Raw genomic sequence first — 232,842 nt, forward strand, 5'->3', positions numbered from 1 at the left:
GTGTGGTCTGCACCTCCAGTGCCGTTTCCCCCCTGCCCACCCGTGACATGATTCTTGCCAGGGGTGACTCGAGGAAAGCCGCTCTCTTTGGGCCTCTCGGCAACCCAAGGCCACTCTTGGAGAGTCCCATCGCCTCACAGAGAGCCGCGGGCCGCAGTGGCTACGAGCAGACGCTCTGGACGTGTCGTCTGCAACTGCCCCCCACCCATTCCTGGTGCGTGACCGAGAACAAGCCTGCAACCCCGACTCTCCTCCTTCGTGGAAAGCGGGGGACGGCGGGCACTCCCTCGTGGTGTCGCGGGGCGAAGGGGCAGAGGCGATGCGTGGGAGCGCCTGGCCTCCGGGTGATGCTCGGGGACTCCCCTCGTCGCCACTGGTCCCCTCTGGGCTCCCCGCTCCCCGGTTCTCCCCCGGCTCTCTGTGGGTTCCTCCTCTCGGCCACCTGCTGAGCACCCGCCGTGGGCCTGGAGACGTTCTCCGTGAGTTTGCTGTGTCTTCACAACAGCACTGGGAGGAAAGAACTATATTACCTACGTTTTACAGATGAGAAAACAGGAGACCAACGAGAAGGCTTATGAAATCTGGCCAAGGCAAGGCTCTCTCCCTGCCTGACGTCATCCCCGCCCAGGCCACTGACCTAAATCTCTGCCCCCGCCCCACCTGTGGCATCCTGTCCATCAGACACACCCAGGTGGCTCCCCCGCCCCCTCTGCTGGCCGGTCCTACCCGCCCCTTAGCGCGCCCTGCCTTGCCTGCAGGCCTGCCTTGGCCGTGAGCTCCCTGGAGGCGGAAAGCTGTGTCCTGCTGTGTCCCTCCGCCCTCAGAACGACAGATGCAAGACCGACTTCCCTCTCAAACCGACTTCCCTCTTTCTGCTGGCAGATTCCCCACCTCTTGCTCTGCCCTGTGGATCTGAAACTTTGTCCTTGACTCATCCCTTGTCTCCAGCTCCCACATCACACAGGCACCGGCTCGGCTTGGCGCTGCCTCGAAGCGGACGCTCCGAATCTGCACTTCCTCCTCCTTTCCGCTGGCTCATCTTGCATCTATCACACCCAGCCAGCCTCGGCAGCTTCTGGGACGCTTTCCTCCTCTCTGGTCTCTCCTGACTCTGTCCAGCCTGCACGTCCATGTCTGGTGGGTCCTTCTCCAGGGCTGCTCTAGCCATGTGATGCCCTCTCAAGAATCTTCAGCGGGGAAGCGGATGTGGCTCAAGCGATTGGGCTCCTGCCTACCCTGTGTGAGGCCCAGGGTTCGATTCCCAGGGCCTCCTGGTGACGGCGAGCTGGGCCGAGTGGAGGGCTGGCCTGAGCAGAGAGCTGGCCCACACAGAGGGCTGGCCCACATGGAGTGCTGGCCTATGTGACAAGCTGGTCCGAGCGGAGAGCTGGCACAGCAAGATGACGCAACAAAAAGAGACACAGAGGAGAGACAACAGGAGACTCAGCAGACCAGGGAGCTGAGGTGGCACAAAAGATCGAGCACCTCTCTCCCATTCCAGAAGGTCCCAGGATTGGTTCCTGGTGCCACCTAGAGAGGAGACAAGCAGACACAGAAGGATGCACAGTGAATGGACACAGAGAGCAGACAATGGGGAGGGGGTGGTAGGGTGGGAAATGAAGAAATAAATCCTAAAACAAACAAACAAAAACAGCTTCAACGGCTCCTGGCTGCCTCCTCCAGCCAGTGGAAACTCTTCAGCCCAGCCTTTATTTATTTATTTATTTTAAAGATTTATTATTTATTTATTTCTCTCCCCTTTCCCTCCTAATCCCCCCGTTGTCTGCTCTCTGTGTCCATTTGCTGCATGTTCTTCTTTGTCCGCTTCTGTTGTTGTCAGTGGCACGGGAATCTGTGTTTCTTTTTGTTGCGTCATCTTGTGTGTCAGCTCTCCATGTGTGCAGCACCATTCCTGGGCAGGCTGCACTTTCTTTCGTGCTGGGTGGCCCTCCTTAAGGGGTGTACTCCCTGCGCATGGGGCTCCCCTACGCTGGACACCCCTGCGTGGCAGGGCACTCCTTGCGCGCATCAGCGCTGCGCATGGGCAGCTCCACACGGGTCAAGGAGGCCCCGGGTTTGAACCGCAGACCTCCCATGTGGTAGACGGATGCCCCAACCACTGGGCCAAGTCTGCTACCCCAGCCCAGTCTTTAAGCCCTGCCCCCAGTTGTGCCCACCCCTCTCTATTCAACCTCGTCCTCACTGCTCCCCACCATTCAGCTTCTGCAGGGGTCAGGTGTGTCCCCACTGTGTGATTTAGTTTGCTGCTTCCACAGTCCAGCCTTCTTCTCGCCTGGCTTCTCCCTCCTCGAACCAAATGACGTGAGTTTCTCATATACACCGTGCCATAAAAGAAAGCAAGGGGGCGCTGTACGCCAAGGGGGTGGGAGCAAAGGCTCTGAGTCACGCAACCTGATTTTGAATTCAGTTCTACCAAGTTCTACCAAAGTCTCAAAGTTCAGTTCTGCCAAAGTCTCAAAGTCTGTGAGACCTTGAGCAAATCCCTTCTCTCTGAGCTTCAGTGTCTACATCTGCGGAATGAAGATAATAATAGCATCTCCATTAAAGGGCTTTGGAGCACATCAACCGCCTTAGCGAGTACATCTGGCAAAGAGTACGTGCTTCTGACTTTAAATATCATCTATATGTCAACGACTCCCAAATTTCTCTCACCAGCTCCAGACTAGCCTGCCCAGCTGCCTACTCAGCATCTCCCTTGCATGTCTCCTGGGCTTCTCCAACCCACCGAAGCTGAAGCACAATCCTAGATTCCCACCCGCCCCCACGCCTGCTCCCCTAGTCTTTGCCAGCCCCTTCCTTCCAGTTCCCCGGGCCAGAAACCAGGTGCCATCCTTCACGCCTCTATCTCACACACCCCGCTTCCTGTCTGTCCATCCATCTATGGTTCTGCCTTCAAAACACACCCCAAACCCATCCTCTCTCCTCCTGGTCTCCTCCCTCCCTCTCTCCTTGGCCTTCTGTTCAGAATGTTCCAGTGGCTTTCCATCTCACTCAGAAGAAACACTGAAGACCCCAGGGTGTCCCCAAGGCCCTGCGTGATCTGCGCCCCTTCCCGCAGACGTCATCCCCCACCGCCCCCCCTGCTTGCTCAACTCCTTCCACTCCGGCCTCCTCTTGGCCTCAGGCACAGCAGACGCGCTCTCTCCTTAGGAATTTTTTTTTAAGATTTATTTTTATTTGTCTCCCCTCTCCCCCCACCCCCATTGTCTGCTCTCTGTGTCCATTTGCTGTGTGTTCGTCTGTGTCCGCTTGCATTCTCGGTGTCACCGGGAATCAGTGTCTCTTTTTTTGTTGCGTCGTCTTGCTGAGTCAGTTCTCCGTACGTGCAGCACCATTCCTGGGCAGGCTGCGCTTTTTTTTGTGCAGGGCGGCTCTCCTTACGGGGCGCACTTCTTGAGCGTGGGGCTCCCCTACACGGGGGACACCCCTGTGTGGCACGGCACTCCTTGCGTGCATTAGCACTGCGTGGGCCAGCTCACCACACGGGTCAGGAGGCCCTGGGTTTGAACCCTGGACCTCCCATGTGGTAGGTGGATGCTACATCTGTTGAGCCAAATCTGCTTCCCCCTCCTTAGGATGTTTCATGGGCATTCTTTCCCCCGATACCTGCGCGACTCCGTCCTTCACCTCCTTCAGATCTTCGCTTAAATGTTACCTTCTCAATGAGGCTTTCTTTATTAAAAATTGCAACCCACCCCCACCTCTCCCTCTGCCCCATTTCTTCCTTTTCTTTTCTACTGCATATGTATCTCCCTCTACTACCTTTTACCATTGCCTTTTTCACTCTCTGCTCTTTGTTGCGTGTCTTCCACCTGCAGCCCCACCTCTACCCCCATGCCCGGAATAGAAATTCCATGGGCCAGAGGCCTTTGCCTCTGTGGTTCAGTGAAGTCCATCCCCTGTGCTCAGCACTGGGCCTGGCACGTGGCAGGCCCTGGGCGCACACTTGTTGAGTGACCAGCTAATAGATGGCTGGCCGGGCACATAAACCCTTCTCACCGAGCCTCAACCTCCCTCTGATGCCGGGGCGTAGGGCTTCATCGGGGCTCCAGCTCCAGCCCTGTTGACCAGTTCCTTGTATCCATTGCTAGCATCTGGCTCTCTCTTACCATGGAGGGTTTGCCCCTGCTTCCAGGTTACCTCACAGGCCGGTCTTTGGTCTCCTGGTGGCATGGAGGCAATTCAGGGCTGTGCGGGCAGTTCAGGGTCTGCCCATTGGACTGTGATGACAGAGCCTTCCTCGAGAGGTCAGAAGTCTGCTGCTGGCTGGGAGACTCTTCATGCCAAAGAAGACCCCTTGGTGCCCCCAGGGGGGTTGTTCAGCACCAGGGCCAGCTCTGATCTCCCACTGTCCTGAGCCGGGATGCTGAGCACCCTCTCCGGGAGCTGGGGGCGCTGGCCCTTTTGAAAGGCCTTTTGGGGATCTCCCTGCATTCCTGTCCAGTCCCAGCCACTGCAAAGGACCCCGCAGGGAAGGGGTCATCCCAGTGCAGCTGCAGGTTGGGAGGGGTTCCCAGGCCTGGACCTGGGCGGCGCGAGCCCCAGAGGAGGCTGAGGCTCCGTCCCCTTCTGGAGAGGAGCCCGCCCCTCAGCAGCCATCAGCGCCGGGGCAGAACGGGCTGTGCTTCCACACGTGGGGGCTTTCCCCTAACCCCACTCGGCTGATCACAGCCTCCCCCTTCCTGTCTGCCTGCCTGGGCTCCTGTCAGGTCTCCTAACTCGTTGTTGTTTTTGTTTATATGAAGCTGAAATGATCTTATCCAAAATGTCACAATTTCCAAAAGGTGGAAGCAACCCAACTGCCCATCAACCGATGAATAAACACAATGTGGTACGCACACTGTGGACTATTATTTAGCCACAAAAATGGAGTTCTGATCCACGTGGAGTGAGTTGCTCTGCGGTGCGTTGCAGGAAGAACACAGACTTAGGCATAACAGAGACCCCCAGCAGATGACCCCGTCATTTCTTACACAGCGCAGAGCGTCCTGCAGCAAAGGGAAAGAGGTTCCACCGCGGCCAGCCCTCTGGGAAGGCCCGCTGCTTGGGTCGGTGTTGGCTGCACATGCCCCACTCCGCGCCAGCCACGGGGGCACCTGTGCTGCCCAGACGATGAGTTTTAACACATCCCTGGGGAAGCGGCCTGCCAGTGAGCGAGCACGCAGCCGGGCTGGTTAAGGTTTCCCGGCTCTGCCCCGGCTGCCTGCAGTCTCTTGTGAAATAGAAACACAGGAAATACCTGCAAGCCAACAGGGACAAAGGGAAACATACCAAATCCAGCAGGCAAACAAACAAGAGGGGGAGAAGAGGGTGGTAGGCAAGGCCTGGGAGGTGGCTGCCAGGGGTGCCGCGACTTCCCCAGCTGTCCGCCCCGCGGCCTCACGCCCAGGCCTCCCCTGCACAGCTCCACACTAGCTTTCACTCCATGAGCCCCCTCCCACCTTGGCCACGAAGGCGGAGAAGGGCTGGTGTCAGCCAAGAGCTCTCAGCGACGGTGACGGTAAACATTGGGGAACACGGGTGACCGCAGCACATCGGGAGGGCTTTGGCGATTCCCACGCGGACCATTACTCCAAGAAGGGCGATCGGGCCTGGCTGGAGCACCACCGCACCCCGCTCCCCGGCCCCCCAGGAGCCAGCTGAAGAGGTTCCACATGGAATCGGTTGAACACTTTGACGCAAAGTGGGCTTATTTCAAGGGGACCGACAGAAACCCGAGCGGGCACTGCCCGTCCGTCCCACGACCTATGCAGGGAGTGGCCCCACCGGAGCAGGTTTTGTTTCCTCCACAGCCCACCCTGGGACAGTCGCTGGTCAGCTCAGGGATACGAGCAGTTTCCAGTTGCATTATATCGAGAGCTGTTGCACCCCAGCATGTCCAGGCGAGTGGAGAAGCAGGCTGCACAGACAGTGATTGTGCTGTTATTATTGTCACAGGGCGGAAATGTAGGACTTCCTGATGGGAGCGCCAATGTGAAGTCAGCTCCTTGAGTGCGAATCTGGACTCGGCAGAGAGGGGAGAGGGGCGAGGGACTGGAGGGCGGATCCAGCAGTTGGTCAGGTTCCTGCTCCCGCGATGGCCCGGGGCAGCTGGAGGAAGGTGTTTTTCCTTCCTGGTTACCACTGGGTCAGATACGTAGAAAGAGGAGAGGGAAGAAGCAGCTGGACCCGGCAGGGTGATCCTGCTCGACCACCCGCCCTGCGGAAGACACTTATCTTGCCTAGTGTCTTTGCAGTCGCTTATCTTTTCCCACAGTCGCCCAGTCTGTTCCTTGCCTTCAGCTCTAACCTCAGCCCTTTCCTTTTGATCACAGCACCTTATCTGTATTTTCTGACCCACTCCACCCCTTCCTGATAGATTGGAGTTGTCAGGACTGCTCCCGGCTGTCCAATGACCATCCCCAAAGGGACTGGTGCCCTACCAGGGGCAGGGCTGCCCACTAACCTCCTGTCTGCGTCAGTGCTCAGCCCACTGGATTGTCACCCTGTGTGTTTCCATCATCCCATGCCTCTGCCTGGTGGTCCTAAAGTCCTGCCTTCCTGGGAATTGCGTGGAGGGTATAATGGGGTAAAAAGTGGGATAATTGGGAAATGGGTGTGGCTGTGGCTTAACCAGTTGGGCATGCGCCTGCCACATGGGAAGTCCAGAGGAAGCGCCTCCTGAAGGAGACAAGCAGATGCTGCACCTGCCGCCATGAGCTGGATGCCACGACCTGCCACAACGAGCTAGAGGCCACAAGCTGGCAGGCGCCACAGCCCGTGGGGAGCAGATGTGGCTCAGGTCACCGGGCACTTGCCTCCCACACAGAAGGTCCCGGGTTTGGTTCCCAATGCCTCCTGGAGAAGACAAGCAGACACAGCGAGCAAAACCACCGGTAGGGGAAGCAGATGTGGCTCAAGCAGTTGGGCTCCTGTCTACCATATAGGAGGTCCAGGGTTCGATACCCAAGGCCTCCTGGTGAAGGCAAGCTGGCATGTGTGGCGAACTGGCCCTCGCAGAGTGCCGGCCCACTTGAGGTACCACCCTGCGCAGGAGTGCCAGCCAACACGGAAAGCTGATGCAGCAAGACGACACAACAAAAAGAGACACAGAGGGAAGACAATGAGACACTTAGCAAAACCAGGGAGCTGAGGTGGTGCAAGAGACTGGTTGCCTCTCTCCCACTCCGGAAGGTCCCAGGATCAGTTCCCAGAGCAGCCTAATGAGAATACAAGCAAACACAGAAAAACACACAGCGAATGGACACAGAGAGCAGACAATGGAGGGAGGGGAGAAATAAATAAATCAATCTTTAAAAAAACAACAACCAGCAGACAGACAAGAGAATCATGGGGGAGGGTCTAAATTTTAAATAAACAAACAAACAAATAAATAAATGCAGGGTCATTACCTGACAGAGGCTGAAAAGGAGAATCCCGAGTGACACAGTGACGTGTCCGTGGCCCCCCTTGGGGCCAGTCCCCACCCTGACGAGTGTAAGAGCGGACACACAGCAAAGCCTGGGTTCCTCCCACCCTGTCCCCATCCTGTGCTAGGAGGCGGGATAAGGCCGTGTTCCCTCGCAGAGGGCCTGAGGAGGCCAAATGGTCCACCCAGGCAGAGAACTGTCAGGGGTAGACCCCGACACTCCTTTCTGAAGCAGCCGTTGGAGTTCTCCACAATGCAGGCCACCTGTGGGTGGCAGGTGGCCTGGAAGGCCCACCTAACTCCATGAGTATGGGCCCGTTGATGAGGGGACTGTGCAGTAGAGTGGGATCCTTGCTCAGAGGGGACGTCATCCAGGTGCCTAAAGGGGTGGCAGAGACACCTTCCCGAAGTATCCCACGTGTGTACATGGCTACACGGTGGACTGGGAAGGCAAGGCCAGAGGCTGAAGAGCGGTCTACCACAACCAAAGCACAGGGCACACCTTGGGATGGCAGGAGAGCGCCGACGCGGTCCTCTTGCCATAAGCAACCCAAAGCAGTCCCTCTGGGACTGGCCCCAAAACGCCCTTTTCAGGCTCTGGCTTGTCGTTGACATCTCTCTCATTGCTGAAAGGCAGATTGGCCCTTTTTCAATAAGGCAGGGCTCTGTTCCTGGGCCACAGTTTCATGACTTGGAATCTCCATGTCTAGTTTGATGGTGGATCCACCCAGTGGCGGAAGCAGCCATGGGAAGTTGGGCTATTTCAGGGATGCGCTGAGGGTAAGTTCGTTGTCCTTATCCTCCAGGCCCAGTCTCCTGGGGGTAAAAGGCAGCTCGGCGCATCCTTTTGCAGCTGGGTCATCCAGTGGTGATTATCGTGATGTGGGCCCGTGCCCTGCTGCGCACCAGCGTGGGTATCACATGGTGCTGTCCACATTGCCAACTGTTTCCAAAGACCCCTTGCCCATACTGGGGACCCTTTAGTTCTCCAATCCCATTCCCTGCGTAAACACGACCAGACCACAGCCATCGGCAACGGCCCATGAGGCAGTAAACAGGTACGCGAGAGTACATGGGTCCTAGAGTTCCAAGGCTAAGAGGACCCCTTGCAGTTCAGTCCATTGGGCAATTTTTCCAGAACCAGGGGGATGGATAGTCTGCTTAAGGGCAGGGAAACCGTGGCTGCTGCCTCATGGACACCAGATGGCTCCAGCTTGGCCGATCCATCGGTGAACCAGGGCTGGTCATCTGGTGGGGCATCCTTAAGTTGGGGGTCCCAGGATGAAGTATGGGGAGGGAAGGACCCCCATCTGGTGTTGCTACGTGCTCATGCAAGCGTGTCCCTCCCTGCGGGCCTGGGTCAGTGCGATCCTGAATTACCGCTTCCATGCGATGATGTTCTGTTGCTGGGCACTGCCTGGGCCGCAGGACATGATGGGATTTCTGACCTCAGGAGGACCCGGGAGCACTTGGTGATCCTTTTCCATTTCCACCAAGACTCAATAGCACACCAGGAGTTGCCTTTCTTTTTCTTTTATTTTAAGATTTATTTTTATTTATTTCTCGCCCCCCGCCGCCCCGTCCCAGTTGTCTGTTCTCTGTGTTCATTTGCTGCATGCTCTTTTTGTCTGCTTCTGTTGTTGTCAGTGGCATGGGAATCTGTGTTTCTTTCTGTTGTGTCATCTTGCTGTGTCAGCTCTCCGTGTGTACGGCGCCATTCCTGGGCAGGCTGCACTTTCTTTCGCGCTGGGCGGCTCTCCTTACGGGGCGCACTCCTTGCGCGTGGGGCTCCCCTACGCGGGGGACACCCCTGCGTGGCAGGGCACTCCTTGCGGGCATCAGCACTGCACATGGGCCAGCTCCACATGGGTCAAGGAGGCCCGGGGTTTGAACCGCAGACCTCCCATGTGGTAGACGGACGCCCTAACCAATTCCGCTTCCCGAGGTGTTGCCTTTCAAAGGGGGCGTAGTCCTGGGCTGCATCTGGGAACCTCTTGGTCCCAAACCCCAGCTGTCTGTGCATTCCTTTGCCAGAGGGACCGGTCACGTGGGCCTGGATGGAAGCAACCTGGAGCCCAAACGAAGCTCTGGCTGGACGGTCCTGGGGGCAGGGTGGCTGAGAGGGCCGCTTCCACCTCCTGCAGGGCCCGCTCCCCTCTGCTCCCCTGCAGGAAGCCTGTGCTCTTTAGGTTCCCCTATGTAGAGGTGCGGGAGGTCACCGAGATGAGCAGTGCGCTGGCACCAGTACGAAAGAGCCCGGTCAGGCGCTGGGCTCCTCTCTGGGCTGGGCGACTTGAGGGACGGTAACTTTCCCGTACCGGGTCAGGGACGCGCGCTGGGCTCTGGCCCTGGGCTGCCCGAGCAGATGACCTGTGGACTGGGCCTCGGGCCCCGCCATGACTTGCGGCCTGCTGGACCGTGGAGGCCGTTAGTGCGTGGTTGGCTCCTTGCTCTGGCCGCCAGCACGAGGCCTTCGAGATACAGGTCTTGGAGGGCTTCGGGCAGGGGCAGCTGACTCGATCCCTGTCCCACCCCATGGTGGCAGGTGGTGGGGGCTCAAAGCCCCCCGCGGCAGCGCAGGGAGGGTGTCTTGTGGGCCTCGCCACCTGAATGAGAGCAGGTGCTGCGCCTCCTCCCACGGTGGGAGGGAGGAGAAGGAGCAGGCCCGTCCCTGACGACACCCCGAAGGCCGGTGAGGCCGTCGTGGCCGCTGTGAGAGGCACAATGTCGGGGACTGCGGGGCAAAGCGGCACTTCTGCCTCAAGCGCCGACAGTCTATGGTCCGCTGCCACGCCCCACGCGCCTCTTTCTCTGGCCACACTGGGCTGATCCAGGCAGAGATAATGGAATGGGGGACGAGGGAAGGGACGTCTGCAGTATAGACTCCTTTATGAATCAGTAACATCTTTTCTCCACTGGGGAGGTGGTATTGCCACTGCCGGGGTGTGCGGTCATCACTCACCCCCCGTGATGGCCAGAATTTGCTGGAAAAGGGCAGCACATCCCAACTCTCCCTGGCGGGTGCAGCAGTGCAAGCTGTCAATCCCTGTCGCACATTCCCCAGCGGGAAACATGACCCCAGGGGCTTCTAAGGGGCCAAAGGGACCAACCCACAGGGTGGCTGAAATCTCCCATCCCACACTCATGAGCAATGCCCGAAACCTCCTGGCGCCACTCACCACCTCTCCCTTCTGGGACTCAAGGAATGATGGTGACCTCGGAGCTTGTATCCAAAGCACCACAAACGTTCAGTCACTGTCCCCAAATGGTGCACGCACTCTGTGTGTGGCCTCTGGGGGCTGGGCAGCACCCTTGGCCCCACCCCCAGGCCATTTTCAACGTTGTGGAGTCTGAGCAGAGAGGGCCCTCCTGGCTCCTTGGTCAGGGCCAAAGGGAGAGGCACACCTTCCGGATCCTCCTCCTCTCCCACCTCTGTGTCCGGGGATCATGGGGACAGGTACAGGCAAGGGCAGGACGTCCCCGTCAAGCCCAGGGCCCTCCTTCCCAAAGTTCTCCCATCTTTGGTGTTCTCGGGGACCCTTGCTCTAGAAGCCACAAGAACACAGCTCAGTGAGCGGGGCCCCCAAGAGGACGGGGACGATGAACCGGCTCTGTCACATCTCCCAGAAGAAGGCTTAGGGTCAGGGAGAGAACTAGCTTGTCGCCCCATTCAGGGGCCGCTTTCGAACCCTCGCACTGAGCTCAAGATCAGTGTGGGTGGCCCAAGAGCAGGTGTGCCGGGATCCAGGATGAGACCAGATAGAGGGGTCACGAGCCAGGGCGGTGGAAGCCCCCACCTCATTGATCTCAGAGTGGAACCAGTGAGCCAACTCCCCGGCCTTCGTGGGGGATTCTCACAACCTCGCTTACCGCTGTCTTCCCCCAAGGGCCAGCGTCCAAGTACTTAGGAGCCCTAGCCAAGGGGCAGTACCTCCACCTGGGCTGGAGGGGCGGGGTGACCCTTCAGTTCAGCTCACAAAGCCCTGAGTCTTGTGTTGTCCATGGCACATGACCAAAGGGACACAGAGTGATGAAAAGAACCGTCAAAAAGCCAACCCCCTCCATAACTCCTTGTGCACCTGCTCCCTGTGCCAAAACCCTGCAGAGCGAGTTGTCAGACGGTGCAGCGTGGGAACACAAGCTCAGGCACCAGCGACTCCCAGCAATTGACTGCTCTGTTTCTCACACAGCACAAAGGGGCCAAAAGATCCCACCGTGTCGGACAGTTTGGGTCCAGCGCATATGGCGGTCCCCTTGTGGGGTGGTGGGTCTGGGGCACTGGACCTGCTCAGAGCCCTGCCCCGGGTCAGCCTCACCAACCTAAAGCCGAATCCCGGCTCCAGGAAACCGGAGAGAAGTCCAAGGGTTCGGAGAAAAGGTAGGAAATGTGGCAGAGGCCATAAAGGAGAAAGGCAGACAGGTATCCGGCCTCGATTGGGCTTTGAGGGAGGTCAGACTCCATTTTACATCCAAATCCCAAAATATGGGTTTAATGAAGGGCACAGCTTCAGGTGCCAGTATCAGCCTTTGAGTCTCAATAGACTGCAATATCTTATTGATTTGGGTTGAGTTGATCCTACTCAACCTGTTGACTTAGCCCAGCTTGTCAATGGGAGAGGTGTGACCATCCAGCCACTTCAAAGGGATTATGGTGTCCAGCTGGTAGAGGAGGGGGCTGACACCTTTAAGGCTAAAGTGAATATTGAAGTCCAGTTGGCTTCAGAACTAGCCATTGCTGCAATTGAAAAAAATGGTGGCATCGTTACTACCGCCTTCTACCATCCAAGAAGTCTGGGGGGTACCGAGGATTGAACCTGGAACTTCGTACATGCAAAGCAGGTGCTCAAAACCATTGAGCTACACTCAGTCTGCTAAAAAAATATTTAACTCACATTTTTTCTTAATTCCCTACTAGTGCTATTGTGAGAGTAAGAAGAAAGTTATCTCGTTTTGTGAGCCTTGTGGAAGAAATTCCCTCCAATCAAATGGTTTAAAGTTTAAGATAAAGTGTATTTTCTTGTGGAGAAATTCTTTTAATGAGGAGATCCTCATCATGGCAAGTAATACCGTATTTATTCTTCATTCTCATATGATTTGGTGGCCTGAAGTATATTTTCCCACTTAATTTTTCTATAGGCAGTGTATTTTAGACCTTTGAAGACTTTGGTGGGGGACAGGGGACATCTAGTTCATTTGGTGGTTCTGGACTAATACAAAGTCACGTAGCTCTTTGGAAGCAGAGCCAGGAGTCTCTCCATCTGAGGGTCTTCCACCCTCTGTACTTCCCTTGTACACTGCTTAAAATTTCTTTATAAATTTTTTTGGAGAAGGAGAATCTCATCCAAAATGTTTTACACATTTTTTTCTTAAGCATAATATTTTGAAGGTAATTTCTTCTTTTTTAAATGGCAAAACCAGTTATTTATTATACAAAAAAAAAAAAAAACTATTGACTGAAAATAAAAAAATAAGAAAAAATAAAAAAATAAAAGATCCCATCATGGCCCGTCCCCCAGGTACGCCAGCTGCTCGGGTCAGGGCCGGCGGAGGGCAGCTCCTCTTCGCCTCAGAGATGAAGGACGAGTTGTGCCTGGTCTCCTGGAGGTCCCCCTCGTAGCACGTCTCTGTGCCCTGGCAGCAGCCTGGGCTGGTTCTCCTACTTTGCCGCAGCTGCCTATCGTGTCTTGCAAAAATAGGAACATCACAAACACCTGCACACAAACAAGCGAGAAGGTAAAAGGAGTGGGAGACCCAAGTGTGTTGGATCAACAATACAGTCAACAACGTGGACGAACCCTGAAGACATCGTGATGAGTGGAACAAGCCAGACCGAAGGGACAAACATTGTACGGGCTCCTTGACATGAAATAATTAGAATAAGCAAGGTCATGGAGTTAACCTCTAGAATACAGATCAGCTGGGGCCAGAGTGCAGGTGGGGAACGATGGGTTCGTGTTTAACTTGTGCAGCAGTTGTACGGGGTAATGGAAAAGTTTTGATGATGGATGGTGGTGGGCGTAGCACAAGACCATGAACACAATAGCACTGAATCATATATTTGATTGCCGTTAAAAGGGGAAATTTAAGGTTGTTTATATGTTACTAGAATTGAAAAAAAAACCATAGGTCTGTACAACACAAAGAGTACTACTAAAGTAAACCATAGACTGGAGTTAATAGTACAATTACATTAACTCTTTCATCAATTTTTTTTTTAAAGATTTATTTATTTATTTATTTAATTTTCCCCCCTCCCCTGGTTGTCTGTTCTATGTGTCTATTTGCTGCGTCTTGTTTCTTTGTCCGCTTCTGTTGTCGTCAGCGGCACGGGAAGTGTGGGCGGCGCCATTCCTGGGCAGGCTGCTCTTTCTTTTCGCGCTGGGCGGCTTTCCTCACGGGCGCACTCCTTGCGCGTGGGGCTCCCCCACGCGGGGGACACCCTTGCGTGGCACGGCACTCCTTGCGCGCATCAGCACTGCGCGTGGGCCAGGTCCACACGGGTCAAGGAGGCCGGGGGTTTGAACCGCGGACCTCCCATGTGGTAGACGGACGCCCTAACCACTGGGCCATGTCCGTTTCCCAACTTTATATTAATACTGTTGTATTGTGTCTGTATTTCCACATCTTGCAGTGTTACCTTTGAGATAGCTGTCAATGTATTTTCACTGTTATGTAATATTCCATATAATAATTATACCACAATTTACTAAAATAAGAAGAGCAGGATCTCTGGAGTCGCACTGCCTGCTGGTTTGGTCCCTTACTGGCTTTGTGACTTCGAGTAAGCTTCTTAATCTCTCTGTGCCTTGGTGCTCCCATCTGGGACACGGGGCTTATATTAATATCTGCATCTTAGGGCCGTGGCAAGAAATTAGCTGAGAAAGTTCATTTAGAGGCTCACGGTGGTGCACAATGGGGACAGTGTCTTATTACCTTGCATCTCTGGCAAAGAATGAATGACTCTGCCTCTGCCCCGACCCCCTGCTTCTGTCCACTGGTTGACCTTTGCTCCCACACCCTGGAAGGGGGACCCTGGGCTCACCTACCTGGCATCTTAGTGCTTGCAAGAATGGGCCTCCAGTCTCATCGATCTGATGGTAATTATGGCAGTAGAGAAAAAGCTGGAACAGGCCCCACAGGTCCAGGTGAGAAGCACAGGGTGGGGAGGAGAAAGAGAGACCCAGCAAAACGTCCAGGCAGACAGAAGCTTCTGCACTGAAGCTTCTGCAGGCTGCCAGAGTCCGCCTGCTCACTCCTCTGGGGCTCTGGACAAGCAAGGCCCTGACCCAGCCCAGGCTTCCCAGGGCTCCTGAATGGGCCTGGGGAGTGATCCTTGAGCAGGATGTGCTGGTGGAGGGGGGGCGGGGGGCTCAGGGGTGCCTTGGAGACATCTACACAGATGGCCACCTGCAGTCCCTGGCACCCCTTGGAAGCAGGTAGAGCTCTCTCATCAGGAAGGGCTTTGAAATGCAGCTCTTCACACGGGCAGGTGGGCTTTCCATAGATGGGAAAGGGGTGCATCAGAGGCACCGGGTCGGGGTGACAGAGAAGGCACGTGGGCATGGACCTGGCCTGTCCCCTCTCTCACTCCTTCCAGGACCTGTGGTCCTCACTGGGCACACAAGGGAAGAAGACACACACGACCTTTCCTGAAACTCAGCGAGGTGAACAGGTACAGCCGGGTCACGTAGGGGTCATGACGGGGTCCAGAGCAGCGGGTACCCCTGGCGGGGAAACGTCATTAAACGAAGGAGTCAGGGAAGGCCTCCTGGAAGCAGTGACAACTTAGCTGAGACCAAGGGATGAGTAGGAGTTGGCCAGGGTAACAGGGAAGGGCAAGTTATTCCAGGCAGGGGGAGCAGCTAGAGCAACAGCTCAGAGACATGAGGGAGAAGATTGACTTGAGGATATAAATAATGAGTGGCCAAAGGTGGAGGGGGGTGAGGAGGGCAGGAGAACTGGCAGAAGAAAAATAATGGAAATCCTCCAGGAAAACCAAGACAGTTCCTAGAACTGCGCCGCAATGCCTGGATTCCTGCCCTCACAGGCCCACAGTGCCCTGGCTTGGCTTCTGGGCTTCGAGCATGCATGAAAGACGGGCTGACCTGGACTGCCTGGCCAACAGTTAGTGCTCAATAGTGCTGCTATTCTTCTCCCTATCTACCTCCTTGTCTGCCAAGGTGACCTCCAGCACACCTGAGCCTTTAGAACCCTGGAGCATCCATGTCTTTTAGAGAAACTACAAAACCCTTCTTCTTTCCAACTCCACTCAATAAAAGTTCTAAATAAATCCCTAGACGGCTGGCTGGGCTAAGGTCGACCTTCATCCCACCTGCAAAGAGCACAAATGGAGAGGAATGAGCGAGATTGTGGAAAACAAGCTTATCCCGGTTAGGAAAGCGTTTTCCAGTCTTATGACAATACCAAAGCCAGGGAAGCCGATTTGGCCCAGTGGATAGGGTGTCCGTCTACCACATGGGAGGTCCGCGGTTCAAACCCCGGGCCTCCTTGACCCGTGTGGAGCTGGCCCATGCGCAGTGCTGATGCGCGCAAGGAGTGCCCCCCCATGCAGGGGTGTCCCCCACGTAGGGGCATACGGGACCCCCACGCGCAAGGTGTGTGCCCTGTAAGTAGAGCCGCCCAGCGCCAAAGAAAGTGCAGCCTGCCCAGGAATGGTGGCACACACACAGACGCAGCTAGATGATGCAACAAAAAGATACAGTTTCCCTTCAAAGAATCAGAGATTCCCATGCCTCTGACAACAAAGAGGATGACGGATGACACAGCAAATAGACACAGAGAACAGACAACCGGGGTGGGCGGAAGGGGAGATAAATAAATCTTAAAAAAAAAAATACCAAAGCCAGAAATGGTCATTTTGCCCCAACCAACCTCTAGAGGATCAGGAAAAACAACTTTCCATTTGCCCAGGACACATCAAGCCAGATATACTTAAGGAAACTGACTACCACAGTCTCTAAGGACTTGAAAATAAATAAACTTCCCGTGTTGAGCAAGTCTAAGAATTCAACATCCTGCTAGTCTGGTTTTAATTAGTTGGGATTCATGAGTTTTGACTTTGCCAAGTTCAACAGCAATTTAAAGGAGAAAATGTACATCAATTTGAACAGCAGCTATTAGCTTAGAAAAATTATGCAAATTATAATATATATATATTTTAAAAGATTTATTTATTTATCTCTCCCCTCCCCCCCACCCCAGTTGTCTGTTCTCTGTGTCTATTTGCTTTTGCCCACCTCTGTTGTTGTCAGCAGCACGAGACTCTGTTTCTTTTTGTTGCATCACCTTGTTGTGTCAGCTCTGCGTGTGTGTTGTGTCAGCTCTCCTGTGTGTGTTGTGTCAGCTCTCCTTGTATGCAGCACCATTCCTGGGCAGGCTGCACTTTCTTTCGCGCTGGGTGGCTCTCCTTACCGGAGCACTCCTTGCGCGAGGGGCTCCCCTATGCGGGGGACACCCCTGCGTGGCAGGGCACTCCTTGCGTGCATCAGCACTGCGCATGCGCCAGTTCCACACGGGTCAAGGAGGCCCGGGGTTTGAACCGCGGACCTCCCATGTGGTAGACGGACGCCCTAACCACTGGGCCAAGTCCGCTGCCAATTATGATATATTCTTATCCGCTTAATGACACCATAACGTTTCTTTACCCTTCCTTTACTGAAAACCAAGAAGACTACATTTCTTTAGAGTCTATAATCTATAGCCTTGTTTGTGTATCCAATAACAAAATCAAATAGAAATAGGATGTTTCAAACACTGGAAACATCTATTACATGGTCAAAGGTTTTATTTATTGAGAACTCACTATGTAGATATCATTTTTCCAACTGTTTAGTAAAGATTATCTCATGAGATCTTCATCCACGAGATGAGTTCTGTTATTATCTCCATCTTACACAAAAGAAAACTGAGGCCCAGAGAGACTAAGTAATTTGTTCGAAGTCACACAGCTTCCACTTCTTCCCCAGCCCAGGCAGTTATGGCCATTCCCGACATGCCTTTTGGGCGATGACTTCTCATCAAAGCAGACCCTAGAGCTAAGGTGCTTCAGGACTACCATAGGAACTGCTGGAGCACAAGGAGCTCCACAGCCGTCTCAGGGAGTTAAGGGAACAATTGAAAGAACTTACCAAGCAGTGTGAAAAGTCTGAAAATGGTCTGAAGGCCCTACAAAGTGTTGGACAGATTGTGGGTGAGCTACTTAAGCAATTAACTGAAGAAAAATTATTTGTTAAAGCTACAAACAGACCAAGACATGTTTATGAGTTGTCGTCAACAGCTTGACAAAAGTAAGCTGAATCCAGGAGCAAGAGTGGTGTTGGCTATGACTACACTATCACGAGATACTTGCCAAGAGAGGTGGATCTACTGGTTTGCAATCTGTCTTATGAGGATCCTGGGAAAGTTCTTATTCTGAGATTGATGGGCTCTCAAAACAGATCCTGGAATTAAGAGAAATAATAGAACTACCTCTTACAAACTCAGAATTATTTCAGAGTATAGGAGTAATACTTCTAAAAGGCTGTTTGTTACATGGACCTCCAAGTACAGGAAAAACACTATTGGCATGAGCTGTTGCTAGCCAGCTAGACTGCAATTTCTTAAAGGTTCTATCTAGTTCTATTGTAGATAGATAGATTGTTGAAATGCTTGTTTAACCAGAGAAATGTGTAATTATGCCAGGGACCATCAGCCATGCATCATTTTATGGATGAAATAGAAGCTAGTGATTGCCATCGTTTTTCAGAGGGTACTTTAGCTGATAGAGAGTTAATGGAGTTACTGAATCAAATGGATGGATTTGATACTCTGCATGCAAGTTAAAATGATTGTAGCAGTTTCATACGGTTATGAGTTCCAAAAATAGATATTGGATTATGTTTGTATGATCCAAATGATTAGGGCATGGCAAAGGACAGAGTTGAGGGTTTCTGATGTTGGAGTTTTGATGTTGGAGTTTGATGCTGAAGTCTTAAGCTGGAGCCCTGGGGAAAGAGACAGAGCCGTTGGCCTGGTAGTCTACAGCTGGCCTTGTGGAGGAAACAGAGGAGCTGAGCCCAGAGGAACCCAGAAGCCTGAATCCTCACATCACTGGCGGCCATCTTGCTCCAAATAGACTTTGTTGAGGAAAGTAACTTAAGCTTTACAGCCTAGTATCTGTGAGCTCCTACCCCAAATAAACACCCTTTATAAAAACCAACCAATTTCTGGTATTTTGCATCAGCACCCCTTTGGCTGACTAATACAATGATCATGGCTACAAACAGATGAGATACTCTGGATCCTGCTTTACTGCGTCCAGGAAGATTAGATAGAAAAATACATATTGATTTACCAAACAAAGAAGCAAGATTAGATATATTGAAAATCCATGCAGGTCCCATTACAAAGCATGGTGAAATAGATTATGAAGCAATTGTGAAAATTTCAGTTGGCTTTAATGGAGCAGACCTGAGAAATGTTTGCATTGAAGCAGGTATGTCTGCAATTCACGCTGATCATGATTTTGCAGTACGGGAAGACCTTCATGAAAGCAATCAGAAAAGTGGCTGATTTGAAGAAGCTAGAGTCAAAATTGGACTACAACCCTGTGTAATTTTACTGTAAGGTTTTTGATGGCTGCCTGACAGACATTGGCTTACTGTAAAAATAAAGTCAAGGAAAATAATGTATGTCTTGGCGATGATCTTATTAAAAGTGTATGAATAAAATATGTATGAATAACATCATAAAATTAGTAACTCGGTAATTCTACTTTTCAGATTAGTACAGAGAAATTTGTATGCTTGTTAATGCTGCATTTATTGCAGCAGAGGTTAAAAAAGAATGTATTAGCTTTTCATATTTGCTGTGCGAGCATTTTGTAAAACAGTGAAAATGGTTTGAGATAGTAGTACAAGAGAACATTTCTTGACTTATTTTATACCATTTGTTTTCCTTATCTTAAAAAGTTGAATAAAATCTGTTTGATTCGAAAACAACAACAACAACAAAAAACCAAGTCACACAGCTGGTAAGTACACAGAGTTCCAGTAGAGGCTCATGTTACTTCTGATCCCTTATTGCTAGAAACAAGTCGCTCAGATATACCTTCCCAAAGAATTGAAAGTAGGGACTCAGATACTTGTACACCAGAGTTCACAGTAAAGATCTTTATTCACCATAGCCAAAAAATTGGAAACAACCCAAATGTTCATCAACAGATGAAAGGCTAAACAAAACGTGGAAACCCAGGTCTGGTACATATCACAACATGGAGGAACCTTGAAGACATGCTAAGTGAAATAAGCCAGACACAAAAGGACAAGTATTGTATGATTCCAGTTACGTGAAATATCTAGAACAAGCTAAATTCACAGAAAGTAAATGAACAGTTACCAGGGGCTGGGGACAGGGCTGGGAGTGATTGCTTAACGAGTAAAGAGTTTCTGTTTTGGGTGATGAAAAAATTTTAGCAATGGAAGGTGGTGGTAGGAGCACAACCTTGTAAAAGTAATTAATACCACTGAATTGTACACAGAAACATGATTAAAATGACAAAGTTTATGTCATATGCATGTTACCAAAATAAGAAAAATAGACTTGGAACAACAACGAACAAACAAAATGCTCAGTGCAAATAATTCTATTCTGTCCCCTGGAGCAATGGGATCCCTTGAAGGTCAAGAGGGGCATCTCTTCCAAAACATACTCTGCTCTGGAATTCTCCTGAGTTCAGAGGCGCCACCTCCCCCTGATTCTGCTCCAGCCAGGGAACCTTGCTGTCAGCTCAGGAAAGCCAGCCTGGCACCGCATCTTCTCCGAAGTCCTTGCAGGGAAAACGTTCTTTATCCAGGAAAGCACATGACCGAGCGAGAGGAGGCTGGGATGGAATGCACAATAGGAGCGGCTGGGCACAAGCGCACACACACGCACCCCGTGGCTGCCGGTGCCTGTTATTCATTCTCAAGCTGGAAATTCCCAGCCATTCATTTCTGTGTTTTTCTGCCTCACCTCGCCCAGTGGGGGAATGTACAGAGGACACGGGAGGGGTGGAGGAACAACAGCAGAAGAGGCGAAGGCTGCGGGGCTACTGCCCGAGGTCCCTGCAGCCTTGGCGTGTGGGGTGGCCTGGGCAGTGAGCTCTAAAACTTTGGTGAGGCACTCTATCCCCTACTTTTGAGCCCCGGGCTTTTGTTGAAAGTGCAGATTCCCAGGCCACACGCCTGGTGTTTGAAGTGGGGCTCGGGAGTCTGGGCCTCTCCACCCCTGTGGAGGGCACGTTCAGAACCAGTGCTGGAGAGGGTTCTGGGAAAGACCTGGGCTCGCACACCAGCTCTGCTGCTTCTCAGCGTTGTGACCTTGGGCAAGTCACACATCCTAGGAAAACCTTACTTTGCGCATCAGTAAGATGGGGACTGTTGGATGGTTATAAAAAGAGGACTTAGCACCCTGCCTGGCCCGTAGTAAACATTAAGTAAACAATTGGCTATACTTACAATCATTGTAATTATTATTATTATTCAGTGCCCTGATGGCCCCATCAGAGATTTCAGAGGCCTCCAAATCCTCATCAAACTGCATTAATTCTGGGAATTAATTAGCTGAAGTTGAACTCTGTAACTGAAAGAGAAAACAAACACACAAAAAGTCCCAGATCCCCGGGGAACTGCTCTAGAAGGAGAGAGGATGCAGATTTCTCTGGCTCCTCCTGCATTTGCCAAGTATGACGTGGAGCTTTAAACCCTGCGGGCGAAGGTGCTAAAGACAAGAAGAGATATTTCCATTTCCAAGCTTCTGTTAGTGTTGGGGCTGAGCTCTGGCCTGCGGGAGACCTCCTTCTCCAGGGTGGGAATGGACTAAAGCAGGAGGAAACTGGGTTTGGGGTGGAGCAGGGAGAGCTAGGATTCACTGCAGCGCAAAGTACTGGAATTTGCAGCTCGGGAGGGATAGCAAACGCAGATTCTGGCAAGAACCTCAAACTCAAATGTCTGTGGGATTTGGCAGGTGCTAAAGTGAGGGAAGCCAGCAGGGTTTGAGAAAAGTCAAGTGACCATCATGGTCTGGCTTTCCTTGTCCTACCTTCTAATGGAGACTTGGACTCAGAAAAAAATATCCTGAGTATAAGAAAAACACCAAGAAGCAAGGCATTGATAAATGGCAACCGATAAGACCGCAGAACCCGGGTGCAGGGGACACAGGAGACTGGAGCTCTCACTTTGGCCTGGCCCCATCTCCAGGGGCAGCCGCTGCTCAGACCTCACCCAGTGCCACCCCCTGAGGGGAATGGGGGGTCTGGGGGTGCAGTGGAGTTGGATCAGAGTTGCTGAGAGAACATAGGAAAGTGGGTTTCTGATGTGTGCAATTTCCTGATTTTTAAATGTTTCCTGTAATCTTTTGAAACTGTGTAGACATCAAATCTAAGGTGCCATTGATTGTAAGACATTGTGATATTTAATAAACTAGTGCTAAAGAAAGTGAAAACCTACCAATTCAACAAGGATGAAAAATTGTAAGACAAAGATGTCACAATGTGGAAAAAATGTGCATCTCAGACTCCATGAAAGACTGTATGTTGCCTGGACTCGGCCTGTGGTGCCCTTATGCAGTTCCCAACCTGCACAACTGCACATAGCAGCCCTTATGACATCAGCCAGAACACTAGAAAGCTTAGGGGCCACCAGGGGGCTCATGCTTTGGGTCACATCTATGAACACCCAAGTCCCTTGAGGGCAGGTAATCCCTCTTCAAGTTTCATCTGAACCAGGAATGAGTCAAGACAGAAAAGAGGAAAATGTGGCCCACTGGGCTCACATGATCTCTAAAGGTGACGGCAAAACCCCAAGATGGTGGCTCAGTAGGCACGGGGTGGGGGCACCACAGGGGATCCTGATCCCTGCCAGGGATGGGAGCCACAAGGAGAGCTCTGCCACATTTACACAGTCCAGAGAGGTAAAGACATGGGGCCAGCATCACACAGCTGCTCAGGACAGAGCCAGGCCAGGGACCCAAACTGTCCCCAACGTACCTTCTCCTACTGATGGTGACTGTCCCTGCCCCTCCTCTGTGCCAGCAGGTCGGAGACCCCTGACTCACCTCCCACAGGCTGACAGGGTGTCCTTGGCCCCCCTTCTTTCATCTCCCTCTGAGTTCTTGGTTACTGGACCCGCCCCAGAGAAAGCACCGGTGTTTGATTCACAAGACTTTTCAGTTTTATTAGTAAAATACAAAATGGCACAGACATTGGCACAGGGGTTGGAAAAGCAAAAGGGTCAACCAGCTCCTTCCAAAGTCCACCCCAGATTGTCCTTGTCCGTGTCCTGCTTGGAGAAACTAACAAGTCCGAAGTCCGTGGAAGGGAGACCGGTTGCTCCCAGCCCCTTTCTCACGGAGGGGAACCCCACAGCTCCATATCCCACCTTTGAAGTTTCTCCCAGCCTAGAGGATCCCCCAAAAAAGTGCATTCAGCCCTGCTCTCCCACTTGCTGAGCCCTCTGAGTGACCCCCTCAGGCCAGCCCCCGACTTCCCAAACACCCTGGACACGGCAGGGGTGCAGGAGAGCTGGGGGGGGGCAAGCAGCACCACCTCCCTCCCTCTACAGACCTGAGCGTGTTTTCTTCCTCTGAGCACCCCAACCCCATCTGCAAAGAAGCGTGTCACACACACCCCAGGTGAGGTCCAGCCCGTGGGAGGCTCCTCGGAGGGCAAGGGCCAGCGTCGGGGACAACCAGCGGGAGGGGCAGCGGCTGTACCAGGGACCCCGAGTGGTGCGGCCTGCGGGTCCAGCTGGGACCAGCGGGGCGGTGCCCGGCGCGGCCAGCCTCCAGCCTGCCCAGGCATGCCTGAGCCCTCAGCAGCCAAAACGAGAACCCCTGCCCTCACGCCCACAACTCCCCCCCCCGCCGCGCCCCTCCCCACGGGGCAGAGTCCCTCGCAGATATAAACGCGGCCACCTCAGGCTTCATCGGGGATTCTGATCTCATGGAAACTCCTGGCCCTGCCTGCGGTGGAGACGCAGGGCAGAGGGAAGGTCTGGAGTGCAAAGAGCAGTGTTTACAGGGCGTGAGCGGTGGGGGGGGGGGGGGGGGGAAGAAAGGGCAGATGCCGGGCTCAGGTGCGTGGGGCCGCAGGGCGCCCCGAGCCCAGCAGCCATCCAGGTCTAAAAGCAGCACCGTCGTCTTTGTCATCGTTGTCATCAGCCTGCCGGGGAGCCTGAAGACCACCTCCCCGGCGCCCTCGGCCAGGCCCTCTGACCGCGAGCTGCCTCAGCATCCTTTGAGTGTGAGGGGCTGTCCTCAAAGCAAGGGAGGGTCTTCCAAAGTGGGGGCTCTGGCCCTCAAGCACCACAGCCCAGGCTCCCAGGAACGCCCTTCCAACGGGGCAGGGCCGCCAGGTGCCAGGGTCCAAGGCCGTGCCAATCTAATCAGTGGCAGCGGCCGGCCGAGGCGCCACGCTAAGGATGGTGAGGTCACATCAGGCCCTGGGGCGGGGAGCAGACCTGGGCTGATGAGCGAGGCCTGCTGGGGGTTCAGGCTATCGCCACATACTGGCCTGCCCTTATCTAATCCAGCTCTGCGTTCACAGACGGGGAGCCAGAGGCCTCCGACGCGCAGGAGGCTTGCTGGGTGGCACCAGGACGCCAGCCTTCGGCTCACAGTCAGCGTTCCTTCACGGCACAGGCAGACCGAGGAGGAAAAACTTCCAAGCCCCCTGACCATCGCACGGCCCCTCCCAGAGTCCGGCCCTGGTGGCAGAGCTTTGGCAGGAGCGGTCCCAGGAATCACCACACTAGCCTCATGCAAGAAAACACGTGGCCCTGGCTGGGGTGGGGGCTCCGGAGGACAGGGGCCAGGGCAGGGGTGGGGTGGGGGAGATAGCACCGCGGGGGGCCGGGGGCTGGCGACCCAGCGGACGTGAGACACCACGAGGTCGGAGGCGAGGGGCAGGCGGGGTCTGGCCTGGTGCTCATTTGGAAAAAGGGGAGGAGCGCGGCTCCCAAAGGGGCGCGGGTCCGAGGGGCTGGGCATTCAATAAATAAGTGTTCCTGGGGCTGGGACGGTGTCAAAACGAGCCTCCAACCGGTCAGCAGCAGAGAAGTGTTTTCCGACTTGGGGACGCTGGAGAGAGCGTTGGAGGCTGCCTCCCTCCGCGCCCCAGGTAGGTCAGGAGTGGCCGAGGGTGGCTTCCGGGAGGTGCCCGCCCCCCGGCTCCGATGGTCCAGCTCAGATCCGGCTCTGGGGTGCAGGTGGGTGGGCGGATGGGGGCCCCAGGGGGCGGTCTGAGTCGAAGTGGGTGCGGGCGGGCGGCGGCTCACACTGGCACCAGGACGTAGGAGTTGCTGCCGCAGCTCCGGGGCACGTAGCGAAGCCCCTCCACCATCTCCCCCGCCACCTTGCGCGGGCAGCCCTGGAGGCTCTGGTAGGCGAACATGACGACCCCCAGGCAGAAGAGGAAGCCGAGGAAGGCCAGCAGCCCCACGGCCTGCCTCTGCGTGGCCGCCCGGGCGTCGGGGACAGGGGTGATGAGGACGCCCAGCCTCTGGGGGTCCACGGTGGCGTGGACGGGCTCCTCGGGCCCGGGGGTCCAGCTGCCTGAGGCCCCCGGCTCCCTGCTGGAGGCGCCTTCGGAGGAGACGGGGGCCAGGCTCCCGGGCCCCCAGTCCAGGAAGGCATCCGTGTGAGCTGGAATGGAGCCCACCTCCTCGGGCCCTAGGGAGTTCTCGGGCGGGGGGCCCAGCTCCTTGGCCCACACAGTCTGGTCTTCAGACCCAATATTGTCCTCTGGGACTGGGCGTGAAACGCTGGAGCTCTCGGTGGAGTGGTCTTCAGTGGAGGGGGCCTCGGTGGAGGGGGCCTCGGTGGAGGGGCCTTTGGTGGAGGGGGCCTCGGTGGAGGGGGCCTCGGTGGAGGGGCCTTTGGTGGAGGGGGCCTCGGTGGAGGGGGGCCTCGGTGGAGGGGCCTTTGGTGGAGGGGGCCTCGGTGGAGGGAGCCTCAGTGGAGGGGGCCTCAGTGGAGGGGGCCCCTGAGGCCTTGCCCTCAGCCCAGAGCCCAGAGCCACGTTGGTCGGCAGCAGAACTCTGCCAAGCTGTGGCGGTGGAGGCGGCGGCCAGGCCGGGAAGCTCGGGCGTGCTGGGCCCGGCAGGAGACCCTCCATCCCGCGCCTTCGAGGCTGAGACGGACCCGGTGCCCGAGGGGCCAAACATTCCAGTTGGTGGCTCCGGGGACATCCCCAGAGCCGTTGGCATCTCCTGGGACGGCGTCGGCTCCAGACCACCTCTCTGCCCCATGGCCTCGGGCCCTGGCACTGCGTCCTGGGACGCTCCTCTGGCGGCCGGCCTGGCCCTGGGCTCGCTCCCGCCGATCTGCTTCTCGAACGTGCCGCCGTTCCCGTTTCCAGCCCGGGCAGCCGCCTGGCGGTCTAGAAGCTCCAGGGCTTCCTGGACCCATTTCTCCTTTGGGTCAGCACAGAACAGCCTGTTTTTCTTGGTCTCCAGGCTACGAGGGAGGAAGACAGAGACCCAGTGAGGCTGGGGCACTGGCGTGGGGCGGGGGCCACGAGTCCCGCCTCCACCCTCCCTCGCTGCCTGGCCTGGGCAGCGCAAGCTCTGGACCTCCGGCCCCTCACGGGAGAAGTCTTCTGCAGGGTGACCGGCAGGTTTGGGGGGGGGGTGCTTTCAGAGGTGCCTGTTTAATTAGAGAAGCTGTGGGTTTACAGAACAACATGCATAAAATGCAGAATTCCCATAGACTACCCTACTGCTAGCACCTTGCGCTGGCATGGTACATCTGTTACCACTGGTGAAAGCACAGTTTTATAATTGCACTATTAATGACAGTCAATGTTTTAACTTAACGTTCACTGTTTTGCACAGTTCCATGGATTAAAAAAATTTTTTTTTCTAGTTCCATGTATGTACAACCTAAAATTTCATCTTTTAACCACACTTCAATATATAATTCAGTGCTGTTAAATACCAGCTTTAACACTAGGAAAGAGTCAGTCACCCGAATTCTGTGTTACTAATGAGCATGTTAATTACGTAAAGCCCCTGGCTCCAAGCAGGGGACAAATAATAGCTGGGAATAATAACGATGCTGATAATAACACAGTTTCCAGGAGGGAAGAGGCTCTGGACTGTAAGCCCCCTGGTGGGGAGAGGACTTCGCAGGGGCACTCTGCAGTTGAGAGCGTGACCGGTGGTGGGGCCCCGTCACTCTGGAAAGGACCCTCTGTCACAAAGTCCTTTTCCTGCTCTGCCTTGGTTTCAGGGCCTAGGCCCTACCCTGCCTCTTCTGCTGTGCATCTGTGGGCTGAAAGGGCACCTCGTGGGCTAGAGCTGCACGTACGGCAGCCCCGCTGGGACCCAAGTGCCAGCCAAGTCTCGAGCCTTCTCAGCAGCCGCCTCGGGCTGGTGCAGGGCCAAGCCCACAGCGCAGAGCTGACCGGGGCCTTTGCTCCGTGCCACGGCCTGTGCTGGATGTTTTGCCTGTGTTTAAACTTCATACCCGCCCTGCAAGGTGGACCCCACGCTCGCCCCCATTTTACAGATGAGGAAACAGAGGCTCAGAGAAGCGAAGCACACGAGCCTGGGTCCAGCGTGCTGGGAAGCCCGAGGAGCCCAGGGAGCAAGTGGCGCCGGAGCCCCTCCCTTGGGGTGTCTCACCTCCTCCCCGCCTAGAAAAAGGAAGCAAATACGTGGGGGTGTCTGGGGAAGTGAGCCTTGGTGAGGGAGAAAAGAGGTCAGGTACGAGCTCGCGCAGGACCTTGCTGCTTTTAGAAACTGCGCAGCTGAGAAGAGGAAGTGCTGGGCTTCTTTCAGCCGAGTCCAAACTGGCACAGGGGCCCTGGCCATTTCCTGCTGTCAGGCCCCTGGGCCCGGCTGCTCTAGGACCCGAGGACAGGCCTCAGCACGGGGCGACTGGGCATTACCAGGGAGTGCGGACAGCTCCGGAGCTCGGGGGGGTCCAGGGCTCAGCTTGCTCCCTCTCCAAAGCCTCACGGGGTCCCTTAATTCCTCCTCATGGCTTCATGGGACACACTGACCTCTGCATTGTCAGCAGCATCCGGGCACGCTGCCAAGTGCTTCTGCACATTATCCCCTTTCCTCCTCCCAGCCACCCATCTTACAGGTAAGGGAACTCCAGCCCAGACGGGAAGCAGTGGGTACAGGGCCCTGGGGAAGCAGTGGCAGGGGGTGGCTGCTCCTGGCCCCCTGGCTGTACTGGGTCACTCAGGAAGCCACCCCCGCCTCGGCCACGTGGCTCAGGTGTTAAGGTCAGTGAGGTGCAAGAGCAGCCTCTGCCAGGGCCGTGGCCTCGTGGGGCCGCGGGCAGTACCTACACGATGGCGCTTCTGCCGCAGGACTCCTGGTTCTGTCTGTAGCGGAGCAGGAAAGCTACAGGTATCTTCGAGGTCATCCTGTCGCAAATGATGCTGCACTTCTTCACGCCGTGCTGCTGTCCTGAGCCCACAGAGACCCCAGTTAGCAGGGCTGTGTGCACACCCGGCCTCCCAGCCTCACGCCAGCTCATCCCGGCCGGACCGTCTAAGCCAGCACTGACCGTCGAGGCCCTGGACCTCCCGTCCCACTGTCACCAAACGGCCCTATGCCTCAGTTTTCCCACCTGCAAGATGGGGACTTCCGGTTGTTGGAAGGGTGAATGAAAATGGATTCTTCCTAATGAAGCTCTGGTTGCCTGGCACACAGCAGTTGTTTAATTTTAACAATTCACCTGCTGTGGTTGGCCTGGTGTACAGCAGGGGAGAGTTGAGCCTGCGAGTGCCTGGGATGTGCTCAGATCACACTGCCAGCAAGGGATGGAACAGGTTCTCCCACCAGGCCTGCTTCCCCACTCTGCACGGTGGCCTTGCCCACCGCCGGGCCATCCCCCCATCCCTGCCCTTGTCCCAGCAGGTCACCTGCTAACTCTACCCCCCACCCCCTGCACACACTCAGGCCTCCGTCTCAGGCTGTTTTACGTATGTGGATTTTCTGGACTGTCCACATCCAGGCCTGTGGCCATCCACATCTAGTGTGCCTACCCCATGACAGGTGCACACACATACACACACACAATGTACATATATACCCCCTACACAAAAACACATAAAGAGAGAATAAATGCATAGAGATAAAACCTAGAGCATAGGGTATTTAGGAGACAAGAGGAGGGCTGTGAAGGAGTACTGATGCTTAATGTATGTAGAAGTTTTAATGAACTTGACGGTAAAAGTGTGGAAATGGATAGAGCTGATCGTAACACATTATAGTGAGTAGCAGGTGGTTTATAAATGGGATTGTGGTTGGAAAGGGTAGTCTAGGGATGTAAATGTCAATTGAAAAAAAGCTAGAGAATAATCTAGGGACTGAATAACACAGTGAACCCAGAGGTGGATGAGAATTGTGGTTAACAGTACAAATGCAAGACGGTCCTTCTGTGAGCTAGAACCAATGTACATCACTATTGCAGGGTGTTGGGAACGTGGAGAAACATGAGGAAAATACAGCTGGTTAACCTATGGACTATAGTTAACAATAATACTTGCAATATTATTGATGCAACAATATTCTTGCATCAATGCCAAAGATGTACTATGTTAATAGTAGGGGAGTATGGAAAAAATATTACAAATGTACACTATGGACCATAGTTAGTGGTAATAGTCTGATGATATTAGTTCATAATCTGTAACAAATGTTTTGCAACGGTGTGATGTATTGGTGAAGGGGTGTTATATGGGAATTCCACACAGGTGCATGATTGTTTTGTAAGTGCACATCATCTGTAATAAAAATATATTAAAAAAAAAAAACAGAAAAAACCCACAAAGACATAAATACAACCAGGCACGTGTAGCGGATGATAACTTTTTTAAAGGTATGAGGACAACGGCCTTCTAAGGAAGGAAGCATCTGCTGGAGCCGTGATAAGTTTGAGAGCAGTTGCTGGGAGGGACTAAATCATACTTCCTGAGAAGTCTGGAGTTTCTGGGGCAGGTTGGGAGAGCAGGAGTAACAAGGAGGGATGGAGATGGGGGTGGATGGGGAGGGCAGGAGGCTGCAGTTGGCTGGGTGCCACATGGAGCCGGAGAGAAACTCCAGGGTGGGACGAAGGGACTAAAAGGACAATTAAGAACCCAACTATTTGACATAGGCATTTCCATAGTCATCTTCCCCTAAAATCTCTAGCAAAATCTACTCTTCTTGGTGCTCAATGTAAGCTGTGGGGAGAGAGGGCAACATCTGTCTAAAATGAGGAAAGACCTGAGTTGCAGATCTGGATCTAAGTTATGGGCAGCAGAAGCAGGATCCTGGAAGTTTTTGTAAAAACCCAGAGGCCAGGACTTCCAGGGCAAGTAGATCAGGGACCAGACTGAGCTTCTCTGACTCTTCTGGGCCTGGGAGGTTCCCAGCTAGCCCCTGGGTTCCACCTAAATGCACACTGCTCATGGGTAAACACACACGTAGACGTGCAAAAACCCTCTGCCTTCCCAAATGCACAGCTCCCCCCACCTCCTCTATGACCCACCTCCCCTCTCCCCATTACTCCCCCCCCCAGCCTGGATCTGCCTCCCCCCATGGGAAGCATGGTTCAGGGCTTTCAGGGCTGGGAGGGGCTGGGAATGGGGAGGAGGAGGGTCCCTGAGTCACAGGCTGCCCTTTATCTCTAAGGAAACAATCTGAGGATCCAGGATCTGAAAGTTGCCCTCCCTCGCCCCCTGCAGAGGGAGGCTCCGTGACTCAGCTGCAGCCTCCCCACCCTGCGGAGTCAGGCGGCAGCCCCCCTGGACTGATCTGGCAGGTGCCTCGTTGGGGAAGTCCCAGAAATAATGGGGCCCCTGAGTAAACAGGAGCTAAGTAGAGGCAAAGGGTGCAGCCCAGGAGTCAGGAGAGGAGGCACGTTCAATGAGTCACTGCTCACTTCCGGGGTCTTAAAGACCCACAGTGTCCCCTGCCCCCAAAGTTCCTGCCCCCTGCCTGGTGCCCGAATGCCCTCGGCCGGCTCTGTCCTGGGCTCTGCCGGGGATTGCTGGTCATTCACCTAGGGGAGGTCCTTCTCTTCTCAGAGCTGACATTTTCCTCTCGGTAAAACCGAGATAATGCCTCCAGCCAGTGAGTCCCTATATCTTCATCTGGTTGAACCCCTCAATCGTGCCCGGGGGACAGGGACCTTGTTTGTCTTTGTGTCACAGTGTTTCCCAGCACAAGTAACCATCAAGCACAAGAGGGGTACTTAATGAATATTTGTTGAATGAATTAGCTTCCCAACTCACTATCCCTTTTTTATGCATCCACCCACCCATCCACCCATCCATCCACCCATATGTACATACATATATATACACATACATTTATCACTCGTCACTCTTTCCATCCCTCGCAGACCCACCTGTTCTCCTATTCCCAACTCATCCCCAGCCATGCATTTACCCAACTTCACCTACCCGGCCACCCACCCACCCATCCCTCACTCCCCCACCCACCACCTGTCCATCCCTACTTATCCTTCATCCTCCCTTCATCCATCCACCCGGCCACCCCTCACCAACACATCCATCCATCCATCTGTCCATCCATCCATCCATCCACCCATCCATCCATCCATCCATCCATCATTTCCAGATTCAACAAACACTTATTTGAAATCTTTTTGGACAGGGGTTCTTAACCTTTTTTGTTCCACGGACCCCTTTGCCAGTCAGGTGAACACCATAGACCCCTTACTAAGTCCACACCATACTGTGTATTATTTAATAAATATATCACAACTCATCCCCACAAAACTAAGGGTGTTTTTTTTTTTTTTAATTTAAAATCAAGCTCATGGACCCCTTGTTAAGAACCTCTGCTTCTGGATAAATACGGAGACCCAGGCCTGCCTCTCCTTTCATCCTGAGCTCTTTCTCCCACCAGTGCGGATGCTGAGCGGGAAGAGCAGGTCACTGTGCTTATTCAGTTACCCAACAGTGCTAGCCCCTCCGCCACGCCAGCCTGTGCTGGGTGCTGTGAGACTTACTGGGAAGAACAAAGCCCGTCCCTGCCCTCGGGGGGCTCCCAGTCTGTTGGGCAGCTAAGACATGCCCATAGGAGGAGAGCTCTTTGTTGAGCACCTGCTGTGTGCTGACTTGTGACCAGCACAGGCACATCTGCCTTCATTAGTCCTCAACACCCCAACAAAGGACAGCTCATGATCCCCATTTGAGAGATGCAGAAACCGAAGCTCAGAGAGGTTAACTGACTTGCCCGAGGCTACCCAGCTACTCAATGGTCTAGATGGTTTTCCAGCTCCTAGAAGATCTGCTCTTCTGAGCTGCCCTAAATGCCTGGTAGAAACACCTTATTTCAGAATATGCCCCAAATGTGCTGGAGTTTACATGAGGGAGAGACCACGTCCAGCTGCAAGTGATCGGGGGAGGCCTCTCGGGGAAGGTGTCCTCTAGGCTGGACTTGGAGGCCTGCTAGAGGCTCACAGGCAGGAATGGACGGGGAGTGTGCTGGGAGGAGCAGTAGGGAGAGAGCTCTGAGCATTGCCCAGCAGCGTGTCTGTGAGTCAGCCTCTCAGAGCCTCAGCTTCCCCACCTGCAAGATGGAAAGGATAGCAGCCCCTTCCCGGGGTGGTCGTGAGACGACTGAAAACTGTCTGGACCACTCTATAGGGCAGGTTTCTCGGCCGTGACCCTCTGGACAGTTTGACCAGATAATTCTTTGTTGGGGGAGACTCCTGGGCACTGTAAGATGTTTACCAGCGTCCCTCGCTTCTGCCCACTAGATGCCAGTAGCGCCCCCAACCAAAAAGGTTGTGACATTTGTCACAACCAACGTCTCCGGACAGTGCCGAATGTCCCCGGACAGATGGGGGCCAAAGCCCTCCACTGAGGACCCCCACCCTCGAGAACCCCTCAGGGCTCACTCCTTCCCCTCCCTGAGGACCGAGACGCCCCCTCTCAGGGAGGCTTCCCCGACCCCCGTGGGAATGTCAGCACCTCGGCCCCTCCCGCTCCCTGTTATTATTGTTAATCACAGCACTCACTTCCTTCTAACAGGCCAAATCGTTTACTTTTTGTCTTCCCCAGCACCATTTCACTGTGAGGGCTGGGATCGTTGGCTGTTTCATTCATTGATGTGGTCCCAGCACCTAGAACAGGGCCTGGCACACAGTAGGTGCCCAAGAAATGTTTGTTGAATGACCGAAGGAACAAAATGCACGAAGAAGTGTTCTGTGATAGCTAAAGCCTTAACCCACAGACAAATAAAGAAAGGAATTTTTATTTAAATTTGAAGGGGGCCCGGATGGAGAATGAATTTATCCTCCCCTGCCTTTCCCCACACCTCTCCTCCCCCCACCGTTATTCCGGGGAGCAGACTAAGGCCGCTTAAAACAGGTTTTTTCTCTCTCTTGCTGGGGCGTGAGTGGGCGTGAATGCGTCAGGACTGGGGGGGGAGCGCGCTGCTCTGACTTGTATCTGCAGGTTCGTTATATAAAGCCGAGCAGCCTTCCGCCCGACTCAGGCCTGCAAACCCACATTTGGGGACTGACGCAGCTTCCCTGCACCCGCCAGGCGAGCAGCTGGGAAGCCCCCAGCCCCTCCTTGGGGCCTCTCTGGTTTCCGGACCACTCCTCGTCCTGCCGGAGCTCCCAGGAACCCAGGAACCTGACAGTGCTGAGGCTTCGAGCTGTCACACAGTGTCCAGGGCCCCCCAAGTTCCCCTCCCCACCCCAGGACGGGAGCCCCCACCCCATCGCCCTCTTAGGAAAAGTCATCCTCCCCCTCCTCCCGTTCGCTTTCCCACCTCCTCTCCCTTTTCCTCCTCCTCCTCCTCCTCTTCCTCTTCCGAGAAGCCCTCCTAGGCACTGGAGCCCCATCACACCCCCAGGAAGTAATAGCTCTATGTAAAGGTGCAGCAACCTGAACCAGAGAGGGCAAGACCTTGCCCAGGGCCACGCAGCAAGGCTGTGGCAAAGCAACCACCTCCTGACTCCCCATTTTCCAGGGTTCTCTGTCCACAAACCCCTCAAGCCTGGGGGGTCCACACCTGGGGAGCAGGAAACCAGCTGTGATCCGCCTCCACCGCACCTACCCCACCACTGCCATCACGACCGCCACCCGCCTGCTTCCTGCCTCACTGGTGGGTGTTCTTCAGATAGAGGGACGGGGAGGAAGCACACTCGGTTCTTCCAGAGACCTGCTGTGTGATCTAAGGCACAATCCCACCCTCTCTGAGCCTCAACCTATAACTTGGCCAGCGGTCCAAGGATGGGGCTGACAGAGGCCGTGGGGCACGTCCACGCTTGGGCCCCACTCAGGAGCTGGATTCTCTCTCCTGCATCCCATCCAGCCAGCCTTGCCCTCTCCTGCCCTGCTGGCTGGCTGTGCTGCCTTGGGCCAGCTTCTCAACCTCTCTGAGCCTCCATGTTGCTCAAATCAGGTGGGATGGATCAACCTTGTTCCGCCAGGTCCTGGGTCCCTGAGAACAAGTGACTGGAGGTGGAGGCATTCTCGAAGCTATGCTGGGAGGAGGAAGACGTTGTGATGGGGGAAGGGGGCAGTGGGATCCAGGCTCCGAACCGGAGCAGCAGCAAGGAGCCCAGTCCGTGGTCTGCAGTGACCTTGACCTTTACTGCCCCTGGACCCCTGACTCCTGGGGGGTCTGGATATTAGGGCACGAGAAAGTCCTAACAAAGGCCTGGCCCAGGGCCAGGGTCGGGACTCAGGAGTCCAGGCTGCGGGTTACACATTAACCCTGAGTGGGGAGGCCCGGTTCACCAACAGCCGGGCCTCCCACCCGCTGGCCCGCCGGGACCCCCCTCCCGGCGCGCCACACCTGGGCGCCCTGGGTGCCGTCCACGCCACCTCCCCGTGTTGCTCTCTGGCCCACGCAGGCAGTCGCTAGGGACCGAAGCCTCCGGCAGCGTGGCCGCCCCGCATCTGGCCCCAGGGGAGGGGGCTCAGCGCCAGGAGCATCCCGGAAGAAGGGGACCTGCCTGAGTCGGAGGGGCTCGGGGGACCCGACGTCAGGGCCGAGGGGCTGTAGTGGGGCCGGGGGCTCCCCCCCACCGGCCCCTGCTCCGGCCCAGGCCACACTCACCGGTCAGCAGGTTGGGCAGATGGCAGAGGGCAGCCAGGCAGAGCAGCCACGAGAGCGACGGGGGCGTCATGGCTGAGCAGGGCGGGGGTCCGGGCGGGGGCCTGGGCCGCGTGGCGCTCGAGCTCTGCGCTGTCCCCTCGCCGAGCGCTGTCGCTTTTTATAATGGGACTCGCCGCGCTGCCTCCGCCTCCGGCCCCCGCACGCAGGCGGGGGAGGGCAGAGGAAGGGCGCCAGCGCGCGGCGCGGGATTCCTCGGGATGTTGCCAAGGAACCGGTGGCTCCGGGGCTCGGCGGGGACGCGGCGGGGGCTCTGGGCTGGCTGCACACAACCCCGGCGCCGCTCGCCCGGGGAAGGCCCGACCCGGCCTGCTGGGGTTCACAGGGCCTCCTTTCCGCCCTTGTGCCAGGCACACACTGCAGGAACCAGGCACACACTCCCGGACCAGGCACACACTGCAGGAACCCGCCTGGGGTCCCAGCCCCTAAACGCGCAGTACACAAAGGCCAGTGGGACGGAGGAGCGGGGTGCTGGCTGCCAGCAAGACAGGTACTCAGGGTCCCCCCAGCCTGGGTCTAGCCTGCTCTCCTTCGGTCTGGGAGGTATCTCCCCCACAGCAAGACGGGCTCCCACCTTTACCCCTTAAAGCCCCAGGCCCCTGGCTAAGAGCACTGGAGCCCTGAACTGCGAGCTCCTGCAGGGGCAGAGGGGGATGTTGCATTCATCAGTGCATCCCCCTTGCCCAGCACGGAGCCGGGCAGACAGCAAGTGTTTGCTGGAAGGATGATCCAGTCCAACCTCACCTGGACAGGTGGGCCAACTGAGGCCCAGAGAAGGGGTGGAACCAGCCCAGGTCACACAGCATCAGGTTGGAGAACTCACTTCCTGCCACCCCAGAGAAGAGGCCTTGGCATGAGTGGGAGTAGGTAGCTCAAGACGAGTTAAAGAGGCTTTGCTCCCCGCCTCCACTTCCTCCCTTTCCTTTCCTCCTTTGCACCCACTCCCAGCTCCACCCTGCCCTCCTGCTTCCTGGGCCCACCCCGGGTAACTTGCTGTCCAGGAAGAGTCCTCAGCTGCAGCCAGAGCCCTGGGGAAGTCGGCTGCAAGGAAGGAGCTGGGCTAATCCATTCTGACCTCCTAACGGACCTTTGGGTGACCAGGCAGGATCAGCTGGCAAGTTAATGCCTGCAGGCCTTGGGCACACCAGGGTCCTGCTGAAATGGCCTTAGAAGAGTCCAGCAGGCACCTTGCCCAGCCTCAGACCAGGAGTTAACTGTGCCAGCCACAGGGAAACCAGTTTGTGAGTCAGTGTCCCAGGCTCCTGAGCCAGAAGGTCCAGGCTGGGCTGACAGAGGGGCCACAGCTCCCGAGGCCAGGGGGCACCTCTCTCTCCTCAGCCAACCTCCATCCAAACCCAGCAGAGCTGCCGGGGGCATGGGCTCGAGGGGCCGGGAGGCGGGGAGGGTGCCCTGTAGGGAAGGAACACCGAGCAGGGGCAATGTCCACTCGTGTTCAGAGACGCTCACATTTCTGCCGCCCAGCCCCTCGATTCTTAGCTGGGAAATTGAGGCCCAGAGTGGGGAAAGGGGTGATAAGGACCGAGATCCAGGGCTCCTTCTGCTCTATCCATGGTCAGAGCCAGGCGGAGGGCGGCAGGAGCGGAGGGAGAAAGAAGAGAGGGAGAAGGGGAAGAGGAGAAGGGAAGGGGGAGAAGTGAAGAGAGGGAGGGGAGGAGGGAGAGGAAGAGGGAAGGAACAGGAGGAGGAGGGGCCAGAGGGGCAAGGGGAGGTGGGAGTCCCGGAGAGCCCTGCACTTAGGAAAGGACAAGAGGTGGCAGGCAACTGTTAGGGGGCAGAGAGCCTCATTCCCCAGTCCCTGCACTAGGCTCCAGAGACTATTTGTTTATTAAAAGGATTTATGTATTTATCCCCTCCCCCTTTGCTGCCTCTTCTCTGTGTCCATTTGCTGTGTGTTTTCCTGTGTCTGCTTGTCTCCCTTTTGTTGGGTCATCTTGCTGAGTCGGCTCTCTGCGGTGCGGGCTGTCCGCTCCCTGCGGCGCGCGGGCGCAGGCCAGCCTGCCTTCACAAGGAGGCCCCAGGACGCGAACCCAGGGCCTCCCATACGGTAGACGGGAGCCACAGCTGCTTCCCCAGAGACTCTCCAGAAAGCCAGGGCTCTGGGATCCGATGGCCCTGCCTCTGCTCCAGCTCCGTGTATGCTCGGGCGACCTTACCTTACTGAGCCTCTTCTGTAAAATGAGGATGGACACACTAGCTCCCACTGCCTCTGAGCCAGGCACTGCGTTAGGGCTTTACAGAAACTCACGAGATCATCTCGACAAGCAAAACCCCGTTATCACCGTCCGGTATACGGATGGGGAGGCTGAGGCAAGGAGAAGTTAAGAAATGTCCTGGGGTCACCACCCAGGAAGCAGTAGAGCCTGGATTCGCCCCCATCGGCCAGCCCCGGAGTCTGCGTTCCGGCCACCGCGCCGCTCCACCACCCTCTGTCCCACTGCATGACTGACGGGAGGACTGAACGAGCGTATGCCCGTGAGATACCGGGTCAGAGCCCAGCGTGGGGCAGGGACCCAAGCACGAAGCACAGCTCTGCTTGTCCTTCCTCAGCCCTTGGGGACATCCCTTACCCTCTCCAGCCTCAGCTTCCTCCCCCATAAAATAGGAATGGTCGCCCCAGCTACTCCATCAGGGTTTTCTTTTCACTTAAACTTCTGATTTTGAAATTCTTTCAAACACACAGTCCATACTGAGGACTTCAACCTAACCCTCCTAGATTCCCAGATTCACCAATTTTAACGTTTTGTCACATTTGCTTTATCAGTCTCTCTACCATCTATCTATCCATCCATTTATCTATCTATCTACTTCTATCCTTTTTCTAACTTCAGGAGTAGTTTACATACGTCGTGCTCCTTGGACATATAACACTTCCATGTGAATTTCCTAACAAGTGTGTTCACTTCTGTAACCACCTTAAGGACAGTTATTGAGTTTAAGAACTTCATTGTTGATATAGGGAAGCAGACGTGGCTCAGCTGATAGAGCATCCGCCTACCATACAGAGGGTCCAGGGTTCGATACCCAGGGCCTCCTGACCTGTGTGGTGAGCTGGCCCACGCGCAGTGCTGCCGCGTGCAAGGTGTGCCATGCCATGCAGTGGCGCCCCTGCATAGGGGAGCCCTACCCGCAAGGAGTGCGCCCCTCAAGGAGAGCCGCCTTGCGTGGAAAAAAAAAAGTGTGACCTGCCCAGGAGTGACGCCACACACACAGAGAGCTGACGCAGCAAGATGATGCAACTAAAAAGAGACACGGTTTCCCAGTGCCGCTTGACAATGCAAGCGGACGCAGAACACACAGTGAATGGACTCAGAGAGCAGACAACAGGGAAAAGGGGAGAGAAACAAATAAAATAAATCTTAAAAAAAAAACCGCATTGATATAAAGCTTATGGTCTATATTCCAATTGTCTAGAGGGTTAAAGAACTGAATGAGTTTAAATTCAATTTGAGACCCGGTGCTCAGGTCAGGCTTTAGTGGCCAATTACTTCACTGCCGTGTGCCTCTGCTTCCTCATCTGTATGGGGTGCTACTAGCCACCTCCCCAGGACTCTGAAGGAGTAAATGAGACACAGGACTCCCACAGTGCCTGGCTCGCAAGAAGCCTTGGTATTTGTTATTAAGCCCTGACGTGTCCCTGACTTGTAGTGGGACCGGAGGACCCACAGGGGAATAAGCGGCAGTCCTTGTCCTGGGCAAGCCCCGGCTCAGAAGGAGAGAGAAGATGCCAGCCCCACGAAACTACAGCTGGGGGCTGGGGGAGGGTGCCGGAACCTTTATTTATTTTTTTATTCGTAAGAAATCATCTTTATTAAATAAAATTTATAAAAACAAAATTATACACTCAACATAGAACCTTTATTCTTTTTTTTTTAATTTAAAGATTTATTTATTTAATTTATTTATTTCTCTCCCCCCCTCCCCCCACAGCTGTCTGCTCTCTGTGTCCATTCACTGTGTGTTCTTCTGTGACTGCTTCTATCCTTATCAGCGGCACCGGGAATCTGTGTTTCTTTTTGTTGCGTCATCTTGTTGTGTCAGCTCTCCGTGTGTGCGGCACCATTCCTGGGCAGGCTGCACTTTTCTTTTGCACTGGGCGGCTCTCCTTATGGGGTGCACTCCTTGCGCGTGGGGCTCCCCTATGCGGGGGACACCCCTGCGTGGCAGGGCACTCCTTGCGCGCATCAGCACTGCGCATGGGCCAGCTCCACACGAGTCAAGGAGGCCCGGGGTTTGAACCGTGGACCTCCCATGTGGTAGGCGGACGCCCTAACCACTGGGCCAAGTCTGCTTCCTGGGACCTTTATTCTTAATGAAACAGGAAGGCTGAAGTGAGAGAGATGATGTGTCAATCAGCCCTGGCAGGTGGGCAGAGTTCTGCATTTTTACATTTCTATTTTGAAAATATTTTAAACTTATGGTGCAGAAGAAAGAATGGTACAAAGAACATTCATATATCTGTCACATAGATTCAGTGATTAACATTTTTCCATATTGAGTTCAACTATTTTTTTGCCAAACCATTTCAAAGTAAAGTATAGTTACCTTGACACTTTCCCCCTAACTGCTTCAGCATGCATCTCCTTAGTATAAAGATGATGTCGTATATGCACATAATGTTATTAACCTACCTAACAAAGTTAACAATTAATACCCAGCCCTATTTAATTTCTTAATTGTCCCCAAAATGTATTCTGTAGTTTCTTCCCTCTCTCCTTCTTCTCTTTCTCTCTCTCATTATTGTTATTATTATTTTGAACCAGGATCCAGTCTAGGTTCATGCATTGCATTTATTTATTTTTTCAGTCTACAATAGCTCCCCTGCACATTTTCCATGACATTGTTTTATTTTATTTTTTTTAAAGATTTATTTTATTTATTTCTCTCCCCTTTCCCCCCAGTTGTCTGTTCTCTGTGTCTATTTGCTGTGTGTTCTTCTTTGTCCCCTTCTGTTGTTGTCAGCGGCATGGGAATCTGTGTTTCTTTTTGTTGTGTCATCTTGCTACGTCAGCTCTCCATGTGTGTGGCGCCATTCCTGGGCAGGCTGCACTTTCTTTTGTGCTGGGCAGCTCTCCTTACGGGGCGCACTCCTTGTGCGTGGGGCTACCCTACGCCAGGGGCACCCCTGCGTGGCAGGGCACTCCTTATGTGCATCAGCACTGCACATGGGCCAGCTCCACACGGGTCAAGGAGGCCTGGGGTTTGTACCACAGACCTCCCTTGTGGTAGACGGATGCCCTATCCACTGAGCCAAGTCCACTTCCCCATGACATTGTTTTAAAGGATATATTAGTCAGCCAAAGAAGTGCTGATGCAAAGTACCTTCTGGCTTTTATAAAGAATATTTATTTGGTGCAGAAGCTTACAGTTAAGAGGCCCTAAAGAGTCCAACTCAAGGTACCATAAATGGTACTTCCTCACCAAAGTCTGTTGCCACTGGTTCCCTGTGTATCTGCTTCTGTTTGAGTGTCTGTTTATATAGCCCACCAAGGGGGTGGGCACTCAGCTTTGAGTCACCCTAATGGCATGGTCAAATCAAAGCCCTAATCTTAATTTAAGCAAGTAAACATAAAGCCTTTGAATTTAAATCAGTCAAAAGGCATCATGGGGAAGTGGATTTGGCTCAACTGATAGGGCATCCACCTACCACATGGGAGGTTCAGGGTTCAAACCCAGGGCCTCCTGACCCATGTGGTGAGCTGGCCCATGCACAGTGCTAATGCACGCAAGGAGAGCTGTGCCACGCAGGGTGTCCCCCATGTAGGGGAGCCCCACGCGCAAGGAGTGTGCCCCATAAGGAGAACCACCTCACGAGAAAAAAGTGCAGCCTGACCAGGAGTGGCACTGCACACATGGAGAGCTGATGCAGCAAGATGACACAACAAAAAGAGACACAGATTCCCAGTGCCCCTGACAAGAATACAAGCAGACACAGAAGAACATACAGTGCCTGGGCACATAGAGCAGACAAATGGGTGGGGGGGAAAGGGGAGAGAAATAAATAAAACATAATTCTTTAAAAAAAAAAAAATTGGTATCATGCCCAGAGGAACAGACCAGTTCACAAACATAACCAATATATTTTTTGGAATTCGTAAATAATATCAAACTGCCTCAAAGGATATCCTCATTCTTAACTCATGTAATTATTTCCTGTGATGTCATTTAATGTGTTCCTTTATCCCATATTTTTCTTGTAAACTGGAAGTTAGATCTCAAGGCTTGATTAGACCCAGGCTGCATAGTCATATCTATATTGGCAAGAAAACTGTATGAGTGAGACCGTGAGCCTCACATTGCATCACATCAGGAGGCACTTCAGGTTGTTCCACTATTCGTGGGACTGATGGGCTGGTTGGACTGACAGGTGACTGCTAGAGCTCTCTACTGTAGAGAGATCATTACTCCCTTTGTGATTGGCAAGTAACCTGTGGGATGAATGTTCGCACCTGCCGTATGCTGATGAGCAGGACTTCGCCGGAGCACCCCAGGCAGAGGGAAACGCCTAAACAAGGGGGCAAGTACAGCACCCAGTCAGGGGCTGGAGAGCAGTTCAGTGCCTTTGGCTCCGAGGAAGGAGCAGGCAGGAAGGCTGCAGCTGAACCAACCCGCAGTGGACTTCGAAGCTGGGGTGGAAAATGGTCAGGGGCAAAGGGGGGACCTGGGAAGGTCCTGAGCTGAGGAAGAACTAGAGCAATGGTTAGAAAAATGAGCAGCACGGAGCAACCAGGAGAGTTTCCTCTGGGGAGCAGCAGATCCACCAGCCGAACAGTAGCATGATGAGAAGGACAGAGGGAGGCTAGGGCCACCTCCAGGCTCCCCTGGGGGCAGCCTTGCCCAGTTCTGCCCTGCCCCACCCAACTCTCCCCAGCCCAACCTTTCTGGCCAATAAGGAGGGCTGCCTACCTGTCCTTGGCATTTCCTGCAGCACATGCACCCGGCCAGCCTTTCTCATCTCACAGGATCCTCATAACCACATGCACACGTTTGTGCTTTTATCATCTCAGCCCACCCTACTCCCGTTCCCAGAGGAAGAAACCGAGGTTCCAAGGGGCAAAGCAACTTACTCCAGATCCCCAGCCAGGGAGGAGCAGGGCTTGGGTTTGCCCCTGTGTCTGTCTGAACGCACAGTATGTGCCCTTCCTGATGCTCCCCCTGCCCCATGTCACGCCTTCTGGATGTCTGGAGCACCTGATTCTGCTGTAAGAGCCAGATCTAAAGAAGAACAAAGGCCACTTGTGCCAAGATGTCCATCCAGGGGTTGTTTACACCGAGGAAATACTGAAAATAATCTGAAGGCAGAGGGTCCTTTTGGTAGTTTCTGTAGAGTGAGCTGCGCCCAGGAACTCCCACAGTGTAGGGAACTGGGGAGCTCAGGGGAGCTCAGGGGAGCCCAGGGGCAGTCAGTACCAGGTGTCTTAGTTTGCTAAAAGCCACTGGGAGCAATATACCAGAAATGGGTTGGCTTTTGTGACGGGAATTTATTAAGTTAAAAGCTTACAGTTCTGAGGCTGTGAAAATGTCCAAATTAAGACATCCTCAGACATGCTGTCTCGCCACAGGTCGCCTGTGGGTGATCAGGCACATGGCAGGGCAAATGGCGGCTCTGCCCAAGTCCAGGCACCCAGCCAAGCTCTCTTCCTGAGCTCAGCTGTAGGCCACCAGGCATCTCCACTTCTCTCTCCAGACTTATCTTTCAGCCTCTCTGGGTTTCTCTGTTTCTGCCACCTTTTTCTGTGTGTCTCTGCTTTTTAGTCCTCCTTTTATAAAGGACTTGCAAGAGCACCAAGGCCCTCCTGGGTCATGCCTCACTGAAGTAATCCAATCAAAGGCCCTCCAGCTGAATCCAACCCAGCAGGAATGGGTTAGCTCCGAGAACATGATCTTTCCTGGCATGCACAAAAAGCTTCAATCTGTCATAACTAGGTGCACCCCAAACCCACTTCCTCTTCCTCCTGGACACACAGCTTGGCTATATTTCCCAGCATCCCTTGCAGTCAGATATGGCCATGCGACTGAGCTCTGCCAATGGCACATGGGCAGAAATGATGATTACCTCTTTCTGGCCTGGCCCATGAAACCTTCCCACAATCTTCCATTCTCTTCCTATCTGCTGCCTGGCTGGAGAACAGTCAAAGTCCCAGAGGAGAGCAGAGCCATACAGAGAAGGAGCCTGGGTCCCTGAACGACCACATGGAAAGTTGCCCTCAAGCCAGTAATGCCTGGTGAGACTTCATATGAGAAGACACAAACTTCTGCTGAGCAGAACCACCAAGATTTTGGAGTTGTCAGTTGTAGGAGTCTTTCCTGACTGATACACCCTCCTCTTCCTTTCCACAGTGTCCACCCCTGAAGGGGAAAGGTGGAGGTGGGGCTATTGAATGACGGAATGAAGTCAATGAATGAATGCACGTGCTGCTTAAAGCCCTAGACTTGAAGTCTTACATCAGTTCCTTCTGACAGCTGGTCCCAGGGTGGGCCAGGTCTGGTAAGCGGGACTCTGGGACAAATGTCAGAGCTTCCTTATTGGCATGTGGGCAGCTACCTCCCAGGTCCTTCTATCCAGTCCTGGATTCCCACCTCCTACAAGCTTACCTTGGGCAAGTCGCCTCTCATCTCAATGTCAAGGGCTTCCCCAATGGGACAGAGGGACCCAGGTGTGCCCACCCACCTTACCCCACCCCTGCCACAGAGACAGCAAATGCCACGGAACCAAAGCAGACACTTTTAGAGAATTTATTTTCCAGAAGGCCTGAGTGACAAGGGCAGGACAGAAGGCCTGGAGGGCAGCGGGATCCCAGACATTTGAGGGCTCCAATGACAGCTCCCAGGCTGGCTAGCACTTCCAGGGCCCATGTCCGGCCCGGGCTCCTGGGGGCACAAAGACCCTAGAGGACACTGAGCTATTGCTGGCCAAGTGCTATTCCCTATGTCTTGGATCTGAGCCCCCCAGAACCCAGAAGGTGGGTATTCTCACCTTCATTTGTTAGGTGAGGCTCAGAGAGGTTGAATGGTCTCCTCAGGGTCACACAGCTCCAACCCCCATGCTGAGCTGTGTCAGACTCCCTCAGAAGGGAGAAACAAATGGGAAGCTTATGTCCTTTACCTGGAGACCTGCAGTCCCCAAGGATTCACAGATAAGTCCTAAGCCCAGCCCTTTGCCTGGCCCAAGCCACTCTGAGAAGAAGCCCCACCTGGCCTCAGTCACTGATCTCACACCACACACTCCCACCCAGAGCTATGCTACCGAAGCAAAGCCAGCAGCTTCTCAGGGCCAGGAAAGCGCCCCGCCCGTCCCCTTTCCCACACAGTTCCTAAAATTCTCCCATTCATCCATCTGGCCTCTTGGGCAATTGCCCTCTTCTCAGATGCAAATATACTAAAGCTCGTAACAGCAAGCCAGGGTAGTCACGCACACCATAGCATGAATTTGCTCATCAGCTATTAGGGGAAGGAGGAAAGGAAAGTGGACTGTGGGATACTCCGAAGAGGGCAGACCTGGGAGTTGGGTTTTGGAGGTTGGGGAAGTAGTGAAAGCCTGAGGGAATCAAGAAGGGCTGGGAAAAAAAAAAGAAAAAAAAAAGCCCAACAAGTAAGTCGAAAGGGGAGGAAAGGTGAACCGGGCAAATTCCCGGCTTCACCATTGATGCAGCTGGCCCCTCCCTAGGTGGCCTTGAGTCTTTCAGTTGAGGGGTGACTGCCTTTCTGGGGACAAAGGAGGGACGTTACCTTTATTGATTCATTCTCTAGCTACTGGCTGAGCCCTGATTCTCAGCCAGGCCCTGCACTGGAGGCTGCGAGACAAAAATTACTCAGATACCGGGCTGGAGAACAAGCTCCCTAGCCCCGGGGAGTCTGGGCAGGCTGTGATCAGGGCTATCGACAGGGGTCAAGGGCCAGGGGAAGTCTAAAAGAAGGAAGGTCGACTCCTGGCTGCTTGGGCTCGGCCGGCCCTGCAGGGCTGGTGGGGTTAGGCAGGGGGAGAGGCTTTCTGGGTGTCAGGAGCAGCTTGGGCAACGGCTCCGGAGCGGAATGCATGGCCTGGGTGTGGAGGACAGGGAGCTGAGCCCAGCCTGTGTCAAGGGGAGACGGGTCAAGGCTGGGGAGGGGACCTGGGTCCGGAGGGCTGGGGGGCCAGGGTCAGAGGCTCTGACCAAAGCCTGGGGCACTGGGGAGCCACAGAAAAATTTTGAGGAGTACCTGACCAGGACTGTGGACCCTATGCCATGGGACATAGGATGGGTGGGTGAGGTCAGAGGGGAGAGGGAAGGACAACCCGGAGCCTGACTGAGGGTGGCAGCCAGGAGGATGGGGCCAGGGGATGCAGAGAGAGACCTTGGCACAGGCTTGGGTGCTGGGGAGTGGCTGCAATGGCGGGAAGTTGGGTGCCGCGAGCTTTCCTGGAGGAGCCGAGGCCGCGGTCCTCAGCAAGGTCTCCCTCACTTCTGCAGCTTCTGGAGAATCTTCTTCACCCAGGGCAGCTTGGGGTCGGCACAGATCTCCAAGTCCCTGACGGTTAGCAGGCTGCAAGGAGGAGACACAGGGATGCAACGAGGCAGCTTCAGCACACAGCAAGGACGCCACACACTCCTGTATGCAGAGACGCCTGAGGGAGCATGTGGGAGGCACCTGCTGTATGGGGCGCTTAACATTCGTGAAGCACCTGCTATACGCAAGGGTACCTGCTGTACGGAATGTCCAAGAATTTATGAGCCATCTCCTATATGCAAAGCACATTTCTCCAGAGGGAAGCAGCAAAGACTTCTTGGGCCCTCAGCCCCTCAGCCCCAGACCAGGCCAAGGGATAGAATCCCCCGCTGTCTAATTATAATCCCAGACGTTGCTGTGGGGGAGAGTCTTGGGGAGTTCCCCGGAACAGGGACTTGGAGCTGGCCTCTCTGGGTTCAAAGCCGAGCCCTGCCACTTGCTAGCTGGGTGATCTGGGGCAAGTCACTTAACTTCTCTGAGCATTCTCTCTCATCTGTAGAATGCAAGTGATAATCATAGTCCAAACACATAGGGTTTTAATCAAGATTTTATGAGTTAATGTATATATTGAGGTGCTCAGAAGAGGGCACAGCACAAAGTGGTGCTAAATAATTGTGCCAGGAGCTGGCCTGAACCCTTGACAAGGATTTCCTTAATGAATCCTTACAGCCACCTTAGGAGGCACCCATTGTGCCGCTGAAAGAAACGGAGACCCAAAGAGGGAAAGCACCTTGCCCGAGGGCAGGACCTGACCGCACCAGGCACGCTGGTGACACCTGGGGAGAGCATCTCCCCTCCAGGCACCTCTGAGGCCTAAAGCGCGGGCGACCACACGCGAGGGAACAAAGAAGGCAGCGCGGCTGAGCCTGGGCACGCGGGCAGCCTGCCCCCGCTGCTGTGTGACTCTGGGCGAGGCGTGGCCCTGAGCCTCAGTCTCCCCATGTGTCCAGCCACGTTCCTTCAAGCGTCCCCTCCTACTCAAAAATCCACTGATCCATGAGAGCTCTCTTTTCCTGAGCATCTATTACGTGCCGCAGGCACTTTCCACCTTACAGTTAATGGCACTGCGTCATGCTCAAGAGACCCCACAAGCTCTCTACCTGTTTCCTCACCTGTAAAAGGGAATAACAGTACCTTCTGCATAGGGTCATTTCAAGGATTAAATGAGTTAATAGCACAATGCGCGAACCACAGTGCCCGATACTTAGTGAGCGCTCTCTACGTGTTCGGTAAATTTTAAAAAAGTGATGGTTATTATTCCCATTACACTGGAGGGTAAACTGAGGCTCGGCCTTGACATAACGAACCCTTTTTTGTTATTCACCTGCAGACCCCTCCCTGAGAGAGAGGGAGTCAGTAGTGAGGGGGAGGAACAAGAGAAGGTGGAGATGCAAAGCAGGTGAGGAGTCCCCACACCCAGACACCTCCCAGGGAGTGGTTGTGCAGGCTCCGGCCCCGGGAGGTGGAGCAGCAGCCAGAGGCGGGGAAGGAGCAGGCTTAGGTTCCAGCCGGGGGAGAGGAAGCAGAGGAGCCGGGAGGACGCGGAGGGCAAGAATCTCCGGGGAAAGCCCTGAACACGCACCCTGGAGTCCTGGCTCCAGCCCTGGCTGACCTGAAGCAAGTCACTTGCCCTCTCTGATCGGTTTCTTCATCTAGAAAATGGGAATGCTCGCCTCTCCTCTAGGGTGGCTGTGAGCTAACACAGGTGAGAGGCTCGGAGCCGTAAAGGGCCCGTGGGAAGCACGGTGCGAGGGTCGGCTCTTAATCTTCCTCTGGGTGGAAAGGGGCGTGGGGGTGCTGCACACACTTTTGGTGGGAGCACCTGCGCTGACTCAGTCGCACTAGGGCACACCACCCCTTTGCCCCTGGGAACTGGCATCCTGTTCATTCAGCTCTGCCTCCCTAGAATCCGGCACGCTGCCCGGCACGTAGTAGGTGCTTGATAAAATTTGTTGGACGGTCACAGAGGATGGCAAGCCCGGGCCGCGTCATCCAGCCCAGCCAAGCACTCCCAGCTGGCCTTGATGTCAGGCTGCATCCCGCTCACCCCTGGGTCCGCCCACCCACCTGTCGCGCACCTGCCGCCTCCCCAGCCCCTACTCACACCACGCCAGGTCGCCGGCAGGAGCCCGAGGTCCAGTAGAAGTATTTCACCGCCCGCGGGGGCAGGGGGTGGCGGATGTAGTCCCGGCAGCAGACGCTGTCCTCCACGTTGGCGCCATAGGGACCTGGGGGGTGCCCAGAGGATTCACCCTCGGCCCGAACCCCCGCGCCTGCAGGCCCCAGAAGGAGATGCGGCCTTTCTGTTCCATGTGGAAGGGTGGTACCCAGGGGACCCTGGGCCCTCAAAGACCCCACCCTGAGAAGCCACTCAGGGGCCCATGTCTACACTGGGGATGGACAGCCCAAGGGGAAGGGACGCCCTAAGCTTCCAGAGGGGACGCAGAGAACTCGGAAGCGGCAGGGCCTCAGAGCCTCGCTGCTCCAAGGGAGGCTCGTGGGCCAGCAGCAGCAGCAGCTGCCACTGGGAGCTGGCGAGACTGCCTGGCCCCCAGCCCCAGGCCTGCTGGAACCGGATGTGCATTTTAACAAGGTCCCCTGGAGATTCATAAGGACACCAAAGTTTGAGAAGCCCCTCTTCAGAGCACGTCTGTTCTCATCCGTGTCCTTGGGCAATGGCGAGGCTGAGGCCCAGAGAAGGAGACTGATTTACCCAGGGCCACACAGCATGACTGTGGCAGAGTCGGGAGCAGGGATCAGGCAGAGTGTGGTTAGAGCCTCCCTCTGCCCTGAGCCGTCGGGCCGCTCCGGGCTCGTCATTTAACATCTCCAAGGCCCAGTTTCCTTCCCTGACCAAGGGGGCAGTAATGCTATCCCCTTGATGGGGTCTTTACTACAGGAAAATCTCTCAGGAAACCCAATAACTGGGGGCAAATTATTATTCTTATCTGTCTGACTCCCAGTCCAGTGCTCTTCCCCTGACCCAACTTTGGGCTGGGGGATTTACATTGGAGTAGAGAAGTCAGGAACCCGGTGTTGAGGGCAAGTTCTGGAGCAAAAGTGGGGTGGTGGGGGTGGTCAGGACCAGCTTTCCAAAGGCGGTCCCCTCCCCAGTCCCGTCTTCCCTCACCCAGGCCGTCCCCCAGCGACTCCCCCCTCCACAGCACCCTGTGCCCGAGTTCTCTGGGGCAGGAGACCCCCAGGCCATACCTAGCCCGCCCCAACCCGCCCTGAAACTGCTAAGATAGATTCTAGATCCCAAACCTTCAGGACCACCCACTTAACGGATATATAAACCGAGGCCCAGAGAAGCGCCACGATGAGCCCGAGGCCCTCAGCGCCAGCAGCGGACTGCGGCTCTCCATCCGGGGCGCCTTCCCCGGCGCCTAACTCTGGCCTCCCTCTCCCCAGCCTCACCTGCCTCGGTGGCTTGAAACATTAGAGCAAGGAGGATGAGAGCCGCCAGGAGCGGGGTCTGCAGGCCGGCCATGCTCCTTCCCGTGTCCAGCCCAGGAGCCTGGAGTGGCCGAGCACAGGAAGGTCCGGTATTTAAGCGCCTCTGCAGCCCGCAAGTCTCAGACAGTCTTAGTCACCGGTGAGCCCAGAATCTCTGACATTCAGATTGTGAAAGAAGAAACTCCCGCTTCCTCCAAAGGGGAGGAAATTCTCTGTGGCGGGGAACCACTCCGAGGGGACCCCCACCCCGCCCTCCCCTCTGGGTCTCAAGGGACCTGCAAAATCCCCGTCCGGCCCGGCCTGCCGTCTCAAGGAGCCGGGCAGCCTCCGAGGGGCCCGCGCCCCCCAGCATCTGCTGGCTGCATGGCCTTGACATCTCTGGGACTCAGTTTCCCCATGTGGAAATGGGGGCGATGTTTCACATCCCTACCTACTTATCTCAGCGGTCGTTCATAAGTCAGGCGAGGACCTAGACAGGAGCCGACAGCACAGGAGCCGGCCCGGACCCGAGCCCAGCTTGTACCCTGGTGACCTTCATCACTGATGGAACCTCAGAGGGCCTGGGAGCACCTTGGCTGACCTCTGCACCCCGTCACCAGCCTCCCCTGGGGCTTCCTATGAAGTCCCACCTGGGGCCAGTCCGTGGCCCACTCAACGGTTTACAAAGGGCTTCCACACACACTTCTGTCCTGCTGGTTCTTCCTTCCCTGATGCTGCCAGGCTCTTCCTCAGTCTGTTTACTTCCTAAATCTCTCTCAGATCTGTCCCCTCCTCTCCATCCCCAATGCCCCTACCCAATCCAGGCCGCCCCTCATTCCCTCTCCATGCTGCAGTCAGAGTGAGCTGTCCAGACTCAGAGCGGCGCCTGCCTCTCTCCTGCTTCAAACCCTGCTGTGGCTCCCCGCTGACCTGAGGGCTGAGGCCAGGCACTGGCCTTTCCAGGCCCCCCCCCCCTTCCCCAGGGATCACATCACACACCTCGCAGTTCCTCAAAGAGGTCGGCTGGTCTGTCCCTGGATGTGAGTGTCTTTCCCACTTCCCTACCACACAAACTCCTACTTGTGTGTCAAGGGCCATTTGAAATGTCACCTCTTGGGTAAGCACGCCCCCTCAAGACTTAGAAGCTCTCTGGGGTGACCCGGAATGTGGCCCAAAGTAGACTCCATTGGCTTTCCTCCTTCCCAAGAACTCCGGGCCTCGAGGGCAGGGGTCTCCTGGAATCGGTCTTGGCATTCCCGGAGTCCCCAGGGTCAGGCACATGGCGGGTGCTTGGAACACATCTAACAAAGACGGAAACTGAGGCTCAGAGAAAGAGGGGATTGGCCAAGCTCACGCAGTCACAAGTGGCTGAGCCTGGCCTGGAACTCAGAAGTCTGTATTTGTAGAGGGACCCATCCATTCACTACTTCATTCATTCATTCAACAAGTATTTACTGAGCAGCGTGTTAAAATAATGTGCCCCCAAAACATGGTCACATGCTAATCCCTGGTACCTGTGAATATGTGACATGGAAAAAGGGACTTCATGGATGTGATGAAATTAAGGATCTTGAGAGAGGGAGGTGATCATGGAATAGCCAGGTAGGCCCAGCGCACTCACGGGGCTCTTAGAAGAGGGAGGCAGGAGGGCCAGAGCAGAGGAGATGTGAAGGTGAAGCAGAGGTGAGAGCGCTGAGGGCCACGGGCCAAGGACCGTGAGCAGCTTCTAGAAAAGCAAAGGAAATGGGTTCTCCTCTCACGCCTCCAGAGGAGCACAGGCTTGGGGAGACTTTACTTTTAGCCATCGAGACTGATTTGGGCCTTCTGACCTTCAGAACTGTAAGACAGTAAGTGGAGCTATCTGAAGCCACTAAGCGTGTGCGGGCCCGTTTGTTACAGCATCACTAGGATACCAATACAAGCCCCTTCCACGGACCAGGCACACGGCTAGGACGCGCAGAAGCAGCAGTGAGGAGAGGGAGGTTCCCGCCATCCCGGAGTTTGCCTTCCAGACGAGGATGCACAGGCAGGTGCGCAAACAAGGGGCTGGCATGGAGAGGTGAGGGCCATGAGGCACATAGAACAGGAAAATAGAGAATGACAGGGGGAGCCATATGGGTGAGGTAGGCGGGAAAGGCCTCTGTGAGGAGGGGACTTCCGAGCCCAGGAGGAGGCGGCCAGTGCAAAGGGCCTGAGGCAGAGCCGGGGTAAGCAGTGGGGCACGGGGAGGGGCTGGCAGCCGGGCAGGCAGGACTCCCAGCTGCAGTTGGGGGCGCACTGCCCGTGCCTCCTGATAGGAAGCCTCTGAAGTGTACAGCACCCCCCCCCCCCCCCCCCCCGCAGAAGAATTCTTGTTAAAGGCTTCAGTCAAACCAAGCCTCTAGTCCCAACTTCCCGAGAAACAAGATAAGGGACCCCACAAGGAAACAGACAATTGCAGAAGGCGGGACCTTCTCAACTCACAGGACAACCATCCTAGGATCTTCAAAAGTTTATTTTTTTGTTTGTTTCTTTTAAAACATTGTGATTATACTAAAAGCCATCGATTGTACCCTTTGGGTAAATTGTATGGTATGTGAATATATCTCAATAAAAGTGAAAAAAAAAAAAGTAGATGGGAACGTTTGAGATTAAAGGAGTCTCTGGGGTGATGAAAAAGTTTTAGAAATGGATGGTGATGATGGTAGCACAACGTTGTAAAAGGAATTAACACCATTGAATTGTACACTTACACATGGTAATGACAAATTTTATGTTATGTTACCACAATTAAAAGAGAGAGAGGTAATAGCCAAATGTAATGTGGGCCTCAATTGAATCCTACTTTTAACAGCTATAAAAGACCTTACAGGGGCAATGCAGATATGTGAGTATGGGCTGCACTTTAGATGATTTGAGGGATTTACTGTTGATTGTCTTAGATGTCATAAAGACCGTAGGGTGTGTAGGACACTGATCTTGTTTGGGAGAAGCCCACTAAAGTATTTAGGGGAGAAGATCACCACCTTACTTTCAAAGAGTTCAGGGAAAAACAGTGTGTGCGTGTGTTTCCCATAGAAAGAAAGTGAGAGAGAAAACAGACACGGCCCCGTGTTCATAACACGGCAGCAAGGCAGCGGATGCACCGACACCCATGCACCTATCCTAATGACTTTTCTGAACATTTGAAATTTTTCACGGGGGGAAAAACAAAAAAGCTTGGAGAGAAAAAGAAAAACAAAAAGCCCAAACGATTTTCAAATGTGGAAGTCACCCTGTGAGCAACGGGCTGTCGCTGGCAGTGTGTGAGCAGAGCCCGGCCCGGCGGCTCTTCACCAGAACGAGGGGCTTTCTCACATGGGGCCCTCCAGGGCAGGGCCCCCCCCGGGGGGCGGCGCAGGGGCTCCCCCTTGGAGAGCCCCTCTCTCCCCGGGGACTCCACCAGCCCCCAGCCCCTCCCGGCGGCTTAGCCTTTGCAGCAGCGCCCCATCGCACCGCATTTCCCTGGGGTGCAGAAGGGTGAGCCGCCCCCTGCACGGGGCCCCCTCGTGCTGGAGAAGAGGTGGGCCTGGAGGCCAAGGCGCCCTGGGTGCCTTTTCAAGGGAGGGAAGGGGGAGTCCCTGCTGGGGCAGAAAGCAGGGGCATCACTGCCCTGGGAGGTGGTGACACATGCGGCCCTGTCACCCACTACGTGTCGGAAGGGCCCTGGGCCCATCCTCTTCCTTTTTTTTCTTGTTTAAGTTGATTTTTGCCTATTAAGAAATACGTAATAACCTAGCAACATATGTTTACCGAGATAGGACACACCACCACGGATGGCTTAGTTGTCGGAGAAGAAGACCTCGGTGGGGGGAGGGTAGGGGGCGGGGGCCTTACTTTCCACCCCCCCCCCTTTTAAACAGTCGGAAGCTTTTCTCGACCAGGTGCCTGGTTGACCTGGTCAAAACAATCAAACGTTAGGTCCGCGCGGTACGGGAGGGGTGGACTGACGAGGGGGCCTCCCTCCTCTGCCCGCGCCCCATGTTTCACTTCCTCCCTCGGGGGCAGCGGGCATAATGCCCGTCTCTGCGCAGACGTGGTCTGGGCACAGGCCAGCCCCATAGAGAGCTATTCCTTACAAAGAAAAGAAGGGGAGAAGGCGAGGAAGGAGGGGGGCGGGCGTAAAGTGAATATAAAAATATTGTGGTGCGCCTTGCTCTTCCCACCTGAAGGACCTCTGGGGGGCGGGTCCCCATCAGCCCACCTGGACGGCCGTGCCCTTTCCAGTGGCCATGTGGTTTCCCACGGTGCGGAGGGACCACACTCTACAGAGCCAGGCCTCTACTGAGGGACATTTCGGGTTTTCTCAGTCCTTTGCATTTACATAAAAATGTCAAAATAACCTCCCTTGCACACACTCACAGGGGGAATATACCTGGAAGATAAATTCCTAGAAGTCGAGAGTCTGGGCTTTTGCTTCCACCCAAGCGAAAAAAGAAAGTCTACCTGCACGGCTGCCTCTGAGCTTCCTCTTTCCGGCAGAGGCGGGGGAAGCCCCAGGAGAGGGCTCCCGGTGGGGCTATGGGGACCCCTCCGGGCCCCTGAGTTCTGAGCAGCTGCGAGCCCTTTGGGGGTACCACACACCCCTCTACCTGGCCGGGTGACCATCAGGGCCCCGGCTTGCCTCGGAGCTGGAAGGAAGGATGAGAGCATTTATCAGAGGGTCTGGGCAGTGGGTTGGCAAGTCTGGGGTTCTCTCCAGCAAGCAGAGTTGATCAAGTGCTCAGCAGGGGTCTTAGAAGATGAGTCCAGACCCTCTACTTTGGTCAAACAAGTAGACTGTGGAGCAGGTGGGAAATCCTGGGTTGAAGAGGGGGCGGGGGGAGAAAGAGGTAAAAGGGGGCAGCCAACTGGCCTCAATGACCTCCACCCCCATCACAAACAATAAAAGTAATGCCACCCGCTGGTATTTCCTGAGGGCCCAACTGCGTGTGTCTGGTATTTTGCATTTGCTATCTTATATCCCCACAGCAACACTTAGAAGGAGCCGCCATGAGCATCCCCATTTCTCAGGTAAAGAAACTGAGACTTCAAGAGGATCCACAGCCAGTGAGGGGGGACAGGGAGGCTGCACTCAGGCCCCTCTGATGCCAAAGCCAGCTCACCCTAAGGTCTCAGGCTCGCTGCCTACAGGTTGGATCAGAAATAGAGGCAGTGGCCACAGTAACTGGCCACACGTGGTGAACGTGCCAGTCTGGTGCAGCCAGAGTGGCCGTCCCCTCGGGTGAGGAGGCACAGCTCAGAGGACAGAAGTCACCTGCCAAGGCCACAGTGACAGAGCCTGGATTTAACCTCAAGATTTTTGTTTTTTAATTGAAACATAATTCACATACTATAAAATTCAAAATTTTTAAAGTGTGCAATCCAGTGGTTTTTAGTATGTTCACAAGGTTGTGTAACTATCGCCCGATCTAATTTTCATTTTCAGCACCCCATGAAGAAATCCTATATGCACTGGGCACTCAGTTCTCCTTCCCCCTTACTCCCGGCCCCTGGAAACCACTAATCTAACTAATCTACTTTTTGTCCTTACAGATTTGCCTATTCTGGACATTTCACGTAAGTGGACTCATACAATACCTGGCCTTCTGTGTCTGGTTTCTTTCACTTAACATGTTTTCAAGGTTCATGCATAATGTAGTATGATGTCAGTACTTCATTCCTTTTCTTTCTTTTTTTGAAGTACCAATCAGAGATTGATCCCCGCACCTTACATGTGGGAAGCCAGTGCTCAACCGTTGAGCCACGCTGGCTCTCCTCCGCTGGTTCTTTCATTTGTTTGCTTGTTGTTTGTTTTGTTTGTTTTTAGTCGACATCAGAAACTGAACTCGGGGACCTCCTATGTGGGAAGCAGGTGCTCAACTGCTTGAGTCACATCTGCTCCCCCATTCCTTTTATTTATTCATTCATCATGACATTTGGGCTGTTTCCACTTTTTGGCTATTATAAATAATGATGCTATGAGTATTTATGTACAACTTTTTGCATGAACATATGTTTTCAGTTCTCCTGGGTTTTTACATAGGAGTGGAATTGCTGGTGCATACCGTAAATCTATGTTAAATTATTTGAGGAACTGCCAAACTATTTCCAAAGAGGCACAACCATTTCACATTCCCACCAGCAGTGTATGAGGGTTCCAGTTTCTCCACATCTTTGTCAACACTTATTATTGTTCATCTTTTTTGATTGTAACTATGCTGCAGCTATGAAGTGTTATCTCACTGTGGTTTTGATTTGCATTTTCCTAAGAACCAGTGATGTTGAGCATCTTATCATGTGGTTATTGGCCAATTGTATATCTTCTTTGGAGAAATATTTGCTGAAACTCTGCCCAGTTTGGTTTATTTTTAATGTATTTTTTATCTCTTTAAAAGATACTTAGGTTACACAAAAGGTTACACAAAAATATATAAGGATTCCCATATGCCCCACTCCCCATACCTCCCATCCTTCTCCACATTAGCAACTTCTTTCATTAGCTTGGTTCATTCATTGCAATTGATGAACTTAGCTGGAGCATTGCCACTGAGCGTGGACTGTAGTTTACATTGTAGTTTACACTCGCGCCAACTCAATTCTGCAGGTCATGGCAGGATATATAATGTCCTCTATGTGTTGTTGCAATGTCATTAAGGACAACGCCAAGTTCCAATATGCCCCCATATTGCACCTCTTTTTCCCTCTCCCTGCCTTCAGCACCTCCAGTGGCCTCTGTCTCCACATCAGTGATATAATTTCTTCCATTTTGCCCAGTTTTTAATTGGGTTATTTATCTTTTTATTGTTAAGTTATTGGAGTTCTTTATATATTTTAGACACTAGATCCTGATCAGATATCTGCTTTATCCCCCCATGCTGTGGATTGTCTTTTTCATTTTCTTTTCTTTTTTTCATTATTTATTATTATTTTTTAATGTTACATTAAAAAAATATGAGGTCTCCATATACCCCCCCACCCCCCTCACCTCACTCCTCCCATAACAACAACCTTATTTTCTTAAATAGTGTCCTTTGAAGCACAATTTTTTTTTATGAAGTCAAATTATCTATTTGTCCTTTGGTTACCTGTGCTTTAGAAATCATAGCTAAGAAACTATTGCCTGATCCAAGGTCATGAAGATTTATCCCATGTTTTCTCCTAAGAGTTTTACAGTTTTAACTCTTGTATATAGCCCTTTGATTCATTTTGAGTTACTCTTTATATATGGTATGAGGTAGGATTCCAATTTCATTCTTTTGCCTGTGAATATCCAGTTTTCTGGCACCGTTTACTGAAAAGACCATTCTTTCCATTGAGTTGTCTAGGCATCCTTGTAAAAACATCAGTTGACCACAAATGTATGCTGGTTTTTTTCCTGGGCTCTCCATTCTCTTCCATTGATCTTTATGTCTATCCTTATGCCAATGCCACACTGCCTTGATTACTGTATTGCAGTAGCCACTCCCTACCAAGGTTTTTTTTTTATCATTTAAATTTTCAAATGAAATTTTCATACATACAGAAAAGTAAAACAAATCTGAGGTCTCACCACCCAGATTTAATAGCAGATGACATATTGCTATATTTTGGTTTGTATCTCATGTTTTTACTGAGGTAAAATATTTCAGAAACAATCAAAGCTACCCATCTCCTGCTCTCACCCATTTCCCCTTCTTCTCTCCCCAGACGTAACCACAAAACCACCATCCTGAAGCTACAGCCATCCTTGCTTCCCAAGGAGATGACATTATGCTTTTACAGCCTGATAAATAAAATATAGTGTTGTTTTGTGGGACTTAACATTTTACATAAGTAGCATCATACTTATTTCATATATATGCTTATTTCACTCAACTTTATGTTTGTAAGTTGCTGTTTTTTTCACGTTGGTCCACATGGCTCTAGTACATTTATTTTCACTGTTGTGTGTCACAAATTCTATTTTGAAATAAGCCATTGTTTATTCGTCCATTCCCCTGGCATTGGATATTTAGGTTGTTTCCAGATTTTCACTATGACAGATAGTTCTGTAATGAATGGGCATTCTTGTGTGTCTTCCTGGTCCCTTCATCTTCTTGCTCACTTTCGTGCTGTAATTTTCTGACGACCTTGCTTCCTGCAGCCTTCTAATGGGTGGCCGTTCTCCCTCCCTCAGTCCTTATACCAAGGGTGGAATAAGATTCTCCTTGCTCAGCAGAGCTGCCACCAAGCCACCCAGCCTTCCTCCCTCATCCCTAAACACCCCAGCTTCTTTGAAATACCTGTCACAAGACTTTACCGCCTATAACCCCTCCTTGTTGCAGCTACCTACTCATCCCCTCTTTGACAAATTCAGCTCCCGGCTCATAGTCACTCTCTCCTACATGAGTCTGTCACCCTCGTGATGACTTCAGTAACCAGCTCCTTGGCCTCTCTGGTGACCTTCTCTTCTCCAATGACCTTGTCCCCCACCTACCTCAACACCTACACCCGAGGTCATACCCTTGACCATGTCATTACCAATAACTGCATCTGCATAATCAGTTTCGGACACCCCATCCCGCAGTCACTGCCAGCATTCAGTCCGGCTCGCTGCTTTGAGTACCAGCGGCAGCTCTACCTGGCCCGATCCTTTTCACCCACCCCTGACCCCCTGAGGTCCTTCCTTCTCTCCTTACTGAGCTCAACTTCCGTGGTCTTTGATTACTAGCATTGCTTGCCTATACCCTCAACTCTCTTGCTCAGATACCTTCAACTCTCATTCTTCTTGCTACCTTCTGGCAAAAGCCCGGCCCCGATGAAACCCAGGTCTCCATCGACTCTGCACCACGCAGTGCAGCTGACCATGGCTGGCGAGAAGCGGGAGCCGCGCTGACTGGCGATTCAAGACTGCTCACCTTCCTCAGGCCCTCAGCATTGCCCAGCAGCCCTACGCCATGTCCCAGATCCGTTCGCTCTCCCCCTCTCCTAGCCTATTTACTCTTCCTTCCCTCCACTCAAAGCTCCAGCTCCTCCTCACCGATCGTCACTCTAAGTGATGGCCCCACTTCCTATTTCCCTAAGGAATTAGAGGCTCTCAGAAGAGCACACCCCCCGCCCCCCCCCCCCGCATGCCTCGACCACCCACTGATCTGCATCTTTCTTGGTCCTGACTAATACCCTTTCCTACCCAAGAATATCACTTCTCAATTCTCCTGTGTCTTTACTGCAGCATCAATTTCACCCTCTACTGTGTCATTCTCATTAGCATATGACATACTATTCTTTCTCCCATCTTAAGAAAATAGTGCTTTGACCCCACATTTTCCTCCAGATTCTGCCCCTTTATAGAAAAATTCTAAAGACTATGTACATATGTAAAACTTCACTGTGCTGAACACTTAAGATCTATACACTTTACTGTACATAAATTATATCTCAATTTAAAAAGAATAAGAAAAGAAAGAAGGTCTGGCAGACGAGGAACCAAAACTATAACACTAGTTATCTCTTGGGAGTGGGCGGATGGAGTCAGGAGGTGGTATTGGTGGCGGCTTTTAGTCACTAGGGGGTGGTAATTTGTAACTGCAGCCGTAGGGAATAGCATACAATAAATCAGGAAGCATTTACTTGAGAAAATCTACTCCACCTCAAGAAAAAGAGTGAAATCCTTGGTGTTTTAGCCTAGGCCCGTGCCCATCTTTCTCCTACTCACTGATTCATGGTGTTGAAGTTTCACCAGAGTGACGGGAAAGAGGTGACTTTCTTTGGAATAGAGTTCATAAAATCCTATGTCCAGGAGCATTGTAAAAACAGTAGTGATCTCAGTGGAACCGTCAGGAAAGGCTAACATCTCAGGTAGGTCGAGGTCTCAATTCTGGTTGGAGCAAGCACTAGACGAACAGACCAGCCAGAAATTTAGCAAGGAGATCTGGAGAATCAGACAGACAACATAGGCCTTGGTGCAGTCCTACTTGTCCCTGACAGTCTGTGTTATGGGTTGAATTGTGGCCCCAAAAAGATATGCTCAAGTCCTAACCCCTGGTACCTGTAAATCTGACCTTATTTGGAAGTAGGGTCTTTACAGATGTCATCAAGTTAAGATGAGGTCATCCTGGATCAGGGCAGACCCTCAATCCTACGTGGCTGGTGTTCTTAGAAGAAGGTGGAAATCTGGACACAGGAACAGAGACACGCAGGGAGAAGATGGACGCGTGAAGACAGAAGCAGAGAGGAGAGTTATGCTTCACAAGCCAAGGAAAACCTGGGGCCACCAGAAGCTGCAGGAGGCAAAGAGGATTCTTCCCGAGAGCCTTTGGAGGGAGGATGGCCCTGCTGCCACTTTGATTTCAGACTTCTAGCCCCCACAATGGGGTGAAAATTAATTTCTGTTGTTTTAAGCTACCCAGTTTGTGGGACTTTGTGACAGCAGCCCTAGGAAATGAAGACAGCTTGTGCACCTGTGAATCTCAGGAGCTATTGGGGAAGACCCTAACAAGCGACTCATCTCTGGCAGAACATGTGGCCTGGAAAACACAGAACTTGAAAAAGAGTGACAGATCTATAAACGGCCTGAACTTTGAATGCATCCCCCTAACCCCACACAGATCAATTGGCAAAATGTAGAAGACTTACTGGCTCACAATGTTTAAGTACAACCTCTAATCAATCATTTGGCTATGCAGTAAGTAATGCTGTACCAAAGGTGACACCTAGAACTCATTCACTTTATATATATATTTAGTAATATATTTTTTATTTTTAAAATATACATAGTTCACACAAAATGTTGCATTAAAAATATAGGAGGGCAGCGGTCTTGGCCCAGTGGTTAGGGCGTCCGTCTACCACATGGTAGGTCTGCGGTTCAAACCCCAGGCCTCCTTGACCCGTATGCAGCTGGCCCATGCGCAGTGCTGATGCGCGCAAGGAGTGCCCTGCCATGCAGGGGTGTCCCCGTGTAGGGGAGCCCCACGCGCAAGGAGTGCACCCTGTAAGGAGAGCCGCCCAGCGTGAAAGAAAGTGCAGCCTGCCCAGGAATGGTGCAGCACACACAGAGAATTGACACAACAAGATGATGCAACAAAAAGAAACACAGATTCCTGTGCCGCTGACAACAACAGAAGTGGACAAAGAAGACGCAGCAAATAGACACAGAGAACAAACAACCAGGGTGGCGGGGGGGGGGAAGGGGAGAGAAATAAATAAATCTAAAAAAATATATATAGGAGGTTCCCATACACCCCACTCCCCACACCCTCATTTTTCCCACATCAACAACTTCTTTCATTAGTGTGGTACATTCATTGCATTTGATGAATACATTTTGGAGCACTGCTACACAGCATGGATTATAGTTTACATAGTAGTTTACACTCTCTCCCAGTCCATTCAGTGGGTGATATATAATGTCCTGTATCTGTCCTGGCAATATCATTCAGGACAACTCCAAGTCTCAAAAATGCCACCATAGAGTATGGGCCATGATGTGGACCATTGACCATGAGGTGCAGAGATGCCCAGAGATGTACTTACCAAATGCAATGGATGTGTCATGATGAAGGGAGTGAGTGTTGCTGGGGGGGGAGTGGTGGGGTGGGGGTGGTGGGACCTCATATAATTATATATGGGACCTCATATAATTTTTTTTAATGTAATATTTTTACAAATTTCAATAAAAAATTTAAAAAAAAGAAAGAGAGAAACAAACAAAAAAATGCCCCCATATCACACCTCCTTTTTTCTCTCCCTGCATTCAGCAGCTCCTGTTGCCACTGTCTCCACTAGAACTCATTTTGAAAATACAAACCAGAATTAAAAAACAAAAACAAAAAACTGAGCAGAGACATCAGTGACCACATGCTATGGGGAAAACATACTCAACAGAATTAATCCAAGCAAGTCACTAAACAAAGACCCAAGCAAACAAAACCCAGGAGCAACAACCATCCCCTGGGGAAGGCAGAACCCAGAGTTACTAAAATGTATCATCGAAAGTGTCTAATTTTCAACAACAAAAAAATGAGAAGACAGCAAAGAATCAAAAGTGTGACCTATGTATAGCAAAGAAAGTTCTCATTAGAAACTGTCTCTTAGGGGATCCTGTTGTACTTAGCAGATAAATTCTTCAAAACAGCTATTATAAATGTATTCATAGACCTAAAGGGGACCATATTTGAAGTACTCTGGGAAAGTTTGATGACAATTGTTCCTCAAACAGAGAAAGAAAATAAAGAGTTTTTTTTATTTAAAAAAAAAAGAAATTCTGGAATTGATAAGTATAATCACTGAAATGAAAAATTCACTAGAGGGGCTCAAAAGCAGATTTGAACAAGCAGAAGAAAGATTATGCAAGCTTGAAGATAGGTCACTAGAGGTTATCCAAGAGAATGGAAGGAAAGGAGACTGGATAAAAATTAACAAAGTCTCAGAGACTTGTGGGACACAAGCAGCATACCAACATATGCATACTAAAAATTCCAGAAGGAGAGGAGAGAAGGAAAAGGATGGGGAAATTTTGATTGAAAAAGTGACTGAAAACTTCCCAAATTTGATGAAAAACATTAATTTGCACATCCAAGAAGCTCAACAAACTCCAAGGAAAATATAAACCTGAAGAGCTCCACACCTAAACATATATTCAACCTGTCAAAAGACAAAGAATCCTGAAAGCACCAAGAGAACAGCAACTCATCACATACAAGGGATCCTCAGAAAGAGTAACATATGACTTCATATCGGAAACCATTAAGGCCTGAAGGCAGTGGGATGCCAAATTCAAAGTGTTAAAAGACTGTTAACCAGCTTCTCTATCCAGCAAAATTATCCTCCAAAAATGAAAAGAGAAATTAAGACATTTTCAGATAAACAAAAGCTGAGAGAATTCATTGCTACCAGACCTGCCTTACAAGTAATACTAAAGAGAATCCTTCAGGCTGAAAGGAAGTGATCTCAGATGGTCACTAGAAACTATACAAAGAAATAAGGAGTGTTGGTAAAGATAATTGCATAGATAAATACAAGAGACAGTATAAATGTATTGTTTGTAACTCTTTCCTTCTCCTGACTTAAAAGACAACTGCATAAAGTATTACTTATAAAGCTGTGTTGATCAGCTCAAAATGTATCAAGATGTAATTTATAACAAAACAACAGAACAAAGAAGAGAGGATGGAATGGAGCCATACTGGATCAAACTTTTTCTATACTATTGTGTATTAATCCAAACTAGATTGTTTTGAGTTAAAATGTTACTTGTAATCCCCAAGGCAACCACTAAGAAAATAACTTTAAAATTAATAAAAGAAACAAGGGAAAGAAAATGACATACTATGAATATCTAACACAAAAGAAAGCAACAACGAAGGAGCAGAGAAACAAAAAAAAACATAAAACATACAGAAACAAACAACAAAATGAAAACCCTACATTATCAGTAATTACATTAACTACATACACCTACCAACAGTGTCCCAAAATACATGACTCAAAAGCTGATAGACTTGAAAGGACAAATGCACAATTCAACAATAATTGTTATAGAGTCCAATACCCCACCTTCAATAATGAATAGGGGGAAGCAGATACGGCTCAAAAGATTGGGCTCCCATCTACCACATAGGGGTTCCCAGGGTCAGTTCTCGGGACCTCCTGGTGAAGGCAAGCTGGCCCATGTGGCGAGCTGGCCCATGCAGAGAGCTGACACAACAAGATGACACAACAAAAAAGAGACACAGAGAAAAAGACAACGAGAGACACGAAAAACCAGGGAGCTGAGGTAACTCAAGTGATTGAATGCCTCTCTCCCACATTAGAAGGTCCCAGGATTGGTTCCTGGTGCCTTCTAAAGAGAAGACAAGAAGACAAGCAGATACAGAACAATACTTGGCAAATGGACACAGAGAGCAGATAGTGGATACAAGCAGCAAGTGTGTGAGGGGCATAAATAGAATAAAATAAATCTTAAAAAAATAGGGAAGCGGCTGTAGCTCAATCAGTTGGGCTCCCATCTACCATATGGGAGGCCCTGGGTTCGCATCCTGGGGCCTCCTTGTGAAGGCAGGCTCGCCCGCATGCCGCATAGAGCCACTGACCTGCAGGCGCCGCAGAGTGCTGACTCAGCAAGGTGATGCAACAAAAAGGGAGACAAGTAAAAAACACAGAAGAGTGCTCAGCGAATGGACACAGAGAGCAAGCTGCGGGGGGGGGGGGGGGGGGTAAATATAATAATAATAATAATTAATAGGATAACTAGGCAGAAGTTTAACAAGGAAAGAGAAGACTTGAATGACACGATAAACCAACTAGACCTCATTTACATCTACAGAAGACTCTCCCAATGAAACTAGAATAGACATCTTCTCAGGTACACATGGAACAATCTCCAGTATATGCCATATATTAGGTCTTAAAACAAGCCTCAGTACATTTTTAAAAATTGAAATCATATAAAATATGTTTTCCAATGACCATAGAATGAAATTAGAAATTTTTAAAAAACCACAATGAAATTTTGGGAATTCACAAATATGTGGAAATAAAACAATACACTCTTGAATAATCAGTGGGTCAAAAATGAAGTACAAGAATAATTATAAAATTCTTGCAGGTGAGTCAGTGGATGAATACCAAATGGATGAATACCAAAACCTATGGGGTACAGTGAAAGCAGTCCTCAAAGGAAAAATCACAGCTGTAAATGCCTATGCGAAAAGAAGGATCTCAAGTCAAAACCTAACCTACCACCTTAAGAAACTAGAAAAAGAAGAGCAAACTAAATCCAAATCAAGCTGAAGGAAGGAAAGTCCTACTGGCCTTACAGAAATAAAAAGAATTGTAAGGGCATACTATGAACAGTTGTACGCCAACCAATTAGATGATCTACATAAAATGGAGAAATTCCTGAAAAAAAAAAAAGACTAACAGACTTACTCAAAAAAGAGATAGAGGGAAGCAGATGTGGTTCAAGCAGTTGGGCTCCCACCAACACATGGGAAGTCCTGGGTTTGGTTCCTGGTGCCTCCCAAAGTAGACAAGCAAGACAGTGAGATGATGCAATGGGCTGGCACAGTGAGCTGATGCAACAAGGTGACACGATGAGGAGACACAACAAGAAAACACAATAAGAGACATGACAAGTGGGAAGTGGAGGTAGCTCAAGCCATTGGGTACCTCCCACCCTCATGTGAAGTCCCAGGTTCAGATCCCAGAGCATCCTAAAAAGAAGACGAGTATACTAGGAATGGACACAGAGAGCAGACAGCAAGCGCAAACAATGGAGGGCATAAATAAATAAATAAATAAATAAATAAATAAATAAATAAATAAATCTCTAAAAAACAGAAATAGAGAATCTGAATAGATTAATAGCAAGTAAATAGATTGAGTTAATTTTTTTTTTTTAAGATTTATTTTTATTTAATTCCCCTCCCCTCCCCTGGTTGTCTGTTTTCTGTGTCTTTTTGCTGCGTCTTGTTTCTTTGTCTGCTTCTGTTGTCGTCAGTGGCACGGGAAGTGTGGGCGGCGCCATTCCTCGGCCGGCTGCTCCCGCCTTCGCGCTGGGCAGCTCTCCTTATGGGTGCACTCCTTGCACATGGGGCTCCCCTACGTGGGGGACACCCCTGTGTGGCACGGCACTCCTTGCGCGCATCAGCACTGCTCTTGGGCCAGCTCCACACGGGTCAAGGAGGCCCGGGGCTTGAACCGCGGACCTCCCATGTGGTAGACGGACACCCTAACCACTGGGCCAAAGTCCGTTTCCCAAGATTGAGTTAATAACCAAAAACTTTCCACAAAGGAAAGCCCAGGACCAGATGGCTTTATTGGTGAATTCTACCAAATATTTAAAGAAGAATTCACATCAGTCTCTCACAAATTCTTCCCCAAAGTAGAAGAGGAGGAAACACTTCCTAACTCATTCCATAGGGCCTGTATTACCCTGATACCAAAACCAGACACACACACAAAAGAGAATTACAGACTGAGTCCTTTACACTTAAAATGCAAAAATTCTCAACATAACTCTAATGATTGAATTCAGCAACATATAAAAAGGAATAGGACTTTTTTTTTAAAAAAAAGTATAACCATGACCAAGTGGGATTTATTCCAGAAATACATGATTAGTTCTAACATACAAAAATCAAGCAATATGATATACCATGTTAATGGAATGAAGGGCAAACCACATAATCATCTCAATAAATGCAGAAAAGCAGTTAGCAAAACCCAACACCTTTTCATGACAAAAACATTCAACAAATTAAGAAGAGAAGGGAATTTCTTCTACCTGAAAAGAGCATCTATGAAAAACCCATAGCTAACCCCATACTTTATGGTGACAGCGTGAATGCTTTCCCCCCTAAGGTAAGGAATAAGAAAGAATGTCTGCTCTTGCCACTTCTACTCAACACTGTATTGGAATTCTAGCCAGCCAGGGTAATTAAGCAAGGAAAAGATGGAAAATCCTTCTGTATTGGAAAGGAAGTAAAATTATCATTATTTGCAGTTGAAAAGATCTTTTATATAGAAATTCTAAGGTAATCACAAAAAATTTTTTACAAGAACCAAAGAACAAGTACAGCAAGGTCACAGAATCAACAGACAAAAAACAATGGTATTTTCATACACTACTAATGAACACTTCAAAACAGAAGTCAGGAAAGCAATTCCAATGTATTCAGAGACTGTCAAAGATTTACCCAGGTCCTGTGCCAATCTGCACCTCCATCAGCAGGGGATGGAAGCTCTAGTTGCTCTTCATCCTTGCCCCACTTGGCATCGTCTGCCATTCCCTTTAGCATTCTGATGGGTGTATAGTGGCATCTCAGAGGTTTTGTTTACATATCCCTGATGACTAGTGAAATTAAGCATGTTTTCATGGTTTTTGTTTTGATTTTTGTGGCCATTTCTTTTTTTGGCCATTTGAAAATCCTCTTTGTGCAAAGCCTGTTTAAGTATTTTTGTCCATTTTGTCCATTTTCTTTTTAACTAGTCTGTCTTTTTCTTATTTGTTTTGGGAAGAGTTCTTTATTTATTCTGGATACTAAATTTTTTTGTCAGGTATGTATGTGTTGCATGTATCTTCCCCCACTCTTTGTCTTGCTTTTTAATTTCCTTAACAGCATTTTTTTTCATGTGTTTACTTTTTTTATCATGGTAAAATACATGTAACATAGCATTGACCCCTTTAACCATTTTAAAGTGTACAATTCAGTGGCATTTAACACATTCACAAAGTTGAGCAAATATCACTGCTATCTAGTCCCAGAACATTCCATCATCCCCAAAGGAAACCCTCTACCCAGTAGCAGTCACTCCCCATCCTCCCCTCCCCTCACCCCCTGGCAACCACCAATCTGCATGGTCAATCTGGATTTGCCAGTTCTGAGCATTCTGAATGCTTCCAAGGTTCATCACGCTGTAGCATGAATCACCACTTCGTTCCTTTTCCAGGATGATTCTTCTTTTACCGTATGAGACTGGAGAACCACAATACTGGTTTTCAGCAGCTAGACTCTACCTGGACAGTGTACCCAGAGGTTGGAACCACAAGCTCTGGACTCTGATGGTTGGGATTTTAACACCAGGCTAGCCATGTCACCTCTGTAAGCCTCACTTTTCTCCCCTCTAAAATGGAAGTAACAGCCCTGTCATTCTCATCAAGGCTGTCTGTCCTGTGACTGGCATGTGCTAAGAGCTCAGTATTGTGTCCACACATAGCATGTTAAGAGCATATTTTGATGAACAGAAGTTTTAGTTTTAATGTAGTCTGATTTATTTTTTTCTTGTACAGTTAGTAAATTTCTGCATCCAGTTTAAGAGATCTTTGCCTACCCCAAAGTCATGAATATATTTTGTAGGAAAATGGTGTAAATTGCATTTGAACTTTGTTTGACCTGTTCCTTATTGTAGATGTTGCAGTTGTTCCTTATTGTAGATGATGATGTTGCAGTTCTGATAGCAAACAGCTGCTCAGTAGTTTCCAATAAATACAATGTGGAAACTAGGGTCCAGGCTCTCAGTTCCAAAAGCTGTGAGTCCCCTGGTCCCATCTTTATCTTCTTTCTTGTGTCTTTCTCTCTGTCGTTTACTTTGTAAAGTTCTGCATTGCCTTCCCTTCAAGCCAACCTATCACTGAGTAGGTTCTTAGTGACTGGCGCCCAATGTGGGGCCCGAAAGGAAGTTCAGCAACTGGCACCCAAACAGGGACACGAAGGGAAGAAGGATCACCTCAAGTGAAACTAAAGTGGGGTAACGGCGCAGAGCCCTGAGTGGTTTGGAAGGCTTCGAAGTCCTGGAGGGTTTGCTTATATTTCCCCAGGAGCATGTCCTGTGTGGGTACCAGTTCATCGGATAAAGTCATGCTATGAACACCAAGAGACGATGAAAGTTCCTGTGGAACCCAGAAACTCCGGTCGTGCAGATGGAGAGACAGATGCTGGAAACTGCATGGCTGGGTCTCATTCTGAAGACTAGAATGGCTTTACATCGAAGTATCTAAACTACAGAACTTTTTCAAGCATGGCATAAAGCAAGTATGACTTGGGGACAGAAAAAGATTAAGAAGGAAATTGAGAGGTGGAAAACTGGAAAAGAAATACTGAATTATAACAGGAAGCAATGAAGAAATTCTAGATTAATAGATTTGGAACTGCTTTTGTTTTTGTTTGTTCAATGTCAGTGTGTGTGTTGTAATTGCTTCAGTCTGTGTGATTGTTCAAAAAAGAAAGAAAAAGGAAGGAAAAAATAAAGGGAGAAAAAGGAAGGAAAAAAGAAAAAAGAAGAAGAAAGAAAGGAAGGAAAAAAGAGAAAGAAAGAAAAAGAAAAAGAAAGGGAAAAAGAAAGAGAAAAAGGAAGGGAAAAGGAAGGGAAAAAGAAAAAGAATTGTGTCAGTATATATTTTGATACCTCCAGATGGTGATATAATTTGATAAATAAACGGTTCTGAAAGAGCTCTATTCAAATGGCCAAAAATTAAATAAGTGCTTATTTATTCATTTATTTTTAAAGATTTTATTTATTTCTCTTCCCTTTCCCCCTCCACCCCGGTTGTCTGTTCTCTGTGTCTATTTGCTGCATGTTCTTCTTTGTCTGCTTCTGTTGTTGTCAGCAGCACAGGCATCTGTGTTTCTTTTTGTTGAGTCATCTTGCTGTGTCAGCTCTCCGTGTGTGCAGCACCATTCCTGGGCAGGCTACACTTTCTTTCGTGCTGGGCAGCTCTCCTTACGGGGTGCACTCTTTGCGCGTGGGACTCCCGTGCATGGCAGGGCACTCCTTGTGCGCATCAGCACTGCGCATAGGCCAGCTCCACACGGGTCAAGGAGGCCCGGGGCTTGAACCGCGGACCTCCCCTGTGGTAGACGGACGCCCTAACCACTCGGCCAAGTCTGCCGCCTAAATAAGTGCTTATATAATTACCTAAGTTTAAAATGTTAATGAGATCTCTATAATAAAAATTGTAATGATATGGGCTGTGTGGGGAAGCTGTATGTTTCTTCTTAAATAACCTGGGCTGTGTGTGTAAGTTAAATATGTTAATTCAAGCTTACCTGGAATATGGAAGATATGGGGTGGTATGTGTTAATTCAGACTTACCTAGAGAGTATGTGTTAATTCAAAACCTATCTAATACTCAGATAAAACACGGGAAACTCTAAGAAACTAACAAAAAGTCCTTTTGCATATAAACACCACTGTTTGACTCCCTACTGCTACATCCTCTGTATAAAAGAAACCTGAAGATCCTATTCCAGGCTGAGTTTCTATTAGGACAAGAGTCCAGCCAGTCATAAATAAATTTTCCTTCCCAAAATTATTGTTGAGTCCTGGCCTTCCATACGTGGTCATTGAATCTCTCTGCTTCAACAACAGTAAATCTTGATTAATAGAATTACTGTAAGTCTCTTCATAAAAAATAGTTCTTGCTTAAATTGAAATGAATAATTTATTTTTCTTCATAGGATGAAATGAAAGATGTAAAAGTTCAGCAAATATTGGAAAAGGTAAAAATTTTGTGGGACTGCTAACTGAAATTTAATAAGGCGTATTTTGTCCTAAATTATGCAGGACAGAACTAGTATGCATATAGCAAGTTGTAAAAGAAGTATGGTAGCATTCAGTGAGATAATGTGTTTTGTAAAAGTAAAAAAAGCCTGAATGAATACAAAAAGTGAAAAAACTGTGTGAAAAGGTCACCAATGGATTTTTGCAGTTCTTCAAGGCTTTCTGCCCTGGCCTGATGGCAATGAATCTGGCTGCATAGAAGAAACCTGTGGCAGTGACCCTACTAAGAAACATCAGAGACAATGGTATTTTTCTTTTAAAGATTTATTTTTATTTATTTGTTTCTCTTCCCTTCCCCCCTCCCCCACCCCGGTTGTCTCTTCTCTGTGTCAATTTGCTGCATCTTCTTTGTCTGCTTCTGTTGTCAGCGGCAAGGGAATCTGTGTTTCTTTTTGTTGCGTCATCTTGTTGTGTCAGCTCTCCGTGTGTGCAGCGCCATTCCTGGGCAGGCTGAACTTTCTTTTGCGCACTCGCGTGGGACTCCCCTGCGCGGGGACACCCCTGCATGGCAGGGCACTCCTTCTGCCCATCAGCACTGCACATGGTCCAGCTCCACACGGGTCAAGGAGGCCCAGGGTTTGAACCGCAGACCTCCCATGTAGTAGACTGACGCCCTAACCACTGGGCCAAGTCCGCCACAATACAATGGTATTTTAAGGGCCTGGAATAGGCAAAAAATTGGGACAAGCTGTAAGGTCCCTGCTACTCTATCAAATTATTAAACGTTGTTTGGTTGGGTAAGACAAAACTATATTCTCTGCTGTAATTGGTAAAGTACAATGTTTTCTCATGTTAATAGAATTTGTAATATTGTTGGAATACTAAAAATCTTTTATCCCTCACTAAGATGTGTTCATTAGGAAAGGTCCTTCATGGGAGTAAGAGGACCTCCAGCAGGCTGCTTTAAAAAATGAAAAAAGAGGGAGAAGGTAGATACTGACAGCCTGTGAGTTGGATGTGGCCCCAGGTCCAGTGAAGATGCTAAGAGCACTATACAAACTGGGGAAAATGAGATTGTTTTTGATCGAGTACTGGCCTATATAGCCTTGTTGGTTGGGAATCTTAAGCCCATGAGAAATGAAAGTTTATTTATTAAATGTCTGCTAGTTGGAAGTCTTATTGTCTGTTGTTGCAGTTATGGATTATGTATAAAATGCCTGAATACTAGTCAGAACTTTAATAATATAATACATTGTGTACTTAAGTGATTTGATGATCTGTAAGTGATTTATAAATATACCTTGTTGAATGTATATAAAAATCTCTTGTTTTAAGTTTGAACAATCCTGGGACCAAATGTATTGAGAAAAAATTTAACGAGTATTGTCCAAACCTAAAAGTGAAAATATCATGCAGGAAACTTTGTTAATCAGTGAAACGTCATTTGCATAACTTAGCGGAAACAAAAAGGGGGAAATGTAGGAAAATAGTATAAATTGCTTTTGAACTTTGTTTGACCTGTTCCTTATTGTAGATATTGCAGTTGTTCCTTATTGTAGATGACGATGTTGCAGTTCTGATAGCAAACAGCTGCTCAGTAGTTTCCAATAAATACAATGTGGAAACTAGGGTCCAGGCTCTCAGTTCCAGAAGCTGTGAGTCCCCTGCTCCCATCTTTATCTCTTCTCTTGTGTCTTTCTCTCTGTCTTTTATTTTGTAAAGTTCTGCGTTGCCTTCCCTTCGAGCCAACCTATTGCTGAGCGGATCTCAGCATATTTTCCTATATTTTAGTCTTGAATAATCTGATAAGTAAATTCTCCAACTTTGTTCTTCTTTCTCAAGATTGCCTTGGTATTCTGCTTTAATATACATTTTAGAATCTACTTGTAATAAAATCCCCCAGGACTTTGACTGGAAGTGTGTTAAATCTATAATTGATTTGAAGAAATCAAAAGTGATTTCTTTACAATGTTGAGTCTTCTAATCCATGATCATGGTATATTGCTCCATGTATTAGGTTCTTTTCATTTTTTTCAAAAATATTCTGCAGTTTTCAGTGTGGAGTTCTTGCACATCTTTTGTAGATTTATTTACGGGCTTTTAATGTTTAAGCTATTATATAATACATTAAATTAAAATGTTTTAAATGGTTCATTAAATTTTTTTCAATTTATTTTTCTGTTGATTTATACAAATATAATTGATTTTTGACTATTGACCTTGGAGGCAGAAACGAATTCCGTTATTGATTCTAAGAGCTTGTCTGTAGATTCTTCTGAAATTTTCTCTGTATCCAATCAATTCAGCTGTGAACAATGGCAGTTTTGTTTTCCTTCTTTCCATTCTTGTGTCTTTTCTTTTTCTTGCCTCACTGCACTTGCTGAGACCTCTGTTACAATATTAAAAAGAAGTGGTCATAGTGTTTCTAGTCACTGTCAGAGAACATATCAAAGTGTGCCTAGTAAACTGTCATGTGTGTTAAGCAAAAGGGACACTGGGACTCTGTGTGCATATATGCACAGGATCTTTCTTTTGGATATTCTAGAAACCGGTACTCTATCACCAAGGTCACGACTGATTGGACTAGGGGTTAGATCCCACCAACGAGAGCACCCCCGTCTTGCCGATGGTCAATGCCTTGGCCTAGTTTGAGAACTCAGCCCAGTAGGAATGCTCCGGGTTGTACGGGATAACTTGTCCCCTCAGCTCTCCAGACCCACAAGGCAGAGGCACAGTCAACTTCTCACACCAGGAAGAGGGGCCCAGCTGGGGTACAGGCATGGGGTTCTCTCACCATTGCTTGAAAGAGAAGGCAGCCCAGAGAAAAGCCTCTTTCCTCTGTGTTCTGGGCATTTCATGGTCTTGCTTTCCTACTGCTTCCTCTAAGGACTTTTCACCCGCATCTCAAAAACTCTCAAATCCACAAATCAGCACAAAAATGACTCTTGAAGAAACTGTTTACCCTGTGGGGAAGGTAACTGGGGATTGGAGACAGAGAGGGAGGCTTGCTTTTCAGTGTTATACCACACACATTCAAAAAATAAAAGTTGTATTCATTCATTTTGTAATAAACAAGTTAGATATTAAATCACTACTCCGTTGAAAAGACAATTGTTGGGAAGCATCCGTCTAGGAGACTGTGCCAGGGGGTGTCGTTCTCTCTCCCGGGCCCCTGCTGGGCTTCTGACGTGAAGAGAGTGACTGCAGTCAAGAACTCCTGAGGGAAAGCAGCAAGCAGGAGCCCGGTGCAGCGGAGGACTGAGGGAGTGGGAGTCGTGGCTGCCCCAGGGCGCTGCAGCGGGAGCCGCCACGGAAGGAGGTGTGGACCCAGGGAGAAGCCGAGTGGCAAAGATGCAGAACACCTGGAGCAGGGAAGAGAAAGCCCATTTCTTAAAGGTGGAAGAACCCTAACAGATCCTCAGAGGCGGTCCCGTCTCCTCAAGGCCCAGCTGTTTGTCGTATGTGACTAATCTATGACCAAAGAAGTCATGGAACATGTCTCTGTTCCCGAAAGACGCCGGCTCAGATGGGACTCCTCGGAGGCCCTTGAATAACCCGGGAAGGTGGCTGCCTCTTCTGCTCCATAGCGCCACCCAACCCCAGGCCTGTCAAGGAGGGCTGGGGGCTCCGGAGGCCTCCCACCTGCCCCAAACCCGGGGAGAGGGCTGCGCTCCTCGAGGAAGCCGCAGTGCCACTCAGCCTTCCCCACTGTCCCCGACCCTGACTGCTTCCGTGCATTCCAGGGCCCTGGCTGGGAGGCCGAGACAAAGTCTTTCATTCCTTCAGGGTCATGGCCAGTCGTAAATCTGTGACCTCCCTCTCCAGCTGCCCTGCCCCGCGAGCGCCTCCCCGAGCCCTGAGGTAGGAGAAGCTCGGCGAGGCTGGGGGTGTCTCTGCTCCGGTGAGGGCAATCCCGCTTCGCACGCCCCCGCCTTCCCAGGGAGTCCTCTGCTCTGTCTCTCTCTCGTTCTTGTAGGAGTCAGTACCAGGGGTTGAACCCAGGACCTTGTACATGGAGACCGCTGAGCTCCCCCGCTCCCCCTCGCCTCTCTCTCGGCCTAATCCCTGGGGTTGGGTCCCAGTCCTGCAGCTGGGAATTTCCAAACGCTCCACTAGCTCTTTGCCCAGAATGTCTCCCTCTCCGCCAGCACCCAGGGGTTCTCGGAGCCCCAAAACAGCAAGATGGAGCGGATTAGCGCAGAGCTGGGAGGGGCCAGATCCGCGGCCCGCGGGCCCGGCAGGTGAGCTCTCCCAGAGCCTCTGTGGTGGTCATCAGCGTTTCCAGGTTTCCTGGGAAGTCTCTAATGCGGGTTAGGGCGCTTCTTCCTCACAAGACTCCCTTGAGGTGGGTACTATTCTCCCCATTTTACAGCGCGGTTAGGGCGCTTTCCAAGGCCCACTGCTGAGCGTGACGGAGCCAGGACTCAAATCCTTGCCATCCACCCCTAAATCTGTGCTCTCAACTCTTACACGCCGCCTGTCACTGTCCCCGGGCGGGCTCCACCCCTGAGCCTCGGTCATGCTCTTCTCCCCTCCTGGGGAATACCCCTTCCCCCTTCTCTACCGTCCAGGCCCCCTCCAAGTGCTTGCCCCGATGTGCCCCCTTCCCACCCCCAAGCGGTCAGGTTCCACGGCGCCCTCCTCTGGGGCTGCTGGTTCCCCCAGCACCCCGGCCCCCAGGGGATACAACGTGCCCTCTTTGCCCAGCCTGACATCACTTCCTGCTGGACCACGAGCATCTCCAGACCCCAAGCCTTGTCCACCATGGCCACGAGCCCACAGCAGACCCCTCCAAGGCTGGTCAACGTTCCAGACGGGCCCACCTCAGCCTCTGACGCTGCAGGACATTGGGTAAGCCGCTGCCTCTCTGTGGGCCTCAGTTTCCCATCTCGAGGGCTCCCAGGAGGCAGACCTTTCTCTGATTGTTCCTCAGCTGCTGAAAGCCCCATCTCTCCCCACTAGGGAAATCACCTGGGGACCTTCCCTCCACACCCAGTCCGTGAGAAGAGATCTGGGGGAGCTGCTGGCCAGGCAAGCGGGACTTTCTGGGATCCTGGACCTGATCTGGACGGTCCTGGCGGAATGTCTGAGTCATCTTCCTGTGCGAGGAGGGAGAGTTTGGCTGCTCTGTCTTGGGGTGACGGAAGGCCAGGAAGGGTCTCAGGGCCTCCGTCCCCAGCCCCCACTCTTTCTGTCCAGGCCTGAGCAGGAAGACCACGCTAAGAGCCCCCTGTCAGCCATAAAATTATCCCCCAGTGACACAGGCTCTCGTGCCCCATCCTTTTCCACAGTGCTGAGCGTTTCCCCAGCCAGGGAGGCAGAGCAGGGCAGAGTTAGGACAAGCCGCGGGCTGCTGCCCCTCTCCGCCCTGAGCCTCAGCTCCCTCATCTGTACGACGGGACAAGAGTGCCTGCGCTGAAGATCCTGCACCTGGCAGGGGAGGAGCGCCGAGACCACTGCACAGGTGAGCAGATCCAGCCGGGTCCTTAGGTGTATACAGCACGTGTTCTGTTCACCTCTGTGCCTCCAGCACACAGCACAGGGCAAATGGCCATTTTAAAGGCCGGGGAATGCTCCTCCATCAGCTCTGCCCAGTGCCTGGGTGTCTTCCCCTCTCTGCAGCCTCTTGGTCTGGGGCTGGACTTGAGGTTGTCTAAGCTCATACCTGACCTCCAAGGTCCAAGGTGGGAGTGCGGCACTCAGCCTGGTGTGATGTGTGCCTCCAACACTAACGAGCTGTGTGTTAAGTTCTATAACCTTTCCAAGCCTCAGTTTCCTCATTTGTGAAATGGGTCCAGATACTCCCGACCTTCCACTTTAGGAATAAGCCCCAGATTATGAGGCAAGACTGGTTTCTAGGCCTTTTGCCTCTCTGGGCCTCAGTTTACCCCTCTGTAAAACGACCAGATTCTATAGGCATTCCTGGGAAGAAACCCTCCATGTGCTCTTGAAAACAACCCCTAAGATGCATTGTTAGATGAGGAAAAGGAGGAGCAGAGCACCAAACTACAGCTTTTGGAGGGGAGGGAACAATTACCTTTACACATCTGCTTGCAGATGCAGAAAACACCCTAGAGGGCTACGGGAGAAAATGGTAGCGCCTCGGGTGGGGGGAAAGCTTTTCAGTGTTTATTCTTTTGGACCTTTTGAAAATTAAACTAGATAAATGTCTATTCTTTTAGTTTGCTAAAGGCCACCCATGCAAAAATACGAGAAATGGGTTGGCTTTCATAATGGGAATTTATTAGGGTAAAATCTTATAATTCCTTGGCTGTGAAAATATCCAAATCAAGGCATCATCAGAGATGCTGTTTCACCAGAAATCAGCTCCTGGCAGATCCTGGACTCCTGCCGCATGGCAAGGCAACACGGCAGCTGGGCTCAGTTTCTCCCGGAGCACAGCTGTGGGAGATTGTGGATGTAGCTCATCTCCCCAGGCCTCATTTCCGCTGATTCCCGCTTCTGGCGTCTCTCCCAGCCTCTCGGGGTTTCTGCAGCAGTAAGTGATCCTGGAGTCCTCTCTCCTGTGGCAGGGTCGCAGGGCAGCTCTCTTCCTCTGTGGCTCAGCCGTCAGTCCTCAGTTTATATAAGACGCCAGTAAAAGGACTAGGACCCACCCTGGATCCCCCAGTCTAACCAAAGGCCCTGAACTGAAGTGATCTAGATAAAATTGATCTAATCTAAAGATCCCCCATAAAATAGGCTTAACACACACAGGAATGAGTCAGCTTAAGAACACAATTTCCTGGGGCCCACAAAAGATCCCAACCAGGACACCTGTTTTTAAAAACACATAATGTAAAAAGTAAAATTTTTTAAAAATTATTGAGCTCCATCATCTTGGTAGTTTTTTGTTTTGTTTTTGAGTCTCTTAGTTTATTGTACAGTTAATGGAGAGACAAGCATTACAAATTTTCCTAAAAATTTAGGTCAACTCATTGCATATTTGCCCTCTGAAATGAAAATTAAATTTTTTTTTACACTTTTAAAATTAATGTTAATAGATCACAAAGAATGTTACATTAAGAAACATTTTAAAAATCTTGGTAGTTTTAAAAATACATAATATATATTGGAGTTTGGGTTTTCTTTCATTCCTTTGAGATTCAAAGAAGAAAAGCTCCCGTGGGCGGGATCTCTGGCCAGAGCCCCCCTGATGCCAGAGGGGGTGGCAGGGGGTGGTGAAGAAAGAGGGAGAAGAGGCATATAAGGTTAGAATATTCAAGCCCTTTCATGAAAGGTACGAGATGGAAAGTGAAACTCTTTTCCCTCCCTCCCAGAAGGTAACCTCTGAAAAAAGTTTCTGAGTTCATTGGGTGGGGGAAGAGGTTAAGAAAACAAAAAGAAACAAAAGAAACCGGGCACCTGGCAGCCAGCTTTCTGGAGGTGGTGCTGCTCCGTTTCTCTGGCAGTGGGCTGGACTCGAGTCTCCTTGGCCGGGTATGAAGCTGGGAGGCCTCCAGGGAGCAAGGTCCCTGCCTGTCCCTGGGCCAGGCTGGTGGAGCTGGCTCCTGGGGACACAGAGGACACCCAAGGCCTGCGCCCAGCCCGAGGCCCTGCCCCCAACCGGCCCCAGCCTGCCCCAGCCTCGGGTCCTGCCCCCACCTCCCCAAGGGACCCGACTGCCTGGCTGCAGCCACCCTCGTTCCATCAGCAGAACCACAAGCATCTCCCCAGCTGGGCTGAAAAAGGTGGTGAGGGATTCTGGAGCACAAATACATTTGTTCCAACTTTTTTTTTTTTTATTATAAAAGTAATACAGGCTCATAATAAGAAATTCCAACAGCCCAGAAAAGTGGGAAGCCCCTTCTCATCCCCTCTCCCCAAAGTGAACCATCAGCGGATTCCTTGGTGTCCTCCCAGAGCTCTCTAGGTCAGCCCCAGGAGGAAGTGAGGGCCGTGACGCCCATTTTACGGATGAGAAACTGAGGCTTGGGGGAAGAAAGAGACATTTGAGACCACACCTCTGAAAAGTGGCAGAGTTGGGATTTGAACTTGGCTCTGTTGCCCGGGAGTCCATGGGTCTACTTTCCATGAGTCTTCTAGAGAGGCAGGGGCTTAAGAGCCCCGGCCAAGTCCATAGTGCTGCTATGCCCACCCTCTCACAGGCATGCAGGATACCAGCAAAGCACATGCCACACACACACAGAGTGACTAAGCCAGCCACACAGACCTGCCCCTCCGGACACACAGATACACTCACCTACAGACACACACGTCCACACCTAAACCAACAGACACTCCAGACACACGTGGGCTCACTCCCACGTACCATCTGGACACGCCCAGACCCCGGCCCACTCCCCTCACAGCCTCCGTCAGAGCCCACGCCTCAGAGAGGACCACAGGCCTCTTTGCCATCGCCACACGGGCCCTGTCCGCTTCTGCCCCATCCGTTCCGGGGCGCTCTTCATGACCGACGACCGTGCCCACCAGATGCCCGCCCCCAGCCAAAGCCGGGCCCCCTTCCTCTCTGCCTTTCCCCTTCTGGCCGAGATTCTGGGGCAGCAGAGTCTGACACTCCAGTCCTCGCCTCCTCGCGCCCCCACGGGCCTACCACCTGGAGGGCTTTGGGGGCAGCACCGCATGGCCCGCCACCTCTGCCTTCTGAAGTTCTTAAAGCAGTCCCTCGGCTGGAAGATGAAAATCCCAACCCCAGGGTGGAAGCCATGCCCCCACCCTCACTCCAAGCCCCTGTGACCTGCATGCTCCCAGCTGCTCATCTTCACAGAATGTTCTGGAACCCCTTGCCTCAGTTTCTCTCCAATAGTCCTCAGAGGATGGGTACCTGCACATTCAGTCTGGCTCTGTTTGATTCTCCTAAAAAGGCAGTTCCTTGTCACACCCAAACACGGGGCGGGGAGCCCCATGGAAACACACATTCCTGCCCTGGATCCACTTGGGGTCCCTGGGCCGCACAGCGTGGGCCTGCACCCCACCACGTGTTCAAGCCAGTGGCTGAGGAATTTTCAGGAAGGGCCATTGCTCTCTTCCGCAGCCAGACATTAACGAGGAGAGAACTGTCTCTATGAAATACAGTCTTAGGGACTGAGCTCGACGGAAGCCCTTAATTAGGATGCTGTAAATATCAGGGGTGGAGGACGACTCTGAATTTGGGATTTATTCACTCATTTGCTCAACTGATAAATATTTCCAGAGTGCCTGCCAGAGGCCAGCGCTCAGTGGAGAAGGCCCTGCCTACATGGAGCGTGGGGTCTGCTGAGGGCACATAGCCTGAGAATCTCACACCCATGCACACACACGCCCCCTCGTGTGCACCCACAAACCATGCCGAGGCCTCTGCTGACCCAGGCGGCAGTCAGGGAAGGCTTCCCGAGGGAGGGGGTGTCCAATGAGGAGCCGAGGTGTCCAGATGGAGGCGTTGAGACCTGGGACGCCCATCGGTTCCTCTGAACTTTTTACAAACAGCCTGACCTAGAAAAATATTGCATCAGACTCTGTCTCGCTTTCAGACAGAGCCTGACAAACCAAGATACTTGCTCTATTTATCTTAGCTAAAACCTTTGGAGAACAAAGATGCCTTTTTTGGGGGATGAAAGAGAATTTTCATGGCCTTTTTTTTTTCTTGCTGCAAAAGCAGTGCCTTCGGGAGCCCTGGCCCTCCTGCAGCTCTCTGACTATGGGACAGGGTGCCCCGATTTGCACGACTCAGGGATGACCTCTTGGGGCTCTGTCGGTCCACCTGCCCCTGTCCAGGCCCCCGCCGGGCAGAGCCCCACAGTCTGCCCAGCCTGTGTCCCACCCGCACCCCTGCTGGCGCATGCTCTGTTCAGTCCCCAGGACCGAGGACGAGGGGAAGTTTTCTGGCATCTGGGTTCCAGGCTGCCTTAAAAGGCCTAGAGAATACAGAAAGCCTCCAGCACACCAAAAGTTCAGAGGAAACTGCCCTCTCTGAGACAATTTCCGGAGGAAATGTCAAAACTGAGCGGCTCCATGCGGGTGGGAAGGACCTGGAGCCGCTGGGTCCCACTCTTTCTCCCTCCTTGGGAGCCCCACTTGAGGGGCTCGGGCCTTGGACATAACCTGCAATACTGGGTCCCAGGATTTTGGGGTGGGGGGAGGTCTGACCTGAAGAGCTTAGGAAGTGGCTGCACCAGCCCCAGGCCTTTGAGGTGCACACAGAAAATGTGGCAATGGAGAGGCAAATGGAATCACTGTCCCTCGATCGTGCACGGTCCCTGGGAGCCCCACCTTCCCTGGAGAAACAAGCCCCATCCCTAACTCTTGCTGCCCCTCTCTCCTCCCCACCCCCTCAAACCCTCCTCCTCTCGGTCCCCCTTCCAGGCCTTCGCTTCTGCTGGGCGTCCTGCCTGACGTGGCTCCCCCTGCTCACAGCCCCCCAGAACAGGCCTGCCTGTCTCTGCCCTCCTTCCCCTGCAAGCCTTCTCTTCCTCGGCAGCTTCGCGGTTGTTTATGCAGGTCGGGCTCCATCGTTTAACTGGGCAGGATCCGATCCCTTGTTTCCTGACACTAAGCAGGTGCCAGATCTAGTTTGTAGTCTATATTCCAATTTTTCATGTCCCAGTAATGTCTTTGGGGACTTTCCTCCTCCATTATTTGATGCAGTCCAGGATAATGTACTGCATTTAATTGCCATTGTCTCTTTAGCAACTCCTTTTTTTAAATTGTGGAAACATACATCCAAAATAAACTTTGCCATCTCAACCACCCCCAAGTATCCCATTCAGTGGGACTCATCACATTCACAGTGTTGTGCTTCCCTCACCACCATCCATTACCAGGACTTTCCCATCACCCACACACAAACCCTTCACCCATTAGGCACTAACTGCCCACCCCTGTCCCTACCTCTGGTAACCTGTCTATTCTTTGTCTCTATTCCTTTGCATATTCCAGCTATTTTCTATAAATGCAGTCATACGATAGCTGTCCCTTCGTGTATGACTTATTTCACTCAACATGATGTCTTCAAGATTCATTCATGTAGTAGCCCGTGTCAGAACATATTCCTTAAGACTGAGTAACTTTCTATTATATGAATATACTACGTTTTGTTTATCCATTCATCTGCTGATGGGCATTTGGGTTGCTTCCACCTTTTGGCTCTTGTGAATAGTGCTACTACGAACATTGGTGTACAAATATCTGCTTGAGTCCCTGCTTTCAGTTCTTTGGGGTATATACTTAGAAGTGGGATTGCCAGGTCATATGGTAACGCTATGTTTAACTTTCTGAGGAACCACCAAACTGTATTCTAGAGCAGCTGTACCATTTTACATTCCTACCAACAATGTACTAGGTTTCTATTTTTCCTTATCCCTGTCAGCACTTGTTACTTTCCATTGTTAGACTAATTGGCATTCTAGTAAATGAGAGGTGGTATCTCACTGTGGTTTTATTTTTATTTTATTTTTTTTAATTATTTATTTATTTTTTAAAATTACATTATGAAAAATATGAGGTCCCATTCAACCCCACCGCCCCCGCCCCCCACTCCCCCCACAGTAACACTCTCACCCATCATCATGACACATCCATTGCACCTGGTAAGTTCATCTCTGAGCATCACTGCACCCCATAGTCAATGGTCCACATCCTAGCCCAGACTCTCTCACGTTCCATCCAGTGGGTCCTGGGGGGATCTATAATGTCCCGTAATTGTCCGTGAAGCACTATCCAGGACAACTCCACGTCCCGAAAACGCCTCCACATCTCATCTCTTCCTCCCGTTCCCCACACCCAGCAGCCACCATGGCTACCGTTCCCACACCCATTCCACATTTTCTCTGTGGACATTGGATTGGTTGTGTCCATTGCACATCTATGTCAAGTGAGGGCTTAGATTCCATATGGGTACTGGATGCACTCCTCCCGCTTCCAGTTGTAGACACTCTAGGCTCCATGTTGTGGTGGTTGCCCTTCTTCAACTCCATGTTAGCTGAGTGGAGTAAGTCCAATAAATCAAAGTATAGGAGCTGAAGTCTGTTGAGGCTCTGGGCCTGGGTGTCATATTATCAGTCCAGAGATTCAAATTCCCTACATATATCTTAAACCCAGCACCGACTACAATTCCAATAAAGTAGCATGCAAGTCTTGTGAAAAGAGATCCCCTCTGAGTCCAATTCCATCACGCAGAAACACCAGCTCCAAAGAAGGGCCATCTGTCATGGCAGTGAACCCCTTCTGCCATGACCATAGAACCCGTGGGTCTCTTTATCCCTCAAAAGAACCAATACCTGGGGTTGTATCTACCTTATCTGTCTCTTAGACTCTGTTCAGTTGTACATAGGGGTATTCCTTCTGACAACCTCCAGACTCTTTTTTAGAGACTCACAGCCTTATAATCTCATTTCTCCTTTCCATTTCCCCCTTACATTAGGTCAAACAGCTTCCCGAAGTCGCGTTATTATATGTAGACAGGTCTATTCTGCTGTTCCGCATTGAATCTTTAATTCAAGGTCATTTTATAGTTGCTTCTTCAGCTGATATGTGGTAGTGATCCCTCGGTGCCAGGGAGGCTCATCCCCGGGTGTCATGTCCCACGCTGGGGGGAATGCATCGCATCTACACGCTGAGTTTGGCTGTGAGAGTGGCCACATTTGAGTAACATGCAGGCTGTTAGGAGGAAACCCCCAGGCACAATGCTACTCTAGGCCTTGTTCTTATTGCAGGTGTATAGGCTCAAAAGTGTAACCATTAGTATCATGAGCCCCCTGTTGGGCCCTCCTTCCTTCCTGGTTCTTGCCGTTGCACCTGGAGGATTGCCGCTGCTCTCCCAGGGCCCACAACAGTGACCCCCCGGCCAGGAGCCCAGTACCCCCCCAGCTGTTGTTTTTGTTTCCACTATGAGTATATATAGACATTACCATATACCCTGGGCATATGCCCTGTATAACTCCCTGTCAACCATATATATCCTGTCAATAACATCCCATATCAGTATTCCTCTGCTGCCATTGTTGAACCACTCTGTGATCCAAAACTTCCCGTAAAGTGAATCCCAACATAATGTCAGCTTCAGAAGAGTCTTAGATCACTGAAATTCATATATACAATATACAGTATTTCCCCAGATCCACCATAAAACCTTTTCCCTTGCACAGCAATAATCTTTTAACTTATTCATATCATATTTCCTGAAACTGATGTACAGATTCCAACACTATAGTTTTCAAACAAGGTGACATTTGTGCTTACTACGCGGTCCATATTTTAGGCTGTACAGTTTTCTAAATTTTTTAGTTATCCTATGTTTTGTCTTATGGTTTTCATTATTAGTCTGTCGTCCCCTATATGTTTTTGGTGTAATATTAGCTGTTTTATATTCATCCTCGTGTACTCTCACATAACTCCTCTTTTGCCCCCTCACTGTGGTTTTGATTTGTGTTTTCCTAATGGCTAATAACGTTAAGCATCTTTTCATGACCTTATTGGCCATTTGTATATCTTCTTTGGAAAAATGTCTATTTGAGCTCTTCCCCATATTTAAATTGGGTTATTAGTCTTGTTGTTGTTGTATTGTAGTTCTTGATATATTTGGGATATTAAACCTTTATCAGGTATGTGGTTTCCAAATATTTTCTCCCACTCTCTTGGTTGTCTTTTCACTCTCTTTGCTAATGTCCATTGATAAACAAAAGTTTCAAATTTTTACAAAGTTCAATTAATCTACTTTTTTCCCTTTTTTCTTCATGTTGGTATACAGTCTAATAAACTATTGTCTAAAACAAGGTCTTGAATATATTTCCCCATGTTTTCTTCTAGGAGTTTTATAACTTTAGCTCTTATATTTAAGTCACTGATCCATTTTCTTTTTTTTTTTTTTTTTTTAGATTTATTTATTTATTTACTTTCCCCCCTCCCCTGGTTGTCTGTTCTTGGTGTCTATTTGTTGCGTCTTGTTTCTTTGTCTGCTTTTGTTTCTTTGTCCGCTTCTGTTGTCGCCAGCGGCACAGGAAGTGTGGGCGGCGCCATTCCTGGGCAGGCTGCACTTTTCTTTTCACGCTGGGCGGCTTTCCTCACGGGCGCACTCCTTGCGCGTGGGGGCTCCCCCACGCGGGGGACACCCTTGCGTGGCACGGCACTCCTTGCGCGCATCAGCACTGCGCATGGCCAGCTCCACATGGGTCGAGGAGGCCCGGGGTTTGAACCGCGGACCTCCCATATGGTAGACGGACGCCCTAACCACTGGGCCAAAGTCCGTTTCCCACTGATCCATTTTGAATTAATTTTTGTATACAGTGTGGGGAGGGATCCACTTCACTCATTTGCATGTGAATATCCAGTTCCTCATTTGTTGAAGAGAATATTCTTTCCTGATTAAGTGAACTTGGCTCCCTTGTCAAAAGTGAACTGGTGGGGAGTGGCTGTGGCTCAATCAGATGGGCTCCCATCTACCATATGGGAGGCCCTGGGTTCACGTCCCAGGGCCTCCTTGTGAAGGCAGACTCATCCGCACGCTGTCGGTCCGCCAGTACCACAGACAGCAGACTCAGCAAAAAGGTGACCCAACAAAAAGGGAGACAAGCATAAAAACACAGAAGAGCACACAGCGAATGGACACAGAGAGCAGGTAACAAGCAAGTAAGCTGCAAGGGGGGGGGGAATAAATTTTTAAAATAAAAATAAAAAATATAGACAGAAGAATGCACAGTGAATGGACACAGAGAGCAGACAGTAAGCAAAAAGCCACAAGGTGGGGGATTAAAAAAAAAAAAGCCAACTGGCTGTAGATGTGTGGATTTATTTCTGCACTCTCAATTCTTTCTTTTAATCTATGTGTCTACTGTTGTGCCAATACCAGACTGCTTTTATTACTGTAGCTTTGTAATAAGTTTTGAAATTGTAAATGTGAGTCCTCCAACTTTGTTCTTTTTCAGGACAGTTTTGGCTATTTGGGGTTCCTTGCCCTTCTATATAATTAGTCTTTCCTTTTCTGTGAAGAAGACTATTGGGATTTTGATTGGGATTGCATTAAATCTGTAAATTATTATGGGTGGTAATATAGTTTTAACAATATTTGGTCTTCCAACCCATAAGCATGGAAAAGCTTTCCATTTATTTAGGTTTTCTTTTCTTTTTTCTTGTTTTTTCCAGTAATGATTTGTAGTTTTCTATGTACAAGTCCTTTATATCCTGGGATAAATCTACTTCTAGATAGTTGATTCTTTTAGTTGCTACTGTAAATAGAATTGCTTTCTTGATTTCTTTTTCAAATGGCTCCTTGCTAGTGTATAGAAACACCAACGATTTTTATGTATTGATATTGTACCCTGCCACTTTGCTGAATTCATGTATTAGCTCTAGCAGCTTTCTCACAGAGTCTTTTGGATTTTCTCTATCTAGGATTATGTCATCTGTGAATAGAGATAGTTTTACTTCTTCCTTTCAAGTTCAGATGCCTTTTATTACTTTTTCTTGCCTAATTGCTCTGGCTAGCACTTCCAATACAATGCTGAGTAGCAATGGTGACAGTGGGTATCTTCATCTTTTCCTGATGTTAGGGGAAAAGCTTTCAGTCTTTCATCATCGAGAATGATGTAAGCTGTGGGTTTTTCATAAATGTCCTCTATCATGCTGAGGAAGGTCTCTTCTATTTCTAGTTTTCTGAGTGCTTTGACCAAAAAAGTGTTCTGGGTTTTGTCAAATGCCTTTTCTGTGTCAATTGAGACAATCATGTAGCTTTTTTCTTTCATTCTATTAATGTGATCGGTTACACTGATTGATTTTCTTATGTTGAAACACCTTGCATTCCTGGGATAAATCCTACTTGATCACGATATATAATCCTTTTGATATGCAGTTGAATTTGGTTTGCTAGTATTTTGTTGAGGATTTTTTTAAAATTTTAATTTATTTTTATTTATTTATCCCCCCTTCCCCCAGGTGATTTGCTGTCTGTCTGTTCATTGTTTACTCACCTTCTTCAGGAGGCACCAGGAACCAAACCTGGGGCCTCCCATATAGAGGGGCGTGCCCAATGGCCTGAGCCACATCCACTCGCTGTGGGCTTTGGTGTTTGCTGGCTTGTGGCCTCTGCTTGCTGTGGTGGGGGCAGAGTCTAGCTCTCTGCTGTGGGAGGCAGTGTCTAGCTCATCTTCTTTTAGGAGACACTGGACCCAAACCTGGAACTTTCCATGTGGTAGGTGGGTGCCCAAGTGGTTGAGCCACATCTGCTTCCCTTTGTTGAGGATTTTTGCATTTATATTCTTAAGAGATGTTGGTCTGTAATTTTCTTTCCTTGCAACATCTCTATCTGGCTTTGGTATTAGGTGATGCTGGACTAATAGAATGTATTCTATTAATTATTAATAGAATGCATTCCCTCCCCTTCTATTTTTTGGAAGAATAAGAGAGATTGGTGCCAATTCTTCTTTGAACATTTGATAAAAATTGCAACTGATTTTAATAATATAGCTTATTTAACCCAATATAACCAAAATGTTATCATTCAACATATAATCAATATTAAGAAGTAACAATGAGAGAGTTACATTTTTATTTTTGTACTGTCTTTGAAATCTGGTTTGTATTTTACATTTACATCGCATCTCAATTGCTCACATTTCAATTGTTCATTGTCAACTAGTGACTATTGTGTTGGACAGCAGAGATCTAGGCTGTATTCACCTTTGGGTTATATGTAACAGAAGTTCAATTAAATTGGCTTAAGGAGAAGTAGGGCATTGGCTCATGAAACTGAAAAACACTGGGATAGTTGGCTTCAGGCACAGCTAGGTCCAGGTGTTCTAAAAATGTCAATGCTACCAAAGATTTTCTCCATTTCTTCTCAAGTAGGTTCTGGATCCGTAACAAAGACAGCCACCACCAGCTGCAGGCCTACCTCTACCACCCCAGCTACCTCTTCCTCATCACCAGCTTCTCTTTTCCAGGAGTGTCCCCCGATTAGACTCCTATTGGTCCAACTGGAATCATGTGTTATTCCTAAGCCAGTGCGGTGGCTAGGCGAGTGGAATTTGCAATTGGTCAGACCTGAGACATGTGCCCATTCCTGGCCCGGAAGGAGAGGAGAGTCAGCCCTCTCTGGCTCCTGGAACCGAGAGTGGAGAAGAGGTTGTTCCCAAAGGAATATCAGTGGGGCTGGAGCCAGAAGACAGGGGTGGGAGGTGGCCAGAGTAAGGGTTGGGTTGAATCAAAAGAAGCTCCCAAAGGGTTTGAGGTATCAGGTTGAACAGGAAAAGCCATGATCTGTTCTAGTGGAGATATGCTACTATCAAATGGCTGGTATGGTGCATGCCAGTAAGAACGGATAACAGCCTCAGTGCTGGACAGAGCCTGGGAGTGTGGAGGATTGCAGGCAGGGATTCCAGGAGCACGGGCCAGGATGGTGGTGGGAACCACGGGAGGCCCGGGGCAGCCCTACTTACAAGCCAGTACAGCAGCGGTTTAGTCAGCCGACACCAATATGGCCATAGGGAAAGTACCAGGTGAATACCCGTGGTCTGGAACCCAGACGCTGAGTCCCTTGCACCCATGCACCAAGGACTCAGCTCACCCTGAAATAAAGCTCTGAGCTGGTGGGCTCAAGGTAGAACCCCAAACCCTTTTAGCTTGGAGAGGCCAAGCAGGTGGGGCCTCTGAGAGGGTCCCGAGGACCCTGAGGCCCAGACGGGCAAAAGGAGCTGAATGGGCTACTGGTGGGGATGGCATGTGGACCAGGGACGGAAGTTCCAGGAAAAGGCAAGGGAGTCACAAATGCCCCATCAGGGGCCCTAAGGCTTCCTGAGGTCCACTTGAGGGATGAAAAACTGGCTTGCGATGCTCAGGGAACTGGCTCACTCACCCATCGTCCATCCACTGATGCAAGATATGTTGATCAAGCTGTGTGTCAGGCGCTGTGCTACCTGCTGGGGACGCCAAGGTGAACAAGATGGTCAAGGTCACTGCCTTCCCAGAGCGCAGGGCCTAGTAAGAAACAACTAATCAACAGATAAGCAAAACGGCACAGAAACGGGGTGACCAGATTGGGAGGGGGGCAGCCTATGTTAGCCACGGTGCTGAGGAGGGGACATTTAAGCCAAAATAGGAACAATGAGAGGCAAGAGTCCTGCGAGACCTGGGGAAAGAGGGCTGTAGGCAGAGCAAGGAGTAAGTGCAAAGGCCCCGGGGCGACACCTTTGTGTACTGGAGGAACTGAAAGATGGAGGGAGGGGTGGAAGTAGGAGATGAGGCTGAGGAGGGGAGCCCAGTGGGGGAGTCGGGATATGCTGTGGATGTGGAGACCCACCACAGAGAACTTTTCTGCACAGATCATTTAGCAGGTGAGCGCTTGCCCCACAGTGCTCACCAGGTGCAAGAAATGTCTCATTGCCTTACTTTTCTTAGCTAATACTTGCATAAAGCATTTACTCTAAGTGCTCAGCATGTATTAACTCATTTAACCTTCATAACATCCCTTTGAGGCAGAAACAGTTACTAAATCCATTTTACAGATGGGGAAACTGAGGAAGAGAGGCTCAATAACTTGTCTAAGGTCACAGAGCTAGCAAACAGTAGAGGCAGGATTTGAACTCAGGTGGTCCCTGAATCCAAGTGCTTACACACTCACCCACACTGCCTTGGCTTAAAGTTGGCCCCGCACAGGAAGTAAATGTGGTTCAAGTGATTGGGCTCCTGTCTACCATATAGGAGGACCAGGGTTTGATTCCCAGGGCCTCCTGGTAAAGGCAAGCTGGCCCATGTGGGGAGTTGGCCCGAGCGGAGAACTGGCACAGCAAGATGACGGCAACAAAAAGAGACACAGAGGAGAGACAATAAGAGACACAACAGACTGGGGAACTGAGGTGGTGCAAGAGATTGAGCACTTCTCTCCCATTCTGGAAGGTCCCAGCATTGGTTCCCGGTGCTGCCTAAAGCAGACACAGAACACACAGCGAATGGATACAGAGAGCAGACAATGGAGGGGGCGAGATAAATAAATCTTAAAAAAAAAATTGGTGCCACACCTCCTGCTTATCAGAGCAGTAAGCTGCAGCGTCTGAGTCTTGCTGGGGCTCACTTTCTAGGACCGCTCAAGGGTTGGGGGGCATGGTGACAGTCCAGAGAACTTAGAAGTGAGCTCCCAGCCTTGGTCCATTCTGGTTACCACTGAAATGCTCACTGTCCATGTGGTCCTTTCAAAACTGGGAAACTGGGCCAGCGCTCTCCTTGCCCAGCGTGGCCCTGGGGTCCAGAGGGAACACACACATCCCACTCCACCCCATCCGAGATGCGTGCCTGCTTCACTACTTCACCCTGGGGGCTGGCCTGGCTCCACTGCTTACTGGTTTGAGATGCCCAAACCAGGACCTTGGCGGATGATGTGGCTCCTGCCCTCCACCCTCAGCCAAGGAAAACTGGAGCCTGAATCAGGAAAGCTTAGCCATCCTATTTGGAACGTCTTGCTGGGAAAATCCTACCCTTTCTTTCAATTCTCCTGTAATAATGAAAACAGGACTGAAAATAGCATCTCAAAGCCCAGCCTGTCACCCGATTTGGCAGGCCCTCATGATTTTTTTTTAAAGGAGAGGATGTAAACCGGGGCACTAAGAGGTTTCAAGAAGGAGTTTTGAGACAGACAAATCAGCTTCCATTCACTGGCAGTGCAACTCTGGATAAGTTGCTTGGCCTCTCTGAGACTCATTTCCTCGGAAGTCGAATGGGGGTAATGATCCCCGCCTTGTGGTGCTGTCGTGAACACTGAGTGAAATAACGCAGGTCAAGGAGGCGTTCACCACAGACTGGCTTCCCACCCCCCCTTTCTCAGGTGCGGTGACAGGGGCTGAGATCCCTCCTCAGGCCCAGGCCCCACTGCACTCTCTGACTCCCCTGTACCGAGAGGGACTGGCCACAGGAAGGGCCGTGCTGGGGCTTCCCCAGAGGCAGGAGACTTTCCCAGCTGAGCTCAGGGGAATTTCCTCTCCCAAGCTGGACAAATGCCCAGAGCAGGGAATTGGGGAGGGGCCGCTGTCGGTGTGTGGGCTGCTGATAAGGGGTAAAGGGGACAGCCAGGGTTTTCCCCACCTCCTTTTTTAGTCCTGAAAGGCTCCTCCAGGCCCGGAGGCTGGCACCCAAAAGGTGTCAGGGGAAGGGCAGAGGACCGTGCACCTAACCCAGGAGATGGGGCCGAGGGGTCCCGGGCACTGACCCCCACCCAGCAGGCACTCTCTCCAAGCCAGACCCAGAGGGCAGCAGAGAGAACAGGGCTCCATCTTCTCATCTCTAACGTGAGGCCCAGGCAGGAAGGCCGGAGGCATAAGGGAAGAAGGGAGTTTCAGAGGCAGCGGCTCCTGCCCCAGACAGGACAGGCAGGTCTGCAAAAGGGGGTGGGGGTGCGACCCACCAGGACCTTCTCAGGGAGAAGTTGTGGGCATCTGGTAGCCTGACCACAACCCCGGGTCTTGGTGACTTCCTGTTGCCTCCCAGCATTCCTCCCCACCCCACCCCGGCTGGCCAGCAGGGCCTGTCCACCTTTTGCAGGCTCCACCCCGCCGGTCCAGTCCCCGCCGGCTCTCACCCTCCCCACCTTCCCCTTGGATTCTGATCCCGCGCATCCCCACACGCCTCACCTCCACGCAGCAGTCAGCGCGCACTGTCAGGGGCCAGTGAGACCCCGCTCCCCCGCCTAAGCTGCTCGGGTGCCGGGGCAGTCTAGTATGGGGGAAAGGGGGCAAGAAGAGTCACTGCCGGGAGCTGGCAGACACCATGGCCGTGAGACCCCACCCGGAAACCCGAGGGAAGGTTGCTACTAAGAGCAAAGCCGGAAAGACCCCGCAGAGACCCTGGCCACGAGGTCCCATGTGGAACTCTTTCCGGGTCAAGGGGAAGCCCTGGATGACTCCAAACGAAAGGCCTCACCATTGGGCCCCTAAGAGCCAACAGGTGGGGCAGCCAATCAGGACAGCAGAGCTGGGCTCCTCCCCCAGCATGAGGCAAGGGGAGGAGTGGGGAAGGACTTAAAAAAGGCAGCCCCTCAACCCCAAATGCTCTCTCTTTGCCTGGAGGAGTCCATAACCACGTCTTGGGAGTGTACTTTTTTCCTTTTCTCTCATTTCTCAATAAACTCTTTTACTGGCTGTATTAGTCAGTCAAAGCGGTGCTGATGCAAAGTGCCAGAACTCTGTTGGCTTTTTTAAAGGGTATTTATTTGGGGTAAAAGCTTACACAAGGCCCTAAAGCGTCCAACTCAAGGTACCATAAAAGGTACTTGCTCACCCAAAGTCACTGGCCACGTGTTGAAGCAAGATGGCAGACAAGGTCCGTGAGGGTTCAACCTTCCTGTTTCCTCTTAAGACTCCATGGTCCCAGCTTCTTCAGATCTCAGCTGTAGGCTGGCATAAGGCTCGTCTCTCTCCCCAGGGCTCATTTCTTTCTGCTCTGTTCCCTTCACGAGGTCAGCTGTAGACTATCAGACTCATCTTTCTTCCCAGGGCCTCTCCTGTGTCTAATGGGCTGTCTCTCTTCCTCTGAGTTCTTCTTCTCTGTGTATCTACTTCCGTGTGAGAGTCTCTTTCATCAGCCCACCAAGGGGGTGGGGACTCAGCGCTGAGTTGCACTCTAATGATGTGCTTGAATCAAAGCCCTAATCTTAACATCATTTAATCAGACGTCTCAGCTGAAGCTAATACAATGAAAGGGTGATCACACCCAGAGGAACCAGACCAGTTTACACACATTATCAATGTTTCTTTTTGGAATTCATAAATAATATCAAACTGCCACACCCCACCCTTTGAATTCCAAAAAGTTATTACAGTATTAAAAAAAAAACCCTTTAAATCAGTAACAATGCTAAGTACAAGATCATATCACAATCGGTTTAAAGAAATACAGTTTGTCTTGGGGCAAAGTCCCATCTGGTTATAGACCTCTGAAATTTACAACACAATTTATCCGCTTCCAATATACAAAGGGATAGACAAAGGTTAAACATTTGCAGTACCATAAGGAGAATTTGGGAGGAAAATATGAGTCACAGGTCCAGAACAGTTCTGAAAAACTTCAGGGCATACTACCTTAGATTTCAAAGTCTGAGAGTCATTCTCGGGGTGATGGTTTCTTCTCCCTGGGGCTTCGTGGGGACCCATCCTTTCCACGGGCGTGCCGAGCGGCCATTTTCTTGGTACCACCCTCATCAAGCATGTAGGTGGGGACAGAGCTCCAGACGTCACCTCCAAGAACATTGGGTGATGGCCACTCCTTCCCTGATCTCTGGGGTACAAGCTCAGCCCCCTTAGTACAGTCAGGGGGAGACAGCATTCTCCCTAATCTCTGATCTACAAGTCTGACCCTTTCAGAGCAATGAGTTGGCAATCTGGCCTTCCCTAATCTATGGGGGGTAGGCCCACCCCTCTCAGACCTATGGGGTGTCAATCTTACTCTCCTCAACCCTTGGGGAATGTGCTCCACCCTCTCAGTAGCCTGGGGCAGCAAAACTTTCCTTCAACAGCAGGCTGGAGCATCCACCCTCTTCAACTCCCTGGGCAACTTTCCCTCTCTGTACACTAGGGTAGGGTTCCTCTCTTGGCCAAGCAGATGTCTTAATTCTGGATCTCTGCTTCCATGGTTTTCCTCTTAAAGCAGTTTTCCCTTCAATATCTCCCCTGCAGTTCCCTTTAGCCCAGGCTGACAATGGTTTCATACATACAGCGCTCTCAAAAAGTTTGTTGGTTTAGTATGCAGAAAGCAGGGGTCCAAACCATCAGACAGTAAGACTTTACACATGTCTTTCCTAGATAACTGCATTTTCAATCCTGACTTACAAGTTCCAAGTTTAGTTAATTCTTCAAATGGGGCACTATTGTCTGGGGACTTGATTTCCAGAGGCTTGAAATTTCTGGAATCAATTTCTGGTTTCATTTTGCCCAACAATTCAGTTCTCAGCTTCTCTCTCTTGTCTAGCATTTTACTATAAGCTGCAAGGAGAAGCCAAGCCGCATTCTCTGAGTTTACTTTGGAAAGTTCTTCAGCTAAATGGCCAAGCTTGCCATTTTCAAATTCTCCCTTCCATAAAACATCAGAAGTTAATTTTGATAAGTTATCTACAACTTTAAAATACAGACCACCTTTCCTCCACTTTCCAATAATAGTTTCATCATTAAGGCCTCATAAAAAGTCTCTTTATCATCCCTATTCCTATCAACAGTCTCTTCAAAGAACCCTAGGTCTTTTCTATCAAGCATTTCATAATTATTTCCTTCTAAGACCTTATCAAAAATAACTTTAGGCTCCATATTACTGCCAGCAGTCTCTTCAAAGCAATCTAGGCCCTTTCCATCAAGTATCTGGGACCACAAAGTCTAAAGAGGAAGAAGGAAGGCTGCGCCCTTGCAGACCTCACCCCCTATCTTGCTTCAACACAAGGCACAGAGTCTGATGAGGAAGTAACCTCGAGTTGGATTCTTTAGAGCCTTGAGATCATAAGCTTCCACCCCAAGTAAATACCCTTTATAAAAGCCAGCAGATTTTTGGTACTTTGCATCAGCACCCCTTTGGCTGACTAATACAGGGGCCTACCTAAACTGGCAGGTTCTTAAATTCTTTTATGCGACATAGCCAAGAACCTAGAGGAATTTAGCTTCTCCCAACTTCACTTTCTCCATCCCACTCAGAAGAAAATCCAAACGCCTCTTCTCAGTTGTGCCTGTTGTGCATGTTCCAGATTTGAACCTCCTCTTCACCTTTGCCCCTGCCTCACTGGCCTTGCTGCCCCTCCAACAGACCACACACTGCCTCAGGGCCTTTGCACTGACCATGTCTCTCTCCAGGAACACATTCTCTCTCCCACTCCCAGCTTTGCTTTCGCTTGTTTCTCTCCTCAATTCAGTGTCACTGCCTTGGAGAGGCCCTCTCTGACCAACCCCACTTAAGAGAGCTCCTACACCAGAGGTTCTTAACCTTTTTTGGTCCACAGACCCCTTTGCCAGTCAGATAAAAACTACAGACCCCTTACTAGGTCCACAGTATACTGTGTATTATTTAATAAATATACACACCCTCACGTCCCCACAAGAATAATGTGGTTTTGGATTCCAACTCCAGCTAACAAACACCTTGTTAAATGCCCCTGCCCTGCTGCACTCTTTAAAGGTAAAAACAGGGAAGCAGATACGGCTCAGGTGATTGGGCTCCCCCCACCACATGGGAGGTCCCTGGTTCAGATCCTGGTGCCTCCTAAAGAAGACAGCGGGCTGACAGGATACGCGGAGGGGAGGGAAAACAGAATGAGAGACACGAGAAAGCAGGGAACAGAGGTGGCTCCATCGGATTAGGAACCTCCCTCCCACATCAGGTTCTGCTCCTCCAGTGCCTCCTAAGGAAACAGGGACGCAGCGAGTCGGGTGGGGAGAAATAAATAAATCTTAAATATATAAAGGCAAAATCATGACTCAAAGACAAAATGAACATGTATCAAATATTTCATTTAACTCATTAATGTGTGAATCAGTGAAATTGAGTCAAAGAAAAATTCAAAGAACACACATACTAGGCAATCAGGAATGGTGAAATGATTTTATAAACAGAGGCAAAATGGGTCAATAATCAGTTGTCAGGCTGGACAAAATTCACCTGCATTTCTATGGATGAGAATCATTTGCATATAAAAGTAATATAGACTGAGATAGCTAGTTCCAGACAGGGCACCCAGTTAGCTTTGTTGCCTATTTCAAAGCCTCTCATTATTTTCCAGAGATGACATCCCACTTCTTTACACTCTTCCTAGTAATATCAGCACCTGAACTCATTTATTCATCTGTTTCTTGTTTTTTCCCCTCCACCCTCTGCTCACCCTCCATGGTCTGTAACTTGAGAAGAGTGTCTGGCCTACAGCAAGTACTCCATAAATATTTGTTGATTCCCCTCATAGTGTCCAGGGTGATTTCTGCTTTAGGAGAGGACACCAAAGAGGTCATTACTTAACCTAAGGAAACAAGATCTGGCAGCCAGTGAGGAGGCATTTGGAGAAGGGCAAGAGGAGGGTCTCATCACCCTGCAAATAATCGGGCTGCTCCACCCCTTGGCATCCCTAGCTCTGAGGGCCCCTTTGGAGGGTGGGAGGTGGGGGTAGTTCTCCAGCAGAGGCCCCTCTGTGATACCAACTAAGGCATGGCAGAGGGCACTAAGGGGTTAATGTGATCCACCCACACACACATTTTCCTTTTAATTAGAGAAGTTGTGAGCTTACAAAACAGCCAGTGCCTACTGTGCAGAATTCCTGTACATCACCCCTCCACCAACACCTTACACTGTGGTGGTAGGAACATTTGCTACAGATCATGAAAGACTGTGATCAGACTAAGACCACTAACAGTGGCCCACAGCATACACGAGGTTTATTCTTTCCATACACCGCTATTAGTAACACCATCCCACACACTTTTCGCTCACACCTTCTGGACCGGCCCCCTGGGGTGCAGGGTCGGCTCCCCTCAGGCCCTGTCTTTCCGCCCCTCTTGGTACAGGGGGGCCACCCTGGCGGGTCAGTGGCCCAGCCAGCCCCAGGACCTCTCCTGCGCGCCTTTTCCAGGAACTGCATTTTCAGGGTCTCCGTGGAGCCTGAGGGAGGGGGGCGCACGAGATCCTCGGAGGGTGGAGGGGCCTCAGGCCTCCCGGAAACCCCGTGGAGAAGGGCATCCCCTCGGCCCCGAGGTCTTCAGGTCTCCGGACCTCGCGGGTGCGCGGGTAAGTCTGGGGTTAGGAAGGCGAGTCCCGCGGGGTCGCGTTCTGAGACCCCGGGAGCAGAGGGGCCAGGAGGGCGGAGACGACTCCCTAAGGGGAGGGAGGGAGGGACCGAGTCATCAGGGACATTCTCTGCGCCCCTACTGTGTGCCGGAAGTGTTTGGGCACTGGGGACACGGCCAGGAATAGGGCGGATTCGACTATGCAGCGGAGTCAGTCTAACCAGGAGCCTGAGTAAACGAAGTAAAAGCACATTAAACGTGAACTGCCTTTTTCACGAATGGAAGGGAGAACGCGGTACGCATGCGGTGAGACCCCGGGCGGGGGCGCCAGCCAGCGCAGGGTGCGGGTTTGACCGAATAGGTAGAAAACTCACAAGGGCGTGGATGCCGACGTGCAAGCGTGCTTGCAGATATGCAACAATCGAAGCTGGTGTGAATAATAAATGCAAGCCTGCAGAATGAATGCATGCAGAGGCACAAATGCACGCGGGTTAGCCTTCGATCGCGGGTCCTTCAGATTCTCCAGCAGACCGCGCGCGCCCCCTGCCGCCGCCAGCCGCCCCGCTCGGCTCGCCTGGTACCACCTCGCCTCGCCTTTGCCAGCCAGCCCAGCACGGGCCCATCTAGCGCCTCCCGACGTCGGGAGGAAAACAAGGCCCAGGCCGCTGTTTGTTACGCATGCGTACATTACGGAGATTCCGAAGAGGTTTGCACGAGGACGCGGCTCTCAGCAGTCAGGATGGCCGAGCGGTCTAAGGCGCTGCGTTCAGGTCGCAGTCTCCCCTGGAGGCGTGGGTTCGAATCCCACTTCTGACAAAGTTGCTTTCTTTTTTTTTTTTCCGTTCACCGATTCGTCAACTGCAGATCCTCGAGCTAAGTGATGCTTTTAAAATATATATTCATTTATTAATCCATTTAATAATAACAGTAAGACCATTATATGCTAACATAAATGTTTATTAAAATATAAAAAAATATTTACTGAGACGTGGTCTCATTCTACTTTTATAAGACACTTCCACTTTTTGATACTTTTAATCTTTTTACAGAACAAGGTCGAAAGACACGTTTACTTTTTTTTTAACTTCAAAAACAAAGCCCGGCTCTGTGCTTTTAGCGCCTCTCAATGTAGTCAATGATCTACATTAGGGAGATAAAACAGGGTTTTGTCAGAAGTGGGATTCGAACCCACGCCTCCAGGGGAGACTGCGACCTGAACGCAGCGCCTTAGACCGCTCGGCCATCCTGACAACTAGCCGCCGCCGGATATTCTTCTATAGTAGTTTTCACCTTGCACTAGGGTTTAATGGACCGCGTCCGGGCTGTGGTAGCGTTCCGGATGGATCCAAATCCAGGAGCCCAGCTAGAGTTTCTGTAATTAAAAACCATCGGTGCTGCGAGGCACTGCTGTCCTCAGACCGGCTCCGTCTTTTTACTAAATACTTGGGTTTTAAGTGGAAACTCTGTAGCCTGAGCAGACATGGAAAACCAGTCCACCTCGCCGCCGATGGAAAATAACCATAGAAATGAATACAAGGAAAATGAAACAATATTAAATTCCTGCGGTGGTGGCGTTATTATTTACTATAACCGTGGATCGGAAAGGGGGGGCTGTGGACGGGCCCCTGGGGGGAGCGGGGTCGAGAGGATTCTTTTTGGAAGGGGGGATGTTTTGCCACCTGTGCCTCAGCGTGGGAAGTGGTGGGCACACAGATCCCACTCCACAGGCGTTTAGCTGGGACCTCAGCCCCTCATCCAAGGTCGTAAAGCTTGGTGAGGAGAAGAGTTATCTGCCTAGAAAAGCTTGATGCGTACAAGGAATTGGAATTGTATGTCTGTCTGTCCTTCTTTCTCCAGGAACTGGGGCCTGAGGTGGAGGTGTAATAGGTGGGTGGTTACAAAGGAAGGTTTCAATAGGAAAAAGAGCTTGCTGGGAAGCAAACAGGCTGCCTGTGTAGATAGTGAGGTCCGCATCACTGGAGGCATTCAAGTCAAGGCTGGACAGTCACTTGGTGAAAATACTTGTGCTTGTATTCATTTCCTATTGCTGCTGTAATAAATTACCACAAGTGTAGTAGCTTAAAACAACACACATTTATTCTTTCACAGTTCTGGAGGTCCTCAATCTAAAGTGGATCAGTAGGGCTGCATTCCTTCTGGAGTCTGTAAAGGAGAACCTATTTCCTTGCCTTTTCCAGTTTCTAGAAGTCACCTGCTTTCCTTGGCTGTCCTTAGACATCACCCCACCTCTGCTTCCTTAGTCCATCTCCTTTTCTGCCTGACTCACCTGCCTCCCTCTTGGAAGGAACCCAGTGATTACATTGGGCCCATCTTGAGAATTCTGGATAATCTCTCCATCTCCAGATCCTGAATTTAACTGCATCTGCCAAATTCCTTTTATTATGTAAAGTAACTTATTCACAGGTTCTGGACATGGACATGGATGGAGGGACATTGCTCTGTCTACCACAGCCCCCGAAAGCAAAACTTCATAAGATACACCTTTTTCAGGGGTGTTTCTGTGTATCTGTGACATCTTTAGTCTGATGAGAGCCACTCTCCCCACTTCTATCATCAGCTATGATGATCTTTGGGTTGTGGCATTTATTGACTTTTTCTCTTTGATTACCTGTATATAATGAACATGAATTACTAGGGATTTTGTTTTTAATTAAAAAAACTGCCAGGAAAGACTTTGAAAAGGGTAAAAATAATGCTGGGTGTTCTTTCAATGGAATGTTAAGTGTTGCTACAGCAGTGCTCTCCTATTTGAAAACCATTAACCACATGTAACTACTGAGCACTTGAAATACAGCGGGTCAGAATTGAGATATGCTGTAATGTAAAATACACAGGGGATTTCAAAGATCTTAGTACCACCAAACAAACAAAAAAAAGAATGTAAAATAGTTAATTAATAATTTTTTAGGTTTATTACATGTTTAAATTATATTGTGGATATATTGGATTAAAGAAAATATACTGTTAAAATGAATTTCACCTGGCTTTTCCTTTTAAAAAACAGTCACTAGAAAATTTTAAATTACATATGTGGTTCTCATTATATTCTTTTTTTTTTTCCTCTCCTCTTCCCTGCTCCCCCGGTTGTCTGCTCTCTGTGTCCATTCACTGTGTGTTCTTCTGTGTCTGATTGCATTCTTGTCAGCAGCACTTGGAATCTGTGTCCTGTGTTGTTGTGTCAGCTCTCCGTGTGGACGGCGCCATTCCTGGGCAGGCTGCATTTTTTTCACGCTGGGCGGCTCTTCTTACGGGACACACTCCTTGCATGTGGGGTTCCCCTATGCCGGGGACATCCCTGGGGGCACTCCTTGTGTGTATCAGCACTGCAGCTCATGGCATGGGTCAGAGGCGGTGGGTTTGAACCTTGGACCTCCCATGTGGTAGGCAGATGCCCTATCCATTGGGCCAAATCCACTTCCCTTATTTATATTTCTAATTGTCTAGAGAACTCCCCTGGGGTTATCTAATTCTGCACCTTTCATTGCCTTTGACTATTATTTTGCAACACTGGGGAGAGAGAGAGCGAGAGAGAGAGAGAGAAAGAGAGAGAGAGAGATTAATTTATGGTGATGCAATGATTCTAGTTCTTAGAAATTCAAACAAATTTTGTCTGTGAAGATGCAATAGATTCCACCTTGTGGTAGAGGCCAGTTTTGTATCTGGTAGCAATTCATTTCAGCATTCCTGATTGTCTATATACATCTATATGTAGAGATCTCTGTTGGTTGGATTCTCTGTTGAACCAGTTTTTTAATGAGCTATTGAAATTTTGACGTGTATTTGTTTTATCTTTCTATGAGATCATGATTTTCCCCTTTAAAAAAATTTTATACTTTAACAAAACGTACTGAACATCTTGGGAGAATTGAAGGATTGCATATCTGCAGATGGATATTTACCATAGTAGTTACAGAATAATGTATATAATTGGCATATGCCAGTTCCCCATTGGGCAAAAGAGGAAAAAAGATCCTGGGTGGATGGGTGTGTGTGAAGACTGGTGTCCCAGAGGAAGTGCCTTGGAACTCTGGGTAGGATTGGGAACGGCCAAAGGAGGCTGGAAGGTAGGAGCAGCTCCCAGCAGCAGGGCCCTGGGGCAGGATGGGGAAAGAGGCAGTGCTGGTACATCTGTGACTGGAGCTGGATCACGCACCCATGGAAAGAAGGATTCATGTGTCAGGGGACTGCCAAAGTTCTCCTCTGGTCTCGCCTCCTAGGTCACCTCCTCCGAAGTCTTCCCTGATGCGCCCTCCCCTGGACTAGGTTTTGGCCTCCTTTGTTTTCCCACAGCATCCAGGGCTGACCTTAAAGTCCTGGAATTGGAATATCTTGTCTAGGTGTGTCCCCCCTTCCCCATCCCCCAAACAGAGGCCTCTAAGAGATATTGGAAGAACCTTGTATGCAGATGAATCCCCAGGGCCTAGTACACAAGAATGTGGAGTAGGAGCTCAACAGATGCAGGCTGAAGAATGAAATGAGGCCTGGAAATCTCATCCCCAGACCGCCTCAGAGCCACTGGCCTGTTGGACAGAATAGGGACAGCCCACCTGGCCTGGCCTCACCTCTCAGGAGCACGGGCTGAGGATGCCTGCAGAAATGCTTAGTTCCAATGTCCTCTCTCCTTCTGAAGCTCAGGGCCTCCCACCCCAAATAACCTCAGTCCCAATGAGAAGGCGGATGGGGCTGGGCAAGGAGAATCATCAAACCCCAAGTCTGACCTTTGCCTCATTCTTGGCCAATAAGTAACTGGGTCAAAGCCTGGACAGTCCCTCCCAGCACCCCGCCCCTCCCCCTAGCCCTGTGCACCGAGCCGTCAGCCCCTGCTCCTCTGCCTCCTGGTGCTGGGCCTTTAGCCTGCAGCATCACCCATCTGGAATGCCCCCTTCTCAAACTGCTGGTTTTCTTCCAGACCCTGTACAAGGGATATCTTTGCCCTGAAGTCCCGTCCCCCCACTCCCCACCGCAGGAGGCTCTGGCCTGCAGCCAAAGCTTAGAAAGGTTGTTTGCTTAGAATTAACAGCCAAAGCTCTTGTCTCAGTGACTGTCACAGCCACGCACACCCCACCTCTAACCTGCTCCTAGGACACACCCGAGGGGGAAGTTGACTGGAGGAGCCTGGTGGCTTGGACCCTGGCCCGCTGGCCGGTTGGCTCACAGTGCAACCTTGAGGTAATTCCAGTCCCTCTCTTGACACCCAGATGTCCCCGAGAGGGGGAAATTGGGCCAATCACCACGGTTCCCAAACTCCAAGCAGACTTTCCTTATCCACATAACACAAATGCACTTCTTTTATAGCTAAATGTTTTCTTTAAATCAGGGATTCTTAACCTTTTTTGTTCCACGGACTAAGTCCACCCTATACTGTGCACCACGTAATAAATATATCACACCTGCACCAACATGTCCCCACAAGAATAATGTTGTTTTGAATTTTCACTTCAAACTCATGGACCCCTGAAATCTTAACCCCTGATTAAGAACCCCTGCTTACAGTAATAAATTTTATTTTAAAAGGAAATATATTATGCCCCTAAAAGAAAATCTGTACCATCCCTAAAGAAAAGCTCACCCTAAAAATAAATACAATAGGAAGAAATCAACTGTCATTAAATTCTACCCATAAAGAATGTAATGAATGCCACAGAATTGAATGCCTAAAGGAGGTTAAGATGGGAAATATGCTGTGTATGTTACCACATTTTTTAAAAAATCCAGCCAAAAAATGCTTGCTAAAGGATGATTCGCAGGTGTTAGTTCATACAATTTAGGATCTCCCAGCTTTGTTGAGCAATTCATGAACCTGGTAGCATTCCACTCAGAAAGTGCCCACTCAGGGGGTGGCAGGGAGCTTGGCTGAGGGGGTGGGAAGGGGAAGCTCCAACAGGGCAAATGCGGAAGCAAGAGAGGTAATGTTGCGATTGGCTGGCAGTAAGGTTCCATTTTACCTGGAGGGGGAGCAGATACACACTGATAAGAGTGGTATGCTTGTCCATTCTGATAACTTCTCTCTCTCAACCTATTTTTACCATCAGGTGTTGCTTATCACGTAGGGTGTGTTCGTTTTCTCATAAAACCCCTACAGGTCACTTGTTTTCCTCCTTTGGAAAAGTCCTTCCCAGCAATGCCCAACGCAATGGCCATTTTATTTTACTTAACGGGTGTTAAAGGTATCTTGGCACCAAACCGAGGCTTTCTCCTTGGCATAACTTGATTGAAAGAGAAAGAAAATCAAAATGATTCCTGTTATTGGATGACTGCCCTTAGACCATCAAAAATCATGTCTTGTCCCACAGGAAGGTCCTTTCCAGTGGGGATACGCTGCCCCGGGGCCCTAAAGGGGGTTCTTGTCACTGACCCCCACCCCCCCAAACTGACCGCCACGAGCTGTTCTCACGCCGCTGGACAGCACTTTCTGGCCTGGGGTGGCCTCTTCGTTTGCCTGGCCTGCCGTCACAAAGGCCGCCCGGCAGGGGGGAAGTCACTGTCTGGGGTTTGGGAAGCAGGAGGCTGCAGTGCAGCCTGGCGCCTGCCGGCAGTCCCGGGGTTCCGCGGCCTGCAGCGCTGCTTCCTGTCACGTGGTGCGCTCTCCTCTCTCCCAGGGTTGACTTCCTGCGGCTTTCTCTTTATCGTGCCTCCTTCAGTTGGCGCCATTTCTTACCTAGAAACACCATCTCTGAGGGTCCTCTTTACAGTGGGTTCACACCGCAGGGACACGCCTGGAGGCTGAGAACGTGTGTTTGCTGGCACTGGGGACGCGACGTGCCGCCTCCCCCTCCCACTAGTGACTGCGTAGACCGCTGGGAAGGGCGGGGTGGCGGTGGCCAGCGAGCCCTCCTGGGGGGTTCCGCTAGGGCGCACACGGACCCCGGGCGGGGGAAGCGGGAACCTGCAGACGCGCTGCCCCTCACCGTCCGTCGTTTGCCAGGCGACGTGCGCCCTCGAGCTCTCTACGCGTTAGTTAACGCCCCTCTTCGTGCTGTCTAGCCCCATATAATCTTTGTCTTCCCACTGCACAGGACAGTAACTGCCCGATCGGCCGTCCTCGGGCTGTGCGAGTAAACGGTGTGCCTGCTGCTGGCCTCCCCACGTGGTTTCGTCCGCGTATCAAAGTATCCCCTTGCCTTCCCGGGCTGACCTTCCTGCGTTACAGTCCACAGTTCAGCCCGCCGCGGGGAGTGGCGCGATGGCCCCCAGGCTGCTCAGCTCTCTCCCTGCTGGAGATGGACGGGGGGCAGGAGGGGGCAGGAGGGGTTAAGAGGGGACACTCCAGCAGGACAACCTCTCAGGACCGCCGCTGAGGAGATGTGGACTCTACTTCTGCCGGTGTCTCTAACTCGATGGGTGACCCTGGGCAAGTGCCTGCCCCTTTTCCAGGCTTGGCTTACTCATCCATGAAACCAGAGGTGAGCACCAGATCATTTGTTACTGCCCACCCCATCCCTGGCCCACCTTCCTGCAATAAACAATTTCCAAGGACCCTCCCTCTCTCCTCAAAACTGAACTTCCTGTGGACAGGACTGCTTAATGTTTCTCTTAAATAGTCCTTGGAAAGGGATGGATTCTTCAATCAATACTGTTTTGAAATTGTTTATCTACTTGGGAAGTATTTAAAGTTGGATCTCATACTATTCACTGCAATAGATTTCAGGTGGCTTAAATTCCTAAGTGCGCGTGTGGAGGGACTCTAAACTATTAGAAGAAAGTATGGGTGGCCGTGTTTAAACACTGGCTAGAGGAGGCCTTTTTAAGCAAAACAAAAAAAAAGTCATTTAAAAATATATTTATATATATTTGACTGCATATGAGTTAAAAAGTTCTCTGAAACAAAACAAACTTTAAAACTGTTGCTGAGAGAAATTAAAGACTAAATAAATGGAGAATTATAGTGCGTTTATGTATAAAACGATTCAATATTGCTGTCATTTCTCTCAATTGCTTTATAGATGCAATGTAAACCTAATCAAAATCCCAGCAAGTGTTTTTAAAAATTACTATTAATTGACAAACTGATTCTAAAAATACATGAAAATACAGATGAACTAGTGGAACAAAGTTAAGGGACTTACAGCATCTGATTTCAAGACTTATTATAAAGCTCCAATAATCAAGGTGTTGTTTTGCATAAAGATGGGCATATGAATCAACAGAGCAGAATATAGACCAGAAATAGACTGGCAATTCAATGGGTGAAATGATAGTCTTTCTAACAAATAGCCCTGAAATAATTGGAAATTCACATGCAAAAACATGAGCCTTGACCCTTACCTCACCCCAGAAACAAAAATGAACTCAGAATGGGTATGAGACCTAAATATAAAAGCTAAAACCATAAAACTTATAGAGGAAAACATAGGAGAAAATCTTTGTGACTTTGTTGGAGTAGGCTAAGATTTCTTAGAACACACAAACATGACCTATAAAAGAAAAAGTTCATAAAAAGGATCTCATTAAATTGAAAAGTTTTGTTCTTCAGAAGACACTGTAAAAACAATGGGAAGGGGAGCAGGTGTAGCTCAGTGGTTGAGCGCCAGCTTCCCATGTACAAAGTCCTGGGTTCAATCCCTGGTACCTCCTCAAAGAAAACAAAAAACAAAAAACCCAAAACAAACAACAACAACAAAAAAAAAAAATCAAGGAAAAGAGAAGTCACACAATGGAGAAAATATTTGCAAAATACATGTGTGATAAAGGTCTTGCATCAAGAGTATATAAAGAATTATTATATCTTGATCATTAAGAAGGCAACCCAATTAAAAAATGGGTAAAAGAGAGCAGATATAGCTCAAGTCGTTGAGCACCTGCTTCCCATGCCTGAGGTCCTGGTTCAGTCCTCAGAACCTCCTAAAAAAAAATGGGTAAAAGACTTGAATAGACATATCTCCAAAGAAGATATACAAATGGCAAGAAAGCAGATGAAAGGATGCTCAAAATCATTAGCCATCAGGGAGTGAAAATCAAAATCACAATGAGATACCATTTCACACCATTAGAAGGGCTGCTATTTTTTTAAATGGAAAATTACAATTGTTAGAAAGGATGTGGAGAAATAGGAATACTTACTCTTTTCTGATGCAATTGCTGTGGAAGACAGCATGGCAGTTCCTCAGAAAGTATAGAATTACCACATGACCCAACAATCCCACTTCTAGAAATATATGTAAAAGAATTGAAAGTAGATACTAGAACAGATATTTGTACACCAATGTTCATAGCAGCATTATTCACAGTTGCAAAAAGATGGAAACTAACCCAAGTGTCTATCACTCAATAAGGAGATAAACAAAATGTAATATATACATACAATGGAATATTACTCAGCACTAAAAAGGGAAGAAATAAAGTATGTGACAACATGGATGAAACTTGAAGACATCATATTGAGTGAAATAAGCCAAAACAAAAGGACAAATATTGTATGATCTCACTGAGAAAAAATAATTAGAACAAGCAAACTTATAGAGCAGAATCTAGAATATAGCTAGTCAGGGGACAGGGTGGGGATGGGAATGGGAAGTTAAGGCTTAAAATGTATGAGGTTCCTATTTGGAATGATGAAAATGTTTTGTTTATGAATAGTAGCACAACATTGTCAACACAAGTAACAGCATTGAAATATATATCTGCATGTGCATGTGGTTAAATGGGGAAATGTTAGGTTGCCTATAGTGTAACAGAATTAAAAAAAATTTTTTTTTAATCCATGAACTACATTCTACAAACAGTAAATCCTAAATTAAAACATGAACTCTAGTTAATAGTACGATTATTAAATTGCGCTTTCATCAGTTGTAACAAATGTTCCACGCCAATGCAAAGTGTTAGTAATAAGGTGGTATATGGGGATCCTGTATTTTATGCATGATTTAAAAAGACAATTCGCCAAGAAGATATGCAGATGGCAAATAAATGCATGAAAGATGCTCAACATTATTCATTAATTAAAATCACAATGAGACACCGCACCATATGCCTATTAGAATGGCTAAAGGATTTTTTTTTATCTGCCAAGTGTTGGCAAGGGTAGGAATCTATTGTAACTCTCATGTACTGTTGGTGGGAATTCAAAAATTGTATAGCCACTTTGGAAAACAGTTTGGCAATGTTTTATAAAGTTAAACATACACCTACCATATTATCTAGCAATTTTACTACTAGCTATTTACCCAAGAGAAATGAAAACATATGTTCACACAAAAAAATCAGTATATAAGGATCCATAGCAGCCCCAAACTGGAAAGAAGCCAAACGTGCATCAACTAGTGAGAGGGTAAAGAAATTGTTGTATAGCCATACAATGGAATGCTTAGCAACAAAAAGAAACAAACAACTGATGCACTCAACAACATGAATGAACTGCAAAAGCTTTATGCAACTCAAAAGAAGCTTTACACAAAAGACTCTCTACTAGTTCTCTGTTGCCGTTGTAACAAATTACCACCAACGTACTTGCTTAAAACAACGCAAATGTATTCTCTTAAAATTCTAGAGTCCAAAATGAGTCTCAGGCTAAAATGAAGCCATCAGCAGAACTGGAGCCTTCTGGAGGCTCCAGAAGAGAATCCATGACTTCTCTTTTCCACTTCTAGAGCCTGGCATTACTTGGCCCCTGACCACATCTCTTCAGTCTCCATTTCCTGGTCACATTGCCTTCTCTACTGTGGTCAAATCTCCCTCTGCCTTCCTCTTATAAGGACACGTGTGTTTATATTTATGGCCTGTCTGGATAATCCAGGATAAACTTGCCATCTCAAAACCCTTACTCACACCTGCTAAGTCCCTTTGGCCATGTAAGGTTCTAGAGATTAGGACGGGGCATCTTAGGGGCCAATTGTCAGCCTGCCATAACTGCATAATGTCAGACTCCATTTTTATGACATTCTAGAAAAGGCCAACCTATAGTGAGAGAACACAGATCAGTGGTTTCTGCGGCCAGGGTCACGAGCACAGGGAACTTTGGGGGCTGATAAAAATGTTCTATACTTTAATTGTGGTGGTGGTTATGCGACTGTATGCATTTTTCAAAACACATCAAGCTGTACACTTAAAATGAGTGGCTTTTATTGTATGTACATCATGCCTGTTAAAATTGATTACTTTAAAAATTGGGGATAAAGTAGGAGAAAACAATGGCAACATATATAAAAGTGGCAAAAGATGAATACCCAAAATATAAAAGGAACTTATAAAATTAAAAATAAAAGCACAAGCAAGGCAAATGACACAAAAAGTAAATTCACAGAAAAGAAATGTCAATGGTCAATAAGCATAGAAGAGACTCATCTCACTAGCTAAGTAAAGGGAAGTGCAAATTGAAACAATGAGACGCATTTTTAAAGTGCTCATCAGATATATCCAGGGAGTGGACAAATAGTTAAATGCACTTACTCTTAGGGAGTGTCAATTATATGGCCTTTGAAGCAATTTGGCAGCAACTATAAAAAAAATAACAATGCAAATTCAGTGGTTTTACTTAGAAGATTGGATCCAAAAGAAAGTCTTTATGCACATGTGTGTATAAAGATGTGTACATAAGAATGTTCACATAATATTGCCTGCAAAATTGGGAACTATTGGAAACCACCTGTGGTTAATGGGAGATAAAGAATTAACAGCAGGTAAAAGGAATAAGACCAGTCTCCACAGACTGTCATGAGAAATTTCCAAATTATAATGGCAAGAAAAAAGTCAGGTTTCAATATATACTGTATAATACCATTTTGGGGACAAAAACTAATAAAAGTTTTTAAAAAATTATACAGAAGGCAAGTCTCTGTGTTTCTCTATATACATCTATCAGTGTTAAAAAAGGAAAGATCTGGAAAGATATTCCAAACTCTTAGTAGTGATTAATTGCAGGGGGTGGGATGGAGGTTTTTAGATGTATGTGTGATGTGCAATGAAATTGATTAATGAATACGTTGTGTGATTAAAAATAAAGAAACCACACTAACCAGCCCTACAGCAGGGAGCATAGGGCTAGATGGAAAAGCAGATAACAGCTGACTGTGATCAGGAATCTCCCACTGTCTGCTTCTGCAGGCTGCTGGGTGAACATCAGAGGAATGTTCCAGGATCCCTTCCCTCCGTGAAATAATCCCTCACCTCTTGGGGCTGGTTGAGCTCAGCACCTCTTCTCAAGGTCTGATCATTCACTACCTTGAGACCTAGTGATTTCAGTCCTTGTAGGTTTCTTAAAATTGTAAATGAAGTGGTGTGACTGCCTTCCAAAGGTCTATTTTTTTTAGAATAAAACATTCTTTGCTACCCATGGTATAAGACCCAGGTGACTGAGCCCCTGGCTGCCTCTAGAGCCTCATCTCGATGGGGAGCCCCATCTCCCCAGCTCTTAGCCTCTGTTTGTCCTCCTAAGTCCCAACGTCTCTCCTGCCCCCAGGACTCTTGCTCATGCCTGGAAAGCTCTTCTTTCTGCCTGATGCCTACTCATTCTTCAGGTCCCTGCTTAAATGTCTAGAAGTTTTCTGATCCCACTAGCTAAACTATATCCCCAGACCTCAGAAGTATTCTGACCCACAACACCCTGCTCTTTTCCCGTGGTAGCATCCTCCCACGTGGGAAAATGAGTTTGTGTATCTAGAAGGTCTGTCTTTCCCATCAGGCTGTCTGCTTCCTGAAGGCAGGGCCCCTGCCTGGCTCACTGTTCTATCTCAAGGTATTCACAGGGAAACCGACTTGGCCCACTGGTTAGGGCGTCCGTCTACCACATGGGAGGTCCGTGGTTCAAACCCCGGGGCCTCCTTGACCCGTGTGGAGCTGGCCCATGCGCAGTGCTGATGCGCGCAAGGAGTGCCCTGCCATGCAGGGGTGTCCCCACGTAGGGGAGCCCCACGCACAAGGAGTGCACCCGTAAGGAGAGCTGCCCAGCGTGAAAGAAAGTGCAGCCTGCCCAGGAATGGCGCCACCCACACTTCCCGTGCCTGAGACAACAGAAGCGGACAAAGAAACGAGACTTCCCGTGCCTGTGCCTGACGACTACAGAAGCGGACAAAGAAACAAGATGCAGCAAATAGACACAGAGAACAGACCCCAAATAGACACAGAGAACAGACCCCAAATAGACACAGAGAACAGACCCCGGGGAAGGGGGGTGGGGGTGGGAATTAAATAAATAAATCTTTAAAAAAGAAAAAAAGAAGGTACTCGCTAAGTATTTGCTCAGTCTTAAATCCCCACTGCCTTTCCACCACTCAACCCCCCCATTGTCCCACTAGAAGGGAGGGCAAACCCAGGATAGGAGAGGCGCGTGTCTGAACACTGACTGGGAAGCCTTTACAGAATTGACTAGAAGTCAAGGCAAGTGCTGCGGGTGTTTGCATGGGACGGTCTGCTCAGACCCCAGAGGGGATCCGTTGCTGGGAGGGGACAGCTGGTCTCCCTCTCATCTGTGCCTCTCAGCCTCCTCCTCCCCAAGAGTCCAGGGCTCTCAGGGGAGACTCCCCGCGGGCAGCCTGCCTCAGCCTGGGGACAGGTTCCTACCCACTTTTTATGACTAGGGGCCAGGGAAGTTAGTTGGAAGAAAATGTCAAAGTAAAAAACAGTGTGGTAATTCAATCTTGCTTGATGCCATTTGAAAGGAATGAAAGTGGGATTAACAGCAACAAAAAAAAATCAAAAATGAAAAAACAAAAAACACCCTACTGTTTCAGAATCTGCCACCGAAACAAAACAATCATCATATTGTTTTCTGTGCCATCATAAAATTAAGGGCCCACCCGAGCTTTTCTCTGCACTTGGGCTCAAACAGTCCCCGGAAAGGCTGGTCTCTGGGTGATAATTGGCAGCTACCAAGCTATGCTACTAGTTTCTGGAGAACCTATCCTTGGGGGGAGGGCAGGGGTGCTTAGGTGCACTGGGAGTCGGGCTGAACATCCAGCATCAATAGTGATATTTTCTAAGAGTCGAGAGCACATTGTGTCTCCTCTGCTTACAACTCCCCAGGCCCTGGAGTAAAATGCTGCCCCCTCTGTCACTGTGGGAGGGAACGGTGGCTACCCAAAGCCATCAGGTCTGCCTTAGTCTCCTAGGGCTGCTGTAAAAAAGCACCACAAACCGGGGGGCTTAAGACAACAAGAATTTATTGTCTGCTCTGGAGGCAAGGAGTCTGAATGGAGGCGTGGGCAGGGCAACCCTTTCTCTGAAGTTCTGATACTCCCTGGAGTCCTTTAGCTTGTGGCATAACTCAACCTCTGCCCTATCACATAGCTGTCTTCTTCCTCTTTGTCCAATATCCCCTTCTTACAAGGACACCAGTCATGTTGGAGAAGGACTCACCCTAATCCAGTTTGTCCTCGTTATTTTTGTTTTTGAGGAGGTGTCAGGGGTCGAACCCAGGACCTCATGCATGGAAAACAGGAGCTCAGCCCCTTGAGCTACATCTGCTTCCCCGTCCTTACTTAACTAATAACAACTTCAAACACCCTATTTCCAAATAGGGTTATAGTAGCTGGACTTGGGGTTAAGACTTGAACAAATCTGTTCGGGGATCACAATCCAATCCATAACAAGGTCCCAATTCCCAGAACCTAACAAATTTTACCTTATAAGGCAAAAAGGTCTTTGCGGATGTCATCAAGCTAAGGCTCCTGGACCACAAGTGTCCTTGTGAGAAAGAGGCAGGGGAGAAGGGATGCACCCAGCAGAGGAGGAGTCAGTGCAGCACAGAGGCAGAGAGGAGCGATGCAGCCACAAGGCAGGGCATGCCGGCAGCCGCCAGACGAGGACCGAGAGACCACCAACACGTTTTCCCACGGGGCCTCTGCGGGGAGTGGGCCCTGCCCACACCTTGACATCGACATCGACTGCAGACTTCTGGCTTCCCAAAATGTGAGAGAATAAATGTGTTGTTTGTAGCCACCAAGTCTGTAGTAATTGATACTAGTAAATTACTAGTAAAATGATCTAAGCTGCCCTGTGTGATCCTGACCCTGTCAGAACTCACCCTGACTTACTACCCAGCCCCACCAAGGACAAGCTTTCAGTTCCTCAAACCAGCCTCAGGGCTGTTGCTTGGTCCAGCCTCAAGGCTGTTGCACCTGCTAAAGAAGTTCTCCCCCACCCCCCCCACCCACCCCCGACCCACCGATCCAAAGTTGGCCCCTATTCATGATTCAGGTCTCAGGATAAACGTCACCTCCTCCAAGAGACCTTCCCTGACCACCCAATCTGAAAAATCACCTCCTGTTTTAGCCTCATACATTTGTCAAGATCAGCCCCCAGGTTCGTCGCTTGCCACCTGCACCAGAAAGTGGAATCCAAGGTGGTCTTGGCTGGCTCCTTGTCTCTGTTGTATCCCCAGGACCTGGGATAGGGCCCAGCACTTAATAGGTGCTCAGCAAACATTGGTTGATGAACGACAACGAATCATCTGTGCAAGCCTCTGTGAGCAATGGCCTGAGGTGTGTGAGAGTGTGTGCGCGAGCTTGAGGGTGCAGGGGAAGCAATGAGACCCCAATCCTCGGCGTGCCACCCTCCTTCACGCCGTGCCGGAACCCGTGCTGGGAGATTCCCGTGCAATGTCTCACTTATTTCTCATGACAGTTCTGTAAAGTGAGGTCCCTTCATGTCCCCGTTTTACAGATAAGGAAACTGAGGCTCAGCGATCTTCTAAGTTACCGCTTGGTATATTCAGAAGTGAAAACCACATCAACTAAGTCATAAAAGGCCCGCCCCCTTCACCCCCGCACGCGATTCACGCAGACCCGGAGCGCTCGGTCTCCAGGAGACTCCGCAGCAGTAGTGGGGCAGGGATGCCGACCCCACTTTTCCGCGAGTCCCAGGGAGGCGCAGGGGCTGGGGGGAGCGCTGGAGGGAGCCCGTGCCAGCGGCTTCCGCCTGCGGATGCCGGTTTCTGCCTTGGCACCCGCGCTGCGGGCAGGAAAGGCGCGGAGGAGCGGCCAGAGACGCGGCGAACGCGGGGGAAGGCCCCCGGGAAGAAACGCGCGGCCGCGCAGGCCGGCTCTGGGGAAGCCAGCTCGGAGGCCGCGGCCTCAGTTTCCCCCTCTGTAAAGTGGACCTGGCCGCGTACGCCTGGGTTAGGGCTGCACGGGCGGCGAGCAGAGGGTTAAAGGGGAGGGCCGCGCGCCGAGGGCGGGGCGGGTGATTCCGGCCGCACCTGGCGGCTCCCGGCACCCCGGCCCCACGCCGAGCGCAGCGCCCCGAGCGGCAGCCGGAGCGGGACCCCCCGGGGAGGAGCGACGCGGCCGCGGGCACCCACCGCGGGAGGGGCGGCGGCGGCGGCACCAGCCCCGGGAGGCGAGCGGAGCCGCCATGGCCGAGTTCCCGTCCAAAGTGAGCACGCGGACCAGCAGCCCCGCGCAGGGGGCGGCGGCGGGCGCGGCGCTGCGCCCCGACCTGGCCTTCGCGCGCTCCAGCCTCGGCGCGCTCATGCTGCTGCAGCTGGTGAGTGCGCGCGCCCGCGGGTCGGGGTCGGTGGCGCGGAGGTCCCGTCGGGGCTGGGAGCGGGTCGCACCTGCGGAGGGGTTCCCCGGGCGCCGCACCCTCCCTGGCCCGCACCCAGCGCAGCGACGCCCCGGAACGTACGCCCCCCGAGACCTCCCCGGGCACCTTCTCGCCACCAGGCGCCCCCTTGGCCACCCTGGGGAGCGCAGGCACCGTGCGCCCACCGCCCGTGCGCTCACGGACACAGGGCCCCCCTCCAGTGCCCCATCACCCTCACCCCCCCCATCGTGGCCACCAGCGGCCGCACACAGGAACGCCCCCCAGGAGCCACAGCCCCTGCACCACACACGCTCTGCCCGGGCGACCCTCCTCCAGCCCGAGGCAAAGGCCGCGGGCGCCGCGTCTTCCGCGGAGCCCTCGGCGGCCCCGCGCGCCGCGGCCCGGGACCCTCCCGCCCAAGCGCACTTGCGTTTCCCCGACGCGCACGCTCAGGCGCGGCTGGGTCGGCGCCCGCGCGGGACCTGGCTCCTGGCTGCCAGCGGGTGGCCTGCCGGGTGCCTGCCGGTTTGGTGGCCCCGCGGGGCCGAAATATCACGCCCCGCGCTTCGGGTTTCTGGGAAGCCGCAGTCAGGCCTTTACACTTGTTGTCAGAGGCTGAACTGGAACCGCTTCTCCAGTGAGACCCTCCCACCCCCATCCCGTGCCATTTCTAGTTCAGGACTTCACAGATCTCGGCGTGTAGGCCCCCCTCTCCCACCCTAGCCACTGAATTTTCCTGGAGGGGTTTCTTTAAAACGCAAATTCTTTGGCCCCACCCCTGGAAAAAATGTGGAGTTGGCTTTTGGATCTCGGGAAGTGCCGCCCAGAGATGACATTTTAAAACTCTTCATCCCGCGTGGTTCCCACCTCACCCCCGAGATTCTCTGCCTTGGGGGTAGAGACCCAGTTCTTGGACCAATTTCAGTCTTGGGGCACTGTTTGTGTGCCGGGTTCTGGGCTGGGGGTGAAGGGTGCAGAGCGGGGATCTCTGTGTGTGTGTGGGGGGGGGGGGGTGCTGACTTCAGAGGGACCCAGACAGCGGGAAGAGCCAGGAGGCTTGTGAGAAGTGTTGCACGCGGGCGGAGTCGATCCAGAAAGGCTGCGTGGAGGAGGTGACTTTTGAGCGAGGCCTTCACTGACGGTGAAAATCTCAGGCAGAGGGAGGAAAAGGGCACTCCATGTGCAGGGCACTGGGTGAGCCAAGGCTTAGAGGTGGGGGGGTTGAAGGGTCGCAGGCAGGTGCAGTCAGGGTGGGGAAGCTCTTGTTTCTGGTGTGGCCAGAAGCTGAGGGCCTTGAGAACCTGAGAAGAAGGGCTTGGCTCTGTTGGCCGCGGGGGCTTCGCTGGGCTGAGGACGGTGACTGGCGAGCAGGGTGGATCCCGGCCATTTGGGCGGCGGGCGGTTCGGGACCAGGGAACCTGAGCACGTGGCTCGTTGGCGCTGGAACCCTGCAGTGGAGTAACAGGAGGGCCCTGCGAGGCCTGGCTGCAAGGACCTGGTCCCCCTCCGGAGGAGGCTTGTGGTCATGATTTGGGGGTCTCCTGGGGGCTCAGCAGCCCAGCCCTGAGCATCTGAGTCCCATTGCACAGATGCAGACACAGGACTAATTAGAGAGTCCCTGAACGGGACATTTGGGGCTCCAGATTCCCAAGTCCTTCCTGGGTGTGTGTTTGGGGCGGAGTAGGTTTCCTTTGTTTACATCTTACCTGCAAAAGCTGTCTGGCAGTGTCCACTGATTTATTACCAGTTCGCGATAAATCCAACCCATTCCAGAAAGAACACTGGGTGGAGTTATTACGTCACCGGCGACATCCCTGTGGGGCCGAGGGACTCCCATAAGAGTTCCGGAGACCAAAATCCCTGCCCCCCCCACCTGCCGATTAGAGAAGCTGCTTCCTGAGCTGTTCCCCTGGCAACAGTTCCCTCTGGGGGCAGGGCCGGAGCGTGGTGGTTCACCCAGCAGGCGCCGCATCTGCCCGGCAGCCTTAACAGTGACAACAGCTCCCCGCAGTCAGGCGCGCGCCAGGCTCCAGCCCCTTCGCCAAGCTTTACAGCCTCCTGTTCTCCACCCCCTACCCCCCATTTTACAGGTGACCAGTTACTTGCTTAGAGACCAATTACTTGCTCAAGATCTCAGAGCCTGGAGTGGTAGAGCTGGGATTTAAGCCCGAGTGGTCTGACTTTTCCAGCTTATTACCCATTCAGCCGCGCTCCTGTGGGCACAGGGTCAGGTGCTGTCAGGGAGGGCAGGGGGGACCCAGGCGAGTGCCAGATCTCTAGGAGCTCTTGGTCCCTGAGGGAGGACCCCAGAGGATGTGTTTCCCCTGCAGGGATCAGGAAAAGCAGCGTGGAGGAGCGATAAATGGGAAGATAGAAGCTAATTCCCCATCAGATCTGTTTCCCCAGGATTTGGGGAAGTGTTTGAGGTGTGGGAGGAGTAAGGAGGGGCAAGACGACCTTGAGAAGGAGATGTGCTCCTTGCCCAGCAGTAAATGTGTCCTGAAGAACAAACTTCAGTGTTCTTCCCAGATGCTGGGTGGTATTCACTGATTTATTACTTCCTTCATCTGATTCCGGAAAGAATATTGAATGCGGAGTATAATATTATGCCACATAAGAGACAGAAGAGATAAAGTAATAAAATTTTAAAAGTTAGTGGTGACTAATACTTGACAGTGCAAGGGAAATTACGTGTATGGAGGTATATGGGAACTCTGTACTTTCTGTGAAATTTTTCTGTAAACCTAAAACTGCTCTGAAAATATATATTTTTTAAAGTTGGTGGTGGAAAAGGGGGAATTGCCTTAAAGAGAGGTTAAAAAGGAGGCCAATGTTCCAGGAGTCCAGCAAGTTTAAGGTTGTAGATTCTTGACTGAGCTTCCTAGCAGCCTAGGCAAAAAGGGCAACACGACAGATTTAAGCAGATGTCTTCTTTTAAAAAAAAGGCACGCAAGTTTGATCTAGAGGCAACTCTTGGTTTCTAAAACTGGGAGGTCTTGATGCTGCAGATTTACTGATATGGAAGGAGGCTCAGAGAAGGTGAGAGACTTGACCAGGGTCCCACAGGTAGAGTAGCAGAGCAGAGATCTGCATTACAATCTGGGCCTTGAAGCCCAGCTCTCTCGCTAGGGTTCCAGTACTTTAGGGCAGAGTGTGTGTGGGGGGGTAAGGAGGAGGGGTGGGTGAGGGGATGGAACTTTTGGAGGGGAGACTGTTCAGTGGCCAGGGTAATTACGGAGGGCTTCCTGGCAGAGGTAGGCTCTGAAGTGAAGAGTTGAACTCCCTGGAGGGGTTGGGCGTCCTGGAGGCCCAGGACATAGGAGCCCTGAGTGTCCTACGGCAATGGGGCCATTTGCGTCTGGCACCTTCGATCCTTCCCTTCTGCCCTACCTCTTCGGCAGTGGTCCCACAGTTCCCAATTTGCAAGGGGACATACTGTCAGAGACCTCAGCATTGCGTCACAAAAATCTGTGGGGTGGCACTGAGCACAGACCTGAACATAGAGCCTTGGGTTCAAATCCTGGCTCCGTGCTTCCTGGTGGTGTGACCTTGGGTGATTTCCCTAATTTCTCTTAGCCTCAGTTTCCTTGACTGTAAAATGACGACGACTGGGTGAGGAAGGTGGAAGCTAATGCCTGCAAAGGGCTTTGCGCAGTGTGTATTGGAATGAGGGGCCCTTAGGCTTGCTCTCAGAGGTCCCCTCAGCAGCATCTTCAACACAAGCTTGCATGCTGCCAGGGACGGGGAGCTCAGTCCCTCTCATGGAAGCCTGCTCCATCCTTGTGCCCTTGGGAGCGTTAGAACGTTCTCCCTTACGGTGAGCTTGGCTCTGTCACCAGCTCCTCTGTGGGTCAGGGTGGGCCCCGGAGAGGTTGTTGGAGTCCAGGAGAAGTGAGCAGCAGAGCGCCTCCTGGAGCCCAGTGACGGCCGTGTTGGGATTGTGGGCCCTTCCAGAACGCTGAGGTTTGTGGTTCAGGTGCCTCACGCTCCACCGGAGGCCCCGCACCTTCACCCATCTTCCTCCGCCCCGGCCGGACAGCCCAGAGACGGGCCTTGCATCGATGGCTCTCCTGCCCTGTCCCCCACTCGTGGGGGTGGGGAGCGAGCTGAGTGTTTCGGAACTAACTTACAAGTCCCTTACGGCTAAATTAGCACATTCTCCTTGGAAAATAAAAACGCGTCACAGCTAAGGCTGCAGTCTTCACGTCACCCAACCCCTTTCCTCAAGGCTGTCACTGTTTCGGGGCGTTTTCCAGTCCCTTGTTCAGGGCATCTTTGAAAACACGGAGGGTTTATTCTGTGTCCTTTGTTCGGCAAGTTGCTTTTCTCACCCCCGGAGCACCTGAGCACTCCTCCTTGGTGTTAGTCCTGATGGGTGTCCCTCCTTCCCCGTGCCCGAGTATTCCATCGTGGGACTGCGGCCCCAGCTCGCTTAGCCATTGCTCTCTTGATGAGTCCTTTGGTGTTTTGCTCGTTGTCTTGTTCTTTGAAAAAATGCAGACATAGAGCAAGACATCAGTCAAAAATGAGTCTCTCTCTTCCCTAAGCAGGCTCCCCGGTGCCCTTGCCTGAGGCAGCCACCGTTCAGCGTGTGTCATTCCAGGGAGAGTCGGTGCATATTTGTATGCATCACCTTAGACACGCCTGAAATTTCCAGAAGGAAGCACAGGCAGCTGCAGGGTCACGCTCTCCCCCCTTGGCAGTACGCCAGCGGATGCTCTTACCAGGGCGTGCTGCACTGTGTGCATCTTTTCTTTTTCATACCTTTGTTTATTTAGTTCCTTTAATAGGTGATAGATTTACCATGCTCAAGAATGAAAAAAGAAGTGGAAAGGTTTACAGTGAAAAATCCTGGGCCCTGTTGGTTCAAGTCAACCCCAGCCCCCCGCCCCCAGGCCCACTCTCCTTGGTTTCCTCAGTATCTTTTCAGATTTTCTTTAGGCAGATATGAGCAAGCGGGGCTGTAGATTCCCCGCTCTCCCATTTTACTCAAAGGGTCTGCTCTTTTTTTTTTTTTTTAGATTTATTTACTTTATTTATACCCCTCCCCCTCACATTGTTTTTCTGCTCGCTGTCTTCTCTCTCTGTGCTCTTCTGTGTCTGTTTGTCTTCTCTTTGTGCAGCACCAGGAACTGATCCTGGAACCTTCCGGAGTGGGAGAGAGGTGCTTAATCTCTTATGCCACCTCAGCTCCCTGGTCTGCTACATCTCTTATTTTCTCTCCTCTGTGTCTCTTTTTGTCACATCATCTTGCTGTGCCAGTTCTCCACTCGGGCCAGCAGTCCTGTGTGGGCCAGCATTCCTGCGTGGGCCAGCTTGCCTTCACCAGGAGGCCCCGGGAATCGAACCCTGGACCTCCTATTTGGTAGGCAGGAGCCCAGTCGCTTGAGCCACATCCTTTTCCCTTTGTACTTTTCTTTTTTTCACTTAACAATGCATCCTGGTGGTCTTTTTTCTCAGAGCGAGGTGTGTGTTCACTTTTTTTTTTTTATAATCAGTTTTATTATTTTGATCTTGTCGCCACTGCCTTAGATCCCTGATCCCGAGGTATTTAAGCCCAGAGTAGGTGACCACTCGTCAGCGTCCAGTAGGCCAGTATTTGAGCTTCAGGTGCAGGCTGAGCATTCCCTTTTTTTTTTTTTTTTTTTTATGGCTTCTGTAATGTGTGGTTGTGAGTTGTGCTATGATCTGTGTGGCCTGTCTCCTCTTTGACAGACACTTGGGGTGTTTCCACTCTTTTGCTCTCTCACCCTGCTGCAGCGAATGATCTCGCACAGAACTTGTTGCACACGTGGTGAGGGCATCAGTGTGAGACTTTTCCAGAAGTGAGACTGCTGAGTGGCAGAGTACGTGTGTTTGTGATTTTAATAGATTGCCCAGTTGTCCTCTGCGGGGTCACACACATCTCTCCACTGCCCCCCTCCCTCCAGGATAGGCCCACAATCCCCTGTGTTGCACACTTTTGGAGGTGGGCCAATCCAATAGATAAGCTAGAGCAATACTAGTTTGCATTTTGCATTTGTCTTACCCTGAAGTTGGCCTTTTTAAATATATATATATATATATATGTTTAAGAGCCATTTGTATTTCCTTGTCTGTTTATATATTTTTTGACCTTAATTGAACTGGTCTTTTTTCTTATCAGTTGCCGGGAGCTCTCGGTGATTTGCAAATATTTTTTCCTAGTTTGCTTTTTTACTTTGCTCATGGTGTTTCTGACTGTGTCAACTTTTATTTTAGTTTTATATTGTTGAAATTCTTTCTTTTTCCCTTTGTCATTTTTTTAAACAAATCAATTTTATTGATATATGTTAATAAAGCACTCGATTCATCCAAAGTGCACAATCAGTGGTATTTGGTATAATCACATAGTTATGCACTCATCACTTTAATCATTATTAGAGCATTTTCATTATTTCAATAATAATGATAATAAACAAAAACCAGACAAACAAACAAGAAAATTCTTCCCCTCTCAATATCTCTAGGCTTCCCCTGCTGTAGATAGCTGCTCTTTCTCTCTATTCTTGCACAATTATTTATTTATTTTTCAGGCAGTTTTATTGAGATATATTCATATACCAGGCGATCGTCCAAAGTGTGTATAATCAGTGGCTTTTAGTATAACCCCTTTTTCATACTGGTGTCCAGAAATTGAGTCATCATCAGCTTTCCCCTCTCCAAAGTGATAAAGGAATTATTCTAGGTAAGGACTCGGAAAGCCTCATAGCATCTGCTTCTGTCACTTTCCTGGGAGGAGAGCCTCAGGTTTGTGCTAAGGTGTCTTCAGTTTGTTTCCAAAACTTGTGTGTGTGTGTGTGTGTGTGTGTGTGTAATAAAGAAGACGCTCTGGAACCTGGGAAATAACTATCTAAAGGTAGTGACATTTTAACATGTTTGTTCTTTTTAGTTTTTATAGGTAGCTTTTATTGTGGTAGCTAATGTACATTTTTCATTTACTAGTGATTAAAATGTTTATTTTTAAAATTATTAGTGCCATATGTACATGGGTATATATTGGCAATATGTAGAGGACTTTAAATAAATTATGGCACATTGGTGCCATGGCATACTGTGCAGCTTTTAAAAAAAGAGTAACTCCCTACCTCACAGAAAAGGATAAGGAGCTCTAAATGTAGCAATGGACAATATCCCAAGATATTATCATGAAGCGAAAAAGCAAAGTGCCCAGTATTGTGTGTAGAATATTATTTGTGTGGGGGAAATACAGACACACTTATCCGCCCCCCTCCTTCCCCTCTCCCATTGTGAATAGAAACCACTCTGGGTTGCCTCTGGGGAAGAATTTGAATATTGGAGAGAGGAAGACATGCTGCACACACCCTGTTGTTACCTAACATGTTACATCTTACAAACATATTACCTAACATATTACATCTTTCAAAATAAATAATATAACATTAAGCAATCTTTTTTTTTTTTAAGATTTTTTTTTTATTTATTTCTCTCCCCTACCCTCCCTGCCCCAGTTGTCTGTTCTCTGTGTCTCTTTGCTGCGTCTTCTTCTTTGTCCACTTCTGTTCTTGTCAGTGGCACGGGAATCTGTGTTTCTTTTTGTTGCGTCATCTTGTTGTGCCAGCTCTGTGTGTGTGCGGCACCATTCCTGGGCAGGCTGCACTTTCTTTCACGCTGGGCAGCTCTCCTTATGGGGCGCACTCCTCGCGCGTGGGGCTCCCCTACGTGGGGGCCACCCCTGAGGGGCAGGGCACTCCTTGCGCGCATCAGCACTGCGCATGGGCCAGCTGCACACGGGTCAAGGAGGCCGGGAGTTTGAACTGTGGGCCTCCCATGTGGTAGACAGACGCCCTAACTGGGCCAAGTCTGCTTTCCAATTAAGCAATCTTTTAATAAAAATAGTAAATAAAAAAAACAGTACAGGTAGTGGAGATGGCAGAAAGGTCCCCAGAGAGGGAAGGTACTTTCCCAGGATCACACGGCAGCACGTGATGGCCCCGAGTTCTGTGGTTTTCTTTACCACCCCATGTGTGCCTCGGTTTCCCCATCTGTAAGTGGAAAGAGGCCACCTGCCTCAGGGTCCACGTCCCATCGAGGAGTGTTGCTGCTTTCCCCGCTGCTGTGGTGGAGGCTGCTGCTGAGTTGTTTGTGGGACATTCAGGTGAGGACCGGGGCCTCCGTTTCCCGCTTGTCGACCGTCCGGGGGAGCTGCAGGGGTCCTGCCCTGGTCCCACGGCAGCCGGAGCTGGCGCTGTTTTCCCTGGCGGCCCAGCGAGCCCGGGCCTCGGCTCTTGGGCCGAGTGGGGGAGAGGCCAAGGCGGCTGCAGTGAGGGCAGGAAGGGAAGGGGGGCCGCAGGTCAGGCTGGGGGGAGAGGCTGCGGGGAGGTTGGGTGAGCTTTTACTCCTCGGCCCCCTTGCGCGTGCGCAGGAAGGGGTCCCGGCCTCTTCTCCAGGCTTAGGGGACGGCTGTGTGGGGCTTTTTGCTCAAGCTCATCCGGAAGGTTAGTGCTGGGGTCGGGACTAGAACCAGTGCCTGGGGACGCACGTCCAGGGGCTACGGAGGACCGTCCCGTCGGGCTCCCCCGCCCCTGCCCAGCAGGCCGTGAGCTCCACAGGTCTGTCTTCCTCTGGAGGGCCTGCCCGGGAGCCGCCCTCCTTGGGACACTGAGAACCTAAGATTCTGCCACCCCGCCTGCCCCTGCCCTCTCCCAGGGGCGAGGTCCACCCTCCCCGGGAGCTGGAGCTCGGGCCTGGCCGTGGCTCCACTTGCTGGGCTCCACTCTGACCGCCCGTGTCCTCGGGCCGGGTCACATCCGCTAAGAGCCCCCGTTTCCTGAGAAATGAGCATAGCTCCAGTGCTTGGCTTGAGAGGTGGGCCAGAGGGAGGAGGGCCCTGGGAGGGGGTCCGAGGTGAGCCGGGGGCTGGAAGGGGATAGTGCCAGGCCGCACCCTGGGGGCCTCCAAGAAGGTACGGCCTTCCTGGGAAAGCCCGCGTGTGGCTGAGGCATCCCGATGCCGGGGAGGCCCAGAGGTGAGTGAGGAGACCCCCGGGGGGGGGCAGGGGAGGAAGGTGAGTCCGCGGGCAGCGAGCCCTAAATCTCAGGAACCTCCGGGGAGCGTGGCCCCTTGCTCTGGGAGCCCATGGGGCCTTGGGGAATTGAGCAGGGGGCCTGCAGCTGCCTTGACACTCAGGAGGGCTGCCTGGTGGAGGGGATGGGCTTCTCTGGCCTAGAGGGAACCAGGGGTGGGGCGAGCAGAAGAAAGTTTGAGCTTCGCGTTGGGAAGATTTTTCTAAAACCCCGAGGGAGGCCACAGAGGAACGCTGAGGCAGGCCTAGCGCCTCGCGGGGGAAGGTACCCTCGGGCTGGCAGACCAAGTGAGGGGGCTCTGGGGGCTCCCCAGGCATTGGCATGGGCGTGCACAAACCCCTACGGTGCCCGCCCACCCAGACCTTAAAAATCTGGACCCTGAGACTCAGGACTGAGGAATGATGATTTATGGTAAAAGCCTGGGGAGCAGGTGCGGCTCTGTGGTTGAGCACCGGCTTCCCACACAGGAGGTCCTGGGTGTAACCCCTGGCCTCGGTACCTCAAAAAAACCCCCAAAACATGGATGCTATATAGCATTTCTGTAACTAGAGTTCAAAGCCCTCCAAGCTTCTACTTTCTCTCCTGGAACACTGACTTCTAAAATAATCTAAATAAAAAGTTTTTTTTTTAAAAAGCCCTGATGGCGGGCCGGGCCCCCAGCCAGTTATCCCCATCGTCCTCCTTCCTGAGACAGCCGGAGAAGTGGGGTCCTGGCGGGGACCCCGGCAGTGGCTCCTGCTGCTTTCCCAGGGCGCAGAGCGAGAGGTGCCCGGCACTGAGCGGGCCCGCGGAGGCTGGGTTCGGCCTCGTAACGCGCACGCCTGTTTGCGGGTGAGGAAGGGGAGGCCCCGGGGAGCTGGACCCCGCGCGGACCAGGCGGCCAGAGCGGCCTCCTGAACAGCCGGGGACGGCGGGGGGCGGCGAGGCTTCTCGAAGGCTCGGGGTACCGCACGGGAATCCCAAGGCGCCCACCCCAAGCCCTCCCTCTGCGCAGTGGTGGTGGGTGGGTGGTGGCGTGGCGGCCTGGAGCCTCTGTCCCCTGCCCCTTTGTCTTCTGGGACACAATGGGTGGCTTTTTGTCCCCATAAAGTCCCTTTCAGGGCAGGGAGAAGGGCGGGGGTGGAGGCGGGGTCGGCAGGCCGAGTTCGGCGTGTCCTGAGGCCGCGCAGCTGTGTCCTGGCAGAGGGGGAGCCCCAGGGACGGTGGCCTCTGCCGCCTGAGCCTCGGTTTCCTGGACGGTGCAGGGAGAACGCGGACCCGGAGGCGCCCACCAGCCGGGCGGGCCCTGCCCTCACCTTCCTTCTGAAACGTTCAGTTTCGTTGCCAGTGATTACAAAGCTGACGGCTTCACATAAAAATCCATATTTTCAGCATCTCTTGAAACACCGGGTCTGGCTCCCCAAGGCCGCCGTTCCCGCCAGGTGACAGCAGGCCGCCCCTCGGCGCCACAGGCCCTACCCGCCCACCCCCCGCCGTTTCCCTGCCCTGCCTGCCCTGGTGGGGCTGAGTTTAGACTTCGGTTTCAGCGCTCCAGGCTCTGAGATGCTTTCTGTCGTTGAAACCCCGAGACCACAGGTCCTTGCTCCTCACAGCCACTTGGGATTGTCCATTTTACCTGCGTGATGCACCTGTGAGGTGACCAGGGAAGGGGTTTCCCCCCAATTCCCTTGTGTCTGATGAGGAAATAGACCAGAAGGGTTAGGTGACTCTCCCAAGGTCACTCAGCAAGTCTTCAAGGGCCTTGTCATTTTGGACCCTGCCCAGGAGGTTCAGAGGACTAAAAGGGGAGTTGGGGTGACAGCCTTTGGGCAGAAGAGGAGTAAGCTTAGCACCCACGGCCTTGGGGGAACGTCCACAGGGAAGGGGGGCAGTGGGCCCCCTTGGAAGATGCCTGTGTTGAAAAGGGTTGGACTGCAAAAAAGGGGCCCCATTGCTGCAAGAGACCTCCCTGCTGCCATCCTACAGAGTGGAAGGTCTCTGAAGGGGCCGAGGGGTCTGCCCGAGGACCTTCAGCCCGTGCGGGACAGGGGCAGTGCGGCCAGGGCACGTCCTAGGGCAGGGCAGGCTTCTGGGGCCTCCCCGGGGAGCCCGGCCGCCGTGTCTGCAGGGAGGGTGGTACCGACACTGGCACGGGGCCCTTATCTGTGACACACACGGTGCCAGGCGCTCGCGCTTAGATGCATTCATTATCTCACCCGAGGCCTCGCGGACAGGAACTGCACGCTCCGCACCGCCCTTGGGAAACCAAGGCATGGGAGAACTTAATCTTGGGCTTCCCTTTCTCACCGTGATCATGATGGTCGAACGGGTATCGAGCCCCCGCCTGGCGCCGGCACGGGTTCCTTAGTTAACCAGCATCTCGAGGCCACCCCGTAAGGGAGGCACCGATCCGCCTCCCGAGGGCGAGGACACTGCAGCGGTCTGCCTCTGAGGTGACAGGCGCAGAGCTCGCACCCAACCTTACACCCTAACCAGTGCCAGCGTCGCAGGGTTGCCCTGAGTGTCCAGTGAGTTCACCATCCCACGATCATAAAAGAGGAGCTAAGAAAGATACGGCGAAAAAACCTGCTGGGTCCTGAAGGGGGTTTTGTCAAAAATGCCTGTGTTACCCAATTGTTTAGAACCTCTTATGGAGATGCAAAGGTCCTGGGAGCACCTGTGGGTGTGCCCTTTTTGACACTGCAGTCCTCTTTTAAATAAAAAAAAAATCCCTAATCCAAACTCTTTAGATTTTCAGCATAAAGGGTCCTGCCTCTTTGAGATTTCCAGATAGTTCTCTTTATTTAATCTGTAGCCCTTACCTGGGGAGGCATTGCAGGGGCCTGCCAGACTTTGGAGTGTTTGGATGGGAGGGAAGACGAGGTCTGAGTGTGAGTGAGTGTGTTTGTAAGAGAGACACAGATGTACTTACAGACACCTACAGACAAACAGACCCCGCAGGAACGGCTCCCCACCGCGCCCCTCACCCCTCGGCTCTCCTTCACCTCCCTGGGTCCCTGCTCAAGTGTCACCTTCTCAGTGAGATCCTTTTTTAAAAAAGACTTTAATTTTGAAATAATTTCCAATTTAAAGGAAAGTTGCAGAAATAATACAAAAACAATACGGAGAATTCCAATATACTCCCTACCCAGATACCCAGATTTCCTGACTTGTAACGTTTTGCCATGTGTTATATCATTCAATCTCCCCATGTCTTCCCTCCCTCCCACCCCTATACATTTGAGAATAGGTTGTCTACGTCATGCTCCTCTAATATTCACTTATATAACCACTTTAAGTGCAGTGATCAAGTTCAGGAAATTTGACATTGATATTAAGTTTACAGTCTGTACTCCAGTATTTTCAATTATTCCAGTCATTTCCTTTTGGGCCTTTTGTCCTCCATTGTTAGATCCAGTTCCGGCTCACGTATTGCATTTGACTGTCATCGTCTCTGGTTTTTGTGTGTGCGTGAGATGGATCTTGGCCCCTTATCTAAACCGCAGCAGTGACTGATGCCCCGTTCTGCTGGCTCCCCTTCTCAGCGTGGTTTTTGCCCCCACAGCGCTTTCCCTGCCATCCACTTGTATGCTCTTATTCATTGGGTGGTTTGTTTGGCCCCCACCAGTAAAATGCGAGCTCCATCGGGCACATAGTAGGTGCTCAAGAGACAGTTGTCGAGCGAGTGAGCGCAGAGAGGTGTACACGCAGAGACCCGTGCCCTGGGGCCCGCGCGCAGCGAGGGAGGCCTGGGGGCGGACGTCCTGGGGTGGCACGGCCCAGACCTCTGCCAGCTGGGGGCGGGGATGGCGCTGTGTCTCCCGACTATCCCCCGCCCTCACCCTCCTCTGAACGGGGGAGTGAGCCCCCCTAGAAGACTCGTCCTCTGGCCCCGCTCCAGCTGGCCTGTGGGTCTGCGGGAGCTGGAGGCCTGGACAGAGGGTCTGGGGGTCGCAGGCCGTGGAAGGGATGGCAAATGGCAGGATGCGCCTCCCCGAGCGGGTTCGCCCCGCGGCCTGGGCCGGTGGGGAGGGGACCCGGAGAAACCAGCCCGTCTGGTTCAGGTGGAGGCCTGGACCTTCCTGTTCCAGGGCAGAAACCGAGGCGGCTGCCTGGGCCCGGGCCAGGGCGGCAGAGCCAGAAGGAACACTAGAAATTCCTGCTGCTTATCCGCCAGCTGCATCTCCCAGAGGCCACGTGTGCTGATCTGGAAACCGGGGGAGGTGCTGGGGGGCCGGGCCCGGAGCCGAGGTGCCCCGTGGAGCCAGCTGAAATGTCCTTATTTTTTACATGCCCCTGCGTAACTCACAGTAGCCAACAGGTTCCAGGGAAGGGCAGGTCTGGGTTCAAATTACCCGTGGGTGAGCACGGGCACATCTCCCTCCAAGCTTCTGTTTCCTCACCTGGAAAATAGGGATGATAACTAGTCCTGGCTCACTGAGAAGAGTCGGTGGTAAACAAGGGGAGGCCCTTCCCGGCCTGCCCAGAGCCAGAGGCACTGCCTGGGTAGTGACCAGGTGTATTAGTGGCCGTACAGAGGTGACAGGTGCACTTAGTGCAAAGCCCGCACTGGTCTTGTCTTGATTTTGCCTTTCATTGCATTTTCTATTATCAGTTCCTTTTTGAAACCAGATCTAGGCCACTCCGTGGCAGTGGAGGCCTTAAGGAACCTGCTTCAAATGAAAAGATAATCGTTTGTCCCTGGTAGGTCCTGTTCTCACCGGGAAAGATGCCCCAGGTGATGTGCTGCTTCAGGAGTATTTGTTCTGCAGAAGAGTGGCCTCACCCCAGCCCTTGGGGGCAGTGTCCTAAGAATGGGTGGTAAAAGGTGGGAGGGGTGGGGGCTTTTACGTAGAGACCCTGCTCTGGGCCCTTCTTTTTTTTTTTAAATACAGTCTTTAAAAAGTTTTACAAAGATACTTAGAGTACATAAATGTTACATAAAAAATATAGGGGATTCCCATATGCCCCGCTCCCAACCCCTCCCACATTTCCCCACATTGACAACATCCTTCATTGGTGTGCTACATTTGTTACAATCGATGAACACATTTTGGAGCATTACCGCTAAGTGTGGATTATAGTTTACATTGTAGTTTACATTCTACACTTGCACAATATTTTAGGTTACGGCCAGATATATAATGGCTTGTATCTGTCATAGCCATGTCATTCAGGACAATTCCCAAGTCCCAAAAATGTCCCCACATAACACCTGTTTTACCTTCTCCCCCCGCCCCCCCTCAGTGGCCACTGCCTCCACATCGATGGTGTAAGTTCCTCCATTGCTGGAATCACAATAGGGCTACAGCAGAATACCAGTAAGTCTACGTTAGTCCATCGTTCGTTGCCCAATCCTGAGGATTCTGGGGTGGTGATGCCCGCTCCACCTCTAATTGAGAGGGGGCTCAGAGCCCTGGGGCAGATGGGTGGGCCTCTTGCTTGCAGCTGCAGCTCTCGGTGCCTTGGGATGGTTGTTGTCTGTCCTCACCACCTTGCTGTTAGCAGTGAACTGGTGCTGCAGGTGTTGCACCTGGGCTGAGATTCAGGAGGGCCCTCTTGGTAAGGGCTCTGCCCCCAGCTTGCCCGGAGACCCCAGGCAAGGCCCTGCTCCTCCATCCCGCCCCCCTTTCCTGAGAAGGGGGCCCCTGCTCTCCACCCAGGCTGCTTGTGCTGCTTGTAGGAGAGCGCGAGGGGGCAGCTGAGGTCGGCCCAGTGCTGTGGGGTGGGATGGCTGGGGGAAGGGGGGTTGGGCCCTTCCTGGGCCTCCCATCTCGGGCTGAGAACATTCCCAGGGTAAGGAAAGGCCAGGCCAAGTGCACCCTCTTCACACCTGCTTCCTCTTACTGTGCAGGTTTCTACCCCCCTCAAAGGTGAGGAAATGCAGACTCTTCACTCCCAAGCGTGGGTTTATTGAGCAGGTACTATGTGCTCAGCGCTGTTGTGGACACTGGAGATACAGCAATGATGCGGGACACGGACTCGCCTGCCCTCCTGGAGCTGGCCTCTTGGAGGGTGGAGCCCCCGAGTGACCCGGGTGGAGCCCCCAGAAAGGGGAAGGTGCTGGCTCAGCCTCACCCAGCAGGGCAGGATTCGAACCCCAGCTCTCGACTCCCGGGCCCAGGGCTCCACCCACCCATTGCCCAGAGTGAGGGGCTGTGGGAAGAGAAGCCGGGCTATGGCTTTCCCACCCCAGGCCGGCGGGGACACCTGTTTCGGGGGAGAGAGGAGGGAAGGAGAGCAGTCAGAGGGGCTGTGGCCCACTGGGCCAGTCACGTCCCTCCTGCCCTGACCCCCCACGTAGCGGGCCCAGGCAGAGACGTCCCCTTTGCATCCTGGCAGGGGTGCTCCGGGGTGCAGGGGCCTAGCAGTGCCCTGGCTCTGGCTCTGCTCTGGGCCCCGGGCCTCCTGCGAGCGCCAGCTCCTCAGGTGGGAGCAGCTAGGGGCGCTTTCTGTCTCCACATGCCATCAGCCAGTGTCCTGCCCCTGAGCCGCCTCTTTGCCATCCTGCTGTTGGCGCACCTCGGGCTGGTAGCCAGGCCCCCGCACAGCCTTGGTGCCCCCTGCCTGGATGCCCTCCTGGGGAAGAGGGGGGCAGTTCTTGCTCTGTCAGGCAGCCTTCCCCAAAGCCCCACGTGGACCCTCCGCTCACCTCAAGGACCAGAACCGAGTGGTGTTTAGTCAGCCAGGAATTCTGGCACATGCCACCTGGAAAAGGGAGGACACCCCTACCAAGGGGAGGTCAGCCAGCAAGGAAGGAGGGTGGCAGCGTGCTGGGGAGGCGCCGATGGGGACGCTAGCACGCCGCCTGAGCCCCCTTGCTAGGCCACACCCTGCCGAGTTCTCCCAGATGGCCCCGCAAGGGGAGCCGGCCAGCGGTTCACGTCGAATTCCCTGCGGCCAGGAGGGGAGCTGGGACTCAGCCTCTCCTGGAATAAAAAAGCAAATACTTCCGTTGCCCCTGCTACGTGCCAGGGCCTAATCTCAGCACTTAATGTACATGAATTAATTTGTTTTTAAAGTAGTCCTGTGAGGTCGGTATGGTCATTATACTCCCAAGTACAGAGAGGTCATGCGCTTGCCCGAGGTCACACAGCTGGTAAGGGGAGCCGTGGTTTAAACCGGGTGGAGCCCGTGCTGTCAACCACTGCACTCGCTGTCTGGGGGGATGTCAGGGGCCCAGGCTGCCAGTTGGCCAAGAGTACGACACACGGACCCTTCAGTGTCCCCTGAAGGTTGGGTGTCCCCTGTAAGGTGCAGCAGGCAGAGCAGGGAAGGCTGGGCAGGGCGTCGCCAGCGGCCTCCGCCATGCTGCAGGGCCCAGCTGGAGGACACACAAACCATTTCTTCTCACCACTCTGGGACTGGGACTGGGCGCGTCCCTCCGGGCTGTGCCGGTGACTGGGCCGTTGTCCAGCAGCTTTTCCTGCGCCCCTGCCGGGGGCCTGGTTAGGATGCAGCTGAGCACGCAGCCGTGGGCCTGCCCTTGGGGAGCTCGCCACCTGGGCAAGGAGATAGACATTTCTGGTCTCGGGTGCGGGGGGGCTGGGCGGGCCACGTGAGCAGGGAAGAGGGTTCTGGAATCCAGGCTGGAGGAGCAGAGACGTGTCCTGGAGCACAGACCACCCCAGCTGAGACCGGAGTCCCCAGGTGCTGCCCATGCTTGGTAAGTCGTAGCAGCCACCTGAATTAATTGCATTGATGGTTTTCCTGAATTGGGAGCCTCACGGCAAAGGTCTGGAGCCTCCGGTCTGGGGCTTCCCTGCAGAGCGGTGGGGGGCCCTGGGAGACCCTGGCCCGCTCTCGCCCCTTCCAGGTGCTGGGACTGCTGGTGTGGGCCCTGATTGCCGACACCCCGTACCACCTGTACCCGGCCTACGGCTGGGTGATGTTCGTCGCCGTCTTCATCTGGCTGGTGACAATCGTCCTCTTCATCCTCTACCTGTTTCAGCTGCACATGAAGTGGTACATGGTGCCCTGGCCGCTGGTGGTGAGTCTGGGGTGGGGCAGAGGCGGGGGGCGGCTCCAGGCCTGACCCCTCTGGGAATGCCTGCGACAGGCCCCTCCCTTGGGGGACAGTCAGCAGGTGGGGGCAGGGCTCTGGGTTTCCTGAGTGCTGAGCCGCCGGGAGCCAGGAGGCAGGCTTGACTTTCCCCGGGGAAGGGAGTAGAAGTGAGGAGGCTGCTGGATGGATTCACAGGAGACCAACGTGCAATCGTGAAAGTAGTTTTCCTTCTCGGAGGCGGTCGGGATTTGCAGCTGTATTGCCCGGCGAGCATCGCGAATTACCCAGGCGGGGGCCTCGAGCCGGCGGCAGAGCTGTCCACCCGGCCGTCTCCAGCCGCAGGGCCCTGCAGCCCGGGAGAGGGTGGGTGCCCCAGGTTTGCCCCGGGTCGGTCTCCCGGACACCGGGCTGAGAGGGGCGTAAGAAGCGCCCTGTCAGGCCCAGAGAAGGCTGCTGTGGTCTTCGCCCACCCTGACCTGGAAAAGCCCCGCAGCTGGGTCTGCGGTGCCCAGTGGGCAGAGGCGAGAGGCACATGACTGGAAGGCAAGGAGGCCGGGACTAGGCGGCATTGTTTGGAATTCAATGACTTTTGAAACCGAGGAAACGTGAGTCATCCTGCAGACAGAACGGGTTTGTTAGGTCTTGACATCACTGGCGGGGGCGAGCAGCGTGTGCGGCAGGCACCGGGCTTGGCGAGATCCCGGGGCGAGCGGGAGGCCTGGCTTCTTGGCTCAGGGTCCGGCCCCCTGCCCTGGGAGCTCTTGAGAACGAATCCCAGGGATGGGGGGGCCTGTGCGCCTCTCCAGGCCGAGCCCCGGGGCTCCAGCCCCCGCCGTTACAGTGAGGGAGCCCCTCACAGCTGCTGGCCTGGCAGCGGGGCGCCCTGGGCTCCTGGTCCTAGTCACAGATGGGGCAGGGAGGGCTTAACGGCCCCTGGTGATGGCTGGGAGATTGCGGCTCGGGATTTTCCAGGGTGGGTGCTGCAGACCTCGTGAGGGCCCCGGCACGGGATGGGACTGGAGGTCAGGAATGCAGGCCCCGATTTCTTCCAGTATGAAAAGTCTTAAATGAAATCTTCAGGTTTTGAGATGTCCTAAGTTTAAAATGGTGGTAATTTTAAAAATCTGAGGAAACAAAAGCAGCCACATCCGAGGGCCACCAGCTTGCGGTCTCTGAAGACCGTTCACTGGCCCCAGGGGGTGAGCTTTTGTGTCTCCTCGTCTGGGGGACTGGGATCCAGGCCTGGAGCCAGGTTGCCAGCGGCAGCCCCCTTCCAGCCAGGCGGGCTCAGCAGTCTGCTCAGAGCGCCTGGGGCCTCCTGGGGTCCTGAACCTGGCGTTGGCACTGGGCCCACAAGCCAAGGATGTGGCCCAAAGGGAGACATGGCCTCCCCGCACGGGGGCAGAGGGTGGGGTGAGGACCCCTGTGGGCCAGCTAGAGCCACGCCTGCTGTGGCCATAGGCAGGGTCTTGGGCTGGACCCTGAGCTGAGCATGGGGCAGGGGGTGGCAGCCCCGTAATTCTTTGACCAGTGCAAAGGGATGGGTCCTGGGTGTTCATGCTCCCTGCTGGGACCCCCTCCAGGCCGGCAGGCTGCCCAGTGGTGACTGCTGCCCCTTGAGGGCCTTTTAGTAGGAAGGACCGTGTGTCTCCATCCTGCTCGCTTAGCCCCCGCCCGTTCTGGCTACCGGGGTGTGTGCCAGTGGGACCCGGGATTTCCGTGGTTCCTGAGACTGTCGGTTTCGTGCCCTAAGTCTTCTCTGCCCTCCCCCCGGCCCCCCTTGCCAGTTAATGATCTTGAATGTTGGCGCCACTGTTCTCTACATCACTGCCTTCATCACCTGCTCTGCGGCAGTCGGGCTGACGTCCCTGAAGGGCAGCCGGGCCTACAACCAGCGTGCAGCCGCCTCCGTGAGTAGCGTCCTTCCCTGGGGCCCCCTTGCAGTCTGTTGGGGGGGCAGGTCCCTGCCCCTGAACTCCCACTGCCCCTGGGTCAGAGTCATTACCACCGATCTCTAGGGATCGGTGGGCCTAGAAGGGAGCTGGGCTACATTTCAGGCTCTCTTTTGGTTCAAAGCCAAAGCCTGAGAAATCAGAATGCTAGGGAAAGGGGTTGTTGGGGCTACTGGAATTTTTGGGTTAACTGTTGAACGTTGCTGTCAGTCAGTTGTGCCACACTGACTTAGGGTCACACACGCCCCCTTGGAGAACCTGTTAAAAATTATAGACCCTCCTTGAAAAGTACATGTGCAGAAAAGTGTAGGGGAATGAAGTGATTCCAGAAAATTCCTAGGGTGGCCTCTGATGTTGTCTTTTTAACACTAAATACCTGAAGTGTCTCAGGTAGCTCCTATTTCTCATTCTTACCACCTTGGCCAGTTGGACATCCTCCCTTGCCCCCTTCACAATCTACATACCTTGCCCATGTGGTTTCTTACTCTCTCCCTAGGAGAATGAGATGGCTGTATGCCCAGAACCTGACACCCACTAACCCCTCCACAGACAGTTAGCAGGTGTGGGGGGTTGGGGAGCGGATGTGGCTCCAGCAGTTGAGCGCCTGCTTCCCACATGGGAGGTCCTGGGTTTGATCCCCAGTGCCTCCTAAGATAAAAAACAAACAAAAACCTACTCAGGGGAGCCCATGTAGCTCAGTGGTTGAGCACCAGCTTCTCACATAAGAGGTCCTGGACTTAATACCTGACCCCAGTACCTCAAAAAAAAAAAAAGAAAAAAAGCAGATGGGGGAGTGGGTATAGCTGAGTGCGTGCTTTCTCTGTACGAGGTTCAATCCTCAGTACTTCCTTAAAAAAAAAAAAAAGCGGATGGATGGATTGGTGCGAGTGAGTCGGTGGGGTCACAATTCATTCTGAATGGCTAACCTCTCTCCCCGCCAACGCCGCCCTGCAGACTGACCCAGCCTTGGGCCCTTCTCTTTCAGTTCTTTGCGTGTTTAGTGATGATTGCCTATGGAGTAAGTGCCTTCTTCAGCTTCCAGGCCTGGCGAGGCGTGGGCAGCAATGCGGCCACCAGTCAGATGGCCGGTGGCTACGCCTAGACCCCGTGTCCAGCCCACCTTGGAGCGGAAGGCTGCAGCCGGGTTCCCGTGCAGGGTCCCCCACGAGCACGAGGCCCGGGTGCTGCGGGAAGTTAGCCTGGCAGGGGGACTGTCCTGGCTCGCCCCCCTGCTCACCACGAGGAACACTCACCACTCGAGGAAGCAGGACCCTTCCTCTCGGTTTGGCCCAAGTCGGCGCACACATGGGCTGGAGACAGATGACGGCTGAGATCTCGGCACCCCCTTATTCAGCGGAAAGTGACGGGGAAAGGTTCTCCGTGTCTCTGCTTGGTCCTGGGAGGCCCCTTCTCACCAGCACTAAGTGCACTAACAAGACTCCTCAGACCTGCAGCCCCGGCAAGCATGCTCTAAGGCTAACAAGCAGCATGTGTTTATCCTCTTTGTTCCAGGAGAGCTGAGCAAGCTCATGAAACCTCTTCTGATTTAGTAAAATCCCGTGCTGACTGCCCTTTCCCCCAAGCCAACGTGTCACTTGTAGAGAGACATTTTTGGGAAGAGGATTATGGTTTCTGACAGCATGGTCTTCCCACTGCATTTTAAACATGCCGATTACTTAAAGCCCATCAGTTTAAGCAGCTTCTCCGTGACGTAGGGAGCCTTCCAGGTCTCCTTCCTTGTCCCAAGGCCTTGTTTAATACTCCCTCGGGGAAAGCCTCAGTCGGTGCCAACTGCTTCCCTGACATTATTAAGCACATAGGACATGAAGCGAGGGAGGGAATCGAGTCCTTGCCTAGTGAGTTGTCATGTGTTTAGTGGCAGCTTTGACTTTTTTTTTTTTTACAAAAATAAAGACAGAAAAACTTATTGGAAAACCTGGCGAATCGTGGTTGTAGATGTTTGTAAACTCCAGGAAGCTGCAGGTTAAGACTACAGTACAAAAGTCCCCAAATGCTGGTTACTGGGAAATTCAAGTTTGGAAGTCATTTAGCACCGCCAGTCAATTCTGTGACCTGAGGGAGGGTGATAAGCTTCCTGCCTGATTTGCCAGGGACAGTCCCAGTTTACGCTGTTTGTTCTGGCATAAAGCTTTACGTAGCATTCCTTTTTTTTTTTTTTATCCCTCCCTGCCCCCTTGTTACTTATGCTCGCTGTCTGTTCTCTGTGTCCATTCGCTGTGTGTTCTTCTATGTCTGCTTGCCTTGTTTTTCTCATCTTTCTCTTTAGGAGGCACCTGGAACCAGTCCTAGAACCCCTGGTGTATGACAGAGGCACTCAATTGCTTGAGCCACCTCATTGCCCTGGTCTGCTGCGTCTGTCTCCTCTGCGTCTTTGCCACATCATCTTGCTGTACCAGCTGTCTGCGGTGCAAGCCGCCAGCTCTGCACGGTGGGCCAGCTTGCCTTTACCAGGAGGCCCCAGGAATCACACCTGGGGCCTCCCAGATGGTAGATGAGAGCCCAGTTGCTGAGCCATATCCGTTTCCCAAAAAGCATCCCCTTTTATTCTCAAAACTGCCCTGGTTTATCATATCAGTTACCCTAGCTTTTTGGCAAGTTAGGTCATGTTGCTGAACTTAAGATCTCACCTCCCTTGAAAGCTTGTGAAGGTCAAAGGTAATATAATTGGGAAGCAGATTTGGCCCAATGGGTAGGGCATTCTCCTACCACATGGGAGGTCCGTGGTTCAAACCCTGGGCCTCCTTGACCTGGGTGGAGCTGGCCCATGCGCAGTGCTGATGTGCGCAAGGAGTGCCTTGCCACGCAGGGGTGTCCCCTGCGTAGGGGAGCCCCACGCGCAAGGAGTGCGCCCTGTAAGGAGAGCTGCCCAGCGCGAAAGAAAGTACAGCCTGCCCAAGAATGGCGCCACACACACGGAGAGCTTACACAACAAGATGACGCAACAAAAAGAAGCAGAGATTCCTAGTGCCTCTGGTAAGGATAGAAGCAGTCACAGAAGAACACACAGCAAATGGACACAGAGAGCAGACAACTGGGGGCAGGGGGGGGAAGAGGAGAGAAATAAATTTTTTAAAAAAATCTTAAAATTAAAAAAAAATATATATATATATATCATCACAGTGATCAGCCCCTGCTAGATGCTCAGAACTGATAGAGGTAGCAGAAATGAGAGTCCTGCTGAGCTTTTTTTTTTTTTGGTGGTACTGGGGGCCGGGGATTGAATCCCAGCTCTCCTAGGTGGGAAGCCAGTACTCAAGCAGAGTCACATTGGCTTCCCTGAGTTGGTTTTTTCGTTTGTTTTGCTTGGTTGTTTTTTTCAGGAGGCACCAGGAACAGAACTTGGGACCTCTCATGTAGGAGGTAGGCACTCAACCACTCAAGCCACATCTACTCCTGAGCTCACTGTTTTAATACTGTAAACCGTCATTCTTGGAATAATAAGCCACAGGCATTTCTAGGCCCCCTTGGTCCTTTTTCAAAAACCTGCAGCCATTAAATTGTAACTAGATGCAAACAGTGGCAAACAAGTTACTCTATTACTGACTGGTGAGGATCAAGGAGGGTAATCCAAGTTCCTGTTTATGCCAGTTGTCCTGGCCTAAGTATTAATTAGCATCTTTTTCACTCAAGTGCCTCAGTCTGAACAATAAATTAGTTATTTCAGGATTAATTCACAAGAAAAAAGTTTAGCTTCAAGGAAGAACAATCCATCTAATCTTGAGGTTTAAGAGGTAACCTTAACCTACTGACCTCAGACTATTTCAGTAGAGTCATCATCAACATGCCTAATCAAACTACTCTTCGGTTCAGGTCAGCGCCTACCTACGCCTTGGACTCTGCAGTTTGGGTGAATATTGCTTCCTGGGGGCGGGCAGTGGGAAGTGACAGGCGTCACCCTCTTCTGAGGTTGGGGCAAATGTTGGGCCTTCCCAGGCTAGGCCCTAGCGCCTTGGACAGTGGCCCAGGGTGAGTTTGTGTGGCTGGAGAGGCAAGTTTCTTCTAAAGGAAATCAGAAAGCCTATCTTCTAATCAGGCTTGCCTGCTTTCCTCTCCATGAAAAAGGGTGAAAAGAATAGTCTGCCCTTTTCTTAGCTCTTTTTTCATCATTTCATCTTTGGCCTTGTCTACCTGTCTTTTCTCAACCTGCCAGACTGAATGATGTGTCTTCATCATGTGTTTCCCACATGCTACCCTGCGATGGACAGTCCCATTATAGTAAGAAAAAGATGGGAAAGCAAGCCCAGGAAAACTGATATTTTTAAGAACTGGCTTGGAGAGTGCCTTTGCCTCAAAAGGACCAAAGCAGTAATTCCTAATGATCGCTGCATTGAAGAAAGATGTTGACTAGTTTAGAACGGTGGTTCTTGCAAAACATGTTGGATTTTTGTTCATAGTACAAACGTGTTTCTTAGTAAGCAACTCAGTACAGAAAAACACTAACACATAGCTTATCCTTTAAAACCAGAACAGCCAAGTGGAAAGTCAGTACAGGTTTTTATTTTTACTTAAGAAAACTTTCAAAGGTACACACTGTGAATTAAACTATGTTTTTTCTTCTTTTGAAGGACATGCCATGCATGCTTTCTGGTCAGTAATTATACCAAACATTTTACTAAACCAGAGCCAGAGAGATGGCCACTGAAGCTGTTTGCTCCTCCTCATGCTGAGCTGGAGCAGCGGGACACCATTTGGTAGGAGTGATTTGACATGAAGAAGAAATTGCAGAGCCTGCAGCATGGTTTTTTAACTAAACTCACATCCACCACAACAGAAAACCTAACTGACTGATATATACAGAAAGGATTTTAAGCAAACCTGCACAAACACACTTAACATGCTCTAAGGAAAGGATACCTCTTGGTCTCCGTTCAGCACACAGCGCACATCACTGGTCCGTCAGGAACACCAATGTAGAAAGCAATTTTGCCTTCATAGCACTAACATCTACAAAGCCACAGCATATAATACTTTGATCTTTAAGTGGGTAATCATGGAAATTCCAAGATTAAATCCACTAGGTTAGCCTGAGTATTCATCTATAAAAATATTTTTTCAAAAATAATGCTTACAAGAGACTTACTAAAAACAGTGGGATTATATCAGGACCAGCAGAAGACAGTAATAAAAGGCCTGGAAACACAAGTTGACTTTCACATGTAGCTTTTAGGTAAAGAGCTTTCAGTTGATTGCCATGGCTAAAATAAGCTATAATAGGAGCTCCAGAAATCTCAAGATATGGATAGTGACATCTTAGATAAAAACACTCCGGAATCAAAAACCCACAGCTGGACCACTTGGGCTGAAGGCCTGAAACTGACCCAAGTGAAGGAACTGGGCCACCACTGAAGTTCTGTGCAAAGGCTGCTGTGATACTCGGGGCAGGGAGGACTCCTGATAGTGGGCTGCTCCACACTGCTGACATAACCAGAAGCACCTGGGAGAGGTATCTACTGTAGGAGTACTAGGGTTACAGCAAACAAGGAGGTGGCTCAGGAGAAACAGGTCCTGGGAAGATGAGGGAATTTTCTTTTTGACCCATCAATACTTTACATTAATGAACAGCAAGGCACCCTTTGCGACATGTATTCTGTCGGCATTAGCTGACGCTTCTCCCAGCCCAGGGTGCCGCTGACACTGGGACCCATCCTGCTGCCTGGAGGTGGGAGCTAGTGCCGCAGGCTGTTCTGAGAAGCTGGAGTGGAAGATGATTTGCACAATGAAGTCACCACTAAGCCACTGCTTAAATCCAGTCCCCGGCCTTCTTTTTCCTACATAAGAAAAAAAGACACCTTCAAAGGCGAGAAATAGGGAAGAGCCCTTCCTAGCTCAGGACTCTGCCCTGGTATCAGGAAGGAGGCACTCTGGGTAGGACCCAACTACTGGGGAGACGTAGGACGGGAAGGTTATTCTGCATTTCTGCTTAATGCTAACCCTGGTTACTCTTAAAAAATGTACCACTCTATGCCAAAAACACATTTGTTTTTTTCCTATAAAAAGCCTTCCTTATATGAAAGGCAAGGCAGAATTAGACCTGCGGTTTTGGCCTTGCCCTTTTGATGATTTCAGGGCCCTGGAGTAGTAGTTGAGGCCCATTTCACCAAAACACAAGAAAGACTGGGCGTCACGGGTCCCAGGTCCCGGCTAGAGCACGAAAGCAGCTCACTCTCTGTTGCCTCACTAGCTGCTAGACTAATATTGGCCACTCCTCAGGGGGATGATGGGGAAGCATGGGAGATGGTTTGTATTTGACACTTCTACTCTCTCTACATGGTTCAATGCAACTTAAAAAAGGCAGAAGTGACTTACTGCTCTGTAGTCCAGAAACATTTCTTTAAAGGCCAGGAAATCTGTAAACGTGAGTAGCATGTCAAATATGTCACCAGCCACTTCATCTTTATGGTGCCTGCAAAAGGAAAAGGATGACTGTTTCCTGAATGAATGTCACAGGCATTGTCTCTTCACTACTTCATTCAAAGGTTTTGAAGACCTACCCCCCAGGAACTAACCACCAAGGTGTCGACATTTAAGCACTAAGCACTCAAAAGGAAGGCTTTTCAGAGTGGGGAAAGGTAGAAAACCATGAAAGATACAGAGTCTCAAGTTCAACTCACTGTAACGTTGTTGTGAAAGCCGCCATGTTAAATCCAGGAATCCGTTCCAGTAGCTGCTCCTCAATATACTTTTCTACCAAGGAAATCTAAAATAGTGGAAAGGATCTTGGTCAGGCCACTCTTTAGGAAAAATTTACTTTTTTTTTCAGAAAGCCTGTTCTCCAGCCCTTCACAAACATTTCCCGAGTGCTGGAGACACCAAAGAGGACCAAAACACAGCTCCTGCAGTGTTTTGGTAAATAATATTGGCAGATAATTATAATGGAACAGGGTGAATGTTCTAATACAGGTAGAGGCTTTTCTTCCTGGATAGAAGAAATCTTTGCAAAAAAGAACGTTTAAAAAAGTATGCATTTGGACCAGTCACATTTGGAGTGGTCACAGGGTTCCTAGATAGTAGATTTAACATAAACGGCTTGGCCTGAAACCTCCTTCAGCCATTACACCCGGCATCTGCGTTAAAAGGAAGTCATGGAGTCTTAGACCTATTCTTAGGCAGCTGAGGTAATCCCAGGAGGCTGAGACCCAAGGGTCAAGAGTTGAGGTTTCTGGGTTTGAGTCTTGGTTTTGTCACCACCTAGTTAGTGATCTTGGTCTCAGTTTTCACTTTTACCATACCTGAATGAGTCATGAAGTTGAAAAAAATTGTATATGAAAGCCAAAATGTCTAAAGTATGCAAATGCAAGGTATGGGGAACCCACATACTTTAAAGGGAAGCAGCATTATGGTCAAGCCAAGATTTAAGAAAGTAAGTAGCTGATGAACTTATCAAATGGTTGTCTCAAAGTCTTGGAAATGACCACATGAGCTGGGTAGAGGAATAATGAACAGATGGGGACTCTATCAGATTCTAATTAGGACCCCTGGCTGCATATTGGTGGCAGATTTTAAAAGGCAAGAACAAATTTCAACATTTTTGGATTCTAAGTTTAAATTTTAAAGAAATACTGGTCTGGTAAGAGAAATAGAGATCCACTTACATATTCATTAAAAATGGGTGTGTAGGTGAGTTTATTCTCTTCCGTGTCTTCAAACTCCTGGTAGTACTTGTCCATGAAATTTCTCTGTAATAACTGGAACTCATCATCTGAATTACAATAGGGAAAATGTGTTCTTTTTAAAGGAGACTAAAAACCATCTGATATATTAAATATTAAGTAAGTAGTACTTTTGTGTTGGTAGTATTACTACTTTCTCAATGTCCAGTGTAGGTGAGGGAAAGTTGATGGTGTTTTAAGGGGGCAGGGCATTCTGTTAAAAGGGATGTTGAATAGAGCAATCCAGTCCATTTTAAAAACATTCCACATAGGGTGGCTTGGGAACTCTCACTTTTCTATAAAGGAACACATTGGGTTTTCTCTTATTTTACTTCAGAAAGTAATTTTAGCAGCAGTGGGGCAAACTGTAGTGATTAAAAATATGGGCTCTAAAAAATACACAAACAAATAAATAAAAGTATGGGCTCTGACAGAGGCCAGACTGCCTGGGTTCAAGTTCCACTTCAGCCATTTACTAGCTGTAAGCCCCAGTTTCTTCATCTGAAAAATGAGGATGATAGGGTTGCAAGGTGGATTTTAGATGTTAGGGAATTTTAACAACTAAATAGGACATTATTTCTAAAAATAAAAAGGAAGTTTCATAAAGGACCTGACGTTGGGATAAACACCCTGTACTTTCAGAAGGCTCATTTTCCCATAGCAAACAGGCTACCCATAAAGGGCAACAACTGAATGGATTTCTCAGCAATCCTCGAAGCCACACAGGATGAGAGCTTAGTGGTAGTGAAACTTCTATATTGAGGAGCTAAAGGTATGAAGCTTTAAAGGACCTAGAGGTACAAATACTTGGTCAGCCATTGTCATACTAAACTGAATAAGCTACCCAGCCAGTAACACCAAAAAATACATGTTCCTTTCTCAGAAAACCTAATAGATAAAGATTTCTCTTTAGTTTCTCCCACCCACGTATTGGTCTTAAGCCTTTGATGCCAGTCACACCGCTTGCCTGTTACTTAGCAGGACTTATTTACGCCAAAATGAATCCACAAATAGGAACTCAAAATCCCGGGAACCACAAGCCAGCCAAAGGATACCTCTGTTTTCTTCATGGGCATATGTATTTAGGGTTTGATGTTTCATTTTATGTTTTAAAACTCAAACTGCCTGAAAAATGAGATTCCTCTTATCCTACATGAGATAAAGTAGGTCGATATTTCTTGAAGTTTTCACCAGAGCCCCATAACTTCTAGTTACCCCACTACTCAATAACTCCCTTCCAGGCTGGGGGAATCTATGTGGCTGTTAGTTGTTCTGAGGGGTACTGGGCTGTTTGCCTCAAAGTCACAGCAAGCCTTACTAGTATCACTTGCACACTGTTAAAAATGACATGCAGTGCGGATGATTGTGGGAAGATGGCGATGGACTAGCAGGCAAAGCTGAATGCTTTCACAAAAACAACAGAGAAAGAGCCAAAACCTGTCTGAGGGACCTGCTCTGGGAATCTGCTATGCAACTACCAGAAGGGTAAAGGACAGAGAGATGAAGAAGCCAAAATGACAAGCCCCTGTGGCAACGAGGAAGGGTTTCCCTCCTCCACCTCCAAGATATTACACTGGACTAAAACACCTAGCTCACAGCAACAGACTGAGAGGGGAGCAGACATCATCCTTCCTGTCAGCTGTTTCAAGGGAAAAGGAAGGGGAGACTGCGGTGCTTTCCTTCAGTGAATTCCACCAGCAGAGCCTGCTTTGAATCTCTGATCTAGAGATTCAACACAAGAACACAGGAAAGCCCAGATTGAACCACCTCCATGGGAAGGTGTGCTGATGAACGTCATCTCCTGGTTGGCCTGGAAATTGCAGGGACAAAACCTGTTTCTGCTCTCTGTATTCAACCCCTGTGAAAAAAATCTGTGTCCCACTAGTGAGTCCATAGCCCAATTTTGAAAACTTAAGCTGAGCAATTTTAAAGACTGAGAATAAGTTGAACCAAATAAAAAAGAGCTGTGAAAGAAAAAAAAAAAAAAAACACAATAGGCAAGAGAAAGAAATTAGCCATCAGAGTAAATTCATCAACATATTCAAATCCCTAGACATTAGCAAAAAATTACAAGCCATACTAGGAAAAAGGAAGAGATAGCCCAACTAAATATCCTGAAGAGATACAGGATTTAAGACAATTAATCAGTGATAATCACACAATTCTCCTAAATATTTAAAGAAAATATGACTATAGAAATAAAGAATATTAAGAAGACACTGGGGAGCATAAAGAACAATTTGAAGCCTGCAAAGAAAAGTAAGAGATCTTATGGGAATGAAAGATATGATGGATTAAAAATACATTAGAGGCACATAAGAGCAGATTTGAATTGCCTGAAGACAGAATTAGTTATTTCAAAGACAGAATATCTGAACTGGAAAAAATAGGACAACAGAAAGAGAATGCAAAAATTGGAACAGAGTCTCAGGGAATTGGATGACAACACAAAATACACAAACATTCACAGTATTGGTGTCCCAGAAGAAGAGAATGGACAAGGGGCAGAAAGAATATATGAGGAAATAATGACTGAAAACTTCCCAACCATTATGAAGGACATAAATATCAATATCCAAGGACAACGCACCCCAAAGAGAATAAATCCACATAGACCTACCCTGAAACACCTCCTATTCAGAATGATAAATATCAGAGATAAAGAGAGGATTCTGAAAGAAGCAAGAGAAAAGCAAAGCATCACATACAAGGGAAACTTGATAAGATTAAATGCTGACCTCATATCAGATAACATGGAGGAGAGAAAAAATGGTATGGTGTATTTAAAGTACTGAAAGGGAAAAACAGCCAGCCAAAAATTCAGTATCCAGCAAAGCTGTCCTTCAAAAATGAGGATGAGTTCCAAGTCTTCAGAGACAAACAGAAACTGATAGAATATGTTACCAAAAGATCTGATTTGCAAGAGCTACTAAAGGGGGTACTGCAGCCTTAAAGGAAAAAACAAAGGCGAGAGATTTGGAGACGAGTTTAGAAATGAAGATTATTAAGAAGGGTAAACTAAGGATAAGAAGACAGACAATAGAACAATATGAAAAAGGAGGCGAAGTAAGTAATGCTGTTATAGTAATAACACTGAATGTTAATGGACTGAACTTCCAATCAAAAGACATAGAATGATAGAATGGATAAAAATATATGAGCCGGGTATATGTTGTCTACCAGAGACCCACCTCAGATGTAAGGACACAACCAGGTTAAAAGTGAAAGGTTGGGGGGAAGTGGATGTGGCTCAACTGACAGAGCATCCACCTACCATATAGGAGGTCCAGGTTTCGAACCCAGGGCATTCTGGCCCATGTGGTGAGGTGGCCCATGTACAGTGCTGCCACACGCAAGAGTGCCATGCCACAGGAGTGTCCACCCCCACATGGAGAGCCCCACACCAGAGGAGTGCACCCTGCAAGGAGAGCCGCCCCACGCAAAAAAAGCGCAACCCGCCTAGGAGTGGTGCCACACACACACAGAGCTGAAGCAGCAAGATGACACAACAAAAAAAGACACAGATTCCCTGGGCTGCTGAGAATGCAAACAGACATGGAACAATACACAGAGAATGGACACAAAAGAGTGGACAATGGGGGAGGAGGGTGGAGAGAAATAAACAAACGTAAAAATCTTAAAAAAAAAAAAAAAAAGTGAAAGGTTGGAAAAAGGTATTCCATGCAAATAGTAACCAAAAAAGAGCTGGAGAAGACCAGATAAATGTAAAATAACATTACAGGATATGAACAATAATTACTCAGTGCAACAGGCAAATTGTTTCTGTGATGAGCATTCTGTAATTTTTTCATACAAAATAACCATTTGCTTTTAATTGAGGAGGGCTGGAGAAGGAGAAGAAAAAAAAATGACATGCAGGGAGTGGATGTGGCTCAAGTGGTTGAGTGCTGGCTTCCCACATACAAGGTCCCAGGTTCAATCCCCCATCCCTAAAAAAAAAAAAGATGTGCAGCTTCATGTTTTCTCTTTTTTAAAAGAGAACTCTCCAAAATGATTTCAAGGTCTTCAAAAGCAAGGGTCTAAGACCTAAAGAGCATCGTTCCCATGGTTGTGGTGAGGAAGCTTACCCATGATGATGTCCTCTAAATATCCAACCACAGCATCAAATTCTGCATCAGAGGCGGAAGAGCTGAAAATTAATATTCCCGGATTAGGTGCTATATCAAATTATTGGTTACTTTTAGAAATTACATTTTCAAACATGCAGAAAGGGAAAAAAAAGCTTCAATAATTAAGAATGATTGTCTAATCTAGCAATTCCAAACAGAAGAAAACCCATTTACCCATCAGTGGCATTAAAGAATGTTATGGTTCCACCTTCAGCAAACCCTATATGACACAAAGAATTCCAAAAGGAACAATAAAGGGAGCAAAGGCTCACGTGGGACATTTCCGATCCTTCCTGGCACTTACTTGCTGCGGGATCACTCACCGCATCTTTGCTATCGCCCCACACCTCTCTGCTGTGAGCCTGAGCCCGGCGTGCGATCCTGGGGGCGGGGAGGCTGGGGGGTCGTGTGGCCCGCGGTCAGGTCTGGGCAGCCCACACCCGCCTGACGGCTGACGGCTGAGGGCGCCAGGCTGAGGGATTGTGATGGGGGCCTTGATAGCAGGCTGGCGCCCGCCCGCACTCCGCTGCTCCCGGACCTGACCAGCGTGGCCCGACCGTCGCAGCAGCCGCAGAATCTAGACCCAGAACTACGGCGCAGCCTTGGCGGCTCCCCGCCCCGCCCCGCCCCGCGAGGAGACCCCTTTCACCCGCGGAGGCCCCGGCGGCGTCCCTCACATGGACAGCGCGAAGCTCTCTTCCTCTAAGGCGTCCATCGCCGCCGCCGCCTCCAGCCGCGCGGACTGCCGGGCCCGTCGGGCTCCTACCCAGCCCGTTGCCCGGGCCCAGCCTCCGCTCCGCTCCGCTGAGCCCCAAACGGCATCGAGGGCACGTCGCCCGGCCGGCAGGAGGCCTCGCCGCCGGGGCCACGGCCTGCCCACGGCCCAGCCGAGTCTGCGCCTGCGCGAAAGGCCCGGGCCTCAGGCTCCTCGCGCAGCGGCCACGCACCGCCCCTGCCTCCACGCCCGGCCCGGCGGCTTTGCGCCCGCCGCCGCCGCAGCCTCTGCGGGTCCCCGGGTCCGTTACTGACCACTGGGCGTCGCGCCCCGCCTCCCGTCACCATGGCCACCGCGCCCCCTTCCGCCCGCCTCATTCCCAGCCCCCGGCTACTCGCCTCGCGGGCTCCCGGCAGCCAATCCCGGAGGCGCGTTACCCGACGCCAGGGGCGGGGCAGAGGCCCGGAGAGGAAGTGCGGGGAAGGAAAGTCGCGAAGGCGTTCAAGCAAGGAGTGGGATTGCTGAGTTGTTCAGATGCTATGTGGCGCTTTACGGATGGAAGAATTGAAGCCAAGAGCCTCAGTTTCCTCACTTGCAACTATGGGGATAAGTTGCACCTCGCAGAGTATTTGTGAAGATTAAGTATTTTAAAACTTGTTTAAAGAGAACTGTATACTACAAATCGCTTGAGCGCCAACTCTTTGTTTTGAAGCGTACTGCAAAAGTGATTTGCAAGACAGTCACTCCTCGTGCAAGGAAAGCCCCACCGCAAGCACTGGTTCTGCCATTTGATTGAAATTTACATAGTAAAGATGATCTCTACATCATAAAGTTTATTCAGTAGGAACCTTTTTCTAGGTAAATCGTGCAAGATAAAAGTTAACAGAACCACTCAATCTAAACAATAGTCCATACCAAAACTGCCAACTTTTGCAAAAGGATTCCCTAAAGGTGATTTCTCTTGATTGGACCACTGGGCATTACATCTCATTGGCTTTGGGCCACTGGGCATTATATCTCATTAGCTTTGGGCCAAATGGGTGTTGTGTTTGAGTTGGCAGACATAGTCTCTGAGTGGACATAAAATAGATCAGTGAGACATGGATCTAGTTACAGAGATACATAATTGTATCTAGAATGAAATCAATTCTCAGAGCTACTATGTTTTGCACCAGGTAGGAGAGAGGCATCTAGAAAGGTGTGCTGAATAAGATGGATCAAGTTTAGTCAAGCACTGGTTACAGGGCTCACCAGCAAATTGGACAGACTTCCTAATGACCTACTTTCTCTATATTCCACTCTTCTGGACTAAATGAACTTGCCCACCTTTTTTTTTTTTTTCTAAGTTTTTATTTATTTTTAAAAAAATGTTTTCCCCACCCTTCTTAATATTGCTAAGTCATTTATGGGGCCAGAGTGGAACAGGAATGAAATTCAGTGATTTTATCGGTTCCAGTTATCAACTGCTGTTATAAACCTCTGGAAAACATAGTGGCTTAAAACAAGAGTTATTTTGCTCACCAATCTGCAATCTGGGCAACTACTGTAGCCTGTTGCCCTTGTAGTCAGCGGAAGCATTGGAGCTGGAGGAGCCTCTTCCAAAATAGTTCACTCATGTGGCTGGCAAAATGGTGTTAGCTCTTAGAAGCTCACCTGTAGCTGTTAGCGAGAGGGCTGGGCACTTCAGTTGCTTTTTTGTAGATTTTCCTTGGAGATGTTTGGGTTTTCTCAAAACATGGCTGGGTCCAAGAACCAGTATTTCAAGTGACAGGAAGTAGAAACTGCCAGTCTCTTCAGGCCTGGGCCTGGAAACTGGCACATCACTTCTATTGAATTCTATTGGTCAAGCAGTCAAAAAGAACTTACCAGATTTAAGGGGATGGGGCATAAACCTCACTTCTTGACTGGAGGAATCTCAAAAAAATTGTGGTCATCTTTTGCAACACCATCTGGCTCTAGGAACAAATGGGGATAAAGATAACAGGTACCCACTTACTCAGGCATGTGCCAGTTACTGTACTGAATGAACCTTTTATATGGTCTCTTTTTGAAATACTTAAAACCCTAGGAAAAAAGAAAAAGAAAAACCCTATGAAGTGGGTATTGTTATTTCCATTTCACAGATTTGAAAATCAAGGCATCTTTAGTGGTTAAAGTACACACACTGGTGGTAAATTGTATCTAAGGGCCTATTTTAATCATTTTGCTAGGTGGCCCCTAATTCCTGGGTTGTCAGATCATACTCTTGGGAATCTGATTTTTTTCTGTTGAAAACAGAATGGTGGCCTTTTTTTTCTACTGTTACAAATATTAAAAATTGATTTGAATGTTAAATGTTCTACATTAATAAACTTTTCTTAAATCCTTTGTGGGCTAGCAATGGATGTGACGGTAGCACAACATTGGAAACATAATTCACGACACTGAACTATATATTTCAATGTGGTTAGAAGGAGGAAATTTTAGGTTGTATGTTACCAGAATAAAAATAAATCCATAGGACTATATAACATAGTGAACCCTGATGTAAACCATGGACCATAGTTAATAGTCCACTTATAAAAATGCTCTTTTATCAATTATAACAAATGTACCATACTAATGCAAAGTGTTAATAATAGGGAGGTATATGGGAAATATGGGAACGCTATTTTATGAATTTTTCTGTAAACCTAAAGCTCTAATTAAAAAAGCGAATAGCAAAAAAATGAACTTGGAAAGACTTGATCTTAGTTGGAGGGATTATTTTCTTGAATGCATATTCATGATGGTTGAAATTCATGCAAAATCATTTTCTGCTAATGCCTACCATTTTCTGCTAGTGAAATTGTTTGAATCACAACACAATAGTGATTGAATTGACTATTTCTGGGTATGATGCAAATGCATCATGATTTTCCTCTGCCCTACTTACATCATTAAAAGAAGGTGGCAATTCATTAAAAAAATTTTTGGCTGGAACCCTGGGACATTTCCCTCATGAAATCACTGGAGAAATGCCATAACTCAATTTTTTAGGTTGTTTTTTCCTGGTACAATATCAGCAGTAAAATTTAGCCTTCAGTTTCTCTTAAGATCCTTACTTTCAGTACAGAGTACGGATACTGTTGACTCTCTTCCATACAATTTGCTAATCTCACTTTTTCTCTTCTCTTGGAAGCAGCTCCAAAATTAAAATTTTGCTTCCATTCTAAGTGACTTTAATCAATTTAATACTGAAGTCCTCTTGTTTTATGGTCTGACAGTTAAGAATGGGAAAAGTAGACCATTTTATGAGCAGAGTTCAAGGGTAGATTTCTGAAAGCTAATAGGTTCCTGCATTCCTTTGACTACCCGCAAGAGAGTATCTATTAATTCCATTTAATTCTTGCCACGAAATTTACAGACCACCTTCACCTCCCAGCTCAGCCACTTCAGAATCTCCTTATTGGTGCCCCTCCCCACCCCATCCCCATTTCATCTACTAACATTACTTCCTCAGGAAGGTTTCTTCTAATGCCAACCTCTCCCACACCCACCCCCCCAGCCCCCAATCTAAATTAGATCCTACTCATTCTCTTTCATAACACCCTATTCTTTTCCTTCAGGGTACTAACAGTTTATTACAATACACACAAATATATTTGTCTCCCCCCCCACCAGACATACGTTCCATTAATACATCTATTTTGTCCACCTCATAGGTATGCTGCCCAGCACGTTATATACTCAATAAAGATGTGCTGGATAAGTGAGTGATTAGCCTTGTTTCTTAATTCTAATACTTGATTCTCTCCAACCTTGAAAACTAGCCCTTAAATCTGAGAGTATATTATCTTATAACTTTAGCAGAAGGCAACAATGAAAGTTGTAAAATCTTAGTTAAAAAAAGGCAACAAATGTTTATTTAACGGAAATTATTGTATTCACCACAAGCTAAAGAAGAGAACACAGACACACACACACACACACACACACACGTATATTTCTATATATATTTGGATTTATGGAAGACTAGACATGGAAAAAAATCCAGCACCCCAACAAGTACAGCCAGGAAAGTAATTCACTCTGTAAAAGGACAGGTTTAAGGTAACTACGAACAGGAAAGGGTGGGAAAGGAAGAAAAAAAATGTGCATTGAGTTTAAGACACTGTAAAACTCGAAGACATGTTTACTATTCAAGTATAAACTCAGTAAGGACTTGGCATAAATTGAAAGGCAGCTGCTGAGGTACACCATTATAAAATAAATTCTATGAATTTATAATTCTACCTTCCAATTTTCTGGGAGAAAAAACCAAACTCTTGAAGGTCTTCACCAGAGACCCTGAGAGGGGTTAACACTTTTGATGAAGACATAGTCAACAATTCATGATTGAATTTACTATTCAAAAACATGTATTTATTTAAAACAATAGAAACACCTGTTGTCAGACTGTCCTCCAGAGTTTTTGAGACTATTAGTTCAAGAGTTTCAAAGTATATTACTTCTGAAAACAATACTGATTAAAAAATAAAAATTAAAAAAAAAATCCTGATTTGATGGTACCTTAAAAATACTCTAAATATCAAATTTTCTCCAGTCTAACATTGCAATTAATGTAAGAATTCCTCCTACATTGGTAAAACATTTTTTCCTCACAAAATGTGGGTACTCAAATTGGATAGAAACAACATGAATGTGAAAATACCACCAATTTTCTGCAGTTAAAAAAAACTAGAATGTTCTTTGGAATCACTGAAATATCAAAATTTTGGGTTTTTTCCTACAGTCTGTGCACCTTCTTTCTTGTCCTCTATGTTGCTTGTAGTATTGACCTGTGAAATTCTAATTTTATAGATTCAAGTCTTGCAGTGCAGTATCCACGCTTAACACACTGTGGTGTCTCTCTGACCACTGAAAAGTTATTCTTAACCCAGAAACGCTGTCATTCTCCATGACTTTAGCCCAAAATAAAAACTTTAGAAAATGAGACAAGCATTCTGTATTAAACAATCAAGAGAACCCAACAAGGAGAAATCCGCCAAGGTTTCAACAGCACTCAAGAGGGCACTGTTTCCTATTGTTTTTCATGGAAGTACCACAGGCTTAGCACTCAATTTTCCTTAGCCTTCAAAGGAATTTCTCAGGGCTGGTAAGTTGGGTTAGATTCTAAGAGAATTTGTCTTTGACAAACTACCAATTTTAGCATAAAATCTGGCCATGGCTATAAGTTTCAATGTGCGTACGACTGATTAGAGATGTTTTTTTCTTTTTCTTTTCAACAATGGCTGGAATTGAGTAGAAACAAGTCCATAATGCCTCTTCACGTGTGTCATGAAATATGAGAAATCTGTCTGACTCTAGACACTATTTCTTTACGACACAATGGGCAGGTCTCCAGTTGCAAGGCACAATCCATGCACAGGTCGCTGAGGAGAAAGATATAAATGTCAGTCATGTTAATACTTCAAAAGTTCAGACCCTGACTACCTCCCAACTAAGTTTAAAATGTTTACAAGTTTGTTAACTGAAAGGCTAATAATTACACAAGGTTAAAAATGAAATAAGGTAAACATATAAATAAAAAACAAATTTTCCTCTGAGGTAAGAAGTTAAAAAGTTACCATGCATTCTTCCAGAAAGTCTATGTGTATACATACATTATCTTTCCCAAAGAGCTAGACATTTATCCCAATATTATTTATGAAATCATCCACCTTTCACCACAGATTTAACACAATGACTAAGTTTTCATATTTTAGATAGTTCTATTTCTGTTCCATTGTTCAGTCATTTTTTTCATATCCTAGGACCAAACTATAATATTTGTTTTATTTTAATATGTGATAGGATTGTTTGTCTTCCTAATTCTTTTTTTTTTCTTTAGAATTTTCTTGCTTTACTATCACACGAACATTTAAATTAGAATATCTAGTTCCAGAAAATAATCATGTTACCCTTTTTATATGGATCAAATTAAACTTAAGAGTTTAGGGAAAACTGACACCTTTATAATAACGAGGTCTTCCTATCTAAGAACAGATTCATTTACTCAAGTCTTCAATTATATTCCTCAGTAGTTTTAAATTTTCTTCCTATAGGCCCTATGTATTGTATTCTTAGCCATTTTTTTTGGCCATTGTAAAAGGGTCCTCCAATTTTATACTTTCTAACTGGTTGCTTTTTATACATAGGGGAGTTATTGATTTTTGTTTGTTTTGTTACCAGCACTGATTCTCACAGATTCTCAGCCAATTCTCCTGAAGTATTGAGATATATAATCTATCATCTACAAATAATCATTTTGCTCCTCTTTTCCAGTTCTTCTCCCTCTTTTCTTGCTCTTGTCTAATGTAAATTGTCCTGTACAATGTAAATCATAGTGGAGACAGTAGGTACCCTTGTCTTGTCCTTAATATCACTTAGAATGTTTCCAGTGTGTCACCCTTAAAAATGGTGCTATTAAAAAAATATATATATACACACACACACGTATATATAAAAATGGTACTAGTTTGATTGAAATGTTTTTATATTTTTAAAGTAGTATCCAGTCATTCCTGTTTCATACTGTTTTGTTCCCTCCATCCATTTCTATTTTATAGTATTCCATCCATTTGTAATAGACAGTGAATTTTAACAAATGCTTTTTGTTTGTTTTAGGAGGACCTCCTACATGGGATGCAGGCACTCAACCACTGAGCTACATCCGCTCCCCAATGAGAGTTGGTTTTTTTGTTTGTTTGCTTTGTTTTTAGGAGGTACCAGGGATCAAACCCAGGAATTCGTACATGAGAAGCAGGTGCTCAACCACTTGAGCTACATCTGCTCTCCAACAAATGCCTTTTTACCATTCTTGGAGAAAGGAAGCCTATCCCACCCAGGCCTATTTGAGTGAACTATGTTAATACATTTCCTATATTGTACCATCCAAGTGTTCTTGAGACCATCATCTCTTGGTTGTGTTGTCTGGCTCTATTTGCTAATATTGCTAATATTTCATTTAGATTAAAAAATTCATATTCTTAAGTAGAAAATGGCCCATAGTTCTCTCTTTTGTGTATTTTCTTTATCAGTTTTGGTATGAGCATCATGTGGGCTTTGTAAAAAGAATATTATGGTGGAGTGGGTGTAGCGGTTGAGCACTTGCTTCCCATAGATCAATCACTGGTATCTCCTTAAAAAATTAAAACATAAAAACAAAAACAGAAATAACCCTGGCAGTTTTTTTTTTTTTAAAGAATATTATGGCTTTCCTATTTTCTTTATGATCTAGAGCAGTGTAAACAGAACTAGGTTATCTATTCCCTGAAAGTTTGGAAGAATCCACCTGTGAATACATCTGGTCTTGGTGCTTTTTGGGGGAAGGCAAAGATAGTTTTGATAACCATCTCTATGGAAATAGAAATGCTTAGATTTTCTATCTCTTCTAGGGGTTTGTTCTGGTAATGTATTTATCCAGATTACCTTTCTTTATCACTATCCTTTAAAATTTTTTTTGCTATTTTTGCTTAAAGTTTAGCTACATTTTTTTTTTTTAATTTTACATTAAAAAAATATGAGGTCCCCATATACCCCCCAGCCCCCTCACCCCACTCCTCCCACATCAGCAATCTCTTTTATCATCATGGCACATTCACTGTATTTGGTGAATACTTTTTGGAGTACTGCTGCACCACATGGATAGTGGTTTACATTGTAGTTTACATTCTCCCCCAGTCCACCCAGGGGGCCATGGCAGATGCTGGACATGCCTGCAGTACCACCCAGGACAACTCTAAGTCCTGAAGATGCCCCCACATCATATCTCTTCTTCCTCTCCCTACCCTCAGCTGCTACCATGGCCACTTTCTCCACATCAATGCTACAATTTCTTCCATTACTAATCACAATAGTTCCATAGAACAATATCAGTAAGTCCACTCTAATCTATACGCTATTCCTCCAGCCTGTGGACCCTGGGATGATTATGTCCACTCCACTTCTATATCAAGAGGGCCTTAGATTCCACATGGATGATGGATGCAATTCTCTTGCTTGCAGTTGTAGGCACTCTTGGCTCCCTGATGTGGTGGTTGACCTTCTTCACTTCTCTGTTAGCTGGTCAGGGTAAGTCCAATTTTCTTATACTCCTTTTAATTTCCTCTTCCAATCCTGTTTTGGATGTATTTATTATGGAGATTGTGGTCATACTTAAAATATCTGGTTCTAAGCTTTTATACTGCAATCCTCGTTAATGGGCCCTTATTATGGGCAAAATCAGAGGGAAGGGCCAGAAAGTTCAAGGATAAATAGGACAAGATCTGGCTGTTTGGGATCTTACCATTTTTACAGAAACAAAGATCAAAAAAGGCTTCAAGCTATCCAGCCTGTGCATCTGCATCTGCCTCTAAGCCCTGATGACTAAAACCTCAAAAGCTGCTCAGAGAAATTCTGGGCTTCGAAGTTGATACTTATGAATAATCATAGGTGGAATGGCTGGACACACTGTGTCTATCTTTCAGAAGAGAGACTGTTATAGCTAAGGATGAAATGAGATATGCTGCACAAACTTCTCTGAACGGCCAATTGGATAAACCATTTCAAAACCCAACGAATGCATAGAGGCTGAATCAGAGGTCCAGGATTTGTCATACCTGGGGGTATCCATTACTTTAGGCTCTGGATCCCTGGGAGACTTAGTGCCTAAAGCTATGCCAAAAATAAGAGCAAGGCAGGTATGGTACATGGTGAATTACAGCTAGCTGGCCTGCACCATCAGCATGGTACTACTCATATATATACATACTCAGTGAATATACCCCACCCTGGCCAGAGCCACCACTGCCCAAATCCTCTTCCCCTTAATAATACTAGTTGGGATAGCCTTCATGAGGACCACACCCACCTCCTCTTCTTTGACTGTTTTCCCCTTGCAACCACCTTACTTGCTGATGTTTTTTTTTTTTTAAAGATTTATTTTTATTTCTCTCCCCTTCCCCACCCCCCCACCCCCCCACAGTTGTCTGCTCTCTGTGTCCATTCACTGTGTGTTCTTCTGTGTCTGCTTATATTGTCAGCAGCACCCGGAATCCATGTCTTGTTTTGTTGTGTTGTCTTGTTTTGTTGCGTCATCTTGCTATGTCAGCTCTGTGTGTGCGGCACCATTCCTGGGCAGGTTGCACTTTTTTTCACACTGGGCAGCTCTCCTTACAGGGCGCACTCCTTGCGCATGGGGCTCCCCTACGTGGGGGACAGCCCTGGGTGGCAGGGCATTCCTTGTGCGCATCAGCACTGTGTGTGGGCCAGCTCATCACATGGGTCAGGAGGCCTTGGGTTTGAACCTTGGACCTCCCATGTGGTAGGCGGATGCCCTATCCATTAGGCCAAATCCGCTTCCCCTTGCTGATGTTTAGACACTCTGTTTTACAGAATCCAGGCTGCTCTCTGAGTTTCATCTCATAGGGCTGAAATTTGGTAGACAGCAGGTAGGCTGTCTTCCCCATGGTTAGGAGTATAAATAAGAAGTAAATGAGAAGACTCTAAAACTAAGAGACTGCCCAAGATGCCCAAAACTAGCATTAAACCTTCAACATTTTCTAAAGTAAAAACTGTGTTAAAAAATGTGTATTAAGTAAACAAAGTAAAACAACAACATAAGCTTCTTCTGTATTAGGTACTTTCTGGAAGATAGCCTTGTACTACACTTGGCAAATTCTAATTCCTCATTCAGCCCATACTAAGTATAATGAACTCTTATGAACTGGTAGTCATCTAAAAGTAATTAAAAAGAATGGAAAGTTGCCTTATGCAATGTACAAAAGAGGAGATAACCAAATCAGTCCTCTTACCTGTGTCCACATGGCTTCAATTGTGTGTCTGCCACTTCATCACAACAAAGGGAGCAGCAGTTCTCTCGGATACTGACTTGCTTCAACAAAGCAAGACGCCGGTGCCTGAGCACAAAAACCAGTTTACAATTCACTTTGTCAACAAATAAATGGGTCCTGTTAACAGTGATGCATGTGAAGTGCTTTGAAAATGGTCTGTATACGAGGTATACTATGCGTTCTGTAAGCTTTGCTCATAACGTTCTCGTACATGATATCTCATTTTTTTAATTTTTAATTTTAAAAATTTATTTTATTTATTTCTCTCCCCTTCCCCCCCATTGTCTGCTCTGTGTCCATTCGTTGTATGATATCTCATTTAAATCTCACAATGATTTTCTTTTGTTGTTTTTGTTTTTTTAGGAGGTACCAGGGATTGAACCCAGCACCCTCTACATGGGAAGTAGGCATTCAACCACTGAGCTATATTACCTCCACTCCCTCACAATGATTTTCTGAAGTAGGGAATGATGGTGACATGGTCGTTCCCATTTTATAGATAAAAAAATTAAGGTTCAAGAAATTTATCTATATAAGGTCACACATAGTAAACAGTGTGGAATCAAATTCAAATCTTTTGTTTCTAAATCCAGTGCTCTTTCAATTTTACCAGTAAATCTTAACCTTTATGTCATACATCTCTGAGAGTTTGATGAAAAGCACAGACCCTTTCCCAAGAAAAATGTACACACACAAGATTTTACAAAATTTGAAGGGGTTTCTGACAGTCCCTCATAGACCCCAGAATCCAGACACCTCAGGTTAGAACCCTTGCATTATACTTTCATTCAGTATTGAACGGAAGAACAGACAGACAGAACTGGTTAAATTCTGAAGATAAGCCTGATCGATGGGCAAGAGAAATGTGAATCCTTCATTCAATTCACTCATATACTAGATTTACTATGTGCCAAATCACAAAGGTTCAGCAGTGAAGAGAGGACTGAAAAATACCCTTGCCTTCCAAGAGCTTATACTTCAGTAAGGGGGACAGAGAAGACAAGTAAATTATACATAATGTTAAATGCTGATGAACACTATGAAGAAAAATAAAGCATTAAGGATAAGGGGGGAGGGGGGGAGAGAGAGGGGAGAGAGAGGAGGGAGGAAGGTAGGGGAGTTAAATTTTAAATATGTTGGCTAGGGAAGGTCTCACTAAGGTGAAAACTGAATAAAGACATGAGGAAATTGAGGGAGTGAGTCTTGTGGCAGTCAGGAGAGAAAGCATTCTAGGTATCAAGAACAGGAAGTGCAAAGGCCCTGAGGCTAGAATAGGCCTAGAGCAGCAAAGAAGCTGTGATGGTTGGAGGAGCATGAGGAAAGAGGAGTAATGGGAGAAGAGGTAAAAGAAGCCTTGAAGGTCACTGTAACAAACTAAGCTTTCGCCTTGAGTGAAATGGGGGAGCCATGGGAGTCTTCTAAGCAGAAAAGTTCATGATATGATTTATGATGCAAGAAAATCATTCTGGAGGCTTGCTGAATAGACTGAAGGGGATCAAGGTAGGAACAGGGAGACCAATTAAAAAGTGCCATCCAGGTGGAAATGATGGAGGCTGGGACCATGGTGGTGGCAGTGAGAGTGTATATAGTTGGATGGAATATACTCTGAAGGCATAGCCCATAGAATTTGCTGAGGGATTGAATATGGAATGGTAGAAAGTAAAGCATCAAGGATGCTCTAGGATTATGGCCAGGGAAACTGGAAAGGTAACAGAACTATTAAAAGAAATGGGGGGAAACGGACTTTGGCCCAGTGGTTAGGGCATCCGTCTACCATATGGGAGGTCCGCGGTTCAAACCCCGGGCCTCCTTGACCCGTGTGGAGCTGGCCATGCGCAGTGCTGATGCGCGCAAGGAGTGCCGTGCCACGTAAGGGTGTCCCCCGCGTGCGGGAGCCCCACGCGCAAGGAGTGCGCCCGTGAGGAAAGCCGCCCAGCGTGAAAAAGAAAGTGCAGCCTGCCCAGGAATGGCGCCGCCCACACTTCCCGTGCCGCTGACGCAACAGAAGCAGACAAAGAAACAAGACGCAGCAAATAGACACCAAGAACAGACAACCAGGGGAGGGGGGGAAATTAAATAAATAAATAAATCTTAAAAAAAAAAAGAAAAAAAAGAAATGGGGAAGGGAAGCAGATGTGGCTCAAGTGACTGGGTTCCTGCCTACCATATGGGAGGCCCTGGGTTCAGTTCCCAGTGCCTCCTGGAGAAGGCAAGCTAGTGTGAGCAGCTGGCGCAGCAAGCTGATGCAAGAAGATGATATAACAAAGAGACAAAGAAGAAAGGCAATGAGAGATACAACAAACCAGGAAGCTGAGGTGGCTCAAGTGATTGAGTGTCTCTCTCCCACATGTAAGGTCCTGGGTTTGGTTCATGATGCCTCCTAAAGAGAAGATGAGCAGACACGGAGAGCAAACAGAAAATGGACACAGAACGCAGACAGCAACTGCAAACAATGGGGGGAAGGGGGGTCGACTTTTTTAAAAAGTTAAAATTAAAGAAAAAAGAAAAGGGGAAGACCATGGGAGAGGTAGGTGGCCATTAGATGACTTATAGTTTAGGTGAAGATATGGAACTTCATTGAATTATTCTTTTTTCTTGTGTGTGTGTTTGAAAATTTCTAAAATAGAAAGGTTAAGGGGAAAAAAAAAGAACAGAAGGAGAGGAGTTAGAGACAGTATATTTAAACAGAACAATTTTCAAAATCCCAGGTAGTAACAGGGCCATGATCTCCTACCCTGAAGCTGAAAAATAGGTTAGTTTTAGAATAAAAGGAATAGAATTCCAACAAATAAAACATACCACTGAATATAAGCGTTTGGAGCATAACATAGGCTGAAAATATTAATGGCAGAGAAAAAGGTTTTAAGCAAATTCACAGTAATGGCACAATTTGTTATTAAGTTTAGTTGTAATGGTAAGGGGGGCAAGACTGGCATTAAGGAGGCCATACAATTAGACTCCTGCCAACTCCTATCTATCTTAATATCACTGCCAGAGACGACAGTCTAGATACAGCATAGGAGAGACCTAGCGTGTGACTCTTGCTTTTTATTCAAGGCCAAGCAGGGTGCCAAGAGAGTACATGTAAGCTGCCCATGTCTGAGGTGTGGAAAATTTCATTCTGCAGGAGTGGTTATGCTAAAGCTGTTTTTACTAAAGCCAGTCTCTAAGGGAACTCTTAGATGGACCAGCTGTGCCTTTCAGTGTGTAAGTGAGAAGACAGACTTATCTGTGTTGCTGAATTCAAGAAAAAGGCAGGCTAGATTTTAAAAAAGTAATAAAGGAATGGGGGATGACAGATAAGACAGAGGTATCACCTTAGATTTTCACCAAGAGGAATTTAAAATTCAGAATCTGTTAGACCCCAAGACAAGTTGAAGGAAGGTTCTCAGAAGGAACCTCAGATCCCTAAGCTGGGATATAAGCAGTCCTTCAGTTCCTGGGATATTACTGAGGCTCTGCTTCTATAAACAATTTTGCTGTCATTGTATGACATTTTCTAGGTCTTCTGGAAACTGTTGAGTTGTGCTTAAGCCATGAGACACTGAGTCCAAGGGGAAGCACAGCCCACAAGTGTTGCTTTTAGACCTATTTTTGAGGCAAAAGAGGAACTAGGATTACACTATTACATTTTAACTGCCTTCAGAGGCACAATTGCCAAACACTGAAACTCTCACTGACATAACACGTGGCATTAGGAACAGGAATACCCTTTCTCACATAGGCCCAGGCAGCTGCTCTGCTAGAAAATGATGAATTTTGGCTCATATCATGAAAGAAGTTTCAGCTTGAAGTAATTACCAGGAAGCAGCTGGAATCTTTCCCCTGAAGGCACAGACCACGTTTATCTCGTAAGGAAGAAAAGCAGGCATTCCTCTATTAAGCCCATTAATGCCAATCACAGTTTTTGTCAAATTAAGGGTTGTGAAATTTCAGACAAGATGACATTCCTGTCCTAATAGTTGTGGAACAGCATTGGCATCTTTGCTACACAGCTAAAACCCAACAAGAAGTCTGTTTTTATAAAACTAGGTCTGTTAAAAGATGCACTAGATCTCCCAATAGTTATCCCTTCCACATTGCAACTTTCCTTATCACAGTTTTGATATATCGCAGGCTGGCATTAAGAAATTAAATGGGAATATTAAGGGAGTTCTGCAGAAGCTGCAGATGACACAGAAAAAGTTTAGGGAATTTCAAAGGTTATTATTATTTTTAAATGTCTTTTGTTATATGTGTAGTATATGTTCAGTATTAGTCTCCTTAAATTCGGTTCATTTTTTAAAAAAATTTTCATATTTTAAAAATTTATTTATCATATAGTATTTTTACTTAACACTGACTTACATATAGTCTATGACCAAATATTTAACCCAAATTTTACAATGAGGTACTGTAAATACCCCATACAAGAAGAAGAAAAAATTCAGACTTCTTCTCTGGAGTGAAGGGAGGACCAAAAAGTTTTATGCGGGTTTTCCAGATTGCAGGGGAGATATGCCCCTAACCCCCCCAATGTGGAAGAGATAACAGTATTTAGGATTTTTGATATCAAGTTAAATTAGTTTGCAGGCTTTTTGTATATGTGTTATATTTGTCAGATTCCACACCAGTCCCCTACCCCCCGCCCCAGATGGCTCCCTTATCTGTTTGCTCATTACTTATTTTTTTAAAGATTTTAAAAAATTTTATTATTTTTATTTATCTCCCGTTTCCCACCCCCACCCCCACCCCCACCCCTGCCCCCCCAGTTGTCTGCTGTATGTTCTTCTGTGTCCGCTGGTATTCTTGTCAGCAGCACTAGGAATCTGTCTCTTTTTGTTGTGTCGTCTTGCTGTGTCAGCATTCCGTGTGTATGGCACCACTCCTGGGCAGGCTGCACTTTTTTCGCGCTTGGTGGCTCTCCTTATGGGGTGCACGCCTTGCACGTGGGGTTCTCCTACGTGGGGACACCCCTGCATTGCACGACACTCCTTGTGTGCATCAGCACTGTGTGCGGGCCAGTTCATCACATGGGTCAGGAGACCCTGGGTTTGAACCCTGGACCTCCCATGTGGTAGGCAGACGCTCTATCTGTTAAGCCAAATCTGCTTCCCTGTTCATTATTTTTGTTCGTGATCTGCTTGTTTTTTGCTCACTGTCTGCTCATTTAAAAAAAAAAAAGATTTATTTATTTATTTATTTCTCTCCCCTTCTCCCCCCACCCCAGTTGTCTGTTCTCTGTGTCTATTTGCTGCGTCTTCTTTGTCCACTTCTGTTGTTGTCAGCGGCACGGGAATCTGTGTTTCTTTTTGTTGCGTCATCTTATTGTGTCAGCTCTCTGTGTGTGCGGCACCATTCCTGGGCAGGCTGCACTTTCTTCTGCTCTAGGCGGCTCTCCTTACGGGGCGCACTCCTTGCGCATGGGGCTCCCCTAGCAGGGGACACCCCTGCGTGGCACGGCACTCCTTGAGCGCATCAGCACTGCACATGGGCCAGCTGCACACGGGTCAAGGAGGCCCGGGGTTTGAACCACGGACCTCCCATGTGGTAGATGGACGCCCTAACTACAGGGCCAAGTCCGCCACCCTGCTCATTTTTTTTTTCTTCTTCTCATTATCTGCTCATTGTCTATTTTGTTTTTTTCTTTAGGGGGAACCAGGAACCAAATGGGACCTCCCATAAGGGAGGAGGGTGCCCAACTGCTTGGGCCACACCTGCTCCCTGCTCATTGTGCTTTTGTTTGTTGATTGCTCATTGTTCGTTTGTCTTCTTTAGGAGGCAATGGGAACTGAACCTGGGAACCTCCCAGGTGGGAGACAGGAACTCAACTGCTTGAGCCACATCCGCTCCCTTTTGGTCTGATTTTTACACAAATGGTTTTTTAACTCAAACTGGTAGAAATACTCTGTAAAACCAACTGGATCTGATGCTTTTTGGGGACATGACTCAATTTTTCAAGTAATTTTATAATAATAATTAGTTTGCTTATCTCTCTTGTGGGTTTTTTTTTTTTTAGTAATTTATATTTCCTAAAAGCTATCCATTTAATTGAAGTTTTCAAAATTATTTGTGTAAAGTTGAACAAAGCAGCCTCATAATTTTTTTCTTTTAAGGATTGAACCCAGGACCTCATATATGACAAGTAGAACCTTGACCACTGAGCTACATCCATTCCCCAATGAGAGCTGGTTTTGTTTGTTTGTCTGCTTGTTTGTTTTCATTTTTAGGAGGTATCAGGCATTGAACCCAGGACCTCATACATAGAAAGAGGCACTGAACCACTGAGCTACATCTACTCCCCAGAGAGTGGGTTGGTTTGTCAGCTTGTTTGTTTTTATTTTTAGGAGGTATCAGGCATCAAACCCAGGACCTCATACATGGGAAAAGACACTCAACCACTGAGCTATATTCACTCCCCAATGAGAGTTGGTTTTGTTTGTTTTTGTTTTTAGGAGATACTGGGCATCAAACATAGGACCTCATACATGGGAAGCAGGCATTCAACCACTTGAACTACATCTGCTTCCCTCTCATAATTTTTAGATTTTTCATACAGAAGCATGTAAATGTCTAGGCAGATTTCTTACCTTGGCAAAATGATTTTTTCTTCAGCTGTTAGGAAGGCGTAGTCATTGAAAGTGCTAAATTTCATAGATGGTGGGTATTTGAATGGTTTTGCTCCAAAATTGAACTCACATTGTTGATATGACATAAAACTAGCTGCAGCAAAAAATCCAGATCTACAAATAAAAATGAGTAAAAGGTCAACCTAATTAGTAAAAACCAAAGTAAAGTTCATAAAGTAGTTCTCAGGAAGTCAGAATAAGTTAGACCCTGACAAAAAGGAAGGTGACACAGATTCTGTTTACAAACCTAGACAGGACTGTGAGTGAGTTTTCTGTCCTTATCTTCCCGTATCAAATGTTGGGCTGGTTTTAGGTATGATCAAATGGGTCCCCAATTATTGAAATAAATCAACTTACCACCATAATTGGCTATATAAACAAAGATTTTTTTTTTCAGGAGAAAAGTACATTTCATGGATCTCAAATTATTGACTGGGAGGAGGTACTTACACAGTAGATGAAAAGACTTGCTTCTCAGGAGGCAGCTGGTTGCCATTTAAAAAGAAGATCATTTGCTTTTCATTCAAGTCTAACAGAAATCCTACTGTGTCTCCTAAGGATAAAGTTAAACACTGTTAGGATAATGGAGTATACTACCCTGACTCTGCTAGGTGCCTCAAGGTTTTCAATGCCATTGTATAAAGTCTACATCGTTAGCCATGTATTCAATATTTCCATCTTTCTTGCTTTTTCCAGAATTTTTTTTAAAGATTTATTTATTTCTCTCCCCATCCCCCCCAGTTGTCTGTTCTCTGTGTCCATTTTGCTGTGTGTTCTTCTTTGTCCGCTTCTGTTGTTGTCAGCGGCATGGGAATCTGTTTCTTTTTGTTGCGTCATCTTGCTGCATCAGCACTCTGTGTGTGCAGTGCCATTCTTGGGCAGGCTGAACTTTCTTTCGCGCTGGGCAGCTCTCCTTATGGGGCACACTCTTTATGCATGGAGCTCCCCTACGCAGGGGACACCTCTGCATGGCACGACATTCCTTGCGTGCATCAGCGCTGCGTATAGGCCACCTCCACACGGGTCAAGGAGGCCCGGGGTTTGAACTGCGGACCTCCCATGTGGTAGGCAGACACCGTATCCATTGGGCCAAGTCTGCTTCCCAGCTTCTTCCAGAATTGACCTGACCCCTAACACCAATATTTTAAAGTAACATTTTAAAAAAATGCTGCCAATTAAAATATGACATGGCATTGACTGTACAACGAAAATCTCAAAGGTGGTAAAATGTGGAAAAATGTGCATTTTGGAAACACTGAAACAAGGTAATGTAAAAACTATGTGCTTCTTTACTTCTTTGGTGAGATTTAAAACTCCCTGAGATAATTGTCCAAAAATAGGTTTAAAAAAAAACCCAAAACACATTCATCTTCACTTGTCAAATAAAAGTGGGATTTCAGTTTTTTTCAAATTGCCAAAGATAAATGCATGGTGATGGCAAGGAAACTGGATACTCAGTGAAGGTGGAGGAAATTTGGCAGTATAAAGCAAAAAATCCTTAAAATTCTGCATCCCCTCTGCCAGAGAAGTTTTGCTTCTAAGAATTTATCTTGAGAAAACCCAGAGCGGTTTATAAGTTTTAAAAGGGCAAAAATTAGAACGTCTAACAATGTGGCACTGATTAACATATTATGGTACAACTAACTACATAATGGCTTATTGGAAGGCCATTAAAAAATAGTTATTTAATAACCTGAAAAGCTGTTCAAAGTATATTAAATGGAACAGAAATAAATAAATCTATACCAAATTTCAAGTGTTTTTTTTAAAAAAAAAAACCTCTGTAGGGAGAGATTACAGGTGATTTTTAGTCTGTGCATTTTGCTTTTCCCCCTATTTTCCAATTTTTATAGTACACTTATATTACTTAAGTAATATAAGTTTTAAAAATTCCAATTATAAATAAAAGAGATATTCCTTAAAGATAGGGCCTCTCTCTTATACTCTGCTAAATGAAGCAGTTTCATATTCTGTCAAGAACCTGCAAACCACTGAAAGTTGATAGTGGCTTTTCAGGTTTTCCCTTTCTCATACTATCTTTTTAGTTAATCATGTGGAGATGTTTTCTCAAGGCAGTGGAAAAGCTCCTTAGCAAGCCTGAACACTTAGTTACAATGTATGGTCGATCAACTCATGCCCACTGCAGCAAGAAAATGAGAGAGAGACACTAAGAGAAGGAGCTGAACTATATTTCTTATCTAGCTCTAATGCTGGGAATAAAATCTTTCCAAAAGTTTCACTCCTTAGTGGTTGTTCCTACTTCCGCTGAGTGTGGTGGGGCACCAGGAGGCATGCTGAGACCACCACCCTGCTGTGCAATGGTACTATGATAGGAAAGTCCTGTTTTCACTATTTAGTCTTGGGGAGGGGGAGGACTCAATCACCATATAGTCTTTGGTCTAAAGTGTTTAATAAACAAACTATGTAGCGCTAACTTTGCAACTTGAATCTTCCATTAATAAATGTTTGCATGGGTCTAAGTCCTGTTTTCACTATTTAGTCTTGGGGAGGGGGAGGACTCAATCACCATATAGTCTTTGGTCTAAAGTGTTTAATAAACAAACTATGTAGCGCTAACTTTGCAACTTGAATCTTCCATTAATAAATGTTTGCATGGGTCTAGGATCTTAGACACTGCAAATTGGATGGAATGAAAATTGAATGGAGCAAAAAAGGTCATGCTGGGCATATCTTAATTCGTGCTAAAAATCCTAGAGCCACAACTGAGTCTTGGTAGGCTCTGCTCTCTGTCGCATCCTGAGCTTGGTATCTTCTGCCATTAAAACATCTTAAGGCCTACCATAATAGATACCTTGAAATAACCAGTTTTTCTAACCCAGCTGATAAGTACACAATGGAGAGGAATGAATACCTTCTTTCCAGCATGGGTGTAGGTGAGGCTTACTTCTGGCATTGTACCAAATCAGCTGCCGGCAGCCATCATATGCACAGGAGTACTCGTCGTCCCCAATGCCATAGCCTTCCTGGAAAGAGACAGGGCCAAGAAGATTAACAGACTGCCTGCTCTGAGGAAAGAGAGTTTCTTTTATAACCATTACTTGGGCAGTTGGAAATCTAAGTTTTTGGATGGAGGGAGAGACTATGGTCCATGGAAGACACCAACATTATGATCTAGAGGCCTGGTTCCAAGTGAATAAATAATAACTTTGTCAACAAATATTGATAAGTGCCTCCTCTGAGGAATTTTCTCATTTGTTGGGTCACTTAATACTCAGGAATCGCCATAAGCTTGGTGGTGTTACTCCATTTTAAGAAGAAAGAAAAGCTCAGAGGTAGATCAGTTTGCCTCAGGACACATCACTAAAAGAGGTAGAGCCAGGTTTGGACCTAAATTCCTCTGATTCCAAGATCAGTGTGCTTTCCACTGCACTGCTGTTAGACAAAAACCTTTCTTGCATGTAGTAGACTTTAAAATGCACACATGCTCAGAGATTTCAAAACTAAAGACAAGTGAAAGGTTACAGTAGACAATCAGTGAATAGCTATTCTGAGATTAGCTCAATTTGAACATCATATAGGTCCTCAACAGCAGCTTCTTTTATTATTACAGCCTTTTAAACATTTCATGGAATTGTGAAACTATAAAGGTGAAAGTAATCTTTGGGGGTTATTTTGAATGCTTATAAAAAAGGCAATTCAAGAAATATAAGTATGAAAATCAGACAAGTGCTATCCTTAAGGATCAGTGGTGAAAAGTTTTAGTAAAGAAAGGAATTGAAAATATGGTTCAAATTCAAGTAAGAGCTCAGGTTCTGGTGATGGCCTGTTTAAACTATAGAATAAAAAATGCAGTGAGGAGATGGATTGGGGAAAAAAGTTTCCAGCAAACTCTCTGAACTTCTTGATTTACAATATATTTGGATCAGTGTTCTCTAAAGTGAGGCTTCTGAATTCAAAAAGTCAACTTTTATCTAATTGCCTTTTAGGGGACTCTACCAGAAAGAACACCTTCAAAGGCTGAACAAGTTAGTAAGAAAAAAACTTAAAAATCACTGAAATTTGGGCCTTGAGTGATAGGCAAAGATGCAATCCACTTTTTCTATCTTTACTTTCTAATATCCTAGGAAGTTCTCTACAGAACATTTGAAAGAAATTCCTAGAAGATTCCTAGTCACCAAGAGTTGATAAAGAACAGACTGATTACAAATTCTTTACCATGCAATAAGACTTCTATGAATTTCACACCAGAGTGGCACTATCAGACAAAGGGTGAAGCCTAATCATTTAAACCACATATCTCCTTCCAAAGATCTAACACGGTACCTCTGTCAAGCAAAGACATGCTTCAAAAATCCATTTGAGCATAAATCTCAGAGAGCAACCTAATGTGCTATACTTAAACCCTCTTTCAACCCCAAAACATTCCCAGCAGGATTTACTTTAGTTTTCATTGGCTGGGAGAGAGAAATTAGACAGGGCAGCTAGCTTGGTAATTTGGGTGATAATTCTGAACTGCTGTTTTCTGGTCATTTATATTTTAGTAATGGAAATATTACTGAAAACAAAAAAAGAAAAGCTTCTCCCATAGCCTGAAGTTCCTTCCTCATGTGGAGGACACTATCCTTTTTGCTCTCCAGCATCCTGACCCCTTCCTGTTACAGGGCATGTGATAGAGATAGTGTGGTAAGATATGGCTTAGGCTCAGCCATCTGGACCCTTCCATTAGACACTCAGTGTGGTGCAAGTGATCCCACACAGAGGGATGGTTAGAACCAGAGGTTCTTAACCTTTTTTGTTTCACCTTTGCCAGTCAGGTGAAAACCACAGACCCCTTACTAAATCCATTCTATACTATTATTTAATACATATATCACACCTGCACCAACATGTCCCCACAAGAATAATGCCTTTTTGAATTTCAATTCGAGCTCATGGACCCCTTGTTAAGAACCTCTTATTAGAACAGATTCATGGCAGCAACCTGGCCAGACCATTCCTCTAAAATACTGGCTTTTGTACCTCCTGCCTGCTGACTCTCTAAGTTACCTTGGAACCCCTTTAATACCCCAATCCCTCACCAGTTCTGGAAATGCTGATAGACTTCCAAGACATTCCTTTCCTATTTAAAATAGCCAGAGTCAATTTCTCCAGGATAGGATGGTTCAACAGATGAATGAGCACGTGCTATCTTGACCAGTGTTTGAATTCTGCTCCAGCTCTCGGAGGTTAGGTGGCTTTGGGAAACTTCATATCAGATTTCATGAATTTTTTTTTTTAAAGATTTATATTTTATTTATTTCTCTCCCCCCTCCCCCCACCCCCGAGTTGTCTGCTCTCTGTGTGCATTCACTGTGTGTTCTTCTGTGTCCGCTTGTATTCTTGTCAGTGGCACCCGGAATCCATGTCTTATTTTGTTGTGTCGTCTTACTGCATCAGCTCTCTGTGTGTGAGGTGACATTCCTGGGAAGGCTGCACTTTTTTCACACTGGGCGGCTCTCCTTATGGGGCGCACTCCTTATGCGTGGGGCTCACCTACGCGGGGGACACCCCTGCGTGGCAGGGCATTCCTTGCGCGCATCAGCACTGTGCTGGGCCAGCCCATCACACGGGTCAGGAGGCCCTGGGTTTGAACCCTGGACCTCCCATGTTGTAGGCGGATGCCCTATCCGTTGGGCCAAATCTGCTTCCCTCATCAATTTCTAATAGAAAATCAATCAGGATTTGGATCAGGAGAGAAAAAAATTTTTTTGGAAGAAACTAACAAACTATGAAGCAATTTTTAAGATAAAAAACTATTTTTAGCCTCTGGAGAAGTCATAAGTCTGCAACTATATGGCAGAAATTACAACTTCATTCACCAAATGAATTTGTTAGAACTCAGTTTCACTGGCCATCTAAAAAAAATATTTATAACATTCAGTCTTGGATATATTATACCTAGTCCTACAATGTCTTTGCTGCCAAATATTAGAGAAATTTTATATTGTAGTTATCTTCCCTGGAGGAATCCATATTTCTTCTAGTTCTAGAACAATTTTTCACTTCCAAATGAGAATAGCTAATTCTGTGAGATTCTCATTTTTGATATCGAAGAAAACAATTGTTATAGAATAGGATGGGACAGAATTCTCATTCTAGTCCAAACTCTTGAGTCTCAGTTTTCTCATCTACAAAATGAAAATAGTGCTAATAAAAACTGTTGCGGGAATCAGATGACAGGCTCTAAAATATGGTGCCCTGTAAATTAAGATTTTTTTAAAAGTCTTGAAAAATTATTTTTAGTACATCATTTGGGACAGGCTGTCAGTATAATTGATACTCTATGTTTTAAATCAGTGCTTAAGTTGGGAACTTACTAGATTTGTTCTCCAGACCCAGTTACTTCCAACTATATGGTACCTCAAAAAAGCCCTATGCTTCCAGTTTTTAATTGAATGTTCCAGTGGGCTAGGAGGCCCTCTATTAACAGACCTGACCTCCCCACTGGCCCTCTTCCTTTATCTCTCTCTCAGCTCAGTAGTTTTGTTTTTTTTCCAAACATATTATATTTATATGTATTTTTATATATTTTATCTTTGTTTTCTTTTTCTGTTTTTTTGTTTTCTTTTGTTTTATTTTAGGTACTAGGGATTGAACCCAGGATGAACCTTGGATGTGGGAAGCAAGCACTCAACCACTGAGCTACATCTGCTCCCCAGTGAGAGCTGGGTTTGTTTGTTCATGTTTTGTTTTTAGGAGGTACTTGGGATAGAACCCGGAACCTCATACATGGGAAGCAGGTGCTCAACCACTTGAGCTACATCCGCTCTCCTTTAGTAGTTGTGTTTTTTTGTCTTTTTTAAAAAAGATAAATAGATCACACAAAATGTCACGTTAAAAAACATAAGAAGTTCCCATATACCCCACCTCCCACTGCCACGCGCTCTTCCCACATTGACATCCCCTTTCATCAGTGAGGCACATTCATGGCATTTGGTCAGTAGTTTTAAAATGCCATTAATGATTCCTGGGTATACTACTGCCTGACTAAAATGCCTCTTCAAAAACTGCTTACGGTAGACAAGTTTAATCTGACCTTTTTTTGGATCATTTCTAAAACCCACCCCAGGACTTTACACATGGGATGGGGGGACTGTTATTTTAGATTAACAAGATAATATAATTTTCCTAGCTCAAAGGGTAATAATCACATATACTCAAAACACACCTGATCAAAACTGGATTCATTCCAAACAGCTTACAATTTGATCAGCAGAAGAAAGGCCACTGGACTAGGTGTTAGAAGGATATAAACAGGCAAGAATGTTCAGATCTATAAAAAAGGGAGGAACCCCAATACCTTTTGTACTCAGGTAGTAGCAGAGTCCTGCTTACTGTCATGGATTGAATCTTCCCTTTTACATTACAGATTTAACAAAAGATAAGTACTAACTATTGAAATCAAATGTGCCTACTACCAGGTAAAAGTCAAGTGAGAGAAGTCAAGAAAACAGTATTTTATGGAAGGAAGAGAATTCCTACAAAGTTCTTAAAGTTTAAACTCAGTAAAAATGATCACTGGCCCCATTATAATATAACAACTGAGACAAAGATGCCTATAAAGACAAAGGACACATCCAACCTCTAGGTGGAAAATTAGTGTGATCTTAGGATTTGATGAAAAAAAAAGGCCGAGGACAATTTCACTTGTTTTTTTTCGTTTCTGAATTGGTTTAGCAAACTACTGTTAGGGATTTGGCATCATGTGATTCAGTCCAAGAAACGATTATCACACAAACTTATTTGAAAAATAAGTATACCTAAATATTTTCTATATGCCCACCGAAACAAACACACACAAAAACACAAAGCAAATGGCTGCGGCCTCATTTGCACAGTTCTCCAGGGTACTCACATGATTGAGAAATTTGCTGTCTCGAGTAGCCCATCCTATTTGCATGACACCAGAAGTGACCACTGTTACTTCGTAGTACCACACTCCAGCATCCACACAAAAGGTGCAACGCACACTTTCAAAAGAGGAGGCATCGCAACGAGCCTGGCAAAATCAAAGAGCATGACAGTTCACCATCACTGTCTGAAGACCTCCATATATAACTGACTGCTCAGAAAGGTGAGTACATTTTCCTTATTAAAGCTTCTGATGGACTATTGTTTCTTACGCTGTCCATCCCCTCACTGACAAAAATTGCAAAACTGAATGGAGCACACTCCATGACTACTTTATATAATTTCATTTTCAGAGCATTCTAACAGAACTGGTGCCAGGCTGAGAAAGCCTCAAAGATTGCTGCAGAATTAGTAAAGACCACTGGCTTCTCTTTTAAGTATTTATAGAGCTTTGCTCTCATATTATAACCTTTACAAATGCATAAATGTTGCCGTAACTTGAACTTGTTATGATGGAGTGAGAGGAATTTATTGAAGGGTGGGTGTAATATACAGTACTTATATACAAGTGTTTATTTATTTAATGTTTTTTAAAAAATTTTTGACGATTTTTTTAAAAGATGCATAGATCGTACACAATGTTACATTAAAAAATATAAGAGGTTCCCACATACCCCACTCCCCAAACCCCCCACTGCTCCCACATGAACAACTTCTTTCATTAGTGTGATACATTCATTGCAGTTGATGAATACTTATATACAATTTAAAGCAGAAAACTACATAAGGTGTTAGCAATACTTAGGATCAAAGAGCTGTTTGCAGCCATTCTTCAAACCATTCTATAATCCTGACATGTCTAGTGCCTTTCTTGTATATAAGCAGCTCTCTTATCCACCTTCACCACAAAATCAGCAATGTCTCCAATACATAGGGAGAAGAGGAAGTCCTAGATCTAATACAATTGGCTATGCTGGGATTAAAAAAAGGAAGGGCTCCTTTTAGAAACACTAGTCTTTGTACCTTTAGCTGGATAAAATGGGAGAAATTAAAATGAGATATATTTAAACCAAACAGTCAATAAATATTATAGTGCTTACTATATAGCACAATGTGGGATATAAAAGAGTAGATGTGTCCCTCACTTCACCCTCTCCCCTGCCACTTCTACCTCTAACCACTTTTTGAGTATGAAACAAACTTCCATCTATTCTGCCAGAAATGTAGAACAATAGGACAAGGGCATGAAAATGAGAGTAAAAATAATTTTTTTCCCAAAAGGGCCATCTGTGGAAGCTTTACCTCCAAGCCATGAGGTGAGATCTTCAGGTACTCGCTGACATCATTGCTATTCAGCATGGCCTTAATGCTATTCAAGTCCACTTTCTCATAGGTCAGCTGCCTACCTTCTTTTAAAACTGCAAAAGAAAGAGTAGTCATATTTCTAGGACAAGCTGCTTTAGAAAAGAATAAAAGCTGGTGCCATCACTAGCTGCCATCCTTATCAAGGAGTGAAAGTGGTTATAAATGGCAGATTGATGGGTGACTTATAAGTTTGACTTTGCTGCTACACAATGAAGTCTAATCAAGAAGGGCTAGGTTAAGGTAGCACTGCTAGGTTTATGCTTCCATTTCCTATATTCATTATTTGCATGAAACAAAATCAAAATTGCAAATTTCAGAATTATTCTTTAACTGGCATTACTTAGGATGTGGACTAAACTCCTCTCCACGTCGTGGTAAAAGCAGAGGTTATGTGTCCAACTGTGCTTTAGCACAGTGCTAACTATTTAGGAAGGATATAGGAATAGTATAGTTGTTTTTTTTTTCAGCCCTAGAAGCCCTTGAAGGAGTCTGAAATACAGTTTTGATATATAATACTCATGGAGAATTAGCAAATGATAACAGGCAGTATATTTTTGAATACTTAACTAGTGTCTTGAAAAAGGCTTAGGAGAATTCAGAAGAAAAAAAAAAGTCAGGAATGACCCTTCATGGTGTAGGTAAGACATGACTTGGGTTTTGAAGAGCAAAATTGGGATAGGAAGAAGAGTAAAGAGAGGGAATTCCAAGTGAGGGAACAGGCCCAGACACAGGAATGATCTGGATCTCTGTATCTGTTTTGGGAAGAACTGATGAGGTACTACCATATGATTGAAGTCACTGATAGAGCAGAAAATGAGGTACCAATAAAGGTTTTTGAATAGGAGAGTGCTATAATTAGAAGCATTCCACCTCATTCTTCTCTGAAGGATCCTGAGGATACTTTTCTACAGGAATATATCCAACCTTACCAATTGAGGACTTTATAAGGAAGGATTCAGAGTCACTACTACAAAAGGAAGACCAATGAGCCTATAAAAGAAATGGATTTGGAAATGGAAACTGACATTTTAATAAAGGATAACACCCACTTACAGAGATTGTCTAAGCTCCACTGGGCACAGAAACCAACTTGACGCTTTAAATAATCAGGATCATCAGTCCAGGACTCCAATGTGATAAGCCGGTCACTAATACTGGATTCAGAGATAGTCAATTTATTTTCACCTGTTTGGAGAACCATAAACCTTGAATTAACAATGAAAGAGTAGGGCAATTTACTGGGCAGATTAGTTGGTGGTAAAGAGCAAGGAGAGGAACTTGGAGCACTTTTAGAAACTAGAATAGACTTCTATTATAGTTCCTAGGAATAGCACAGCCCAAGAGCTTTGACTGTTTTCTAGAAAGTAGCAACCCATTACTACATTTTTAACTATAAAAAGTGGGTAATCATAGCCATCAAGTTTTGACTCCTTGCCTTGTCCTTGTTACAACTCTCTGGCCTTGACATTATCTAACCATATGAAAATGGAATGTATGCATGTCTGATCAAAGCATAGTCTCACCCAGTAATCAAGAAAAACAGTATTTTAAACAACTAATATAAAGGTCATTAATGCAAGTAGTCACTATACCTACTTGTCTGTGCAAACTTTTCCAGTGCGATAAGTGCAAAAAGCATGACTGTGGGGTGGGACTGTAACTTCTGAAAGACAAGAAGACATAAAAAAGAAACACACAACAAAAAACACATCATTCCACTGCAGAGGCAGCAAGTTATCAATTTCATTTTCTGGTTCAATATGTGCTACTAGAACATTCAGAAATAAATTTCACTCATTCAAGTCCTAGACTATCCATTAGGCTAATATTGTTAATGATGAAGAACCAAGACAGAGTCTCCTAATCTTATATTTTTTTCTTGAAGTCTCTGGTTAGTTCATAGGTATAGAAATTTCAAAGGATTGTATTAAATGCATTATGGTTTTTAACTTAGTAAGATTTACTAGGGCTTTATTTTTAATAAATAAAATAATGCTGATTCTTACAGTCATTTAAATACGCAAAACAGAAACCTAGAATTGTAGGTTAAAATGACCTTTTATTCAAAACCCTAAGAAGAAACATTCATCAATACCAAGTTCCAAAATTAGAAATAATGTAATTAATGACTATTGGGTTAATTTCAATCTGTTCCCTGATAGGTGGGAAAGAACAAGTGAGTTGTTTTAGTTAAATTTAAGTTCATGTCAGATGCATTCACTATTAAAGGCAGGTCTGTCTGCTTAACATCATTAACTTCTCACAATCACTCTTACCCACAGGTACATTAAGGAGCTTCCAACATAGCTCTAGGAAATTGGACAGTTCCCTCTTACTTCCCTGGTGCCTAAGTTCTGCAAAGCTCACCTAAGCACCATCCTCCCTGGCTGCAGAGTCTGTTCGACATCCTATTTCTTGCCATATCTACTTTCAATTAACCTGGCTACTCAGTCCTTTTATCCCTGAACTCTATATTCTCTAGTTCGATATTTCACTGCAACCTGTCAGGTACATGGTCATTTCTATCTAGGGGCTTCTGCCTGTAGTATTTTCTTAGCCTAGAAATCTACTTTTTCCTCCTTGGGTATGACCCAGCTGAGGGGCCCCTTCATCAGGAGATCTTTCCTGACTATTCCAGCTCTCACCACCTACACCTCTCTCACCTCCTCAGAACTCCGGCAGCACTTGGTCCGAATGAAGCAATTTTTCCCTTGATCTCATCCCATCATAAATGAGGCTTATTGTCTTGTCTCAGTAGTTTTGCCCCTCAATTAACCACTAAAATTCTTGGGGGCAACTGGCTGCTATTATACTACTTCTGTATCCCCACTACAGTTAGTGCAGTATTTTAGTGTTTAAATACATACTATGTAGGTGTTGAAAAATAAGGTCTCTCAGATCAGGGTTTTGAAAAGGCCAGTGCTCACCGGATCTCCAAAAAAAACTTTTAAAAAATGCAGATCAGTCAAGACTGCAGTCCAGCAGTGTGAGATTGAAAGCCTTATTAGCAAACTACAAGCTTCATAAATAATATATCAAATACCTGTATGCCAATAGTTTTAAGAGCAGTGATGTTAAATTTTCGCATCTTTTTTCTGTGGTGTGCTTTCTGTGTCTAACACTAAATTCTTCCCTATCCTCACATAATAATCTCCAGACTGACTTTTTACCCTTACTCTATGTTATAACCTTTTTATGTTATGCCATTTATAATTGGGAGAATAAGGAGAACAGTTACATTATTTCCTCTGTTTTAAAGGATAACGGTTGCTTTTCTAGATATTATGATGGGTACTGAAAACACACTTTGTTTCACTTAATACAATTAGCTTCATAAAACAGGGCATTTGTCCTGGTGTTTTATTAAACTTATATTGATGGTTCCTGTATGGTATTTTAATTTTAGATTTTAATTTTTTTGTGATTTTTTCCCCATTTTGCTCCTTTGATTTTTTTTCTTTTTTTTCAAATGCTGGTATTTTATATATATGCCACAAATCTTCTTTCAATCTCATATACCTTACTATGCCCCAGCAAACAGATGAATGTTTTACCAAAGACCATGTCTGTCCAGTGAACTGTGTTGATTTCTTGTTCTGTGAAATAAAACCTTACACATCACATTAGCTAAGTATTGTAGTTATTTTATTTTATCATTCTTAGTGAATAAAATTACTTCCAGGCTCAAAAAAAAAAAAAAAAAAAGCAGTGACAGGAGACAATGGGGAAGGGAAGGGAAAGAGTAGGGATTTACATACTCTGGGAATGTGACAGTACAGTCTCCTGGCTTGGAATGCCATGTAATTTGCTTTCCATTGTGGCTATCCCTACTACCACTTGGCAGATTTCATGGACATAAAAGAAGTCAATCATAGCAGCTATCTTATGGTTAAATTTAAAACCAGACCAACTTGGCTGTTTTTGCTTGTCACAAATTCCTATCCCAACCTCATTTTTTTTCCAACAGGAGGAAATAATAAATAAAAACTCAGGAAATACCTACAAATAAAATTTATAACTGGTTCCATTCTCTGTGCCAGTAATTTGAGGAAATGCACAATTCTAGATGATTAAGAATAAGTAGCTTTGATGTCTCACTTACCAGACACTGTAGCAAATATTCCAGTATTCCTGGGCTGAGTAAACCTATACTTGCAGGACCTGGACAACACAAAAAACAACAGATAGGATTAAATGTGTCATATTTTCAATCAGTAACTAATAACAAGAAAGCTATTTTGGGAAAATTCTACTCTTTACAAAATACTCACATGCATATTAGTCTCATTTAAGCTTCACTCTCTTGGGTAGGGAATATTACCAGCTCTGTTACACAGCTGAGGAACTGAGCCCACAGAGGGAGGTGACGTACTCCAGGTCACTTGCAGAGCACATGGCAGGCATGGCAGAGTCTGAACCAGCACCCATGAGTTCTGATTTCTTTTTTTTTTTTTTTGAGGTACCAAGGGTCAGGAACTGAATCCTGGACCTTCTATGTGTGAAACTGGTACTACACCGGCCTCCCTGAGTTGGCTCGGTTATCTGCTTTGCTTGTTGTTTGCTTCTGTTTTTTCAGGAGGCACCAGGAACCGAACCTGGGACCTCCCATGTGGGAGTGGGCGCTCAACAGCTTGAGCCACAACCACTCCCTGTGTTCTGCTTTCTAATCCACTGTTTCTTCCTTCCACTATAAATGATATAACTAGTTGAGCTATTCACCTGCACTTTGATGTTAACTTTCCTAAAATGTATAATAATCATAACCAAGTTTAATATCTGCTTCACAGGAACTGATCCAATCTAAAGTTCCTTTTCTTCTTCCCCTACCTTGTATATCTCCATTATCTAGATAAACATGCGTGGATGTGCATATCTTTATTTGTTATAGAGTTAAGCTTTTGCTCTTATTCTTAATTTTAAAGCAAATAAGTAAAACTTTCTTTTTAAAAATTTCCCTCTGGAAATATGCAAAGTTAAAGTAAATTACATTTACCTCTGTGGTCTTTGAGTGAATTTTTTTTTCTAGTTAGTCCCTGTCCCTTGATTTTTAAAAAAAAATTTTTATTCTAGTAAAATATATACAATCTAAAAGTTCCCCTATTAAAACACACTCAAACATATAATTCAGTGTTGTTAATTAAATTCATAGTGTTGTGCTACCATCATCACCATCCATTACCAAAACTTTACCATCACCCTAAACAGAAATTCTATACCAATTAATCATTAACTCTCCATTTTCTACCCCTACCCCAGCCCCTGGTAACATGTATTCTAGTTTCTGACTCTGAATTTGCTCATTCTGATCATTTTCATATCAGTGAGAACATTCAGTATTTGTCTTTCTGTGTCTGGCTTATTGAATTTAACATGCTTTCAAGGTTCATCCACTTTGTCTCATGTATCAAAACTTCATTCCTTGTGATGGGTGAATAATATTCCATTGTATGTACACATCACAATTTGTTTATCCATTCATTGGTTGATGGACAATTGAGTTGCTTCCACTTTTGGAAATTGTGAATGATGTCCCTATGAACATCAGTGTGCAAATATCTGTTCCAGTATCTGTTTCCAATTTTTTTAGGTAAATAATCTAGAAGTGGGATTGTTGGGTCATGTGGTAATTCTATATTTAACTTCCTGTGGACCTCCTAAACTTGTTTTCCACAACAGCTATACCATTTTACATTCTGATCAACACAATAGTGTTCCTATTTCTCCACATCCTCTCCAACACTTGTTATCTTCCATTTTTTTAAAAAAGTAGCCATTCTGGTGGGTGTGAAATGGTATCTCATTGTGGTTTTGATTTGCATTCCCTAATAGCTAATGACTTTTGAACGTATTTCCATGTGCTTGTTGACCATTTGCATATCTTCTTTGGAGAAACGTCTAGTCAAATCTGTTGTCCATTTTAAAACTGGGTTGTCTTTTTGTTGTTAGTTGTAGGATTTCTTTATATATCCTGGATATTAAGCCCTTATTGGATATGTGGTTTCTAAATATTTTCTCCCATTCTGTAGGTTGTCTTTTTGCTTTCATGATGGAGTCCTTTGATTGACACACAAAAGTTTTTCATTTTGATGAGGTCCCATTTATCTTTTCCTTTTGTTGTTTGTGTTTTTGCTATAAAGTCTAAGAAACCACTGCCTACCAAAGGCCCCAGAGATGATTCCTATGTTTTCTAGGAGTTTTATAGTTTGGTTCTTATATTTAGGTATTTGATCCATTCTGAGTTGATTTTTAAACATGGTGTGAGGTAGGTGTTCATCTTCAATCTTTTGCATATGGGTATCCAGTTTTCCTAGCACCATCTGTTGAACAGACTATTCTTTTTCAATTGAGTGGACTTAACTCTGTAGTCTTTTTTTTTTCCCCAGTTAGTCCCTGTCCCTCAATCTTTCTTTAAAGACACTTCTTTCTGGCACAGCAGGTTTGGTCAAAGACCTGCAAGTGCCACCTTCCCCTTAATATCAAACAACTTAACATCTGCCTTTGTGGAGCTTCCCGAAGTTACCTGCTAGTTTCTCAGCCAAGCAGCCTAGGACTGCAGATGTGTTCCTGTGTTTGGCAGGATGGCCTGAGTCCTGGCAAGCTACTTCTCCATTTAAATTGAGAATTTCAGTCAATTTCTGGAGTGCATCCTAAAAACAGAATGCACAGGTGGACTTGACATATACACTACTCAGTTCTTTCCAAGATAATTTTTTGATATATAAGTTATATCCAGGTGTTAAATAAACTTAGAATCATCAAACAAAAATAATAAAATGTATCCAATTACATCATCATTGATGGGAAATATTTGATCAACCTGAAAGTTACATGAATTGCTAGATCCCATTTCACTCATAATACTGTGTTAAATATATGCTCTGTAGTCTATAGTCTTGAATAACTAAACAGATTAAACCCACGCAAATGCCAATATGATCAATCAATAGCTTTAGGGTTTAGGGACAATGAAGTATAGTTACTTCTCCAAAATATTTCACCAAGCAAAAACAAATCCCACCAGAGTTTCCAAAGCAAATTAAAACAGAACCCTCTGATAAGTCTAGGCAAAAGTCAATTCATCAATGATGAGGCCAAAGACTTTTCCCTTCTGTCCATATATTTTTCCATGCTGTTTCAAATGTCTGAAGTTTAAACAGATACATGAAAGATGCCAGAATCCAAATTGTAAAAATTGAAAAAAATAAAAAAGAATTTGTTAGTAACATATGGACTAAGGCAATGAAAGTTCACTACTATTGTTCTATATGTGAGGGATAATCAAGGTTACATTAATTCTTATTATGTTTGAATACAACTCAAAAATGCTTTCAGTATAACAGTTTTCCCTCTTAGAAAATGTTTTAAAATTTTTTTGTTATGAGGAAATTTCTTAGAGAAAGATAAAAAAATCAGCTAAGCTGTTGAACATTCTCTTCTAATTTTAGAACAAAGATAGCCATTTCAGATGCAAATCTTCTATTTTTAATATTTTTATGTTTGAAACTAAAGCATTCATAGTAAGCTATTAAGTAGAAAGAGGATGTAGCATCTCATTAGTAATTAAAAAAAAACAAATTTAAATGATAAAATTAATAGTTAATAAAACAGAGTCCCAAAAGTATAAAGAAATGCATTACATCAAATGTTCTTTGTGGTCACTCATTCTGGGCTTAAGCATAGATAAGAGTTTCATAAAAGATAAGTATTAACTTACTTTAGTTGGCAGTGGACATTCATCTAGTAACAATGTTATAACAGCTGGTCCCAATGGATCTTCCAATGGAATAACTCTAATTAAAGACTGGACAACATCCAACCATCCTTCATCTGTGAACAAATCAAGAAGTTTATACAATGGAGTCATTATTTTAAAAAGGTGAAAATGTATTAAAAAAAAGTCACACAAGATGACGTCACATTAAAATAAAAACACTTTGGCCTTCAACTTGTAGCTTTTAAGTAGCTAATAATACTTGACATGGACATAACTGCTAGTTATCCTGACAGAATCAAAGAATACTAATTTACGGGAATCTGATGGTTCTTGGACATCTTGATTTGGAGAAAATTCAACCTGTAGTCCTTGGTTCTCAAATTATGATAAAATAGTTTTAAGCATCTCGTTTTGCTACATAGGAGTTAACTGAGAAGATGAAATAGTTCAGAAATACTTCTCTATAGGAAATTGAGGGATGATGAAAAAAAATATCCTCCCCATCTAAAACAGTTATGGTCAAGGACCTATCAATTCCAAGGGGAGAAAAATATATATATATAAATATATATAGGTTGGTGCAAAAGTAATTGTGGTTTTGCTTTGTTGAAATTTGTCGTTTGATATTGGAATAAATGTAGTTATGTTATACATCATTTTAGTGTGCATTTCTTGCTTTATGTTTTTTTGGTAACATATTACTTGCTGTTTATTTTACATTTATTTTAGACTATAGAAATGATGTTAGACAAAAAGCAAATGCAATTGATTTTTGTATTTAAGTTCAAAATGGATTGTAAAGCAGTGGAGACGAATCACAACATCAACAACATATTTGGCCCAGGAACTGCTAACAAACGTACAATGCAGTGGTGGTTCAAGAAGTTTTGCAAAGGAGAAGAGAGCCTTGAAGATGAGGAGCGATGTGGCCGGTCATCGTAAGTTGACAACAACCAACTGAGAGCAATCATCGAAGCTGATCCTCTTACAACTACATGAGAAGCTGCCAAAGAACTCAACATGGACCATTTTATGATTATTCGGCATTTGAAGCAAATTGGAAAGGTGAAAAAGCTTGAAAAGTGAGTGCCTCATGAGCTGACTGAAAATAAAAAAAACATCATTTTGAAGTGTCTTCTTCTCTTATTCTCATTTCTCAATAAGATTATGACATGCAAAGAAAAGTGGACTTTATACGACAACTGGTGATGACCAGCTCGGTATATGGACTGAGAATTAGCTCCAAAGGACTTCCCAAAGCCAAACTTGCACCAAAAAAAGGTCATGGTCCTTGTTTGGTGGTCTGCTGCCGGTCTGATCCACTACAGCTTTGTGAATCCCAGCGAAACCATTACATGTGAAAAGAATGCTCAGCAAATCAATGAGATGCACCAAAAACTGCAATGTCTACAGCCAGGACTGGTCAACAGAAAGGGCCCAATTCTTCTCCACAACAACGCCTGACTGCCTATTGTGCAACGGACACTTCAAAAGTTGAACAAATTGGGCTACGAAGTTTTGCCTCATTGCCATATTCATCTGACCTCTTGCCAACCGACTACCACTTTTTCAAGCACCTTGACAACTTTTGGCAGGGAAAACGCTTCTACAACCAGCAGGATGCAGAAAATGCTTTCCAAGAGTTCTCAAATCCCGAAGCACGGGTTTTTATGCTACAGGAATAAACAAACTTATTTCTCATCGGCAAAAATGTGTTGATTGCAATGGTTCCTATTTTGATTAATAAAGATGTGTTTGAGCCTAGTTATAATTTAAAATTCACAGCCTGAAACCACAATTCCTTTTGTACCAATCTATATATATTATTTTTTATACTTTCAAGTGAGATAAAAACTATCCCTGGGAGGTGCAGCCACATAGCCAGGATGCAACATACAGTGCTTAATAAACTTGCACACTGAAATTTCCAAAGACTTTTTTTTTCTGATGTATATGCTAAGTATCTTTGCAATACTGCAGGACGGTCATTAGAGGGTTAAAAGACATTGAAAAGTGATGTTCCATAAATAAAATGTAGATATCTGTGGTTCCCTTGGGTAACTAGAAAAATCTAATTTTGGACTGTGTCCTGTAAAATGAGAGACTGAAAAGTAACCAAGACCCGAAAGTCCAGCTTAGTTTCCTAGTACACAATACCCACTGGCTGAAAATACTGGGAGAATATGGCAAAAGAGCCATTTAAACAGAACACATTCTAGCCCAATCTACATATTTCATAGTATGAAATTAGTAATGCCATATTTCTAAAGAGCAAGTGTTTTCTTTTACTGGGGGTGGGGGGAGTGGGGAGGGAAGATGGTAACATTTCTTCATAATCATTAATTAAGAAATATTTTTAAAATACCTGTTTCTGCCATTTCATGCAATGTAATCATTGAATAGGGAGGTTCCTGATCACTGTAAAACAAACATTCAAGACATCAAACTTGAGGAAACAATAAATTACAATTCCAAATCAAAATTCAAACTGGAAGTGTAGGAGTAGAAAAAGAGAGAAGAAATGGACATGAATGAATTTAGGGGAAGGGATGGAAAAGACACAGCATTAAACTTTTAAGAACAAATGCATGCCATACATGCTCACTGTCCAAGGTCATTAGCTGTGATAACTCATAAATAAAATGGGCAGATGAGCACACATACAGACCACCATATGATCTGAGGAAAAGCATAGGACTAAAACTGGAGACCAATCTACTCTCAGTTTTATCTTTAGGGACCCAGTGTCAGTTGTAACAAGCCGGAAAGGTCAACATCATCTTCCTCATACATACCTTAAAGAAAGGCCAAGAAGAGACAGCCCCAACTGAGAACTTATAGAAGCAAGGGCCTACAAAAACATCTTCATTTTTAAGTTTTCTTCTTTGAAATGTCCCTCATGCTCATACTTCATAAAATGGTGTTAGAAAAGGAAACAAAATTTAATTGAGGAACAATTTAATATTACTAGACACTGCTCTAAGATGGAATTATATACCTTAATTCAGTGGGCTTTCAAAAAATCCGTGAGCCCAAAAACCCTAAGGATGTGTTTTCGGAGAATGTTAATAATGAAATATTTTCCATCAAACAATGCTAAATTGAATTGCTTAAGGAATATACTTACCATTTATTTGTTTTACATATTGTGGTTCTCTGTTTTACTATAGGAAAAAAAAGGCAGCACAAAAACTGTTGTCTTAAGTCACTTAATCCTCACAATAACTCTGTGATATGGGAATTACTATGCTAATTTCACGTACTCATTAGATGCTGGTTGTTTGCCATATCCTGTGCCCTTTCATAACAAAGGAAAATTACTGAAGAGACAAGTTTTAAACAATGTAACTGACAGATACAAACACTTCTGAAGACCAATCTGGCAGTAATGAAATCAAGTATGCATACAGTCAACAATGCCAGAGAAACTCTTAAACAGGTTCACAAATAGATGCACCTGAAACCATTCACTGCAGTGTTATTTGTAAGAACAAAATTTTGGAAGTGACCTAAGTGACCACCACCAGATGAAAGGATAACAAAATATGGTACTTTAAAGCATAAAGAATACTCCCCAGGGGAAAAAAAAAAAAGAATACTCCCCAGCAGTCAGAAACAGTGCTGTAGATTTATATACAGCAACAGAGGTCTCAAACATAGTATTGAAAGATGTTAGAAACTAAGAGCTTGGGAAGTGGATTTGGCCCAATGGACAGGGCATCTGCCTACCACATGGGAGGTCCGCGGTTCAAACTCTGGGCCTCCTTGACCCGTGTGGAGCTGGCCCATGCACAGTGCTGATGCGCAAGGAGTGCCCTGCCATGCAGAGGTGTCCCCCACGTGAGGGAGCCCCACGTGCAAGGAGTGTGCCCTGTAAGGAGAGCTGCCCAGCTTGAAGGAAAGTGCAGCCTGCCCAAGAATGGCGCCGCACACACGGAAAGCTGACACAACAAGAGCCGCAACAAAAAGAAACACAGATTCCAGGTGCCACTGATAAGGATAGAAGCGGTCACAGAAGAACATACAGCGAATGGACAGAGAGAGCAGACAACTGGGGGTGGGGGGAAGGGGAAATAAATAAAAAATAAATCTTAAAAAAAAAAAGATATTTATATAACTACTTCAGTTATATAAATTTTTTAAATCATACACAAAACACTATCTATATATATTCTTCCTCTACAGAGATAAACAGACATGGGAGGCAGATTGGAAGAACATAGCTTACATTCACTTAAATGGCTACCTACTGAAATTCAGAGGTAGGTGTGCAAAGGAGAATGGGATTAGGGAAGAAGTGAAAAATAATAAAATATGACAAAGACTCGCTGACTAATAAGGAATATGAGCAACTCAATTCTATACAAAGATACTAAAAGGATACAGTCATACCCCTGCTATCAAGAACAAGATAAATTCCTTTGTGGAACAGAAAGAAAGCAGAAATTTCTGGTAAGAGGCAGGAGCTAAACACAGGACTACTGCACTCTGGGCTAGGAACTGGGTGGAGGTGATCAGAAGCTCTACGCCTGCAGAGTAGTGGGGACAAAACCCCACATGTGCAGCTTCACTATGTGAGGGGTTCTCTTGCCAGTGAAAAGAGTTGAAAAAAGCTATATAAATGACATTCTGAGCTACAACTGGCAAAAAGCTGCAAGTCTAGAGTAACACAAAAGGCACAAAAAGCTATGCAACAGGACCTGGGTTTCTCTGTGGGATGGGAACAATGATGAACCAATTTTTGGTTCAGTCGTGGACTGCGAGTCCCTGGGACCTATATGGCAAGAACAAAAGTGACAAGCTGAGATGTGCATGAGAGAGCATATGCCTGTGCAAATGAGCAAAAGTTTCCAACAGAAGTCTGCAAACTAAAGTTCCAGAGCACATGAGAAAAACCAATATTAATACTTAAGTATTAAAATTAGCAATCATTAACAATCTGAGGATAAAGTCACTATCAAAAATATGCAAATAATAGATCCTCAAAATGATAGAAAAATGAGTATATTGAAGATTCTCAGTGCTAGAGGAAAAAAAAAACAAAAAGATATAAATCAAGAAAAGACAGAAATAAAAAAAATAGAAATCCTAGAAATGAAATATAGTAACTGAAATTAAAAACTCAGTAGATGATATAATTCCAGGTGGTCTAGAGTTAAGCAGAAAATTTCTGAATTGAAAGAGAATACTGAGAAATTCACTCAGAACACAGCAAAGCAACAGTCAGAGATAATGACCAAGAAATTTCCAGAACGTAAGATATGACTTTAGATTGATGATGTAGAGGATTAAAAATAGACAAGAATAACAGAGAATAGAGCAAAAAAACTTGGTTTAGATGGAGGGAAAAAGAAAACTGGATATAAATGCATGCTGCAAATGGCAATTCATTTCAAAGTAAAGTTGTAGAAAACTAGAAACCAGCCACGACAAAACTTTCCTACAATAATAGCTCTCGCTATGGCATTAGGAAATGTGCTCTCCTCTCAGATCAATGTTATCCTTTCCTAAGCAAACAAGAAGAGAGAAGAGGACAATAAATAAAGATAATTTTATAATTGCAATATCTGCATACATCATTTTAGGTATAATAATTCATACTAAGCCTCCCTGGTGCTATTTCTCATGATCGATTCTAAAAGCCCTATGAACTTTATAGATCATAACAGTATTCTCTTTTAATAGCTTCTAAACAACAAGTTATTTTTCTATATTTATAAACTATCTGAACTGTTTTGTCATTTTCTCCAACATGTCCTTTCCTCATTTGTTCCACATTTGCCTTATTTTTCTACTCTCAGAAGAGTTATGCCTATAATTCAGTAAAAATAGGTTTAAGATAAAATTAGCCTGTTATTTAAAATGTCTCATGTAAGTGAATTATGTGCTTTATCAACAAGTTCACTAATAATTTGAAATACTTTCCTGAGGCTTGGAAATAAAGCCACTACCTGTCCCCATTCCCTCCACCCAATCACTCTCTTTCAAAACATAGGAAAGTCTATTCTGCACCTGTTTTTCCAATGGGTGTAAAGTTAACATTGGTTGTGATTTACTTTCTTATTTGGGAGGGATGACTTTTCATTACAATTTTATAATACAGGAAATAAGTGATTTTTTAAAAAAATTATCATTCTCTTTGAAGGTCAACAAAAAATCCAGTATCTTATTGAGGAGTCTAATGTAGTCTCAAAGGTTTATGGTTTATCTATTAAATATCCAGGTGAACATACTTTAACAGCTTCTAGCCACCTGCTTAACTTTTGGGGCTGTTAATGGCATAGATTTGGTATTCAACTGGTATTTCCTATAAGCATATATTAACATTAAATTAATTCAGATACTAGAATTTCTTCAAAGGCAGATTTTTTTTTAAAGATTTTATTTATTTATTTCTCTTCCTTCCCTCCATTGTCTGCTTTCTGTGTCCATTCGCTGTGTGTTCCTCTGTGTCTGCTTGTATTCTCATTAGGCAGCTCCAGGACCCGATCCTGGGACCTTCTGGAGTGCGAGAGAGATCATTCGCTTGTACCACCTCAGCTCCCTGGTCTGCTGTGTCTCTTATTGTCTCTCTTCTGTGTCTCTTTCTGTTGCATCATCTTGCTGCACCAGCTCTCTGTGTGGGCCAGCACTCTTGCACAGGGCAGCGCTCCACGCAGGCCAGCACTCTGCATGGGCCAGCTCGCCACATAGGCCAGTGTGTGTTCACCAGGAGGCCCTGGGTGTTGAACCCTGGGCCTCCTATATGGTAGATGGGAGCCCAATTGCTTAAGCCATCCACTTCCCCAAAGGCAGATTTTAATAAACATAAGAACTGGTTATGGAGAATATGTATAGGAATCACCTCTTCTAAGCATGCTCTAGGCAGAAGTGTAAAACAACACTAATTTCTATGATGAGTAATAAGGGGAAAATCACTGTAGAATATGCTTCATGCTATAATTTTTGAGGAGCTGAACAAGACTGGATTTTTATAAATGTGATTATCAAATATTTACATACTTAAATTAACTAGTAGGACCTGGAGCACAAAGAACCCATAAATAACTTAAAAACAAAACAAAACAAAACACTATCAACTATTGAGCAATTTTTATGTGCAAGGCACTTTAGAAAATGCTTTATATACATTATCTCATGACAAGCCCTGTAAGAAAAGTACTGTTCCCATTTTATAGATGAGGAATCTGAGGCTTAGAGAAGCTACTTACCTAATGTCACACAGCTCATAAAGGGCTGGGCCAGAATTTTAACCTGGGTCTATCATGGTTCTAAAACTTGTGCTCTCAAACTACAGAACTATACAAACTTGAGTGACAATGTTTTTTGACTTGAATAATGTCTTTTAATGCCACAATTCAATGTTATTCAATCTAGGGTTTTGTATTTAAGAGTTAGACAAAGCAGGGGAAAAAACAAAACAAGTACAGGTGTGCCTGTCAGTTTCAACTTTCAAGCTTCCTCAATGAACCAAAAGAGGTCCAAATAAGGGATGTAAAATAAGGAAGAGGATGAAAACTCTCCTAGATCTATGTCCTCAGGTTGCTAACAGAAGTTGTGTTTACCCATAATTTTTGTAAAACAACACATCTTGACTCTGGTCAGTGGGATAAATAGGCAAGCACTAATAAAACCATTTCCTATTGTATAGCTAGCAACACATTCACTCCATTTTTATTGTAACCTCTAGTGAAGATCATAGCTTTAATTAGTGTTTTCTCTACAGAAATGTTTAGACATTTCCTGACAGGAGTAGATGTTAGCAAGTAAAAACTAATACCTTATAATTCAGTCTACTATCAGAGGAGAAATAAAATAGTATCCCTTGCCCTATGAACACAAGGCTTGGTGAATACATCCTAATGAACTAAAAGAGTCTAAGGGTCATAGCTCCTGCTAGAACACTTTTCATTACATAAGAGATGATTGTGAGTCAGATACTTACTTATCTACAAGAGTCCGTATTACTGCCAGTGTATCCAGCACCAGTCCATCTACATTTTGTTTCTTTCTCCTGGGCTCATGTGGTCCTCGGCCCCTCCGTGGTGGCCGAACAGGGTCCCGGGGTTGGCTCCTTGTATCAGCAGTGGGTACTACACTGTTCTCGGCCTGCTGCTGCTGGGTGTCAACATTGTCTTCTGCTCCACTGTCATCTCGGCAGATACAGGAATTGCCCATGGTAGTGGTGCCTCTAGTCCCCAGAAAGTGGGCTAAGTGAGCCTCAAGAGTCAACAGCAGACCTTGGCCAAGGCTTCTGCTCACTAAGAACACGGCCCAACCAAAGACAATCATTTAGGTAGTTTTCAGTTTTCCAACTACTGTTTTCATAATCTGGAGTTGAAGAACTTGCATCCTATTTGTTTTTAACAACTGAACGCCAAAGGAAGTTATGGATCTGATATCCAACATTATCAACTACAAGGAATCCTGGTCATCCAGTGGCAGTTCTAAAGGAAAAAGAGGAAAAGAAAAGGAAAAATCAATCAGAGACCCTTGACTTCTCAATTACTCAAACTTTCCTGGCTTGATTTTTATAGGTATTAGGATTAAAATGAATCATCTTTGGTTATTTTTATAGGTATCCAAAACAAACTGGCATCTTTGACTAACAGATCATCACAATCAATTGATAATTTCTTTTTGTCATTGTATTTTAAAGTTGTTCTGCTAAACCAATCATATCCTTGCTAAGAATTACAAAAGTTAAAATTTTTTATTTTTTTAAATTTTTAAGGAGGTATCAGGGGTTTAGCCCAGGACCTTGTACATGGGAAGCAGGCACTTAAACTACTGAGCTACACCTGCTCCCTAGAATTGATTTTTTTTTAAAAAAGAACATATATGCAGTTCTTCTCATATAGGAATATATTACAATAATGTGTGCAATTTTTAAGGGCTCCTTTTGTAAAGAAAAATGAATTTTCTCAATTTAAAAATATGGGAAACTTTAATATGTTTCAAATAAATTATCTAATTACAGATATTTGTTGTTAAAAGGCTATGATACAAATGTGATAGCACCAATTTGCTATCAAGATGAATAAAAATTAAAAGATCTAATCTGCTTAGAGCTCCCATTTGGAGACTCTCAAGAATTTACAGATATCATACAAGTAGTTACAAAATTTTTCTGTTAGGTAAGCAAGACTGTTTTGGGAAGGCAAATTTATATCACGAAGTTACATATTCACAAAGAACAGTTTGCTGCACAACACCTCTGCTACAAAGTTAAGATTAAGGTGCACCAATTCTCTTTGTCTGCAAGTACTAAGCATTTTGTGTGCCACAGACCTTGCTAAAACTGGGAGAATAAATATGAACTGGCAAAATCACTGCCCTCCAGGAATTCATGGGTGTCCATTCTCATTCCAGAAAGTATGTTTATCATGAAAAAGCTATCATCTAAAGATAGGAAGTTTTTCATTATGCTGGAAACTCTGGTTAGGTTCTAAAAAGAAGTAAAGATTTGGAAGCAGGTGACTGACATGGGGATGGTTTGTAACAGAGAGTAGAAAATCATGCCCAGATCTGGAGACTAGGACACATAAGGGATATACAAACACTAGTGTGTACTCTCTATTCAACATTTGGTTACTTACTATTATTTCCTCCTATACTGAACACTGACTGGCTCAGGAATAGATATAAATAAAATTTATAATTCAGAACTAGAAGCAAGAGAAATAATATTTCCATTATTCTGGACAAATTTTCAGCAAATTCTTTTCAATATTTGTCCATTTTAATTATTGCCCATAGGTAAAATAGAAAGAAAAATAAAATATATAATATGTAAGGATATAATATATGTTATTTAAACACACATATACACATATAAAGGGAGTAGAAAAGAGAGGAGGGAAGGGGGGAAGGAAGAGAGGGGCGAGGAGACAGACATAATCTTCCTCCAGAGATTACCAAAACAGCAATGACTGGGTGAAATTTTACCACAGATACTTTGTCCCCAAACACCAGTCAGGCTGTCTCCAAAATTTGAAGACTGTACTTTAAAAGGATGTGACTGGGAAGTGTACGTGGCTCAACTGATAGAGTGTCAGTCTACCATATGGAGGGTCCAGGGTTCAATCCCCAGGGCCTCCTGACCCATGTGATGAGCTAGCCCATACGCAGTGCTGACACATGCCAGGAGTGCTGTGCCACACAGGGTGCCCCATGTGCAAGGAGAGCTCCCCACAAGGAGAGCCACCCTGTGTGAAAAAAAAACACAGCCCACTCAGGGGTGGCGCCGCACACACGGAGAGCTGACGCAGCAAGATGACTCAACAAAAAAGACACGCAGTTTCCCAGTGCTGCTGGATAATGGAAGCGGACTCAGAAGAACACACAGCGAATGAACACTGAGGGGTGAGAAATAAATAAAATAAATCTTTAAAAAAAAAAAAGGATGTGACTGAAGTATAGGTAGGAAGATGCTGCAAGGACTTAGCTGGAAATCGTTTTTTAAAAGAGAACTCATTCTAAATTAGCAAAGAGTTGAAATAATGCCATTCTTTGTTGGCATTATTGAAGAAATTCTACAATTTCTTCCAGAGGGTAATCAAGAGATTTCAGTGCTTAAACAGTCAAAATAAAAAATAACTTTTATGGGTTCCTGATCTGATAAATTGTGCTGGTGTCTGAGAAAGACCAAAAGCAAAACTTGAGAAGCCACAGAGAAAGTGCTGTCGGCATGATTCTGATGAGAGAAGGCAAAGAATCCAAAGTTTTCTAACAGGTCTGCCAATGGGCAGTAACCCAGCTCATATGCCACTAGAGTACTTGAAATATTTCCCCTTAAATGTAATATTTTTTAAAAAATTTTATCTGTTAATTTTTAAAATTACAAAATGAATGTGTTCATTTTAACAACACAAATGCTGCACAAGTCTATGGAACAAAAAGTGGAAGCCCCCTTTTTGTTCCACCTAAGCTTATTTCCTTTTCCAGAGGTAAGCCCTACTAAAGCAGCTTCATGTGCCTGCTTCCACACTTTTTCTTACGCACTTATAACTTAGTTTTGTTTTTTTAAACCTAACCAGGGCAATGCCATAAAGACTGTTCTGTGATTTGCTTCTATCACTTAGCACATCTTTCTATACCAGCATATAGAGCTACCTCAACCTGATTAAAGGGTATAAAAAATCCATACTATGGATTATTAATAGGTTCTGAACTATTATGCTAATCACTCATGACACTTTCCTAAGAAAAGAAACTGAAAAGTTTGGGTGATGAAGCTAAATTATTAGACAGCATTGTTTAATCTTATTCAAAAAAAGCATTATGTGGACTACTTTGCAGTGATTATAGTTTGAAAGACAGCACACAGTCTATAGATCTTTACAGGCTCTCAGAGACCACCTACAGAACAGTGCATGAACTTTGCAGTCGGAAAGACCTGGACACAAAGCCCAGCCCTGACACATTTACTAGCTATGCCTAATTCGTCCTAATTAAACTAAGGCTGTTTCCACACTTAAAAAAATGGAGACAGTAATAGTACTTACCTCACAGAACCATTGTGAGGAGTAAATGAAATAGTACATGTAAAACATGTGGCACAATGTCTAAGACTTAAGCTGGATCCAAAAATGCAGGATGCAGGTATAAAATGAACATGCTGCTAAATCAGAAGTAACTAAATAATTTGAGAAGTGGGGTCTCTGGATTAAGACTTGAATCACCAATGAAGAGCCAACCCCTCTTATAGAATTCATCTATCCTGTACTGAATAACTTTTACTTATCCGCGCTTACTGCATCATCTAGACTTTTATCTAGACTTTTAGACTAAGAACTAGGAAGGGACTTTGGCTTAATCATCCCATTGGTGGCATTATAATCATTTAGGTTCCTAATTAAAATTCAAATTCCTGGTCTCACACTCCAAATAGCCAGTATGACAATTTCTAGCATATGACCCAAGCATGCGTTTCCTTAAAAACAGTCAGGTCTGGAAACCACTAAGTTGCTGAACCTGACACAGGACCTGTTGGAATAGGTAGGACCTACCATTGACTAAATGAAGAGACAAATCGAAACACACTGAAGATCATACTAAAGGGTGATTCTTTTGGGGTCAAAAGTGCCAATCTCTCCAGAAAAATGAACTGTGACTATCTTTAAACATAGGTCTCTGGAGAGGACATCAAAATAACAGTTAGATTACAGTGACTCTCCATTAACGATTATGTATAGTACATTATCAACACAATGAAAAAAAAAAAGTGCCATATATTTCTCACCAGATCCACCCCATGAAACATCTTCATGAACCAAGATGGTACCTTGCTTATGGGAAATATCATCCAAGCGTTGATAGACAGAATAGAATGGAAAATAAATAAGACTAGAGATTATACTTCACCATAACCATGAAGGCCACTTAGGCTCAGATGGTCAAGTCAATTTTGAGGGAAAAAGAAAGCTAGTCGTGTAACTTAAACATATATATAAATATTAGATTATATGGCTGTAGCCATCAGTCATCGACTGGTTTAGTAATAATTTTATCATTGGATGCCTCTGCTTAGGATAAAGACTCTTCTTACCATCTAAATGGCAATACTTTAAAATTATGCTCTTGATAAGCACTTTGCTGCAAGAACAAAATTATAATCAACATTTTATTTGCAAATGTGTTTCTCTGAAGGATGGCGTTATTAATTTTAATGCTGTTTTAAAAGACTATTCTCGGGAAACGGACTTTGGCCCAGTGGTTAGGGCGTCCATCTACCATATGGGAGGTCCGCAGTTCAAACCCCGGGCCTCCTTGACCCGTGTGGAGCTGGCCATGCGCAGCGCTGATGCGCGCAAGGAGTGCCCTGCCACGCAGGGGTGTCCCCCGCGTAGGGGAGCCCCACGCGCAAGGAGTGCGCCCGTGAGGAAAGCCGCCCAGCGTGAAAAGAAAGAGCAGCCTGCCCAGGAATGGTGCCGCCCACACTTCCCGTGCCGCTGACAACAACAGAAGCGGACAAAGAAACAAGACGCAGCAAATAGACACCAAGAACAGACAACCAGGGGAGGGGGGGGGGGGGATTAAATAAATAAATCTTTAAAAATAAATAAATAAATAAAAGACTATTCTCTTCATTTCTACATCATTTATAATTTATTAGATTTTAATCCTGTTTTAAAAGACTATTCTCTTCATTTCTACATCATTTATAATTTATTAGACTTTTATATTTCACATTTTTTAAAGCTGCTCTGAGAGAGAAAAAAAATCAAACTTGGGTTCTCAGAAAGTTTAGTGTCAATGATGTGAGGTTTTGGTATTCACTGCCAGTACAAAATACAGACCTCCACCATCATAAACGGCTCAGCACAAAAACATTTGGCCAGCTCTCCCTAATAAATGGTCCAGGAATCAATGATTCATCTTTTAAATATTTGCTTTTATCCAATCATAATTCAGTTCAGTGACAGAATACTTTCATTTATTGAAAATAAGACTTCAGGATTATGCTGCCAAGAAAGGAGAAGCTGGTTAAATGAATGACCACAAGGAAGAAAAAAACAAGACTCCAGGCACAAAATTATTATTGCTGTCATCCTTACTTCATCATTCCAAAATAGTGCTATAGGATGCAGCATATTTTTCCAAACCCTCCCAAAGTCTAAATCACATAGTATGAACAGCAATAATACTGGACATTTTAATGATTTTCTCTCACTAGAAAATGTTCTCAGATTTTCCCTAAGACAGTGAGTGTCTTAGAAGTGATAGCTTCTGGTGTCACTACCACTGATCTTTTAGTATACTTGCTTTATGGCATATCTACCCACGTTTCTACTCATCATTAAACCATCTAATATTTTTATGTATTCTAAAGTAAACTGCAAACATTACCTATAAAAAATACAGCACAATGTATAACTAAGTAAACTTTAATATCTACTTTTTGAGGTAAAATATACATTTATTGAAGTGTGCAAATCTTAAGCATACATGTGCTGAGTTTTAACAAATGTATACACCTGTGTAATGGAATCCCATCAAGATAGGTAACATGACCCAGAAATACTTACTTTTAAAAATATCCTGCACAATACTCCAAAATCATAATTTTCTTACTAAGCATTATGTTTAAAATGGGGAAAACTTAGAGGTCAACAAGATTATTTCATATTGCAAGTAAGTAGATAAAAAAAAGTGGATTAAATATCAAGAGTACACTTGCCAGTTGAAATAGAAACTGCCTAAAACATGTTTTAACAAGTGTTTCTGTCTCTAGATTCTGAAATATCTGGTATTTTGTGAGGGGAGGAGAGAAGGGGAAGATTGTAAAATATTTGGTTGGAATTTCACTTAGCCCTTCAAAAACAAAGGCAGCCTCAATAAGGTAATTTTACACATCATCAGGTATCCAGAACTTTCTATCTGCAGGGGCTCTCTGCTTTTCCTACCTTTGCACTGAGATTTTGAGATTTAAGTCACACAGGGTATTATTATCCCCCAGCTTTGGTAACTTTCAAGTAGGCTGCGAAAAGCACTGGTTGACTTTGATACTTGTCTTATGCACTGGGGTTGATTTTACAAAGAACACCTTTGGGGGTAGGGTGGGAAAGTAGGTAATTTTTCTGATTGAACTGTTAGGGAAAGAGTATCTAGAAAACATGATCCTAAAATGTTCACAGGTTTTTAACCAGTAGCAGTGGTATCTCTGACAGGTAAAATTTGCAGCAGAAAGATTATAGAATACAGTCCTGACCTTTTTTAAAAAGTACAAAGGAAAAAAGTCAAATCCTTTTAGCATTTAAAAATTTTATTAAAAAATAAAGCTGAGGTCTGGGATAGAGTAAGGAATTTCCAGAATCAAATTTTAATAGTAAAATAGGAGAAGTGAATAATCCCTGCCTTTAGTCTCAAGGATTGAAAAATTTGCCTTGGACCCAAAAAGGAAATAGGAAGAATTGAGGCAAGCGCTAATGATGGCTGCAGTACGGAGGAGAAAAACAAATTTAATAACTCCATACTCTTTGGGACCTTTTCCCTCAGAAGACAAAATAACAGGAAATCATATAGCCATGTTATTCAAACACGTACATGATTCACAAATTTGAAGGAAACAGATTTTTCTATTACAGAAGAATGCTTTGATATTAAGAAAGGCAAACAAAATGTGTAGATGCCATGAATAACAACCCTTCCTTAATGAGATCTACCTCAAATGGAAACATTCAATTGCATATCCAGAACCTAGTAAGGCATTCGATAAATGCTTTATTATTTTTTTAAATAAATGCTTTAATTGAATTTATTCTAAAAATCTATAAAAACTGAAAACGTTTTCAAAATATTTACCACTTTGAAAAGTGAAGACATTGTCTTTCAATAAACATGTACCCAATGCTTATATGCTAGGGACTAGGCAAGAGTGAGGAAAGAGATGATACCTCATGCTCTCTGCAAAAAGAACTGGGATTAGGGATGAAGAACAATACACTTAACATATGGATAAAAACCTACGGGTAAAGCTTCAAGTCCACTACAAGGAAGCCTCTCACTCTAACATTTTTCTAGTGGAAAAGAAATTTGAAAAGAATTGAATTATCTCCATACAACCAAGTTTTTAAATGATTACACAGTATATATTTCTGCATTAGCAAAAGGAGAACAGGTGATTTTGTTTGAATTGCAACACATTCATGTCTTAAGTCAAAAAGTTGGTACAAATTTCCCCAACTCTACAGTTTAACCAATAGTCCCATAAATTAAACTGATAAAGAGTAAGCTAACTGGAATTTTAATGTAAAACAAGAGGAATCATAACGTAAAAGCTAACTGGTAATTTTAATGTAAAACAAGAGGAATCATAACGTAATGTAAAACAAGAGGAATCATAACGTAAAACAAGAGGAATCATAACGTAATGTGAGACAATACAGCTGATGCACCCCAAATTCAGCAACCTTCCTTAATATTGCAGGAAACCTTGTGCTGCAAATGAGTTGTGAGGAGCTCTGCACTGGTGCCAAATTTCTGAGGGCACACTGTCTAGAAGGACAAGGTATTAAGAGACATTGGTAAACTCTAATATTGTGCTAGTTTTGATTTGTAAATGAGTATACCACATTTTAGTAACCCTTAAATAATTCGCTTGGCAAGTTATTAGTAAGGAGTTCTTAGTCAGTCATAAAGAAGTATGAATAACTATGAAGCAATAAGAACTTTTAAAAAGGAGCTGTATTTCCTATGAGGAGGGTTGGGTAGGAACCATAGTTTGAGAATCATTGCCTTAAGAAACCACAGGAAAAGAACCTTCATTCTTCAGAAGGTAGGAGAGGTTAAAAAACAAAAAAACAAAACTAACACTGAAACATTAAACATGAGGTAATAAACTTGCTGAGGAAGGTATTTCAAAGCTTCTATTTGAGGTGTATAAGACTCAAGAAATTATGCTTGAGGAATAATGAAATAATTCTAAATTTTTCTGTGATGATGAATGCACAACATTGTGAATATACTAAAAGCCATTGATTACACACTTTAGATAGATTGTATGGCATGTGAATATATCTCAATAAAATTGTTTAATAAATAACTGTGCAAGAATAGCCAGAAATAGCAGCTATCTACAGCAGGGGAAACAGAGAGATTGAGAGGTGAAGAATTTTCTTGTCTTTTATCATTATTACTGAACTAATGAAAATGCTCTAATAATGACTGAAATGATGAAGGCACAACTATGTGATTATATCAAATAACACTGATTGTACACTTTGGATGAATTACATGTTTTATTAATATACATCCATAAAATTGATTTGTTGAAAAAAGAAATTATGCTTGAAAACTGTAATTTCGAGAAATAAGAAAGCTACATACATTCCTTAACAAATTTAAGGAGTACATCAATTCCTTGCTATCTTAAATGTATCCTTAGTTTTGAAAACCTCAGAAGGTACAAAAGGGAATCTTCTCCATGAGTCTACCACATATTTATAAGGTAACTTTACCTGATTTTGCCTTGCATATAATCACACATTTATCTAAAGTTACTGCTTTTTCATATTTAACCAGCAAACATTCCCTTTTGGAATGGACACTGATAGTAAAATATAACAAATACATACTTTTTTTTCTAATCCTAAGATTGGAAAGAAAACAATTTCAAAAGATGACTTACTGAATAAACAAAAGGAAAAATATTCCTTCTTTGAACTCCTAAAAGTCGTGGCCCAAACTTTAGCATTCACTTCTTCCTATTACTCTGTTTCTCAATTTTCTAATTATCCTAACATAATAGTAAATGCCTTGAAAATTCCAAAAGTTTGAAGAGAAGCTAAACTGATTGTTTACTAACCCCAAACAGCTCTTCTGAAAGATATCATTGGTTGCATTGTGGATCCCATCTATGGTGCCCATTGACTTTCCACTTACCTTAGCAACCATGTGACTATCACATCTGCTTTACAAGGATCCACCTCAAAACAAAATTTCCAACTTAGGAGTGTAATAGTGATTACCATTATAAAGAACTCCTGACAATTTCTCCAAATTATATACATAACAGAATAAGATGCCAAAGTGACTGCTAACTTCATTATTAAACAAATTATTTCATTACTAGGGAAAGTATACACAATTCTTGATAGATTTACTCAAACTTGTAGAGTTGAAATAGCCTGGTGTAAACGTCTATCAGGAACACAAACAACTTTTTTTGTTGTTGTTGTTACACTCTTGCTAAAACATAATTCACAGTTGTATTTCTTCTATTCACTATAGAGTAACTTACTATTATACAAAATGCTAAGTTTTAATTTCCCCTTGATACTTGGCTAATGTACTAAATGAAACGTTATTTTGCTGACAAAGCAGAAATAGTCCACAGAGTATAGAGAACACTTCCTATAATCAATAACTTAAAAATAATCATGGGGTACAGAAATAATGAAGCATTTGTTAAAACAGCAAAAAGAAGGACACAGAAAGACATTAATTTCAGCACATGGGGACAACATGTATGTGGGAAATCAGAAAGCTCCCCAAATCACCACAATGATTGTTTTTAAAAGACCCATAGAATATAAGATTAGAAAAACAGGAAATGCAGATCAGTTTTTTTTTTTTGGTAAACAAACAAAAATACAACTATTTCAAAAATCACCAAATAAAGTATTCCAAATTTGGAAAACCAGCTCGAACAAAAGCCACTAGCCAAACATTAAGGAAATGTCACACACAAAAACAAGTAACCTCATAGAGGGATCTGCAAAGCAAGATGCCATTCCAGGAAATGCGAACTCTTTATGAGATGAAAACAAAGTAAAGAGAACCATCATGTAAAAAAAATTTAAACGCTGATCTCCAATGTGCCTCATAATCTGTAGTCTGGGGCTACCCACAGTATAAGGCATAACATTTATGGAGAAAAATGTAAGGTGGTCTCATTCACAAAATCACACCTGAGGGAGGAAGCATGATAATCACTACCTGCAGACATCCAAAGGCCCTGCCTGAATATACACAAAAAAAGGGAGGTGGTTTACAACATTGAGATCACAATTACTTGGAAGAAAATTTCAGCTGTCAGGGAAAAACTTCCTGAAGGAAAAGATTATATTATAGTGCCAACTCCTGCCAGCCACATCAGAAGTTCAAAGTAATTTAAAACCCCAGGAGCAAAAACTGGAAATTTCTCCACCCCCATCTAGGCAGGGGATGAAATCATGGGTTTTGATGATAATATGACATAAGAAGCTGTGAACCTTGAAGCTTTCAGTACAGTATGGCTCACAGCACGCCATAGGTGATCAACAAAAACTAAAACTGTTACTACTAATCCCTTGTATTTACATAATGCTTTACAATTTAGAAAGTACCTTCACTTTCATTCCTCAATAGCAACCCTTTCGGTGGAGAAATCTCAATACCTTACTTCCACACAGTTTGTAGTTTGTAAAGTACTTGTCACTATTTTACAGAAGAGCCCCACGGAGGTTAGGTCACTTATCGAAGGACAAGTAAATGGGGGTGAGGAGTCTGGAAAACTGCAGAACTCTCCTCAGCCAATAATACTTTCAGTCCTTAAAAGTCCAAAGTACAACACTACAGGGAGAGCAACCTCATTCACACAGCTACTCCTCTGCCCCAAGATAGGACCGCGGAGTCTCCGCGAAGTATATCTGCCTCGTCAATCTCCCCAAAGACAGGGAAACTGAGGCAACAGTCAGCGAAAATGGCTAATCCAGACTCGTGCAGGGGTTGTTGACAGGATGGACTCCCTCACTCACCTGGGCCCAGAAGGATTAAATCCTGTGTCTGGGACACCTGGTCGGTCTCTAAGAGAGGAAAGAATCCTTGCCATCTTCCCTCTTGTATTCCCTACTCGGCTTTCTTAGGGGGAAGAGGGCTCTTCTTCCCAGAACCTACCAGGAATTCCCCCTTCCCAAGGGGCTTAATTTTCAGCTCGGGCCTCCAGAGTAGGAGAATCCGCTAGCTACGGCCCCCACCTCCTTGCCCCCCTCTCTGAGGTGTGTCTCGACCCCAAGCCATTCCGAAATCTCCCTGTGGGAGATCTGTCTCCCACCTGTGTCCCTTAAACCACAAACTCTACAAAAGGAAACCCTCTCAAAGCGACTTCCCATCTATTCCTTCTACTTCGGGCACCCCTGAATCTCTGGAGCCTCCGAAGGAGCTAGCTACCTGCCTCTCACCTGGGCCCCTTTAATAGCGGCCTCCTCAGAAGGAAGACCCCCAAGAACCTCCTCCGGTCCAAGACGTCCGCCCCGTAAGAGGGAACCCCCTCTTCCAGGAACCTCTTCACGGTGCCCTCAGTGCGGGCTTCGGTGGAGAGCCTCCGCGCTGTTTCCTGGGCTCTAACCAATGTCACCTCCTCCCGGGCCCTTCCCGGAGCCTCCCCGGTCCCAGCTGGGTCTCCCAGCCTCAGTCTCGGGTGGCTGTTCCCCTCCCTCACCAACGTCCCCAGCTCTCGGACTCCTTCCCAATCCCCGCGTCCCCAGAGGCTTCCCGAGGTAGCGCGGTCGGGCTGCGGCACTGACTTTCTCCAGCTCCCGAGATCACCGGAGGGAGGGGGCGGCAGCGGAGCGACTCCTTTGTGACAGGTCCGAAAGAACGGTAAAGATGGACGCGAGGCCACCGCGCTGCCATTACGCGCCGGGCCCACCCCCGCTTCGTACCGCCCGGACCCTCCCTCAGTCCCCTAGGAAACTCCCCTTCCTCGGTGGCAACCCCTCTCCAAGGCAGCCAATTATCTTGCAGAAACTGTGTCACGTGCTCCAGCGACTCGGCCCGCCCCCCAGGCATGAGCTGGCCAATCCACTTGCTGAGGTGTGAAGGGCCCAATCAAGTCTCTTCGGCTCTCTTTAGGGACGCCGGATTTCCCTCGGTCTCCTGGGGAGGAAGAGAGCTGCGGATTGGATTACGCTGCCGGAAGTGGGGCGGAACCGTGTTGTGGCGGTGAGGAACAGGAAGCCCTGAAGGGTCAAAAGGAATACAAAAGCAAAGGCTATTTTCTTTCTTTCTTTCCTTTTTTTTTCTTTCTTTTTTTCTTCTAAGAGCGAGTGGCCTTGGTGGTGGAGGTTTGGGGTGGGCGCCGCTGAGGTGAGGGGGTCTCACCTCCCGCGCGCGGGTAGGTGAGTGCGGCCTGGGCCCTGGCCAGGCAGTGAAACTTGGGCTCCAGCTTCTTCGCTGAGGAAAAGGCGGGGGTGGAGGGTGGGGGGAATGGGGAGGGCTGCAACTGAAGTTAGGGTTAGGACCCGCGGTGCGCCTCAGTCCCCGCAATCGCACAGTGTTCTGAGTCGCCCGGACCGGGGGCCTGCTGGGCCCAGTCTGGGGGGAGCCGAGGGAGCCCGCTGACAAGGCGTCCGGGTCGTGTAAGAGAGGCTCTCCAACCCTTTCAGGCAGGCCCAGGACTGCCAGGCCTCCCGCCGGTTCCACCTCCATTTCTTCTAGGTGGGGCCACCGAGACCCAAAGCGAGGAGCGGGCTCAGATGCAGAGGGCTTGGAAAAGCTCCAGGTTACTCAGGAGATCTGGCGACGCCTAGTTAGAAATAGTAGAATCCTAGAATGTAGGGACCGGTTGGGAAACGCATTCGTTATGTACCAGGTACCAGGTACTGTGCTGAGCGCATTTTCTGCTGATAGGACACAAGCCGGTGTGCTCGTTTTGGCGATTAGGAAACTAAGGCCGAGAGTTGGAGCTTCTTGGTATGAGGTCCTCTGTGAGTTGGTGAATGTCAGTCTGCCCCGGGAAAAAAGGGACAGCAGTGGATAACAGTACCTTTTGCGGCCCTTTTAAAATACAGATTTTCGGGCCATACCCCCAAATAATGAGTAGGTCTGAAATGGGACTCAGGAAGCCAGTGCATGCTTGGTGGCACAATGCCCAATAACTCCTTGTGTACCAGCTTGGAGTTAAGATTTGTTGACTCTGCAGCTTTTTGCTTTTACAGAGAGGCCATTAAATGGTTTGGAGGGCACAGCTGAAATCCTTGAAAGGAAGGATCAGCGGGTAGACTCCTTTTGATTTAAGGAATTGAGCTGAGATGAAGGCATCTTTCAAGTCGAGCTTGAGATGTGCTAACAATCTGTAAAGGACTGAAAATAGAGTCTGCCTGATTATCTTTCTCAACTCAACTTTATCAAGTCTTGATGCTTTTACGCCATGGGGAAATTCCAAAGTTGTAAGAAAGGAAGAATTATGTCACAGCCATTTAACTGGTTAGCCATCTTCACTTTCACTTGCTTTGGCTTTGGCTTTCTGCATTATCACTATAGTGTATCCTGGTATGGATTGCTTTTTATTCAATTTGGTGTTTATTAGGCTTCTTGGATTTGTGAATTAGTGTCTTTTTTCCTGGAAAACTCTCAGCCATTTTATCATCAGATATTACTTCTGTTCAGTTGTCTTTTCTTTCTTTCTTTTTAGGAGGTACTGGGGATTGAACCCAGGACCTCGTACATGGGAAACCAGCACTCAGCCACTGAGCTACATCTGTTCCCCCAATGAAACTTGGGTTTTTTGTTTGTTTTTAGGAGGTAACAGGAATCGAACCTGGGGCCTCATATATGGGAGGCAGACACTCAACCATTTGAGCTACATCTGCTCCCCTCTTCTTTACTGTTTAAACATGTCAGACCTTTTTATTCTTTCCTGTCTCTTAGCCTTTCATTTTTATCTTTCCATACTGTATGCTGAATAATTTCTTCTTCATCAGTTCATTCAAGTAGTGTCTGATCTGTTATCAGAAGTATTCATTGAAAGCTTTTTCTTTTCTTTTTTTGGAGGTACTGGTTATTGAACCTAAGACCTTGTACATGGGAAGCAGGTGCTCAACCACTGAGCTACATGCACACCCCAATGAGAGTGGGTTTTTTCGTTTGTTTGTTTGTTTTTAGGAGGTACTGGGGATTGCTCCTGGGTAAATGGGGAGCAAGTGCTCAGTCACTTGAGCTACATCTATTCCCCTCTACTGAAATCTGTTTTTTTCCCAAAGGTTTATTTATTTCTCCCACCTCCCTCCATTGTCTACTCTCTGTGTCCATTCTCTGTGTGTTCTTCTGTGCCTGCTTGTATTCTCATTGTGCGGCTCTGGGAACCGATCCTGGGACCTTCTGGAGTGGGAGAGAGGCAATCATTCTCTTGCACCACTTCAGCTCCCTGATCTGCTGTGTCATTATCTCTCTACTTGTGTCTGTTTTTGTTGTGCCAGCTCTCCATGTGAGCCAGCACTCCTGCATGGGGCAGCACTCCTGCCTGGGGTAGCACTCTGCACAGGCCAGTACTCCATGTGGGCCAGCTCACCACACAGGCTAGCTTGCCTTCACCAGTACGCCCTGCGCATTGAACCCTGGACCTTCTATATGGTAGACAGGAGCCCAATTGCAAAGAGCCACATCCGCTTCCCTCCATTGAAATCTTAAGTGCAGTTATTACGTTTTTCAGTTACTGAAGTTCTGTTTGGTTCTTTTAAATCTACTATGCCACAGTTTATAATTTTTAATTCCTTGCCATTAATTTTGAGGCTTGGTTTTTATTCTTTAAACATAGTAAGCATAGTTGTTTTATAATCTGTATGTGTTCTTCTACCGTCTGAATTTCCTTTGGATCTGTTTCCAAGGTCTGTTGTTCCTGTGGTTTTACTTCCCAGGTTACCTTTGGGGTACCAGGTTAAAATGGAGGGTTGAGGTGGGGGGAAGTTGATTATCAGGCTCCACACCCAGAATGGCCGCCTGGCTTTGATTGTATTTCTCTAGTTCCACAAGAGCACTACAACTTCAGCTTTCAAGTCAGAGAAATCCTCAGGATGAAAACTGCTTTGAACATTGGGCTTAATTTTTGGTTTTCACTTTCTCCTAGATTTTGGCCTGATGATCTTTTTAGCTTTTCTCTTTGTTTAAGAATTATTTAAAAATTTCTTTCAGATTTTTTTGCATATGGATAGAGGGTTTGTTCTCAATCACCTATTTCTAGAAATGAAAACCCCACTTCATTTTGATTTTGGAATGTGAAATTTGTGGTTTCTCTCACTCTGAGTTAAAAATGATTTTTCTTCATTTAACCTGAATCTTCTACCACCTTTATTGTAAAATGTCATAGCTGCTGAGATATCACATTTTAAGCTTCCCTGATTATTCTAGTATTCCTCCTTGGAATTCCCTGGTTCTTACCTTCTACCCTTATAGCATTTAACCTTATTCTACTTTTCCTTAAATTTTTGTTGAGCTAACCTTATCTCTTTTACTGAATGTAACTTCCTTACCCACTAAAAAGAAGAAAGTTCCTTTTTAGTGTTGATACTGTGCCTTGTATATGATAGGTCCTCTGTAAAGATTTGCTTCTCAAAAAAACTGAATGAGTTACTTTGAACTTGAGCTTAGAGTGGAGTTGCAAAATATTTGGATGGAGGGGTGTTGTGTGGTGTGGGGGTTAGATTCTAAAGGTAACCCAGATGGCAAACATAGTGTATAATCAAAACTGTTCTCGAAAATTTCTTATGAAGGCACAGTGTTAGAAGTAGGTATACTAGTGCTGCAAAAATGCTACATGGTCAGGTTCTCCTCCAGCTTTGGAACAGACTTCTTCCTTTGAGCCTAAGATGACGTAATTGCTCATACTGGACTCTGATTTTTAGATTCCTTTGGTCTCCTTTGCCACTGGAGTGTGTTAAACAGGCCTCAATGTTAGAAGATCGACTGATTATTACTTTGTCTAGTAATAAATGCTACCAGAGTGTTGTCATTATCTGAAGAAGTTTTATATTGTAGGGAAAGTCAGCATGACCAAATTGCTGTAACTTGGTAGAAGTAACTTATGGCCAGAAAGCAGTCTTTATTTGGAATATAGTTGTTTGCTAGATGGTAATTCCTCTCAGTTTCTGTCCTACATTTTGAAATCTCATATGACTTGAACATCAGGTTAAAAACATTGGAAGGGGAGTGCTTAAGTGTATTTACTAACAAAAGGAAAGTGGATTAGCCTATTGTTTTGCTATCCAAAGTAAAGCTTGATACCATAACACAGAGATCTGATTCCCCTTGGTGTATTTTTACATGATTTTAGAATTAGGAGGGTATGGTTGCCAGTGATGTAAACACTAGGTAGTCTGCCATCACTGAATTCAATTCCCATAGGAAACCAGATCTTAATAACATATATCATGGCACTAGCTAAATGGGATAATTGTTCAAGTCAGGGATTGCAGTTATTTTTGAGGCAGCAATATAATTTAAAAACTTATATAGTATGTTATGTAAGATACTGAGCCCATTCTGTCCTACCAACCTGGAAATTAAATACCATAGTTTCCAGTCCGAACACAGTAGTGCAGTGTTTAACAGTTACTTTGCCTTGAAATATAAGAACTTTGTTTTCTTGGCTATCGAGCAAATTTGAAAACTATATTCTTTATTTTTGCCAGTTGGAAACTCTTTAAGGTGGAACAAAGTGATTTAAGTGTGAATTTAGTTTTCCACAAATCCCCCTTTTAAAATAATTTAATGTTTAATTTGGTAATTAAACTTGAGTCACCTTGAAAAAATGCTATGTGAGTAAAGGAAAGTTGACAGCATTTCTTCTTTGTGAAATTGAACATGGTAAGGACAAAGGAAGCATTCCCAATGTAAATCTTCATTTCTACATGGATCGTATTAGTTGGATCCCTAAACCCTTGGGCTTTTCATTTGCCTGTTTGTGTTTTGTTTTTAATTACTTTAGCAAATAGGGCAAAAAGAAAGGGCTTGTAAAAATTTAGCCAGGCAGTGGGAATTAGAAGTAAACACAATTTAATTTCCTAGCATCTCAGTCTACATCCAGAAGGATATAAATAAATTGCCGATATTCATTACCTTCCATTTGTAAAATAAACAGCCAGTAAATATTGGACTGTTGAAAGAAAAACATGTTTTTTGCAGGAAATATTTCTCTCTCAGTTTAAATGAGCATTTTTAATCCACTGAAGTGAAAATAGCAAGAGTTCTTGAAAGATGACATCAATTATATAAAATAGATAAGTGATTTAATTTTTGTCCTTTGTTTCCCACTTAAAAAATTGTATAGCATTTTAACAGAATTTCCTATGTGACGTAGAAGCTTCAGTAAATATTTAATGGCTGGATAGACATATAAAATGGTAGCTACCATTTTCTGCAACTTATATTGGATAGACAATACCTAGGAATATATTAATGTGAGGGCATTCCTGCTCAAATTCTTCAAATCCTCATGATTGGTTTATTCAACAAGTATTATATATCCAATATGTGCCAGATACTGTGTTAATAATAAACACTGTGAATACAAAGAAAGGTTGGAACAGTCATAAATGATAAAACTCATCTATCACAATGGATACATGGTACAGCAGAGTTATGAATGACTAGTGGAAAACACAGAGGAAGGAAATACTTATTAACTACTCTAAGAGGACTTGGGAAGCTTCACAAAAGAGATCTTTAATCTGAGTCTGGGCTGGTGGGGGAGGAGTTTGCATGGGTAAAAAGAAAGCAAGAATGTTCCTGGAAGAGAGAACATCCTGGGCAAAACCAAGCATAGGGGTGAGAAAATAAATTATGAGTAGTTCATTATGGCTTTTAAGCAGTGTGATGGAGAAATTGAGGTTGAAGTTGAAAAGATAGAGAAATGAGAGTAGGTTGAGGAGGACCATGCTAATGAAAAAATGAAAATGGACTCTGCTTTAGCAGTGTGATTCTCCTTTAGCAGTGTGATTCTCAACAGGGTGACATTCGACAATGTCTGGAGACATTTTTTATTTTCTCCCCGGGGTGGGTGGGGTAGGAAGAGTGGAAGTGGGATGAGTCCTACTGGCATCTAGTAGATAGAAGCCAGGGATGCTGATAAATATCCCACTGACAGCCTACAACAAAGAATTATCTGGCTTGGCATGTCAGTAGTACTGAGGTTGAAAAATCCTGTTTTCCAGATGCTGGGGAGTTATTAAAACATTTTAAGTGGGACAGTAACAGTTTTAGATTTGCCTTTTAGAAAGATCACTCTCTGTCCCTGGGGAGGATTGATTGAAAGGGAGCTAGTATAGAAGCAGGGAAACTAACTGAATGGTATTTTCATAGTCCAGGCAAAGTGAGGGCCAGAAAATAAGGGATTTAGAGGGGGAAACTCCTCTCTCTCAAAAAAGGGCGATTGATTAAAAGGAGGTAATTATGAGATAGAAATGAGAACTTGATGACCAGTGGGATGTAGAGGAGTGAGGAAAAAGGAGTCTAAGTACTTGTCTAGGTTTTCAGCCTGGGAAACTGAACTGATCATATTCATGCCATTCGTTACTGCCTCTTACCCATACTATTCCCTTTGAATATACTTTACGTATTTGGTGTTAAGTAGTATGGGAGTACTATTCTTTTGTACATTCCATAGAATTTAGTATAGTGGTAGGCATATAGAATTCAGCACAATGCTGTTTATTTGAATTGAACTACTAATAAAACAGTGAAATAGAGAACCATACCGAAGATAAATGTAGAGTTACCAAATCATATATGTAAATTTTTCCTAGTTTCTCAAATTGATGGGATCCCTTTGGTACTTTAAGTTTCATGGTTATGTCACTGATTTAATCTCCCCCTGCTCTTTGAATGCAGAATAATTTTCACTCCTTCAGCAGTCTAGAGCTTAGCATTGTGTACTATAGTAATAGCAAAACTTTCAAATAATTTTTAAACATGTGCCACTGTGCTGAGTGCTTTAGGTGAATTCTATTTATCCTCATGAAAGCTTTGTGTTGTGAAGTGCAATTTTAATTCCCATTGGTTAAGTATAATCTGTGGATGAGGAAACCAAGGCTCAGAGGAGTGAGGTGACTTTCCGAAAGTCACACAACTGATAGTGGTAGGACCAGGTTTTGAACTAAGGTCTCTTTATTACAGTCTCATTGCCAGTATTCCTCTTGATGAAAGACTGTGACAGGAAGTGTTTGTTATATATTGGTTGAGTTAGATTAGGTGTCTGAAGTTGTAGCAATTTGATATAGTTATGAGTTCCAAAATTAGATATTGGATTTTGTTTGTAAACTAGTCTCTACCTAGGCATGATTAAATTATGATTAGGGCTTTGATTGGGCCATGTCAATAGGATATCCCCACCAAGGGGTGGGGTGGGGACTCACAGGTAAAAGACATGGCAAAGGACAGAGTTGGAGGATTTTTAATATTGGAGTTTTGATGTTGGAGTTTGATGCTGAAGTCTTAAGCTGGAGCCCCGGGAAGTAAGCACAGAGAGGAAAGAGAAGCAAGCCCTGGGAAGAGAGGAACCCTGAACCCAAAAAGAAGCAGGCCTTGGAAAGAGAGGAACCCAGGAAGCCTGAACCCTGGCAGTCGTTGGTAGCCATCTTGCTCCAACATGTGGAAATAGAGTTTGGTGAGGGAAGTAACCTATGCTTTATGGCCTGGTATCTGTAAGCTTTTACCCCAAATAAATACCCCTTATAAAAGCCAGCAGGCTTCTGGTATTTTGCATCAGCACTCCTTTGGCTGACTAATACAGAATTTGGTACCAAGGATTGGGAAAGTGCTTTTGTAATTACCAAAATGCTGGAATAATTTTATAAATGGGTAAGGGGTATTTTTTGGAAGAATTGTGAGATGCTTGGAAGAAAAGACCTATAGTGCTTTGAAGAGACTGTTGATGGCAATATGGATGCTAAAGAGACTTTATGATGCCTTAGAAGTAAATGATGGGGAAACGGACTTGGCCCAGTGGTTAGGGCGTCTGTCTACCACATGGGAGGTCCGCGGTTCAAACCCCGGGCCTCCTTGACCTGTGTGGAGCTGGCCCATGCGCAGTGCTGATGTGCGCAAGGAGTGCCGCCCCACACAGGGGTGTCCCCCACATAGGGGAGCCCCAGGCGCAAGGAGTGCACCCATAAGGAGAGCCGGCCAGCGCGAAAAAAAATGCAGCCTGCCCAGGAATGGCGCCGCCCACACTTCCCATGCCGCTGATGACAACAGAAGCGGACAAAGAAACAAGACGCAGCAAATGGACACCGAGAACAGACAACCAGGGAAAGGGGGGGAATTAAGTAAATAAATAAATCTTTAAAAAAAAAAAAAAGTAAATGATGAAACTATTATTGGAAACTGGAGGAAAGGTAATCTTTGGCCTGTATGCCAAAGTTGTTCTAAAGTTGCAAAGAACTTAGCAAGGTTAATGCTGTTTTATGGAAGGCAGAATTTGAAAATGGTGAGCTTGGGCATTTAGCTGAAGAAATTTCCAAAGTAAACCCGGAGAATGCAGCTTGGCTTCTGCTTGCAGCTTATAGCAAAATGCTAGACAAGTGAAATAAGCTGAGAACTGAATTGTTGGGCACAAAGAAAACTAACTGATTCTGAAAATTCCAAGCCTCTGGAAATCAGGCTCCCAGATGAAAGTACTCAATTGGAGTACTTAACTAAACTTGGAACTTGTAAATCAGGAGGGAGGATGCAGTTATCTAGGAAAGACTTGTAGGAGTCTTACTGTCTGATGGCTTGGACTCCTGCTTCTTGCATGCTAAACCAACAAGGTTTTTGAGAGAGCTCTGTGAACAAAACCACTGTCAGCTTGGACTAAAAGGGACATGGAAAGGAGAGATTGAAAGAGAAACAGCCTTAAGAGGAAAACCATGGAAGTTGAGATCTGGAATTTAAGGCATCGCCTTGGGCCAAGAGAGGAACCCCAGCCATGTGTACAGAGAGGGTGATTTTGCACCAGCAGCTGAAGAGGGTAGATGTTCCCACCTGATGTTCAGGGAGAGTTTTGCGCCCCATGGTCCGGAGAGGGGGAAGCACATTCTTCAAGGATTAAGGAGGTTGAGGTCGATACCCCATAGGTCTGAAAGGGGTATGCCTGTCCCCTGTGGATTAGGAAAGGCCAGGTGGTCAGTTAGTTGCTCTGAGAGGGCTGAGGCGGTATACCAAAGGTTAGGGAAGGCCAGGTGGTCAACTCATTGCTCTAAGAGGGTTGAGCCTGTATGCTAAAGGTTCGGGGTTGTTTTCATGTCTCTGTACTAGGGACCTTAAGGCTCTAACCCAAAGATTGGGTAAAGTGTGGCAATCACCCCAACACTCTTGGAGGGTGAGGTCTGGAGCTTGTTTGGCATCCAGATGCTTGATGAGGGTAGAATGAAGAAAATGGCTGTTGGGCAAGCCTGTGGAAAGGGTGGGTTCCCATAAGGCTCCAAGGAGAAGAAACCATAGTCTTAAGAATGACTCTCAGACTTTGAAATTGAATGGAGGGTGCCCTGCAGGTTTGCTGAACTGTTCTGGACCCATAACTCATGCTTTTCTGTCAGTTTCTCCTTATTGTAATGAAAATATTATCCTTGTCTGTCCATTTGTATATTGGAAACAGATAAATTGTTTTATAAGTTTCAGAAGTCTATAGCAGATAGGGACTTTGCCCCAAGACATTTCTTTAAATTGATTGTGATATGATTTAGTGCTTGGATTGTTGCTGATTTAAGGTTTTCTTGAATATTGTAATGTCTTTTTGGAATTCAGAGGGTGGAGTGTAGTAGTTTGATATAGTTATGAATTCCAAAAATAGATATCAGATTATGTTTGTTAACTGGTCTGTACCTGGGTGTGATTAAATTATGATTAGGGCTTTGATTGGGCCATGTCAGTAGGGTGTCACCACCAAGGGGGTGGGGCTCACAGATAAAAGGCATGGCAAAGGACAGAGTTAGAGGATTTTTAATATTGGAGTTTTGATGTTGGAGTTTGATGCTGAAGTCTTAAGCTGGAGCCCTGGGAAGTAAGCACAGAGAGGAAAGAGAAGCAAGCCTCAGGAAGAGAGGAACCCTGAGCCCGAAGAGAAGTAAGACCTGGGAAGAGAGGAACCCAGGAAGCCTGAAGCCTGGCAGTCGTCGGTAGCCATCTTGCTCCAACATGTGGAAATAGACTTTGGTGAGGGAAGTAACCTGTGCTTTATGGCCTGGTATCTGTAAGCTACCCCAAATAAATACCCCTTATAAAAGCCAGCAGGCTTCCGGTATTTTACATCAGCACCCATTTGGCTGACTAATACAGAGGTTTACTTATTGGCAGCATTCACCCCCCGCCCCGGGATGGCCTTCTCACTGTGATGTCTGCTTGGTATTTCTTTATGAGGCACAGAAACCAAACCCAGGACCTCCCATGTGGAAGGCGGGCCCCAACTGCTTGAGCCATATCTGCTGCTTGCTTGTTTTGTTTTTTTTTTTCCCTCATTGTCTGCTTGTTGTGTTTTGTTGTTGTTGTTTTTTGTTTTTTTGGCTTGTTTGTTGTTTTTGCTCAATGTCTGTTCGTTGTTTGTTTGTCTTCTTTAGGAAGCCCTGGGACTCGAATCCAGGACCTCCCATGTGGGAGGCGGATACCCAACTGCCTGAGCTACATCTACTCCCATTGGCAGTTTGTGTTGACAGTGAAGTTTTGAATCCTGAAAAGAACTAAATGTTTCTGGAGAAGGAATATTCTAAATATTTTATATAATACTCAGGAATATGACCACTTGTTCATGAACATTTTCTGTCCCTATTATTGACTACTTCTAATATGGAAGAATGACCAAATTAATTAACCAGAGGACCACTGGCTGCCTTGGAGGAAAGGAGAAAACAGCAGTAAAAGTGCCAGGAAATGACCTATAGAAGAAAATGCAAATTGAAAAAAGAGATATTTCTGTATTAGTCTTGTCCCTTTTAAACTCAAAAATTTATTATAATTATGTATGGCCTTCTAGGTTGGTTTATTTATTTTAAGATCAAGGGAGTGTCAATTATGATATTGGCTTTAAAGAAGTGAATTGAAAAGTATATATTAGTTTTGACGGTGCGTGTTTTCTGGAAATCAACACATTGAGAACTGAGGAGAAGCAGTTTGTCCTTCAGATCCTTAAGCCATTGCCTTTAAATTTCTTTAATGTGCTTCTGCCTTCTTATTTTCATTAGCCCACTGTGATTCCTTGTTTTGTAGTATGTGAAAGACACTGATAGGACAGACTAAATCCATTTGGGTAGAAGTTGAATTCTAACACTTAATAGGAAAAGATTGATTAAAAGGAGAATGAGGATTTATTGCAATCTCATAAATTTGTCTCTTTTCAAAGTGATTGAATTATGTTGGGAAGTTTCTTACTCTTCTAGAATTTCTATTTCAGATTAAAGTCTTGTTTACAGGAGTCTTAGAGTGATTATGGGAGGAAGTCCTTTGAGTTTCAGAGATCTTTTTTAAAGTTAAATGAAAGGAATAAATGATACTACTTTGTTACTTTTGAGGTACAAGATTAAATCTTAGAGGCCCTGAATTCTTATTTAGATGGAAACATGTAAAATTCTATGTTTTATTTTGACTCATTGGAAGAAATTTTTAGTATTAATAATATTTTCATTTTTTAAAATATGGGATTTAATAAAATGCCAGTTTCATTCCAGGTATTCCCAAGTTTACATAATATACAATCTCCTGAGTTCATGGCTCAGAGACACTATTATTTTTTCCCATTTTGTAAGATTAAAGTACTAGAGGTGTTTGGCCCAGAATAGCAACAGTGTATGAGGAACATGGGAGTTGTTTTCAAATAAACAAAGCATTGTTGTATTGAAAAAGGAATTTGACTCCTTTTGTGTGGTCCCTGTGGATTGAACCCATGTGTAGAAATGATAGGGAGACAGATTTCAGCTCTGTTTAAGGAAGTACAGGCAGATGTGCTCAAAGCAGGAGTTGGGCAGCCTATCTTGAAGTTTTTAAATATGGGTTGGATGACCATCTCCCAAGTGTGTAACATTCAGATGTTAGATGGAGAATCAGATAAGGAGGGCTATAAGGAACAGTCCCATTCTGAATTTTTTATTAGGGGGTAGGCATAAGGAGAAAAAACAGCTAATATAGGGTAAAAGTGGAGAGCTACAGTTATTAGAGGACAAAAAAAGGGGAAATCAGGGTGTCCAGTATGTCTCTTCCATCCCTTCACAGTTTCTCTATCAGGGACATTTTAGGAAATGTTGGCACTTGTTGCATCAGAGGTCATTTTGCAGAACTTCAGGAATTTTTGGCATAGTTCAAATACTCAACAATTCTATTTCTCTAATAGGCCTCTGGCTGGAGTCATCAAGTAATGCTAAATTGGAAGTGTCCATGTTGTGGGCTTTAGTAGGTTGATTTGGTTTTCTTTCTAGTAATTTTGAAAATTCTGTCTTGTTACATTTAACTAAACCTAAGCAAAAGGAGGATTTAAGCTGAGATTATTCTCTTGTTCTGAAAGTTTGGGTTTGTTTTCTCATTTTCCAATTTTGTCTTTATTAAATAAAACTGTTGCACGAACACTTTCAGCACTGGAATTCAATATAGAAAGAACGCTGAATTTGATGTAGAAAGGATGTTGAATTTGACATGTCCTTGTTTTCAATGACGAGTTAGCAGTTTCCCGGGAGAGAGATGGTGAACTAGGTAAGACTATGAATTTTTATGTCAGGCCTGGATTTGAGTCTTCACTCTCCTGTTCACCACCTTTGTTACTTGAACAAGTGATCTAACTTCTCTAGGCCTCAACTTCTTCATCTGTCAAGAGATACCATCAATGTAGGTGTAAATGAGTGTAAATGAGATAATACACATAAAGTATTTAAGAAGTGTTCAGTCAGCTACTTTTATTTTTTTTAATTGTAAGCTCTTAGGATTTCTGTTGCTACTTTATTTTTATGCTGTCAGTAGAGACTTAATTTTATTAATTTTGTTAATAAGAGTCATCTTGGAATGAGCTTTGGGTTGATGTTCTAATACTGCAGAATATGTGCTTCTTTCTTAGGGTATAATTCTATGAATAACATAACATGTCTGAATAGAAGGTTAATGCCACAGGTTTTCAAAAGGAATTATAGGTAGAATTATAAAGATTGGGAATCTTCCACATCAAGATATGCATAAAGTGCTTGAGATCATTGTAAGATGGAGAATAGAGTTCAAGATAGAATCAATCTTAAATTGTACAGACATGGAATTTACATGGAGCAAGTGAGGAAAGAGATGTAGGAGTCAGCTTACTTTAGTGGAAAGTATATTGAACTGGAAGTTGGGAGATCTGGGTTCTTCTAGTCTCACTTTCTCCATGGTGTGTGTGCCTTTAGATTATCATTTCCATGCTGTACAGACGGGATTTAATCTCTAAGGCTCCTTGGCCACCTGAGTTTCTCCATCCTGAATTTACTTGGAAGTAAAAGTAGGTGAATCAAAATAGCAAAATGGCCCAGAAACACAAAATTCAAAAAAGAACAATGGGGGATGACATCTGGTAGAAGGATGGGGTATCCAGGAAGCCAGTTTTGTCTAGAAAGAAAGAGAAATATCTGCAATGTGAGATTTACTATGAAATATCATGTGATAAGAATTAGTCCAGGTCCTCTTTTGTTGACTTTGTAGATAGCATAGATGTTAAACTATGTGACACATGCAAAATGTAATTGTGTACTCTCATTAATTGCCTATAAATCAGATTATTTGCAGATTTCTTCCATTCAAGGTCGGAAAAGAATTTTCAAGTGGTCTGTTGCTGGGTGAGACAGAACTAAATCTCCTTGTTTCTCTTTAGAGTCCTTTCCCTTCTCTTTAGAATTTTAATTATAGTTCTCACTTGAAATGTTTTTTGTTTGTAGACTGATTGTTCCATTATGGATGGAGGAGATGATGGTAACCTTGTCATCAAAAAGAGGTTTGTATCTGAGACAGAACTAGATGAACGGCGCAAAAGGAGGCAAGAAGAATGGGAGAAAGTTCGAAAACCTGAGGATCCAGAAGGTATATAGGCTTATGGTTTGACATTCGGCATAATGATCTTTAATTCTTATAACCCTGCAAAGTAGGGATTACTGTCCTAACCTTAGAGACGAGGAACTGAGCAGAAGGTCCCAGAGCTGGGAGTGGAACCAGGAAACTCACTTCCTCGCTCTTCTGGCTCTACCCCACTGCCTCCTAGGAGATTCCACTTGTCAATTCTATCTTTACATTTGTAGATTATGTGGATTGTTAGTGTGTGGGATACAGGGTCTGAACAACTGAGATGCTACTGCTGTTAAGGCTTTTGGCTGGCCCCTCATCCAATTAATTGTCTTAGGCAGTGGGCCCTATTGACATTGATAGTTTGCTTTTGAGAACTGCCAGTCCCTCTCTGAGGTCCAAAGGAAGCTATGGACTTTTGTACTATTTTTGTATTATCCTTACCATCTGATCCTGCAGAGAAGACTTGACTTTATCTTTAAAATCTCATGATCCCAAAATAATGAAAATTCTAAAATATGTATTTTTATTTTCCCTTCCCTCCCTTCTTCCTTTCAGAATGTCCAGAAGAGGTTTATGATCCTCGGTCTCTATATGAAAGACTACAGGAACAGAAAGACAGGAAGCAACAGGAGTATGAAGAGCAGTTCAAATTCAGTAAGCCTCAGAAAATAGAATCCAAGGAACTCTGCAGGGCTTTTCTGATACATTTTTGCCTCATGCAACACTTTTTCTAACTAGCCATGGAATTGTCTTGATTATCTAATCTAATCATTGGATACTCATTTGCTGGAAAAGAAGGGCTTCTGCCTTTTAGACCATATATATATATAAAATATATATATATTTTTTTTTATTTTTTTGAGCTCAAGATACCCATTTTAAATTCATGCTAATATGTAGTAATGGGGAGAAATGCCTTGGTTTTCAAAAGCTATAATGTTTATCATATCTTATACCCTGATAGATCTGCTGTTTATTATAAAAAAAGGAAAAAGAAAAATCTTATTTGACTATATTTTCCCTTTAGCCTGCTAAATGTTCTTTGCTTAATTATTTCCTCAGAAAATATGGTAAGAGGCTTAGATGAAGATGAGACCAACTTCCTTGATGAGGTTTCTCGGCAGCAGGAGTTAATAGAAAAACAACGAAGAGAAGAAGAACTAAAAGAACTGAAAGAATACAGAATATCCTTTGTACTTTGAGAGAAATTTGTAAATTGTCAGGTTTCTTACCAACATCTATAGATGTCAGTTTACTCATACATAGAATGAGGGTCTTCTACCTAGTGATCTCCAAGGTCCCTTTCAACACTGATATGCCTGTATCTCTGAATAGATGGCAGCGGCTTTTGGAGGATCTGTTGCACACAGGAGACTGTTGAAATCAGAGGTCCAGATTGTTTAGGATTAACTAAAGGCCTAAATCCTAATAGCACCAGGTTCTTCTTGCCTTGTGAGATTAGACCCAGAGACATATGGGTAATGAACTAAACTTCATCTAGAGGAGAAATTGGCTTCAGAGTTTTAAAAGGAAATGTTCAGCATCTCTCCCATGTTCTTTGTAAGACCTTCCCCACAGATATAGCATGGTCTGTCTCCATAGAAGATGCAGAGAAAGCAAAAAAGTTTGATTTTGCTTTGGCTCAATATTGTCTTTTTGGCATCCACTTGAATGTCTAATAGGCATCCCGAATAAAACTTGGCTGAATCAAAATTCTCAGTTCTATGCCACACCAACCCTATTCTCACAACCTTTTCTTTTTCAGGTATTCCCAGTCTTAGAAGCTGGTAACGCTATAGCCCAGTTGCCTAGGCCAAAAACCTAGGAGTCATTTTCAGTTCCTCTTTACTGCCCCCTCCACACTCCCACAATCCTACATGCAGTCCATTAGCAAGCTCTGTCATCTCTACCTCCAAAATGTACTCCAAAGCTGTCTACTTCTCCTATCTCTACTGCCACTGCAGTAGTACAGCCACCATCACCTCTCCTCCGGACTGCTATGACCATCTAATTGGCCTCCGTTTCTACTCTTGTTCCTGACTAACCAGTCTCCAGACAACAGCCAAAGGGAACTTTTAAAAATGTACAGGGAGCGGATATAGCTCAAGTGGTTGAGCATCAGCTTCCCATATATGAGATCCCAGGTTTGATCCCTGGTTCCTCCTAAAAACAAAAACAACTCTAATTGGAGAGGGGATATAGCTCAGTGGTTGAGCACTTGCTTCCCATGTACCAGGTCCTGGTTTCTTTCCCCAGTACCTCTTTAAAAAAATGTACAAACGATCATGTCACTTTCCTATTTGAAACATTCCAGTGGCTTCTTGTTGCATATAAACTAGAGTCTACATTCTATACCAGGTCCTACATGACTGCATGATTTAGGCCTCCCTGTTGTATCTTGGAATCACTCTTCCTCATTTTCACTGTACTCCAGCCTTCTGGCCTTTCTATTTCTCTCACACCAAGCTTGTAATTCTAACTCAAGGCCTTCGTACTTGCTGATTCTTTGACCTGGAATGCTCTGCCCTCAGATCCTATAAGACTGGCATTTCACAATACTCAGATCTCGGTCCATATCTCCCTGCCTTGTGGAGGTCTTCCCTGAGCACAGCATTTAAAATTGCACCCATCCCCATTGCTGTGTATAATAGCATCTTTTAATAGTTTTAACATAGCACTTAACCACTATCTGATAATCTTCATTTATTTGCTTATTGGTTTGTCTCTTTACTGCTGAAATGTAAAGTAAACTCCATAAGAAGAGGGAGTTTATCTAACTTTATCCATCACTTATTTCCCCAGTGCCTGGCATTTAGTAGGTCTTCAATAAATGTGAGAATGAATGAATGATGAATGACTCATAGGAAAGGTTAATAGGGACACCCTACTTTTTCCTTCCATGAGGAAGCTTATTTGGATTTTTCAAGCTTAAATGTGGAATACCATCACTAGTGTGATTTAGCACTTTTAAGATTGATGATGTGACTCTGTATGTGTTAGTTGTTAGTTTCTTGCAGGGAGTATATGATAGGTTCCTTTAAAAAGTAATGTGGGGGAAGCGGACTTGGCCCAGTGGTTAGGGCATCCGCCTACCACATGGGAGGTCCACAGTTCAAACCCCGGGCCTCCTTCGACCCGTGTGGAGCTGGCCTATGTGCAGTGTTGATGCACGCAAGGAGTGTCATGCCATGCAGGGGTGTCCCCCATGTAGGGGAGCCCCAAGCACAAGGAGTACACCCCATAAGGAGAGCCGCCCAGCACGAAAGAAAGTGCAGCCTGCCCAAGAATGGCACCACACACACGGAGAGCTGACACAACAAGGTGATGCAACAAAAAGAAACACAGATTGCCTGTGCTGCTGATAAGGATAGAAGCAGTCACAAGAAGAGCACATGGTGAATGGACACAGAGAGCAGCCAACGGGGGGGGGGGGGGCGGGGGGTGATAAATAAATCTTAAAAAAAAAAAAAGTAATGTAGGGGAAAACATGGACAGATTGCCAGGGATTTGATTTAGATCAAGGTGACAGTGATTGAGAGAAGGTGGCATCATGGTGCCACAAAACCCACTCTGAACTGGTAGTGAGTGACCTGATTTCTAGTCCCTGTTCTGCTAGTGGCTGGCTGGTGCAATATTAAGATAGGAGTTGATGGAAAGGTACATCACCTCCATGAATCTTTTTTTTTTTTTTTTAAGATTTATTTGTTTATTTCCCCCCTTCCCCTCCTCCCACCCCACAGTTTTTGCTGTCTGTGTTTTCTTCTCATTTTCTCTCCTCTAGAATTCACTGGGATTTGATCCCGGAGACTCCTGATGTGGAGAGAGGTTCCCTGTCAATTGTGCCACCTCCGTTCCTGGTTTCTGCTGCACTTCACCTTGACTCTCCCCTTGTCTCTCTCTTTTTTTAATTTTTTTTTATTACTTTTTCTTTTTAAAGATACATAGATCACAAATGATGTTATATTAAAAAATATTTAAGGTTCCCATATACCTCCCACCCCCACTCCCACTCCTGGAATAGTGGTATCCTATTCCATTTTTTTCTCTCTTTTTTTTTTTAAATGTTACATTAAAAAAATATGAGGTCCCCATATACCCCCCACCCCCATCACCCCACTCCTCCCACATCAACAACCTTCTTCATCATCGTGGGACATTCGTTGGATTTGGTGAATACATTTTGGAGCACTGCTGTACCACATGGATAATGGTTTACTTTGTAGTTTACACTCTCCCCCAGTCCACCCAGTGGGCCATGGCAGGACATACAAATGGCTAGCATCTGTCCCTGTAGTACCACCCAGGACAACTCAAGTCCTGAAAATGCCTCCACTTCATATCTCCTTCCCTCTCCCTACCCTCAGCAGCTTCCATGGCCCACTTTCTCCACATCAGTGCTTCAATTTCTTCCATTCCTAATCACAGTAATTCCATAGTAGAATATCAGTAAGTCCACTCTAATCCATACTCTATTCCTCCATCCTGTGGATCCTGGGATGCTTATGTCCACTCCACCTCTATCGAGAGGGTACTTAGTTTCCACATGGATGATGGATGCATTTCTCCTGCTTGCAGTGCCTGTGACTCACTTGCGCAGGCACTGCCTCAGTATGCAGGCACTGGCTTGCTGCACAGGCATGCTTTCTCTTCTTTTCTACCAGGAGGCCCTAGGGATCGAACCTAAGTCCTCTGATAAGGTAGGTGGAAGCGCTATCACTTGAGCCACATCCACCTCCCATCTTCATGAATCTTAGTTTCCTTGTCTACAAGCTGTGGGATTGAGACTGTTTTTTTCTGAACGGGCCACTCCTTACCCCAGTGACCCCAGGGTAAGACCGATGTCTTGTAGTGATAGGAAGATGTATGTGTTGTGATGTTTCAGGCACCAGGCTTTTTCCTCTTAAGGAAACAAATATATTAATTATACATTTCACTTGAATTATGTCGTTTTATGTACTTAATTTGGCAGACTAACAAATAAGACATTTGATATCTCCCAAAATAGCATTCTCAAGAGTAGTGTTTGTGTGGTATGAGTATGAGATGCCCTTCATTTTCAATTAAAAGAAAAGAATTAACGGCAACAGTGAGAAAGAAGAAACTTTTTTACTACTGATGTTACACTATAACATTGAAGAGGTCCCTGGGGTATTGGCTTATATTGGAAACTTGGAAAGTTCTAACTACCTAGAACAACTGATGAAAAGCCGGCCTGCAACCTGCTGATGGATAATGCACTAATCCCAAGCATGCAAGTAGCCAAAGAATGCTGAGATAGGAATTGAAAGATTAGACATTTGCCTATTGAAGCTCCAAATTAGGAACTGAGCTTGACTTTGCTTGATAGGTATAATATTTTATAATAGTGATAGTTCTGAATACAAATTATTCTGATACTTCTGAAGAAAAATTAACTGTACGTAGTTCCTTGTAAACAACAAAACTGTTGTTTCCTCTCAGGTTAAACCATTATTTAGCAAAGTTCTGTGTTTAAATGCTATGTAATTTTTAAAAATGCCTCATCTAATGAAATCCTTGAGATTTTTGAGGGGGATGTGTGTGTTTAAAAGCATTTTTGAGGAGAGGGGACTCAAAACGGGAATATGACTCTTTGAATGTGGGTCAAAAATAATATTATATTTCCCTAAAGTTGGGGTTTTTTTCTCTTCACTTTAAAAGAATAAAAAGTTAAATATTGGTTTTTGTGTGCTGAATTAGAAATAGAAGTGTGCTTATGTTGTGTTAGTGTACCTCTTTCACTTGGTTTTGTTCAATATTTAATATTGAGAGTTTTCTTTGAGAGTTTCTGTCCTTTAATGATGGACTTGCAGATAAAAATCACAGCATGTTAATGGTTTCTAGCACTCTACTGACAAATAAAATCTGCGTTTCTTTCTATTTGAGTTTGTAAAAATGGCCATTTAGTATTAATATGCCATCTGTTTCCATGGTGACCTCAAAAACATCAAATTGATGAACCTCAGAATAGTATTGAGTTTCAGTCCCCACTGAAGACTGCAAATATTTAAGGCAACTGGTTAGTGTCTGAAGAGTGATTAGAATTAGTGTCCTTACCTCTGGTATCCAGTTTTCTCCATTGTTCAGACAGACAGTAAGTAGCCTAGACTATACATATGCACTCTCTACCCTATCCCCTTTGGGCTGATCATATATGTGTCTTAGATTTCTTGGGCACTAGATGTCACTGTTGTTCCAGTAAGGCACTACTATATTTTAAATAAGGAATTGTTCAATGTCAGAATTCTTAGGTATTGTCTAATAAGTTATGAGAGAGAATATGAAAGGGAAGTAGGGGAGAGAACTGGTGGAGAGAACAAAATAAAGTGACCGACCTTGAAAGCTAGAGAGATTGATGTTGAGCATGAAAAAGTGATGTTTTACAAGTGAACTGGTTATGCTTTTAAAAACAGGTTTTTGGTTCTTGTATGATATATGCACAAGGGTTCCTCATTAAAATCATCTTGAAAGAGTATTAAAAACAGATTCCTGGGCCTCTATAGATCCTCATTTAGTAAGTCAGGGACAAGAGAAGGGAATGTACATTTTAATGAGCCTTGAGGTGATTCTGATGTTGCCTTGGTCCCAGCACAGTAGGAGTTAGCCTTCATGATCTGATTTTCCCTTAGAGGGAAAGAAATATTTTTTCATATTTTCAAGAAAGCCTCATTTTTTTCTGTTGTGTTTATATTCCTTAAACTCTCTTTTCCCCATCAAGCATACTTGAGGATCAGAGGAAAAGGTTTATTTCTCTATTTTTCTGGGCTTAGTATGCCATCATTCCCCTGATCACCTTTCTCTTTGAATCAGCTGAGTCCGACTGGCAGAATAAAGAGTGGATGCATTTCTTTTGAAAGTGCTACATATTACATGGCACAGCTACAGGGCTAGTAGGTTATATTTGTAGTAGCTCTTCCTTTTGCTTAGTTTGACTCTTAACCTGTAACTCACAGTAATCTCAACAAGGTTGGCATTTCTCCAGAAAACAAGAAGGAAGCGGAGAAGAAACTGCCTGTGAAACCCATAGAAACCAAGAACAAGTTCTCCCAGGCGAAGCTGTTGGCAGGAGCTGTGAAGCATAAGAGGTCAGCTAGCACTCATGCAATTTGAATTTCCCTCTGAATTTCCACTTGTAGCCAGGACAAAGTCTACCTAGCAAAAATCTCAATGAGGTTCCTTTTGTGGCCTTAAGTTTTCTTATCCCTTCCAGTGTTGATGTTTTCTGTAGCCTTTGCTACTTGACTCTGTGACCTGTCATTGAACAAACATAATAACTACTCTTTATTGGGCACCTGCTATCTGCCAGGCATTGTGTGTTAAGTGCTTTTCTTACATGATCTCATTTATTCCTCACAGCAGTTCTATGAAGTACAACTTTTTATGATCCCTGTTTTACAGATGAGGAAGTTGAGGATTCAAGAGGTAGAGAACCTTTGTCCAAGGTAACACAGTAACAGGAGTGCTGCCGTTCAATATTTAAGCATCTTGTATGTTTCTAGGAAAAAGATATAGCAAGTTCTATAGAAGGATTTGTACAGGGTGTAATGAGCACAGGGAAGAAAGAATATCTAAGTCTGCCTGAAGGGTGTTTATGTGTTCCTGTTGGGGAAGTTAGGGCAGGCATTAGAAAGGAGAGTGATAGGGCTTTAATAGGCAAACAAAGGAGAAGAGAATGTCCAAGATAGAGGAAACAGCTTCTGCAAAGGCGTTTGACAAGAAAGAACATGGCTGCTGTGAGAGGGTTTCAGACCTGGCTCTTGTTGATTCGTGTGGGGGTGGCAGTACTGCATAGAGGTTAAGTTCTTTGTTTTATTTGCCCCTCTCTTTCTAAATCCTGAAATGGCACCAAAGTGATTGAATCTGGTCATTTCAGTTTGAAAAGCAAATCAGGGCAAAATGATGGAAGTTTAAGTGCAGTCTATTAGGAAAATCAATATGGTATATTGGCAACCAGCCACATGTTTTGAAAGGAGTGTGTATTGATGCAGTCTTGTGGTTTGGCTCACCATCCATCTGCTGCAGATGTTCCTAGGAACATTGCCTACATGCAAAAATGTCATTGTGGTAAAGCAGCAGAGGGGAGGAGTATAAGTAGTCTGAAAAGGGCCAATTACTCAAAGCTATGAATTATTTCTTTCAAGTTCTTACATAAGCTTTCATGCCAGCCCAGTGTCTTTCAGGATTTAGTCATGGGTCAGTCTTCACTGGACTGTGCCAAAGGAGGGCTGTCTAGGTGAGTGCCTTTGCTGCTAGCAGAATGGGTAATATATTTATCTTCCTTACATAGTTCTCAGACTATTGAAAGGACTCCGTATTAGCTGTTTCACCATGGCTTCTTTGGTGACTTGAATATAACCCCTTTTGGGTTTTGAAACTTTATCATTTAATGTTGCTTTGTGTAGCAAAGTGATAAGTCTTCTAGGACAGTATTTCCTGATCTGCCTGGCCTTGGGTTTATTTGAATCACCTGGGAGATTGATAATGTGGATTCCTTGGCTTCACATTTATTCTGGTTCAGTAAATTTGGAATGAAATCTGCGAGTCTAATATTTGAAGTGTCATGAGTGATTCTGATGCCTGGCAAAGTCTGGACACACTGGTCTGTGTGTGTTGTGAAGTATAGTACTAAAACAAGCCCTTATGAACCCACTACCCAATTTAAGACCTAGAACATTGTCAACAATACTGAGTCTACTTCTATGCTTTTCCCCTTTTCATCTCCCTGCCTTCCTATCCCAACAACCACTCTCCCAAATCCGATTTATCATTCTTTTATCTTTATTTACTTTTAGTAGTTTTTTTTTTTGTCTCCTATGTATGTGTCTATAAACAATACAATTTGCTGCTTTTGAACTTTATAAAAATGATTTCACTTTACTATCATCTGTGAATTTCTTTTTTCACTCAAATTATACTTCTACAATTGAGCCATTGTGTGTGTATAGCAGTAATTCATTTATTTTCACTGCTGAATAATACAGTGCACTGTATGAGATACCAGAATTTATCCATTCTCTTATGGATGATGTTAAAACTATGACAAAAGAATACTGGTAAATCTAGGACATACGTTTTGTTACATATGTGCATGTACTTCCTCTAGAGCTGTGCTACCCAGTATAGTAGTCACTAGCTACCTGTGACTATCTAAATTTAAATTAACTAAAATAAAGTTTAATGGGGAGTGAGTGTAGTTCAGTGGTTTGAATGCCCACTTTCCATGTACAAGGTTCCAGGTTCAATCACCACTATCTCCTAAAAGAAATAAATAATAGTTTAAAATTCAGTTCCTCAGCTGTATTAGTCACATTTCAAGTGCTCACTAGTCACATGTGGTTAGCTGCTACCCTATTGGACATCACAGATAAAATGATACAATGACTTTATAAAATATATTTAAAAGTTTAATATATCTGGGAGTGGATATGGCTCAAATAGTTGAGGCCTGCCTCCCACATGGGAGGCCCCAGGGTCAATTTCTGGTGCCTCCTAAAAAAACAAAAACAAACAACAAGGAAAGCAAATGACAAAACCAACTCAGGAAGCTGATTGAACTCAGTGGTTGAGCGCTGACTTCTCATATGAGGTCATATTGGTCAAATATATTAATATTTTCTTTTATGGTTAGAACTTTTATATTTTGTTCAAGAAATTCTTCCCTACTCTGAGGTCATTCTTTTCTGCTAAAATTTTTAGAGTTTTATCTTTTATGTGTAAAACTTTAACCTATCTGGAAATGTTTTTGTGTAGGGTATGAGGTAGGGACCCTTGTTTTTTCTTCAAATGAATAACCAATTTTCCAGTACCATGTGTTAAAAGTTCTCCATTTTCCCATTGATCTTCAGTGCTACCTCTGTCTTATAGCAGATTTCCATATATGGGTTTTGGGGGACTCTTTTTTTTTTTTCTGTTCCTTGGCTACATTTGCAATAGTACCATTCTGTAATCATTGTAGCTTTATAATAAATCTCAATATCAGGTCAAGCAGATCTCACTACATTTTTCTGAAGGGCATTTTTAATTTTCTTAGTCTTCCATATAAATTTTAGATTCAATTTAAGTTCCTTAAAATCCCCATTGGGATTTTTATTGGAGTATTATTAAATTGCTTGATAAATTTATGGAAAGGACACCTCTTTATGGATTTGAGTCTTTTTTATCCATGAACATGGTATATATCTACATTTGTTTTCTTTGGTGTCTTTCAGTAAAGTCTTGCAGTTTTGTTTTGTTTTTCAAAAAGATTGTGCACATCTTTTGTTAGGTTTATTTCTGGGTATCTTATAATTTTTGTTGATTTATAAAAATTCAGTAGATTTTGGCATATTTAGATCCAGCCACCTAGCTAAATTCTTATTAGTATTCATCATTTATTGGCAGATTCTTCTGAAATTTCTATATAAAAAGTCCTATCAATGGCAACTTTATTCTTTTCCTTAAATATTTTATTCTTTTTTCTTGTCTTATTGCATGAACTAGTACCACTAATAAAATCTTAGCTAGAAACAATTCCTGTATATTCTCTTTTTTATCTCTAATTTTAAACAGAATGCTTATAGTTTTTTGTTTTTTTTTAAAATATATACCATTAAGAATGGTATTTTCTATTAAAAAGTTTTCTTAAGGAAGTTCTTTTCCTAGTTTGGTAAGAGGTTTTTGTAACAATCATCAAAATTTGTGGGGTTTTTTTGCCTTTTAATTAATAAAATGGTTTTTTCCCCCTCCTTTACTCTGTTAATGTGAAAAATTAAATGTATAGATTTGCTAATGTATTCATGGGATAAATTCAGCTTGGGTGAATGCATTATATACTCTACTGGGTTTGGTTTGCTAATATTTTGTTTAGGGATGTTGTACCTATGTTCATGAGTGAAACTGGCCTGTAATTTTTCTTTTTTCCACTTTTTCTGATTTTAATATGAAGGCTAAACCAGCTTCACAGAATCATAGAATGAGTTGGGGAGTGTTTTTTTTTCTGTTCTAGAGGAGTTTGTATAAGATGCTAATGTTCTGTTTTGTGAAAGATTGGTAGAAGTCCTCTTATAAAACCATTTTGGCCACCCTTTATTTTCTTTGTAGTTATGACTAAGCTTTTTCATGTCTTTTGAATGAGTTTTATTTAGTTATATTTTCAGGAAATTTGTCCATTTTGCATTGTTTCAAATGTATTAGCTAAAGTTGCTAGTATTCTTTATTTTTTGATTGCTGCTTTATATGTAGTTCATTTCAGATATTGAAATTTGTTCTTTTATTTTTATTTTAACTAGTTTCATGAGAGGTAGTATCTGTTTTATTAATCTTTTCAAAGAATCTTTTAGGTTTAATCCTTCCTATATTTTCTATTTCATTAATCTCTGTACTTATCTTTTTTTAAATTTTTTATTTTTTATTGAAGTATATCATTCATACATGAACATGCATAAACAATAAGTGTACAGTAAAGATTGTGAACTTACAAAATATACATAAGATCACACAGGGGTCGCATACATCACCCCTCCACCAACTCTTTGCATTGTTGTGAAACATGTTACAAACCATGCAAGAGCATTGTCAAAATATTGCTACCAACTATAGTCCTTATCTTACATTTGGTATATTTTTCTCCCAACTCATACTATTTTTTAAAAATATATTTTTGTTACAGATACTGTGAACTTGCAGAACAATCATACAGATATGTAGATTTCCCATACAACTCCACACCCTGGTGGAACATTTGTTACAGATTTCTGTACTTATCTTTATTTATTTATTTATTTTTAAATATTTATTTATTTATTTCTCTTCCCTTTCCCTCCCACCCCGGTTGTCTGTTCTCTGTGTCTATTTGCTGCATCTTCTTTGTCCGCTTATGTTGTTGTCAGTGGCACGGGAATCTGTGTTTCTTTTTGTTGTGTCATCTTGTTGTGTCAGTTCTCCATGTGTGTGGCACCATTCCTGGGCAGGCTGCACTTTCTTTCTCCCTGGGTGGCTTTCCTTACAGGGTACACTCCTTGTGCGTGGGGCTCCCCTATGCGGGGGACACCCCTGCGTGGCACGGCACTCCTTGTGCACATCAGCACTGCACATGGGCCAGCTCTACATGGGTCAAGGAGGCCTGGGGTTTGAACTGTGGACCTCCCATGTGGTAGACAGATGCCCTCACCACTGGGCCAATACTTATCTTTAATAAATAACACATCCCTTTAGCATTCTTTGGAAATACTCTTTACCTTCTTTGAGTATATTCTATTATGTATTCTGTTATAAACAACTGTCAAATGACTAGCTCATTTATTTTCAGCCTTTTCAGTTACAGGCATCTAAAGCTTGAAATTTTCCTCAGTTTTCATTGTATTTTATAAGTTTTGTATTTTCATCAATTATTTTTAAATTTTCATTATGATTTTCTCCTTGATTCATGAATAATTCAGTAACTTTTAAGAAAATTTCCAAACATTTTGAGGTAACTAACCATAGTTCATTTGTTCTAAGATGGACCTTTATTTTCACATTTTAATGCCTTATGGTCAATGGTGTCTTCAGGACAATGAAAAAATGATATTTATCTTTTTGTTATTGATTTCTTAACTGCATTGTGATTTCTATATACTGATTCTTTTTTTTTTAAAGACTTATTTTATCTATTTCTCTCCCCTTCCCCCTCTTGTCTGTTCTGTGTCCAGTCACTGTGTATTCTTCTGTGTCTGCTTGCATTCTTGTCATGCAGCACAGGGAAACTGTTTTGCCTTTTTTTTGTTGTGCATCATCTTGCTGCGTCAACTCTCAGTGTGTGTGGCGCCACTCCTGGGCGGGCTGTACTTTTTTCGTATAAGGCACCTCTCCTTGTGCATGGGGCACCTCTATGTGGGGGACACCCCTGCGTGCCAGGACACTCTGAGTGTGGCAGCCCTGTGCATGGGCCAGCTCACCACACGGGTCAGGAGACGCTGAGTATTGAACCCTGGACCCTCCATATGGTAGGCGGACGCTCTATCAGTTGATTCACAGCCGCTTCCCTATACTGATTCTTTTGCAGTTGCTATAGACTTGCTTTGTGGCCTTGTCCATAAGTTAATTTTTGTAAATATTCCAAATAAACTTGAGGAGAATCTGTGTTTTGTAATTGTTTGTTCCAGGTTCTGTATAGGCACAACAGATCGACCTTATTAAATTGTATTGTTTAAGCTTTCTGTGTCTACCTTTTCTCTCATTGCCCTATCTATACATGTTACAATCTCCCACTAAACTAGTGATTTTTAAAATTTCTCTTCGTGGTTCTTTGGATATACTTTTTTTTTTTTAAGATTTATTTATTTTATTTCATTTATTTATTCTCCCCCTCATGCTGTTTGAGCTTGCTTTCTGCAGTCAACTCTCCGTCACGCCATGGGCCATCAACTCTCCGCAGCGGTGTGGGCCAGCTTGCTTTCCCCAGGAGGCCCCGAGAATTGAACCAGGACCTCCCATATGGTAGATGGGAGCCCAGTCACCTGAGCCATATCTTCCTCCTGGATATAGATATAGAACTCCTTAATTAGATGCATGTATGTTCAGAATTATTATTTCTTCATAGTGAGTTAAACCTTGTTTCATTACAAAGTGACCTTTATCCTTTGTAATGCTTTTGGTTTCAATGTCTATTTTTCTATTATTAATATAGGTACTCAAGTTTTCTTTAGGTTAATAGTTGCCTTTTTCCATTCTTTTACTTTCAGATATTTTGGTTCATAAGTTTTTGTTTTGGTTTAGTTTTGGTTTGAGGGAGTGCTCTTTAAGGTTTTAGGTTTGTCTTCTATGAATATCTACTTTTAAAATTTAGTCTGTTAATATCTTTTTACTGGTTGCTTTCATCTATTTGTATTAGAATCTTTTATATAGTTTTTACCATCTTAATGTCATTTGTCTTTATAAAAAATAGTTTTCCTTGTATTTTTCCTTTTTTAAAAAAAATTGAGGTTTAAAAATATTTTATTTTTTTCTGCTAGTTTGGATTTATGTATTCTGTTTTTATTCTCTTGGTGGCTAACCTTGAAATTTATAAGATACGCTTAGTAAAACCTAAAGTTATCATACTTTCCTACAAAATTATATGGGAACCTTAGAACCTTTTAGCTATAATCACTCTTTTCTGTCTTGAATTGCATGCTGCTATTATCAGGGATTTTAGTATAATATGTTTTAACTCCACAAATTAGAAATTACTTTTTATACAGGAAGTATTTGTTCAGATTTGTATTTGTGTATACCAGGTTTTTTTTTTTTGTTTTTTTTTTGCTCACTATCTCTTCTTAAAGCTCAAAGCCTCCTTCTGGGATCATTTCTTTCTTTGTGAAGTACATTCTTTATTATACTAACATCTTGTAACATTAACATACATCTGTTCAGTTTCAAAGAAAAACAGTCTTACATATGCAATATTACCCATATTCATATTTCACATGAGTTTTCACTATGCTATACAGTCCCATGTTATATTTTTTAGCTTTCCTTCTAGTAATATACATGGCCTTTGACTTCCCATTTCAACCAATGTCATACCCATATAAGAGCACTGCTAGTTACAAACACTATGTTGTTGCTTTCAACTTTCCTATTCATTTTCAAAGATTAACAAACAACCTTTTCATCAATTCTTCACAAGTTAACCCTCAGCTTTCCATTCTCTAACCTCATTCTATATTCTGGTGACCCATATTCTAGTTATTAACTCCATGAGTTTACACAATATATTTAGTTTATAACAGCACGATAATTCAGTATTTGCCCTTTTGTGTCTGGCTTGCTTCACTCAACATAATGTCCTCCAGGTTCATCCTTATTGTCATAGGCTTCATGACTTCATTTCTTCTTATAGCTGCATAATACTCTATTGTGTACATACACCATCTTCTTATAACTGCATATTTTGTGTACATACACCACAGTTTGTTTATCCATTCATCAGTTGATGGACCCCTGGGTTGTTTCCAGCTTTTGGCAATCATGAATAATATTGTGATGAACATTGGTGTGCAGATGTCTGTTCATGTCACTGCTCTTGGTTCTTCAGGGTATGTACCCAGTAGTGGTATTGCCCTGATTCCCCAAACTTTTATCCCCAAGATTAGATATACGTCAAATCACCGTGTTTTTTGTTACAGCTCAGAGAGTGGCAACAGTGTGAAAAGACTGAAATCAGACCCAGACCCAGATGACAAGAATCAAGGTGGGTAGCAGCCTTTATTTCTGTTTTTTACTCATGATACACCTGAACCACAGTTAATGCCTGGAATGTATTACATCTGTGAGTGAATGCATTTATCTCTAAGCAGTCCTACCTAAACTTAATTAACCAAATAATTTTATACCAGACAGAATTTATTCCTAAGTGTATGTTAACTGACCTGCAAAGTAATGTGTTAGAAACTAGCTCTGCTAGTTTCCTAGGAGTGCTTACAAAGCCCTGGTCATATCACCTCTGCTCAAAGCATTTCTCTCTGTCTCCCCAAATGTCAAATTTCTTGATTTCACTTAGCTTGCTACCAGTGGGAGGTGGAATGCCTGGCTCCTGCTGATGGTTTGATTGGATTGAACCTAGAGGTTTAATACAGTCTCCAGGAGTATACTTTCTTTGGTATACCTTTGTGTAATGAAACCTATTTCTATATTAAGTGGCACAAAGTTGTTAGTGAAATGAAGGTGAATGCTCTTGGGGCCTAGATGAGAAATTCAAGGGTTTGTTTTCAGTACCACCCTACCTCCCTGTGGGATTGAGACTGAGCTAAAATTCAATGGATCATCTATAAAATGAAACTTACATTTATTTCTCTTTCTCAAAAAAAAAATATGAATGCTTTTTAATATGTATCTACTCACTGCTGGTGAACTGCTGCTGATACTCTTTTGCTCTAGAACCTATTTTTAAAATGGGCTTTCAGTGAAGAATCTCCCTTCTAACCATATTACCTCACCCAGTTCTCCTTCCCAGAGGTTAATGCTATTATATATTTTCTATGTATATGTCCAGGCTCGTCTATGTGCTTATAAATGATTACAAATATTTTCTTTTTTTTTTTTTTTAAGTTTTATTATGGATAAATTAAAATGTATCCAAAAGTGGAAAGAGTAGTGTGAAGAATCCTAATCATTACCTAATGACATATCTAATCTTATTTCGTTTTTACCTGCCCAACTGGAATAATTTGAGGCAAATCCCATATCAAATCATTTTATTTATTTATTTATTTATTTATTTATTTATTTATTTATTTCTCTCCCCTTCCCCGTTACTCCCCACCCCCCACCCTGGTTGTCTGTTCTCTGTGTCTATTTGCTGCATGTTTTTCTTTGTCTGCTTCTGTTGTTGTCAGTGGCATGAGAATCTGTGTTTCTTTTTGTTGCGTCATCTTGTTGTGTCAGCTCTCTGTGTGGGCAGCGCCATTCCTGAGCAGGCTGCACTTTCTTTCACGCTGGGCGACTCTCCTTACAGGGCTTACTTCTTGGGCGTGAGGCTCCCCTACTTGGGGGACACCCCTGCATGGCACAGCACTCCTATGCGCATCAGCACTGCGCATGGGCCAGCTCCACACGGGTCAAAGATGCCCGGGGTTTGAACCGTGGACCTCCCATGTGGTAGGCGAATGCCCTAACCACTGGGCCAAGTCTGCTGCCATATCAAATCATTGTATCCATAGTTCTTTAGTGTGTATCACTAAAAGTAAGGGTTCTTTTTTTCTTAGTTTTTAATCATAATTGCAATTCCATTATCACATCTTTGTGTTTTTTTGGTAATTTATTTATTTATTTTTTAATTTTATTTATTTATTTATTTAATACCCCCCCCTCCCCCAGTTGTCTGTTCTCTGTGTCTATTTGCTGCATCTTATTTCTTTGTCCGCTTCTGTTGTCATCAGCGGCATGGGAAGTGTGAGTGGCGCCATTCCTGGGCAGGCTGCACTTTCTTTCGCGCTGGGCGGCTCTCCTTACGGGGCGCACTCCTTGCGCGTAGGGCTCCCCTATGCGGGGGGCACCCCTGCGTGGCAGGGCACTCCTTGCGCGCATCAGCACTGCGCATGGGCCAGCTCCACACAGGTCAAGGAGGCCCGGGGTTTGAACCGTAGACCTCCCATGTGGTAGACGGACGCCCTAACCACTGGGCCAAGTCCGTTTCCCTGTAATTTATTTTTTATCACATCTTTAAAAGTAATTCCTAAATATTAGAAATTGACCCAATTGTCTCATAAATTTTTATTTTGACAATTGATTTATTAAAGTCAGGAGCCAAGCAAAGACCAGGCATTGTATTTGCCTAATATGGCTTTTGAAGTATTCTATTGAGATGTAATTCACATACCATAAAATTCACTCTTTAAAGGGTACAGTTTGCTGGTTTTAGTATATTCACAAAGTTCCAAAACCATCACTGTTATCTAATTCCAACATTTTCATCACCCCAGAAAGAAACCCTGTACCTATTCTCCCCATTCCTTCTTTATCCTAGCCATTGGCAACCACCAATCTACTTTGTCTCTGTGGATTTTCCTGTTCTGAACATTGCATACAAGTGGAATCAAACAATATGTGGCCTTTTGTATCTGGCTTCTTTCATGTAGCATAATATGGTTTTTTTTTTTTTTTTAAAGATCTATTTATTTTATTTATTTCTCTCCCATTCCTCCCTCCCGCCCCAGTTGTTTGTTCTCTGTGTCTTTTTGCTGCGTTACTTCTTTGTCTGCTTCTGTTGTTGTCAGCGACATGAGATTCTGTGTTTCTTTTTGTTGCGTCATCTTGTTGTGTCAGCTCTCCGTGTGTGCAGCACCATTCTTGGGCAGGCTGCACTTTATCTTTCGCTCTGGGCGGCTCTCCTTATGGGGCGCACTCCTTGTTCGTGGGGCTCCCCTATGCGGGGGACACCCCTGCGTGGCAGGGCACTTGTTGCGCGCATCAGCGCTACGCATGGGCCAGCTCCACATAGGTCAAGGAGGCCCAGGGTTTGAACCACGGACCTCCCATGTTGTAGGCGGACGCCCTAACCACTGGGCCAAGTCCGTTTCCCTAGCATAATGTTTTGAAAGTTTATCCATGTAGCATGTATGACTACTTTTATGGCTGAATAATAATCCATTATATGGATATACCACATTTTGTTTATTTATCATTTGATGAATTGTTTGGGTTTTCATTTTTGACTGTTGGGAATAATGCTGATATGAACATTCATTTACAGGTTTTTGTGTGAACATCTGTTTTCAGTTCTTTTGAATTTACACCTTCAAGTGGAATTGTTGGGTCATATGGTAAACTCATGTTTAATTTTTTAAGGAACTGCCAAACTGTTTCCAAATTGTCTATACCATTTTTTCATTCTACCAGCACTGTAAAAAGAGGTGTTTCTCCACATTCTCACCAATATTTCTTACTGTCATCAAAGCATCCTCTGGGTGTAAAGTGGTATATCATGATTTTCATTTTCATTTTCATTTACTTAATGGACAATGACGTCGAGCATCTATTCATGTGCTTTTGGCCATTTGTATATCTTTGGAAATGTCTTTTCAAGTCCTTAGCCCATTTTTCAGTTGGGTTGTTTGTTTTTTTGTTGTTTAGTTGTAAGAGTTCTTTAATATGTTATAGATACCAGACCTTTATCAGATATGTGATTTGCAACTATTTTCTCCTATTCTTTTCACTTTCTTGAAGGTGTCCTTTGGAACACAAAAGTTTTTAATTTTGATAACATGAAGTTTATTTTTTATTTTTTAGCAGGTACAGACAATTGAACCCAGGACCTTGTATATGGGAAGCAGGTGCTCAACTGCTGAGCTCCACTCACTCCCTGATAACATCCAATTTAGTCCCTTTTTTCTTTGGTTGCTGTAATTTAGATGTCATATCTAAGAAACCATTGCCTAATCTAAGGTCATGAAGATTTACACCTGGTTTCTTCTAATAATTGCCAAATGAGCAAGATCAGAGGGCACCATTTTGTTCTGTGTGGACAGTTAACTGCTTTTGGAATGAAATTTGTTGGTGTTGGAGTCTCTTTTCTTTCTTTTTTTTTTAAAGATTTATTTTATTTATTTCTCCCCTCCCCTGTTCCCCCCATTGTCTGCTCTCTGTGTCCATTCGCTGTGTGTTCTTCTGTGTCTGCTGGTATTTTCATTAGGCGACTCCAGGAACCAATCATCGGACCTTCTGGAGTGGGAGAGAGACAATTACTCTGTTGCGCCACCTCAGCTCCCCTGTTCTGCTATGTCTTCTTATTTTCTCTCCTCTGTATCTCTTGTTGTGTCATCTTGCTCTGCCAGCTCTCTGTGTTGACTGGCACTCCTGCATGAGGTGGCTTTCCCATGCAAGGCAGCATTCCCGCTCAGGGCGACACTCCTGTACCAGGCTGCATACCTGCATGGGTCGGCACTCTGCATGGGCCAGCTTGCTGCATGGGCCAGCGTGCCCTCACCAAGAGGCCCTGGGCATCGAACCCTGGACCCTCCTATATGGTAGACAGGAGCACAATTGGTTGAGCCACATCTGTTTCCCATCTTTTCTTTCTTGAAACCTCCTAGCTAATTGGGGGTTTTGATCTTCTGCCTTAAACTCTGCTGAGATCACAGTGGTCCAGATTCTTTGGTTTCGTTTTGTGGCTGACTTCATCCCCTTCCTTTAGACCAGATCTCATTCTCCATAGATACTCTGGACTGATCCTTCTTTTCTAACCAAGATAGAGTCTAAAATTCACTTTTAAATACTTGATAAAATTATATACTTGACTGAACAGCTTCACATAAATTAATTTTCTTAGTAATTAATGCATACCCTTATAAGGTGTCATTTTTTTAACCACCGCTTTTTTTTCTATGTTTACATATGACATAAAAATACAATAAATATTCAAGTACCAAATGGTGTAACATTTAATGTTATACCCCCAAATTTAAGAGTATCAGATTTTTACATACTCCTCCTCACATTAACCATTTGTCAAAATGTTAAATTGTCTTTAACACGTTTTCCTGCATTCTCACACATTGCAAAAGCTGACTTGCTGTGTGCCAGGCACTATGCTGTATGTACTGGGGATGGAATGGTGAAGAAGGAGCCCTTGTCCTCAAGGGGCTAGAGTTTGTGGAGAGTACAGACCGGCAACCCCCTTGTCGTTAGGCTGTTAAGTCTTCTACAGCCTTCTTAGCTTTAATCCAGGGATGCCTTTGTGGCTACAGAGATAGGTAGACTATCCTCCCTAATTAAAGTGGCCCAGAATGTGATCTTAATTTTTGCATTTGCCCTTCCCCCCCCCCAATTAGTCTGAATAGGTAGTATATGTACGTATTAGCCTCTGTTCTCTCTTTACCCAGTTCCTTTCCCCAGAGGTAAGCTATTACCAGTTTCTTCTGTAGTTTTTTCTGCCACTGTCATGCACATATAGGGGCATGTTTCCCGCCCCACCTCCAAATTATAATTTATACTGTTCTGCCTCTTACCTTTTTCATTTAGCAAAATTTGTTGGAAGTTATTCAGTACCAGTACACAAAAGATGCATTGTTCTTAATGGTTCATTATTTAACCAGTGCCCTATTAATAAGGACATTTAGGTTGTCTGTAGTCTTTTGCTACTGTAAATAATACGGCAGGGAGTTTTCTCATGTGAACATTCTTTAAAAGTATGAAGGGCATTCAAATTGTCATCCACCCTCTCAGCAACATATAAATACCTATTCTCCACACCTTTCCTCCTCATGTTTTTTATTCTCTTACATTTAAAAGTATCTATTTCTTTTTTGTGAATTGTTTTTGTTTACTCTCTCCTTTTCAATGAAAAAAAGAATAGATTTGGGGGAGCAGGTGTGGCTCAAGAGATTGAGCACCTGCTTCCCACATAGAGGTCCCGGGTTTGGTTCCTGGTTCCTCTTGAAAAAAAAAACAAAAAATAAAACAAGGAAGGGAAGCGGCTGTTAATCAGTTGGGCTCCCATCTACCAGGGGAAGCCCTGGGTTTGTGTCCCAGGGCCTCCTTGTGAAGGCAAGATGGCCCATGCCTGTGGAGAGCTGACGACCCGTGCCCGTGAAGAGTTGGTGTGGCAAGATGACGCAACAAAGGGAGACAAGCAGACACAGAAGAATGGCACGGGAATCTGTGTTTCTTTTTGTTGCGTCATCTTCTTGTGTCAGCTCTCCATGTGTGCAGCACCATTCCTGGGCAGGCTGCACTTTCTTTGGGCAGTTCTCCTTATGGGGCGCACTCCTTGCACATGGGGCTCCCCTATGTGGGGGACACCCCTGCACGGCATTCCTTGTGTGCAGCAGCACCGCGCATGGGCCATCTCCACACAGGTCAAGGAGGCCCGGTGTTTGAACCGCAGACCTCCCATGTGGTAGACGGACGCCTTAACCACTGGGCCAAGTCCACCGCCTGTCCCTGCTTTTAAAAGCATGTGGAAACCCTTATTTATTTCCCTCCCTGGGAGTAAGGAATGGTATTAGGTATGAGTCCCCTTTATTGTAATACTATGACTGTGTGAGTCCAGGAAAGTCAAACTGTGATGGGCCAAATTCCAGGGCAATTAGTTCTCTGTTTTCAAAATGGTGATAAACAAGGGAGTGTAGTCAGGCTTTAGGGTTAAAAAGACCTCGGTTCAAGCCCTGTCTTTATCTCTTTATTTTAAGTCATTTTGCCTCCTGGAATCTTCCTCCCTCAATTTCCCCTTCTGTAAAATGAGGATGATTAGAGTATTGTTGACAGTGTAAGGTGGTTGTGAGGCCTCCACGGGCATTTCTAGGGAAAGTCATTGGCAAGCTACCTGGCACATGGTAAGCATGTCCTGAACCGTGATAGGGTGATGATTTAACAGAGCTTCTTCCTTTTTTCAGAGGCCCCATCCTGCGTGTCTCTTGGAAGCACTTCCCTGAGCAGTCCTTCCATCCACTGCCCCTCTGCTGCCGTCTGTATTGGCATCCTCCCGGGCTTGGGTGCCTATTCTGGGAGCAGCGACTCAGAGTCCAGCTCAGACAGTGAAGGCACCATCAACGCCACTGGGAAGATCGTCTCCTCCATCTTCCGAACCAACACCTTCCTCGAGGCCCCCTAGGTCCTCTCTCCATACCACAGGGGGCTCAAGAGTAGATTGGACAGTTTGGTCTGCCTCCAGGTGTTACCTCCCTCAGAAAACTCCTTTGCCTGTTTCCTGTGCACATGGTGACATCTCTAACCTAATCTAAAAATGTACCAGCATCCATTTGTGGCTCAGATTTGTGTTTGGTTTTTCTTTCCACCCTAAAACAGATGATCAAACTTGTCCACCACCTCTTCCTTGCACCAATGTGGTAGGTGAGAGGCAAGTCCCACAGAAATTCCACCAAAAATGCATGGAAGGGTAGGCACCAGCTGGCTTGCAAGGGTTTTGGATTTTATTGCTTTCTTGTTTTTTTCCCCTTTTTTTCCTTTCCCAATAGCACAAAAAAGCAAGAGCAGTTATTGGGCAGGTATTGTTTAAACATTCTATTACCAAGTAACACATTGTTTGGTTACATTGCACTGTGGAACATGCGAGGGAAGAGACCTGACCCAGGTGATGAAATGGAGCACTCCCCTGGCACTATCCATTTCTTGAATGTTGTATGATTAAGTAGAGATTATGAACTACACCTGTAAGGGATATCACTTAGCACGCCTCATACATTGTGGACATCTTCCTTACCCTCGCTTGTTTTTTCTCCCTTCCTCCAGCCCACTAATGTGGGTTGTTAGAAAAGAACTAGTAACAAGAAAGCTTCCATTTTCTACTTGGACCTTTTCTCTGTCTGGTAAATTATTTTGGTTTTTCGCTTTTGATTTTAAATAAAGGGTTTAGTTTAAGATTCTACACTTTAGAGAAACATAGACTTTAATCATGATCAGAAATCATAGCTGCTGGTAAATATGTTGACAAGATGATTTATTTATGGCTCATATGTAGCTCCTGGAATCCTAATATTGCGAAGCAGTGGGACACACCCCTGAGCTACACCTGCTCCATGACTCTGTCCTCTTTTTTTTTTCATTTTTATATTATCTTTTTTTTTTTTAAGTACATAAATAACACAAAATGTTACATTAAAAAATACAGGAGGTTCCCATATACCCCACTCCC

General features: G+C 46.2%; 6 protein-coding genes, 2 non-coding genes and 2 pseudogenes across 20 annotated transcripts; 5 read left to right on the top strand and 5 right to left on the bottom strand.

Moving 5' to 3' along the window:
• Positions 1 to 11,671: 11,671 nt before the first annotated feature.
• Positions 11,672 to 12,241, top strand: LOC101440372 (large ribosomal subunit protein uL15m pseudogene; annotated as a pseudogene).
• A 688-nt stretch (positions 12,242 to 12,929) lies between these two features.
• Positions 12,930 to 19,043, top strand: LOC101439935 (26S proteasome regulatory subunit 10B pseudogene; annotated as a pseudogene).
• Positions 19,044 to 24,613: 5,570 nt separating this feature from the next.
• Positions 24,614 to 34,694, bottom strand: CX3CL1 (C-X3-C motif chemokine ligand 1). The gene is made up of 4 exons (XM_058279964.2): positions 34,516 to 34,694; positions 27,768 to 27,888; positions 25,447 to 25,921; positions 24,614 to 25,310 (listed from the first exon to the last, which is right to left on the bottom strand). The coding sequence occupies exons 1-4, from the start codon at positions 34,583 to 34,585 to the stop codon at positions 24,738 to 24,740; spliced, it is 1,239 nt and encodes a 412-aa protein (XP_058135947.1). The 5' UTR covers positions 34,586 to 34,694; the 3' UTR covers positions 24,614 to 24,737.
• An 8,618-nt stretch (positions 34,695 to 43,312) lies between these two features.
• CCL22 (C-C motif chemokine ligand 22) lies at positions 43,313 to 48,568 on the bottom strand. Its single transcript, XM_004454381.3, has 3 exons — positions 48,496 to 48,568; positions 47,183 to 47,306; positions 43,313 to 45,114 (listed from the first exon to the last, which is right to left on the bottom strand). Exons 1-3 carry the CDS (start codon positions 48,566 to 48,568, stop codon positions 45,030 to 45,032), a joined length of 282 nt encoding a protein of 93 aa, XP_004454438.2. The 3' UTR covers positions 43,313 to 45,029.
• A 46,301-nt stretch (positions 48,569 to 94,869) lies between these two features.
• On the top strand, positions 94,870 to 94,952 carry TRNAL-CAG (transfer RNA leucine (anticodon CAG)). The gene has a single exon. It is a non-coding gene; the product is annotated as a tRNA-Leu (tRNA).
• Positions 94,953 to 95,303: 351 nt separating this feature from the next.
• TRNAL-CAG (transfer RNA leucine (anticodon CAG)) lies at positions 95,304 to 95,386 on the bottom strand. Its single transcript has one exon. It is a non-coding gene; the product is annotated as a tRNA-Leu (tRNA).
• A 14,932-nt stretch (positions 95,387 to 110,318) lies between these two features.
• PLLP (plasmolipin) lies at positions 110,319 to 131,552 on the top strand. Its single transcript, XM_004480027.5, has 4 exons — positions 110,319 to 110,573; positions 127,473 to 127,646; positions 129,449 to 129,571; positions 130,599 to 131,552. The coding sequence occupies exons 1-4, from the start codon at positions 110,442 to 110,444 to the stop codon at positions 130,713 to 130,715; spliced, it is 546 nt and encodes a 181-aa protein (XP_004480084.1). The 5' UTR covers positions 110,319 to 110,441; the 3' UTR covers positions 130,716 to 131,552.
• Positions 131,553 to 133,995: 2,443 nt separating this feature from the next.
• ARL2BP (ARF like GTPase 2 binding protein) lies at positions 133,996 to 142,398 on the bottom strand. Of its 3 annotated transcripts, none has more exons than XM_004480030.5 (6): positions 142,091 to 142,398; positions 141,372 to 141,433; positions 137,227 to 137,333; positions 136,246 to 136,331; positions 135,941 to 136,037; positions 133,996 to 135,402 (listed from the first exon to the last, which is right to left on the bottom strand). In XM_004480030.5, exons 1-6 carry the CDS (start codon positions 142,126 to 142,128, stop codon positions 135,301 to 135,303), a joined length of 492 nt encoding a protein of 163 aa, XP_004480087.1. In that variant the 5' UTR covers positions 142,129 to 142,398; the 3' UTR covers positions 133,996 to 135,300. The 3 variants fall into 3 exon arrangements, with proteins under 3 accessions (XP_004480087.1, XP_071065256.1, XP_058135957.1); XM_071209155.1 differs by having other exon boundaries at positions 142,063 to 142,394; XM_058279974.1 differs by lacking the exon at positions 142,091 to 142,398 and adding an exon at positions 141,718 to 141,736.
• Positions 142,399 to 145,989: 3,591 nt separating this feature from the next.
• Positions 145,990 to 195,706, bottom strand: RSPRY1 (ring finger and SPRY domain containing 1). Of its 3 annotated transcripts, none has more exons than XM_004480032.3 (15): positions 195,509 to 195,706; positions 183,445 to 183,946; positions 177,865 to 177,917; positions 175,500 to 175,612; positions 174,306 to 174,432; positions 171,888 to 171,946; positions 169,382 to 169,448; positions 168,839 to 168,970; positions 167,723 to 167,838; positions 166,425 to 166,568; positions 161,442 to 161,553; positions 159,020 to 159,122; positions 158,531 to 158,683; positions 151,923 to 152,027; positions 145,990 to 147,521 (listed from the first exon to the last, which is right to left on the bottom strand). In XM_004480032.3, exons 2-15 carry the CDS (start codon positions 183,789 to 183,791, stop codon positions 147,425 to 147,427), a joined length of 1,728 nt encoding a protein of 575 aa, XP_004480089.1. In that variant the 5' UTR covers positions 183,792 to 183,946; positions 195,509 to 195,706; the 3' UTR covers positions 145,990 to 147,424. The 3 variants fall into 3 exon arrangements, with proteins under 3 accessions (XP_004480089.1, XP_004480090.1, XP_004480088.1); XM_004480033.4 differs by having other exon boundaries at positions 195,424 to 195,697; XM_004480031.5 differs by having other exon boundaries at positions 195,164 to 195,697.
• Positions 195,707 to 195,826: 120 nt separating this feature from the next.
• PSME3IP1 (proteasome activator subunit 3 interacting protein 1) lies at positions 195,827 to 231,959 on the top strand. 9 transcript variants are annotated; one of them, XM_004480039.4, is made up of 7 exons: positions 195,827 to 195,926; positions 209,612 to 209,753; positions 210,291 to 210,389; positions 210,798 to 210,919; positions 216,705 to 216,838; positions 224,879 to 224,943; positions 231,584 to 231,959. In XM_004480039.4, exons 2-7 carry the CDS (start codon positions 209,627 to 209,629, stop codon positions 231,799 to 231,801), a joined length of 765 nt encoding a protein of 254 aa, XP_004480096.1. In that variant the 5' UTR covers positions 195,827 to 195,926; positions 209,612 to 209,626; the 3' UTR covers positions 231,802 to 231,959. The 9 variants fall into 9 exon arrangements, with proteins under 9 accessions (XP_004480096.1, XP_004480093.1, XP_004480094.1 ...); XM_004480036.5 differs by lacking the exon at positions 195,827 to 195,926 and adding an exon at positions 195,933 to 196,102; XM_004480037.5 differs by lacking the exon at positions 195,827 to 195,926 and adding an exon at positions 195,933 to 196,098.
• Positions 231,960 to 232,842: the final 883 nt, after the last annotated feature.

The sequence above is a fragment of the Dasypus novemcinctus genome, chromosome 18 (genome assembly GCF_030445035.2).
Source record: "Dasypus novemcinctus isolate mDasNov1 chromosome 18, mDasNov1.1.hap2, whole genome shotgun sequence".
NCBI classification, from domain to species: Eukaryota; Metazoa; Chordata; class Mammalia; order Cingulata; family Dasypodidae; genus Dasypus; species Dasypus novemcinctus.

What these genes read in the sequence shown, in the direction of transcription:
- PLLP (XM_004480027.5), top strand. Translation starts at nt 110,442, where the DNA reads ATGGCCGAGTTCCCGTCCAAAGTGAGCACGCGGACCAGCAGCCCCGCG. An exon ending in CGCTCATGCTGCTGCAGCTG is followed by an intron (nt 110,574 to 127,472) that starts GTGAGTGCGCGC and finishes CGCCCCTTCCAG; the next exon opens with GTGCTGGGACTGCTGGTGTG. An exon ending in TGGTGCCCTGGCCGCTGGTG is followed by an intron (nt 127,647 to 129,448) that starts GTGAGTCTGGGG and finishes CCCCCTTGCCAG; the next exon opens with TTAATGATCTTGAATGTTGG.
- RSPRY1 (XM_004480032.3), bottom strand. Translation starts at nt 183,791, where the DNA reads ATGATTGTCTTTGGTTGGGCCGTGTTCTTAGTGAGCAGAAGCCTTGGC. An exon ending in GGAAAAGTTTGCACAGACAA is followed by an intron (nt 168,971 to 169,381) that starts GTAGGTATAGTG and finishes TTCTCCAAACAG; the next exon opens with GTGAAAATAAATTGACTATC. An exon ending in ACACCCATGCTGGAAAGAAG is followed by an intron (nt 159,123 to 161,441) that starts GTATTCATTCCT and finishes CTTTATCCTTAG; the next exon opens with GAGACACAGTAGGATTTCTG.
- PSME3IP1 (XM_004480039.4), top strand. Translation starts at nt 209,627, where the DNA reads ATGGATGGAGGAGATGATGGTAACCTTGTCATCAAAAAGAGGTTTGTA. An exon ending in AAGAACTGAAAGAATACAGA is followed by an intron (nt 210,920 to 216,704) that starts ATATCCTTTGTA and finishes CCTGTAACTCAC; the next exon opens with AGTAATCTCAACAAGGTTGG. An exon ending in CCCAGATGACAAGAATCAAG is followed by an intron (nt 224,944 to 231,583) that starts GTGGGTAGCAGC and finishes TCCTTTTTTCAG; the next exon opens with AGGCCCCATCCTGCGTGTCT.
- CCL22 (XM_004454381.3), bottom strand. Translation starts at nt 48,568, where the DNA reads ATGGCCGGCCTGCAGACCCCGCTCCTGGCGGCTCTCATCCTCCTTGCT. An exon ending in GTTTCAAGCCACCGAGGCAG is followed by an intron (nt 47,307 to 48,495) that starts GTGAGGCTGGGG and finishes GGCACCCCCCAG; the next exon opens with GTCCCTATGGCGCCAACGTG. An exon ending in TGCCGGCGACCTGGCGTGGT is followed by an intron (nt 45,115 to 47,182) that starts GTGAGTAGGGGC and finishes TCCTCCTTGCAG; the next exon opens with CCTGCTAACCGTCAGGGACT.
- ARL2BP (XM_004480030.5), bottom strand. Translation starts at nt 142,128, where the DNA reads ATGGACGCCTTAGAGGAAGAGAGCTTCGCGCTGTCCAT. An exon ending in CACCCATTTTTAATGAATAT is followed by an intron (nt 136,332 to 137,226) that starts GTAAGTGGATCT and finishes CCACTATTTTAG; the next exon opens with ATTTCCTTGGTAGAAAAGTA. An exon ending in TGTTTCTGGACTACAGAGCA is followed by an intron (nt 135,403 to 135,940) that starts GTAAGTCACTTC and finishes TTTCTTATGTAG; the next exon opens with GAAAAAGAAGGCCGGGGACT.
- CX3CL1 (XM_058279964.2), bottom strand. Translation starts at nt 34,585, where the DNA reads ATGACGCCCCCGTCGCTCTCGTGGCTGCTCTGCCTGGCTGCCCTCTGC. An exon ending in TGCGGCAGAAGCGCCATCGT is followed by an intron (nt 25,922 to 27,767) that starts GTAGGTACTGCC and finishes CCTCCCTCGTAG; the next exon opens with CCTGGAGACCAAGAAAAACA. An exon ending in CTGAGGGCAAGGCCTCAGGG is followed by an intron (nt 25,311 to 25,446) that starts GCCCCCTCCACT and finishes CCCTCCACCGAG; the next exon opens with GCCCCCTCCACCAAAGGCCC.